Raw genomic sequence first — 288358 nt, 5'->3', positions numbered from 1 at the left:
TCCAGCCTGGATGACAGACTAAGATTTAGTATCAAAAAAAAAAAAAAAGAAGTTTTTTACTTATTTATTCAAAGATGCTTTTTTTTTTCTTTACAGCTCCAGGATGGCTTTTTGCTGATTTGAGGATTGTGATGTTGGTGGTAATGTTTTCCATGACTCCCCTTGCATAGTTTGATCTCTAAGTAAATGAATATTACTATACCGTTCTCATAAAATAAAAGCAGAAAGTTGTATGTCATCAGGTTCCTTTCAAACACAAATGTGCACTTCTGGACTCATTGTTTACAGGTGACATAGACAAATTAAAGAAAGCTTAAGTAGAATGCCACAAAGATTATTGATAATGTCCTTAGGGAAACTTAAAGGAGTCCGAAGGCTCATTAATTTTTGAAAGCAGAAATCTGGGTGATAGCTTGATCATGGCAAACACATCTATTGTTCATGATCACAGAGTAGACCATAAGCAACACTGCAAACTGCAAATAACTGCTTAGTGACAACAATAGCCAGTTTCTAAATCTTCGATATGACTTTCACAGGTTGACATAGCCTAAACTGAATCTTAAATAAACACAATGGACAATATAAAAATAAAAAAAAACTATGTAGTAGGTCAACAGGAACATGGCACAGTAAGTTCTGTTACACTAGCTGATGTCAAATTCAAGGACCTGGCCTAGTAGGTAGACTTTGTCTCAGTTAAGACCCAATGAGAATGTCAGCTCTGCTAGGGATGTAAATAAGTGAATTAATTTTTGATTTGGCAAACCATAAAATAGAATGAAACAATTTAAACTTGAATTTGAATTACTGCATATTACCCAATGTTTCAGCATATTGTGGAAGAAGGAAGAATGTCTAGCATAAATAATTATTTAAGGAATCATTTTGGAATTTAAAAATTCTTATGAGCACTACAAAATTCAGTTCTTCAAATATTCTACTATTAAACTTTTGAATAAAAGCCAGCAAAGAAAATGCACTTATAGAATTTTGCAGAGAAAAACATTTTCATGAGCTATCTCTTAGGAGTTGTTTTTTGATGGTAAGTTCCTTCTCATGGTAATAGTTGAAGCACAGAACTCAGTTTTTCAGGGAATATTCCTACAATCAGTTTACGAAGCAAATTTATATCAGAAAAATTAGAAGTCAAGTATATCCTATATAATACTGTTGGGGCTCAGAGAACAATACCCCAAAGTAGGGTACTTTGACATGCTGAGCACTTTGAACCAAAGAAGGAAGTACTGGAAGGGCTCGGAAGCAGTCTCAGATACAGTCTCCCTCTGATCTTCTCCTACCCTCCTGTCTCCCATTCCTTTTTCTCACCCAAAGCAAGTTATAGAAACCAGAATTCCTCTTCCCCATGGTGAGTGTATTTGTCTGTTCTCACACTGCTATGAAGAGATACCTGAGACTGGGTGATTTATAAGAAAAGAGATTTGATGGACTCACAGTTCCACATGGCTGGGGAGGCCTCAGGAGACTTACAATCAAGGTGGAAGGCACCTCTTCTCAGGGCAGCAGGAGAGAAAATGAGTGCCACACTCTTATAAAACCAGCAGGGCCAGGCATGGTGGCTCACACCTGTAGTCCCAGCACTTTGGGAGGCCGATATGGGTGGATCACCTGAGGTCAGGAGTTTGAGACCAGCCTGGGTAACGTGGTAAAAACCTGTTTCTACTAAAACTACAAAAAATTAGCTGGGTGTGGTGGCATTTGCCTATAATCTGAGCTACTCGGGAGGCTGAGGCAGAAGAATTGCTTGAACTCGGGAGGTAGAGGTTGCAGTGAGCCAAGATCACACCATTGTACTCTGGTTTGGGCAACAAGAGCGAAACTCCATCTCAAAAAATAAAAAAAAAAAAAATAAAACCATCAGATCATATGAGAACTCACTCACTATCATGAGAACAGCACAGGGGAAACTGCCCCCATGATTCAATCACCTTCCACCAGGTTCCCCCATGACACTTGGGGATTACAGGGATTAAAATTCAAGATGAGATTTGGGTGGGGATGAAGCCAAACCACATCAGTGGGTCATAGAAATTAGAACCCCTCAATCCCAAAGGCAGTCATAAAACCTACCAACATTATTCTAACCTTAACCTGCTTTTCAGTATGCCAGTTGGCCATAAGGAAAATGTCTAATCTACCTTGTCAGATAGTAGATCATAAGACTCATTCCAGAGGGCCCTGCTTCATATCCAGGAGGAAGGAATGCCACACAGAAAGATAGAGAAGAATCTGAGCAGCGAGGCCTTGCTGGGTTTCCCTCCTGGGTCTGTTACCATAAGATGATTCCCTTTTGTCCAATCACATTTCTACACACTGTCTATTCTTCAATGAATGTAAGCATTAAAATAGACTGTTTTACCTGGGTCTTTTTTTCTGAAGTATCCTGTGTCACAACAAACTTTGATTGCATCAATTTGTTGTGCTTTTGCCTTGTTAACTTGTCTTTTGTTATAGTAATGTTGGCTGTGACCCTTATGATGGGTGAGGAAAGGTGTCACATCTTTGCCTCCCCTACATTACTAGGTTATAATTAATTCAGGAATTATTTACATTTTACGTTCACTAACTCCAATCAATCACACAATCTCTGTAAAAAGAACTCTGTAAGTTTTATTTTGTTGCTCATGTTTACAGAATTGTTCTATTAGTTTATTAATTTCAAAATTTTAAACAATTGTTTAAGCATAAAACAATCATGTTCTCTTAGTGAAAATCTGTGAGTTACTTTTAATAAGACTAAACAAAAAATTTATAAATTTTATTTAAAAATGAGAAAAAGAATCCAAGAATTTCCATCATTCATTTAAGTTTCTGATATGGAACTTTGAAAAAAATCAATTTATGCATTCATTTCACTCCATACATCAAAATTAATTCCATGGAAATTAAAATATTGAATATTTTTAAAATGTAGAAAAACTAGAATAGAATAGAATTGAATATTAAGTTTTAACGTGTGAGTAGTACTTTCAGAGTTCAAAAGTGATAGAGAGAAATCATTAAGCAAAGGTTAATATATGTGGCTTCAAAAATTAAAAATTATGTCCATCAAAAATGACCAAAATTAGCAAATTAAAAAATAATTTAACAAAAAGATGTAGAGAACAAAAAAATATTTCCAGCTACCCTTCCAGATTCTTTGGCTGGTCTATGGATTAAACTGGCATAAGAAAGATCAACAGAAGAAAAACAATTTTAATTATGTCCATAGAGGAGTTTGACAAAAATGTAAGACTCACCAGATAATTAGGCTTACATATCATCCTGACCTACAGAAAGAAATAGGAGTTTAGGGATTCTAGGTAATGGTAAAGGCAAATTACGGGAGGGCAAACGGAAGAAATGTGTTGTGAATAGAGGTTGCTTTCTTACACAAGTAAAAGTCTCTCAGGTGATGCAATTGTCACATATCTTTACTAATGAAAATTTCCTTCATGAGTGTAAATTCCTGCACACAAGGGAATTTTTATGTTTTATTTTAGGAAGTTGAAAGGGAGAAAGAGCTTTTCTTGCTTTGGCTGGCTCTCAATTATTTTTAGCTCAAAGTAATCAGTATGCCAAAGTGGCATATTTGGGGGTGGCCTATTCTGATATCCTAGAGTCATATTTTGGGATGGTATGTCCTAAACTTCATCAATCGTAAATGGACTAAATTTCCTAGACTCTAAAAGACCTTGTATGGCTATAGCCTTGATGCCAAAACCCAACAAGAACAGTCTTAGGAAAGACATTATGAAAAATTATTACTATCATTGCAAACATTCTAAATACAATGAAGGCAATTCAAATTCCATAGTGTATTAAGTGTGTGTGTGTATGTGTGTGTGTATCACTTTACCCATCCAGGTTGAACTGAGGAATCAATGGATGGTTTCAACTCCAGAAAATGTAGCAGTGAAAGCAGTGGATTATTGGAGCCAGTTGATACTATCTGATGAAAGCTGACTGTCAAATTTTCAAGTAAAATGTAAAAGAATTTTATTCAGGCAAGAAGAAAATGAATCTAGATGAAAGGTAAAAAATACAGAAGGAAATGAAAAGCAATTGAAATGGTAAATATGAGTGGTAAAGCAAAATAAACAGACTGCATACTAAAATTAAAAGTAGTGTCATTTTGTGGTTTAAAATATGCAGGAATTAAAATGTACGGCACAGAGTCCATGCACCAACACTTAAAGTGATACACAGAACAAAGGCCTGGACATTAAGCAATGAATTCCAGTTGTGTTTTGAAGGTTTTGTTTACTTGTGTGCTTTTTCTTCTGCTGCTTTTTTTAAATCTTAACTGGGGAAGGATTGAATTGGATTGCCTAGAGCAAGCTTTTCCAACCCGTACTGGTGGGCCGCGTGCTGCCCAGGACGGCTTTCAATGCTGCCTAATACAAATTCCTGAACGTCTTAAAACACTATGAGACCTTTTTGCGATTTTTTTTTTTTTTTTTTTAGCTCAGTAGCTATTTTTTAGTGTTAGTGTATTTTACATGTGTCCCAAGACAATTCTTCCTCCAATGTGGCACAGAGAAGCCAAAAGATTGGACACCCCAGCCTGGAGTTTCAAGTTTGCATACTGTGAGCAGTGCTTAAGAATCAACTGGGCATGTAATTGATCAAGGAGAATGGAACATTTTAATGCCATGGGAGGTGAGGGGAATGGAAGGAAGCACAATGGACATGTATCTCTAGAGCATTAGGTATGAGTTTTGAAAGATCTAGGAAAAGACAAGGAATATGGTATAATTGCATCTATGTCAGGAGTTAAGGCGCTCTAAGAATCCTGGATTGTCTGGAAAGAAGGTAAAACCACCACTTAATGTTATAATTTCCTAAGTCAAGGATAAATGTTTTATCTTATCACTTACAAATCAAGACCAAAAGATATTAACCTAATAAAGTTGGTCAAAGGTAAGTGAGATAGTTTAGATATTTGTCTCTGCCCAAATCTCATGCTGAGATGTAATCTCCAATGTTTGAGGGTGGGGCCTGGTGGGAGGTGTTTGGATCATGGGGTTGGATCCCTCAAGGCTTTTGCTGTATTTGGATAGTGAGTGAGTTCTCATGAGCTCTGCTTGTTGTAAAATGTGGTACCACCCCCTCACTCTCTCTCTTGCTCTTATTCTCACCATCTGAGACATCTGCTCCCCGTTTATCTTCTGCCATGAATAAAAGCTCCCTGGGGCCCTCACCAGAAGCCATGCAGATGCCAGTGCCGTGCTTTGTATAGATGAGGGCCTGCAGACCCATGGAAAGATAAAGCCCCTTTCTTTATAAATTACCCAGCCTCAGGTATTTCTTTATAGCAAGAATGGCCGAATACAGTAATGAAAACGTGATTCAAGAAGAAACATCAGTGGTTCATAAATTGGTGAAAAGTACTCAAATTCACTGGAAATCAAAGAAATGCGAATTCACATCATAAGATATTATTGCACATTCATCAATTTTTAAAAGGTAAAAAGAACTAACAATTGTGTGGGTGGGACAAGGAGAATTATAAATTCTCACCCATTATTGGTGGAAGTGTAAATTTAGATGACAGCATGGGAGGACAATTTGGCAATGTCTAGTAAAGTTGAAGAGGCAGATCTACATCCCAGACTTAAAGAAACCCTTGCCCACACGCATGAGGAGACATGCACAGATACTGATTGCTATATTGGTTGTAATTGCAAAATGTTTTAAGCAGCCTAAATGTCTAGCAACCAGACAGTGGATAAATAAGTGTATACTTCTATGAAATACAAGAGATAAGTTGAAATAAACTAATTGGAGTTACAAGTATCACTATGGTTAAATCTCAAAAATATAATGATGAGCAAAAAAAAAAGCAACTTATAAAATATTTACCGTACTCTCTTTTTCTATAAAATTTAAAAATACGTGAAACAATGCTTTATAATACTAATGAGTATGACATATTTATCAATAGTATAAAAGATTTCCAGGAATGAAATGTAGCAAATTCAAAATCATATGGAAGGAAGGGAAGAGAATGGAATCAAGTAGAAGCACGCAGGGCTTTAACAATTTCAGTAGTGTTTTGTTTTTAAAATCTGACACCACATTAGCAAAATCTAGGCATTGGATAGAATTAGGTAGTAAGCACACAGGATTTATTTCATACGTTGTCCTTTGCAGTACTATTTTTATGTATTTTATAATTAAATGAAAGTTTTAAAAAGATAGTTACAGGGGTAGAAATAGATCAGAACAGACAAAGGTGATGTTTGTGAAAATGGAAAGAAGCGGAGGGATGTGAGAAGTACTTGGAAGATAAAAACAGTAAGATGTAACATGTGGTATGGATTATGTATGAGGGTGAAGGAAATTAAAGTGGCATGGGATTCACTCTGCAGGCTGGCACAACTGGTTGGAAGACGGAATCATTCACAGACTGTAAACAACATCCAAACTACAATTTCATGTATGATCCCACTTTCAAACATGAGGTTAACATTCTACAAAATGGGAAATGAGGGAGAGTAAATTGGTGCAACCCTTTCAACATTTAACATTAACATTTAACTTTGGCTGGAACGTTTAGAATTTTCCCAGTAATGCCATTCATAATAATCTATCCTAAAATCATTTCTAAGTGCAGAAAAAGTTTATGCACAAAATCACGTTCGGATTGTCCCAGTAATTCCACTTATAATAATCTATACTAAAATCATTTTCAAGTGCAGAAAAAACTTTATGCACAAAATCATATTTATAGAGATTTATTATCATAAAAATTTGCAAAAACTCTAAAATTCCAACTGTGGGAGAATTCCTAAATAAATTGAAATATTTGCTTAGAGAAACATTAAATGTTCTTTAAAATTATGATTTCAAATAGAGGTGAATAAAAAATAGATGGGATCATGAAAAAGGATATGATACAGTGTTTTTCAAATAAAAAAAGTTAAAAATTATATAGAAAAATGTATTTTAACCACATTTCAAGGCAAAAAACAAATGTTTTTAAAAGACTGAAGGGAATGTAACATTTTTGTTATATTGAGTTGTGCCTGTTTGAGTTACGGAAGTATGAGTGATTTGATTTCTGAGTTTTTCCAGTTCTCATTTAATGTCCTCTACTTTTCCAATGAACAAAATGAAAACTTTAAAACTTTAAAATTACATTAAGAAAACAAACACATGTAATTTTGGTTGGGCTAAATATGTAACACAATTTATGTGTCTATTCCTCTCTTAAATGTCCTTTGAGTTATTTCTAGTTTTGTGCTATCATAAATCAGGGCTACTATAAACATTTTTGTAAATATATTCTGGTGTAATTGTACAATATTTATATTAACAGATATACTTAAAAGTGGAATTGCTGAATTGAAGGGAGTGAATATATTATTCAATTTTATGATATAATTCCAAATTAGTTTTAAAATTATTTGCATTCCCATTCATACTTTCTTAGCAGTGTACTGTAAGAATTACTCTTGCTCCATGTCTTTCCTGACATGTAAAAATATTTTGTAAATTGTAAAGGCTGTACAAATAGAATGGACAAATGTAATCAATATTGATCTTTATTATTAACTGCACACACTTCATCAATGTGTGTTTATTTTTATAAACATTTTTAAAAATTAAATAAATGTTCCTTAAGCGTTGTCGAACTAGTGGATATAAAATCACATTATATTGCACTCCTAAAACAGATTTCCCAGAACAATAATGAGATTAAGTATCTTTTCATATGATTATTTGACTGTTCTGTTTCCTCTTTTGTAATATATGTTCATGTCTTTTGTTCACTTTTCTATTGGATTGCTGGCATTTTCTGGTTGACTTTTGGGAGTTCTTCACATATTCTATGTGTATGTTCTTTGTCAGTTACATGGATTGCAAACATTATCTCCACTTTGAGACGCCTCTCTTTTTTTCTATATCTTTGATTAAAAGGTACTCTCATTTTAATATGATAAACTGATCAGTTTTCACTTACTTTTTGTACTTCTGTGTTTAACAAGGGAAAACATTCATTACCCTAGAGTTACAAATATATTCTTATTGCATTTTATCCTAAAAGTCTTAATATTTTGCCTTTCTTATTTAAATAAAATTTTCTTCCAATGTAAGTAAATTTAATTTTGCTTACAGTGTGAGGAAGGGGTCCAAGTGTATTCTCCTGCATATAGGCCCGGTACAATTCTATTAATAGCGTAATTTTTCCTCTGAGATTTGTAATGCCAACTCAATAATATATCACATTTCCATGTATATGATTTTATTTCTGAAATATCTATTCTGTTCACTGTTCAATTTGTTTACCACTAGGTCAATACTACAGCATCTTAATTAATGAAGCTTTATACTAAATTTTAATATCTGCTCAAGAATATCTCCCAGCTCATACTTCTCCTTCAAATACGTCTTGGCTCTCGATGGCCCTTATTCTTTCACACACGTGTTAGAATCAGCAAGAGAAATTCTACAAATACTACTATTAGACATTTTATCTAAATTTTATGAAATCTACAGGTAAATATAAAGAAATTTGAATTTCCCATCCATAAACAGAGTGGCCCTTTCTATTTATTTAAGTCTTTTTTAATGTCTTTCAATAGAATTGTATCATATTCTTAATAAAGGCTTCGTATATGTTTTGTTATACTCGTCCCTAAGCTCCTTGTGTATTTTGTTGCTATTAATAATAGAGGCCCTTTAAATGACCATCTCTAGCCTTTCAACGTTTAGAAATGTTAATATTGATTTAATATTGATTTTTTACTTACGAAATGTGCTAAGCTCTCAATTATTTTTGAAGATTCCTTTGAGTTTTCTTGGTAAATAATTATGTAATTTTCTTTTTTTTTTTTTTTTTTTTTTGAGACGGAGTCTTGCTCTGTCACCCAGGTTTGAGTGCAGTGGCCGGATCTCAGCTCACTGCAAGCTCCGCCTCCTGGGTTTACGCCATTCTCCTGCCTCAGCCTCCCGAGTAGCTGGGACTACAGGCGCCCGCCACCACGCCCTGCTAGTTTTTTGTATTTTTTTAGTAGAGACGGGGTTTCACGGTGTTAGCCAGGATGGTCTCGATCTCCTGACCTCGTGATCCGCCCGTCTCGGCCTCCCAAAGTGCTGGGATTACAGGCTTGAGCCACCGCGCCCGGCCCATAATTATGTAATTTTCAAACGCAACTTTTTTCCCTTCCAATTACCGCTAAAAAATATTTTTGTATGGATGCAAAGTGTCAATAGGCAATGTCATTTCAGAACAGCCTGTATTTCTTTTATCATATTGTCCTCATCAGTAATTAATATCAAGGTTATATTAGTCTCCTAGAATTAGATGGGTAGAGTTCTTTACTTATGTATGTCAGCATGGTTGTATAAGTTTGGAATTATTTCTTTACTGACTATAGTAGAACACACATGTAAAATCATTTGGGCAGAAAGTTTTCTTGTAGACAGACTTTGAACTGCTTGTTCAATTTCGTTAGTTGTTTATAGGGCAATTTTAGTGTACTTCTTTTTGATCAATTTCAGTGGGCTGTATTTTTTAGGAATTTGTCTATTTCTTTGCAATTTTCAAATTTATTGGCATCAAAATATCAATCTTCTATTTTTTCTCTTTTATTAGTTCCTGTTTTTATTATTGTTAATGCCTTTCTTTTACGTTCTTTATTCTTTTGTTATTTTTCTGACTTCTTTCATGTTTGTCTTTATTTTTTGTCTCTTTTTTGATTCCTATTTTTTGAGACAAAGTCTCCATCTATTGCCCAAGCTGGAGTGCAGTGGTGCAATTATGGCTCACTGTAATCTCGAATTCCTGGGCTTAAGCAATCCTCCCACCTTAGCCACCCAAGTGGCTGGGACTACAGGTGTGCTACCACGTCCAGCTAATTAAAAAAATTTTTTTGTAAAGGTGGGGTCTCACTATGTTGCCTAGACTGGTCTTTTTTATCTACTATATACATAGAGGGTTTTATATATCCCTTCTGAGTTTTGCCATGTAGTGTTTTTATTATGACAGTTTCAAGTAATTTTAAATTTTTATTTTTACTTCATTTTTGACCTAAGAATTGTTTGAGAATTCTGTTTTAAATTTCTAAATATGTGGGATATTGTTGGGGTACAATTCCTTTTGAGTGTTTTTATTTCCGATTTAAATGTTCTTTTTTTTCTTTTTCTTTCTTTCTTTTTTTTTTTTTGAGATGGTGTCTCACTCTGTTGCCCTGGCTGGAGTAAAGTGGCATGATTTCAGCTCACTGAAACCTCTGCCTCCTGGGTTCAAGCAATTCTCCTGCCTCAGCCTCCCGAGTAGCTGAGATTACAGGTGGGCACCTCCACACCTGGTTAATTTTTGCATTTTTAGTAGAGATGGGGTTTGACCATGTTGGCCAGGCTGGTCTCGAACTTCTGACCTCAAGTGATCCGCCCTCCTTGGGTTCCCAAAGTGTTGGGATTACAGACATGAACCACCATGACCGGCTCCAATTTAATTTTATTGTGTTTAATAAATGTAGTCTCTAGGATAGTATTTCTCTGAAATTTGTTGAGAAATACTATGTCATCTAATAGATGATCAATGTTTATAAGTGTTTCACTTATATGATTTGAAAGAAATGTGTATACTGCCACTTACAGATATGTTTTTAGATCAAACTTGTTCATTATGTTTAAACATCTTCAATATTCTTACTAATTTTTTTCTGTACAGTTACTAAGAATTGTGTGTTGAAGGTTTCTATTAAATAGCTTAGTTCCTCCTATTTAAAGTGGTGAAAAATCTGTTTTAACAAGTATTAATATAGGTATACTGCATTTCTTTGGGTTTGTAGTTACTTGATATAACTATTTCCAAGATTTAATTTAAATTTTTCTGTGTTGTCTCTTATGAAAAAAAAAGCACTGGATTTTTATTTCTTTTATATAGTCTGACAATTTATTCATTCAACATCAATTGTAATTATTTATATGTATGAATTTATTTTTACCATCTTATTGTTTGCATTTCCTTCTTTCTAAAATTTACTTTCAACCAAATCTTTTCTCTTACTCCATTTATTTCTCTGTTTGATTATATACACAATAATTATATTCTTCTAGTGATTGCCCTTTATATTTAACATGCACATTTAAGAAAGTCTAAAGTTAGGGCCAGACATGGTGGTTCATGCCCACAATCTCGGCACTTTGGTAGGCTGAGGTGGGAGGATCACTTGAGGCTAGGCATATCACTTAAGGTTAGGAGTTTGAGACCAGTCTGGGCCACATAGCAAGGTCCTGTCTCTACAGAAAATTTCAAAATTAGCTGGATGTGGTGGTGTGTGCTTGTAGTCCCAGCTCCTTAGGAGACTGAGATGAGAGCTTGAGCCTAAGAGCTTGAGGTTGCAGTGACTTATAATCATACTTCTGCACTCTAGCATGATGACAGAGCAAGAGCCTGTCTCTGGAAAAAAAAAAAAAAAGTCTAAAGTTAGGTAATATCTTTATCTCTTCCTGCATAATACAAAGTATTTAAGAAAGATTTGACACCAATCATTTCTTCCCCACCTTATATATAATTGTGTCCATTAATTTAGCTCTGTCATATTATTTTTAACTCTAGGCTAAACATTATCATTATTGTTTTATATCATTGTACATTTTTAAACATTCACTCTCCTGCATTTCAGATCTTCTGGGAACATTTAACTTTGTAGTAATTACGTCTTTTAGAAATTGCTTTCTCATTTGTTTCTGAAAGATTGTTATTTAATTCTAGGTTAAAAATTGATTTATTTCAGAATTTTAAAATATTATTACACTGTCTTATGCCTTTAATCATTTCAGTTGAAAAGCTGGCTATTAATAAAATAAAATAATGCTTTTTATTTGTAAATAATCTCTGTTTTTTCTTCCAGCTACTTTTAAGATACTCTCTGTTTCTTTGGTGTTTTATTCTGCAGTTCTTTTAACATTTGTCTATGTTTGAATTTCTTTATATGTTATGCTTGGTTTTGCTATGCTGCACTTCCATCAAGTCTGAAAAATCTTTAATCATTTTGGATATTGTTTTTTCCTCTATTCTCTTTGTCACCTCTTTATATAATTCTGGTGTAACATATAGTAATCTTTATGATCAAGCTTACATACGCTTTAAAGCTTTCATATATTTCATGTATTTGTCTCACATCCTTTTTATCTATGAAATTTATCTAGTTATACTTTTCAGTAAACAATTCTCTCTTCAGCAGTGTTTGGTCTTCTTTTTTCTTATATTTAATATATTTTACATATTTATAATTTTAATTTATTGTATACTGTATATGGTTACAATATTTACATTTAATATTAAATATCACTTTTAATTTGTAAAAGTTTAATTTTGTTCTTTTAAAAAAGTATCTTATTGTTATTATCTCATGCTATTTAATCATTGTATTCATTGCTTATAGCTGCTGTAAATTGCCACAAGTTTGGCAGCTTAAAACGAATAAATTTATACTTTCATAGTTCTAGAGGTCAGAAGTCTAAAATTAGTATCACTGAGTTGAAATGCAGCTGTTGGCAGGGCTGTACTTTCTCCAGAGACACTAGGAAAGAATCTGTTCTTTGGCTTCTTCTAATTTCTGTGGTTGCATTACTCTCATCTTGTCTTTAAGGTCATATTGCCTTCTTCTCTTCTTTTCTCTTCTCTTCTGCTTTCCTGTGTCAAATCTTCCTCTGTCTCCCTCTTAGACAGATACATGTGATGGCATTTAGGGCTCACCTGGCTAACCCAGAATAGTCACATCTCAAAATCTTTAACTGAATCACATTTGCAAAACCATTTTTTGGCCATACATTCATACCAGAGATTATAATACAGCTATCTTTTGAGGGGTCATTTTCCAGCCTACCACAATCACAATTTAATTCTCCTTGTAACTTTTTAAAATGTAGTAAACATACTTTGTATTATGTCTAGTCATTCTAATAAAAGTCATTGATTCTGTTGATTATTACTAGTGGTGTCTATTTCATTTTATGTTTTGTGATTTTTCATTTTGATTCCATGTTTCGGAAGCTCTATCTGCAGTATGTTTATGCCTTAGGAGGAGCATTTGTTCATCTTGAAAAAAATTGCCTTTGCTTCTGCCAGACAACTGAAGATCCACTTTAAATTACAATTTCAGGCTAGTATATAGTTTTTTTTTGAACCATGCAAATGGTGTTAATTCAGTCCTCAGACCCAAATGATGACCAGCCTTTGTGAATACATTTTTGGGAAAAGTGTTTTAACCTTCAGCCAAAGACAGAGCTGAGTCTTGTTGTATACTTCTAAGGCTTAGAATTTATTCAAATATTCTGTTAAAAGAAAAACTTCAGCCTAATTAAATTTAAAGAAGTTTAATTGAGCAACGAATGATTCACGAATCAGGCAGCCTTCCCAGCCAAAGTTGAAGAAGATTTATGGGCAGAAAAAGGTGAGTGACGTATAGAAAATGCAAGCGAGGTACAGAAACAGCTGGATTGGTTACAGCTCAGCATTTGCCTTATTTGAACATGATTCAAACAGTTGGCTACATTTGATTGGTCAAAACTCAGTGATTAGCACTGGTATAGGCTATGGTCTGTTTACACCTCTACTTGTTATATATAGTTCATGGTATACAGAAAAACCGTGTTTTTTCTTTTTTTGAGATGGAGATAGAGTCTTGTTCTGTCACCCAGGCTGGAGTGCAGTGGCACAATCTCAGCTCACTGCAACCACTGCCTCCCAGGTTCAAGTGATTCTCCTGCCTCAGCCTCCTGAGTAGCTGGGATTACAGGTGCCTCCCACCACGCCTGGCTAATTTTTGTATTTTCAGTAGAGATGGGGTTTCGCCCTGTTGGCCAGGCTGGTCTCGAACTCCTGAACTCAAGCAATCTGCCGGTCTCAGCCTCCCAAAGTGCTGGGATTGCAGGCATGAGCCACCACACCCAGCCCAGAAAAATCTTTAGGCTTAATTAAAAATATGTAGGGAGGCAGCTTTAAGCTGAACTTGATTTAACAATTCCTCCCTTTTGGTCATTTTAATTTGAGAGATTGACCAAACGTTTAGTAATTGATGTCACTATCACCATTGGTCTTGAAACCCAATGGGAAATAATAGAACAATGTTTTGCAAGGTAGAAATAAGGATTGAGTAGAGGGTACCTCTTTATGCTGAAGTGTTCTGTTTACAGCAGAAAAGCAAACCTGGTTCATTCTGGGATGTATGTGTTTCCTTAAAGTCTTAGGGCTTTAAGACTGTGATATTTTCCTGTCGAACAAGGCCTTTTTACCATTATATAATGTCCCTCTTTGTCTCTTTTAACTGCTGTTGCTTTAACATTTTTTTTTTTTCTTTTTTTTTTTTTTTTTTTTGAGACGGAGTCTCGCTCTGTCGCCAGGACTGGAGTGCAGTGGCCAGATCTCAGCTCACTGCAAGCTCCGCCTCCCGGGTTCCCGCCATTCTCCTGCCTCAGCCTCCCGAGTAGCTGGGACTACAGGCGCCCGCCACCTCGCCCGGCTAGTTTTTGTATTTTTAGTAGAGATGGGGTTTCACCGTGTTAGCCAGGATGGTCTCGATCTCCTGACCTCGTGATCCGCCCGTCTCGGCCTCCCAAAGTGCTGGGATTACAGGCTTGAGCCACCGCGCCCGGCCGCTTTAACGTTTTTTAATTTAAAGTGATATTAGAATAGCTATCCCTGCTCGCTTTTGGTGTCCATTTGCATGAAATGCCTTTTTCCATCCCTTTTCTTTAAGTTTATGTGAGTCCTTATGTGTTAGATGAGTTTCCTGAAGGCAGCAGATAGTTGGTTGGTGAGTTCTTATCCATTCTGCGGTTCTGTATCTTTTAAGTGGAGCATTTAGGCCATTTACATTCAATGTCCTTATCCAAATGTGAGGTACTGTTGCATTCATCATGCTTTTTGTTGCCTGTGTCCTTTGTTTTTATTGTTTTTGTTTTTGCTTTTTAACTTGTAGTTTTGTTTTATAGGTCCTGTGTGATTTCTGCTTTAAAGAGGTTTTGTTTTGCTGTGTTTCCAGGATTTGTTTCAAGATTTAGAACTCCCTTTAGCAGTTCTTGTAGTAGAAGCTTGGTAATGCGAATTCTGTCAGCATTTGTTTGTCTGAAAAAAGACTGCATCTTTCCTTCATATATGATGCTTAGTTTCACTGGATACAAAATTCTTGGCTGATAATTGCTTTATTTGAGAAGGCTAAAGATAGGGCTAAAGGCTTGTAGGGTTTCTGCTGAGAAGCCTGCTGTTAATCTGATAGATTTTCCTTTATAGGTTACCTGGTGCCTCTGTCTCACAGCTCTTAAGATTCTTTCCTCCATCTTAACTTTGGATAACCTGATGACAATGTGCCTAGGCAAAGATCTTTTTATGATTAATTTTCCAGGTGTTGTTTGTGCTTCTTGTATTTGGATGTCTAGATCTCTAGCTATGCCAGGAAATTTTTCCTTGATTATTCCCCTGAATATGTTTTCCAAGCTTTTGGAATTTTCTTCTTCCTTAGGAAAACTGATTATTCTTAAGTTTGGTAGTTTAACATAATCCCAGACTTCTTGGAGACTTTGTTCATATTTTCTTATTCTTTTTGCTTTGTCTTTGTTGGATTGGGTTAATTCAAAGACCTTGTCTTTGAGTTCTGAATTTCTTTCTTCTATTTGTTCAATTCTATTGTTGGGACTTTCCAGAGCATTTAGCATTTCTAAAAGTGTTTCCAAAGTTTCCTGAATTTTTTGTTTTATTTTATTTTTTTTTAAGCTATCTATTTCCTTTGTAGCAGGAGGAGTCATGGACAAAAACCCCACAGACACGGAGATAGTGAAGGAAGTGGCTTTAATCAGCTGGAAGCATCGGCAGACTAACGTCTTAAAAATCCGAGCTTGTCAGGTGCCCAACTTCTGTCCCTTTTAAGGGCTCACAACTCTAAGGGTGTCCACATGAGAGGGTCGTGATTGATTGAGCAAGCCAGGGGGTACATGACAGGGGCTGCAAGGACCTGTGGTCAGAGTGAAACAGAACAGAACGGGAGGTTTCATAATGTCCTTCCATACAATGTCTGGAATCTAGAGATAACATCAGTTGCTAGGTCAGGGGTGGAATTTTAACTACCAGGTTTAGGTCAGACAGGCCCAGGCCTGGTTTCAGGTCTGGTTCCTTGGTTTCAGGTCTGGTTCCTAGGCGCCGGGCTACTTGCCTTTTGTTTCACTTTTCTTTCCTTTTCTGAGTATAAAACAATATGAGAGGGTCTGTCTCTCTTCTCTCACCTTGAATATTTCTCCCTTCACTTTTGTATCTTTTTTTTGGATTTCCTTGCATTGGGCTTTGCCTTTCTCTGGTCCCTCCCTGATTAGCATAATAACTAACCTCCTGAATTCTTTTTCAGGTAAATCATGGATTTCTTCTTTGTTTGGATCAATTGCTGGTGAACTATTGTGATTTTTGGGGGGTGCTGAAGAGCCTTGTTTTGTCATATTACTAAGGTTGGTTTTCTGGTTCTTTCTCATTTGGGTAGGCTATGTCAGAGGGAAGATCTAGGGCTGAAGGCTGTTGTTCAGATTCCTTTGTCCTATGGGGTGTTCCTTGATGTAGTACTCTCCTCCTTTTCCTATGGATATGGCTTCCTATGAGCTTAACTTCAGTGATTATTATCTCTCTTCTGAGTCAAACCACCCAGTGAGTCTATCTGGCTCTGGGCTAGTACTGGAAGATGTCTGCATAGAGTCCTGTGATAGGATCTCTTAGCCATGGATACCAGCGCCTGTTCTGGTGGAGACAACCGTGGGTGGGTGGGGAGCAGTGCGCAATGGACTCTGTGAGGGTTCTAAGCTTTGGTGCTTTAATATTCTATTTTTGTCCTGGTTGGTCTCCTCCCAGGAGGTGGTACTATCCAGAAAGCATCAGTTGTAGAAGTATAGAGAGGGAGTGGCAGTGGGCGGGGCCCTAGAACTCCCATGAGTATATGCCCTTTGTCTTCTGCTAATAGGGTGTGTAGGGAAGGACCATCAGGTTGGGGCAGGGCTAGGCGTGTCTGAGCTCAGATTCTCCTTGGGAGGGTCTTGTTGTCGCTGCTGCTGGGGATGAGGATGACACTTCCTGGTCATTGGAGCTGTGTACCTAGGAGGATTATGGCTGGCTCTGCTGAGTCATGCAGGTTGTCAGGGAAGTGGGGGAAAGCTGGCAGCCACAGGCCTCACCCAGCTCCCACGCAAAACGAAGGATTAGTCTCACTCTCACTGTGACCCCTCCACAGACAGCCCCGAGTCTGTTGCCAGGCAGAGGGCACGATGGGGTTGAAAACTTGCCTGGAGCTACCCCACCTCCCAGCTGCAAGAGTAAAGGGCTTGGTTCTCCCTCCACCTGTGGAGTCTGCACAATAGATTTGCACCCTCCCCCGAGTTCTGGCAAGGAGGCTTCTGTCCCATTCAAAACATTACAAAGTTCTGCTAGAGATGTCCTTCTCCCTGTGTGGTTTTATCCCCTGCTCCTTTGGTCACCCACCTGATGGGTCCCTGTGGTGGCAGGCAGGAATGGCCTGCTAGGGGACCCAGCAAGCTCCCAGGGCCTTTCTGCTGCTTCCTCTACCCCTGCACTTCACTTGGTTCTCTAAATTGGCTCAGCTCCAGGTAAGGTCAGAAACTTCTCCCGCAAACAGACCTTCCTCTTCTCCAGTGGGGGTGTGTGTTCAGGAGAGGAGGGTCTCCCTTTTCCACTTCTGTAGTTGGGGCCCTCACAGTATTTGGGGTGTCTCCTGGGTCCTGTAGGGGCAGTCCACTTCCTTCAGAGGCTCTGTGGGTCCTCTCAGGATTGTTGGTTTATTCTTGCAGTCAATCCGGAGCCAAAATTTACAATGAGAGCTTTTGCAAACTCCTCAGTCTGGAGCTGCAATCTAGTCCTGCCTCCCATCTGCCATGAATATCTCTCTTCCATCCTATTTAATTTAAAACAATCCTTTAACCCTCTAAACTAGGCAAAAATGTACGTTCCCATATCTTCTTATAATCTTTTACTAAAGGCACATTTCACTTTCTTCACACACCTGGCATGTAAAACTATTTTTTTAGAAGTCTCCAGTACATGTTATACTGTTAACTCTTAGCAACTTTAGTGAAAAACCTGGTCAGTAAATAATTTTAATTATGTATTAGGTTTGAGCCTAGGACATCAGACAGAAGTGCAGATAAGGTCTGACTCTTTCCAGCATAGCTAGGGGGCATGACTAACTCCACACATCCCCAGGCCTTACCTAGCTGTAAAGCAGGCAAGTTGAACAATTTTCAAAAGTCAAAGCAGTTTACAACCTTAAAGCGTTTAGTAAACTTAATATCTGACCTGCCTAATTTGGACCAAATGTCTATATTTTACCAACTATCTTTAAAGCTGTTTTTATTTCCTAAAGATGACTAAAGTCATGTAAACTAAAAGGAATTATAGCTTTTATTTTTCTTTCAAAATATTTAAGCACTTATTTTTCTTTAAGACAATTAATTAGAGCTCTTTTATATAAACATTAGACACACAACACATATATAACTATACAGACAGATAGAAGACCCAGTGGTTGTAGGAGTTTTCATTTACCAGTTTATAAGTTTCTTAATTGGATTACTGGCTTTAGGGTGGAGTCCTTGGAGGAACATAGCAGGAAAACAATAAAGTTTCTAAGGCCTAATAAGCAGGCACAGTTGGAAGGCAAAAGTAGATCTCCAAAATTAAGAGTCCCATTTTTATATCATACCCTGGATCCCCAAAAAGAAGGAAATGCTATGGAATAAGACGGTGCAATGCTTTTACTATGCATTTTATTGCAAAGCAACCCAAAGTCAATCAGTCAGTCAGCCCATTCTGTGATTAACCCATCTCCCATGGGAGTCTTAGTGGGGAGTGGAGATATTTTCATACTTTCTAGGTGGCCAAGAGCATACTTCTCTAATCCAAAGGTGCAAAAGCAAAGTATTCCCTCGTAACTGCCATTAGCCATTACTAAAGTATATTTCATACCTAGGTATCGAACACCAAAGCGTTCTCATAATAAGAAGTAATTTCTGATACCCCCCCAAAGCCAAAAATGTCAGAGAATGCAATGCAAAACACAGCAGAGCCCCACATTTTGAGAGGGCTCTATCTGGCTCCAATTCCTGGGGTTTCATGAGGAAATCAGATGTTCTTCCAAAAACAGGGTTGGTGGTACCTCCTGTTTTTCCCAGGGAGTCCCAGGCTCCTAGAGCTTGAATACCCACTATTAATTAAACTGACTTTTAACCATAGCACTCTTAAAAAGAAAAAAAAAAAAAAAGTCCTTTTAAATTTCTTATTACTAGACTCTAGCTAAGCCAAATGGTCAGTATTTCTGGCCTTTGAACTTTACCAAAGGTAACCTCCCAGGTGCTTAAAGAAAGGAAAATTCAAGAAGGGATGCCAGAAGTTGTTCATGGAGGGGAAGAGAATCAACAAAGAGTAAAGGTCACACAGATATCAACCAAAAAGTACTTGTTCCCTAAGCCAGGATTGAACCTGGGCTGCTATTGTAAAATGGCAAAGCCTTAGCTGCTGAGTTACAGCATTGGGCAGTTCCCATTGCCCTTCCCAGAAGGAGTCTACAGCAGTCCATTTTGAGCTTGCAATGGCTTTTAACTACTCAAGATAATTTTTAGAGCTAACTATGACATTGTTACAGGTAGTTAGGCATGAGCAGGGCAGGAGAGGGCTCTCCGCACCCAATACGAATGTTGAGTGATGGCTCAGAAATGATCACATTGCCTCTCTAAGAGTGATAAATTGGCAGCCAGTACCAGGGAGAGGCCATTTCCTGATGGTCCACACCTGCTGCCTTAAGGTGTTAATTGAATGCAGATGCCAGGGAGAAGCAAAAAGGGGCTTCCAATAAAATCTCAGGTATTTTGCAAGTTGGCCCAGGAATGTGCATTAAGAGACAAAATGGCAGAGTATGATCTTCTGGGTACACTCCACCAGAAAAGGGAAGAAAGCCTCAGATGGGCCTGTGTACAACTTGCTAAGCACACTGCGCATGCTCACCTCGCAAGCGTAAGGAGAGCGCTGCACATGTGGGCAGCCCACCCTAAGGGAAGAATCATGGGAAAGGGGCCAGCCTATAAGTCCTAGGATCAAGTCTAAATACCACACTTGACCTCATTGCCCACATGAGTGTCTTCCAAGCATACCTTCCTTTCTTTCCTTTCCTGTTCTAAAGCCTTTTAAATATAAAACTTCCACTCCTGCTCTGAAACTTGCCTCAGTCTCTTTTTCTGCCTTATGTCCCTCAGTTGAATTCCTTCTTCTGAGAAGCAAGAATCGAGGTTGCTGCAGACCCATATGGATTTGCTGCCAGTAATTTGGATACCTTCCACCGGTAAAAACACGATCTCCAAAATTCCTGTCCTCTGAGTGGTGGAGACAAAGAGAAAGTACCACCACATGGTTACAAGGTCAAACTCCCAAGCACATTATTGACCAGTTTTCTGGGCCGTCTTGAACAGTAGGCTAATGGGGTCCTAAGCTCGTGTTCTATCCTAAGGCAACCCTCTTTCTGACAGAAAAATAAAGAAAGACATTCATAGCACAAAGTAACAGATTCGCTACAGCTCATGACTAGCCTCACAAATCCTTTTCCCATTAATCAAAACTTCATGGAGGAGATAAACAGTGATTTTTACCATTCATTCAGCCAGTTTGCATGGAAAGAAAGAGGCCAGCAGTCTGACTGGTAAGAAATTCCTACCCTTCTGCTGGCATGTCAGGTTTCTGGGTTCTTTTTCCCGGAGTGGCCTTAGTGACCCTGCTCACAACACCATAGCTCTGGGGGCCAAGCCACATCATAAAGGAAAATCTTGGAACCACAGGCAAAATCCTCTCAATTTTGCAAGTTGCTGCCCAACCAGTGGAACTGAATATACATTTTTCATTCCAGCCAGAGCAAAATACATGTGACAAAATGTAGACATTAGCCACTCTGCTTAGCACCCAATATCAAATTGGCAAGTCTCAAACTTGACCCTGGATGGGCCCTGTCATCTTTAATTCATTTAAAGTGGATTAAAAGATTTTCAACATGTGGTCTCTGGGGAAGATGGTTGCACCAAGTAACAGAAAAGATAAGAAAGGGAAAGGAGAGAGAGAGAGACAGAAAAGCATTGCCTGTGGCAGTCAGGAAGGCAGGAGCTCAGGGAAGCCAGAGAAAGACCCATCCATCCCAGTGATGCTGAATCAAAAGTTCAGGCAGTTGCTTGTCAGCCACAAAGGGATCTTTTCCAGCAGTCCCGACAGCTCTCATGTTTCCCGTTTCGGAAAGAAAGAAAGCTCCCCATGTCCAGTGATCCTATACATGCCTCATCCTGTCACCCATAGCCGTCAGCAAAAAGTGCAAAGCAGATTTAATTTTTTAAAATTAATTAGTCGCTTAAGTTTTTTATTTGCCTTTTGTAAAGTCTTTAAATAAAAATACTGAAATCTTTTTAGAAACTTCTGCATATCAATAGGCATGCTTACAGGAGGCTAATTTGGGAGCCCTCATTTTCAAAGGCACTTCAGTGCGGCTTTGTTCATTTGGAATGTTCCACTGTAAGTTATCTTTGGTAAGATTTCACTATTACACTAAGACTTCACTACTTCTGGGGCCTAACCCTTACTCATGTATAAGCTGGAGGGAACTCAGTTTTCCAAAAATTAAGGATTTCATTTTTTACCTAAAATATTGGTTTTGTTTTCAGATTCCCTTGACTGACTTAGTCAATGATTTTCTTTTTCCTACCTAAGCACGCAAGAAATGAGAGAGAGAAAAAAAAGGTAGAACACAAAAATCCCTTTGAATTTTCAAAAGTCAAATTTTTACACCCCCTGCAATATTACTATTTACTACCAGTTTCTTTCTGACCCAGTCAGATGTGAGAGGCCTCTAAGTGGATCCAAGTCAGTTAATTACTGGATCAAATCTGATCCTGGACCCAGTCCAGTTTCTGTCATGACTTCCAAAGCCAGTTTGGATCAGAAATTTGCTCAAAGAAACTCAGAGAGCTCAAAACACACATCCTCGGAGCTCCGAAATGCCAGAGAGAACTTACCACAATCCCCAGCTGCTCCAATAGATCCATGGAACTAAATGGGTCCTGTAGGTACTTCACTTGGTCACTCAGCGCTCCCGAGGGTCCCTGGAAGCTCCACTTTGCATCCCATCCTCATCGCTATCTGATAAAAGAAAAGTTTGGCTGGGCACGGTGGCTCATGACTGTAATCCCAGCACTTTGAGAGGCAGAGGCAGGTGGATCACAATGTCAGGAGATCGAGACCATCCTGGCTAATACTGTGAAACCCCGTCTCTACTGAAAATACAAAAAATTAGCCGGGTGTGGTGGTGGGCACCCGTAGTCCCAGCTACTCGGGAGTCTGAGGCAGGAGAATGGTGTGAATCCGGGAGGCAGAGCTTGCAGTGAGCCCAGACGGCACCACTGCACTCCAGCCTGGGCGACAGAGCGAGACTCCGTCTCAGAAAAGAAAAAAAAGGAAAAGCTTCAGCAGAATTAAATGAAAAGAAATTTAATTTAATAAAGCGTTCACAAATTGGTCAGCCTTCACAGCTAGAGTAGTCTCTGAGACTCTGGAGTAGCCACATGGTAGATTTATGGACAGAAAAAGGAAAATGACATACAGAAAATGGAAGAGCGGAAAAGAAACAGTTGGATTGGTTACAGCTCAGTGTTTGCTTTATTTGAACACGTTCGAACAGTTGGCTACATTTGGCCAAAAGTTGGTGATTGGCACCGGTGTAGGCTACAGTCTGTTTACACCTTCACTTGTTATAGTTCATGATGTACAGAAAAACCTTTAGGCCTAACTTGAAATGTGTAGGGAGGCAGCTTTACACTCAACTTGATTTAACAATTCCTTTATCTGAGGTTATAGTTCTTTTTGAGTTGAAACTTTATAAAGGATATTCTCCCATTTGGCTTTTCACCCTTTGTAATTCCAAGACTTCCCCCCCGCCCAGGCCCTTATTTCTCTCATCATGGAAATAGGAAACTGTGTATGCCTCCAAGGATCCTTATCTCTCCAGATACCCTCTGACAGTTCTCTCCATCCTCATATTTACTTTACTATTTTTTAGTCTTATCTCTTTGTATAAAAAGTATATTTAACATTTTCAACAAGTATATATACATTTGTATTTAGTGGAATGGTATCAGGTTGTCTAGTGTATCATATTGTTAGAATTAAAGAATTTCAAAATGTTCATTTGTAAAATTCAAATATACAATACTAATACAATATTTTCTCATTCCTAGTTTTTCCTTTCTCATTCTCTAGACATTGAAGAAGTGATAGTTGTCATCTTCAAATCTTACCCTATGGAACTAGGATGCACTGAAAGAGGAACAAAGCAGACACACATCACCTTGGGGTGTTAATGAGGTGTCAGTACAGCTCTTTGCCAAAAATAACTCCTGACTCTTAAGATGATGCTTGAACTCTTCCTGTGAGTCACTATTCTGGATACTTTGAAGACAGTTGTTTTTAACATATTTGTTAAAAACCAAATATGTTCTTACAAATGGGTGATATATTAATTCATTGTCATATGTGAATGCATGTTTTGTATAAATTTATGGGATACAAATGCAATTTTGTACATGCATAGATAGTGTAGCGGTCAACTCTAAGGGTTTTATAGTATCCATCACCTGAATAACATATATTTACTCATTAAGTAATTTCTCATTTTCTACCCCCTTTTCACACCCCTGTATGCTAATATCTCAAGAAAAGAATTAGGGACTTGAGTTTGGTAAGTTGGATTGAGAAAAATAAAAATAGTATGTCACTTCAAAGTGAAGGTTCATTTGGAGTGTCTAGAGAATAGAATTTATTGAAAGCAAGAAAGACGGTTCCAAAGAATGTTCAAAGAATGTTAAAAAAAAAAAAAACTTTTGAGATATCGTTCATTATCTATAATATGATGGTTATACTTGTAAAAAAAGTTTACAAATGTTAAATATGATGATTGGGATTTCAGAACTTTCAGAATCAGTGTGTTTAATAGCAATCTCAGGCAGTATTTAAGAACAAGTAAGTAGACTTCGAGCAAGATGTCATCCAATCAGATCTGTGTAGTGAGATGGTTAATGGGGAGAAGGTAAGGCTTTTTAAGGAGTTGGAAAACAGTATGAGACAGATACAAAAATGGCAGAGGTGGAGGAAGGCTGGTTGATAAGGCCAGCCCCACTGAAATGAGGGGTTAATTCTGAGAATTAGTTATAGATAAGGTTGGATAGGTAAGTGGGTAAGTGGAACCCATGGAGAATCTGGAAAGCCTGATGGTTCTATTACCAATAGTATTAGAAGTTATGTTCCAATGTTCATTTTGAAAGGAAAAACCAAAGTAATTATACTAGTTTAAGTAAATATTAGCAAGTTTATTTTGACTGTGCTAAAATAATCATCATATATACACAAACACACATACACGTGTGTGTGTGAGTGTGTATGTGTAACACCTCTTGGGAGATTGGTGTTATTATCCCCATTTTACAGATGAAGAAACTGAGTCTTAGATCATTTGACTGGCTTAGATCAAACAGCTAATAACAGTGGAGTTGGGACATAAACCAAGATTAACTCCTCAGCCTTCATTCTTCACCATTATGCCACATTGCCTCCAATTTCTAGTTTTCTTTCTCTCCATTCCTGGGAATACTTAAATAATTACTATCACAGTGCATCCTATAAAAAACATTAGCAAATATTCAGTGAAAATACAAATGAACAACCAAGGTTCGTGGATTAAATTTACTTGAAGTAAATGTTGCACCATATTGGTGGACAAACTTGAAAAAAGAAAAAATATGCAACTTCCTCTTAAATATATTGACCTCCATCTATACCAGAATGCTTCATTTTCTGCATATCTAATGGCATCTGTTAAACAATCATCTGTTTTTTCAGAGGAGGAAGAAAAGGGCTGCTCTATGCATGAACTGGGTCAACAGTTTAAAGCATTCACTAGAAAAATGAAGAAAATTAACAGTTTGACAAGCTGTAGGAACTTTCATGCAGTGTGACATTTTAAACCAGTTCAGAAAGGAAAATACATAATTATTGCTCATAGCTGTCACATGAATATAGCAGCCACTCTAAATGCTGGTGAAGAAAATCAATCTGAGAGCAAACAAGATCCATCAAACTGCTTGCATAATTCAATGGCCTGTAGAAAAAATGTGTTCTTCCCCTTTAACTCAAATATTCAAGGAATTTTGCTTTCTACCTTATTATCTTTTCTCCTTCCTCCTCTCCCTATTTCCAGCTTACCTGCACTAACACACACACACACACACACACACACACACATTCACTCCCTCATCTGGTTTCAATAACTCACAAATGATAATAGTCACAATTGATTTCTACAATTCATAAGCTAGAGTGCTCCACCTAGATCTATTGCTTTCAATAAAAGCAGCAGAATATTGACATACATTATTTATTTATAATAATTATAGTTATATTCTGTAATTTATGCATTGCCATGGAGCATTTATTATATATTTGATTCTGTCATCACAATTCCCTGTTTGTTGTTACTCAAATTTGCTTCATGTTGTACTAATTTCTGATTGGCATGTAATATTTATATATCTTTCTATGAAGTCTGTCAGTTCTTTTTGTCTCTTGGATAGTATCATTTCTTCCAACAAGGATCATTGCTTTATTTAATGAGTTTCTTTTTTTGAAGAGCATAAACTACTGCCCTTGAATTTGCTATACCCTAAATCTGTTTTTATGCGCTCATAGTGTAAAACTCATGACACACACAGTGAGTGTGTTACATTTTCTACATGTGAATTAGGGGTGATCCAGTCATCATCTAGCTTATTTGGCAGCCTCTAGTTTTTTCCCCCTGAAAGTCACAACCATATTGTTATCCATGATCTAATAATGTTATTACTATCACAAATCTAAGCATGTTATTACTATCTTCATAAATTAAAAAAACTCTCCATAACCCAAGGACGTTTCACAAAATTTGATCTACCTGATGTTATCTATATTGCTTCCAAAATAAATAAAAACAAATCAGATAATATTTTTTAAAAGTAAACAGATTTCAAGATCAAACACATTGTGAAATCTTCATATTAACACTCCTCTTATAATTTTATTATATTGTAAAAATTTCTATAATTAAAAACAAAATTCTGCTTAATTTGGTTTAACTCAGCGTTTCCCAAAGTTGACTACACACACACACACACACACACACACACAAACATACACACCACAAATACACATATTTCAATAGTGGTGGGAACATTTCTTAAAATTTCATGAGCCTCTATTTTTGCAGAAGTGATGAATCTACAGTAAACAAGTCCACAGTCTTCTGCATGACACAGGAGGCCTTACCCAGTGGGGCCTCTGCCCACTTCTCTCCCTGCATTGCCTGTCTCTGTCCAATCATTCATTGCACTCTGGGGTCCAGCCATTTATAACAACTTGCAGTTTCCACAAGAAGCAAGTGTTTCCACAACTCTTTGCATTCATATGTACTTTAGCCTCTCTTGGGAAAGTTCGTTGCCTATCAAACTAACTTCTCATCATTCTTGCTTCAATTTTGAAAAATAACTTTTTTGTGTGTGACAGCTTCCCTGAACCCTCATACCATAAAACCTATTTATATAAAATTAGCTTTTCCAAAGTGTTGTATGAGGTATGATTCTAGTTGGCACTCAAAGGAAGAATGTTTTATGTTAATAGTTATGTATTCATTTTAGCATGTATTAAAACATACTGGTTTTCTATCAGAATGATTAAAATTGGCTTGTGTAATATATTGAGTTTATCTTAAGAAGCAAGTCAACTTAAATAGAAATTTAAAATAAAAACAGCTTATTAGGATATGGCAAAATAGCATGTAAATGATCATCACTAACTGATGACATTATTAACACTTATCAACTGATTCAAAATTGCAGGGCCCATGATGAACATCAGAGGGCGCCAAATCATAAACACTTTAAGATATAAGCATGTTAAAGATGACTTTATTTCAATGGTAAATTCAATGATAATAACTATAATTTCTTGATTAGCTATTTTGTTCTAAGCACTTTGTCAGGCAATTTATATATATAAACTCATTTTCTTCTCACAATATTTATTAAAAGTAACTATTATTATCTCCATTCTGTAAATGAGACTATCTCAGATAATAACAATGTTTTATTGTTTTGTTTTTGTTTTGATTTGTTTTTTTGCATTTAACATTGCTCAAAGGACTGTGCTAAGGCATCCATGTAAATGACCTCAGTTATAATTTGCAGTAACCCTATGAGTTATGGCATATTGCATTCCTTGTTTGTAGATGAAGACACTGAAGCTTAGAGAGATTAATTAATTTGCTCAAGGTACATGGTAAGGCAGTTATTCGTGGAGACAATTCAGTCGGAAGCTAAAACTACATATTTTACTAAGGCAAATGACCTCTCAAGGATCTCAGAATAAATTATCTCCCTTTATCTCTTTCTGCATTTTCATGTGCATTAAATACATAATATCTCAGAGTGACATCAGCAAGATGGCCAATTTGAGTTAACTGGATTTCATCCTAACCACAGAAAGGAGCAAAAACAATGAATAAACAACTGTATTTCAAGTAGAGTGACCGAGGAAGAACACTGAGAGCACCAGGGATACAGCAAAAACTCTGTGGAGTACAGAAATCCAGAAGAGCACCTTAGAGAACAAAACAAGGCATCCTACCTCTGCCACACGTCTCCCACACAGAGAACAACTTGGAGTCAGAGGCAACCTCTTTCTACAAGGAAAAGGTGAGCTGGAGAACCCTAGTGGCCTCCATTGCTTCCATATATGCTAGCAGTCCTTGCTGTAGGAGAGCATCGCAGTCCTCACAGGCTGTAAATCAAGTCTAGAGTGTAGCTGGGAGTCTGTGCAGCTACACTGTCTCATAGTAAAACTCTTCTTGAGCATGCTCCACCACCACAACCTACACTGTTCTAGTTTGGTGCCACCTTGAAACTGGGACCACTACTAGAGTCTGTCCTGCTCTGTGGTCACTAGCAACTGATTCCATTGCTAAGGCCCTGCCATTGTGCCACCGTGTTCACACAAGGGCCTGCAATACCACAGTTCCAGATGTCTAGAGTATAAACCAGATGGAATGACCAAGAACCCAGCATCTGAACCCATACAGCATATCACCCCTCCAGAGAACAGGTGGAACTGCATACAGGAGAAGCTGCCAAACAGCCTTTCAGCTACCAGGCCTGCACACACCCACAATGCACAGCTAATAGATCCACGAAGCTTTGTGGGCTCCCACCTGGCCTGACAGCTGGTCATGTGGTAGCCTGGCCTGAAGGATATACTACTGCATTCTGCCCAGCTCCACTGTGCCCATGAATACCCATGCACAGCCTGACAGCTGGTCCTGAAGTAACCTCATCCCTCTGGACAAGCTACCACAGAGCTACCTGGTCTTGAATACACCCAGTAGCACCCCTACCTGGCCTCTAACAGGAGGTCTGGCAGTAGCCCTGCCCTCTGAACAGACCACCGCAGAACCACCTGGCCCCATTGCACCCATGAGTGCCCATGCCTGGCCTCTGACAGCCAGCCAAGCAGCTACCACTGTCTCCTCAAAGAGCCCATGGAACTACCTGTCAATCCTCCACAAATACATTTTTCTGGCCCAACATCCAGCCTAGTGCCCCTGTCTTCAGCAAAACCATACCATCACATACACCGGCAGCCTTGGCCATTGAGGCACTCACAGACATATCTGACAAGGATTACAATGGAAGAAACTACACAGAGACCAAAATACCGAGTTCACTCAGAACTAAATCCAACTCTCTACAGCCAACCAGCATCCTAAAACCCACCTAGAGGAAAAAGTTTCTCACTCAAAAGCTACTTCACAAAATTGGAAAAAGTGACTTTTATACTAGATGTGCAGCTATCAACATAGAAACATAAGAAACAGGAAAAAGGAAGAAAACATGACGCTCCCAAAACTCAAATAGGCCTCAAGTAACAGATCCCAAAGAAAGAGACATTTATGAAATATCTGAGAAGGGATTCAAAATAATCTTAAGGAAACTCAGTAAGATAGAAGAGAACACAGGCACACAATTCAACGGAATTAAGAAAACAATTTATGGCCAGGTACAGTGGCTCATGCCTGTAATCCCCACACTTAGGGAAGCCAAGGCAGGTGGATCACTTGAGATCAGGAGTTTCAGACAGGCCTGGCCAACATGGTGAAACCCTATCTCTACTAAAAACACAAAAATTAGCCAGACATGGTGGCACACGCCTGTAATTCCAGCTAGTTGGGAGCTGAGGCAGAAGAATTGCTTGAACCTGGAGGCAGAGGTTGCAGTAAGCCAAGATCGCACCAATGCACTCCAGCCTGGGTGACAGAGTGAGACACAGTCTCAAAAAATAATTATGAACTGAAGGAGAAATCCAACAAAGAGATAAGTATCATTAAAAAGAATCAAATAAGTCTTGGAGGTAAATAATTCAATAAATGAATAAAAAATATAATTGAGAGCTTCAACAATAGGTTAGATCAAGAAGGAGACATACTTTTTGAACTTGAAGACAGATCTTTTGAAATAAGCCAGTCAGTGGACAAAAAAGAAGTAAAGAAGAGTGAAGAAAACCTGTGAGACTTATGACACACTATTAAATGAACAAATATTTACATTATAGATACGCCAAGAAAGAAGGATGGAGAAAGGTGTAAAAACCTGTTTAAGGAAACAATAACTGAAAACTTCCCCCAAGTATTGGAATAGATATGGACACCCAGATTCAGGAAGCTCAAGAGTTTCCAAATAGATTCAACCCAAAAAGTTCCTCTCCAAGGCACATTATAATGAAACAAAGACAAAGAGCAAATTCTAAAAGCTGCAAGAGAAAAATGTCAAGTTACATATAAGTGAATTCCTATGAGACTATCATCAGATTTCTCAGCAGAAACCTTGTAGGTCAAGAGAGAATGACCATATTTTCTGAAAGAAAAAAAGAAGGTCAGCCAGTAACACTATATCCAGAAAAGCTGATCACCGCTAGACCAGTGTCTTCTTAGTCCATTTGCATTGCCATAAAGAAATACCTCGGGCTGGGTGATTTGTAGAGAAAAGGGCTTATTTGTCTCAGAGCTCTGCAGACTATACAAGAAATGTGGTGCCAGCATCTGCTTCTGGTAAGGGATTCAGGGAACTTCCACTCAGGGCAGAAGGTGAAAGAAGTTAGTGTGTTACATGATGAGGGTGGGACCAAGAGAGAAGAGAGAAGATGCCAGATAGTTTTTGACAATTAGATCTCCTGAAAACTAAGAGTGACAACTCACTCACTATTGGGGAAATGGCATCAAGCCATTTGTGAGAGATCCAGCCCCATGACCTAAACATTTCCCACAAGGCCCCACATCTGACGTCGGGGATCAAATTTCAACAGGATATGTGGAGGGGAAAAATATCCAAAATATATCAACCAGTCTTACAAAAAATTCTTAACAGAGTATTACAACTAAAGTGAAACAACAATAATCACTGTCATAAAAACCTAAAAGTATAAAACTCAGGAAGATTAGGATAAACTCATAAATCAAACTCAGATTGCTCCAGTTATGTAATGGTGCTATGTAAATCTTTTAACTCTCTAATATGAAAGTTTAAAGCCAAATGGTCAAAAACAACAACAGCTACTATTAGTAGCTAAGGGACACATAACAGATGAAGAAGTGCATTAAAGCAACAAATGTAAATTATTTGGGAGAGGGAGAGGGGAGGAAGTGTAGAGTATTATCGTATGACTACAGTTAAGTTTTTAATAAGCTTAAAATAGTCTATTATATCTACAAGACTCTTTGTGTTACTCTATGGTAACTACAAAGAATGAAATTACAGCACATACATGAGAGAGAGAAAGGAAACAAAGTTTAACACTCCAAAAAAAACAAACCAAGAGTAAACAAAAAGAGAATAGATCTACAAAACAACCAGAAAACAATTAAGGAAATTATGAAAGTCCTTATTTATCAATAAAAACTTTGAATGTAAAGTAATTAAATTATCTATTTAAAAGATATTGAGTAACTGAATGGATAAAGAAACAAGACCCAACTATATGCTGCCTAAAAGAGACCAATCTCATCATGAAAGACAAACATTGGTTGAAAATGAAAGAATAGAGAAAGATATTTCATAGAAACAGAAAGCAAAAGTAAGCCAGAATAGTTATATTTACATCAGATAAAATAGACTTTAAGACAAAAACTATAAAAACTGACAAGGTTATTATATAATGATAAAGGAATCAATTCAACAAGAGGATGTAATAATTATAACTATATATGCACCCAACACCAGAAGACACAAATATGTAAGGCAAATATTATTAGATCTGAAGGGAGAGATATAGTGTAATACAGTAATAGTAGGGGACTTCAACACCTCACTCTGAACAGTGAACAGATTATCTAGACAGAAAATCAACAAAGAAACATCAGATTTGAACTACCTTAGACTAAATAAACCTAACAGATATTTACAGAACATTTTATCTAAAAGCTGCAGAATACTTGTTCTCCTCAACTGTACATGGAACATTCTTCAGGATAGATCATATATTAGGCCACAAAAGAAGTCTTAGCAAATTTAAGAAGATAGAGATCATATCAAGCATCGTTTTGAACCACAATGGTTGAAAACTAGAAATCAACAAAAGAAACTTCAGAAACATTACAAATACATGCAAATTAAACAATATGCTCCTAAATAACCAATGGGTCAATGAAGAAATAAGGGGAACTCTACAAATCCCTTGGAACAAATGAGAATGATGAACACAGCAAAAACAGTTCTAAGGGAGAAATGCACAGCAACAAATGGCCACATCAAAAAAGAAGAAATATTCCTAAATAACAACCAAATCATGAACCTCAAAAAGCTAGAAAAGTAAGAACAAATAATACTTCTTTCAAATTAAGTTGAAAGAAGGAAGGAAATAATAAAGCTCAAGGCAGAAATAAATGAAATAGAGACTAAAAAAATGCAAAAGATCAATGAAATTGATACGGTTTATCTTTGTGTCCCCACCCAAATCTCGTCTTTAATTGTTATCTCGTGTTGAGGGATGAACCTAGTGGGAGGTGAGTGGATCATGGGGGAAGTTTCCCCCATGCTGTTCTCATAATAGTGATTGAGTTCTCATGAGATCAGATGGTTGTATAAGTGTTTGGCAAGTTCTTCCTTTGCTCACTCTCTCTCTCCTGCCGCCTTGGTCCCTGCTTCCCCTTCTTCCATGACTGTACGTTTTCTGAGGCCTCCCCAGACATGCAGAACCATGAGTCAATTAAACCTCCTTTGTTTATAAATCACCCAATCTCAGGTAGTATCTTTATAGCAGTGTGAGAATGAACTAAAACAGAAATAAAGGGTTGGTGTTTTAAAAGATAAACAACATCAACAACTTTTAACTATACTAGCCAACACAAAAAAAGAAAAGATACAAATAAAATCAGAAATGAAAAGGGGACATTACAACTGATACCACAGAAATACAAAGGATCATAAGAGACTATTATGAACTATTATATACCAACAAATTTGAGAACATAGAATATGTGAATAAATTCCTGGACAATACAGCCTACCAAGATTAAATTATGAAGAAATAGAAAATACAAACAAACCAATAATAAGTGAGGAAATTGAATCAGTAGTAAAAAGTCTTCTATCCAAAAGAAAAAAAAATCTAGACTTGTGTATTCTCTCCTGAATTTTGCCAACCATTTAAAGAACTACCAGCCTGATCAACAAAGCAAGACCTGTCTCTACAAAAATAAAAAAAAAAAAATAAAACTTAGCCAGCCATGGTGGTGGATGCCTACAGTCCTAGTCACTTGAGAGGCTAGGGTAGGAGGACTGTTTGAGCCCAGAAGTTTGAAGCTGCAATGAGCCATGGTTGTACCATTGCACTCCAGCCAGGGCAACAGAGTGAGCTCCTATCTAAACAAATAAATGAATAAATTTTATGAGGCCAGCATTACCCTGGTTTCAAAATCAGACAAAAGCAACATAAAAATGAAAGCTGCAGGCCAATATCCCTGATGAACATAGAGGCAAAAATTCTCAACAAGATAGTAGGAAAACAAATTCAACTGCACATCAAAAAGATAATTCACTATGATTAAGTGGGATTCATCGAAAGTTGCAAGGATGATTCAACATATGCAAATCAATAACCATGATACATTACATTAACAAAAAGAAAGACAAAACGTATATGGTCATTTCAACGGATGCAAAGTAAAAAGCAGTTGACAAAAATCAACATTACTTTATGAATAAAACTCTCAACAAATTAGGCACAGAAGGTGTGTATCATAACAATAAAGTCCATATATAACAAACCCATAGCTAACATCATACTGAATGAGGGAAAACCTGAAAACTTTTTCTGTAAGACTAGGAACAAGACAAAGATGCCCACTTTCACCACTTCTGTATGACATATTAATAGTACTGGAAGTATTAATGAGAGTAATTGGGCAAAAGAAAGAAATAAAAAGCATCCAAGTTGGAAAAGAGGAAGTCAAATTGTTCCTCTTTGCATATGACATGATCTTATATACAGAAATACTCCACCAAATACTGTCAGTATTGATGATTTACAGTACTCCCAAATACTCTACCAAAAACCTGTTATAATCAATAAACAAATGTATTAACATTGCAGGATGCAAAATCAAAACACAAAAATGAGTAGTGTTTATATATGCTAATAACAAACTGTCTGAAAAAGAAATCAAGAAAGCAATTCCATTTACAATAGCAATTAAAAAGAATATATCTAAGAATAAACTTAACCAAGGGGTAAAATATCTCTACTTGGAAAATTATAAACATTGATTAAATTGAAGAAGACACAAATAAATAGAAAGATAACCTGTGTTCGTGGACTGGAAGAATTAATATTGTTAAAGTAGAGAATCACTTGAGACCAGGAGTTTGAGACCACTCTGAGCAACACAGCAAGACTCTGTCTCTACAAAACCTAAAAAAAAATTAGGTGGGGTTGGTGGTGCATGCCTATAGTTTCGGCTACGTGAGAGGCTGAGGAGAGAGGATTACTTGGACCCAGGAATTCAAGGTTGCAGTGAGCTATGATCGCATCACTGGACTCCAACCTGGGCTATGGGGGGAGAACCTGTCTCAAAAAAAAAAAGCTTTATTTACCTTTATTGTTATACTTATCCCAACCACCCTGTATTGATACCTCTTATGCTCTGTCTCACATTTCCTAGGTCCGTCCTTTTACTTCAGCCATATAGAGGCAATCAGTTGCTATCAAGTATAATCAGTCAACACCTTTCCTCAGATTTCTGGTTACCTTATGGTTACCTATAGCTTTAAACACATTTGTTGAAGGTTGAAGATTTAGAGCCTTTTTTTTTTTTTTTTTTTTTTTTGGTTTAAGAATAACAGCACCAGCCAGGCACGGTGGCTCATGCCTGCAATCCCAGCACTTTGGGAGGCTGAGGCAGGCGGATCACCTGAGGTTGGTAGTTCAAGACCAGCCTGACCAACATGGAGAACCCACATCTCTACTAAAGATACAAAATTAGCTGGGCATGGTGGCACATGCCTGTAATCCCAGCTACTTGGGAGGCTGAGGCAGGAGAATCGCCTGAACCTGGGAGGCAGAGTTTGCCATGAGTGGAGATCGTGCCATTGCATTCTAGCCTGGGCAACAAGATGAAATTCCGTCTCAAAAACAACAACAACAACAACAAAACAGAATAACAGCACCAAGTTAAGTTGAACTGTTCATCTGGGATAGGTTTCCGATGAACATTTGATTGCCTTTACTACTTCCCACTTCTGTTCCTGGACATATGCCTAATAATTAGATTATTGCTATTTTCCAGGTCTTTGTATTTTATTTGTGTTGAATATAAGCAGCAAGAAAAATGTTCTTCAGGGCTCTCAGCAAAGATGTAAGAGGTGTTTGAAAGTGTTTTCTAATAATCTGGTAATTGTTCAACAATGATATGTGAAGTATTCCAATAGAAACTTCTTATTGCCTCCAGTGGACTTAAAAAAATCAGATTCTTCTTTCTTTTTATTTTCATAATTACTGTTAGTCTAATACTGAGTTAAGCTTGAATACAAAGTAATAGAATGTGAGAAAAATTGGATCAACCAATCTTCTTTATGCTTTTCATTTAACAAAACACCATCAGCATTTAGCCACACAGCAGATTTAATACCCGGTCACTATGAAGCAACTCTGAGAATAATGGAATGATTTGGAGTGCCTCTGGTGGTTACAGGAAATTTTACAGTGATTTGTGTGGTGTTTAGCTCACAGATTTCTTCCTCAGAAGACTGAATGGTTCTAGCAACGAGCTAGCAACATGACTCCACAAGTTCTTTGAGTAGCCTTTATTCTTGTTGCACAGGATTCCGGCTTCTGGCCTCCTGGAGTTAATTGCAGCCGCCAGCCTTTCCTGCAGAGCCAGCTGCTTTTTATGGTCAGAGGAGATAAACAGAGGCTCAATAAGAGATCTATTTCTAGGCATTGAAAGGGCCTCTGTGCCGCTGGTTGAGGGGAAAATCATCCAATCTCCCTCATGAAATGCCTGGACCATTTCTTGGAGCTGTTCTCCTTAAACTGGCACTTCCTGTACCCAATTTAAATAGTAGATAGGCTAAAAAATATAAGCCTTAAAAAGTCTTAAGGTATGAAATCATGTCTAACTGAGCAAAACAACATTCTAAATTGGCAAGCTAATATGTGTTCATCCAATGTCGAATTAATGGCCAGTATGGGAAGCATATTAATTTGAGGTCACAATTATAACCCAGCAGTTGTCAATAACATTTTCTGGGTGAAGAGTGATTTGCTTGACGGAAGGGGGAAGGGAGTTTCCATTCATTGAATACTACTTTGGTCTTCCTACACGAATGGTATCCAAAGTATCCTTATTCTCATTGTATAGTTATTAAAGCAAAATTTAACTTTATAAAATTGTAAAAGAGGATTATAATTGCTGTAGTTTGATTTTATTGCATATTATTGGCTATATAGTATGGTATAAGTATGTGAGAAAGCTGGTTCCCCTCATAGTCAAGGGAAGGAAATTTAGCTACAGGGTTGAGCACCTGGTCCAAGGCCGCAGCACCCAGGAGGAGGCAATAGAAACCAGGCTTTTCGACTCCTGACTCAATGTCCATTTCACTACCCAGACCACCTTATTTATATGATGTAAGTTTCTTGATTAGGAAGCAAGTCAAGAACAAAACCCCTAGTTTCAATCGTAACGTTAAGAGTAAACATCTTCTTTTATAATGATTTTTATTTCCGAAAAGAAATAGCCTTCTGTCAAGAAACAATGCACTTTTAAGATATTTTTCACTATTACCAAATGATTACATAAAAATGCATACTGTAGAAGGAGACAGAATGATTTGATTCCAGTTCTAGGAAATAAATGTGCTGCTCAAATGATTTTCTAATAAGATAGAATCTGCTTATACTGCTATTTAAAAGCTATTTAGGTCCATTTAAATAGTTAGAATCACCTTCACAAATAGGTGTGTGCCTTTAAATTCAATGCAATACATATGGAAATAGGTTCTCTAAGGTTTAAAGACTTTTGAATTTTAGTGTAAGATGTTGTTGCCTTTGTTCTGTAATAAAAACACACATTTTCTAGAAGGAAAACTCTGCCTGTATCAAATTAGTTGTATGTCCCCTGCATCCTAAAACCAGATTATTCAGAGGAACAGTGGATGTGGAGTGGGTTTTCTAACATGGAAGGCTGGGGTGCTCCCTGGACAGTGCTGTGGCCTGTCCTAGGGCCCCTGCTATTATGGGGTTGGCTGTCCCAATACTCCAGGCAATTCCATATAGGGAAGAAGGGAATGTATTCTTTCATTCTTTCAACAATATTTGTTGAGTCATTGATTACTCTGTATTAGACACTGTTCTAGTTATGGAAGCACCGCATACTAGACATTTTAAAGTCACAACAACCCTTTCCCATAAGTCTATAATAATTTTATAGATGAAGAATCTGACATACAAAGAGATTAAGTACCTTGCCCCAGGTCCCTGAGCTAAAAGGTAGTAAAAATTGGAGCCTAAATTTGTATGGGCCCAATGTCTATGTTCTTCCTATCATGTCTAGTGTACATGTGCATATATATGTGTGTATTTATATATATACACACATACATATATATATATATCTCACATTTAGGACATACTTATGCTAAAAATTGCTGCTTGTCTATCTGAAATTAAAATGTAACTGAGTGTATTATATTTAATCAGGTAACCCCTTGGAAGTGTTTTTCAGGGCCAGCAATGAGGCAACAGCATATTATCACGTTTCCTTTATTTCTTTCCTTTGCATGTTTCAAAGTATATTGCATACAGAAATTCAAAGATGCTTTAAGATACCTTTTGTTCAAGAAGAACAGTATTTTGTTTTGAAGGATGTTACTGAAACAAGGAAACTAGCAAAGCATGCATTTTTCCTTCCTTTTTTCCCCTTTCCTTCCTCTCTCTTTCCTGTTATTATTCTCTTTCTTTTCTTTTACTTTTTACTTCCTTTCTTCCTTCCCCCTTTGTAGAGCACATATTAAGGGCAAGGACTTGTGCCATGTTGGGAATAATTGTCCCTGCCTTGGAGGAACACAAACACCTTGAGGAAACTGTGAGAAGTGCTGTAATGGGTTGAATGGTGTCTTCCCAAAAGTTAATGTTCTCTTGGAACCTCAGAATGTGACTTTATTTGAAGTGGGTTGTTTGTGAATGTCATTGTAGCATTTAAGTCAAGGTCTGCATTCCTTTGTTAAGGCTGTCATAACAAGGTACCACAGACCTGGGGTGGGAGGGACTTAAACAATAGAAAGTTATTTTCTCCCAGTTCTGAAGGCTAGAAGTCCAAGATCAAAGTGTAAGCAGGGTTGATTTCCTCTGAGACCTCTCTCCTTGGCTTGCAGTTGGCCATCTTTTCTCTATGTCTTCAGCATAACCTTTCCTCTGTGTCCCAGTCTCCTCTTATGAGGATGCCGGTCATATTGGGTAAGGGCCCACCCGTATGACCTCATTATACCTTAATTACCTCTGTTAAGATTCTATCTCCAAATACAGTCACAGCCTGAGGTTGTGGGGATTAGTACATCAACATATGAATTTAGAGAGAACACATTTCTGCCCCAAAGATGACACTGGATAAGGTTGGGTCCTAAATCCAATGACTGAAGTGAAGATACAGCAAGTCAAAGAATGCCGTGAATTGCTGGCAACCACCAGAAGCGAGGAGAGAGACAAAAAACAGAGTCTCCTTCAGAGCCTCCAGAAGGAAACGGTGCTGCTGACACTTTGATTTCAGACTTTAGGCCTCTCTATGAGAGAATAAGTTTGTTGTTTTAACCCACCCAGTTTGTGGTATTTTGCTACTTCTACCCTAGAAAACCAATACAAGTGCCTTACTCAGTGGTGACTTACAAAGAGTCCTTAATAGAGGGGGCCATGGTAATGCACCCTGGATGGTTCAGGCAGGATGGCATCTAGAAGGAGAAAATGTTGGGGCTGTGGACGATGAAGAAGTAGGAGTTAGGAGGAGGAGGAGGAGGCAGAGACCCAGTCTATGGGAGTATGCAGATGCACAGCCTCTTGATAGGGCCTGTCTGGGTTAGAGAAATAATAAAACTGAACAGTTAGAACTAACTTTAAATATAGGTTACATGGGGCCGGGCGTGGTGGCTCAAGCCTGTAATCCCAGCACTTTGGGAGGCCGAGACGGGTGGATCACGAGGTCAGGAGATCGAGACCATCCTGGCTAACATGGTGAAACCCTGTCTCTACTAAAAAATACAAAAAACTAGCTGGGCGAGGTGGCGGGCGCCTATAGTCCCAGCTACTTGGGAGGCTGAGGCAGGAGAATGGTGTGAACCTGGGAGGTGGAGCTTGCAGTGAGCTGAGATCCGGCCACTGCACTCCAGCCTGGGCGACAGGGCGAGACTCCGTCTCAAAAAAAAAAAAAAAAAAAAAAAAAATATATATATATATAGTTACATGGACCCACATTTAATTGCTGAAAGAGATCTTAGAGATGACCCTTGCACTCCTTGATTTTAGACCAAAGTCTGGGAAGGTATGTGGCTATGCCAATATCACAGAGCAAATTAATGTAAGAATTCAAGATAGGAATCCATTTGTCCTAAATCTTTGCCTAGTACTCTCCACAAGACCAGGATTGGAGCCCAGCCTTCACCAAACTGCACATACAGGGTATGTCTAATAACACAGGAGGAGCCCTAAACATGCTTACTACTACTACTACTACTAAACTGAATTAAGTAATATTGAATAAACTTTCAGTGAATTGAATGTCAGAAAGAAAATAACTAGTATTGTACTATGTACTTTCAGATACACTGTCTCATTTTATGGGAACAAAAACTTCATATCTGTTTTGTCATTATTACCCAGTTTCCAATTACTCTTTTAGAGTTGCAGATGTCAAAGGATAGTTTGGGTACCCTGCCTGAGAGTCCCTGGTTAACAAGAGAAGGGCTCTGAGAAGCAGTCTAGCCTGATAGCTCAGGGCTCCCAGGCCCAGGTTTAGATCACACCTCTGTCCTTGCAGACTCTGTGATGGGGGGAGGTTAATCAGTCTCTGTCAAGGCTAATAAATAATGCAACAATGGTGATTCTAATAGTTTAAAACGGATCAGGATACCCTGATGTAGTGGGAAAAAACTTGCCCTTGGTATTCAAATCAGCTTGAGGATGCAACTCTGTCCTGACTTCACTTTCCTCATTTCTGAAATGGGAATAATGTTTAACTCATAGGGTTGTGAGGATTTTCCAGGAAAATCACACACAACCCGGCACGTTTCTACTCGTTTAAGGAACCCAGTCAGCTGAAGTTCTTGCCACCTTTCGTCCCCACCCCATCCTCAGGGCTCTTCCTGGTGGGCCCTCTTTCCTAGCCTATTTTTTAAAATTTTCTCTTCGTTCTGTCTTTCCTTTCTCTCTCCATTTCATCTCCTTCTCCTTCCATTCCTTTTCTTTTGGGTTACCTTTTTAATGAGATGTTGAAAATGTATCAGCAGGTTTATGAAAAATGAACTGGCAGATGGAAGATGCCATCAGGACACTGAGGAAAACTGTTTTCTAACCCCCGCCAAAGTACTTTAATTAATTCATACATTTACTTCCTCAAAAAAAGGAAAGAAAAAAAAGAAGGCTTTATGCTTTCAGCACGCAGGTAATGGAGACAGCCTCGGGTCGTGTTGCCTACACGCAGATGCTGCTTGCTGCCTCCCAGTCGCTTTCCTCACGCGTCTTCCCAGGGGACATCTGCCCTCCCGGGACTGTGCTCCGAACAGGGGCAGGGAGGTGACAGGCAGCGTCCCGCGGTGTGCACCGTGCGCTTCACTCCGCGCTCCTCTCGGTGCACCCAGACCCAGAGCAGCCCCCGCCCGGCAGCCAGCACAACTGCTCTGGACCACAGGCCGCCGCCCTCTGCGTGCCGGGGCTGCAGGGGAAGAAGATGCCCGCGTGCACCAGCTCCGCTTTCCCGAAGGAAGGTTTTCGCAGCCGTGGGCAGTGGACCTTGAGTCTCCTGCTCAGTGCGCTGGGAAGGGATCAACTGAGCGGCGCGGAGCCATCAGCAGTCTCTGTGTGGGGGCTGCAGCCCCGCCGACGCCCTCGCCCTCGCCCTCGCTCTCTATACTGTGGACAAAGGCAATCCGGATTTGTTTTTGTTTTCGTTGTTGGTGATGGGAGCTGGAATTGGGGAGGAGAGAATTTTGCAGTTGTGAAAGGGCATCTCTCTCTTCCCTTACTTATTATTTGCTTAAGAGATAACAGAATTTTCCCAGGGCAGGAACCGCAGGCTGGCAAGCAGGAGACTTGAGATTGATTTGAGCCTTTGCTGTGTGACCTCAAACAAACCACTGAATTGTATTTTTTAAATTTTATTTTTTTTTTAGTTTAACTGGGTTTAGCTTTGTTTTTTCTTTCCCACATTGTTTATAAAATGAGGATACTAAGAACACTACAGAGGGATTGTAAAGATTACATACACGTGGACAGACTATGTGAACACATAGTAGGCGCTAGATAAATATTTGTTTTGAAATTCTCCATAACAAGACCTACAATATAAGGAATAAGAGACCGAGGAAGCCCAGAGAGGGCAAGTTAGCATGCCAGTTGGAGGATGAGAACCGAGGCTGGAACTAAGGTTTCCCATTTCCAGCCTCGTGTTCTTCCCATTTCCTGCTCCTCCACTGATTCTAACCTAGTGCACTTACAACTCCGGAGAAGGAAGACACAGTTGGAATCCCTGGCTTCATCATTCTGAATTGGAGGCGTCTTGGGCACATCTCTTATAAAACATTTTTGCTTTATAGTTTTGTAATTTGTTCCTCAAACGTTTCAATGCCTGTGATGTACCTGCCAGTTACCATAGACGGTGCAGGGGATCCAAAAATGAATAGAACATGATCCCTGACCTCAGGGAATTCACGTTCTTGCTAGAAGGTCTCATGCATAATATAAGCAAAAATAGATAACCAATCTGTTGTTGATTATATTAATAGAGCATGGTGGAAGGAAGAGTTCTGTTTAATGTTGGGGGTTGGGGGATCCCAATGTCTCAACAGTGAGCAAGGACTGGAAAGGTAACTTGGAACGTGCTGTCCAGGTTCCACCTGCACCCCTTACCTTTCCCCCACGCCCTCCTCCTGCCCCAAGCTACTCTGTCTCATCCCAACCACCCACTCCCAGGGCTGATTCATTCACTGCCCAGCCTGAGAGTGTTGATGACTGAGAGTTCTAATCTGAACCCACTCTGGATTGTTCTCAGCTGGAAGAGTCACCTCCTCCCAAAGTCATGCTCCCAAGGGCAGCTCCCATTCAATGACTGATCTATGCAGAGTGTTAAGGCTTACCCTCATTTGAATTTGGGACAACTCTCTGCAGGGCCTTCCCAGCTTCCAGCGATAGGTTATGACTGATGAGCTCAGGCCTGTGTGGGGACTTCATTGCAGTCTAGTTTCTCTCTCTGCTCAATTCTGTTTATTTCACTCCTTCGTAGATGTGCAGTAAACCTTAGCAATAAACGTCCGGCATGCAAATTTCCATTTAGGAATCTGCTTCTCAGAAAACCCCATCCTGAGACAGAAGTGATAAAGTCAGATTGTTTTTTGTAGCATCACCTTAATAGCACTGTGAAGGATTCAGTGGACAGTGCCTATGGCCAGTCACATCACAGGCATGGACAAAACAGACGGAAACCTGAAGGCAAGAATCCTGATGCTTGCTATTATCTGAATAAGAAATAAGGACAATCTGAATTAAGGGGTGAAGGTGTGAATAGAGAGAAGTTATTTAGGAGATATAATTGAGAGGGCTGATGATAGATTGAGCTAGGTTGGGTGAAAGGTAGCCAGACAGGATGAACTCCAGGTTTTTGTCTTGGGCATCTCAAATCCATGCCCCAAAGGTTGAACGTCACCCTCACATATCTGAAGGTTTGAATGCCGAAGTCCACTAAAATATTTTTGGTTAAGCGTAAAATAGCTGTGTAACTTTTTTCTGGACCAGCTTTTGAGAATTTTGAAAATACTGTGAGTTTGACTCTCACATAGAGATTTGCCATTCTCTTTTGGGGATCCATGACAACATGGGCATCCTCCTATGGTGCTCAATAGCTGTTTATTGAATGAACACAGAGAAAAAGTAAACTATAACCAAGGAAGTGATTTGATTTTCATTGGCGAAGGTGGGAAGAAGTTCAGCTGTGTGAAGAAGAATACGGCCACTATTTATTTTGGAGCTGTCCTTCTGGCCAGCTGATCTGTACCTTTTTCTTCTGTCCATTTGCTTCACTCTAGTCTCATTGCAGCAGCCAGAATGATCCTGTTGGGACTTAGGGATGGCCATGTCACCCTTCTGCCTACAAACTTCAGTGGACTTTTCCTCTCACTCAAACTGAATGCAAATGCACCATAATTACTCACCTACATTTGTAGCACTGCCCCCACCTCTCTGTTTATCCTCCTCTCCTCTCCTTCTATTCTAGCTTACTCTGGAGTCTTGCCTTTCTGAGCCCTTGTCTCTGCTGGTTGCTCTGCCTAGAATGCCCTGTTAGCTCATCAATACAGCTCTCTTGCCTCTCTCATACTTTTGCTCAAACTTTACCTTCCCAGAAGCCCATGCCCTTTTACCCCCACTATCTGTCACTTTCCCCTGCTTTATTTTTCTCCCTTCACTCCGATGATTTACTTATTTAGCTTATTTGTCTGTTTCCTGTACTAGAACGTAACCTTCCTATGGCAGACATTTTTTGTCTCTTGTTCACTAATCTATAACCATGACTTATAGTGTCTGGCATGTAGTAGGAACTCAAAAAATATTTGTTGCATGAATAAATGGCAACTGTGCCTCAGAGAGTCAGTCTCTATAGGTCAGGAAACAGGGACAAGTTTCATGATCTGCTGCGACTGTTTCCATGGTGTGGTACCAGTTTTTGGGTCCAGGCTTTAAGAAAATGGTAGCTTTGGCCAGGTGCAGTGGCTCACGCCTATAATCCCAGCACTTTGGGAGGCCGAGGCAGGTGGATCACAAGGTCAGGAGATCGATACCATCCTGGCTAACATGGTGAAACTCCATCTCTACTAAAAATACAAAAAAAAAAAAAAAATTAGCCGGCCTGGTGGCAGGCACCTGTAGTCCCAGCCACTTGGGAGGCTGAGGCAGGAGAATGACGTGAACCCCAGGAGGCAGAGCTTGTGGTGAGCTGAGATCACACCACTGCACTCCAGCCTGGGAGACAGAGCAAAGACTCTGCCTCAAAAAAATAAATAAATAAATAAATAAAAATGAAAAAAACAGAGCTAAAAGAAAATGGTAGCTTTGGCCAGGTGCAGTGGCTCACGCCTATAATCCCAGCACTTTGGGAGGCCGAGGCAGGTGGATCACAAGGTCAGGAGATCGATACCATCCTGGCTAACATGGTGAAACTCCATCTCTACTAAAAATACAAAAAAAAAAAAAAAATTAGCCGGGCCTGGTGGCAGGCACCTGTAGTCCCAGCCACTTGGGAGGCTGAGGCAGGAGAATGACGTGAACCCCAGGAGGCAGAGCTTGTGGTGAGCTGAGATCACACCACTGCACTCCAGCCTGGGAGACAGAGCAAAGACTCTGCCTCAAAAAAATAAATAAATAAATAAATAAAAATGAAAAAAACAGAGCTAAAAGAAAATGGTAGCTTCAATTTCCAGGCTATTTGGGATGTTGCTCTCAGAATTCAGCCACCATATTGGTAGAAGGCCAGAGAAGCTTGTTGTGAGGCTTATGGGAAAAAGAACCCAGGCCCTATCTCACATAACCAAATGCTTGGAAAAAACAGAGGAACCATGAGGTCTCTGGGATGATGGAGATTCTTGAGAATGCTGCCAGGATTGTTCTAGCTTCATCTCACATTCTCTCTGTCAGCAGCTTCATTCTAAACTGAGGGCATTGAAAAAAGAGAAATGTGTTGTCTCACAGTTCTGCACGCTAGAAATCTGAAATCAAGATGTTGGCAGGGTCATGCTCTTTCTGACAGTTCTAGAGGAGAATACTTCCCTGTCTCTTCCAGTTTCTGGTGTTTGTTGGCAATCTTTGTCATTCCTTGGCTTTAAGTGAATCACTTTAGTCACATGACCATCTCTTGTAGGTGGCAGAAACATAGCTTCTGGAAGCTTCCAAGCTCACATTTCACAGCTACATCATTAAAAGGGGACAGAGACAGGCTTTTTATTGTCTCAAGTTCAAAAATCCTAGGGAGCAGATTAATTGACTTAACTTGACTTGGGTGTCCCTCTGTGAACCAATTGGCTTCATTGATGGGGGGAGCATGAGAAAAGATGGCAGCTTCCTAACGAACAACATGGTTGGGTGGGTAAGACAGAATTATTCAGAGGACAGAACAATAGATGTCAGCTAACATATGATAATTGACTCTTTGAGCAAAACTTTATATTTAACCAATATGCTACTCTAGAAATGTACGTGTTAAGCATTATCCATTAAAATAATTTGCCTTTTAGAATGCTTCATATCACAGCCCTGACACAATGTCTAGGAGTGATACTAAGCCAGTATTCTGTACTACTTGTAACTGACATCAATGAATCATTTTGTGTTGGCCAACATGTTTAAAATGAAGCACGGTCACTAACAAGAACTAACATTTACTGAAAGCTTGTTAAGAGCAAGGCACTATTTTAAGTGCTTAAGCATGTATTAAAACTCAGTTAATCCTCACAACTAACCTTGGAGGCATTGCACTGTTATTCCCAATTTACAGAAAACTGAGTCACAGAGAGGTTAAGTAATATACCCAAGGTTATATAGTCTGAAAGAAGCCAACTTGGGGTTTAAATACAGGAGCCTAGCATCAGAGCTCTTACCTTCTTCACAAACCTACCTTAATTGTGATTTGAGAGTTAAAACCGGGCCTATCAGGAGTTTCATTTTTAATAATCTAACCATTTCACTTTCAATACCAGTCTCCTAACAGTACCTTATTGAAATATACATTTAATTAACAAATATGTGGAGCACAGGATTGGGTAAGGGTGAGAAAGAAACTCCCTAAGCAGGGACTCCATTGGTGACTGACTCATCATCTTTCAATGGACTATTCCAGCTATATTAAAGGCATTAGAAAAAATTGTTGTGTGCCAGATGGCATAATTGGCTCAGAATAAGGGGGTATGTAGTTTGATAAACACTATTAAATGCCGGAATCACATTCGGCCTGCTCAACACTGGAAGTGGTACTCTGCAACCGGAACGCCAGAAGAAACAGGAGATTCATGATTCCCATCTCATGTTTATGTTGGAGCATATGTCATGACACATATTTGTGGTAAATTGTGTAAGTTAAATACATCTCTGCTGTTCTATGTATGTGTGTGTTGGCAACTGTAGCTATAATAAAAAAATCACCATTTTTGTATTTAAACATAGCAGCTTGGGGCTTGGAAATACAGGAAAACAGAAGGAAATTATGAGGGCTTATTACCATGAAAGGAACTAAATGCAAAAGGATTTAAGGAAAAGTTAATTTAGAAAACACATTTGGCACTGTGTGTTTGTGTGTGTGTGTCTGATTTAAAAAGATTAGATGCCATTTTTTACCTGCCAAATTGGCAAGTATTTTTTAAAAAGAGATAAAATAGTTTTGGTGAAAATGAAATGAAATAAATACTCTTGTAAACTGGTGATGGGAACATAAGTTTGCTTCAACTTGAAACGGTATCATTTGGATATATGTGGGAACACATGCTTCATAATTGTTTTTAGAATTTGACCTTGCAAGTCCATTACTAAGGGTTTATCTCAAGATTTTTGTTCAAGAATTTTCACTATAGTCTGCTGATATCAGGAAACTATAAATGGCTAAAATACATGCCATTTGAAAGGTTACACATCATGTTTTCAAAGGATTTTAGTGACTCAAGAAAGACAATATAGTATCTTTTTTGCTCCACTAATTTTTAAAATGGAAGTATAAAATACATTCCAGATTTTTTTTTTTTTTTTTTTTAGACAGAGTTTCCCGTTGCCCATGCTGGAGTGCCATGGTGTGCAATCTCCAATCACTGCAACCTCTGCCTCCTGGGTTCAAGCGATTCTCCTGCCTCATCCTCCCGAGTAGCTGGGATTACAGGCGCCCACCTCACACCTGGCTAATTTTTGTATTTTTAGTAGAGACAGGTTTCCCATGTTGGCCAGATTCATCTTGAATTCCTGATCTCAGGTGACCTGCTTGCCTTGGCCTCACAAAGTGCTCGAATTACAGGCTTGAGCCACTGCGCCCGATCCAGATTTTTTTTTTTTTTTTGAGACTGAGTCTGGCTTTGTTGCCTAGGCTGGAGTGTAGTGGCACGATCTCGGCTCACTGCAACCTCCAACCCCTGGGTTCAAGTGATTCTCCTGTCTCAGCCTCCCGAGTAACTTGTACTACAGGTGCACACCACCACACCCGGCTAATTTTTTGTTTTGTATTTTTAGGAGAGACGGGGTTTCACTATGTTAGCCAGGATGGCCTTGAGCTCCTGAACTCATGATCCACCTGCCTCAGCCTCCCAAATAACACCCTCATGAAGTAACAGACTATTTCTATAATCGTAGATTTTTTATTTTCCTTACCAGTCAATAATACCCACCCCAAAAGTAATCACCGTTCTGACTTCTATTATCATTGATCAGTTTTGTCTGTTTTAGATCATCATATAAATGTGATCCTACAATATATATACTCTATTGTGCCTGGCTTCATCTGCTTAACATAGTATCTGTGAGAGTCAACTGTATTTTTGCGTGGATTGCTCTCTAATTTTTAGAAATTAAGATTATTTTCATTCCAATTGTTCTATAATATTCCATTCTATGAATATACTACAACATGTTCATGATTTTACTGTTGAGGAAAATTCTTGTACTTACCCTTTGGTCAACAAAGGCCATTCTTTCCTTAGTGACAGATCTAGGAAAATAATTGTTAGGTTATAGAGTAGGCATATATATTTGGCTTTAGCAGTTTAGTGGTTTCTGCTTTCCCATCCCTGTAGAGGCCCCTTGCTATAGAGAGTAATGACCACCCTAAGCTACTCTCTTACTTTCACACTCTGCTTCTTTTTCATGCCTCATGCAGAATGTTCGCACTGATCTTCACTATTCTGTGCTCTTTCCCCAAAACATGCCACAGCAACACAACGCAATCCACCTTCCCAAAAGCACACCCTTGGTTCATTCCTGCTCCTCCATTTCTAGAATCCAATGTAGAAATTACTCCAGTAACTCTAGGCATGATAGTTTTGTTGCTGTCAAATTTTATTTTTTAATTTTTTAAAAATTCAAATCTATTGGAAAAAAAGACAAGAATTTTCTCTTTTAAAAACTTTTATTACGCATTGCTAAATAACATTGCACGATGTATTGCACACATCATGCGGTAAACAGCACTCCACAGTAATCCATACAATAGCTCGTACAATGACAATCAAAATAGTTTGAAAACCATTACAGTTTTCATCTGAGTGTCTTTATATTCTTCCATGCATCTGACTTCATAATTAAGATTACTCTTCCATTCTAAAGCAACCAACCAAAAATAATTTCTTATAAAAGCCCAACCACAACAAAAGGTCATTGAGACATTATGAAAAGTCCGAAATTAGACTCCGAAATATCACAAGGTGTCCATCTTTTGAAAGATTTGTCCCTAAAATTTGTGTGATCTGACACTTGGGTGGGTTTCACCGCCAGCAGCACGTGAGACTGTGCTTACTAAGAAGGAGCAGTACATTGACACATCGACTGAAAATCCTTGAGGTAATAGATTTTTAAATTTCACTGCTTAAAAAAAAAAATCTCTTCATGTTTAGGTCCTGTCCAGCAGGACCTACCTGTTGGCAGGAAGATTCTTTTCCTTTTTCTTTGTCAAATATTTACACATATCTGCATATACAACCTGTCTTTGTCTTTTCTAAGCACATGGTTTATTTTAATTATTCAGCATACATTCATCAGGAAAAGTTGAATTATATATTATGATACATAAAGAATATAACAAACCCAGCATTTTGTATAAAGCTAAAACAAAAGGCACAGATCAAGAAGAGCAAAATAACATATTATACAAAAAGGCTTGATGTTGATAAAGCTCACTGGGAATGAATAACATGTAAATAGCAGACACCATGGTTCTCCAGCATCCGTATGAAAGTATATTACTGACAAAATATTGCCAAGAATAAGTTGTAAGGAACTGGTCAAATTCCTGAAGTACCATACAGTTACTTTTATTTTTAATGCTTTTGGTAGTTTTGTCCTAATTGGAGCTATAGAGAAAACTGAGAGTCATTTCAACTCCTGTTCTAAACTTAATTAGCATTTGTTATGGTTTTAACGTACAGTTCAATTTTAATGGCTTTAATTTCTGGTGTTTAATATCCATTTGTATAGGTTAGCTTAAAAATGAACAATGAATTTAGGAAAAATACATTGGCTAACCTGCTGTTCTAGAGATAATACAGTAGATTAAGGTAGCAAATGCAGCCTATATACAACCCTAAAGATACGCTGTCTCCTTAGCACTTTAAATAGAGGGACCAAAGAACACTCACAAAAAATATATGGCTCTTTAGATAAGAAATAAAGCCAAGTGAAAAAAATAAGGCACTATTAACATATATAAATGTTATATACTCATCACACAAAGCACCATATGGAAGGTTAAAGGGATTATACATTAGTGCTATCGGAAAATGAGAATAAACCCAGTTTTCCTGGCTTTTATTCACCAACTTCTTCCTTTACTTTCAGCAATCAGAGTGTAAATGCTAACGTGGAAGAAAAGTATATACTATGCTAAAAACACAATTCATGGAACCAACAGCATGAAATAATCATTTGGAAATAAGTTGATTGCTCTAAGAAGTGTAAGAAATCAGGTTTTTAAGATACTCCTTATTTCCTAACATTTCATCTCAACAGAATTTTTCCTTTGCAATTTCTTTTGAGAGATTTCCACATATCAACATTGTCTAATTAAAAAAAAATTACTCTACCCCCTCTTTCATAAAATATATTCAGAATGATTTCTTCCACACAGTTTTGTGATTATCAAAGTTAATAGTATAATTAATGAAATAGAGAAAAAGTTAAAAAATAAAATTGCATAAATATTTTCCAATATCATTAAAAAGAATCAATGACATCTCTTTTCAACCAGGCCCATTTTAAACTTGAAAAATATTATAACTTTATTTGGAAAATGGCAGCAAATTTTATAGAAAACTAAAAATATGCAATCTAATGAAATGATGGACAAGATCTGGTACAAATTACTATTCATCTTATAATCAAGAAATTTCTTCTAATTTTCTATTGTTAAGGAAAATATAATTAAAATGGAATATAGTCTGATATTTAAGTAAAACATGGCAATAATTCCTTAGAACTGTAATTTCTGAATATACAGTAATAACAGATAAACACTCAATTTTTTTTCTCTTTATTATTTTACTCTACTTGGGAAAAGAATGAATAATTTAATTGTCCACAGTTTTGAAATATACATTGATATAAATATATTTGTTTCATAAAAATGCCTTACAACTTTGTTTAAAATAGAATCAAAACAACTAGTTTGTTAACATTTTAAGATCACTGTTGTGTTCCTTCTACAGAAAATCATTTCTGTCATCTCTCGGAATTTACTAATTACTATGTTAATAATTGCTTCTAAAAGGAACAAAATTGTCAATTAATTTTCATATTAAAAATCTGTAACATTGTCCTTGTCAAGGTAAATGGTTTTACATATACATATATATACACACACACACACACATATACACACACACACACAAACTATTCTGTTTCATGTGAAATATAAAGTTGGTCTACTTTTTAAAATACCATCTAGAGGATTGTAATTGTGATGAAAATGATCAAATAATAAAAGGTATTGAGGAGTTGCCATATGACACTTAAAAAATGGGTCTCAGAAGGGTTTGTTGTCCGCTGATAATGAAATTATGATGCTTTATCTAAAATTTTCATTATAAAGAAATATAAAGCATGCTAATTTTCTATAAAATGAAAGAATTTAGATATTTATATCAAATATTTAGATACTAGTGGCTTGAAACAATACAGATATATTGGGATATTGAAGAAGTAATACATTCACAAAAATGCTATTTTTAAGAATTTGATTGGATTACTAATGATACTTCCCAAGCTGGGGCATGGTGAGGTGAACACATCACAAATTTGCAGAGAACCACTGACAGCATAGCTTGCCAGTCACAAGAATCTAAAAGGATAATTCAGCAATTTCTGGGGTCCTTTAACACTCAAGTCTGCCTCTCCCTTGTTCTTTTCTGTTATGTACTGAATCTATACTAAATACATTGAGTGTGACTTCTATCTAAATCATATCAATAAAAAAGTCAAACACTTGCAAATGACAAATGTTTTCTCTAGCATAGGATTAATATCAGTTACATTCAATGTGATCTACTTTAGATTATCAAAAATCTAACAATGTTCACAGAGTATGAATCCATGATTGAATCTTATATACAAATGCTACACTATGTAAATCCACCCCAAGTCCAAGCTGTAGGACTTTTTGCTGAAACAAAGACCATAAACCATACCTATAACCCGTTTTGGATGAAGAATGAATGACCTGGGGTCAGGTTGGATGAATGTCCACACATGCTTTCTGTCCAACTAATATGCAAACACAATATTGATCTTACAACAGTCACGAAGCAATTTCTGAAGCTTGGTTTTAGAGTATTATTAGGCCCTCTGATCCAACTGGTATCTTCATTTGCTTGACTTACTTCTTGGCAGAGGGCTAGGCAGTGTTCTCCAACTCCTATCAAGAGGAAAAGTGTTCCAGGCACTCCTAATACATTTCCATTTACCGATAAAATAAGCCAAGGTAAATTATGCTCACTACCAGAGCTAAATTCTGGAGTGTGTTCAGTGTTGAATTCATTTCATTGCAGTGAAAGGAGTTAAGGGCGAGACAGAATTTATCCCACACTTGGCCAAGATGGGAAGAAGACTGAAAAGGCAAAAATCAAGATAATTAGGAAATTTAAGAGAAAAAGGAGCTTGATGTTGAAGTATGTGGGTATCATTTCACAAGGAAAGTCATTTAGTATTAATAATGGAATAGAGTGACACAATATAGCACAGAACTGAAAAAAAGTATTTTTTATGTTAGTAAGTCTGAATCATTTAAGTGATACAAAGTTAGATACACCAAGTGAAAATTTTTAAAAGAAAAAAGGAAGTGACAAAAAAAGGCAATGGCAATGTTTTGTGTATTAAAAAAATTATTGCCTTTTACATTCATATTGTTATTCTAAAATAGTTCTTGAGCCAAAAAGATATATATAGTTTGTAACATGCATAATTGCATTATTTTAAAACTGGCAATATGTATAAGGATTTTGTAATGTATGTGATATAGTAACGCTTCAGCTAATGCTCCAAAGTAGCAATGAGAACAGTCTCACTACTGTGACTCTCTTTCTTGGATTTGGAAGAAGTCAACTAAAGTTCCAGCCTTACAAAGAGTAACAATAGAAGTCCCACACAATTTTTGGCTATGAAATGTGTATTTGTTCTATTTTCAAAATCACAGTTACAAAGGAGTCCCACTGTAATTCTTAAATGTTTGTATCATTGGTTTGCATCCAAAAGATAACATTTCGCAATCTTAAAATACTCCCCAAACTTTGGAACTCTGATTTTGTCCTGATAATACTTTAATGCTTCTATAAAATTATTGTTTTATCAAATTAATAATTGTGGCCATACAAATTAACAACGTGATTTTGAAGACAGGCATAGTAGGCGCATGCTTGTAATCCCAGCTACTCCAGAGGCAAAGGAGGAGAGATCGCTTGAGTCCAAGAGTTCGAGACCAGCCTGAGCAACATGGAGAGAAGCCCCGTCTCAAAAAAAAAAAAAAAAAGAAAGAATTTTATAACTTATTTTCCATATTAGGGGGGATAGTATCATAATTAAATTATAATAACTTTAAACACAAAATATGCTTAAACTTGGGATTGGTATGCAAAACTGGTAGTTTTGATTGATCGTATTTTTAGTTAGGGAGATTTCTTTTATAGAACTCATGAATTATGAAACTGCAGCTAAAACTTTCAGTAGAAATTAACTCAATATTTTAAACAAACATTCCAAGTAGATATATTAGGTAACACTTACTGAGTATTATTTGCTAGCTTTGGGGTCCTGATAACCATTCCAAGATTACTATAATTTCAGAAATTGCTACTTTTCTTCAGGTATGTTTTGTTTTAAATCTTTAGCTTCTGACTCCTCTCAAATTTAAAGAGATGACACATATTTGCTAACACTGTTATCCTACTATCTCCATTGAAATATATGTATATTGCATATTGTCTCCATTAAAATGTATGCATTGATTGCTTTGTCATTATTTAAATGGTACAAGTACTTTAAAGTGCATTACAAAATGTTAAGGCTATATTTATAACAGATATTAACATAAAACAATAAAGCAGACCATGGGAAAGATCACGTTCAATAGTTGGGAGAGATTTCAGCCACAAATATGGAAGAATAAAAATATAATCCAATGTGAAGACTCACCTTAAGGCTTATGTGCAGCTTGCTTATAAAACCAAAATCTAAAAATGTTTTTTTGGCATAAATTTTCTTGTTTTTGTACTTAATAAAAAGTAAGCCAATTAAGTTTATAGAGGCCACTAAATTTTTCATAACTCTAAATGTAACAGCCAGTGTAAAAGTGTAATGTTAAAAAAAATTCATTTAACAAGGGAGCAGCTGAATCCATGTCTTGGCAGATGTGCCCTCATTTGACAAAGGTCAGGAAGGAATGCTAATGCTTCGCACATGCCAGAGTGAGTTTTTTGGCCCCTCCTGTCTCTCTTCTTCTCCGTCAGTGAAGAGGAATAGTTAGAATAGCAGAGGTATGGAGAAAAATGAGGATGAGGAGGGGCACCAGAGACTGGAAACGATTACAGTCGTTCATAGGTATTTTAGGAGAGCAGTTGGTCATATATTTGGGTGGTAAGATTGAAAGATAAAGGCTCAGTTGGAGCCTTGGGACTTAAGAGATAGTGGGTGTCACAGAACAAGGTATTTTCTGACAAGCACCACTGAATCTTGATACCACAGCAGAGAGAGTACAATTACAGATACCATGTTGTAACTTGACTTGTGTTTAATTATCTTTGCTTTCTTGTCTGTTCTACTCTTAGGATACAATAGCACCTATGAGAAAATCAAGGTGGTGGCAACAGGATGTTGCTTGTACCAAAAGGTTTGACCCCTCTCTTCTAACTCCACATACATACATTATTCTATGATTTATAATTATCCCACCAAATCACTAAATCATACATAATCTATTTCTCTGGGAATTGCTGTGGGCATTTATAATTGCCAACATATTCTTTCTTACTTTTCACAATGGCATAATTAAGTTCCTCTGTCAAGCAACATACACAAAAATGGATAGTGTTATTAAAAATGTGAAAAGTATCACCAATTTGGCTTGAGTATTTCATTTAAATCCCTCAAGTTTTAAAATGAGGCAATCCAAAAGTCAATTCATCTTTATCTGACAGACATCTCCTCAAATTTTATTTTTATTGAAAAAAGATTTCCTATTGTAAGTTTTGGCAAGGTATTTATTTGGCTAATCAGGCAGAAAGGAAATTATCCTTCAAAAGATGATTTTCTTTAAAAATTATGCACTCCTGTACAATCTTTCTTTTTATCCAAAAAAGGGTCTCATATTATTTCTATGACCTCATCTCCTGAAATTACATTACAATGTTTATTACAAAGATCTTGTAAAAAACAAATATACAATCTTATGGATATGTTCACGCAAGGTGACAAAATTATATGCAAAAGGGTCTTCACTCTTGCTTTCTTTGTAATACAGAAGTGAAAATAATCTTGTAGTCCATTCAACAGGGGACTAATTCAATAAATTAAAGTATGCCCCTAGAATGGATTATGCAGTAATTTATAAAAGAATGAGGTAAATTTATTTAAACACTTACGGAAAGGTATCTACTGATATATAATAAAATGACAAAGAGTCGCAGCACAGTAAGAATATTTTTCTATTTGTATAAAATGAATACACACACAGACACATACACACTTATTTGTAGACAGTGTCTGCAAAGACACATACCAAACCATTAACAGTGGTTACCCCTAGAAAATAAGGGGTGGGGTAAGCAGAGAAAGTTGTATTTTATAAATTCTGTATGGTTCAAATTTTTAAAGTAGTATATATTAAATTTACAATAAAAGCATATAAAATGACAGGCCGTGGATAGAAAGATACTTATTTTATGTGCATGTTTCTTTTTAAAGCAGTTTTTAGAATTTCTCCCAAAAGTTACTACTATTGTTTTACCTTCAAAGTTGGCACTGACATATAAATAATACTTTTTATTTTCTTCTCTCTTTTAAAGATCTTGATGAAACTTAGTAAAAAATTCACAAATAATCATTTTAAGTTACCAGCAGAGAAAGGCCTAACAGATATGACCCTTTAAGGAGAAAAATGTATATGTTAATTTAAAAATATCTACTCAATAGAAAAATGAAAAACTTGTGCAACACAGCGCACACTACTTCAAGCATTGGTGAAATAGCCTTCACTGAAAACAGACACCACTTTGTAATAGGAATATTGGAAAGTTTTCTAAATAATATAAAAATATGTTCAAAAGATAAGTTATTTAAAGAAAGAAATAAAAATCCCTGAGTAGGCCAAAGATAACAGATACATAACCTAGAAAACAGATTATCCAAGACCAAAGAGTATGTTATTCAGCCAGTTGGTACATATGTATATGGCATATGTGTTCATATGCAGTTACGGGAATATTTCATATATACCATACATATGATATATTACATCATACATATACAGATCAGCTAGGTTTAGAGTTCATCATATTCACATATTGCCAAACTAATGTCTAAGTTCAGGAAAGATGAATTTACAAAACCTAAGTACTCTTATGACAGGCTAGAAATTCTCTTTCCTTCAGTCTTAACACTAGAACACCTAAAATAGGCACTCAATAAATATCTGTCAAATGGATGGATGAGTGAATGAAAAGATAAGTTTGTGAAACCAGAGCATCACTATTTCTTGTATTATATTATGCTTTAGAACTATGCTATTCTCGAACCATAAATGTCACACACTCCTCTAAGTGGAAATAGACAACTAATCCAGAAACTGTAGTACAGTTATTCTGTGTTATTTGGAAAGAATGAAAGCATGCTGGCTTCTTATTCACGCAAGTAAACTTCACTTTTTATGTCAAACAAAAATAAAATATTCTTACACTCTGGAGCTCAACAAAAACAAACTACTCATGTTAATGCATGTTTTATCATATCATCTATTTCAAATCAGACAAGGTTGCTGACAAATGTACATCTAAGACAGACGACTAATCTTAAGAATTTGGAGACAATTCAAAGCTTTAGGCTTTTTAGGGGTCTTTTTTTTTTTCCTGTTTGCTGATGAACGTTTATGATGAAAACAAAGGCATATCAGAGTCTAGTTACTTGTCTATTTCTTATTTTTAAAGCTTTCATAAGTTGAGAAAAACTTCCTGAAAATATTTCCTTCACTTTTTTGTTTCCTTCTCCAAAAGCAGCTGATATTGGACAAACTCCAGAACATAAAAAGTTTTCAAACTAACTCCTCCATAAGAAGACGCCCCCAAAATATTACATGTTTCAGCAGTTAAATGTAAGAAAAAATCTTTCAAAACTGGTATTTGTTTTTATGAAAAACCTTGAGAACAAATAAAAACAGAGAGGAGGAGGCAAGAGAGAACAGGGTTAGGATATTAAATGATGTAAGACCTTGACCTAAAGCAGAATTATCTGTAATTACAAGTTGGTTAAAAAAATTAGCAGAATAGGATTTTTTTTAAAAAGGCTTAAGCAGTTCTCTAGGGCAAACTTGTTTATGAGATTAAATAATCCCAATGTGAAGGATCTATCTATAGAGTGAAGCATGTATTTCAAAATATAAGATTTTTAAAAAGACTGAATATTTGGATCTTGAGGATTTCCTAAAAGCAGCCAGTTTTGTCAGTTTACAAAGCTTAATACTCCTTGGGGTGACATTGCACAAATTTCTGTGTTTGTATGACAAAAAGAAAGAGCAAGAAATAGAAAAGTTCAGCATCAAAATAGCCTGTTGTCTACGTTGACTTTAATTTAATACATTGCCAAATTATGTCCACAAAGGAACCATCATCTTTCAATAGGTCTACAAAAATGTGGAAAAATAATGTAGCAGTATGGAACTGGGTAAGTACAAGGTTATTGGGCCTAGTTTTAATACATATTTATATACACACACATTCACACCCCTACACATATACACTTCAGTAACTTAGTATTCTTCTCATTAATTTACTTTCATTCATTCCCTTTTGGACATTGAGACTTTTAGCAATTATAATGTTTGAAAGATAAAGAAATTATACTGCTGGGGCCACAGATTATAATAGGTGCATTCAGTGAACTCTTATCTTCTGAAAAGTGGCCTTGCTTGTTGGTACAGATAGGACTTCAGCTATTCACACCAAGTCTCACAAGATGGCCTGGAAGGAGGTGTAGAGTTCAATGACAGTCCAAGCAGTTCTCAGAAGAGGTGTGCTCAGAAGAATTCTGAGGATAACTGGTTCTTAAAGTATCTTCTTCCAAGAACCACAAAGGTCAGAGTTATGATACAGATGTTTACAGTTTATGAAAGTGACCATTTTTTAAAAGCAGCAGCAATTTGTTTAGGGAAAGGACAGGATACCATGTTGGGAGTGCACCATAGCTAGAGGCATTGTGGCCCACAGAGAATCACTGGGAGATGAGATGGTAGAAGGTTCCTCTCAGTATTTTTCAAGATGTGACTCACAGATGGGTGTACCATTTGGTATCGCTCCTACTCCAACCAGCTAAGCTGGATGAAATCATCTGCATGCTACCAGTGCATACCTGTCCGTGACCGTTTTCTCTGTTTTTTACAAAGGCAATAGATAGGAAATACAAATAAACCTAGGGATAAAAAAAATTAAAGTTAGTTAGGATGAGAGGCATTTAGGTTTTCCTATTTTAAAATATCCATGTTTATTTGTTTGCAATCTATGAACATGAAAAGAGGAAGACATCTACACTATGAAATGTATTTACTTCTATAATACTTCCTTCTTTAATATTTCCCTTTAGCTTTTCTCCCCTTTCAGCACCCTCAGTGATACCAGTTTAATAATAATGATTCTTATCAAAATATCAAAACTTTGGTTTAAATCTTCTTTATTGTCCACAGTCATATCATTTGCACACTATGATACTCATACTTGTTTCAGGCAGTATAGCATATCACTTAACAATACAGGCTGTGGAGCCAAATGTTGGGTTTGATTCCCGATTCCACCACTTATGAGGTCCTAGGAAGTCTTAATTTCTTCAACTGTATAATACAGATAATAATATCTATTTCATAATGTCCTAACTCACATTGTAAGAACTGAAATGTCAGATGCTTTATAATTCTGTTCTGCACATTTATTACTTGCTAAACAGAAGTTGACACATGAAAATCATTTTTTTAGCAAAAAAAAAAAAATCTAATATATGGAACAATGATCAAAGCAGCCTTCATCTATAGCATTTAGCTTAAAATTTTTAAAGCAATAGTTCTCAAAGTATGGTCCCTGAACCAGCTGCATGAGTATCACCTGGGAACTTTTTAAAAATAAAAATCAATGGACTTTTCCCACATACTGAGTCAGAAACTGCAGATAGAAACCAGCAATCTGTGTTTTATCCAGCCCTTGAGGATATTCTAAAGCACATTAGAGTCTGAGAACCACTGCTTTAAAATATATATTTTAATATACTTGCATAAATAAAACTATGCAAGCAAATCACTGCAAGGTTTTCTATTTGTCAGTGCTCAAGTGTATGTTGGGTATATGTTCCTGTACACACTGATTATCTGTTTGTATCCATGGCATCTTTTATTGGACCAAACGAAACACATAAGGTGCACTAGAACTTCTTTTCCTTGATGCTTTAACCTGAACTCAGAATTAGAAAATTTGAGTTCTATTCCACTTGCCGTTTTCCCTAAGATACTAATTCTATTAACTTTGTATCATAAAAGAGTTAATAATGCTTTATAAGATACATGAATCACAATGTTCATAGACTGAAAAATTCATACTAACATATCCTACAGGAAACACACTGCTCTGATCTTTTAAATGATATGCTGGTACTCTATCTAAAGCAGGCATACAATAGAAATTTTGTCCATTTAATAACTGATTCGTATTATTACATTTACACTCATATTCTCTCTATGGCCCTCAGATAATTCTAATCTCAGATACATGAAGTGTTTCTTACCGATTACAACTGCTATGGCCCCTAGTGCCAATCCCAAAACCATAATTAGAGGTGCAATGAATAATTTTCCAGCTGGAAAACAAAAGGCAAAATAATTTAAGGAGTCTTAAAACTAACTTACCATATAATTACAGTGATGCTTTTTAAATACCACAGTGTCTATAATTTTTTAAGTAGTCTGATTACACTTAAGGCTGTATATATCTAAGAAATATATCAGGATTAGGTATAGAACAGATACACACGTGTAAGTTTAGTAACCTCACTGAAGTCCTGAGCACATGCATCAAACATAAATCACTTATCCTTTCTAACCAAAAACATTCCAAAGCAACTGGCTTACTGTATTCTACAAGACAGTTCATCTTTGTGCTTTTCCTTAAGATCCTTTCCATTTTCAGTGTTTGCAATGCTAGAAGACTAAGAAAGAAGTGGCACATTTTGAGTTGGTAGGGGAAAATCTTGTTAGCTCACAACATGGAGAGCTGGTAGGTCCTACAGAGGGCTTCTCTCCAAGCCCACATCTAAAGAAGTGGTTTATTTACATCCTGGGTCCAAAGAAAACTAATAATATGAACGCCTAACGGACCGAACTCCAAAGGGGACATTTCAAGATGTTAGAGAAAACTACGAATAAATATGCAGTACGCTGAAAGTTACTCAAGTGAATCATTTCAACAAATTGAAAAAGGAAGCATTTATAAAATAAAAAGGCAAAGTGCTGGTAAGGATGTCAAGTGGTATCAGCCAGCATTTTCTTTTCTAAATGAATCATCAAGCAGTGATGATAAACTTTAGCCATAAGTATACATAGCACAGTACAACATAAGAATCCCACTGACGTTGAAAGACACAGGCACAAAAAGAGGCTAATAAATAACGTATTGTTTTTGTATTTTAAACCTCAAGGCATGTGACACAGCTTCAGAGCTGCACAACTCAAATGCCACAAGAGATGAGAGTGAGAAACTTTGCAGTAGACTCACATGGCAATTTAAGAATGAAACAGCAACATCATTCTATAAATTAAGGACAGTAATTTAGAATAACCAATTACATTAAAAAAAGAAACTAACACAGCCATTTGTTGGAAGTTTGTCAAAACATATTAACTTTTTTATTCTTAAGAAATGATCTTTGGAACCAGATGACCAGGCATGTATACAATACTGTTTTAAATATCTAATTTAAAAAGATCGCCATTCAATTAGCACCATGTCTAGACATGGGTTTTATTTATATTTTTTGCCAATGACAGAATCCAAGTAAGTAGTAAGTCCCATTGAAAATTACATTTAGTACACTCTTAAAGTGATGCTTAAGAGTTTAGAATATATAAGCACATATATTTTAAAATAATGTGTTTTTCTCCTATGGACATAGCTCAGTCTGTTCATTCATATTTCCTTTTAATTATCAGTATATTTTCCTAATAATAAAACACGACTAAAAAGTTAACAGCATTGATTTTCTTTTTCCTCTCAAACATCACAGAATTCAAGGAATCAGATAGGAAATAAGCTTATTCCAATTATGTAATCCATGTTCAAAACATGTTTACATCTACTTTTGAAACTGTCTTAAGGGACTGGGCATAATATCTCTTATTCCTAGGTTAGTAACATTGTTCTAAAACATCATATTCAATTGCTGAAATAATATTCTATCATATCCATATATCATATTTTATTTAAATATTCCTATACTTTTTTGTTCCTTTTTCCCTATTTTAAATTATACTTGCACATAAACCATTTTCAGTCTATCTAGATTTATCATGTTTTAAAATGTACTTCACATTAGTATCAAATTTCTTTGAGAAAGAATTGTACAAAATTTTCAATTCATTAAGCATGAAAGTCCAGTATTAAGTATTAACTTGATAAAACATTTGCTAGTCTATAGTTAGCAGATGTTTTATCAAGTTAATACTTAATACTCAAAGTATCTAATTTTGAGGCTGCTGATTTACATTTCTCTGACAGCTAATGACACTGAATATTTTCAAACATATGTATTGGCTATTTGAATTTCTTCAATTCTGGCTCCAGGCTTGTCTTTCTTTTTTTTAACTGGGTATTCGTTTTCAGAGACGGCTCCTTGTTTTTGTTCATATTAATTATTTGCCATCTAGAAATCTATTGAAGACATATTCTTAAAAATTACATGACTTGATTTAAAAACTCAGAATTTTTGTATGGAGTAATATGAGAATTTAAAATTTATCCTCAGCCACTTTTACTTCCAGTACCATTCCTTTAATAATCTGCCCACATCTCACTGGGGAGATGCCCCTACCTCAGAGGCTGCTAATCATCCCCAAATCTCTCTTCTCCTTTGTAATATATGAGCAGAACCTCTGATCTCTAGCTGAGCACGTGGTTACAGGTTACACGGAATGAAGACGATGTTTCCAACCCTTCAACTGTGAGAGATGAAGGCCCTTTCTCTGCCTCTGGCCAAGGACCACATGAGGCTGTATTCCAAGACTGAGGGAGCAAGTTGTGTTACATCACACAAGGACAGTGGGTGGGAGGGCTTCCCTATACTCCATCTTCTCTCTGAAATGGCAGGGAGTAAGTAACTTTGTAAATTACAACATTACTCTTCCTGCTTTTTGTGGAGATGGGGGAGGGAGGATCGCTTCACTTGGAGTTATGGTCCAACAGCAATTAGACGCAGCTGTGCTTGGGGTGGGGAAAGTATATGTGAATGAAAGAGTTTATCTTAAAGCCAGCTGCTTCCTACTTTGACAGGTTCAACCTGATGTGATTTTATGTGCACACATGCACGTGCACCCACAAAAGACAGGCCAAAAAGGAGGCTGAGAGGTTGGGCCTTTAAGAGGTGAGTAGGTCTTGAGAGCAGAGCCCTTATGACTGGATTAATACCACTATCATAGGAGTGTGTTAGTTATCAGTGGAGCGGGTTCCTGACAAAAGGGTAAGTTTGGCTCCCATTTTCTCTGTCTTGTGGGCTTGCTGGTCCTTCTGCCATGCTATGATGCAGCACAAAGGCCCTCACCAGATGCAGCCACTGGATCTTGGACTGCTCATCCTCCAGAACCATGAGCCAAATGAATGTCTTCTCTATTTAAAATAAAGAATGGAAGGAAACACGCTGCCATGACAAAATTAGAGGTGGCACTGAAGTAGAAAATAAAATAGCAATGCAGAAAATACAGTGATTTTGTGTTTTCATGTTGCTCTCTGCATATACAGATTTGCAAATAGGTTCTATCTCAAAACTTAATTTGCAATTGATTTTCTCACAGTATTAGAGGTTAAGGTTAGATTCCCTAGTTATCCCTCTGTTTAAATACATATATATTGTTTAAATACATAATCCCTCTGTTTAAATACATAAGTTTAATACATATATATTGGTTATATAATGATAACATCCACCATATTTGCAAATTAAGAAGCGGCACACACTGGAAAATCATTAAAAGCAGTCTTGACTATTGAATGTTATTGGCTGTGGAAAATTATGCTCCATTAACCTCAGGAAGAATATTTTCATAGAAATCACATAGATTTTAGAAAATGATGGCACTGGTTTCCATATGTGAAAGTGCATTTGCTGGTATACGTTCTATCTTTTACCTGATAGAAATCTATTACTAACATCAGCTTCGTTCTGATCAGGTATCATATGCTTCTAAGGAGGAAAATGGTTCACAACAGTTACGAAGTGACCAAAGGCTAAGGAGATATAAAGATTTTCATTAAGTAACTAGGCAAAAGTAGAAGGAAAATGGAAATGTGGAAGATGATAAAAAGTGTTGCCTATACATGAGAAACACTGCCAGAAAAGGAATTCTAACAGACATCCACATGATGAAAAAGGGGAAGAAATCTCACATGGTTACATTCCAGAGCAGCAGGGAATGGAACACATTCCAGAGGAGTAGAAGAAGAAATATCCCATCAAAGAACCTTGTATTACCCAAAGGCAGTGGCATTTGGCCAGGGTGATTTGTCTATGGGCAGGTATCTGTGTTTCTGTTTGCGTATTTGTGTGCCAGTGTGGGAAGGGGTTGTGTATGAGGCTAGTATGTGTTGTTGAGGAAGAGGGGGTCAACCCACAAAACCATTTTCACTTGGATAATTCACTTGGATAATTAAACTTGGGTTTGTATGCACTGAGGGCATTTGATATTATTATATTAACTGTTACCTATTAATAATTAAAACAATGGAAAATACATACAACTTACCAATTATATAGATATAATGGAACTCTATTACAGGGCTCTAAAAGGTAGATTTCTTTCCCCTGCCTTCTTAGACGAGGCTCCATGCTGTACTGTATTGCATGTCCTCCATGAATGAGTGGAGGATATTGACCTGCTGCTGGATATTGTCCATTACAAAAATATACATGACACAGCCCCTCTTGTTAAGTGGCTTACGACAGGGTTTCAGACATTTAAGAGGCAAATAATTTCAGATTTCTATGTGTGATGACTAAATTGCTTTTTCAAACAAAATCTACTTGCTCATATAAGTAGTGTCCTGGTAACAAAATTTAAGTTTATAATTTTAATCTTAAAGGGTTAGAGAATATCCTCCTGTAAATACTGGGCACATGGCAGGTGCTCTGAATTACCATGGCTGCATATTTCCAAGTTCTGTTTTCACTACTTAATTCCCAGGGAAGATACCCATAAGCACATCAGACACTCACCACAGACTGACCCTCGCACTAATCTCCTTAAATGAGGTCTCTCTGGGAGGTAGCGATATTTGCATCCAAATATACTGAGGTTTGATGTGTGGTCTCCAAAAAATCGGAGCTGGCGGTATCTCTCACCACATCGGTAACAAAAATTAGTGTTACATTGTGAGCAGGTCATATGGTCACATCCTTCAGTTCGCTGGATGTGGATCTGTATCAGCAACAGAGGGAAAGAGAAGGAAAGTTAGTCAAGTTTTTAAAAAGTAAAATCACAAATTTTATGAAACAACACTTCCCATAGCTGATGAGCTAAAATAAATTGCAAAAAAAATCTCGTAATGTTTTAAGAAAGTTTACAAATTTGTGTTGGGTCGCATTCAAAGCTGTCCTGGGCAGCAAGGGGCCTGCAGGATGGACAAGATTGCACTTGCAGTAGGTACTTGCTCCATTCAAGTCACATCTTTACTCATTCATATGTGAGTTCTTTGCTTACAAATTTTATTTAAAACACTCTCGATACCATTTTGATTAGTGTAAGCTTCTATTCATTGTGTTGTTTCGGGACTAGAGTGTCAGTGAATATTTTAATGCAATTGGGAATTTTACAATGAACAAGTGTTTCAAATCCTTCGGTAGTTGTTTGACTCTTGTCAGTCAAGCCTTGGCCACAGGCCACAACTTTGCATATTTCCTTTAAAATTATCCTTTCCTTCCTCTAATACAGTGTATTTATTTGAATTTCTGAAGTAGTGTAGTTATAACTACATTAAAAAAAACTGGTCAGTGATTATGGAGGTGGGCTAAAATCATCCAGGAAAAAGAGAAGAGCTCTGCGAAAGGAGAAATGAAAAGGTTGAGAGATGAAAATTTTTCTTTACTTTAAAATGAAACCTTGTCGTACAGCTTTTAGGAATAAAAATTTTTTGAAGTTCCTAACTCCAAATTATGTGCAGTATTTCAGTTTTAGGGACTAAATAACTAAAATATAAAACTGCAATTTAAAGGAACAATATCAATTTCAAAAGAACTCACGAGGCTGCTTGTAAACTAGTAATGGCCGTTATGATAACAACTCTCTCTCCCCCTTCCTCCCACCTCTATCTATGTCTCTATCTATGTATCTATCTATCTATGTATCTATGTGTCTATCTATCTATGTATCTATCTATGTATCTATGTAACTATCTATCTATCTATCTATCTATCGATCGATCTATCTATCTTCTGTCTACCTACCTATCTAACTGGAAGTTTCTTGGTGACTGTGACCATTCTGAAGAAGTAATAATTCAGTGGAACACAGCATATTACAGACGGGTGCTTCATACATGGGGAAATGAAGTGACCAAGGAAAAAAAGTTTGCCAATTGGCTGGCAGGACTTTATGTATTCAAAATTGTTAGGTGAACTGGGAGATGAAATGTTCATTCCTTTCCAGTGGCTGGCTGACACCTGGCAGGTAAGCTTCAGCCTTACAGGGAGGTTGGAAAGAACATGAGCTTTGACTTCACAAAGCCCTGTGTTTGAATTCTAGCTCCACTAGCTGTTTAAAAAGAAGTTACTTTACCTCTCCCAAGCGTCAAGTTAGAAAATATTCCCTACCAAGCAGTGTAAAATGTGATAACCCATGCACAGCGCCAAACTCATTTTGGCCCGTAGGGAGTCAGGTCAATGTAAGTTGTTTCCCATCTACGCATTCCCATTTTCCCACTTAAAATGCCAGAAGTCAAATACCTGGGTATTTTAGCTGCAAGTTCCTGGATTGCCAGGCAGTCCCTTTTCTTACTGCTTCATATGGGCAATTCTTAGGCTGACGCTGGACCAGAGAGAGCTTTCCTAGATAGGCAAGCGTGCGGTCAAGGGCATATAAGCACCCAGGGTCAAGGGTTACCAACAAATCATGATTTGGGCAAGAAAAGCAAAATCACGTTTCTTGCTATGGGTTGCCTTATCCTTTTTTAGTTATGGCGATTTTTTTTCCTTTTACATGACAGACCAGTAGCAGTGGATCCAGGTTTTGCGAGGCCTGTAGATTGTTTAATTTGAGAAGCCTTCTTTAAGCAAAATAATGCAACTTACAAATATCAGTTAGATACAAAGCCTAAGAAGGGGCCTGTGCAGGTGAAGGTCTTTGAAGCTTAAGCCCTTTAGCTTTCTGTAAGTCAGTCCCTAGTCCAGCACTTACCCTCCGTTGTTCATGTTTATCAATGGTTACTGTAGCCACATCCATTTAGCACAGTAAATGGCATTAGGAATACCACAGGCCAACAGCCCTACAGGATCTCTGAATCATTTCTGATCCTTATTTAAATCACATGAGCACCAGGACATGTTTGAAGACAACTGCTGAAAACCTGAAGCATTGTACACTCAACTTTTTGACTATATATTGTGTTTGGTCTTAAAGTGGAGTTAACACGACTTAACAAATTTCCTGATTTGACACTGATAGCAGTGTCATGGGTGATCTACCAAGGAAAGATCACTGATTTTTGCTTAGAGCCTATTATGTGCCAAGCATTGTATACAGATTAGCACTTTGAAGCCTTACAACGGCACCATGAGATTGGCATTCTTTTTCATAACCAGAGCTCAGAAAAGTAATCTGCCTGAGCGATAATCTTTGTGAGTGAGAAAGGATTTTGAATTCATGTCTATTTCTCTATTATGCTAAGTAGTCTCTTATTATGAACTTCAAAGGTAACACCAGAATATCATCATATTATTTGCCAACCAGTCAGACAAACATGTCAACTCTCCCTCCACAAGGTATAGCTGTGTCTTCTTGTTTTTGCCATTCTATGCCATTCTTCCTTCAAATGGCATCACTTTTCCTGACAGAAAAACTTGTTCTAATAAGCTTTGCCTCATATTTCACATATAATTTTCAGTGTAATTTTATATCTGTTTGTCATATTGCTTCCTTGGGTTCTAAAATCTTTATGTGGCCTATTTATTATTTCATTTAAATAATTAAGATTGCAATTTCTAGCCTTTCTCTTTTAACAGTCTTTCCTTATTAGCATTATTATATTCCAAACACAGCAGGCAACTAAAATACTGTTGATCAAATAATATTTCTGTAAAGGAAGTGGTAAAATTGTAAGCTCTATAGTAACCTTGTACATTTTGGGATTATATGGCTCTATAGATTAATTTGAGTATTTTATGCACATAATCATGGAAAAAATTATTTCATCATTTACCAACTGTCAAATACACAGTGCTGCCTTTAATATTATGAATATATCTTGATTACATATGAATATTTTATTATTTGACACTAACAGAGAAATAAACAAAATGCAAGTTAATCTGCAACAGGAGACATTATTTTTCACATTTGCTGAGCAAGCTGTAATTCTGAACTCATACTGCCAGGGGATAATACATTTCTTATGCTAATGAATTCCACAAGTACACCTTTATCAGTCTCACTCTGTAACAGTGTCAGCTTTGTTTTTAAAACATAAAGTCTTAAAACATAGGTTTAAATTATATTTACAGAAAGTTCATTTTGTTCTCAATGAAGTTGTTTTTATTTTTTATTATAGCTCCCAAAATATTCATCAGTTTAGCTCTGCTAAAAATAAACTAACTGCTCAAGTAGCTAAAATTTAGTACCAAAATTCTCTTTTTACTTAAAAGATGGAGAAAGACTAGGTAATCCTAATCCATTAGATAAAACTGACCACTCATAAACCATGAATGACATTTGATTTGTTAGTACTCATAGTTTCTTCTATCTATAACAAATAAGGATGACTGACATTTAAGGAACTGAATATTTAGGCACTAAGCATTACTTATATCTTTCTACACTTAAGGTGATAAGATGAAATGTTCAGAATGAGCTAGATATTCCCTTTTAAGAGTTTGATATTAAGTCTACATTGTTGTAGATGGAAATGACACAAGGAGCCATTTTTGTCCCTAGGATATTCTTCAGAGGATAGATTAAAACCTGTAATAAGAGATTAATCTATATATACACATACTGGCAGATGCTCCAAGCTGAAAATATCATTGGTTGAAAACGGGCAATTTGTAGACATGGGATGTGAAAACACAAAACATAACATCCAAAAAATGCTGGCAACCCAGTCCACTATGGGTATCAGTTGTTCACCCTCGTGATGGCGCGCGTGACTGCCAGCTGCAGCTCGCTGCCACTGCCCAGCTTACTGTGAACCTGGGAAAATATCAAAATTCAAAATTCAAAGTATTGTTTCTACCAAATGCATGTGACTTTCACATCACGGAAAAGTTGAAAAATGATAAGAAAGTCAAAACCATGTCAGACCATCCTAACTTGGGAACCATCCGCATGAAGAAAACAGTACCTGTCCTCCTCAAGTGGTTTACATTTAGTTCAATAAAATGCCCACAAAGTATCTAAAAAATAGAACTGGAACATGGCCTTTTATTTTCAAACAAGGTTCTACCTAATCATAAGGTAGAAGAATAACAATAAATGAACTGCTAAACCTACAATGTTTTATGACTAAGTCAGTATACATCTGTATTTGTCTCCAGTTTCACCAAGAAATGAAGGCTTACTTTATTGTTTAAACAGCATTTGATAACTAAATTGACTGTTAAGTATTACTGCTCCCAAGAAATATTTTACTCTAGATAAAATCCTAACTTCTAATTTATTTTTTAAAGTATTTTTATATATGTATTTCCTGCAATGACTTTTGATACCTGGAAGAATTAATTAGAAACAAAAGTTACAAGGAAAGCTTAAAAAAAAATTTCCTGAAACTCAAACAAATCCCATAAAAAAGTGGACAAAGGACATGAACAGACATTTCTCAAAAGAAGATATACCAACAGTCAACAAACATATGAAAAAATGCTAGCATCACTAATTATCAGGGAAATGCAAATTAAAAACACAACGAGATACCACCTTAATCCTACAAGAATGGCCATAATTAAAAAGTCAAAAAACAATAGATGTTGGCGTGAATGTGGTGAAAAGAAAACACTTTTATGCTTGTGGAACTGCAAGTTAGTACAATCACTATGGAAAACAGATTCCTTGAAGAACTAATAGTAAAACTACCATTTGATCCAGCAATCCCACTGCTGAGTATCTATTCAAAAGAACAGAAGTCATTATATGAAAAATACACGTGCATGCACATGTTTATAGCAGCACAATTCACAGCTGCAAAGACGTGGAACCAACCTAAGTACCCATCAACCAATGAGTGGATAAAGAAAACATGCTATACAGACACCATGGAATACTACTCAGGAGCATAAAAGAAATGAAATAATGTCTTTTGCAGAAACTTGGATGGAGCTGGAGGCCATTACTCTAAGTGAAGTAACTCAGAAATGGAAAACCAAATATTGTATGGTCTCAATGATAAGTGGGAGCTAAGTTATGGGAATGCAAAGGTATAAAGATGATCTCATGAAGTTTGGGGACTTGGAGTAGGGGGTAAGAGTGGGAAAGGGATGAGGGATAAAAGACTATGTACTGGGTACAGTGTACACTGCTTGGATAATGGGTGCACTATAATCTCAGAAATCACCACTGAAGAATTTACCCATGTAACCAAAAACCAACTGTACCCCAAAAACTATTGAAATAAAAAAATCCCCTGAGATTTCACACCAGTCAGAATGGGTATTATTAAAAAGTCAAAAAACAGATGCTGGTGAGGCTGCAGAGAAAAGGGAATGCTTATACACTATTGCTGGGAATGGGGATTAGTTTAGTCACTGTGGAAAGCAGTTTGGAGATTTCTCAAAGAACTCAGAACTACAGTTGGACCCACGAGTCCGATCACTGGGTATATACCCAAAAGAAAATCATTTATGAAAAAGATGTACTTGCATGCTCATTGCAGCACTATTCACAATAGCAAACAAACTGAATCAACCTAGGTGCCCATCAACAGTGGATCGGATAAAGAAAATGTGGTATAGATAGGCCATGGAATACTACTGAGCCATAAAAAAGAATGAAATCACATCCTTTGCAGCAATATGAATGCAGCTAAATTCAAGTAAGTAAAATGAATCCTCCACTGCCATGTCAGGGAGTCAACAGACAATTTCAAGGACTAGGTGTAAAAGACTACTATTTAGAGGTAATTATCAGATGTAAAACTCCAAATGAACAAGAAGCAGTTGCTTCTATCACAGGGGACTATGTTGCAAAAATAAATAAGATGCTGATTTCAATATTATTTGGTGTCTCCTGCTATAATGTTAGCTTTTTAAGGCCAACATTCTGATAGCATTTTGTCTCCAATGTACTGAGGTTTTTTTTTTTTGTTATAGAAAATTTCATATATTTCAAGTTATGTCTTACTAATTTATAATGACAAGAATTCATTAAAGTGCAGTATACTGTCCAAATCTCATTCCTCAGGGTAGAGCCATACAATACATGAGCCTAGTTTTCTTCCTTCTTCTTTACCACACTACTTCCCTTGATCCCACTGCCCCATGTTCTCAGAAATCTTCAGATGCCAGTTTTCCCCTCCTTCAGCTTCATCTTCCCCTCTCCTCTCTGTGATTATACATCCCGTCCTATCAAATCCTTCCTTTAATTCCACCTGACCCTCTCCCCAATGATTACCCTCACCTTTTCATATTTAACACATTTTTCCAAAGAATACTCACTGTTCTTACTTGCATGTCAATTCCACCTAAGCTGACTGCAATCCCATGTTGCTGAAACATCTAGCTGTCTTTTATTCATTTATTCATTCAACAAATACTTTGTTCATTGATAAAATCTGACAGGGCTCCTGCCTTTAAGGAGCTTATAGGTGTAGACAGATAGTAATTGATTGTACTAACAAACATATATTCATAAACTATGCCAAATGCTGTGAAGGAAAAGTAGAAAGTATGAAGACAGTACTCAATAGATGAGCTTGATCTGGTGTAAGGGTCAAAGGAGGTTTCTCTAATAAAATGACATTTGATCTAAGAAATGAAGGACAAGTAGCAGCTCACCAGTTAAGGAGACTTAAAGGTAGGGAGAGAATTCTAAATACAACATATTTATGGCATTGTATCTACTAACTGAGAAGCACCCTGCACTAGCCCTGTTGCAGCATTCCTCACTCTACATTTTAAAACTCTTTAATTATCTGTATCCCTCCATTCAGACTCTCTACTCTCCCAGTCTATAAAATCTACAGAGGCCCAGATCATGTACTTCTTTCTCATTATCTCATTAAAGGGCCTTGCACAGTACCAACACACAACATGTTCTTGACAAATACTTTTTTTAAAAAACACATGAATATTATACATGATCCCCTATCTGTCAAATATAGGGAACATGTTTTAAATTTTTATCTTATTGTAGCTCTGTGTCATTTAATCAGTCGCTCAGTACCTCCTTCCTGACCTTTGATGTACTCTTGCTTCAGTGACATCTTTTTTCCAGTTTCTCCTCTCCTCTCGGAAGTTCCTGTTCCTTCACCAAGCCCTTAATTCCATCCATGACTCACCACACTGCATTTGCTCCTTGGGTGATCACTTCCACATTCAAGTGGTTTCAACTTTATTCCAACAAAGGTGGATCTTTATTTCTACTGACCTGGCTCCTGAGCTTCTAACTCACATAGCAACTGTTTGCTAGTCAGATACACCTGTATCCCTTACAGCCATTTCAAAGTCAAGTGAACAAAACCAAACTCATCATCATTTCATGATTCACCACTGCAACAGAAAATAAATAAATCTAACTCTGTCTCCATTATTTTATTTTAGTTTATGGTATCACCATCCATTTAGATACCCATACTAAATATTCGGTGGTTATCCTGTTTTTACTTCCCACATTCAGCTTTCCATGAAGGTCAGATAGTTTTAGCCCCACAATATTTATCTAATTCTTTTCTCCTCCAGCCCTTTGACAACTAGCCTAGTTCATACTGTCATTATTTCCTTTTACACGTCTACAGCTACCACCATAAAATAAACAAGCAGCCAACCTAAAATATAAATCTGATACCATTATCCTCCTGCTTTTATTTTTCAATGGCCCCTATAGTCTGGAGGATTCAATCCAACTATCTTAATGGTGTTTGCAAAGTCCCAGCTCTTGTTAGCTTCTCCAGCCCCACCTGTCACCACTTCCTTCCATAAACCATACGCTAAGTTAACCACAAAGTGCCTATGGCTCCCACAGACATCAAACACTTCCTGGCTCTGTGCCTTTGCAGTTTTAATTGTAATCTCCCTCTTCGGGATACCTTTCAACATGTCATAATCCATCCAACAATCCTCCACAACCGAGCTCCCTCGGATTCCTCAAGATGGTGTTAAGTCCTTTCGCCATGAACCCTCTTATAATACTCCCTGCAACATTCCACTTAAGTGCAATAGTGTTTATCACTGTCAGTCTATGCCTCCCCTTCTGCAAGTTCCGCGAGAAAAAGAACCACATCCTACAGTACACACAACAAATTCTCATTAAAAGTCCTTATAAGGTAGAATGAAAACGTATATTCATTTATTTATCCAGCCATTATCTATTATTTAGTGCTATCCAAAGCCTGGTAGCAGCTCTAAATACTAGAGGTAACTCAGAGAATAAAATAGATCAAATATCTGCTTTCATGGCTGCAAAATATGTTCATTATTTTATGTAGTGATAAGTAATATAATACTATGGAGAAAAAATAAGGCACATGGGAGGGGATAGTACCTACTGAGGTAGGGGAGGGTGGTTTGAAATTATAGATAAGGTGGCCAAGGGAAGTTTTACTGAGAAGCTGAATTTTCCTCAAAAACATGTAAGAAGTGAGGGAGCTGGCCATGCACACATCTGTGGCAAGAACATTCCAGACAGAGGGACAAGGCAAGTCTGAGACCCTGAGAAGGGAGAATACCTGCTGTTTTGAAGCACAGCCAGCAGTGAAATTTGATAGTAGGAGGGTGAAGGAAGGAAGATAAGGCTAGAGGAGTCACAGAATGGGGACATGTCCAGAAGGTGACGGGTTCTATGGTCGTCATAGGACTAACTTTGCTCTGTGTGAGATAGGAACCATAGACAATTTTCAGCAGTGATGTAATCTGCGTTATGTTTAACAGCATCATTCTAGCTGCTAGGTTAAGAATGTAGTGAAGAATGAGAAACCAGTTAGGAGGTTATCATACAAATCCTGGAGGGAGAAAGGTGATGATGGCTTGCCCCAGGTTAATGATAGTGGGGGTGCTGAGATGTGGTCACATTCTAAATACATTTTAGTGGCACAATCTACAAAACATAATGACTCATGGGACATGGGAAATGAAAGAAGCAGAGTCTGGGATAACCTAAAGTTCTTGGCCTGAGCAGCTAGAAGACTGAAGTGGCCATTTACTGAGACGAAGAAGCTAAGAGAAGAACCGTATTGCAGAGAAGAGAACATAGTGTATTGGAGAAGTCTGTTAGATCTGGTTGAAGATGGTGAATAGCTATTTGGATGTATAGCTTTTCTCACAGTTCCCCAAAACTTTATGATCTGCCTACCGACTGAGCCAACAGCAAAATGTGTGCTCTGTTTTTAATTCTATGGGTAGTTTGCTGTAGAAAGAGAAAGGAACTCTTAAAACCTGAAAGGAAATGAAAATGGAAACTAATGAATTACATAAGAAAGCTTTAGATCCTTTAGCAGAAATGTCTCCATCAGCACCCACATGGAAAATGGACAGCCTTGTTTTACTCAACTTCCTGTCTACATAGATCACTGGAATTCATCCTTTGCAGAAGCCCTCATCATCTATAACAGAGCCCTCAACAGGTGCTCTCATGCCCCAGGAGACGCTTCAGAATTTAGTTGTTGTTGGCACGTCTAGTTGTCACAAAGATGGTGAGGCTGGCATTTATGGATGTCGTGCAATGCTTAGCATATCCTGCACAATACAGAATTAAGCTTTTCTCGTGTAATTTTTAAATGCATCGACATTCATATTGGTAAAATTCTGTTTGAAATATCTTGAGATAAAACCAAACTCTATTTTACATATAAACACAAAATAACATTTGCATGGTTTTAATATACAATGAATTTTTCAGTTATATAACTACTGTGTAAATTGATGAGACTGGTTATATTTAGAACCTAATTCTACTTTATATAAGCCCAAAACATGTTTGCATGGTTTTAATGTACACTACATTTTCTAGTACCCTACCTATATATATATATATATATATATACACACACACACTCACACACACATACATACACACACATAAATACATGTATGTATATACATACAAGTATAGATGACATGCAATATATATATAAATAATAAATACACACATATTTATTTTGTCCTCATATTAAAATATTCAATATAAAGGATAGGTATTGATAACATTCAAATTTCACTTCAAGGTTTCTTAAATCTAAATGCATGCACAAATTTGACTGCTTCATTATTTCTTCATTTCTTCTTTTATTTCTTCATTTTTGGGTACCATAAACTGTCATGGTATCTGAGTCTTTACATGTTAAAATATGCATTATTTCATTATAATATTTTCACTTATTTCTATTTTATAACTAAGACAACATATTGATTTTTAAAATAAAATATAAGTAGTCACATTATATTTAATCTCAGGATAGTAAGCAAGTACTAACATTATTTGTCATAAAAACAGGGATTGGATACAATGCAGTTAATATCCTAGAAAGTATGTGCCATCAAACAATTATGCTTCTAACAACTAAGGTCTAGAGCTTGGCACACCATAAAAACAGTGCCAATGATAACCCTTGCTCCAGAGTTAGTGATTTCAAGCAATCTGAGAGTTAAAAATGGTTTATCAGTAATTCAGGGAAAGCTATTTTATCCTGAATGGGCACTATTTGAAAGTAGTCATCAGCCTCTGAATGTGCTTTTGCAGTGATATATGAAGTACTAAGGAACTGCAGGATACCTATAAGATACAACATTAATACTTCACATTCTTATTTCAGCAACTACAAGTTACATAGCCACAGATCTAAGAGACCACAAAAATGGCTTTTGTGTTGACCTTACGTGAACAGGGGAAAATTATCCATTTTCTTTGAGTCAATACATTCTTGCCCAAAGCATTCTGTTATAGGATTTAAGAGAATACAATATCTAAAGGGAAATATCATGACAAGTAAATCCCTGTAATTCCACATTCATCATAAATTATGATTAAATACAATTCACTTTTTTTTGCTTGCTTTTTTGGTCATTACTTAAAGTCTCTGAAACTGGCTCTGCATCTTGAAATGGTGGTAATTACCTCTTGTTTACAACTTTCTTTTGAGAATTGAGACAACAAATGTAACTTACATACTACCAAGCCTGTTATGCTACAATTATTGTGCAAACCCTTAAAGTTTTATCAAATCACTTAATAGTGATGATCTGAATGGTACACTGAAAATCAGAATCTTAGTATCACATCTGAAGTTTGGATGAGACAATATATTTACAGTAACTACAAAGGAGACTGACATGCAATAAATGTCAGTACATGTTAGTGTTATTATTACTGTGTTAACACCACAAACAAAGCACACCAGACAAAGGTACTTTGTATAGAGATGGCATATCAGAATACAGAAATGACTATTCACATTTGATATTTCTTTTAAAGACAGAAAAGTAACTTCCTGTCATCTAGAAATCATGAATATGTTGACCCTAGAATAAAATAAATTGCAATTTAGTGTATATATGTGTGCCCGTGGTTATTAACTGTTTATTTGCTTTTATAATGTATAATCCTGTTTTTAGCATGCATCTCACTTTTAATTTTTGACTTAGAAACTTTTCTTCTTAACTCAGACTTTAGTATCTAATCTGTGGTATAAAACAGTCTAAAATGAATTTTTGCATGACATCGAACAAATACTCTAATACCTCCAACAAAATTTAGATTGCCTACTTGCTTTAAATTTAATATTAAAACAATTATGAACTAGATTTGGTTTTGTAATGACTAAGTCTACAAACTAGATTTATTTTTGTGATAACTAAGATAACTAAAGAAGGCATTTCAACATTAGCACATATTTTCCGTAGGCTAAGAATTTACATTAAGTAGAAAACTCATCGTTAAGATAAAAAATGGTGTTTCATAAGTGACTGAACAATACTTTGCATTAAGAAGCAATGAGGCTGTGGCTCATGCTTGTAATCCAGCACCGTGGGAGGCTGAGGCGGGCGGATCACCTGAGATCAGGAGTTCCAGATCAGCCTGGTCAACGTGGTGAAACCTTGTCTCTACTAAAAATACAAAAATTAGCCGGGTGTGGTGGTGGGCACCTGTAATCCCAACTACTCGTGAGACTGACGCAGGAGAATCTCTTGAGCCCGGGAGGTGAAGGCTGCAGTGAGCCGAGACAGCACCACTGCACTCCATCCTGGGTGAGAAGAGTGAGACTCTGTCTCAAAAAAACAAACAAACAAAAAAATCAAAGAAAGGAACAATGAGATTCAAATAAAAAAGGCTAAGTAAAATTGATCTTAATGTGGTGGTGTTATGTTTTCATAAAAATATTCTATAAATACATTCTAGATATGTTTGTATATTTTTATCTTACTATAAAAATCACACTTGTAAGTAAGTATCTTGATTATGAGGAAAAAACTTTCAATGTTCATCTGTATTATCTGCCATAATACAATTATAAATAAACATTTTGATTTCTAAGCACAAGTCAAATCTCTTCATAACACTATATCATGTATTAAATTGGTCTATCCATTTGATAAAAAGGTAAAAGCTCACTAAGAGAGAAGTAATGTTTATAAATAAATAAGATACAATTTTGTTTTGTTTAGAATACTAATTAAAATAATGAATTAATAGATTATCAAACCTTGCCTAGATTAGCAAATTTAACAAAGGCATAATCATTTAAAATTCACCAGTGTTAAGCACAGACTTTTCTTTAAAAATTAGCAGCAAGAAAAGAGACTATCATGTATTATAATTTAAGATATAATTTAGAGATAAATTACAAATCATTTGATAAGGGGAAAGTCATCCCATAAACACAATTAGGTTAGATGGTTTCAATTTGGAAAAATATTACTTCAGGTACCCAATGCATAATAAACACTAAAATAAATTATGGTTGGATTAAAGAGTTAAAATATTAAAAAATCAGATAGTTAAAAGAAAGGAAGAAAATTGAACTTTTAATCAAACTTCTGAATAAATGACTTTTTAAACTTAGAAGCAACATATTTACAAAAGATATACAAAGATAAGTAAATATATAAAAATATGTGTTCATATCATATATGTGCTTGTGTATTTGACCACAAAGAAAGAGAATAATTTGGTAAAACAAAAATAAAAAACATTAAACAATACATATGCAAATCATTTAAGTAAAAAAAAAAAAAAGAAAAACCTACCACTCATAAAGGAAGAAATAGAAAATAGGGAAAATGTGGAGAAAATAATGCCAGAAGTGGAATTTAAATATCTAAATAAAGAGCCCATATAATTTGATAATAAAAATATGCACCAAATTTCTATCTGATGTTATATCACCTTGATAAACAAATCATCTGAAAATCAAAATATGCACCCACATAAATGGGCAAAGGGTATGAACAGAAAAATTTAAAAGGGAGCATTACAAACTCAAAAATACATGAATTTATATTCAGCTTACAAGTAAACAGGAAAATATAAAATATAAGAAAAAATATTTTAAAATTATTAAATTAATATTTTAAAATATACTTAAAATGCCAACAAATGCTCATACTGAAACAGGTTCTCAAACTTTCTAGGTGGAATTATAAATTGATTCATTCCTTTTAGAAAGCAAATTGCCAATATGTGCTAAATACTAAAAACTTGGATATTCTTTAACCCAATCATTCTACTTTTATAAATATATGCTTTCAAAGGTATAAAATATGGAAAAAAATTCTAGATGAATATCATCCACACATTATTTATAATACACAATTTTTTTTTTTTTAATTCCCAGAACAAACCAAGCAAGCCTTGGTATCCAATAGTGGAGGAATATTTAAGCAAGTGTTATACAGTTCATGGTTAATGAAATATATGTTTTGAAAACTATTTAGTAATATGAGAAATGTTTGCAATGTTAGGTGAAAATACTAATGATATTAAATTATTTGAACACCACAACTAAAGCTTTTTAAAAAGCCATTTAAATAGGGTGAAAGACCAAGAGCACACAATAAGATGCTAGGAGTGAGTATACTGGAGCAGCAGAATTCTGGGTGAATATTTTCCCTCTCTTTTCCAAATTTCTATCTGATGTTATATCACCTTGATAAACAAATCATCTGAAAATCAAAATATGGTTGGGCGTGGTGGCTCCTACGTTTAATCCCAGCACTTTGGGAGGCTGAGGCGGGTGGACCACTTGAGGTCAGGAGTTTGAGACCAACCTGGCCACAATGGTGAAACCCTGTCTCTACTTAAAAAACAAAAATTACTCAGGCATGGTGGCTCATGCCTGTAATCCCAGCTACTTGGGAGGCTGAGGCATGAGAATTGCTTGAGCTTGGGAGGTGGAGGTTGCAATGAGCCGAGATAGTGCCATTGTACTCCAGACTGGGGAACAGAGTGAGACTCTGTCTCAAAATAAATAAATAACAATATTTACTAAAATTATGAACTAATTGAAAACATATACCTATAGTAGCATACAAATATATATACTTTCACAACAAAATTGTAAATACATTTGGTTATCATGATTGAAAGCATTTATATGAAAATATGTGATAACTGTTTACCTGGAGGCATTATGTGAAAAATTCTTCATTTCTTTTTCACAAATTCCTATCATCTTCCTACTTTATATTTAAAAATGGTAAAAGATATATTTATGAAAAGAAAGCCTTACAGTATAAAACAAAAATCAATTCACTGAGTAATACCTCCTCACGGGTTTCTGTTATAACAATAGAAATGTTTCATGGGGCAAAACATAATTTTAAGGTCCAACAAAAAAGGTAAAGTTTTAAAATCGTGCTTAAAAGAGAAAGAAAAATGAAACCATTTATACTCCAAATAAATCATAAAATACGACTTGACAGAAACTTCATAGAATCCAAATCCCACCAGAAAGTAGGCTCTCTGCTACAATGGAATAATGTCAACTGATTCCATGGTTCTTTTCCTTTCAGCTATTTAAAAGGTAATCCCTTTTAAAGCCCTGACCTTTTAGCTACTACTTCAAAACGGAACCAACATTTATGCTTTCTCTTAACAGTTTATCTACATTTGTTACAACTGTGGGAAGTTGTTAGAGTATTCAGTAAATTCCCCATGGTTGGCTTCTTTTTCTTTCTTTACATTATAGTCCATTTAAGGTTGGGTTAACAGATTACAGTAATAAATGTATGTATTTTGTGTTACATCAGTTTATTCAGAATTTCCCCAATGTATAATGCTGTAGTGGAGTTCATTCCAAATTCAGCTGTAGAACCAGGCTAACTTGTAATTGTTTTTACAGCTTTCCAAAGGATATAAAGTGTACTTACGAATAACTGTTAAGTAGAATAACTTAACAGTACTCTAAGTCCCTACTGGTCTTTGTTTTGTTTGAAACTGAGCGGTAGCTTTGAATAAACTAAAAACAAAAGAGAAAGGGGGGAAAGGCCTCATTTTCTAGTTGTTCTGTAATGGAATGAAAAATAAGAGCACTGAGCCAACTGATGCAGTCATCTGAAGTAGCCCTAAAACAAAATGGGTGACTGTGGATGAATTTGCCTTCTACCAGGAAAACAAAGAAAACTTTAGGCCAAATATCTTTAGACATCACTTCTATTAGAAAGCCAGGTCATCTAAACTATTTCAAAAATTTCTTTCAATTGCTAAAAATGCAACACGTTATTTCATACAATACTTTTTCCTTACTATATTTGTAAACTAGCATGTGAATTTGGTATAGTAAATCTGTACATTTATTATTATTATGCTCATTTATAGGCTTAGAATATACTTTCACTTCTAATTGTATTCATAATTATTGAATTTTAAACATTTTCTGGCAATCAAGTTTCATTTATCTGGTGATAAGTCTCCAAGAAGTAATTGCAGAATTGTGCTTAAAAGATAATTAGGCCAATTTAGAGATTCTTTCCAAAAATAAATTTGGCAAATGGTAGAAACCACATATGGCAAAGTGTACACGAACATATGATTTTCTAAAGTAAGATTTTTTAAAACTTTCAAACTTCAACAGATCCCTATACTATAACTATCAAATCCAAAGTTTTCTGGTTGAATTTACTGGCTGACCTCCCCACAGGAGAGCCTTCCCTCGCTGTTGACTTGGCTAACTTTCAACACATCTAGGTCTGAGCTCAAATTGCCTGCTAAGTCTTGATTACTTGCATGATTATCAAAAGAAAGATGAAAAGTGGGATTCATAAAATCCCTAAGTCCTAATTTTAGTTATGAGCTTTTATTTCACCAGATTTGCAAAAAAGCAAAACAATCAGTTCAATTTAATGTAATTTTTAAGTGATCAGCAATGTCACCAAGGAAAGAAAAGCAAGATTGCAAGGATTCAAAGCCTATATAATTGAGAAGTAATTATACTACATGTGGCAGACTAGAAATAATACTTTTATATCACTTTTATGCTATATTTTTCCTATAAAGTACATCCTCATTTTTAAATGTAGTATAAGGACTCCAGTATCTTAAGTCAATTTGTATATGTGGCCCCCTTAAATTTTGAAGAGTAATGCAAATAATAAGAATATACATTGTTTATCTATAAAAATTTTCAGTTTAATTATATAATTACTTTTTTAAAATAAAAAAGCAAATACTCTTTTTCTACATACCTGCATTAAGACAGTTATAATTTGCTTCAATATTGTAAATATTGTTCAGTCATATCCAGATGTACATGTTTTTTCTTTTCCTCCTAAAAGTTATCTCACCTTGCACTTTGGACACTTCTGGGCATTCCTCTGCCCATGCTCAATTTCGCTGGCCCAGTGACGCAACAATTTGTCTCCTTTTTTGTACTCCTTGCAGTTAACACCTTCATGCCAAGGAGAGTGGCACTTAAAACACCAGACGAATTGGCAGGTAGGGCACTGGATCTGTGTAAGAAAAAAATCATATTAATTACTAGTGGACATACTGAAAGTGTCTAAAAGGATAAGAAGGTGATGCCTGGGGAAATTAGCTAAAAGTTTATAATTTAAAATGCCTCCCCCTCTATAAGACCAAAACTACACTAAGATATGAATACTCTGTTACTAGGGGAAAGAATTCCTTTTGCGAGGATAACTTGGCTATTTGTAGGCTGTCCTGGAGTTAAACATTTGATTCTGCAAACCAATTTAGCTTTAGGAAAATCTCCCAGATTTTAAGTGCAATCTCCCAGATTGAACCTGAAGGCTCACAAGGCCCCAGATCCACACACTCAGGCTGCCCTTTAATTCACCTTTCCCTTGAACGAATTACCTAGCCATTTCCATTGTCTTCTTAAGAATGGCTTATTTCATTTTATTTTTTAAAAGTCCCACAGATGCTTCATCAAATAAAAAACACAGTAGCAGTCTGGGTGCAGTGGCTTATGCCTGTAATCCTAGCACACTTTGAGAGGGTGAGGCAGGTGGATCACTTGAGGTCAGGAGTTACAGACCAGCCTGGCCAACATGGTGAAACCCCATCTCTACTAAAAATACAAAAATTAGGTGGGCATGTTGGTGCATGTTTGTAATCCCAGCTACTCAGGAGGATGACATGAGACATGAGAATCTCTTGAACCCAGGAGGTGGAGGTTGCAGTTGAGCCGAGATCGTGCCACTGCACTCCAGCCTGGGCGACAGTGAGACTCTGTCTCAAAACAACAACAACAGGCCGGGCGCGGTGGCTCAAGCCTGTAATCCCAGCACTTTGGGAGGCCGAGACGGGCGGATCACGAGGTCAGGAGATCGAGACCATCCTGGCTAATACGGTGAAACCCCGTCTCTACTAAAAATACAAAAAACTAGCCGGGCAACGAGGCGGGCGCCTGTAGTCCAGCTACTCGGGAGGCTGAGGCAGGAGAATGGCGTGAACCCGGGAGGCGGAGCTTGCAGTGAGCTGAGAGCCGGCCACTGCACTCCAGCCCGGGCGGCAGAGCAAGACTCCGTCTCAAAAAAAAAAAAAAAAAAACAACAACAACAACAAAAATACAGTAACAAACTGCTAGAACAGCATTTGCTATGAAGCAGCATCTAAAATATGGATACTCCTGGTGTGCTACCAATGTAAGGGAGGCTAATTATAAAAATAATGCAAAGCATTCTATTAGTAGAAATATATCAATATAGTGGCCCTGTGGCCTGTACTTAGAAAACCATCAGAAACAGGCCTTCATATTTCACTATGTGGAAGGGTATATGACAGTGCATGTGTAAGTTTAGTAAGACTATGTCTTCTGCTTGACATGGAAGATATTTTACCTGACTTCCTTTATTTTGAATGATAGTGGAATATTCCATTCATACACATTATTTCCACTCCTAACTCCCTAAAAGCATATGAGTATAGCCTGACTTACAGAGCCTCATGTGATTACAATGGATTAACAAATTGTCTCATTATGAATTATATTTATAACTGACCACTCTCTTTGCTCCTCTATGTCACGTCACTGCAGCACGTGTGAATTTGCTGACTACATTTTAAAGGTTAGAATTTCCTTTGGTAAACTATACACAATATTGTCACTTAATTTTTTAGAAAACAACTTTTCTGACAATGGAGGATCTACTATATAGATTTTTGAAGTGGCAATTACAATCACAGCTCTTCTGTTAACAACTCAAAGCACTGTAATTTTCACTTATGTCAAGAATGGATAATGCTCCTCCTGTGAAAATATTAAGTAAAAGTACTTCTGTTATTAACTTTATATAAAAATGGCATTCTGTCATAAGGCTTAAAAGATTTTCATGTTTATTTTTTAATTAAAATTCTGTTCAATGGTAATATCTATGCTTAATATGTTACATGCATTACTTATTTTCATCCTCAAAATAATGCTGGAAGGTAGATATGAACATCATCAGTTTACAGATGATGAAAATGAGACTCAGATAGATTAAATAACTTGCTGAAGGTAACAGAGAAAATATGTGTGAAGAAGGAATTTAAACGTAAGTTTGTCTGGCTCCACATTTAGCATACTTTTCACTATATTTCTTATACCAAACAGCATTTGTTCTTTGACAATTGGCAACTTGAAAATGTAGTAGTCAAAGATGGTCATATCATTAAACTATTTAATAAGTCAGAATTCCACATGATTACCAAGATAAGGTGAACTTTGAAAATTCTTTTCAAGATCTACTCTGTATAAATTGAGAAACTACTTGGTTTAACTAAAAAAATTAAAAAAGAAAAAAAGGATGTTACTATTTAGTTATTGAAAATAACTTTTTTTTTCCTTTTTGATCATTACAATTAAAATAAATCATTTTTTAAAGAGAACAAGTTGAAGTAGATGAGATTCAGCTAAGAAAACAATATAAAATCTTTACTTCCATTTGTCATTGAGCAATGAAGACTAGATGTAAATATCACATGGAGCCTTCCTTTTGAATGTAATGAATGAAATGAGGAAAATAAGAAGAAAATGTTTTCCTTAGGCATCTACCATTAAGTCAGAAGACCTGAATAGTTAATTTAGTTATTTTCTACTGGACGTTATTCATAATTCTGATTCACTAGATTTTAGCATCATTAAATAAACTTTTTGAAAAGATCTCTCTAGTTTTTAACCAGTCTTAGACTATATTTATGAAATAATAGAATGAATGTAAAGATGCTTTGAAACTGGGATTCGCTCTATAAATGTCAGACATTGAATGGCTCAAAGATCTTTGTGACTAAGTGCTGAACTATCACATTTGTGAATCTCTAATGAAGACAATTACAGCAATGCATGATTCTCCTAAGGCACCAGAATAATAAAGAATCTGTCGCGTTGTTTCCACCCTGGGACTCTGGCTCATAATAAACAACCAAGTCCTACTGCAGATCCTCCTATTGCAAATCCTCACCAACAGCCCAGACTTAGTGGGAAACTGTGACCAGAGTTATGGGGCAGGCTCTCAAGTGAATATGAGTAAGTTAAATTCATACTGGATTGCTATCTCTCACTGAAAACATCAAAATCACTATTTGCTTCGGATTAAAATCATAAAAGGACCAATAGCCAACTCCAACAACTTGGGTATTAAAAGACTACATATGAAATTGTCCCAGATTTTTTGTTCTGAAGATGCCTCATTCATTTTGAACTTAATCACATTCAAAACTGGCCTTATGTAAACACATATAGACATCAACACTGCATCTTCCTCCACTCTTTTATTTACAGTTATTCTTCCACATGAAATGCTATCTCACAACCACAGACCCACCACATGGAGTGCCTGCCTTCTTAGTAACTACAGTCACACAGAAGTCATCATGCCCTGTCTTTGTGGCTCAAAGTGTGGTTGCAGGGCCAGAAACATCAGCATCACCTGAGAGCTTGGTGAATTCATGAATCCTTAGACCTTAGAGCCAAAAGTGCTCATTTTCACAAGGTCCGAAGGTGATTCGTATGCATCCTAAAGTTTGAGAGGCTCTGCTTTATATCATGTGACTCCATCGCCCAGACCACAATTTATTGGGCCAGGAATGAGTCCCTAAGCCAAAAACACGTATCCACTAGTTGGCAAGCTGCCTAAGTGGTGGCATGAGCTTTGTGTAGCAGGGGTGCTCATTGTTGAAAGGAGATTAGCCAAGATAGATTTTTCTCTCTTGAGGAGTGTCACGGAGATACAAAGGATGCCTTCATGGAGGCAAAGACAGAGAAGAGCTAAGTGACTACAATGCAGATCACTGGAGAAGGACACAGACATTGACTTTTGGTGAGATGACAGACGTGCTCTCACACTACCAGAACTTGTGTCTGATTCTATGAGGCCTGCTTGGACAGCTGCAGAGAATATTTTTCTGCCCTTCCTACTCCCCATGGAGCCTTATGGTAAACCTCACTAATTGAGGTAGCCCAAGAAACAGCACATTTCTGCTTCTGGTAACTGGAAGAGTCCAATGAATTATATCTACTAAAATCTTATCTTGATCAAATGCTCCTTTCTTCAAGTTGTCTTCCCTATTCCTTGCAACCAGATTCAGTACCTTTCTTATGGAACTTCCACTAGGGATGTAGATGTCTAATCTCTCCAACAGCTCACAAGTTCACTCCTCAGTGAACTGTGTTTGTCAAAGGCTTTGTCTCATGTAAAATGAATGATTTTGCACACCATTTAGGTACCACGTATCAGTTAACATTAAACGAATTCAAAGAAAAACCAACATATCTAATTTATAACTAGTGGCTGAGACGGTATTACTAATTCCTATATTATCAGATGAAGTTTACTAAACACATTATCCTAATGAACTTTTACTGAACACTATGATCAATGCACAAACTCTTCTAAAAGAGGCAAGCAGAGCTTCAGGTGCTTCAAGAATCAAGTTATCAGAGCTAAGAGTCTTGATTAGCTTTCTCCAGAATCCACAAAAGATAAAAGAACTTTACATTAGATTTTTGACTTTTGAATACCCTTAGTTTTACCAGAAATCTGTGCTATACTGAGATGAAAGTACACCGACTCAGCTGCCCTAGGAAAATGGCATTTTCTCCTGATATTCATCAAGTCAAGTAAGGAAACAACCCACAAAATAAAAACAGTGTCTAAAACCAAAGAAAACCCCAGATTGTTATTTTCCTGCCTAAATTCTAGACACCCCTATACACATCATTATTTCAAATAAACCACAAAATATTTACTTATCAAATTCAAAATATTAGACAACATCCATGTGTAAAGTGGCATTGCAAATGTAAGAGCTAATTCAGTTTTCCAAAAAGGATTTGCTTTACTAGAACCTCAGGTTCAGATTCTCAATAACGAAACACATTTATCAATTCATTTTCCCGTTCAACAAATATTTATTGGGCACTTTCAAGTAGCAGGAACTGCCTATGTTGATTGCATGCAGAAAGAAATGAAAATACTTGTCCTTAAGGAACTTACTGGGCTCTGACAGATATAAACCAAAAGAGCTATAAAGGCATATACTAACTGCTAGAATAGAAGCTAGGACAAGTGGGTACCAAGGAAACAGACTTCAGTGAAGGCTGGAACATAAGCGTTCAGAGAGAATGTGACCTTCAACAATGAGTAGAATGTTACCGAGACAAGTGTTGAGGTAACACTTTGGGTAGAGGGTCCATCCTGAGCCACCACACAGAGGCCCAAGAGCACATGATGCACTGGGGAAACAGCAAGTGTTCTAATGTAGCCTGAACAGAGATGTGACTTCAGCTAGCTCAACTTTGATCCTTGCTAAGTGTACAATAAACAGAGCCAGTAAGTTCCTATAATCCTGGCATGTCCCCCAAAATATACCATGGTCCAGAAACTCTGCATAGGAAACATGTAAAAATCATGGCTGTCAGATTCGGGTATGTCCTAAAGAAATGAACCAAAATGGTAAATAACTGTGAAATCTTGTAGTTATTAGTTATAAAAATGTTTTAAAAACTGAAGATGCTTTTCTTGAAGATGAGCTGTGGAGAGGTACAGTATGTTACAGAGAGGAGGAAATGAGTCTTGATGCATGGCTTCAAATACTTTCAATGAAGCACTGTTTGCTCCCTTATAACATCAAATCCTAAAGCCAGATTGTGGCTTTGGAAAGAAAGGGTGGCAATGGAAAGAAATTCTCCATATGGGAAAATATGTTTTGATTTCTTGCCTTGATCTTACTCCCTGAGATTTCACTGGCTACTTGGAGAGCTCTCCCTGCATGGAAATGCCAGTAACATACAGCCTTCATGAGGCACTGCACCCTTGAACACAGTGCGAATGTGGCCAAGTGATCCTTGCCTTAGTTTCTCACAGCACAGCTAAAACTAAGCTGGAAAGGGAAAGAGAAACTTTCCTAAAGGCTGAGGACCAACAGCAGACCAAAACAAAACAAACAAATTAACCACACACACACACACACACACACACATACACACACAAAATGTAGAGTAACACATGACAAAGTAAGCTATATTGAGATATGGTGCCTATTTATATAAATAACCTTACTGAACTCCCTCAATACTGGTTTCCTTTTACATATACAACACAATTATTTATTGCACAATGCATTCACCTCAATACTAGCTTTTATGTTCAAGCCAGACTCATGCTTTTTTTTGGACAGCATGTCGGAACTTGAGAATGGGGGTTGTTTGAAAAAGTACTCTCTCCCTAATTTGAAAATCACTGTTCCATATCAGTCTGTCTTGCTCCTACCACCTGGAAACACCTTAGGCATTTACAGACTCTCCCTGTAAATCCACAGAGCAAAGCCCAGAGAAGCATTTGTCTGGGTCTATTTCTTGTCTGAGGACCCACTTCTTCACTGGTGAATACAAAAAGGGTACTGGAAAATTCTTCCCTGATTTGCATAGCCCAAAGTCCTGGCCAGAAAAATGTGGTATCATACTGTTTTGAACAAGATGTCCTGTTCTGAACACAACAGCATCAGGATGACATCTCACAAGAGGTACCCACATAAAGTAGCAAGAGGTCCATTGTGTTACAGTGTAGAAAAGGAAATGGGAATATTCTCTGTGAGGAATAAGTGAAGGCAGGAGGGAAGCATACCTTAGCCCAAAGGTAACAATGAATTCTTAATAATCTGAGGTTTTTGAAAATGGAAAGGAATGATTCTATTAACAACAAGTTCCTTAACAAAAGCAGTGTTCAGAGTCTGCATGGCCAACTGGTAGGCATATTGTAGAGGGGATCCGTGAACTGTGTACACAGCACCCGTAGATTCTCTTACAAATCTAAGTAGGTAAATATGGAAAGGTAGTACTACAGGGGGTGGTAGATAAAAAATGTAAGGTCTTCATTTCTTTCAGAATATCTTCTAGACCATTTTATAATGAACACCACACTTGGTCTACTTTAACACACTATCATGGGGCCATCAGAGAGAGACGATTCTTCACTTGTTCATTGTGCTAAAGACCCAATGACAATGGGATAAAGTGAAAACAGTTCTTAGTACCACTGCAGGTCAATTTATCCTAGCTGCAAGATTTGATTGTTACTATAGTTTTTTTTGTTTGTTTTTAAGGTGAAGTGTAGGCTAAAATATCAGATAAATTCCAACACTTGGCTGTTAGAAGTTCAAGCACAAGTTAAAAACCTCTAAAAATATTGTGTCTAATTTATGCATCAAAAAAGCAAACAAAGAACAGCCTTAGCAAAACACTTCATTAGTAACTGAAGAAAGAAATGCTAATATAATTTAGTAGGCTTGCATCATAGCTGAGTGCTACATATTTTTTTCAAGGGTAATGTATGTAACACACACTTTATTTACACTGGCGTCTATCAACAGGGCTAGACAACTTCGTCTTTATCTGCCTCATAAATCTATGCCAACAACAACCATTTAAGAAACTACACTTTTTTTCTATCTGCTCCTGACATGAGTGATATATTAATCCCAAGAGAAATCAGTGTGTGTTGTAAGTTACCCTAACCTTGCAGGGAAAATGCACAACCAGATTCTCCATTTGTAAACACTGTCAACTTAAAGTGATGGTGTTAGGGAAAACCGGAACAAAACAGCATACTAATTACATGTTCATGGGAAAACTTTACACATTTTTACATATGGGAAACAGTTCTCAAGTCATCTTTACCAGAAGGAAGATTAAGCACGTTTTAAAGTACACCAATTCTCAACAATCGATTGATTTGACTGTATTCTTAAAGCCCTTAGAAAATTCTTTTACCACATGAGAAAATATTTGTTTAGTGTTTATAAAATGTAATTTCTACTCAGAGGATTTATAAGAAAGGAAAAAAAGACAGCTAGAGAAATAAGGTAAGCACACAGACAGAGTTTCTCCAGGGAATTTTATAGGCTTTTTTTCTTTCACCTGGTGGTGAAAGATGCGTCAAAAGTGCCATTGTATAAATCATCAAGATTCTGCTTAACATTTGTGGGAAGAAGAGTGGGGATTATTATTAGTCTTGTCTGAAGAAAACCAACAAGAGAATTACCTCTAACATGTTTTCTAACATGTTGATGAGCATGACCTTCAATTCTTTCTCCAAATCGATATGAAAAGGGGGATCATTTCTTAAGTCTACACTAGGAATAATAACGAAATCCAGAAATGCACCTACCTCAGTACAACTTGTATGAGTAAAATAACTACTTTTAATCCTTTATACGTCTCTCCTCTCTTCCATAAAGAACTGCTATCACCTCCTCTATCTCCCAAAGAATATTTTTTTCATTTTCGTAAGTTCAATGACCATCCCCTTCACTACCCCCAATATTGATGACTTCCACCAAATCACTCCTGAGTCATGTTTTCTGGACATCTCTTTGATGCCCTAAAGGGTCTTCAAACTTAACACTATCAACATATTTCAAATTGAATTAATTTTCCATTTCCCAAACCTGCTCCTCCTCTTCCAGACATAGTCAATTTTACCCTTCCTTTCTGCCCATTGTCCACCACTCACCCCACGTTTTACTTCAACTATATTCTTTTTTACTCCCCCATGCCCTTCTCAATACCCAGGGTTGCTCATTCTGCTTTCTTTGCCTAATAATAATAACAATCATAATCCTTTCCAGTATGTATCATACATGGTGCTAAGCAATTTATATGTGTGATCTCATTTAATTCTTACTACATTCTTTTGACATAGGTACTATTACTATCCCCAGTTAAAGACATGGAAATGATACTCAAGGTGACAGAGCTAGTGTGTGACAGGCTGAGAGTTTAATTCCAGTTTGAAAGCAGTGCTCTGACCTGCCTTTTCCACCTTGGTAAATGCAACATCTCAAGGCTTAATGTGTTTACTCTTACATGAATTCTTCAACAAATATATTTTGAGTGCACCCTCTACCAGACATAGTGCTTGACACAGGTTATCAGCAGTGAATGAAGTGAACTTGGACCTGGACTCCTAGAGACCAGATAGAAAGAGAAACTCAAAGCAAATAACCACAAACATGTATCATAAAATCCCAGGTGATAATTGCTATGGTGAAAAGCTTTCGGTGTGGGTGATGTGTCTGTCTCCAGGCATCACACGAGGACATTTGAGTCACAACTTCAATATTTTTTATTTCTCCATCATTAACTTGTTCTCTTACTGATATGTGGTTGCTGCTGCACTGATAAATTATAGGAACTATTCAGGTTAGAAATTAGATTTCTACTCAAGCCTGTAATCCCAGCACTTTGGGAGGCCGAGACGGGCGGATCACGAGGTCAGGAGATCGAGACCACCCTGGCTAACACAGTGAAACCCCGTCTCTACTAAAAATACAAAAACTAGCCGGGCGAGGTGGCGGGCGCCTGTAGTCCCAGCTACTCGGGAGGCTGAGGCAGGAGAATGGCGTAAACCCGGGAGGCGGAGCTTGCAGTGAGCTGAGATCCGGCCACTGCACTCCAGTCCGGGCGACAGAGCGAGACTCCGCCTCAAAAAAAAAAAAAAAAAAAAAAAAAAAAAAGAAATTAGATTTCTAGTTGGAAATTGAAGTCAATCTTGTAGAAATGGAATGGTAAGCCTTTTTGGCATCATGACAAGAGTTTTAGGGAGAAGAAGACAGAAATACTATGAGTGAAAAAGTGAGACTGGATTTGACAAAAGGCAAGGTTGTCTGAATGCAAATCTCTCACTTTACGAATGCACTTGTTCTATTTGATATAGTATGAGTTTGACAATGTTCAGAACATAATATAAAGCTCTATTTACTCAAATTTTTGCCGGAAGGGAATTGTTGGGTGTTGGGCCTAGAAGGATAAATGGACAGGTAAGAGCTCTAGTTACTGCTTATTGTTTTATTCTTTTTACCCTTTATCCACCTGCTGAGTACAAACAATTTGACAAGTGGTCTTTACAAAAATTAAAACCCCCAAATATGATATTTTAGGTCTCAAACTCCATGTGAGAAGCACTAATGCAGCTATAAAACAGCTATAATATTTTCAAACAGCTGAACTGACAGCAAAAGCCATAATAAATTTTCAAAGAATGGCATCTTAGATCAAGATACTGTGAATCAATGACTCAGAATAATATTAAAATAAATATTACAAGGGTTTTATCAATAGATACAAAACCACTTAAGCCTGTAAACATTACTATAAAGAGACGTTAAATTGCACAGATATGTCAGACAATAGCAGCAATCTTTTGTTTTTCTGTTTCTGTTGCCTTATAATGCAATGTATTGTGTGTGAGTACTTGAATTCACTCCTCTTAAAGTTAGAATAAATGACACCAGTTTGGAACTACCTTATTCTATTGGGGAAACTGAATTTTTAAAAATGCTGCAAAATAAAAAAATGTTCACCTGTTCATCGCAAAGAACAAAGATCTTAATCTCAGTACAGGGTGCCATACTGGGCCCATGAATCTCACAATTGGTTGGCTGGGGTATCCATGTCAGTGCTCTCCTTACCTATAATACCCAGACAGGTATGGGCATGTAAATCAGGTAGTTAATGTTAATGTAGACCACAGAGTTTCATGATGAAAAATGTTATATAAACTTTACACTAAAAGAAGTAAAAATTATTGCTTCAGGAATTACTTGAATTATCGCTAGAACTTTGTACAACATAGATCAAGGAGATTACGGACTTCTGTTATTGATCTTCTCTTCTACACTAGTAAAGAAGAGTAACAAAAATAATCATCCTCAAATTCTGTGGTAGTTTTACTCTTTTGAAATTTGCTGAAGTTTCATTTTATAGCGTAATGAGATATCCACCTCACACCCACTCCTGAGGATCTTAACTGCTTCATAATCAACATTTATTGTGTTGTTGAATTCCTCCTCACACCAAAGCAAATTTTTCTTTTCTTCTACTAATCGAAAGGAATCAGTTGAGTTTAATAAATTTAAGATGTTGATTCATTTGCCCCAGCTTCTCTCCTTACCCACAAATCGATAGACATTGGAGAAGCCTGACCTCTGGGAAATGTTATCAGAATAGCATGGGATCACTCAAAATTATATAAATATAGAATCTTCTATTTGTCAGTTTTTACACATTTCACTCTCAATACATGTGTACTGTGATACACTACACTCATCACAACAGGATTTTGGTTATTTCACTCTCAATACATGTGTACTGTGATACACTACACTCATCACAACAGGATTTTGGTTATTTCACTCTCAATACATGTGTACTGTGATACACTACACTCATCACAACAGGATTTTGGTTATTTTAGATGAAATGAGACATAAAACATTTCACTGTTGCCATAATTTTGACTTAAATTATAACTCCATTACCCATTTCATGAAAACAACACATTTAAAAATTACTCAATTATTCCCACTCTAACTCAATTTTGTACATGTTTTAATTACTGCAATTTAAAAAATTAATATAGTCTGAGTTTCTATATATCAAATATTAGAAAAAAATTGAATATCCTAATTTATGGAATTATAAGCCCTTCTAAATTCCTGTTCTTATACAGTAACACACAACTGCAATAAAAATAACTTAAAATAATCTAAGGATATATAGCATGATATAAAAGTATTCTATTAATGTTCAGTTAGCTTTCAACACCACTGTAGGGCAATACTTTAGTTATACAATTTTGCAACCTCAAAAATAATGCTTTTTATAGAAGGGAAAAAAAGGATTTTTTTCTAACAGTTATACCTGATAGAGAATGGCCTACATAAAAACAGTAAATTAACTATGAGAGTCAAGCAGTTTCAAAGAACAATTCATGAAGAAGCTTTGATTAACCTACAAATATCGTAGCTTATCACTGCAACAGCAGAGGAAACTACCTGCTAAACCATGGTCCCCTCAAAGCTACAAGATGAATAATGTAACCGCTGCTCTCAAGAAAGGGAACGGGACCAGAAACTTACCTTAAATGCAGAGGACTTCAAACAGCTTTTGAAACCACTTCATCCTGCCATTTTGCTGTAATGACAAGGATGAAAACTACTACCACAGCCTCACTGGTTTTCTGCTTCATTTACTGCAAAGATTCTCTGCTGTGGATTAGTCACCTGGTGAGGCTCAAAACTTTGGAAGACAATTGTTCTGGGTGGGCCTGGGGCACTGGTGTGTCATGAAAGCCCCTGGGTGATTCTAATACACAATCAGGGCTATGAAGCAATGCTCTGCTGCCACAGTTGTTGCCTTGGTTTCCCAGGCTTCTGTCTGGCCCTCTTGTGATAGCTTCTATGAATGCTGCCAGATGACATTTCTCTAATTCTCTAATGCTCACAGAGTTAAATCCAAACTTCTGCGCAAACTGCACAAGACTCAACATGATCTGCTCTTATCTGCCCGATCAGCTGCCTCTCCCCTACTCTCCACCAGCTCTAGAAGCACTTGATTGCAACAAGCCTGGCCTTAGCCTCAGGGGCCGTGCACTTACTCATTCCTTGCTCTGAAATGCTCACCATGTTTATGTGTCTGGAGAACTGCAGCTCCTCTGTGAAGCCATTCCTGACATCCTAGAGCTCAACCCTCCTTTAAGTGTCCTCAAAGCACCCTATATGTACACAGTTTTGTGCTTTTTTTCTAACCATATTGGACGGTCATTTTTAGAACACATGTCTCTCCCATCTTCATTAGACTTTTTTGAAGCAGGAACTATATCACATTTGCTCTATAGCCTTCAAACTTAACACGCTGCCTAGCATATACAGCATTCTGTATTTGTTGAATAAATGAATGATATCATTTATACTATTTTTACCTATTATAGATAGAGCAAGAGGAGACTTACATTGGGACCACTGGAAAAAAATCAAGTCCATAATAACAAAGAAAAAGCCTTACTATTTATTTAGTATTTGGTAGTAGTAACTATTATTAAAGATCAGTCTTCCAATAAGGTTACCAGATTAATTTTTAACATGGTTAAAGTCAAAGACAAAACTGTAATTAATTCCTTAAGAGTGCCCTCTTATCATCAGCCTTCCCAAACCATAGGCTTTCAGAATGATGGCCAGTATATGCTCACCTTCAGCTCCGTAAAGGAAAGAAACCCCCTTAATGCCCACCACAAGTGGATCTAATCTGGCTGCTTCTGCTATGTGATGTCTAACCCACAACTCTGGTGAAAACGCTTACTTTGTATTTGCTTTCTGATCTGGAAGGGGTGGGAATATGTCCTTTTTTCTTGAAGGTTGTAAAGTGCTTGCACTGAGGACATGGCTTGGTGCTGGAATCAATACGGCCAAGTTCCAAGAAGTACTTATACTTGATGGAGTCTTCATGCGTTAAGTTATAGACAACAGTCGTTTCTTCCAAGAATTCAAAACACTCTGTGATGGGGCATTTGATTTCTACTTGGCCAAGTTGTACCTGCATGATGGAAGAGCAGATGGAAGGAAAAAAAAGTCACTGGTTATTTTCTTTCTTTTTTTTTTTTTTTTGTATACAGTATTACTTATTTCATGATTGCAATAAAGGATTGTGTGCAATTTTTAAGATAACATAATCAATGTTAATCACATTGATACCTGCTTTAGGCAATACCAAAATAATCACTATATAATGTTTCTGAAATGATTTACAGGGCATTTAAGTCTTCTCTGATCATTGTTTTTGTGAAAAGAAATGGACCTAAGCCACAGGCTCACCAAAGAAGCAAATGATCATCTCATGTTTCTGGAAACTGCAAGGTTACACAGCATTCAGATGATGCACCAACTGCAAGAACTGCAGGGTCAGGCAGCATTTAGACAACATGCCAACTAAAAGGTGTTTCATATTTTTCAACATCACTGCAGAATACTTCAGCACTAAACTCTGGGCACATTTTACTATTTTAAAAGGACAAAAGAGATTCTGTAATGTAGAATGCCTAATAGTTTAAAAAATGTTACAAAAAATAACCGTTTCCTCTGACCCTTCTGTGTTAAGAACATAAAGTAAATAGTTCATATATAATGAGAATCATAGGAACAAGTAAGAAAATGAAACCAGCTATAACAGTGTAAAAAAATCCTTATGAAATCTGGCTACTACTGAGATAATTTACAAAATTAATGTATTCAAAGGACTATGGCGCTAGATTAGGAGAGAAGGGAGGATACATCAAAACGTGACATTTAGTATGTGGTATGGAGTACTAGATATGGTTAGCATTAAAGATTAAAATACAAGATTACAGCACAAAGTATGGACACAACTAATTTTTAGATGATTAAAATAAACAACTTTAAAATAATGAGTAGCTAGAGTGTTTTTTGTAAGTAGCGAACAATAACTCTTTATATTCATGGCATTACAATCTCTTTTGTCCATCCTAATGTAGTAAAGGGAGGCACTAAAAACTCCAGATGACAAACAACACCAAACCCTTTCTTTTTTATTTGAGTGAATCTGACATTCTCAGAAAGCAAAGCATACACACTTGCAGTAGAAAAGTATGCTGTGAAGACTCAGGTAGGAGTAGGAGAAAGCCACGCAGTTTGGGGAAAGAAAAACACCAGAGAGCAGTTAAAAAAAGAAAACTAAATTCATAGTAACTGTTAACATTGCTATTTATCTGGCACAAGCTTGAGGTAAGGTAGTTAAGAAGTCGCAGGCTGACATGTTGAATATCAGTAAAGAACATGAGCTAAGCTGAAAGCAAAATGAAAGAGGCTGGCTTTGGATAATTATCCTTATTAGTATTGACCTGTTAAAAGTATAAATTGTTGCATAACTTTATGCTACTATTGTACAAAACATGGCCCAGAGAGGATTTAAAAATATGTGTCCATTTTTTTCTACTTTTTCTGATGAGTCTGCTCACAGTCCCAATCAGATTTTATTATTCATGTTACAGTGTTACGATGCTATTATAATTCAAATTATGTTTTAGAATAAATTATTTTGTTCTGCCTCAAGACAAAAATTCTCAGGAGACTTTTGTGTAGATAAAAACCCCTGTGTAACATACTAAGAACCTGGTTTAATGAAGTATAGAACTTAAGCATTAAAAAATGATTAAATGTTTCCTCTTTTAATATTCTGTAGACATTTATCGAGCACGATTCTGAGGCAGGTACGCGCTAGGTACTGAAGCTTTGCAGGTGCAGGTCAGTAAAGAGGCAATCAGGATGCAAAATGGTGAGTATAAGGTGTCAGGAGAAGTACAGTAATCTCAGACTTGGGGGGATCCAAAGAGGTTTCTTGGAAGAAGTGAGGTTTCAAGTGAGAGCTTAAGACTAGCAGGATTTAGCCAAATAAAGGTGAGAAGGGGTTCCAAGCAGACAAAAGAGATAACTTGGGCAAAGGCCTAGAGGAAAGAGAACATAGCACTAGCATACCCCAAATGCACATGCATCTGAACTTGTATAGCGCCCAAATGCACATGCATCTGAACTTAAAGATCACAGCCTTGGGACGGCTCTTAAAGATGAGCAGCAGCCTGGACCACAAAGTGTGAGTAAGGAAAGATGAGGCTGTTATGCAAAGATGAACCAGCTTGGACCAGAGCACAAAGGCCGAGCATGAAGCCATCTTAGGAGTCTGTATGTTTTTCCTATTTAAATAGAAAACTATGCAGTTTTCAGAATGTGAAAGATAGTTTTTTTTTAAGTCCACAGAAAACGGGCTTACTTGGGCCACCTCGAGAGGCACTTGTTATTGGGCAGCAGTACATTTTTGTGATTAAGAGTCTGAATTTTTTATTGTCAGGTCAGTGTTCGAATCCAGTCTTCCTCACCTATGAGTTTATTTTAACTATATAAATGACAACAGTGGAGACAGCAATTTCACAGCCACTCAGGAATGGACAGGTTTTATGGAAACTGAATGCAGTTTATGGACTAGAACAATCCAAGGCAGCTAAAGAGGGCAGGTTGTCTTGATACTCCTTCAGCAGTGGGTATTTATTACTCAACCACATCAGGATACCATCCAACATCCAATCAAACACTTAACTTTACTTTTCTACTGCAGTATTTCTCAAATCTGTAAACCTATTCAATTTCCATAGATTACTTCCTCTAGATTTCATACCCTCTGCATTGACTTATTCCTTCCCTTCCTTTCTTTCTCAAGGCTCCAAAATCCCTATCCTACTACATTGAACCAAAGACCTCATATTTTATTGAACACATAGAGGCAATCAGATGCATATTCCCATACCTACCCACTACCAGCTCTAGCAATTTACATCTCTGTTTTCTGTCTTCCCTCTGTAGAGGGCTGAATCTATTTCCAGAACAACTGTATATGAGTCTCTTAAAGTGTCTGTTGGGCATTCCAGTTTCCTGGCCCACTCAAGGCCTACAGAACTGGGGTCATTGTTGACAAGCCAGTAATTGGCAGTTTGGAACCGCTACTCATACAATCATTCTTCTTCATACTAACAATATCCTCTTTTTCATAATATAGTGTTACTCATCACCTATGCAATCTCTTGGCCTCTACATGGGTATCTTTTTCAGAAAACTGTCCTCAAAAGATCACTAGTAAACAACTAATTATGATTAAGTGAAGTACACTTTTTCATGTGTTCAAGAAGGTATGTATTTCATCAATTCAAGAATGCATTTTAAAAGCACATTTTAATTTCTTGAAAGTGAAGTTTTTTATCATCAAAAGAAATCAGTATTGTACGTAATTTACTTGGCAGTGTTTTTACTTTCTTGGTGGTATATAACCAAATACTGCATCCTACAATTGATCACATCTTTGTTTTCAGTGAAATGTGGTTTCTGTGAGCTAAGTAGTGTGATGGACTTCTGGTGAGATAAGAGGAGAGAGAAACACAGGGTTTCTACTGAAGGAAATGAATAATAAACAAGCAAATAAACAAGGCAGATTGTAACCTGTGTTATGAATGAACTACACATCATGGAAGCAATCTCTAAGGAAATGACAACCTGAGTTGAGAACTGAAAGGCCTGTCATGCAGAGAATGTGGGGAAGAGACACCAAACAAAGGAAACAAGAACATTGGCTCCAGCCAGAAGGTGTCTGATGTGCCTCTGCTCAGAGCACAGAACTCAGTGACAAAAATATATACTAAAAGAGGGAGAGAAGAGTGTGAGATGAAGTTGGAGAGTCAGGCAGAAAGCAGATCACATGGACCTTGTTGGCCATGTGTAAAAAGTCTGTATTATAGACAATACGAATCACTGGTTTTAAGAGGAGGACTGACATGCTCTTCTTGGAGAAGAGACTGTAGAGGAATAAAAGTGAAGGCTGGGAGAATTCTGGAAGTCTGGATTCAATGGCTCTTCCCACAAGTGATGTCTAACTGTTACAGGCAGTTGATAGACGACTGAGAGGTAACAAGATGCAGGGTGTATTTTGGAAGTGGAATCAATGAGATTTTTTTAAATTGACAAAAATTTTATGTATTTATGGTATACAACATGAGGTTTTAATACATATGTACAGATCAATATATATTATTCAAGCTAATTAATAAATGCATTACTTCACTGTTAATTTTTAACAGAAGTAAGAACAAAGATCATTAATAGGAGTGGTGAGAGAGCGCATCCTTGTCTTGCGTCAGTTTTTAAACGGAATGTTTCCAGCTTTTGCCCATTCAGTATGATATTGGCTATGGGTTTGTCATAAATAGCTCTTATTACTTTGAGATATGTTCCATCAATACCTAATTTATTGAGAGTTAACATGAAGGAATGTTGAATTTTATCAGAGGCCTTTTCTGCATCTATTGAGATAATCATGTGGTTTTTGTCACTGATTCTGTTTATGTAATTGATTACATTTATTGATTTGCATATGTTGAATCAGTCTTGCATCCCAGGGATGAAGCCGACTTGATCCTGGTGGATAAACTTTTTGATGTGCTGCTGGATTTGGTTTGCCAGTATTTTATTGAGGATTTTCGCATTGATGTTCATGAGGGATTTTGGCCTGAAGTTTTCTTTTCTTGTTGTGTCTCTGCCAGGTTTTGGAATCAGGATGATGCTGGCATCACAAAATGAGTTAGGGAGGAGTCCCTCCTTTTCAATTGGTTGGAATAGTTTCAGAAGGAATGATATTAGCTCCTCTGTACCTCTGGTAGAATTCAGCAGTGAATCCGTCTGGTCCTGGGCATTTTTTCGTTGGTAGGCTATTAATTACTGCCTCTATTTCAGAACTTGTTATTGGTCTATTCAGGGATTCGAATTCTTCCTGGTTTAGTCTTGGGAGGGTGTATGTGTCCAGGGACTTATCCATTTCTTCTAGATTTTCTGGTTTATTTGTGTAGAGGTGTTTATAGTATTCTCTGATGGTAGCTTCTATTTGATGGTAGTGTCTATTTGATTCCCCTCTCTTTTCTTCTTTATTAGTCTACCTAGTGGTCTATCTATTATTTTTTCAAAAACACATCTCCTGGATTCATTGATTTTTTTGAAGGTTTTTTCATGTCTTTATCTCCTTCAATTCTGCTCTGATCTTAGTTATTTCTTGTCTTCTGTTAGCTTTTGAATTTGTTGCTCTTGCTTTTCTACCGTTGTGATGTTAGGGTTTTGATTTCAGATCTTTCCAGCTTTCTGATGCGGGCGTTTAGTGCTCTAAATTTCCCTCTAAACACTGCTTTAGCAGTGTCCCAGAGATTCTGCTATGTTGTCTCTTTGTTCTCATTGGTTTCAAAGAACTTCTTGATTTCTGCCTTAATTTTGTTATTTACCCAGGAGTCATTCAGGAGCAAGTTGTTCAATTTCCATGTAGTTGTGTGGTTTTGAATGAGTTTCTTAATCCTAAGTTCTAATTTGATTGCACTATGGTCTGAGAGACTGTATGTTATGATTTCAGTTCTTTTGCATTTGCTGAGGAATGTTTTACTTCCATTTATGTGGTTGATTTTAGAATAAGTGCCATGTGGCACTGAGACAAATGTATATTCTGTTGATTTAGGGTAGAGAGTTCTGTAGATGTCTATTACGTCCACTTGATCCAGAGCTGAGTTCAAGTCCTGGATGATCTTGTTAATTTTCTGTCTTGTTGATCGGTCTAATATTGATAATGGGGTGTTAAAGTCTCCCACTATTATTGTGTGGGAGTCTAAGTCTCTTTGTAGGTCTCTAAGAACTTGTTTTATGAATCTGGGTGCTCCTGTATCGGGTGTATATATATTTAGGACAGTTAGTTCTTCTTGTTGTGTTGATCCCTTTACCATTATGTAATGCCCTTCTTTGTCTTTTCTGATCTTTGTTGGTTTAAGGTCTGTTTTATCAGAGACTAGGATTGCACCCCCTGCTTTGGTACATGTATCCCGGAACTTAAAGTAAATTGTTTTTAAAAAAGAAAAAAAAATGTGGTACATATGCACCATGTAATACTATGCAGCCATAAAAAGGAATGAGGCCATGTCCTTTATAGGGACATGAATGGAGCTGGAAGTTATTATCCTCAGCAAACTAAAGCAGGAACAGAAAACCAAACATCACATGTTCTCACTTGTAAGTGGGAGCTGAACAACAAGAACACATGGACATAGCAGGGGCGTGGGGCGGAGGGAACAACACACACTGGGGCCTGTCAGGGGATGTGGTGGAGGGAGGGAGAGCATTAGGAAAAACAGCTAATGCATGTGGGGCTTAGTACCCAGGTGATGGGTTGATAGTTGCAGCAAACCACCCTGGCACATGTTTACCTATGCAACAAACCTACACATCCTGCACATGTATCACAGAACTTAAAAAATTAAATTAGAAAAGAAAGATCATTAATACACCAAAAAAACTTGCATCAAGCTCCTAACAATAGGATAGGTAATATAAAAAGTTCATAGTATAAAGTGAATTAAGCCATGAATCCTGCCTTCATAGACGTTGAGAATGTAGCAATTAAATTGGTATTGATAGTCTTCTAGCAATTGGGATATGTTGGTATTAATTCATCTAATTTTTACCCAATAGTTTAAAAACCGTTTTATTAGGGGTAATTAAAAGTATATGTGAAGGTTGGCAGATTGCCATTATGAATCCTTAAACAGCCATCCTCTAGCTTACATTGTCAACTTGGAGCCAATCTTATTTCTTCGATACCTTGAGTAATATGGCCCTCCCATGTTATTTTGAAGAAAATACCAGATACCATGTCATTTCGTTCATAAATATTTCAGTATGAGGCTAAAAAATTAAGAAGTCTTTTTAAAACCATAACCATGATACCATATATCTCCAAAAATGTCAATTTTTTAGTATCAAGTTAACATTCTAAATAACATATCATCTAACTTCTGTTTACTGGATTTTATCTCCTATTAAGGACTTAAAGATATTTTGCTGCTCTGTGTGTTCAATGTTAATACAACTATTTATATCATTGAAAAAGATGCTCTTCAGTTTTTCTGAACAAAAACATTTCCAACCTTGAAAGAAAAAAATTGCTTAACTCTAAAGGAATCTATAAGGCATCATTAAGAGACACTATTATCCACTTAACGTTCAAGCTACATGGCTAATTTGCCACCTGGGAGAACTCAAAAGTAACTTAATGACTCAGGTGATGAAGACCTTTGGAAAAGTGGCAGACTAATTAATTAAATTCTCCAAAGAAAAGGACAAAAAAAAGTACAAATCTTGGGCCTCATTGCTCAATTTATCAAATGTGTGGTTTATGACTCTGAACATGGTTTTAAGTGTTGGTCATGATAGTTTACAAGGTGCTTTGGATTTTGCTCATTTGATACTAGAGGATTTCATATTTCCTCCGTTTTGAAAAATGGAAATATGTTACTATGACAGAGAGAAGAGAATACTGTAATGAAAGTGGTAACAATAATCACAAAATATACATAGATCTACTACAGGCAAAGCACAGTTCCAGGTAGTTTGTGTGGATTAATTACTTTGAAGTGCACCATAGGGGCAGATTGATTTCAGACTCACTGATGTCCCCATCACTTTACTCATCAGTGATTATGGGAAGGTGCCTGCTCTACTGACACATATGGGTTTTTGTTTATTCAGAAGCTACTACAGGGCTTAGTGCTAGATGCCTTTGAATTTTTCTAAAAATGATTAAAAAAAATCAAGTCAAAAATTCTAGAAATCTTTTAACTCTAAGCAAGATAAATACAGTACAAAGAAAACCACATTTAAGTACATCAACTAAAAGTGATATACCAAACACACGGTAACAAGAAGCAACCAGGGAAAAAGGCATATTCCCAAGTAGAAAACTTCAGCCTCAAGTGCCTTGCTGGTAGCTTGCTGTTTAAAAGCTACTCAGTTTTTGGTATTTTGACACAACAGCCTGAATAGACTACTATTCTTGATCTAGAAAAATAAAGTCATAAAACTATTTCTGCCAGAAATAAGACTGATCATAAAGCTACAGGAATTACATTAGTATGACAGTGGCACAAGGATAGATAATAGAACAATAGAACAGAAAAGAGAATAGAACAAAACCACTTCCATATGAACACTACAGAGCCGTGGGGAGGGTTTTTTTTTTTTTTTTTTTAATAAATTGTGCTGTTGGTTTAATATCCATTAAAAAAATCAGTCTTTTTTTTTTTAAAGATGGTAGATAACATTTTTATTATAAAGGTTTTATTTACAGGGGACACATTAGAAGCCAAGTAATTGGGTCAGATTTGGTAATTAAAAGCAGCTGAATAATTAACAAAGGCTTAACAAAGGTGTCAGAATAAGATCATATTTTAACAGAAGATGAAATATATAGAAAGATTTTTATACTTCAACACTTATCCTTCTGCTTGTTTTGCATTTTTCTTTTTTTTTAAAGCATTTTTTTTTATTATACTTTAAGTTCTAGGGTACATGTGTATAACGTGCAGGTTTGTTACATATGCATACTTGTGCCATGTTGGTGTGCTGCACCCATCAACTCGTCAGCACCCATCAATTCATCATTTATATCAGGTATAACTCTCAATGCAATCCCTCCCCCCTCCCATGATAGGCCCCGGTGTGCGATGTTCTCCTTCCCGAGTCCAGGTGATCTCATTGTTCAGTTCCCACCTATGAGTGAGAACATGCGGTGTTTGGTTTTCTGTTCTTGTGATAGTTTGCTAAGAATGATGGTTTCCAGCTGCATCCATGTCCCTACAAAGGATGCAAACTCATCCTTTTTGATGGCTGCATAGTATTCCATGGTGTATATGTGCCACATTTTCTTAATCCAGTCTGTCACAGATGGACATTTGGGTTGATTCCAAGTCTTTGCTATTGTGAATAGTGCCGCAATAAACATACGTGTGCATGTGTCTTTGTAGTAGAATAATTTATAATCCTTTGGGTATATACCCAGTAGTGGGATGGCTGGGTCATATGGTACATCTAGTTCTAGATTCTTGAGGAATTGTCATACTGTTTTCCATAATGGTTGAACTAGTTTACAATCCCACCAACAGTGTAAAAGTGTTCCTATTTCTCCACATCCTCTCCAACACCTGTTGTTTCCTGACTTCTTAATGATTGCCATTCTAACTGGTGTGAGATGGTATCTCATTGTGGTTTTGATTTGCATTTCTCTGATGGCCAGTGATGATGAGCATTTTTTCATGTGTCTGTTGGCTGTATGAATGTCTTCTTTTGAGAAATGTCTGTTCATAATCTTTCCCCACTTTTCGATGGGGTTGTTTGTTTTTTTCTTGTATATTTGTTTGAGTTCTTTGTAGATTCTGGATATTAGCCCTTTGTCAGATGAGTAGGTTGCAAAAATTTTCTCCCATTCTGTAGGTTGCCTGTTCACTCTGATGGTAGTTTCTTTTGCTGTGCAAAAGCTCTTTAGTTTAATTAGATCCCATTTGTCAATTTTGGCTTTTGCTGCCGTTGCTTTTGGTGTTTTAGACATGAAGTCTTTGCCCATGCCTATGTCCTGAATGGTACTACCTAGATTTTCTTCTAGGGTTTTTATGGTATTAGGTCTAACATTTAAGTCTCTAATCCATCTTGAATTAATCTTCGTATAAGGGGTAAGGAAAGGATCCAGTTTCAGCTTTCTACTTATGGCTAGCCAATTTTCCCAGCACCATTTATTGAATAGAGAATCCTTTCCCCATTTCTTGTTTCTCTCAGGTTTGTCAAAGATCAGATGGCTGTAGATGTGTGGTATTATTTCTGAGGACTCTGTTCTGTTCCATTGGTCTATATCTCTGTTTTGGTACCAGTACCATGCTGTTTTGGTTACTGTAGCCTTGTAGTATAGTTTGAAGTCAGGTAGCGTGATGCCTCCAGCTTTGTCCTTTTGACTTAGGATTGTCTTGGCAATGCGGGCAAGGAGCCTAATGTTAATACCCAAGATCATGAGGAAAATGTCTCCAGGCCATCTCACAGACCTTCATGGCAGCCTCTCGCATCACAGGCCCAGAGATGCTGGCAGAAAAAGTGGTTTCGTGGGCTGGGCCCACAGTCCCCGGGGTGTGTGCAGCTGAGGGACGTGGTGCCCTGTGTCCCAGCTGCTCCAACCATGGCTAAAAGGGGCCAACAGACAGCTTGGGCTGTGGCTTCATAGGGTGGAAGCTCCAAACCTTGGCGGCTTCCATGTGGTGGTCAGCCTGCACGTGCAAAGAAGTCAAGAACTGAGGTTTGGAAACCTCTGCCTACATCTCAGATGATGTACGGAAACGCCTGGATGCCAGGCAAAAGTGTGCTGCAGGGTCAGGGCCCTCATGTAGAACCTCTGCTAGGGCAGTGCGGGAGCAAAATGTGGGGTCGGAGCCCCTACACAGTGTCCCTATTGGGGCACTGCCTAGTGGAGCTGTGAGAAGAGGGCCACTGTCCTCCAGAACCCAGAATGGTACATCCACCTACAGCTTGCACCGTGTGCCTGGAAAAGCCACAGACACTCAATGCCAGCCCATGAAAGCAGCCAGGAGGGAGACTGTACCCTGCACAGGCACAGATGCAGAACTGCCCAAGACCATGGCAACTCACCTCTTGCATCAGCGTGACCTGGATGTGAGAGCTGGAGTCAAAGGAGATCATTTTGGAACTTTAAAATTTGACTGCCCCTCTGGATTTCAGACTTGCATGGGTCCTGTAAACCCTTTGTTTTGGTCAATATCTCCTATTTGGAATGACTGTATTTACCCAATACCTGTCTTCCCATTGTATCTAGGAAGTAACTAGCTTCCTTTTGATTTTACAGACTCTTAGGCTGAAGGGAGTTTCCTTGTCTCAGATGAGACTTTGGACTGTGGACTTTTGGGTTAATTCTGAAATGAGTTAAGACTTTGGGAGACTGTTGGGAAGGCATGACTGTTTTTGAAATGTGAGAACATGAGATTTAGAGGGGCCAGGGGCAGAATGATATACTTTGGCTGTGCCCCCACTGATATCTCAACCTGAATTGTATCTCTCAGAATTCCTATATGTTGTGGGAGGAACCCAGCGGGAGGTAACTGAATCATAGGAGCCGGTCTTTCCCATGCTATTCTTGTGATAGTGAATAAGTCTCACAAGATCTGATGGGTTTATCAGAGGTTTCTGCTTTTGCTTCTTCCTCATTTTTCTCTTGCTGCTGCCATGTAAGAAGTGCCTTTCACCTCCCGCCATGATTCTGAGGCCTCCCCAGCCACGTGAACTCTTAAATCCAATTATACCTGTTTTTCTTCCCAGTCTGGGGTATGTCTTTGTCAGCAGCATGAAAACAGAGTAACAAAGCAGCTATGTCCTAAGTAAACTAAGCCCTATGGGAATCCCACCCTACACAATGCTGTCATCATCTGAGTTAATTCACAGAAAGCAATGTTCATTTTATGTAGCTGATTTCAAAAAATTTTTTTATTCCAAAACTTTTCATCTTCAAAACTACTTAACAGATACAACAAGATCATTTCTTATGATAATAATTGCAAACCTGGGAGGTAATCAATGTTTGACACTTTAAAAAAATACATGTTCTACATTTTTACTAACAACATTTAAACTTTTTCCCCCTACAGATTTTAGTCTTTCAAAACTGGCAAGTATCAATGCCTTCTTAGATGTTAAACCAAGTTAACATAGTTCTTTAACAGAAATTTCAACGGAGCCTTTTCATGCCAAAACAAAGTATCTTTGTGCACCATAAACCCAGTTCTACGAATGGTCTGTTCATTACCTGGAGATTTTAGATTCAATAAAGAAAGAAATAATTTCTTCCTTCCTGGCTTCTATTCATTACTTCCAAATATAAAATGCTGTTTAGTGTAGAGGAACCATATTTTCCTTTATATCCCCCAGGAACTAAATTAAAGTGTATTTGAATATGAAAAAAGAAAAGAATACAAATGTTTTTAAAAAGCTGTCTTTGCTTTTGATGTTTAATACCTTCAAAATAGGGAGAAAACTTATTCTAGGAATATAACAATGTCTCTTAAAAATATTACTGGATTAGAGAGGTGTCCAAAAAAGACTTTCATGCTGAAAGAATATACTCCAAACTCTTACTGCAAAGTTTGCAATTAGGTTGAAAGGGGGTTGGAATATTCAGTTTTAAACATCTTGTTATTGAAAATACATTTTAGAGACTCCTGTTCTGCTTCAAACTGAGCTTTCTAATTTCTTTGGGTGATTCAAATACAGTTAAAACTTCTTGATTTATCTATTGGTCAACCAGGTAAATATTTTCTCACATGTTATGACTGAGATAGATCAAATGTGAAGTTTGATTGAAATAATTCACTGAAGAAAACTAGCTAAGATAAAATATATAAAAAGGCAGTAAGGAAGCACATCAGAAGACTTACATAAACAGTAAAAAAAGCCCAGTGGAACACATCACAGTAATTTAACAGAGTAAATAATAAGTAAAACTAAAAAAGAAAAAAACTTATTTTAAAACGCTCTTACACCATTCTCTTTTAAGTGAAACATAGGTACAAGTGTAAAAAGAGAATAATTGCATAATTTAAGGATTTTCATATAGTGCAATTTTGCATTAGTTATTATTTCCAGTTTTATTTTATGCTCTTTCCACTTTTAAATACTGAATTACAATAAATTTTGTCATAATATATATTCTAGAAACATATTTCTTTTGGAACCACACTAAGTATATACACTGAGAAACTCAGTGTGGTTCCAGAAGAAATTTTGCACTATATTCACTCAGTATAGTTCCAAAATATACACTGTATACACTATACACACTCAGTGTAGTTCCAAAAGAAATATATAACAACCTAATAAAAAAACGGACAAAATATTTGAATAGACATTTCTCAAAAGAAGACCTACAAATGGCAAACAGGCATATGAAAAGGTGTTCCTAACCTGGGGTCCTCAAATTATCTTTGTGTGTTATTCACGTGTGTATCATTGGGAGTAGATACTCCTAGATTTTGTCATATATTTAAAGGGGTACTAAACCAAAAAAGGGGGATTAAGATAAACTAACAAACTATATCTGGCATTAAGAATAGGACACACAGGAAACCAAAACAAACCTGGACAAATGGGATCGACAACCCATAGAATGGGAGAAAGTATTTTCAAACTACCCTTTGACAAGAAATTAATCACCAGAATATATAAGGAGCCCAAACAACCCTATAGGAAAAAAATAATCCGATTAAAAAATGGGCAATGATTTGAATAAACATTTCTCAAAAAGAACACATAAAAATGGTGAACAGGCATATGAAAAGGAAGGAAGGAAGGGATATTTCCAAATATCAACATCACTGATATCAGAGAAATGCAAATCAAAACTACAAGAGATACCATCTCACCCCAGTTAAAATGGCTTGTATCCAAAAGACAGGCAATAATAAATGCTGGCGAGGATATGGAAAAAAGGGAACCTTTGTACACTTTTGGTGGGAATTTAGTACAACCACTATTTCTAGGATGATTATTTCCACCTGCCTTGTCAGGAATCTCACCTCCCTCTGCTAACTTCAGACACTCAAGTTGATAAGCATGTTCAAGTTTCTCCCAATATAAAAGCAAAAGAAAACAAAAAACTCATCAGGATTGTGTGCCTTGGTCTCCACTCCTTAACCTCTTTCCATTTGCAGCCAAATGAAAGATTATTTAATGTTCTTGTGTTCATGTCCACATTGAAAAACCCACTGCTATCTGTCTCACTTCCTCCACTTTCAGTCATTCTCTACAAAACTATCAATCACTTTCTGGTTACTAAATATCCATTTGAATCCCTACCTTGCTGCCTGCCTCCTTTGCAGCATCTGACACTGTTGAGTTCTGTTTCTCAACAGTGACCCTAGCACATCACATTCTTGACTTTCCTGATTTCTTTCTGTCCCCTGTATCCTCCTTTGTGTATTTTTTCTGCGTCTATCCTTTAAGGCTTCCTGAGTCTCTGAGGTTGCATTTATAATGGGTTGCTCTCATTAGTTAATCTTTCTGAGGGTTAGTTACTCTTCCACCCTCATGGTTTCAACTCCACATAGATATATATAGTGAAAGCTTCCACATGTTAAACACCAGTTCAGATCTCTATACTAAGCTTCTGATATCTATGTTTAATTCCCTACTTGATGTCTTCAGTCAAATACCTCAAACTCAACAGTCTAAAAACAAACTCATCACTTCCCATGACCCCTGAATGCCCACTTTCACTCAAGTTCATTTTTTATTTTTGAGACAGAGTCTCACTCTGTCACCCAGGCTGGAGTACAGTGGCATGAGCTCAGTTCACTGCAACATCTGCCTCCCAGGCTCCAGTGATTCTCTCGTGCCTCAGCCTCCTGAGTTGCTGGGATTCCAGACATGCACCACCACATCCAGCTAATTTTTGGTATTTTAGTGGAGATGGGGTTTTACCATGTTGCTCAGGGTGGTCTCGAACTCCTGACCTCAGGTGATCCACCTGCTTCAGCCTCCCAAAGTGAGCCACTGCGCCTGGCCTCCTTCATGTTCCTTATCATGAAAATGGCACAGAAAGCAAAGTAATAACCCCTCCCGACTTTTCTTCTGCTTCCTCTCTCCCTCAACCATCAACAAAATCCTACTTCATTAATTCTTAAAACAATGATTTACATCTTTTGATCTCCAATGCTACTAAGTTAGTCCAGGCTCTGGAGTACTTTTTGTTTCATTTTGTTTACCTCACATATTTGTGGTGAAAGTACTTAAAATCTACTCTTTTGGCAATTTTCAAGTACACAATGTATTGTTATTAACTATATCACCATGTTGTACAACAGGTTGCTTGAACTTATTCCTCCTAACCGAAATTTTGCATGTTTTGAACAACATCTCCTTAGTCCCTTTCCCCTGACACCCATCCCCTGGTAACCAACATTCTATTTTCTGCTTCTATGAGTCTGATTTTTTAAGATTCCATATATAAGTGGGACCATGTGGCATTTGTCTTTCTGTGCCTGGTCTATTCTACTCAACATAATGTCCTCCAGGTTCATCTATATTGCTGCAAATGACAACATTTCCTTCTTTTTAAAGACTGATTATTATCTCATGGTTAAATATACCAGATATTCTTTATCCACTCATCTATCAATGGGCACTTAGGTGGTTTCCATATCTTGGCTACTGTGAACAGTGCACAATGAGCATGGGAGTACAGCTATCTCTTCAGCATACTAATTTCATTTCCTTGAGACATAGATGCAATAGTGAGATTCTGGATCATCTGGTAGTTCTATTTTAAGTTTTTTGAGGATCCTCCATATTGTCTTCTGTAATGGCTGTACTACTTCACATTCCCACCAAGAGTATACAAGGGTTCTCTTTTCTCTGGAGCACTCTTTTTAAAACACAGTCTGATCATATAACTCCAGTAATTAAAATACTTCAAGAATGCCCTTGTGTTCAGGATAAGGTGAAAACTCCCTCCATGTGAAAATGTGACCACTTTTCTGGACTCCCTTTTGCCCCATTGTAGGCTATGACTCAGTCATATTTGATTTTGTCTCTGGGCCCTTCTGTATGCTTTTGTTCTACCCAGGACATACTTTACACACATTTCTCTTGCTTAAATCCTTCAGGTCTTACCTCAGACATTAAATTCCTTTGGAAGCCTTTTGTAATCCCTCAAAACTGTATCAGGTGATCCTTAACAGGACTTGCTCCTGTAGCAACCTGTGCTTATTCCTGTCATTTTTACTTATCCTACTATAGCATACTTGTCTGTTTTCCCTATTATCCTATGAATTCTTTGAGGGCAGAAACTGTGCCTTGTTTATTCTTACATCTCTAATACCTTGCTCACTAACCTGACATAAAGTAGTTGCTTAAGAAATAATTGTTGAAATTCAAAAAGAGGTTAATAGAGATAGTATAAGGTTTTTCTAAATAATGATCTCTAGCCACAGAAAACTCAAGGTCAAGCAGGGCCATAGGTGACAAAGGACAGCACCAGGCCACTAGTCCAAGGGACATTAATTAAAGGGAAGGAAGTGTGATTACGTATGTTTGTTTTGTCTAGGGTGTAATGTGTAATTGTAAGTAGAAAAATCAGCATCCTGTTCTGGACTATTCTAAGGGGTTCATGGGGTGGGGAGAGATGACAGCCAAATTGGCCTTGATCATTGGTTTATAAGAAGATAAAAATTTTCAGTCTTTTTTTTTTTTTTTAAATGTTCAGTCTTAACTACCAGGGCAGAGGCCGCATGTAGGCCAGAAGTCCAGCCTCCCTTAAAGGAACAACCACACCCCTGGCTGGCTGCAGTTCAGTTGTTGCTCTCAAGGAGGTAATTGAAAGAAAAAGGGCAGAGATGTAGAGAAGGAAAACCCTTCTGGCTCTGTCAGTCTGCTCATCCTTCCTAGTCCAACTTCCTCCGAGTTTCCTAGGCTGAACAGGTTAAATAACGTTAATTGTTACTTATTTTTGTTCATGTGCTAATTTTCAAAACTGTTAATGCCTAAAATTTCACTGAACTTGTACTGTATATAATGGAGCTATATAAATTTTACCTAGCTATTGAATACTCTCTTCATGTTTTGAGGGAGAATAGAAATGTATTTTCTCCTGTAAACCAAATAGATCTGCTGTGGGCCTCACTCGCTAGAACCAGCAGGAAAACAGGCCAGGCGTGGTGGTGCAGGCCTGTAATCCCAGCAATTTGGGAGGCCGAGGTAGGTGGTCACCTAAGGTAAGGAGTTCGAGAGCAGCCTGGCCAACATGGTGAAACCCCATCTCTACTAAAAATACAAAAATTAGCCAGGCATGGTTGCGCATGCTTGTAATCCCAGCTAACTGGGAGGCTGAGGCAGGAGAATGGCTTGAACCTGGGAGGCAGATGTTGCAGTGAGCTGAGATCATGACAGTGCACTCCAGCCTGGGTGACAGAGTGAGACTCCATCTCAAAAAATCTGGGGAAGGCATGGGAAAGTGTTTAATGACAATCCTGGGAGTGAGTGGTCTTACTTATTGAAGAGCACAATGTCTGATCTTCCTAGTCAATTTTTCAGATATACAGGGAAAGTAAGTTCACCTGTGTTTGTGCAGCTGATAAATGATTTTATAAAGGAAACTGGGAAAACAGAAAAATGGGGAAAAAATCAGGCTTTGTCTTACCATCCCAATACTATTAATATTAACATTTTCATATAATTCCTTGTAGAATATATGATATCTATTCTACATGTACTCTGAATTCAACTTGGTATATTGCTTTTCCATGTAACATAAGGTAAGCATTTTCCACATTATTACTGTCTATAATCATTGCTTCTGAACATAGTATAATACTTCAGAGAGTAGAGGAACTACAGTTAAACTCCACATGGAGGCTGTCTCCAACTTAATGCTATTATAAATAACGTGGGATGAATAACTTTTGCATAAAGTTTATTCTGGGTTCCCTTAGGGTAGATTTCTAGAACTGAAAATATTGGGTTAAAGTATCTGATTACTGTAAGACTTTTAACACATATTGCCAAAGTGCTTTCTAAAAGCTGTATTTATTTACACTCTGTGATAGTAAATACAACTTGCTATGATGAGTTCTATCATTTAGAAAAATAAGCATACAAACAAAAAAATGCAAAAACCCTCTGAAACTTTTGCCTTTAATTTGATAAGCAAAAATGGCAATATTATTATTTTAATGCTTGTGTGTATCTTACTAATTATAAGCTTTAATATATGTTAAGAGTATTTATTTGTTGTTTTCCCCTCTTCTGTGAATTTTCTAGGCATGTGTTGACCCATAATAGTCCATACATAGTATACAGTATTCATGGAGATTAAATAATATTCTATGTGAAGTAAAAATAGTTTCCAACAAGTCAAGCCACAGCAGCAAGTCTTTATCTAGAATCCTACCCTGAACAGACGTTTACTTGGCAGGCCAGTTGCAGTAATTAACATCAGAAAGCAGGGCAATTAAAAAAAAAAAAAAGGCAACAACAACCAGCTCTCACATCCATGAATCATAGTTCTATAAAGTCCCAAACCATCTGGCTGACTGGGCTCCAGCCCTCCATTCTGAGAAAGACCTGCATGATAGTAGTAAAAACTAGGGGGACTTGTGAATGCCAAATGCTCACAGAATATTGTCTGCCTCTGAAATCATTTCACATTCTCTACCCTTTTAATAACAGATATTGATTTGTCTCAAGCCCTCTTTCTCTGGATTATATAGTTCTCATAGGCACATACCACATTTTATTTGTCTTGGCATCTTAGGGAACACCAGGACCTTGCCCTGCATACAGTAAGCACTTAGTATTTGTTTGTTGAAATACACTAAAATAGTATAATCAAGACCTTGGCAGACATCTGAGCCCAAGCCAGCGGGTGTCTGTGAATTGCACTGGTAGCTCTAAGTTCTGCTGAAGGTGGGAAGTCTGGCACAGGGAACTCACCCCAGCAGCACTGAATGGGAAAAGCGGCACAGAGACCAGCACTTGGCCCCCTGAGACAGGCGGGACACCTTCACAGCACCTGGAGTCCCTCGCCCAGGGTTACTGTGCTCTTCTCCACAAAGCTGACTAAGCTAAGAGGCAAACAGCAACTTTAATCTGTTGGGCAAAAATGGCAACATGTTATTTTAATATACATTATTTTAATAGAGGATTTTTTCACTTTCCCAAAAATAAAAATAAAAATAAAACAATGATGACAGGTGATTTTCAAGGAAAGGGATTTTCAAAGGGTGTACAACTTAAGTGGTAACCTGGATTTTCATTCTAACACCTCGATGCTATTAGATCACATATTTTCAAAACATTTAACTAACATCTAGTCCACGTTTTAGGAAAACTGTTGATTGCCTTCAATTCCATTCTAGGTGAAGAGTTTCGTAAAATCTCTTCAAAGAAAGATCTTCAAACTCTTTACCAAGTCCCTGTATTGGCAAAGAATCTACTAAAGCACTTAAAAAAAATACACAAACCCTCCTTTTTTCTCATTTTATGCATAACCATTAAGAGTTAGCAGAGTTCTTTTATGTAATCAAAATATAATCATCTCATCAGGAAACTTGGCACAAATAAAGTGGTTTTAACCTCATACAAACTCCATATTCATATTTTCCCAATTGTTTCCCAAATGTTCTTTATGGCTTATTAAAAAAAAAATAGTACCCAATCAAGGATCACACAATAACTGTCATTTCTCTTTCACCTGTTTTAATCCTTCTACTTTATAAAAAAAAAAAACCTGTAATTAAAAATTTGAAATAGTAAGGCATGTTTTGTAGAATGTGCCACAATCTGAATTTGTCAATTATTTCCTTGAAATAAAAGTCTATTGAATCATTTTTGGTGATGGGTATGTAATCTGTAGTTGATACTTAACCATGCGACTATACTGTGTTCCCCAACAACTTTACCCAGTGGTTTCACCATCCACTGATGACCTGAATCAAACACTGCATGGGTGGTTACAAAATTTTGATCTTTCTAGTTCTATTGTTCCTTCTACGTTTATTAGCTCACATTCTTCTGTTTAAAAAAGCATTTTCATGCCACTTTAAAAAAAATCACCATAAACTTAGAATATCTTTTTTTATTCCATATGTTATAATCCATTACTCTCTTTCAAATTGTCCCAATTTGACCAGTGGTGATCTCTTTAACTCATGATCCTTCTGATGGGTCTGCATTAGTCTTGAATGATTCCTTATCCTGCAGCCCAGATCAGCTGATTCTCCAGAGTCCTGTTTCTTTTAGGGGAGAATGATATTTTGAAACCAAGGTCCACACTTTAGATGCATTTATTTCTACTAGAATATCACTGCCCATAGGCTTTTTTGGTGATGAGTCATTTATCAGTTGTATACAGATTTCTTCCCTTTGTTTTAAATCACAATTTCACACTGATGCCTCAGATTCTAACCCAATACTACAAGTGTTCTCCTTCATCTTCCCTCATTCCATATTTGTAACTCTCTTCTCCCACAGTCAGAATACAGATATGAACTTACTTATTAACTTGCTTTGTCTTCTAATACATACAGAAGTTTCCTAAGTACTGTACCAACAAACTGGCACCAACAAACCACTACATACAGACCAAGATTTTTTGAAATTCTTTTTCTACTCAGAACATAGGGCACTGTGTTTAAAAATTGCCTGAATGAATTTTTCTGTGTGATTATGCAATCAATTTGATAAATAGCTTAGTTCCTTGGTTTCTGTTCCTATTCTTTTTTCAGGCTTGCTTTCTAAAAAATCCTTTTTGATTTAATTTCATTTTTGCTAAGTAAAAATTAATATGGTCCAAATGTCAAAACTACATGAAAAGTATACTAGGAGTATTTTCACTCAGAGAGTATTTGTACTTAGAAAGGTATACTCAGAGTATTTTTACTACACACTATCTCTTCCACAGCATTCCCACTCACCTCTATAGGTGACCCTTTCATTATTTCTAGTTTATCCTTTCCATGTTTCTTCTTGAAAAATAAGCAATCAGATTCATATACTCCTATTTTTCTTTCATGTTGCTCTAAAGTATTTTAATCTAATTGAAGAGATAAAGAATTCTCACATAAAAGTTAGCTAAAGAATACCAGGCAGAGTATTGGTGCCAGAAGTAGTACAGAAAATACATATACTTTCAGTAAATATTCTGGTGGTCTTCTCTAGTGTATCTGTAAGAGATATTTAGAGACAGAATTTGACAATCAGATTAATCATGCTTGGAATTTAACAATCTATAAACTTCCAAAGCTTTGCATTACCAAAACGTAGTACAGTAAGATTCTTTTCCTAACTGAAGACAATTTTCAGTTCTAACACAAATGGTAGTCATTATGTGCATTTATTCTCAAACATCAAATGAGCACTAACAATGTGCCATGCACTTGAGAAGGAGCTATTACACATAGAAAACACTGGAAACCATGAAAACCTGCCTTAGAACCAAATTTTAGAAATGTTTAGCAACCTAAGTAGGTATAAGCTAAAAGCTCGCTTTTTTATTTTTAAATGTATTTTATTTTTAATATTTTTATTTTACTTTAGGTTCCAAGATACATGTACAGAACGTACAGGTTTGTTACATAGGTATACGTGTGCCACAGCGGTTTGCTGCACCTATTGACTTGTCCTCTAAGTTCCCTCCCTTTGTCCCCAGCCCCCTAACAGGCCCTGGTGCGTGTTGTTCCCCTCCCTGTGTCTGTATGTTCGCATTGTTCAACACCCACTTATTGGGAGCTGAACTCTCACTCACTTACGAGAACATGTTTGGTGTTTGGTTTTCTGTTCCTGTGTTAGTTTCCTGAGGATGATGGCTTCCAGCTTCACCCATGTCCCTGCAAAGGATATGATCTCATTCCTTTTTACGGCTACGTAGTATTCCATGGAAAATACACCATTATTTTTTATACACTACCTCATTGATTCTAATTTCCTACTATTTCTTTTTTAATTTTACTTTAAGTTCTGTGATACACGTGCAGAACATGAAGGTTTGTTATATAGGTATACATGTGCCATGGTGTTTTGCTGCACCCATCAACCCATCATCTACATTAGGTATTACCTAATGTTATCCCTCCCCTTGCCCCCCACCCCCTGACAGGCCCTGATGTGTGATGTTCCTCTCCCTGTGTCCATGTGTTCTCATTGTTCAACTCCTGCTTATGAGTGAAAACATGCGGTGTTTGGTTTTCTGTTCCTGTGTTAGTTTGCAGAGAATGATGGTTTCCAGCTTCATCCGTGTCCCTGCAAAGGACATGAACTCATCCTTTCCTTATGGCTGCACAGTATTCCATGGTGTATATGTGCTATATTTGCTTTATCCAGTCTATCACTGATGGGGATTGGGGTTGGTTCCAAGTCTTTGCTATTGTGAATAGTGCTGCAATAAACATATGTGTGCATGTGTCTTTATAGTAGAATGATTTATAATCCTTTGGTTGTATACCCAGTAATGGGATTGCTGGGTCAAATGGTATTTCTAGTTCTAGATCCTTAAGGAATTGCCACACTGTCTTACACAATGGTTGAACCAATTTATACTCCCACCAACAGTGGAAAAGCGTTCCTATTTCTCCACATCTTCTCCAGCATCTGTTGTTTCCTGACTTTTTAATGATCACCATTCTAACTGGCATGAGATGGTATCTCATTGTGGTTCTGATTTGCATTTATCTCATGACCAGTGATGATGAGCTTTTTTCATATGTTTGTTGGGTCACATAAATGTCTTCTTCTGAGAAGTGTCTGCTCATATCCTTCACTTACTTTTTGATGGGGTTGTTTTTTTCTTGTAAATCTGTTTAAGTTCTTTGTAGATTCTGGATATTAGCCCTTTGTCAGATGTACAGATTGCAAAAATTTTCTGCCACACTGTAGGCTGCCTGTTCACTCTGATGATAATTTCTTTTTTTTTTTTTTTTTTTTTTTTTTGAAACAGAGTCTCGCTCTGTCACCCAGGCTGGAGTGTAGTGGTGCAATCTCGGCTTACTGCAACCTCTGCCTCCCGGATTCAAGCAATTCTCCTGCCTCAGCCTCCCGATTAGCTGGGATTACAGGCATGCACCACCAAGTCCAGCTAATGATAATTTCTTTTGATGTGCAGAAGCTCTTTAGTTTAATTAGATCCCATTTGTCAATTTTGGCTTTTGTTGCCATTGCTTTTGGTGTTTAGTCAGGAAGTTGTTGCCCATGCCTATGTCCTGAATGGTATTGCCTAGGTTTTCTTCTACAGTTTTTATAGTTTTAGGTCTTATGTTTAAGTCTTTAATCCATCTTGAGCTAATTTTTGTACAAGGTGTAAGGAAGGGGTCCAGTTTCAGTTTTATGCATATGGCCAGCCAGTTTTCCCAACACTATTTATTAAATAGGGAATCATTTCCCCATTGTTTGTTTTTGTCAGGTTTGTCAAAAATCACGTGGTTGTAGATGTGAAGCATTATTTCTGAGATCTCTATGTTGTTCCATTGGTCTATATTTCTGTTTTGGTATCAGTACCATGCTGTTTTGGTTACTGTAGCCTTGTAGCATAGTCTGAAGTCAGGTAGCATGATACCTCCCGCTTTGTTCTTTTTGCTTAGGATTGTCTTGGCTATACAGGCTCTTTTTTGGTTCCATATGAAATTTAAAGTAATTTTTTCTAATTCTGTGAAGGAAGTCAATGGTAAGGCTCACTTTAAAATAGAGAATACAAGCTAAAGCTTCACTTTAAAAGGGAAAACTCAAAACAAAGAGTTTTAGTAAATAACTCTAACTGGCCTTAGAAGTACCAATGTTTCCAGTGATATGACCTTCAATTAGAAATTCCTTAAATATCCAGATGCAATCATTTCTGACTTTAAAGATAATAAAGTAAAGCCAAAGTGCTATTTGGATGTAATCTGATTTCTCACAGCTAATAAAAACTTAACAGATTTGATAGTCAAATACATTTGTAGTAAAATATCAAAACAATATTAACAATACCCAATATTGATAATATGTTCCAAACATAAAACCAAGTGCTTTTGTATGCATCATTTTGTTTTCTCTTCATAATATTCATTTGAGGTTATTTTATTGTATTTATTATTATTACCCTCATTTTACAAATAATGAAACTAAAACCTTTCAGAAGGTAAGTAATATTCTCAAAGTCACAGAGCAATAAAATCATGTCTAAGAAATGTAAAATTCACAGTTAGGTAAGTCACCTACATGTATTGCCTACTCTATTTTTATCAATATTATACATGTATGTTATCTTTTAAAAGTGAAAATGATTCTTACAAGGTGGGTAATAAAAACAGATATCCAACCCTAACTCTTATTCCTCAGAGGCAAAGAGTTTTCCAATCTTAGCTATTTATTTTGGTATTATCTTAATGTTTCTAAGTATATTTATGCTCCTGTATTAGAGATTGACTTCCTATTACAAAAGATTAGAACTTACAACTCTGCTATCTTTCTTACCATTTTACCCACCTCCATCCACCCATCCTCTCAATAGCCATAGTACAGTTTTTTGTTAATAATCTACATTTAGAATATTGTGACTATATAAGCAACACTTATTATTTATTGCTGAGTCTAACAATATGTTATTCTCATATAACTATTACATTCCTAAACCTAAATTTTTCCCTTTTTATTTTTTAGCTTTCTATACTAATTACGAATTAATTTCTAACCCTTATTACCTTTTACTCTCCACTTGAATTATAAACTTCTCCGAAGATCATTTTCCACCAAATCAGATGAATAATTTAGTTTCTCAAGTTCCATTTTTTTCCTTCTTAGAGCACACTTTCTGGTGCCCTCTCTCTTTCTCCTACTGGTGCTAGGCCTGCTACTTTTCTCCAACACTGAAGCCCTTGGTCTCCTGGATTCCATGTTGCCTGCTCTCTTGCTTGATGTTCCCTTTTTTGATGGAGAAGATCCTTGTGGAGGTGTCATGAAATTTACATTTAAGAGAGAGGCAGTAGGAAGCTAACTGGAAGATCTGTGAGCCAGCCTCATTGGCTAATTGCATCACAGTGATCAGGGGCAAGCAGGCTTTTTCACTGGGAGATCAAGTGTCCCAAGCAGCAGTAACCTATGGTCTTCTCCTTGGGGCTATACACTTTCTCCAGAGAAGAATCCCCCAGTTTTATCCCTGGAGGTGTATGTCTGCCAGTGCTGGAACATGTGGCCAAATGGAGTCGGGGGAGATTTACCACCCTTTATATGGATTCTCCATAGATTCCCTACTTTCAGTATGGTGCCTCTGTCTTACCACACTGCAGTATCTCCAGTGCACACCTCCAGTCTTCATTACTCTGGGAGAGGGGTAGTCACCTGATTATGGTCAAGAGAGGTGAGGGGGGTAGCATTCCTCTTCCTTATTTAGGTTTTCAACTAGTCCTACTACCATCTTTACCAAAAACTTTCTGAGATTCACTGGTGCACACTAGCCTCTTTATTGTTGATATTTCTTTTTTAATCGTCTAAGTTAACAAACAGCTTTGCTAAGTCAGTTTATCCATCTATCCTTTTTTTTCCCTAAAAATAAATCTGATTTCTGGTTCACTGTTGGCTTTTCCTTTTCTCTCACTGTCTTTGTGAGTTAAAGCTCAAGTTTTATAAATGCTAATGTGTTTGAAAAGTCTTCAACAAAAACAGGATGCTATGTTTTCACCAAAAAATCTTGTGCTCAAAGAGAACTGTCCCTTAAATAAAATGATATCGTTCTGTTGCATAACTAAAGCCAAATTCTGAAGAAAATACTATAAATAATTCTATTTTACTCAATACCAGTGCCCCCTGGATTTCCATTAGTCACCTAATCTTATAAAAATAAAGATAATTGTTAATTTTCCTCAAATGAAAGGGGGAAGACTTAAGTAAGAAATTATTTAAAACATTGTACAAAATACAGATATAAAACTGTGACATTATATGATTCTATACTACCTCTAATTAACACTCATTTGTAAGTTAGGAGTCCTTACACCATGTCTCTATAAAAAACATACAACTTTTCTTAAACAATCCCATGTTACCCTACCACAAATTATTGAATAACTACTGTTAGAAATGGATACCTGTTATACTTATAAAAACTCTAAGTCAATTGATTATGTGCTACTAGAAGATTGGATGTAACCAAAAATACTCTAAATGCATCAGAAAATGTGTGTCATGAAAATATATGGTAACCTCTTTATAAAGTGAATTATTTCCCTTAGCATTGGCAATGCTATGTTTCATTTTGACCTTTCACCGCTGCCTATGTTATCTATTTATTATGCTATGCTTGTGTCAGAATAACTACTGAACACAGTTTGAATAGAAGGATTAAAATGACTAGTGGCCACAATACAAAAATACACTCAGTTAATATGTAATAATAACCTCCCAAAGTCAATGGCATTTAAATATAAATAATTAAGAAAAGAATTTAATCCCTATTTTAATGATAGGGTTGTACAGACTTGAGCTTAAAGTCCTACAGAACAGATGATCCTAGTACCAAGTGCAGAGAAATGTGAACACTTCTCATAATAAGATTACCTATACAGAAGTCTTCTTTCCCCAAGATAGGTTATCCTTGTTATTTTAGCCACTCATACACTTGTTTTGTATAGCTAATTTGTAATTTCACAGAACAACCTTAAAGCAGCTTATGACAATAGAGACAAATAAAGCTACCAAAGACAGGGAAGGAACACCTGCCAGTTCATCAAAGAGCTAATACTGCTGATTCAAAAACCTTGCTTAGGACAACTACCAATTGATCCTCACATGTAACAGTTTCCCAGTGAAAAGGCAAATGAAAAACACAATATGGTGTATAAGAAAAACATACTAACTCATTGGGCAAGAGGAAGTTTTCCATACATGAAATGCTAAGAAAATTCATATGACATATTTACACTGAAAGGCAGTGTCATCAAGTTTTCAAAACATATTTTCTTATGACCATGTCTTTTTAAAAATTTTAAGTTGTACTCACAGCTATGATTTACTATAGCAAAAGTGAAAAGAAGCAAAGAGAAACGGTGCATGGGGCGAAGTCCAGAGGAAACCAGGCTCAAGTTTCCAAGAGTCTTCTCCCAGTGAAGTCACACAGAATGTGCGTAATTCCTCCAGTAATTGCGTGTGTGATGTGTCATCTATCAGGGAAGTTCATCAGAGACTTGCAACTCAAGGTTTTTCCTGGAAACTGCTCACATAGGCTCCCTCTGTCTAGCAAGCACTAAAACTCCAGAATTCCAGAAGAAAGGCATGTTTTCAGCATTACTGTGAGCACCAACAATTTAGGCACTGTAAGCCACTCTTATCATTTAGGGAAAGTTTTCTATCAGGGTAGGAAAAGGCTTAGTAGTTATGTTCCCATACGTCAGCCAAGCGTCAAACTTACAAAGAGAACTTTCTAAGGACAGCAGTCCCAACCCTGTTAACTCTTTTCTGCACAGATTCCATTAAAAATAATGGAGTGACCATTAAATAATGGACTAAAATAATGGAATGGTCAGTAATGACCCACTACATTGATTTCATATCCCATCGAAGAGTCACGGCTCAATTCAAAACACAGCTTTAGTATATCCCATCTTTAAAAAAAATCTATTGACAATGTATTCCCCTCAAGCTTCTGATGGTTTTCTCTTCTCTCCTTCACTGTAAAATTTGAGTGCTCTAAATTTTGTCTTTACTTTCTTGTCTACAATTAGGTGTTTAATTTTTTGAGAAATTTCTAAAGCCTGGAAAGGTACAAAGAATAATGAAAGAACCATATGCCTCTAGCTGTTATTAAGTTGTTATGTTTGCTTACAGACTTAATCTATCTACCCATTTATTGAAGTCTCTTTTGACCGGACCCTTTCCCCTCATATTCTCATTTCTTCTTCCAGTTGGCATTCAATGCCATTAGATTTGTGGGGCTGCTTATATTTTATGTACCAGTGAATCCATTCACATAACAGTGGACACATACTGCTCTGTATTGTGCTTTCTTCACACAACATTTTTTGAGATCTACTTATGCTGGTGAACAAAAATTTATTTTTTGCTGAAATGCTACATTATAGTCTATCCTATGAATATACTATATTTTATTAATCTAATCTCTAATTGCTGGACTTTGAAGTTGTTTCCAAATGTTAGTTCTTAGAAATAATACAGCAATGAATGCCCCTGTACACGTTACGTATGTGTGTGAATTAGAAGTAAAATTCTTGAGTTTTGAGAAGCCATGTCTCTTTTTGTATTACTATTTTCTTTCTGAGCATGTGAAAATGTAGAAAATAGAGAAAATATACAGTATGCAGCAGTACCAATATATACACAATTATAATGTGTATATATTAAAATGTAAGTAAAATAGGGATCATAACTTGGCATTTATGCTTATTATATCATAACCACTTTTCTTTTCTAAAATAGCATAAAGTTCCTCCATATACAGGCATCCTACTATTAATGTAATTAATCTCTACCATTCAGCATTTAGAGTTTTCCATGTTTTCTCTACTATATTGTAGTGATGAATATCCTAGTGTATTTGTTTGTGGGCATTTCTGATTATTTTCTTAGAAAAACTGATAAAATTGCTGACTTTACAAGTATGAACTTTTTAAAAGATGTCTTATAAAACCGATACATAGCCATTTTAAAAAATCAACACATCTAATGAAGGTTTTTTTTACAGGGATGTAAAGTAATAGAGTTTAGGTATACAGCTTTCTGAAGATGTGACTTCAAACTATATAATATGTTCCTTTGCTTCCTTTTCTGGAATATCAACTCTTTTAGGTGACTTTCTGATAAAAACCAGATAGCATACACATTGTTATCAAGCAAACAAGTGACTCTAAGTGACTTGTTAAGTGTTAGGTGAAAGTGACTTCACCTAAGTGACTGCTGACTGTTAGGTGAAAGTCTATATGCTTCAGACATGAAGTAGCTAAATGGCAATGTTGCTGGTTTTCTGTGAAAATAAAAACACATATTTAAATATATTTATACAATCACAGGACCAGTTCATCTCAGTGCACATGTGGCCTGAAGAGGATTTTGAGCAGGGTCCACATGGTTTATTGGGAAGGCACTTTGGGTTTGCTCAAAAGTTCAGTCAAGCACATGCATGACTGAGTCCCTAACAATACTACAGTAAAGTACAAAAGAGAGATCTTGACATTAAATGGTATTAATTTTTATTTTAAAAAGTAACTTCCTTTCATCACAAATGTGAGTTCATGGGAAGATTGTATCCCAGGTAAATGAACGAATCACTAGGAGAATGAAGTTTTCATACTATCAGAATGTTAAGACTCTAACCCATGAGAAAAGTTTGGTTTTAGTGTGTGTGATTTTGAACTGCTTCTGACCATAATTGGCTAAAAGATTCAGCTATCTCTGGAGGCTGATTACTCCAGCTACAGTGAGATGATGCAATCATCACAGAGATGGATTCATAGCTCATTTCCTGCACCAGAAAGGCATATATATTGTTTGAATAATAGCTGTACCAAATAACTTAATGATAACATTAAATAAGAGGAAAGCAGAGCTTGATATCAATTATAATTTGATTTTTCTCTCTGTAATTCAGTTTCCTCATCTACATATACCTCACAGAATTGTACCGAGGCTGTGGTGAGCTAATGCATGCAAGGCATTTAGAGTACAGCCTGGAATGCAGTACAAACTCAATAACTGTGAGTGATTGCTATCATCATTTCCAAAATCTCTTCCCATCTACTCTATGGTGCTATTTTGATAAAGGGATGCAAGAGTTTTCAATCTATTCCAGGATCACTTGGTTTAGTTAATGACCATCCATTCTGACCAACTCCAGGGAAAACAATGTAAATGATGCTACGTGAAGTTGTCTAAGCAAACAGCATCTTCTGGATGTGTGTACACACTAGCCCTGAATGAAATCCAGAGTCAGTTCCCATTTAGAGAACAACAGGCAGACAAATAAAAACCTTAAATAAAATAAATTCCTTTTATAAATAAAGACAGGATGACAGGATGACTTGCATATATAGTGGGTGGGGCATTATGTTTCTAGGATTTATGTTAACACATTTCATAAATTAATAAGAACTGCTTTTATTTGTTGCTGCTGTTACATGTCCTTTACCTTAGAAACATCATCCAGTAGGTACATGACAGAAGAATGGGGATTTGGAAATAGATCTGCTAGACTAAAAATCTTGTGCTCTTTCTGGTTATCACTCAGTGAGATGACACAATGAATGATTAGGATGTAATTGATATATATGGAGTATTCTTGCTATTATATATCCATTTTCTCAGAATTCACATACTTCTCTTTTACTGTATTATTTAACATGCATTAGATGTGGTAGCTGAATATGAACTGTATAAGTCTTTACTAAAAGAAAATAGCCAAAGCTTTCAGACTTTTTCTTTTCTTTTCTTTTTTTTTTAAACCCAGGCATATTCTGGCCTCAGGGCTGTGGTACCTGCTTGACCTTCTCCTGGAAAGCTCCTCCTCTAGGTGTTCCATGACTCATTTCCATAGTTCTCTCGCATCATTCAGGTCTCTTATGAACATCCCCTCATCCATGAACTATTCCATGACCATGCTCTCAAAAACAGCACACACACGCATGCAAGCACGTACCTTTCTTTTCGGCCTATTCCTACCCTTCTTCTTATGTTAGCTTTGTTCTTCTGGTAACATTAACCATTATCACCCCTGTCTCGTTATGTATATTTGTTTATTACCTGTTTCTTCTCACTAAATTATAATCTCCAAAAAGCAGGGACTCATTTTGTTTAACTGCTATATCTCCAGAACCATGAACAGTTTATAATACATGGATAGGTGAATATACTGTTTCATACTGAAACAATGAAAAAAAAATCAGAACTAAATGTCAATGATTTCAAGTACGTTTCAATTCTTTTGTTCTTATGGGCATATAAGAAGAATCAAGACAGAAATGTTAACTTTCTGGAAATAAACATTTAACATTCTGTATCTGAAAAACTACCCATGAAAAAGACTGGGTTGTTCAAAGATATTTTACTAGAAGTTCTGAAAAGATACCTTCAATTTAAGGAGTTATAAATAAGGATTTGAAAAGAAAGTGGAATATAGTGATCAAAACATAAGCACATAAATAAGAAATTCCAAGATGATCATAGATTTGCTAACAAAGCCAAAAATCAAATTAAAGCATCACATCTGCTTTATTCAAATATTAGTGGCACTTGAACATTACAAAAGTAAAATAAAACTTTAACTCCCAAAACTGTCCGCTACCATATTACGCTAAGGAGCACCAAAGGAAAACATAGGAACAAACTCATGAAAATTCTGCATAGAATAAATTTCTGCAAAACACAAAACTAATGCTTTCTAGGAATATGTCAAATACTCTAGTTATACATCTACCATTATCAATGAGGTTCATGTTAAATTATCATCATGCAAATATATTTTAAACAGAAGATCCAAAGTAGTATAAACAATTGTGAACCATTACCCAATAATGGGTATATTCAGTAGGCATATATAAAATGGGTATACATAAAAACACACTGTAGACATGACGGAGTACCTTAAAAGTATTTGTTGTACATATCTCAAATTCATCAGTAAATGTTAATTTGCAAAAATTATCCAAATTCTGTCATATAAGCTATTCAAACTGAAAAATACTCATTCTGTTGTGCTTACCAGGATAGCTCTTAGCAATGCTTTCATTTTTAGTATTGTATATGCTGTATTTTAAATATTTGGAAACATTTAAAGTGCTTCAATTCCTTCCCATTCCTTCATAGTTTCTTATTCCTTAGTAGTTTCTTATTGTTTCTTTTTAAGTATCTTTTTCTTTTGCGAGACTACATACCAAACTACCTCTGACTAACTCTTTTATGTAATCCAAGGCTTTTAATTAGATTCAGTATATATTTGTTCAATGAGTATCCTTTTAAAAGTAGAAAGTGGTTTTTGATTTTAAAGATGCATCTGGCCAGCCCCTCCTGATGGGGACTCCACATCACACTAAAATGCATATGAAGACAGAAGAAAGAGTCAAGAACTCAGCACCAAAAATTAGGGCTGGTGGCTATCTCACCAAGAAGAGTTTCTTTAAACAACACAGCTGATCAAAGTAGATACAGAGGAAAATGAGCAAAGAAAAGAAAAATGAAATGCAATGGAAAGTAAAGAACTAGATGGGAAAATACCATGAAAGAAATAATACTGGCTTCCTAGTAAATCATTTTTTAAAAAATTAAAGTGACTTTTTTAGAACCTGACATTTCTTGCTCTCTCATGTGAAACTATGGGATCTAATCCAATTAAAAATGTATCTACACTAATGTCAGTAGATGCTTTCAGACATTAACCAAGTGATTTTTTTCCAAGTAATTACATTTAAAAAATTGTTAACAAGGCTAAAATAATAGATCAAGAAACTGAAAATCATGAGGTGAGATGAACAAAGTAGGGGGCTCTGGAATTGGAGCACGCTGGGTCTAAAACCCAATTCAATATGTATCTGGTCCAATAAGTGATCGTCTAATCTCGCTGAGCCTTCAGTTTCTGATTTTCCAAGTGAATATGGTAATGCCAAAATTGTCAGGCTGTAATAAAAGAAGGTGGCACCTGGCACGTAGCAAATACCTAACAAATGATGGCCATTATTATTACCTATATAATTGGAGGTGAGAACCCAATTACATGTAATATTTACTTGCTTTTAGTCTTTAGCTTTCTACTGTCCCTAAAGGTTAAAATTATTATGGTCAGCCTTAAACAAAACTTTAGAAGAAGAAAAACTTGTCTTTGGCATTCTGCTTCTTTGCCTTTTTAACAGCTCCATTTCTTTTCTTAACATTCTTGGTGCCCTATACCACCACCCCCCTACTACCTTCAAAAATATTGCTTTCCAAAGTGATTTAAGAAATCTTAAGAGTCAGTGCTAATGTGTCTGGCATGCCAGTGGCTTAGGTGTCAACCTTCTCAGGTTATAACTGAATTCAACCCCGTCTTTTTGAAGGTACATCTTAACTGAAACTTTGCGTCTAACTGCAGAATTTTAGGTACTGTGGTAGCCCCGGGAGGGCTGGACTTTGGAGCTGGCAGACCTTAGATCATTCCTCAGCTCTCTCTGCTACACCCAGGCACAGCAGCATCAGGGAGACTACTAAACACACATGAACCCCAGAGTCCCTGGTTTAACCTGTGGGTAATAGGGTAGTAGGTACAAAGAAACAAAAAAGTACCCTTTCTGTAAATTTTGCCAAAGGCATCAAGTAGAATAGGTAGTTTATTAGTAAATTGTAAAAGATCTATTTTTTTAACACAGCAAACTATTTTTATTGCATAAAATAAACTTAAGTTGGTTTAAACTGAAGCACATTTAAACAAAATTTCCTGGAGATTTAATGTGAAATTGTTTGCATCAGAAGAAGCAGAAATTGGTATAGACATCCAAATCTGCCAAACATGATGTTCCTTTGAGCTATTTCATGACTTGCTTGTTTGGAAGAGAATTACAGTAAGGCGGATATCTAATCCTATTATAACTTCTTACATCAAGTCACTTCATGCATTACACCTAAAAAGCACATTATAAATAGAAGAATCAACTGAAACTAAAACTGAACATACTTGATCACTAATAAACGAGAATAAAATAGACAAAAACATGGTCAATTGTTATACTCTGGCAATTCTTAAGGGGAAATAATTACCAGTCACACTGAGCAGCCCAGTGTCTGCACCTTAGTAACACTATCTTCATTCCTTTAGAGCAAAATAGTGAACAAGCATAATGTAAGAAAACGTTCATTTCAGTTACATGAAATGGATCACACGGAGAGAACAGGCAGTACACCCTGAGGGTGCTGGCCAACTGCAGTCTTCTCTTCCCCTTTTCTCTGTGAAAGCCAAATGTGCTGTCTGAAGACCTGTCTGACCCTCAGATTTAGTAGGAAAAAAAAAAAAAAAGGCTAAGCTGTCTTCAATTCACATTAGCAAAAGGGAACAGAAAACGACAGGCACGAACCAAAAAACTATTTTCTGAAATTAGTCTAAAATAGCTGGAGCAATATGGGAATCTGAACATCTTTTTTTTTTTTTTTTTTTGAGACTGAGTCTCGCTCTGCTGCCCAGGCTGGAGTACAGTGGCCGGATCTCAGCTCACTGCAAGCTCCGCCTCCTGGGTTCACGCCATTCTCCTGCCTCAGCCTCCTGAGTAGCTGGGACTATAGGCGCCCGCCACCGCGCCCGGCTAATTTTTTTTTTTTTTGTATTTTTAGTAGAGACGGGGTTTCACTGTGGTCTCGATCTCCTGACCTTGTGATCCGCCCGCCTCGGCCTCCCAAAGTGCTGGGATTACAGGCGTGAGCCACCGCGCCCGGCCGGGAATCTGAACATTTTTAAAGATTGTGTAATATAACATGGGTCAGGTTAACTGGAAATAAAATTGAGAGGACATAAATAGTTTTTGCTGAAAGTTCTCCTAACAAATGTGCATTGAGATGGAATGCAGCTTGTCAGCAATTTATCTCTGATACTAGTTAGGAGAGCAAAGCTTTGATATCTGTCTACGTTTTCAGAGGGATCATACAACAGAGGTTAAAAAAATAGAAAGAAAAGGAAGGAAGGGCAGGAGGGAGAAAGGGAGAGAAAGGAAGGAAAAAAGAGCCAATAATTATAACGCAATAGAGTAGTCAGCTGCCAGGCACCAACGTCCTACCATCATAATAAATGATTACATGGATATAGCTCTCCATGGTAAATAGTCTCTGTTTTTCTTTTTTTTCTTTTTTTTTTCCTGCCTTCTTACATTCTTTCTAGAAAGAGATGGCATCATCTGAAAGGAGATCACTTATACTCGAGGAAAGTGAAAAAATCTACTCTTCCAGGCTCTATGTCTGTGACAGGGCTTCACAGGAGATGTTTTAAAGAGATTACAAGGGCTCCTGCAGCACAAATAAATGTGGCTTCTTCATCTATGTACTTTACCTTCATCCCTTTCTTGAACTGGTTTATGGGTGTGGATGAGAAGAGAACTAATTATACAACAGCTTTGATTCTCTTACTGTTTATCTTTGCTCAAGTGCCAGCAACGCACCTATGAATGTGAGAAGAGAAAAAATGCAAAAGGTCAAAGAACAAATCCGTTTATATGTACATTTCTAACATGTCTATTCAGGGAAGCACATTCTATCTACTTCCTTGTTCTCTATGAACTAGTGATATAAAATTACATGTAATATATCATTTTCAACCATTAAACCAGGGGAAATACATTTTATGATAACAATGCTAATGTCAGTATGGAGAAACTAATACGCACACGTTGCTGGTGGCATAGTAATCTGGTGGATTTCAGTTCAATATGGGGAATTGAGCTGATAAGGAAAATCTCTCCACCAGCTACACACACATAGAAGTATTAAACACAACATTTTCACTATCTAATTAAGCTTGAAACAAAGAGAAGGAAATCTACAGGATTAAAAAATAATAAATAAATAAATAAATAAATAAAAAGGTAGCCCCTGGGAAAGGACCAGATAGATACAAGCTGGGGCTGAGGGCGATCAAAGGAAGAGAAATGATACAGTCACAAGGAAAGCTTGACCTGACCTAAATGCACAAAGCCACGGAGGGCTGCTATATTTGCAGGACTAATCAGCACTCTGTCAAGGGCACAAAGCTTTTCATCAGCTTGACTAAGGGTAGAGAAAGAATCACTCCAAGAAGTTGGAAACCAAGACCTGGACTGTGCTGATGACTGGGATATTCAGACTCACAGTATGCATGTGATTCATGGACCCTGAGCAGAAAAGAGGTAGGATGGCAGGTCCAGGATTAGTAAATGCTTAACTTCCTTCTAAGTACAGAAGTCCCACTTTATCTGTGGTTTTGCTTTCCATGATTTCACTTACGTGTATTCAATTATGGTCCCAAAATAGGTGAGTACTACTGTAAGATATTTTGAGAAAGACCACATTCACATAACTTTTTTTTTTTTTTTGAGACGGAGTCTCACTCTGTCGCCCAGGCTGGAGTGCAGTGGTGCCTTCTCAGCTCACTTCAAGCTCCGCCTCCCGGGTTTATGCCATTCTCCTGCCTCAGCCTCCCTAGTAGCTGGGACTACAGGCAGCTGCCACCACGCCCGGCTAATTTTTTGTATTTTTAGTAGAGACGGGGTTTCACTGTGTTAGCCAGGATGGTTTTGATCTCCTGACCTCGTGATCTACCAGCCTCAGCCTCCCAAAGTGCTGGGATTACAGGCATAAGCCACCACTCCTGGCCACATAACTTTTATTATAGCATATTTTTGCAACTTTTTAATTTTATTAGTAATTGTTGATCTCTCATTCTGCCTGATTTATAAATTACACTTTATAACAGGTATGTATGTATTAAAAAATAGTATATATAGTGTTCAGTACTATCCGTGATTTTAGGTATCCACTGGGGGTCTTGGAACATATGCCCCCTACATAAAAGGTACTACTGTCTGGTCCTCTAACCTGAAGTATAAGGGATGTCTGTGGAAAATAGTTTCCCCTCAGTAAAGATGACTATAAGACGGTGCAAGCCAAAGTTAAGAACAAGAAAACAGACATGTGAGAAGCATTAGTCACCACAAACAAAAGATGTCTACACCCCAAGTACTGAAGAAAACAGAACAAATGGGAAGATACTTTAAAATAACTATGTTTAAAATGCTCAAAGTCAGCTGGGAGCGGTGGTTCACACCTGTAATCCCAGCACTTTGGGAGGCTGAGGCGGGCGGATCACCTGAGGTCGGGAGTTTGAGACCAGCCTGACCAACATGGAGAAAACCCGTCTCTACTAAAAATACAAAAAATTAGCCAGGCGTGGTGGCACATGCCTATAATCCCAGCTACTTGGAAGGCTGAAGCAAGAGAATCACTTGAACCTAGGAGGCGGATGTTGCGGTGAGCCGAGATCATGCCATTGCACACCAGCCTGGGCAACAAGAGCGAAACTCCATCTCAAAAACAAAAACAAAAAATGTTCAAAGTGATAAAAGGAAGAATTGAAGCTATTAGGCAAGAAGAAGCCTGCATGGAAAAAATGATGTAAACAACACAAATTCTAGATAAGGAGCACATTCTTTGAAATAATTCAACTGACAAGTAGATTTATAGACTAGAGACAGCTGAAGACAAAATTTGTGAACTAGATAACAAATTTCACAATTAATTGTCTAGAACTTTATTTACATATTTAATAATTACCGTAACAGAACAAATAAAAATCAGACAAAGCTGTATACACAAAGATGTCTATCATGCATTCTTTTTTTTTTTTTTTTTTTGAGACGGAGTTTCGCTCTTGTCGCCCAGGCTGGAATGCAATGGTGCAATCTCGGCTCACTGCAACCTCTGCCTCCCAGGTTCCATTGATTCTCCTGCCTCAGCCTCCCAAGTAGCTGGGATTATAGGTGTGTACCAGCACACCCAGCTAATTTTTGTATTTTTAGTAGAGATGGGGTTTCACCATGTTGGCCAGGCTGGTCTTGAACTCCTGACCTCAGATGATTTGCCCACCTTGGCCTCCCAAAGTGCTGGGATTATAGGCGTGAGCCACTGCGCCCAGCCCATGCATTCAACTTTAATAATAAAAATCAAAACTCAGAAATAATTTTTAATGTCCACTGATAGGAGACTATTAGGTTGTTATATATTCGCTCAGAATAGTATGCTTTCATTGAAATTAATTATGAAGTTTATGAAGTAAATTGGAAAATGTATGTTAAATAAATCTAAGTTTAAAAAAGCATGCTGTGAATTTCTATGGATTGTAACTATATAACATAATAGAAAAAATGAGTACAAGTAAAATAACATTATAATAGTAACTGTGCTAGGAAAGTGAGATTAAACTATTATAACTTTTCTATAGCCCTGTGGTTAGAAGTGGAGTATTACTAATCACCTGCACCGAATAACTCTTTTAATGGAAATTTCTCAACTCCTGCATCACAGTTATAATGTGAATTTTGGAAACTCGAGTCAAAAGTTCATCACTCTTTTCTCTTCATTTATTGCAACATAAACATCTCCAACATAAAGGCATACTCTACTTTTATGCTCCACTCTTCATTCACACTTCAACTGACAGAGTCACCTCCGAAAAAGCAGGAGTTCCTGGGAAGTATCCTCAAGCCTCTTATCATTTGCAGGAGCTATGGAAACAGTACAGACTTGGAAAGCACTTTCCTGGGTCTGGCAGCGTGCCTTAAAAACTATTTAATTAATTAACAGCCCATTACCAAGTTCTTATAACAAACACCTTTTCTGACCTATTCCTCAAAGCTAGCACAGTATAAATGATTTTTATCTGAATTTTAAATACTATTCTTAGAGTGTGACATAAATCAAGTCTGAATTTCCAGTATAAATGATAATAATTTCCCATAATTCCTAACTATGCTAATACCTTATGTTCTATATAAACCATATTTAATTAAACAAGTCTATATTTGAAAGCTTTCTATTGCATACAGTTTTATCTAAGAGAATAACAGAATAATCACATGAAATCATATTTAGAATGTAATATGGTACATGAATTTCTAGCATTACATCTTAAAGATTCTTAAAAATTAAGTGCTCCTTCAAGATTTCAAAGGTATGGATTTAAGAAAAAAGTTCTTTCATAAGATTTTTAAGGAAACTTTTTTTGTTTTGAGACGGAGTCTCGCTCGCTCTGTCGCCCAGGCTGGAGTGCAGTGGTGCAATCTCAGCTCACTGCAAGCTCCGCCTCCCAGGTTCATGCCATTCTCCTGACTCAGCCTCCCAAGTAGCTGGGACTACAGGCACCCGCCACCACGCCCAGCTAATTTTTTGTATTTTTAGTAGAGACGGAGTTTCACTGTTAGCCAAGATGGTCTCGATCTCCTGACCTCGTGATCCACCCGCCTCAGCCTCCCACAGTGCTGAGATTACAGGCGTGAGCCACTGCACCCGGCCTCAAAGGAAACTTTAAAGAGCTGTTGTTCAGTGATGACCAGTTCAGTGAAGCTTCAGTGATGACCAGTTAATGACTGAAAACCCAATCCAAACATACCTGTTTTTATCATGACTTTCCCGCAGAGATCAAGTTTATTCTCCTGCCTGCAAAATACAATTTCTTTCTGCTTTCTCATCATGATTAAGGTGTTTCATCTTGTACCCTTATGTTATGCAAGCCATATCTGTCTTTAAGTTGCAGAGTCAACATTGTGCACAGAATTTTTTATCCTTTGATGTCTCAATATGCTGATATTTCAGAATGAAGAAGCTTTAGGCACTTTCCTGACTGACCTGAGGTGCCAAGTTTGAGGCTGAGTTTACATCAGTCCTTTCCATCATAGTTATAAACCTCACATACAGGCCTGTTATAGTTTGAACATCCCCTCTGAAGTTCATGTTGAAATTTAATTGCCATTGCAACATTATGAGGAGGTGAGACTTTAAGAGGTGATTAGGTCATGAGGGTTATGCCCTCATGAATAGATTAATGCTGTTATCCTGGGAGTTTTGCCCCCCTTTCCTCTCTGCCTGGCACCCTGGCTTGCCCTTCTAATATGGAATAACACAGCATGAAAGCCTTCACTAGACACCAGCACCATACACTTGGACTTCCCAGCCTCCAGAACCATAAGCCAAATCAATCTCTTTTCTTTATAAATTACCCAGTCTGTGGTGTTCTGTTATATAAGCAAAAAATGGACTAAGACAAGGCCTTTAGAAAGTGCCTTTATTTCCTTTTGTCAACTACTGAAAAAAACCTGTAAAGTTTGTGTAATTATTAATATATTGTGAGACTTTTGAAGAAACACACCAGAATTTATATTTACACATGAGCTGTGTTTCTTGTCCTTTGTGCATATATTTATGCATTTATAATTTTAACTTTCCCTTTCAGCAACAGGTGAAACAGAGGATCATTTAAAAAGACTTAGGCCTTCACAGCACTTCACTAAAAGCCTGTTCTCCCGGTGATACTATCCCAACTTAGAACACTTTTGTACCTACCTTTGGAGGCAATTTCCTAGCCAGGGAAGAAATTTGCCAGACACTTATTCTCCCCAGGGCTAGGTTCTTCACTGTTCTGCTCATCTCCCCTCAATTTCCACCCTCATCCCTCTTACCATGTGATTCATCAGCCACAGGAAAACTATCTTGGCTAGACAGTGCTGGTACAATCCAAGGGTAAGGGCATAAGTAATGGCACTTAACTAGGATGCAGGACAGAGAAATTGCACCTGATGCCAGCTGTTACTGTGCCAGGCATTCCTGTTGACTATGATTACTTTTGTGGTCACAATCAAACTGTAACTCAGTAACAGGGTAAGGATTAGATGTGTGCCCTACAACAAAAGGGGAAATATAACTGGCAAGCCCTGTTTTTTTTAATATAATTTAACATTTGTCTAATATTTCCTCTCAGATTTTATTTCAAAGCTACCTCTAAGAAAGGCAACCTTATTTGATTGATGAATTTTAAAGAAAAAAACTTCAACCCATTGTTTAAAAAAAAGATTAGAATTTAAAAATCTAATCTAAAAAGTGTGTTTTAGGTGCAGATTTTTGCAGCACTTGATGTCATTTGGCTACTGGACAACAAGTTTAAACACAGATGTTGGGATCAATTAGTTCTGAGTTCCCATCAGAGGCCTTCCCTAATGTATCTGAACCTCAATTTCTCCTTCAAAACCACATACCTAACAAGGAGATTATGAGGACTACAAGACATATCGTATGAGAAGCTTCGTGGTATGAGCTCTGACAATAGATATAGACAATAGAAAAATCACACTGGGTTTTCCTTTGCTATAACTACTTGTATTTTTTAAATTGACAAATAATTATACATACATATTTATAAGGTATAACGTGATATTTTAATATAGGTATATATTGTGGAATGATTAAATCAAACTAATTAACAAATCCATCATCTCATATGTTTAATAATATTTAAAATCTACTCTTTTAGCAATTTTGAAATATAAATTAACTACAGTCACCATACTGTGAGGTGAATCTCTAAAGTTTATTCCTACAATCATCTTTGGATGATGATGATGATGATAATGATGTTGCTATTTCATAATTTCTGAGTATTTATTATGTAGTACTGTATCACTATTGTAACATGAAGACACTGAGGCTTAAGGAAGCTAAATAACTTTTCCAAGGTTACAAGCCAAAAAACAGCAGTGCTGGGATTTTAATCCCTATGGGTCTGACTCCAGAGCCAGTGTTATTTTCCACTATGATACGCTTACTTCATTATCTTATCAGTGATTTTAGAACCACACAGCCTCTTGATTCTGCTAATCACTAAATCCTATGATCTTAGTGTTGAAAATCAAATTTTAAATCTCTTCTACTCACCCATATATCTGATTTGTAGCCTCCTTTACAAATCTGAAGGTGAATAGGTATAAGTGTGTGTGTGTGTGTGTGTGTGTGTTTGTGTGTGTTTAAAATGACAAAGGGCTCACTACTTACTGAGGTAGGCCATTTAATCTTTGGCTACCACTATTATTACTAAATCAGTCCTTTTAATATGCAAACCATTTTTTATACTTTCTCATTATTAGGATAATAACAATATTTCCTGACTCCACAGCATCCTAGTTGCTCTGATTTATATGATATAATTGCCTTACACTGTAGACCCAGAACTATTACAATATAGCAAGTAGCCTCCTCTGCCTAATAAAGTCTGCAAGAGTCTCCTTCATCTAGCTATAATAGAACCAAATAGATTCCACAATACGCATTAAGTACTTAGTTACAAAAATAATGTAATGGGCGAAAGTTCCCATATAAGGGATATGAAGTTTGATAAGCCAGCACAAAAATCACGTGGACACTGTCAGAAAGTAGAGAGGAGGAGGGAGACTTAGCAAGACTTCAAACAGGAACATACGGGGCCAGCATGACGCTGACAATTACAAGCAAGAAGAGGAAAATGGGGTGGCTGTGGTAGGAGATAATAAGGTTAAAAAAATTATTTGGGGATGAAAGTCAAGGAAGGTATTCAGGTTGGAAGTAAATAAGGAAATGAAACCAAAAAAAGCAAAGAGAAGCAAGCAGTTCTCTAAGTCTCAAGGGAAGATGGGGATAAGAGGCGCGCAGGGGCCACGACAGCATTTGGATACAGAAATGGAAGCAGAAGTAGAGCAGTAATTAAAAGTAACTTGGGCCAGTTAAAGACCATGAAGCTTGTGACGAGGAGGATTAGAAGGCTTGAGGTCATGGTTTCGTTAATCCACGAATGGGCACATTGTTCCAGTGCCTGGAAAGTGCAGCTAAATTCCTCAGCAGCCAAACAAGATTCCTCACACTCAGTAGCAAGAGACCAGACAGAAAGGCACTTCATTTAGAAGCTAACAACAAGACAAAGATGTCCTGGCTAGGCTCATCAAAGTAGGCCATTCTAGAGATTATTATTCTCTCCAGTATTTTACTCTCTAACAATACAAAAATAATTCAATGTATACCATCCATTAGGAGTTTGGGGTTCATAAAAAGATCTGTAACTAAAGATCTTATTTCATATGGAGAATACAACAGCACCTAAAATATAGGTGGAGAAATTATTTTAGTACACCCTGCCTAGATGGAAACAGTGATTCCAGAGGTCTGCCTGAGAATACACCCTCATCTGTCAGGAATAATTGATGGGAGTAACATTTGTTCTACAGCTGCTATGCATTTTTCACTTATCTTTGCTTTGAATCATTCCACTCAGCATTAGAAAATAATCATTTTGTTTCCCTCTCTCAGCACAAATAATACAAAATCAATGCAGTGATGCATGAAGGATTTCATTACAGTGTGTTCCTATCACACAAGAGAGAAATCCTATACTTCGTTCAAAATTGCAAACTTAAAGGGAAAGACCAAGACAAGTGTGTGAACTCTGGATTAGTAAGCAATAATCCTTAATTTTAACAACTGTGACTCAAATTTTACTTTATAGTTTATCACTAAAACACCATACTTCTAGGAATTAATCAGGAAGATGTTTACTTATTTCAATTGTCATATTTTAATTACTAGTTGACAAAATATATCATTACATCTTTATCTGCTATGTTATAAGACAGGTGGTAACATTAATACGGGATTCTCTGTGCCCCAGACTTCACTAGTTCCTTCATGCTACCGTTCTCAAATTAAGTCCAACAAGTCTACAAAAGATAACTCCATTTACTACTGACCTCAAAAGCATAGCCTCTAAGAATGGGGGGTGGGCAAGGGAGAACAAACACACAAAAACTGATAACAAGAAAAAAAACACTAAAAATACAAGAAAACTTACATAGAATTTCACATAAATACTGAATTTAACATTCCCTAATATAACTAACTCCAATCTTCAAAAAACTTGACTTCTTTTGTTTCCCTTATAAGAAAAGCCTCATAAATCAGCAGTAGGTGGTATTGATCAATAGAAAAATCAAAGAACAATCTAAAAATTAATATTTTGCAAAGCGCCAAACCAATAAGTAAAAGGTAATCTTAGAGTTGGTGACTGGATATTTCAGACTCTATATTCCAAGGTCATTTTAGAATGTTTTCACTATATGTAATTGAAAGATATTTCATACATCATACTTCCATACTTTTGAAATATCCATGGCATTAAATATAAAAGAAAGAACAAAAAATCCTGTGATATGCATGTTATGCTTGAATTCTAGGGAGTAAAGCTTATTCTATTTTTTGAAAAATCTTTTTACTACAGTTATCCATCCAGAACTACCCCTTCCAGTAATATGGCACACTGCTAGACTATGAACTTAGTTGAAGTAGGAATATGGAAAACTTCCTTACAATGTAGGCACATAAATACTCACGTATTTCAGCCAGTATATTTAGATAAAATATATTCTAAGGTGTCTATTTCTCTAATAGGCATACAAATCTGAAATGTACCATATTTTCCTAGAATACCTGATTAATGTGAGGACCAAAATGTCCCTAGTAAATTATAAAATAATAAGATATTTAGGAATTAATCAGTAGTTGTAGTTTTCAAAAAATAATACTTTTTTTCTCTATAGAATGTTGTATCATATAAAAATGGCTGAACAATTTACAACTATTGTCTGATATCTATAATACCCCTTTTACATTTACACATTATGTATTATATAAAACATATCAAATATTATAACATTATGTGTGTTTCTCAAAGTATAACCTAATATACAGCAACTATTATTAAGAGTCTTGTTTTAATCAGCTTTAAGACAATTTTTTAACTAATAATTCATGTCATAATACCATTCAACAGAATACATTTTTAGTTTCTAGAATCTCAAATAAATTAAAACACCAACTTAAATTCAAAATAATGGTATGACGTGGCAAGTATATTAATGCTATTTGCCAAGCACTAAAGAAAAATAAACAGAGATGTAAATTCAGAAAGTAAATATTAAATAATGGGACCATAAGCCAAGGTTTCTCTAGCTTAAACAGAGACATGGCTTGAGAGAACTGAATCATTACATGACCAGTGGCAGTAATCAGTACAATGCTCAGTTACACTAATTTAGTTTCAGCAAATAGCAGCGAAAACAACAATATTGTTCATTAAACTGATCTTGTCAATTTGTAAATAAGCTATTGTTTGTACAACTGTTCTGGGACCTTTTTCATAAATTTATTTCAGTTTAGTAGCTGTTTATCTGTATAAAAGAAATAAGTATAAAGTATGTGAAAAGTACAACTGGATTTTTTTTTTTAACATTACAGTGCTAAGTCAACACCAGGGGTCCATGATAATTTTTTCCTTTAAAGGTTATCTGAACACTTCTCAATGTGGAAAAACTCTGCTCCAAGCGTTTCAAAGCAGTTTTCATCATTTTATCTGATCCAGAGAACAGCCCTAAGGCTCACCCTTACTTTCAAGATTAAGCAAATGTGGCACAGGTAGGTCACCTGGCTTGACTGTAGTTATACTTTAGGCTCTGGCAGAGCTACAGTCTATGAGCCTGAAGTACAGTGCATTTTCTACAAGATCACACTAAACATAACAATGAGTTTGAACTACAATTTTAATGCTTGGAAAAAAAAAAAAAAGGTAAAGGCCATTTTGCTCTTTTTCAGGGCCTCTTAGTCAGGGCCCTGAAGAGGGAAAGATGAGAGAAGAGATACACTTATAGGAATTCACAAGACAGAAAGCATGCAGTGAAACTAGAGAAGGGATCTGTTGGGGCATCGGCTAAGGAAGAAATGAATCCCTGTCAGCTCGAAGTGCCATCTTCCCCGTGCACCTGCGGTTAGCCACTCATGTCATGGGCAGGCTAAAAATGGAATGGCATTCCTACAAGAGGAAATTTAAAATGAAATATCCCAAAGACCAACCAGTCTCAGAACTGGACTAGGGGCCACCAGGCCTTGTTTGTCTTCAGCATGATACACAGTATGTCTTTCCAAGTATGCGTTTTAGAGGCTCGAAGTCACCTTGAGAAAGAAGTTGTGTTTTATGCCAAATACTGCTATAAATCAACTGCAGGCTCTAACTATATGTAAAGGTATAAAGACGTGTATTTGTTTTTGAAAACAAAAAGTGGCAGCAAAAGGGACTTTTTTTTTTTTTTTGAGACGGAGTCTCGCTCTGTCGCCCAGGCTGGAGTGCGGTATCGCGATCTCGGCTCATTGCAAGCTCCGCCTCCCGGGTTCACGCCATTCTCCTGCCTCAGCCCCCGGAGTAGCTGGAACTACAGGCGCCCGCCACAGCGCCCGGCTAAGTTTTTGTATTTTTAGTCAAGAAGGGGTTTCACCGTGTTAGCCAGGATGGTCTCGATCTCCTGACCTCCTGATTCACCTGCCTCGGCCTCCCAAAGTGCTGGGATTACAGGTGTGAGCCACCGCGCGGGGCCAAAAGGCACTTTTGAAGGAGTCAATTCCACATGTATTTTTTCAGGGCCTCTTATATGAAAGGCATTGTTCTGGACCAAAGTGAGAATAGATTCCTTGCCCACCACATGTTTATAACCATACAGGTGCTTATAATCTCATGTTGACAAAATATTACTACACTTTTTTTTTTTTTTTTTTTTGAGACAGAGTCTCACTGTGTTGTCCAGGCTGGAGTGCAGGCGTGCGATCTCGGCGCACTACAGCCTCCACCTACTGGGTTCGAGCGTTTCTCCTGCCTGGGCCTCCCAAGTAGCTGGGACTATAGGCGCATGCCACCGTGCCCAGCTAATTTTTTTTTGTATTTTTAGTAGCGATAGGGTTTCACCATGTTGGTCAGGATGGTCTCAATCTCCTGACCTCATGATCTATCCACCTTGGCCTCCCACAGTGTTGGGATTACAGGCTTGAGCCAAGGTGCATGGCCTTCTATACAGTTTTTAAATGTGATGACCAATATAAAAAAAAATATAGAAAAATGGTAGAGAAATTCTGAATTCTGGGATCATGGACAAAGTGAAGATGGAGATAAGCAGATGGATTTACATGAGCCTTTAGGAAAAGTTGAATTCGTCTTCACTCTCCCTTGTCCGTATCCCACAGCAGTTTGTACCTCTCTTAGAGAATCTGAAATGGGAGAAAAGAGCTGAGGGAAGAAAAAAGGCAGGTGTAAGTGACATATCAGGTAAATCCATAGGATAGGAGAGTAGAGGGGCGAAATGAGGGAAGTAAAGTGTGAGAAAATGAGGTAACAGAGATGACAAAGATTTGAGGCTACATGACTGGGAGAATGAAAATGACTGGAGCTGAGAAATGACTGGAACATGGAAAGATGAAATGGTGAATGGTCTGGAAGAAATATTAAAACTTTGCTCTGAACATATATAATCTGAGGCATCTGATGAGCCATGTCAATTAGGAGATGCCCCTTGCTCACAATCAGAAAAGGGACTCTGGAGTCTGGGAGACACACCAGAATTCAACATGGAAATTTTGGAGTCACCCTCACATAAGAACAGGTAAGGACAGTTCAAGCGGGTGGGATCAGTAAGGTCAAAGGGATACTTACAGGATGAAAAAATTAAAAGCAAGGCAGATATTGGAGAAATACTACTGTTAGAAGAGTCTAGAGAAGCCTTTGAGGGAGAGACAACTAAAGGTACGAAAGTAAAGAAAACAAGCAAGGGAAAGTGTTCAGGGTTGTAGAGAGAGTGAGCAGATTAAAGATGCAGGACTTAACCTGAAACTAGTGTCCGGGTATCTCATTGCCACAGGCTGTTTCCAAGGACCTAGGAATGTGCTCGGTGCGTCAGATGTTTTTGCGGGAGTAAGAGATTTAACTGTAATTGGTTAAGACCCCTTTCACTTTCCACTCTGACTTCCCCACCATCACTGCATCTGCTGTCATTATTACAGTTATCAGTGAACATTTTTTGGATTTGCCTAAGGAATATTTGAATTGGGAATATATTAACTCTTGAGTTGTGCGAACTTGTCTGTGATTTACAGTCACTTTTGAGTATGATTAAGTAATTGGCAGAGCCCTAGGGTAGGAATGATTTCCAGGAATATCTTCCATTCTTTTGTGCCGACTTACCTGGAGTCATGACTTAAGCACAAGGATTGTAATACATGTTCTATAAAGCTCAGGGTGGGGAATATGTGAGTAGTGAAGCAGCCATACATGGAAATATATGGAGCCATGAGCTCTTCTATAGAAAAATCCTTCCAATCATGAAACAGAACATTTTAAACAGAGGATTCTCTTTTCTATGTCTGGTCAAAACAGAAATTCTCTTCTCATCAGCTTAACAAATGAAAACACACCAGACTAAAACAGAAAACAATTCTTTTTCGATAGAACTGATAAAAATATAATCTACCAGCACGTCCATGTTTGTAGAACATAAATTTGTAGGAGTACTACAAACAAGTCTGTGTGAAGAGGAACATATTTTATGCAACTCAACTGTCAATACTAAACCATATTAAGATGATTTAAAGAAAATATGGATCGTTTTTACACTCAATCTTTCAAAATTACATTACAAACTTTTCATTATACAAAGGTAATCAGGCTTTATATAGTTAAAAAAACAGATAAGTGATATAAAGATACATAAGGCAGTTAAGAGGAATGTTATATTTTAAAACTGTGCAATATTTGTAGTATTTGGTAGCTTTTAAAATTTGTAATTGTGATTTATAGTCTCATTCTAATCATTTACCTTTTCATCTAACTTTATATTCATAACTTAAAAGAGTATGTTCACACTGCATATGCTTCAGGTTACCCAAAACTTGACTCTTTCCCTCATTATGAAGTTTGCCTTCAAGAGCCAATGTCAATAGAGCTGTGGGGACAGAATTCAGATTGCAATAGATTAAAGATAATTAAAACTCTTCATAAAAAGACATCATAAAAATAGAAAAAGAATTGGTAGAAGATATCCACAACACATTTAACAAAAGATTAGTGTTGAGGGTATAAAAACAGTATTAAGGGTATAAAAACAGTATTGAGGGTATAAAAACTCCTATGAATCAGTAAAAGACAACCCAAGAGACAAACAGAAAAAGGGGGTAAAGATATGAAAAAGCACATCAGAGAAAACATAAATGATCTTCAAAAATTAAAACAAATCTTCAAAATTAAAAATCTTCAAAAATTAAAAAAAGCTCAAGCTAATTATAAATGAGGGTAATGAATACATAAAATCACAAGATGTTTATTCATACCCTGCAGACTGGCAAAACACTTAAATATACTACGAAGTACTGTTGAGGTTATGGAGCAATGGGAACTTTCATCAGCTGTGGGAGTGAGTATTAACTGGCAGAAACACTTTGGAAAACAATTTGGCAATACCAAGCCAGGTGAAAGATCCACGGCCTTGTGAAGCAACAATACCTTTCCCATATAAAAAAAATCTGGAAAAATTCCTATACATGTACATAGTCTATAAGAGAAATAGGAAAAAAAAAAAAAGAAATATTCCAAATGTTTTTCTTTTCTTGATTCTTTTTCTTTTTTGAGATAGAGTCTTGCTCATCACCCACGCTGGTATGCAGTGGCATGATCTCGGCTCACTGCAACCTCCATCTCCTGGGTTCACATGATTCTCCTATCCTAGATTCCGAGTAGCTGGGATTACAGATGTCCATCACCATGCCCAGCTAATTTTTGTAATTTTAGTAGAGATGGGGTTTTGCCATGTTGGTCAGGCTGGTGTCGAACTCCTGACCTCAGGTGATCCACCCACCTCGACCTCCCAAAGTGCTGGGATTACAGGCATGAGCCACAGCACTCGCCCTCCAAATGTTTTTTGATAGGCAAAGTGTAAGTAAATCGGGTTATATTCATACAACAAACTCCAAAACAGCAATGAAAAATGAACAAATTGCTGTCTCATATAAAAGAATCTCAAAATGTTAACTTTGAATAAAGTAAAATTCCTATAAAAACATGCAAAGAATGTTCTCATTTTTATAAAAGTGATTAAAAATCTGCACAACTAAGCAACAGTGTTTAGGGATGCATACATTTGTAATGAAACTAAATTAATAAATCAATAAAATCCAGGACATTGCTTAGCTCTGAATCAGAGTGCACAGAGTGTTTTGGATGGGCAACATGATGGCCTTCAGTATTGTTACTGTTCTATTTTTTATGTGAGCTTTCATTTTATTACTGTTTTTAAAACTATATCCATGTGTTATACTCTTTTGTATGTATAATATTTTACAAAATAAAATTTGTAAAAGAGATTAGAGGCAATAAAAGTACACTAACTTTTAATAAAATATGGATGAAGAAGGTGATGGTATAAATAACTGACAAACCACAAACATCTCCCTACTCAAGGGTACAAATACAGTCAACAAAGAGAAATAATCTTGCTTTATTTTTTCTTAATAGAACTATAAGTTATCCTTAGGTTAATATTTGGACACATAACATCCCATTTTTACACAATATTAGTAGCCTGAATTTACAAAGTTGTCTATCCCTGGATCATAAAAAATTCTTGTAGTATATCCTCAACTTTCTCAGTACTACCTCTTTTAAATAGCGAGCTCCAAATCTCTGAGCCTGCCAATAGTCAGCCACGGAGCTATAAAATTCAGGCTCAAGTAACAGGTGTACAGTTTTTCAAGTATAATTCTTACTCTTAAAAAAGATGAAAGCATAGTTGGAAATATAACACCATACAACTGCCTAATGTAGCACTTACTAGCACCAAAGAACACTTGAGCAGCTCAGGATGTAGTAGTTTCAGGATATATACAAAAAGCAGGTTGTAGAAACTTTTGCACCTACCTAATATCATGCTAGTAACTAACTTTTTTTCTCCAATTTGGGAGCAGCAAAGCAGCCGTGTATGGGAGAAAGCAGATTCACACATCTGAAGTCAGAAGTCTAGACAGTCTTAGTTACTTCACTTACAAGTTTGTGAAGTCTACCATTCATGAGGCAACTGGAAATTTGAATACTGACTAAATATATAATGATATTAAGAAATGATTATTATTTAGGTGTAATTATGTTTGCATTCAAAAGAATAAGTCCTTACTTTAGAGAGATACATACTGAAAGATTTGCAGATGAAATCATATCAGGATTTGCTTCAATATAAGAAAGGGAAGGGGAAGTGAGTGGGAATAGAGATGCAACACAATTGCTCATAAATCACTCATTGTTGTGGTTGTGTGACAGGCACACGGGGTTATACTATTCTACCTATATTTTAAAAATATGTTTAAACATTTATAAAACAAAAAGATGCACGCATATCCCATATATTTTTTTCTCTAGGCTAATATTTTAAACTTCCATTGTCTTCCAAACTTGCTTTTTCCTCTTCCTTCCATCATGACCCCTTCCCTCTTTCCAATCCCTTCTCCATACTCCAGCCAGAGTAATTTGTTTTCTCAAATGCAAAATGTTTTCAATGACTTTCAATCACTGCCCACTAACTGCAGAATAAAGGCTTCAATTCCTTGTCAGATTAATGGCTCGAATTCCTACTCACCTCTCCAGAGGATGTCCTGCTTCTTCTGAGCCACTGCAGTTCACTGAAGAAGTATGCCGTCTCAGCAGTGGTGCTCTTAGCCCTGACACGCTCTTTACACATCCCCTTCTTTAGCTAACTCCTACTTACCCTTAGATCTCATCTGAGGCCTCACTATTCCTTACAAAACTCTCCCTGACAAACAGCCGGCCTGCCTGGCCTTCCTACATGCCACCCAGCACCGGCACCCAGCTCTAATGTAGCACCTACTACACTGTAAGACAAGTGATTTTACTTATATATCTACCTAAATAGGTTACAATTCCCTGACTTAAAAACATGACAGGTTCACCTCTGCACTGCCAAGATCTGGAATAGTGCATGCCACAACTAGAAAGCCCTCAGTGAATATTTGGGCAACTGAGAAATCATCTTATTCTCTCATATTTCCTACACTTCTTTATCAAAGAAAGGAAAACCTAACCAAATTTTGGTTATCAGATGGGCTAATGATAATCATTTTAGTGGAAAGGAGAGGAGGGGAGGAGAAGACCTAATATTTATTTGTAATTACTATCTGCCAGTTTTTGTTCTAAGCCCTCTATTTATATTGTTCACTTAGTCAGAAAACCCAAGGTATTTGTTAAAAATACAGATTCCTGGGACACATCCCAGAATTACTAAATCAGAATTTCTTGGGGCAAGACCTCAGGAATCTATTTTTAATAGATGCCTCATGCATTTATGATAGTAAGTCAACTTTAGGCATAACTGGCCAGCAATAGAGACCAAATGAAAGTTCATATATCAAGTACATTGTACAATTTGAAGTCAATTATTACAAAATATATATTATTTGATTATGCTCTATAAGTTTGCCAATACTACTACTGTAGGCAGGACCACTGACAGTTGTTTCTTAGTCTATAAAATGAACAAATATTCTATTACACTGGAAAATTTAGACAGCTTCATGGCAGTGTCTTTTTCTGATACCTAAATGTAACATCATCAAAGACATAAACTGTTTTAGGTAAAAGCTGGGTGGTCATCTGTATAAGCAACTAAGGATAAATATATTAAATTTATTTAAAGTAAATTGATTACATTTACTAACCAGTGATTTATTAAAGTAATCCAATTACTTTACAATTAGAATTTGACCAAAAAAATTATCAAAACAAAGAATGATGTCCAGGTAATGAATTATTCTTTACAAAATTTGGAACAGAAAAATTCAATGTACTTTTATCATTCAAAAGATAGCATCATACTTTCCAAAATCAAATCTACATTCTGAAACAAATGGAATAAGTCAATTTCAACAAGAAAAACTTCCCCTCCTCTCACTATTCTAAACTTTTATTATATAATACACTAGAATGAGCTAACCACATCCAGTATCTTGCTATAGACGTTAGCAGAACAGCCATTACATCTACACAGCACTAAAAATGTAAACCACAAACCAGCCTATGTCAAGTACATTCTTAAAATCAATGTTCTATATAGCCTCTTAGTTTCTTGTTTTCTCCTGCTTGGCTATGATTTATTAAGTTTTCATTTGGGAATAGAAAACATGTTTTAATATATGCAGCTTTGTACAAAACCAGTATTTAAGGTTTCAGCTAGTTTTATTAGGAAACATTATTCTAATTACAGAATATATCTTTGCAGTAAAAATGAATATATGTCCCACTTAAAATGTTCAAAGGTGTTACTCCTTAATATCTTAGAGCATTCTACAGCCTTGCTACTCAAAGTGTGATGCTGCAGGTCAGTATTACTGGCATTACTTTGTAGCTCGTTTGAATTGTAAAAGTGTATGGCTCAAGCCTGTAATCCCAGCACTTTGGGAGGCTGAGACGGGCGGATCACGAGGTCGGGAGATCGAGACCATCCTGGCTAACACGGTGAAACCCCGTCTCTAATAAAAAAAAAATACAAAAAGCTAGCCGGGCGAGGTGGCGGGCGCCTGTAGTCCCAGCTACTTGGGAGGCTGAGGCAGGAGAATGGCGTAAACCTGGGAGGCGGAGCTTGCAGTGAGCTGAGATCCGGCCACTGCACTCCAGCCCGGGCGACAGAGCGAGACTCCGTCTCAAAAAAAAAAAAAAAAAAAAAGGCCCCATCTCAGACTTCGTGAACCAGAATTTGCAATGTTAACAAGATCCCCAGGGCATTTATATGAGAATGGATACTTTGTAATTTTCATAAATCATTTGAGTCCCCTGGATTCAGTATCAGTCATGGACTAATGACCTGCATGACCTTGGGGAATCCATGGGCCCTGGGCTGTCCAATAGAGCTTTCTGGTATGACAGAAAAATGCTATACCTGAGTGGTCAAATACAGCAGCCACTGAACACAAAAGCCCTTAAAATGTTACTACTAGGACTGAGGAATTAAATCTTTACTTCATTTTAATTTATATTTGAATAGTACCATGTGGCTATTAGCACAGGTTTAGAAACTACTTATAATATAAAATCCCTTCCAGCTCTAAAATATTACAATTCTGGATGTAGAAAAAACGATTTACAAAATCGTTTTCAAGATACTATTTAAAACAAATGTCTGTTGATCACCTACTACGTGTCAAGCACGCAGGTCTCATGAATGAACAAAACCAAACAAAATTCTTATCCTCATGGCCTACAGACTCGCAGAGAGAAAAAGACAAAAAAAAAGAATCTCATAAATAAAACACATCATTATTCAAAGATAATAAAGCTATGAAAAAATAGAGCAGATTAAACAAGGAAGAAGAATACTGGTATGAGGGGGATGAGGGTTGGTAGCATTTATACATGGGGTGCTAAAAGAAGGCCACTAGGAGAAATTGGTATTTGAGCATAGACTGGAAACAGATTAAGAGCTAGCCATGTAAATATTAGAGGAAAGATGAACAGCTATTGGAAAGGTCCTAATGTGGACATGGGTGTGATGTGAGAAAGAGCAAAGAGTCCGAGAAGCTTGTTCTGAGTGAGCAATGGCAGAAGGAATAGAAAATGGAGTCAGAGAGGTCAGAAAGGAAACAGCATGGGGGAACAGAGTCATGGATCACATAGGGAATTGCAGGCCACTGTGAGATCTTTGGCCTTTACTCTGAGGAGCCATTGTGAAAGAGCAACATGTCAGGTCTTACATTTTTAAATGATCTCTGTGGCTTCACTGTGTCACCCAGGCTTTGCAGTCATGTGATCTTGGCTCACTGCAACCTCAAAATCCTGGGCTCGAGTGATCTTCCCACCCGCCTCTCGGGTAGCTAGGACTACAGGAATGAGCTACTGTGCCCAGCTAATTATTTAGTTTCATTTTTGTAGAGATGGGGGTCTTGTTTTGTTGCTCAGGCTGGTCTCAAACTCCTGGTCTCAAGTAATCCTCCCACCTCAACCTCTCAAAGTGCTGGGATTAAAGACTTGAGCCACCATGCCCAATTTGGCTTCACTCTTGAGATCACCCTACAAAGGTACTAGGGCAAGAAGAACAGTTAAGATTTTACTGCTAGATTCCTGGTGAGAATGATGGCGGCATGGTTCACAGTGGTAACAGGGGAAATGGTGAGAAGTGGCTCAATTCTGGTTATATTTTAAAGACAGATCTAACAATCACACATGAAAAATAAGAATGTGCTATCACAGAAAGAAGAGTCAAGAGTTGATTCCAAAGTTCTGATCTAAGCAACTGGAAAAATGGAATGGCCATCAACTGAAATGGTGAAAACTATAAACAAAACAGGCTTACAGGGAAATATAAAGAACTGAGTTTTAGAAATGTCAAATTTGAGATATCTCTTATAAAATCAATTGCAGATGTATTACGTAGATATATAAACAAGTCTAGAGTTCCATGAAACTGCCTGAGCTCGGGATATAAATTAGAAAGCCAATGGCAGATAGAGAATACTTACCAGAAATTGGATAAGATAATAAGAGCAGTGAGCATACATAGAGAAGATAAAAGGACCAAGACTTATAAGAGTCAAAACAAAAGTTAAGAAGTAACTCAGAAGGAGATTAATTAACAACAAATCATAAAATAAATATCCAGTGTGGAAGGAAGAAAATGAAGACTATAGTGTCCTTGAAGTCAAGAACAGAAAGTATTTCAAGGAGGATAGAGTGATCAATTGTGTCAGATACTTACAAAAGCAGTTACAGTGGGGAGGTAGAGGCAAAGCTTGATTTAAATGGGTTCAAGAGAAAATGAAAAGAAAGGAAATAAGAGATGGGAGTGGGGACAACTTTTGCAAAGCATTATAAAGAAAGCAAACAAGAGGAATACTAGCTGCAAGGAAAAATGGAGCCACACAAGGAGGGTTTCCTAGTCTTTATTTTGTTGGGATTTTTTTAAAGAAGAGCACAATAACAGGTGGTTTGTATGCTAGTAAGAAAGATCCAATAAAGAGAAAATCAATAATACAGGACAGAGTTCTGTAAACTATTTGGTCCATGGGCCAAATCTAACCTGCTGCCTGTTTGGTACAGCCTACGAGCTGTGAATGACTTCTACCTTTCTAAATGGTTAAATAGAAAAATGAAAAGAATAGTAATAATTGAGAACATATGAAAATTATATCAAACTCAAATTTAATAAAGCTTTATAGGAACAGCTATGCTCATCATTTATGCACTGTTTATGGCTGCTTTTGTGTAACAATGGCAGAGCTGAGTTGTGACAGAGATCACAGGTGACATTCTCATTGATTCCCACCATTGCTCAGTTCACTATGAGTCACAGTGACAGTTAAAACTCGACAGCATTTGGAGTACCATGCATATCACCTTACCATGACTCTTGCATTACTTTTTTCATTACTATTGCATATGTCAAAAGAAGAAACAAGATAAATAAACTTCAAGTGTCATGCTTTGAAGGCACAATGGATTATTCTGCTATATAATTACATGGCAAATAACTTTGTTTATTATGCAGTGACACTGTAGTTATACTAAAACAATACAATAAATGACAACATTACTAGCATAAGCATAAGCACTCATCAAAATATTACCAACCAGCAGTAAAGTGATGGTTAAAAAAACAGTAAATTTAAAAAAAACCAATATTCCATCACATAGAACTTCACAAAATGTAAACATGAAAATGAAGCTGCAACCAAAGTAACTTTTCAAATGTCACATTTGTCAGACAAGCAAAGAAAGCTACTTACCAATGGTAAGGTAATTAAATCATATTATATTGTAGCAGATACATGCTTATAAAGAAAATAAACTCGTTTAAGACTATTAGCATTTTGGCGATACCCCTGTCCAAAGAACTGCGAAACTTGGAAGCAACATTAACATGCAATTTAAAAACAAGGTAAATGGTTTCAAGTTGTTTTCCTTGGCTCTTTACATGTCAACTGACATACAGATATGGCTTAATTGTTATTGTTTATTTGAGGAGTCAAAGCTGAGTTTGAAGTGACCTGGAAAATTAGTTTCTATGAATGAACATTCTCTGTGGAATAACTACAGGCAAAGATTAAAAGTGTTAACGATTAAAGAACTTTAATTAAAGAAGTTTAAAGGTTAAACAAATTGAAAAAACACAAATTCAGTACAATCTCAAGTAGAATCTGCTAAAATGTGTTACAATGGATGGTGGCAAAAATGTGTAGGATAGAAAAAGGCTTAGTTTGACAAATTTAAAAAGCTAGTGAACATTTTGGGTGCTTAACGGTTGTGGTTATTCACTGTATTACTTATCAGCAGGTACTTTGTGAAAAATACCCAAATCTATCATGTGTTATTGAACTAATAGTGTCACTTATAAAATTCATTTGATTTCATGGATTAACAATCATTCTGTGAATTCTGTCATGAGTAGAAGCTGAATATCCTGATGTGCCTTACCCAGTAATTTGATGGGTTTAGCAGTCGTAAAGTTTTATTGCAGTATTTTGAGCTTAGGCTGAAACTTTTCAGAACAGGAAAAACTGCTGTAGACCATTGAATGCAATCGTCCCCAACCTTTTTGGCACTAGGCACTAGTATCATGGAAGACAACTCTTCCATGGATGAGGGTCAGGGGCGATGGTGTTGGGATGAAACTGTTCCATTTCAGATCATCAGGCATTAGATTCTCATAAGGAGTGTGCAACCCAGATCCCTCGCATGTGCAGTTCACAATAGACTTAACACTCCCATGAGAATCTGATGCCTCCACTGAGCTGATAGGAGGCAGAGCGCAGGTAGTAATGTTCGCTCACCCAAGCATTACCTCCTCCTACGTGGCCTGGTTCCTAACAGTACAGGGATGGATCCCTGGGTTGGGGACACTTAATCTAACGGCTTTGGAAATTAGCTTTTGCTGCAGACTTTCTAATGTATATTAATTAATACAATCTAAAATCACAAGAAACCATAGAATGTACAAGTTAAATTTTACTGCAGTAAAATCATTGTAACAACTAATATTTGAATCACAAGATTCAAATATTGAGCTGCTATATCAACTTCTCATCCTGTCAAAAATTAAAATAAGAGCCAGGCAAGGGATAGTCCCAGCTATTCCAAGGGTTGAGGCAGGAGGATCACTTGAGCCTAGGAGTTCAAAGCCAGCCTGGGCAACATAGCCAGACTCTGTGTCTAAAAATAAGCAAATAATAATTTTAAAAAACAAGAAGCAAGATCTCTATTTTCACACAAATTTTGCAGTAGATACATTTTCTGAGCTCAACTTATGATTTCAATATCCCAGGAACATTTTTTGGACCTTTACGCAGTGCACAGAAATTTCCTTATTTCAAAATCCATTTGTCAGTTACAAAAGACCACATATTGCATGATTCTATTTATATAAAATGTCCAGAAAAAGCAATTCTATAGAAACAGAAACTAGATTCATGGTTTCTTAGGATGGGGATGGGAGGCCTGGGCTGAGGGCAGGGAATGATGAATAATGGGTATGGGATTTCTCTTACGGGGAATAAAAAATGTTTCAAAATTAGGTAGTGATACTGATCTCATATCCTGCAAATATACTAAATAATAATTATACACTTTAAATATGTGAACTATATGATATGTGAAACGTATTTCAATAAGGAAATTTTTAAAAATCCATTTGACTGTGCAACTGAGGAGCTTCCACCTAATCTTCAATTGGAAGTATTTTGCACTGTAATGAAATTCTAAAAGGCAAATATCAAGAGATGAATTTAAAGAATTGTATAAAAAACTTCCAAATTATGAATGTGCATACATGCTAGTAGACTAATACCTATATTTGGCAAAACCTATATGTGTGAAAAGATATTTTAAATATGAAATATGTAACATTTCAACACAGATCAGTATGACTGATGAATATTTAAAATTAATACTAATGACAGGAAACATTAATGTTGAACCCCAGTCAAGCAAAACATTACCTCAAAAGAAATAATTCTATTATTCACATTAGTAAATCTATATTAAAAATTTCAAGATACTTTGTTATTATTATTACTAATTTATTATATTTTCAATTTTCTCAATAAAATATATGGAAATTTGTCCTTTCTCTTGTATTACAAGTACCTACATAATATTCTTCATTTTGCCTCTTGGCCTACAAAACCTAAAATATGTACTATCTGGCCCTTTACAGAAAATGTTTGCCAACCTTTGATATAAGACAAAGAAGAGATAGATGTTATAAAATTCTTTGAATATACACAAAAAGAAAGCTATTGCACCAATAATTGGTTTAATTCAACTTTTAAAAAGTCTATTTGAAATGATTAGGCCTGATTACTAACATGAAGATAGGGCATACAATAATCAAAATACATTAAAGCAAAAGCTGAAGACAACTGGAGGAAGGGATCTGATGGAAGCCATGCATTAGAGTATCTTTGTAAAAACCCAAAGGACACCTTAAGATCAGTACTTGAATATGACATCAAAGGAAGTCAGATGGTTGTCCTCCCCTTCTCACCAAAAAACTTTCTCGATGTGGAGGGAAAAGGGTCAACCTGACAATCATCAAAAACAAGGTCACAAAAGAAGGTAAGGCATTTATAGAAATAGCAATCTTTGGCTTTGTAAATAGAGAAAGTTACAAATCAAGACTAACGCCAGCCTGGCTGAGAAAACAAATGTAATCAAGGGATGCAATCTGAATTATGCTCCTCTAATGGAGATGATCATTTCTACCTTTGTGACATATCTAGAATTCATTTTAAAAGGCAATGAAAGAAATGAGCTCTCATGACCTATATCACCTCCCAAGGGCCCGCCTCATCTCTTAACACTATTGCATTGATGGCTGAGTTTCAACACATGAATTTTGGGAGGAAACAGACATTCAGATCTTAGCAGCACTTATTTTCCAAAAATCAAAGAAATATCAAAAAGTTGATTAATGTAACATAACCATGTTCACAATACCCCTTTATTAATAAATCTTAATATTTTACCATTCTGCTTCCTATTTTTTATATAAAAAGTACAACATTACAGATAAATACAATTCCTTGCTATACCTCTCTTCCTTCCCACAACTAGGCACTCATAAATCTGATTTATGTTTTTTTACTATACTATACATATTTCTCTGAACCGTATATTGTAGCTTTATGTGTTCTTAAAACTTCACTGCTTTGAAACTGCTTAAATTCTGAAATTTGATCTTCTTTTCCTTAACATTGTATTTCCAATACATATTTTCATGTTAATATGTAGAGATTTAGTTAAGATTATGTGCAGTTGAATATTCTACTTTATGAATATATCAGAGTTCTCTCATCAATTTCCTAAAGATAGAAATTCATTTCCAAAATAACTAAAAGAGTATAGTGGATTATTTGTATCACAAAGAATAAATGTTTGAGTGGATGAATATCCCATTTTCCATGATGTGATTATTAAGTATTACATGCCTGTATCAAAATTTCTCATACAACCCATAAATACACATACCTATTATGTACCCACAAAAATTAAAAATAAAAAATTGAAGAAAAACAGAAATTTGTTTCCAATTTTTTACTATTACAAATAATGCTGTAATATATAAACTCATATAGACATCTTACACATGTGCAGGAGTTTTTCTCAGAACAAACAGTGTGTGAACATCCCTTTTTCTCCGATCCTAACCAGCACTTGGTACACACCAGACTTTTGTATCTTGCACTTTAAAGTGCGAGACACTAACTGGTTTTGTTGACTTGCATTATTCTATTAGTATGGATCACGTGACCTAAGAATGAGTATGAGCTTTTTTGTATACATTTATTGGCCATTAATGTCATTAAACTTTGCATTTCTTTTCTATTGGGTGCTTTGTCTTTTGCTTATTGATTCGTATGAGTTTGCATATACTATGGATAATAACCTTTTATGTCTTACATATTATAAAACTATTTTCCCAGATGTGAATTGTCTTTTGTCTCAGTTTATAGTATCATTTTCCCCCTTCAGGAATTATTTGCTTAGAGGGAATCAAGCTTAGTCATTTCCTTTCAGAGTTGTATTTCTCCAGTTCTAAGAAATATTTTTCCATACCAAGGTTATACAGACATCAGAAAATCAATTCTACTAGTACACTTAAAATTTGATTACACATCTGGGTCTTCAACATATCTGGACTTTATTTCTCCATATGATGAGATTTTTTAAAAACCTCATTTTTTATATGGAAAGCCTACCATCCTTGCACCTTTATTGAAATGTCCACTCCCCTCCACTCTATTTTCTTTCTTTTTTTTTCTTGAGAAAAGGTCTCAGTCTGTTGTCCAGGCTGGAGGTGTGATCACAACTCACTGTAGACTTGGCCTTGCAGTCTTGGGTGATTCCCCCACCTCAAGTCTCCCTAGTAGCTGGGACTATAGGCATACACCACCACACCTGGTTACTTTTTTGTATTTTCTGTACAGACAAGATTGCTCTATGTTGCCCAGGTTGGTCTCGAACACCTGGGCTCAAATGATCCACCCACCTTGCCTTCCCAAAGTGCTGGAATTACAGGCGTGAGCCACCATGCCTGGCCACTCTATTTTATTGACTACAGCACAACCACAATTATGTCCCAAGTTCCCATACACAAGTGGGTCTCATTATTAGCACTTTTCTCTGTTCCAGTAAATTGTTTGTACCTATAAAAACACAAAATGATTTAACTTATTGCTGTGATGTGAATATTTGCTTCTCCCTAAAATTAATGTTGAAAACTAACACCCAAGGTGAATGGTATTAAGAAGTGGGGCTCTTGGGAGGTGACTGAGGGCTCTGCCCTAATAAACGGGATAAATATCCTATAAAAGAGGCTTCAGAGAGCTTGTTTTGCCCCTTCTGTCATGTGAGGATGCACAGAAGGTGCCATGCATGAGGAACAGGCCCTCACCAGACACTGAATCTTCTGGTGCCTTGATGTTGAACTCTCAGCTTACAGAATTGTGAGTGATAAATTTCTGTTGTTTATAAATTACCCAGTCTCAGTATTTCGTTGTAGCAGCACAGACCAAGACACTAACCCATTAAATATCTTTTCCAGGAGTCTTACAGTTATTACAGGGCAAAGATTAAACCCAAATTATCTAATTCCAAGCCTCTTCCTACTGAGCCAGTAAGCAAATACTTCATTTGCAATATAGCCACAAAACACCATAGGAAATTATCAATTAATTAATTTTACTAGGGGTAAAAACATCATTATGTATCGCCCCCACCCCCTTATGAAAGTGAAGGCTACCACAGAAGATGGAATAGAATGAGTGGTATTAGTTTCAGTATTTAGTATCTACCTTTAATTATATAACCTGTAAGGTCCTTTTCATTAGTGACAAGTGAGGACATAAATCCACTAAACCACCACTCAGGCTCTAAATTTACATTTGTCCTGACCATATTTCACTCACTACCTTAATTTTCTCATGTTTGTGTCCTCCTCTGTATACTAAATAAAGTACATAGTCAGAGTTCTATCCCACATCTTAGTTACCATGAAAACCAAATAATCCCCAGAATCTAATTGTCTCTACATCACAAGACACAAAAGCCTTTTAAAACCAGTGGTTCTAAACCTTGTTGGGTAATGGTCCAAAGACTTAATAAACGTTATGGACCCACTCATAAGAGAAAAATTGATTTTACATAAAATTTCAGAACATTTATGACCCTTCTGAAGACAATACATGAACAAATAGACTCTCAAGTTAAGAACCTCTATTTGCGGTGGGGTGGGGGAGTGTTGAAGAAGAAATATATAGAAAGCTTTTCCTTAAAACAAATTACTCTTTGAAGTGATCCTTTTACTGTGACGCCTTTATGTGCTTCTTCCTTTTTCTTACCCTTTCATGAACCAGCAGCAAACCTGCTAGCCAAGGAAAGATGAATGAATTCCCTTCACAGCCCTTCAATATATTCATCAAAGCTAACATGTGAATAATGCAACCCCATTCCTATTCTTCTCACCAGGAAGTGAGTAAATAACTTTCACATACTATTAAGTCATCAACTTTGGACATATTTTACTTTATAAATCTATCAATTATGTACCAAAGATGACTTGGGAAACCAGTGTTTTCATATCATCTAGAAACCAAATGCCTTTAGAGGGTAGGTACATAAAGCAATTGTTTAATACTTTGTTTTCAGGAAGGATCTAGCATAGACTCATATGTAAATACATTATTAATAATAAATGATCTACAAAATGGCAATGATTAAAAATTATTATGCAAAATGTGTTACTGAAACAAAATTCAATGCAGGAATCCTTTTTTGTTTTTTTTTGGAGGCTGGGGGTGGGGTTTAGACTACAGATTTTTCCCATACATGAGGTACCAATGACCACATTTTTGCTATATAAAATATCCAAGTATCTAGAAAGTGAGGTAAATATTAAAAAAGTATCTTGTATTACCTTATGAAATATCTTCTGTTTTTCAATAAAGTTGGTACTTTTGAGGAAAAATGCTAAACTGTCATGATCCAAAAATTAAATCCTATCACATTTACAGAGAAACTTCTTGCAAACACTGAACTTACTTTGAAGTGAGTTGATTCTTGACAGAAAGATTAATATGAGTGTGAAAGGAAAATAAATCTTGGGACCCCAAAAATTACTAAGCCAAGGGAAAAGTCAAGCTGGAAACTACATCAGGCAAACCTGCTTCCCCTTTTATTCCTAAATAAGATAGCTACAAACATAAAAAAGCTACATAGCTACATACCTCCCTCACAATTTGCCCACAAGGAATTTCCTTGTGGGCCTCAAGATCTTTTTTTTTTTTTTTTTTTTTTTTGAGATGGAGTCTCGCTCTGTCGCCAGGCTGGAGTGCAGTGGTACGATCTCGACTCACTGCAACCTCCGCCTTCCAGGTTCAAGCGATTCTTCTGCCTCAGCCCCCAGAGGAGCTGGGACTACAGGCGCCCATTACCACACCTGGCTATTTTTTTTTTTTTTTTTCGTATTTTTGGTAGAGATAGGGCTTCACCATGTTCGCCAGGATATTCTCTATCTCTCTGCCTGGGCCTCCCAAAGTGCTGGGATTACAGGCGTGAGCCACCGCGCCCTGCCAAAATCTTTACTCTGTGTTAAACAGTTCTGTTGAATTTCACCCTGGCAATAAATGATAGCGTATCTTCACAAGTCCAGGACAGAAAGTCATCCCTCTGCTCAACTGAGGCAAATGCGTATCTGATTGCTTTCTCTGCCTTACTGTTTATGTAAAAATGTAGATTCACTGAGCCAGACTAAATTGTATATTCAGTGAACGGCTGATCAAGAACTCAAACGAATGTAATCTTTTGTTTCTTATCTACCTATGACCTGGAAGTCACCCCCTCACCAAACCAATGTTTGGTCACATACTGATTGATGTCTCATGTCTTCCTAAAATGTATAAAAGCAAGCTGTACCCCGACCACCTTGGGCACACATTGTCAGGACTTCCTGGGGATATGTCACAGTGCATCCCTAACCTTTGCAAAATAAACTTTCTAAATTAATTGAAACCTGTCTCAGATATTTTGTGTTAACATGGGGAAAAATTACAGGTAAATGTTCCGTAAAGGATTTAAAGAGATATTACAAATTTAATGAATGTCCTAAACATAAAATATAAAATCAAATTTTTAATTACTTTAATTCTTATCAATTTTTTCAAAAACATTATAAACAGTATTCTTAAGCACCATACAGTGTCTTGTGACTGCTCACACCATGTAATTTGAAAATATTTTAAATTGAGTAAATTACTGCTTCTTAAATTACATTTATCCAGATATGCAGAGAAAACTGAGAAATCAGTAATTAAACAGACGTACAGAGTTTATGTTCTTCTAAAATGTAGACAACATGCACATGGAACATATCTATTTTAAAGATAAATACTTGAAGGCCGGGCGCGGTGGCTCAAGCCTGTAATCCCAGCACTTTGGGAGGCCGAGACGGGCGGATCACGAGGTCAGGAGATCGAGACCATCCTGGCTAATACGGTGAAACTCTGTCTCTACTTAAAAATACAAAAAACTAGCCGGGCGACGAGGCGGGCGCCTGTAGTCCCAGCTACTCAGGAGGCTGAGGCAGGAGAATGGTGTAAACCCAGGAGGCGGAGCTTGCAGTGAGCTGAGATCGGGCCACTGCACTCCAGCCTGGGTGGCAGAGCAAGACTCCGTCTCAAAAAAAAAAAAAAAAAAAAAAAAAAAAAAAGATAAATACTTGAGGCTTTCTCATAAAGTTTTTTTTTTTTAAATCACACTGCCATTTTAGTACCTTCCACTGAAATACTACTTATTTTATGATCAATATAGAGTGTAATTAGAGGGAAATTTCAGGACTCTACAAAATTAACAAATCAAAGTATGGAGGGAGGGGCAATTCAGTCATTCAGCATAAAATCAACAAAGCAAATCTTTGTTTCAGTTGTTATTTTATCACTCTTCTCTAACTAAAAACAAAGAAAAGGACAGGCACAATCAAAACAGCTATTGTATGGTTAAGCTGTGACCCCAAGGCCTTTGCCACGAAAGGTAGAGGATGTGGAACTTACACCAGAAGGGAACACTGTTATACAAAAAAAGAATTAGAAGGAAGAGAGGAATATGTGTAATTAAATAGGAATTAACTGGGGAAGCAAATAAGTTATCCAAAACAATTCAACAAACTAAAAACAAGAACTAACTAGAATTACCAAAAAATTCCAGTAACATTCTCTCAGAACTGAAGGTTGGCCAGTAAGACCTTTGTTATCTCTGGGAAGGGGAGGGTGGTAGTTTCTATTTGTTTTAAAAAATAATGAAGATAAACTGTTGAGCATCAAATTAAGGAAAGACTAAAAAAAAGCAAATTGCAAAATATTGAGAAGCAAAGGATGGCTCAACTGTTTTAAAAAACCGATTCTGACAATTAGTGAAGTAACTATGGACATCTTCTCAAAAGATGTTTCCAAAATTTTTGGCCAGTGACTTTTTACATGTCTCTGAAACCAAACATTAAAAACAAACAAAAAATCCATCCCAGATGGGTAAAATACGAGAGAATCAAGTTGAACAGAGGCTAATCCTATGTTGCTTGAAAGATAAAAGCTACAGCTGGTACATAGAGTTGTAAAACCTGGGATGTCTCAACAGAAAGGCTGCAAGGATGTTCTGCTGCACTAAAGACAATGCACTTCCAACACTTTTTAAAGGCAAAGATCCAGTAAGTGATAGGACACGAGACAGAGCCATCTCCACCACTTGTACACTAGTGCAAACCACTGTCACCTCTGACTACTGCAATTGCCTCCTAACCCATTTCCCTGCTTCTACTCTTGCCAACTCAACCCTTAAACACAAATTCTCCACACAGAAGCTAGAATCTTCTTAAAGCATTAATTGTCATGTTACAGCTCAAGCAAACTGTCCAAAGATTTGCCATCATAGTATAAATAAAGTATAATTTCCATGGAAGATTTATACTATCTGACCCTCATATTACCTTTGTAAGTCATCCCCTTCAGGTTCCCCTCTGCTGTCTGTGCTACTGCAACCTCACTGCCTCCTTCAGTTCTTAAAACATGCCATGCCTATGCCCACCCCAGGCTTTGCACACTTGCTCAGGTGCCTCTGCCTTTGGTGCTCTGCACTGTGCTGGTATCTGTTCTGCTGACTCCTGCTGTCACCATTCCGCTCTCACCTTCCTACCGGTATTTGCCACACTGCCTTTCTGAACCCCTCTCCAGTCATGGTCACTTGCATACCCTCTCTATTTCCACATGCTTGCTCACTTAGAGAGCTGCCCACCCCTAACTCCTTTCTCCTACCCTCCCTATGCAGCAACAACCATTTTTCAGACAATAGCCAAGTTCTAACTTTTTCTACTCCTACAAAGACAGCTTTCTCTTCCTAGAACACCTTAAGTCAACAATCAGCATTACATAACTGATAGTAACAGGGGACAGACAAATTCGTAGGCATACAGGGTCAGGTCCCTGGTGAAACCCAACTTTCAAGTCAAGACAGCCTGAAACCTGAAAACCAAATTGCCAGCTCTGGATCGAGTCAATGACCAAAGTGAGAATTTCTATCACCATCTTACACTCTCTCTCTCTATTGGTTTATTCTGGATGATACCTGTTAGCCAATCGAATGGTGCTTTTTCCAAAGACCACTCATGGACCAATCAGCATGCATTCCCACATTCCATGCCCATAAAAACCTTGGACTCAGCCACACAGGCAGAAAGTGGAACTGCTTTCAGGGTCCTCTCTCTGCTGACAGCTTTGCTTCTGCTGCTCAATAAAATTATTCTCTGCCTTACTCACTCTCTGGTGTCCATGTACCTTATTCCTCTTGGTCATGGGACAACAGTCTAGACTTGCCAAGCTGTGGGGAGTGAGAACAAATGAGCTGTAACCCTCGAATTCACCAAGTTGCAGGCACCAGGAATGAATGATCTGTAACCCTCCTTTTTGCCCACTAAGCTGTGGGCGACAAGTATAAAGGAGCTGCAGCACACTCCTGCTTGTCAGACTATGGGAGAAAGAAGCTGTAACATGTTCCTGCTCACTATGGGAGTGAAGAGCTGTAACATTTTTGGGGACTCAGATCTTGGGACTCCACAAGCAAGAGCTGCAACACCCCTTGGGGCTCCACAATTGCTGGCATCTCTGAGTTATCAGGTGCCACCGCATTCCCCTCATCTATTTGCTGGCACCCGAGGCAGAAGCCGCTCACAGCATGCCTGGTTGATCCATGGGTTGAGCACAGAGCCATGGTGGGCACAGGATCTGGTCTGGGGCACAAGCGGAATGCAGCCTGCCAGGCTGAGCAGGTGGAGCAAGCCCAGCAGGCCCTGAGCGAGGCCCAGGCAGAGGCAGCGGTGGCCAAAGAGATTTCTGACTGGTGAAGAAGCACAGAAGGAATCCTGTAACACAATTTATTCATATATATGGCCCAATATTTGCCTGGAAAGCTTTATTTTAACCTACTGAAGTTCTAAACTTCCTAAGAAGCTGGACCATGGACTACTCTATAGGGACACATTGTTTCTTTTTATCATAATGATTAGCATGGTGCTAAGCAACTATTTTGTGCTCAGTATTTTTTTTTTATTTTTTTATCATTTTATCTTTAACAGAATAAGAATATGCCAGCTCCCCTCCCTTTTGATTCTCTTAAACCAACTGTATACTAAAGAACAGATCTACCATGGTTTGACTACAGTAAAAAGAAGGGAAGTCTTAGCCAGTGGAAGAAAAGATTTCTCTATGTAAAATCTCTGCAACTCACTAATAACCTGAACGTGTGCTTCCATTTGTTTTTTCAGAAGAGGTGATGAGATTAACAGTAATTCCTCCATCTTGTCTCAGTCACAGTCTTATGACCAGAAGCAGACACTTTATGATATGACTGTGCAGGGTTAAGGGTAGTTGATGGCCACAGGTCAGCACGTTGTTAATGAGGCTGTAAGGAGACTGCCTGCTTGACCTTGACCCTCCTTACCACCCTAAGCAAACCAACAGAGCTCTGTCAAATCCATTTAGATTGTAAAAAGCCAAAAGCATATTAGAACAGAGCAATCTAAATGCTCCCATGATTTTTTTCAGCATCTTAATTTTAATACATGAATTAATGATATAAAACATTTTGCTGTCACGAGTAATTGTGAAAGCAATGTTTTAGAACTGGCTGCATTATTTTATCATCTTTGTTCAGCATTTAGTGATCCTAAGTTTCTAAAGTCTATGTTCAATTTATTTCAATACTTTATTTTAACAACTGTTATAACTGAAAAGACACCTCATACAGGCAAAGAGATGCAAAAGTATGCACTGTTGCTTGTGCTTTCTAAATCATTATACTACTTTGGTGTCTCATTTATCAATTATGCAAAGGTTGTTGCTGAAATTCAGCTAGTACATTTGTGCTTTCTGTGATGTCAATCTTGCAACTAGTCAGAAAGTGTTAATGTTTTATATTACTTTTAAAAAGGGTTAAAAACTCTCTCTGAAGCTCTTCATTAGGATCATTTTTAAGCAGGATGGAAAATTCTGATTCCAAGTTTTTAGTTTGTAGACATACTAGTGATTTTAAAGAAAAAAACATGTATGAACAGTTTGTTTTCAAAAATACTGAGAACAAACAAAAAAAACGAGCAAAGTGTCAGGAAAAAATTACTATCCTTTCACGGTTTTCCTGCTCAGCATTCCTTCTAAGCTTTTCCTTCATCTCGAAGGAAAAGCCTCAACGATTCAAAAGGTGGCATAATAAAAACTAAGAACAAAGGAAAGGTAAACCCAAGGGTTATCTATTCTGGTTGATTTAAGCTACACCTGAGGCCAGATGCATTGGCTCACACTTGTAATCCCTGCACTTTGGGAGGCCTAGGCAGGTGGATCACTTGAGGCCAGGAGTTCAAAACCAGTCTGGTCAACATGGTGAAAACCTCATCTCTATAAAAAGCACACACACAAAAATTATATGGGTGTGGTGGTATGCACCTGCAGTCCCAGCTACTCGGGAGGCTGAGGCACAAGAATCACTATGAAGAATTCGTCTCAAAAAATAAATAAATAGGCCAGGCATGGTGGCTCACGCCTACAATGCCAGCACTTTGGGAGGCCGAGGCAGGTGGATCATGAGGTCAGGAGTTTGAGACCAGCCTGGCCAACATAGTGAAACCCCATCTCTACTAAAAATACAAAACTTAGCAGGCACCTGTAATCTCAGCTGCTCGGGAGGCTGAGGCAGGAGAATTGCTTGAACCCAGGAGATGGAGGTTGCCTTGAGCCGAGACTGTGCCACTGCACTCCAGCCCAGGCGACAGTGTGAGGAATGGAGGAAAAGAGAGACAGAGGGAGGGAGGGAGGAGAAACTACACCTGAAATACATGAACTTAACTAGAAATGACTAGGCTTAGGTTTTTTTAAATTAAGATCAGCAAATATTCCCCGTGACACAAAAACAACTGTGAGAACTTGACAAACAGTATGTATACATATGTCTATGTATACATATATACATATATACACATATACCATATAAGTTTAACATAAAGCATCAACACTTGACGACACAAGGAATACTTCTTTCTTTAATTTTAGGAGCCTATTGTTTTCAAAGTGTTTGTTTTAAAAAATATCTTGAGGAAGAAAAATTGTAATGTAGGAAAAATATTTTTTAAAACTCTTGAGGCAGAAAAATGATAACATAGGAAAAATAAAACACTGAAGTTAAAACTAGTTAAAAGTAGGATTAAATGAGAATTTGGGGATTGCACCTATTGTTTTCCACCAAGAGTATCTCTGGCAAGAGAATGAAAGTCACTTTTCCCACTTTGCTTATATATTCATATGAAAAAAATGGACTGATTGCGGTGGCTCACACGTGTAATCCCAGCACTTTGGGAGGCCCAGGTGGTTAGATCGCTTGAGCCCAGGAGTTCAAGACCAGCCTGGACAATATGGAAAACTCTATAGCTACTAAAAACAAACAAACAAAAAATTAGCCAGGCATGGTGGTACATGCCTGTAGTCCCAGCTATTTGGGAGGCTGAGGTGGGAGGATTGCTTAAGCCTAGAAGGTGGAGGCTGCAGTGAACCATGATTGAGCCACTGCACTCCTGCCCAGGCAACAGAGCAAGACACTGTCTCAATGAATGAATGAATTATTCATTAATTAATTACTTTCAAAAAGATGGGCTACAATCTGGCCATATCAGAGTCACTTGTGATTTCACCCAATAGCTCTACTTAGATGAACATACATTAATAATACACTAAACTCTAAACATTAGGAAAAATGGCTTATAAGCAATTGTTTCATTTTGCCTGCTGCTTTAAATTGTTAAGGAACCAGAGGAAAAGCTGCGCTGATTAAACTTGCCACATACAACTCAGAGCTCATGAGTTTCATGAACCCTGAGTATGGCCAATAATCATGTAAGGAAATAGCAAGCAAGAATCAACACCACAAAAAGGGAAGCAATTTGCCAGGTACCCTATAATTAAGTTTTGAATCTTACAGTAGAGAATATTATTGAGGCAAATAGCTTAGAAAGATTTAAAAAGGGATTAGTCATTCACATGAATGACAAAGCCCAGAATTTAGTTACCTGAGCCAGGGAGCAAAGGTGGAGTGGGGCAAACATCATAAAAGCAACCTGCCTCTTCTGTTCCAGAGAATACAGATCTCTAACAGGAAGAAACTCGAGGACAACAGTTTCTGGAAATTTCTTGATTTCTTCTGGAAATTTATACAGCTATCTATTCAAGAAGATACAAATCACACGATAACATCACCCACACAAACTAGAATACCACAAACAAACAGTCACCCACACAAACTAGACTACCACAAACAAACAGTAGGCCAATTTCACAAAGATTGACTAGGGTGGTTAATTCTGCAGTGTCATTAGATACAATACTATTTCTATACAAAATATATCTAGACTACAAAAAAAAATCTGTTACATGAACTCCTTTTATTCAGAAAGATAGTGCTAAGTTTTTCAAATATTTTAACTGTAACTGAAGCTGTAATTGTGATCTACTCTAATGGAAAGGAAATTATGCTATACAGAATAATATTAAGTCTTGTTAATCAGAATTATTGGAAGCTGACCCTGACACCTTGACATATTTCAATTACAGTGGAACTACTTAAAATATTTAATTTTAAAAGAGAATAGCTTTCACGTAAGTTTTCTTTAAAACTACGTGAATCTATATTATTAAATTATTTAAAGATAAAGCACAAAAACACACCAACAAAGTATTTGCTAATAGAATGATATGAATTGGAAATATTTAAGGAAATGATAGAAAATATATAATTTTTTTAAAAAAATTAAAATTCAGGCTCGAAAGCTAATTCACCACATTCTTGATTTTTCTCTTAAGTAGTGGAGGTTTTAAAATATGGCCCCAAATTTTCTGACACTTGCCCAAAATAAGTTGGGGTCAATGTCCCTTCCCCTTGAATCTGGGCAGGCTTATCACTGCCTCACCAAAGTGATGCTGAGGGCCTTCCAAACTTAGGGCAGAAAATGTCATGCAGTTTCCACATCCCTTGGGATGCTGGCTCCGGGTAAGGCCAATCTGCAAGTAAGAAGCTCTGGGATTGCCATGCCGGCAAGGCCATGTGTGGGCACTCCGTAGACAGCCACAGCTGAGCTCACTGACAGCGGCCGGAATCAGCTGCCAACCAAGCGAGTGACCTGACATCTGACTAAAACTGCATGAGAAACCCCGAAGGTGAACTGACTGGCTGAGGCCTTCCCAAATCCGGACCCACAATGTCATCATCAAAATAAAATGTTTTTTGTTTGTTTGTTTGTTTGTTTTTTAATGTTCCTAGGTTCTGGAAGAATCTGTTAAACAGGAGACAGTAACCAGAACAGGTATTGGAATTAAAGAAGACACACCTCAGTGATAGACGGGATGCTAGCATGAAGACTCAGGCCACAGTAGTTCACTGGATTGATGCAAAAGTCATTGCAGTTTCTACCATTACTTTTGCACCAATCTAAATAAATGCATTGTAGAATAATATGTCAAAAGTTCAGATTAAAAGAGTTACCTTACTTTTTATAGCAAACATAATTTATTTTCAATCATTCATTCTCTTCTGGGCTCTGTGCTAGGTGCTAATTATGAAAGTAGCTCAAAGAATAATGGGGGAGCATTGATGTAATAAACATCAAATTATCACATACTATTTAATTATAAAAAGAGGTAAATACAGTGGTGGCAGAGGAAAAAGGACTCTAAGAACCTTAACAGGACTAACTCAGTCTGGTGATATAAGGAAGACTGAGTCAGTGAACTGAAATTAACCATGAGAAGAATACTCTATGGCTGGAGGGAGGAGAGCTGGAGTGACAGAAGAAGGGACTGAAGAAGATGCAGAGGCCAAACCTTACCCACAGTGTTATGAGCTGGAATCTCTATGTGAAGCAATGAGGAGGTCTTACAGGTTTTTAAACAAGAAAATGAAATATTCAAATTTTCATTTAAAAATATCACTTTGCCTATCCAAATAGTTTACATATTGACAATATTAGCTTCTACTGTATTATTTATTTGTGGAATAAATTTAAACATCCACTCTACTTATAGAGTATATACAACACACAAAGTGCTAGGAAATTAGTTAAGAAAAAAATTTACATGCATCAAGCTTTGTAGTCTAATGGAAGCACAGAGCAGGAAACAGGCGATTTAAATACAGGGAAACAAGAATAATTGTATAGAAGATTCCTATATAGTTTGATAACCTTAGGTAAAGAGGGTTATCAAAGAATATAGGAAGGATGTTTAATCAGAGGGTCAAGAAGATTCTCCCAGAAGAATATCTAAGCTGAACTAGAAGAATGGGTGTGAATGGGGCAAAGAGAGTTAGGGCAGCAAGGAAAGAAAGAGGATTCCCCTAAGACAAAACTTCATGTCACTAAAGGCAAAGGCTCATAATTCAGAGTCATGGAGCATTCAAAGAAGAAAAAATTTCATATCTCTACAGGTGTCGTGGGACAGTTGAGAAAGAAAGCTTGGAGGGACACACAGGAGTCAGAATGCACAGGGACATACAGATATTGTTATAAAGTTTAAATTCTAATTTATTAGCAAGAAGCAGGTGTTGAAAGGCTAGGAAGGAGAGTGCTGGTCCAGCATTTTATAAAGAACCCTCTGGCATATGTGTGGAGAGTAAGTCGGAGAGAGTCAAGAGAGCATCACTGGGACCAAGTAGGAAACTCTCATAACAATCCAGGAGAGAAATGGTAGAGGCTGAGCAAGTGAAATGACAGCAGAAACAGAAAACGGTAGAGAATACAGATATATTTTAAAGATGTAGAATTGAAAGGACCTGGTGATTTATTAGATGTGGGAGATAAGGGAAAAGAATAGCTCAGTGATGACCCCCAGTTTCTGACCTGGGTACAATTACTGGAAATGGAATCTCAAAAAAGAAGCAAGGCTTTGAGCATGTGGCAAAGAAGGGGAGGAAAGGGGGGCTTAGTTTTGAGAAGTTTAAGGTGGCTATGTATGGGACATCCACTACAGTTGTTCAGGAGAGAGATGGCTATATAATACTGTTGACTGGGGACAGAGATAAAGATTTGGGAACCAACAACAGGTAGGTGTTAGTTGAAACCATGAGAGTGGGTAAGATGGCCCCACTAACAGTATACAAAGTGAGAAGAGAAGAGGTTTAGTACAGGACCACGCAGACAGCAACATTAAGAGATGGTAATTAATACAAGAAAGTTCTGACAAAAGGAATGACCAGAAACTTAGGAAGAAAACAGGAGAGTATGCTGCCATTAAAACTCAACAGTAAATCGGCCAGGCGCCGTGGCTCATGCCTGTAATCTCAGCACTTCAGGAGGCCGAGGCGGGAGGATCACCAGGTCAAGAGATCAAGACCATATTGGCCAACCTGGTGAAATCTCGTCTCTACTAAAAATACAAAAATTAGCTGAGCGTGGTGGTGCGTGCCTGTAGTCCCAACTACTCAGAAGGCTGAGGTAGGAGAATCGCTTGAGCCTAGGAGGTGGAGGTTTCAGTGAGCCGAGATCATGCCACTGCGCTCCACCCTGGTGACAGAGTGAGACTCCATCTCTAACAAAACAAAACAAAAAAACTTAACAGTAAATCATATCAAATCATAGCTTTCCTAAGCCAAACTCCTCTTGACTTCCTTACATGAAGATGAGACTGAGTTTGGCTGTCATCTCTAGATCTAAGCATGAGTGGGAGCCTTTCACTTCCTCAAAACATGTAATTAAGTGTCTTCTTCTTGGATTGGAAGACTTGTGCTTTTTGTACAATATGTGTATCAACTTAAAAGAAAAAGAAAAATACAGGTTTACCTTATAAATGAGATAATCAATTTAAAGAATGCAAAAAAGCCATAGGTTTTGAGCCAAACATCTGCATTTCACTTCCACCTTTGCCATTCCCTTGCTTTGAGACTTTGGGCAAGTTATTTAATCTCTCTAACCTTGAGTTCCCTCATATAACATTCTACTACCTGCAGTACAAAAACAGAGTTGTTCCTGTTCTCTTGAACCCACTCTAACCTGAAAACCATCCCACGGCTGCCAATGAAAACAGCACTAGACTCACAGTTACCAATAAACTCCTTGTTGGGAAATCTGACGGTCAATTTCAAACCTCATCCTGCTGGAACTATCAGAAGCATTAGACACAGATCATTATCCCTTTTAAAACACTGTCTTTGACTTCTGGGTAAGTACTCTCAGTACTCTTCTTGCCTAATTAGCCCACTCCCTTTTAGACTCTTTGCTTGTTCTTTCTGATGTCCCAGACTCCATATTCGTGAACACTGGTATGCTCGGACTCAATCTCCTATCCTTCTTCTCTAGCTAGTGACACTCCACAGGTGACCTCATCCAGTCTAATAGCTTTAAATACCATCTATATCCCATCCAGGTTCAAATGTATATCTTCTGCTCAGCTCTCCTTTCTGAATGCCAGACGCCAACCGCCTACTCAACATCCCTTCATGAATGTCTAAACGGCATGTCAAATTTCTCATTCTCCCTAAACCTAGTCCTCCTACACTATTCCTCATCTTATTAAACGGCAACCCCAGTTTTCTAATTGCTTGGGCTCAGAACCTGACTCATGCTTGACTCTTTCTCTCATCCCACGTGCAATCACTGGCATTCTGTCAGTTCTAACTTCACAATATATTCCAAATTCCACCAGTTCAAACCACGTTTGCCTGTATCACTCTAGTCTGAACTGTATTGTCTCTCCTTTGATTTATTCCAGAGTCTTCTAACTGATCTTTTTACTTCCAGTCTTGACTCCTACAGTATATTTTCCACAAAGAGATGGAGTAATCTCTTTTAAAGGGAAAGGCATATCTGGTTAGTCTTTTGCTCAGTATCTTCTTACAACATCTTACTTTAGGGAAATGATGATACTTGATGGCCTTAATCCCTGCCCGACCAGCTTTCCCCACTCCTCCTGCTGTATTCTTTTTAGCACTATCCACTTCATTCTCTATGCTTCAGCCACACAGATTTCCTTGCAATTCCTGGAAACTTGCAAGTATGCTCCTACCTTTGGAACTTTACAACTTATTATTCTATTAGATATATTCATGGTTTGTTCCTTCATTTGCATCACGAAGATCTCTTCTCAAAAGTCCCTTCGTAAAACATATCCTCCCTGACGATTCCCCCCAAAACTATAAAGTTGTCAAGGAAAACCCCTCCCCAATATCACCCTTCCCTTATTTCTCCTTCTCCATAGCCCTTATTATCTCCTAATATGCTAAATAATTTACTTATCTCATTGTCCATCTCCACAGCCTAGCATATAATTCCAAGGTCAGGAGCTTTAAATGTTTTAGTTTCCTGTATCCCCAGAGCCTAAAACAGTGCCTTATATGTAATAAGTATTTAATACATAAATGAATTAAAATTAAATAAAAATACATGTAAGAATGTTTACAAGATAGATGTCCAATAAATGGTTTCTCTTACTGTTTGTAAAAACTTACAAATTCAAGTGCAATTATCCCAAAATTTGTGGGGCAAATAGTAGTGATAAAGTTGATAGAGAATGATACAAACTAGGAGCCATTCTCCCATACACATTGAATTTTTAAAGCAAAACTTCAATTTGGGAAGGCTCATTTTGTTTATAATGTAAAACCCTTCCAACAAACTGAATTTGAAAAAAATAAATATTTTTAAGTATGTCATGAATGATCCAAAACAAACTGAGCAAAACTGTGTTTTCTTTTAAATAAAGGCAGAAATTATTTTGAAATGAACAAAATACATACATCTTTATATTTACTAATATATTTCCAGCAATCAAAAATAGCTGAAATATTTATATTAAGAAATGAGTAATAGATTTATAACTTTGGATTAAACATAACAGAAGGAATAGTAAGTAAGATTAATAAAAAGATAGCTGGTGTCCCAGAACTGGCTTAATAAAAATCTCCCAGAGAGAAAGAAGATCCATAGCTGTCTGGTAACTTTTTTAAAAAAAGTTTATTTATGCCATCAGATAAAGCTGGGAAAAATACTGCTAACAAGGCTATAAGATGGTTCCTTTAGAACATTTAATACATTTATAGAGTATCTCATGGTGCTTGTCATACAGGTAGCCCAATAAATGCTTGCTAAATGCACAAAAAGTACACTGATAAATGAAAAATTATAAGAAATTACCGCTCAGGTATGCCTACCTTGTCCATCACAAACCCGTAATAAAAAACTGAGAGTTTAAATTCTAATGATCTCTTTTTTATGTCTTTTGTATCAGGAGTTAAGGAAGAGCCTTCAGGTATAAAAGCTGAGCTCTACTCTAGGAGGGAAAAAATCACACTCAGGTATCAGCTGATGCCTTATATCAGTAGTACTTGTAATGTTATTTGAGATATTTTAGGCAGTGGAACGCAATGCAAGGTTCCTCTATGTAGTCTCATCTCCAGACAACTGGAAGAGAAAGGAAATACCCATGCAACATGCCTCGGAAAAAGTTCTGCTGGCCCCAGGGCTTAGCACTTGACAGAGGATTCCTCTAGAGAAATCAAATGCCAATTAAAATCAGATTGCAAAAAGTAAAAGAAAAAGGGAAAGACAAAAGAAAAATTATTAAAGAGCAATGATGTAGAGAGTGGAGGAAAATAATGGAATGAGTAAGGCATGAAAGCAAATGTTATTACACCCCCAGACACACACACACACACACACACACACATTTTGCACACAGAAGGATACGTTTAAATATGCCTTAATTCCCACTTTTAAAATTTTTAGAGTGACTTCAACAAATTTCAGTCTCGTATTATTCTTTACATTTTCAGGACTACCAAAACCATGACGGGCATGACAGGTTCTATAAATTCACCTGTGTGAAGACAACTGCATTCAAACTCAATACTGAACATGATGGTTTCTAAAAATATGCAGGGTGCTTTAAGGTTTAAAGGAAATGAATTTATGGGGCCAGGATCAGTGGCTCATGCCTGTAATCCCCGAGCACTTTGGGAGTCCAAGGCGGGTGGATCACCTGAGGTCAGGAGTTCGAGACCAGCCTGGCCAACACGGTGAAATCCCGTCTCTACTAAAAATACAAAAAATTAGCTGGGCTTGGTGGCATGCACCTGTAATCCCAGCTACTCACGAGGTTGAAGCAGGAGAATCGCTTGAACCCGGGAGGCAAAGGTTGTAGTGAGCCGAGATCGAGACATTGCACTCCAGCCTAGGCGACAAGAGCGAGACTCTGTCTCAAAGAAAAAAAAAAAAGAATTTATGTTACACTTTTACCCATGAAGATATGGATGACTCATAATTTAATAATAGGATATATAAGCTTTCACCTCTGGGTCACTGATTCTAGGGTGACTACAGTAGACAGTCATTTTAGGACTTTATCATCTAGCAGCTGTTTTGTTCACAATCTGTAGAAGAAATGTGTTGCTTGTATCTATTAATACTCATTGGACAGGTGTATACATTCCAAGTTATATGCATCTGCCAATCTCTAGCACTTTTAGGCAGAGTGGTGGAATCTACAACAGCTGTCACCTTTAGCAAGCCCTTTGGCATCCTCATTTCTCTTCCTTTCTTCATCTAAAATACTAAATATTAATATTTCATATTTATGACAGATTTTTCTCTCTAAACCAAATCATAAAAGAAAGATATCTGTGGAGGATTTCCGAAATGAACATAGTATCATTCTATGAAACAAAGAAGGCAACAGAAAATATTTCCTCCTAGGAAAATGTGGTAAAGGCCAAGCCAGCTGAGAAGACCAATACCGAGAAGGGTTAAGAGACCTGCAGGATATTGCAGGCATCCCTGGGACTACATGCTTTAGCCATATTCACACATGCATACACAGGTCACTGGGAAATGTACTTCTGAAATGAATGTGCCAGAGATTTATGTACATGAGCAATATAATATAAATAATACAACTACCTCTGTCCTGGAGCTCTACAGCTTCTAAATCAACATCTACTGTGGTGCTAAAGATTTATAATCTATTAGTCCACCCCTTCACCATGACAATCAGAAACTGGATGATACCCACTGCACTGTAAAGTTATTCCACTAAGAAGGGCTCCCTAGCCACAGTCATGGCAATAACTGGAGAAGAACTACGTTTAAAAAAATAAAACTAGAATTTTATACACAGCATAGAGGTACTTAAGTCACCATCTAATTTGCTATGTCTATATTGAAATATTGATGACACCTACCAATTGGCCTTTGTCACAAATTAGTCCATGGCACTGCTGAAAACATACTGTCTAAAAATCCACATTCCTATCTTCCAAGTGCATATCTTCTTTCAAAGAACTCTGCATCTCCTTTTAGAAAAATATTCATTTAACCAGGTAATAGTCCAACTCACATTTAATATGCATTTTAATGTTGGCATGAAATGTTTAATGGGGACTCTTTTATTTTCTTAAATGATGTTAAATAATGCACTATGTGGCACAAACTAAAAGAAATGGTGGGAAAAAAGTCACTAATAGCTCTTTATCTCAAATACATCATTTTTTTTAAAGGTTTTAAGAACCTTGAAAGTTTAGGCTTGACACATTTGCTTCTGTCAAACCTAAGAGAACTTTTAACATGAGAAAGAAAGCACTCACTATGCCGTTTTCATGTGGTTCGGTAGGACAGAAAAATAACCATGCAGTTTGATTTTGTTTTGCTTTGGAACTGGTGGGTTATTACAGATTGTCCGCAGTTACATTTCACTGATGAGGAAATTAAGGTATAGAGAGGTTAAGTGACAGAGAAACACAACCTTTGAGTAGAAGGGACCATTGAATTGACATAGATCAAAAATATTACAACGACAATCCTGTATTTTTACCCACTGAAAAAGGTTATTTTATGTATAAGCTACAAGTTTATCTAAGCTCTTTAATTATAAGTTTAATTACAAACTTAGCAAACCTGTTACTTTTGTCCGCTTTAAGCCTTTGTCTTTTGTCTTAAATATCAAGAAGCTCAGAACAGAATTTAGTGCCAATGCGGAACACCACTTCCTAGCCTTGGTTTCTGGGGCAATCTCAGGCCTTTCATAAATTCAGTAGGTTCTGGCTGCCCATCTGTTATATACCAGACAATGCTATAGATGCTAAAGATACAGAAGTGTACAAATCACGTGAAAACTTCTGTCTTGACTTAATTAAGTGTAAGACAGAATATGTTAGTGCTATGGAGAAAATGAAAAGCAGGAAAAAAGAGAGCGTGTGGGGTGGTCAGTGAAAGTCACAGAGGATGATGTTTGAATATAGCCCTGAAAAGGAGTACAGTGAGCAGATAAGAGGACCACGGAGGGAACCTTCCTGGAACAGGTAAAACCAAGTACAAAAGCCTGAGGTGAAAGCATGCCCGGTATCTATGACTCATCTTTTTGTTGCTGTTTATTATTTTAAATAATGTATATTATTATTATTATTTTATTTATTTATTTATTTATTTATTTATTTATTTTTGAGACGGAGTTTCGCTCTGTCACCAGGCTGGAGTGCAATGGTGTGATCCTGGCTCACTGCAACCTCTGCCTCCTGGGTTCAAGCAATTCTCCTGCCTCAGCCTTCCGAGTAGCTGGGATTACAGGTATGCGCCACCACGCCCAGTTAATTTTGTATTTTTAGTAGAGACAGGGTTTCACCACATTGGTCAAGCTGGTCTTGAACTCCCGACCTCAGGTAATCCACCTACCTCAGCTTCCCAAAGTGCTGGGATTACAGGCGTGAGCCACCACACCCGGCCAATAATGTATATTATTCTTTATTGAAAGTCCCAGCAAATACTTTGGAAGAAGGTTAGGACCATACATACAATCAGAAATGCTGCAGACAAGCTTCAGATACTGTGTCACTGCAGAGTGGTTTTTAGTGGTTGTACTGTACACTGCAATGACCACTTGACTATCTCCCTCTGTCTCCCTACCACCATTACTAAAACTTCCTAAAATTAACTTATGACATGTAATAAAGAAAAAGAAAACTGCTTTGGGGAAAGGGCCCATCGCAAGGAAATCAAACTGCTAGTTCAAGTGCCCCAAGCCACAATGACTACCTCCCTTGAATTTCTGGTACGTGTATCCAGCATTTAATAGGAAGTGCTATCTGGAATTGTTATTCTATTGACATCTCATCCCATGCTACCTTGTATTGTTCTTTTGTACACATCTGCTCTCACAGTGACTTCCTTGGAGCCAGGCTTATGTTTTGAAAATGTCTGACTCCCATCACAGGGCAGCGAAATCTGTTTGAGGATGATGATACAGAAACTACCACAACCAGCAGCAGACATTCCTCCTGTTTTTAAGAATCTCTGTAGATAACGCATGAAAGAAACAACAGTCTCTCAGAGGCTTTTAAATAATCTCCACTACTTTAGCCAACTTACTGTTTATGTAACATACCGTTATAAGTGTCTGTTTGCATTTTCAGTTAGGGACTGTACACACTTCCAGTCTAGACCCAAGCATGAGTTAGCCACAAAACATAGAGGAATCACACGGTATGGAGCCCTGTTCAGTTTACCCCGGCCAATGTTATTAAAAACACTATGATGTGCAAGGGACTCAACATGAAGCTACCACATATGGGACTCTAAGACATTGTCCAGACAGTCTAACAAGACAAGCAGACACGAAAGAAACAACTTCAGTGCATGTAAGATAATGTAAGATACTGTGAAAGTATATAAGCAGTGACTTGGAGGGTGAAGCAACGCTTCACAGAAGAGTTGGCACCTGAACACACAGGGTTTTGAAAGATGAATAGGCCTAGGACAATTGGACACAGGATCAAAGGGCATTCAGGATTGTGCAAAACACTGGCAGACACATCACAGATTGAGAACTGCTGGAAGAACGCATTCACCCGCAGTGAAGGAAAGCTGGTCTGGTGCACTCTCAAGCTTTCCAAGAAAAAAAACAAGTTTTCAAATAAAAGCAGAGGAAGAAAGTTTCACTAGTACTTGTTTTGAGAAATCTCTTAGCCTCTCTTTGCTTTGTTTTGCTCTTTCTGTTTTGCTTCCCTCTTAAAGAGTGCTGGCTTAAAACCTCAGTGAAAAAAAAGTACTTCAACTTTACTGTGGAAAAAGGAAACTGAAAAGTAGGCAAAGGCCAAGGGATAAATTTTTTTAAACATTCACGCTTTTCTGGAATATATAAATGAAGCAAAATTACAAATTCATGTATTATGGGTCTAAAATATTTATTTCAATTCTTTTCTCCACCAGCTCCATAAATATTTATTCTATGCCCACTACTTGTTAGTTTCTGGGATACCAGGCCGATGAGGCAGTCTCTTGCTCTCCTCCTTTGAGCAAGCTCGTGCTTGCAATCCTGTATAAGAAATAAGAGGAGGGCAAAGACTTGTGTCTTGTGCCTTCTACACCTGCCAACCATAGCCTGACGTTCACAGCAAAGTTAAATTCTAGTTAAGTAAACCAGTGAGGTCAAAATATACTTAAATAACAATCGAGACGTGAGAAACTAACAGAGATCCTCAGTAAGTGTGTCGGTCACCTCTTCGTGCGAGCAGGGAGATCAGATCGAGAGCAGGACCTCCTCGCCAGTGATTTGGAATGATAAATGGGGAAGGGAAGGGGGTGAAGTTACCTGGGCGCTCAGGTAGACTTTGAGGCACTCCTCGCACACGGCCTTCTTGCAGCAAGGCAGGGGCTTGATGGGCTTGTCTTCCAGGCACACCCGGCACATCAGCACCATGAGGGGCGCATAGGGATCCCCTACACCGCCCAGGCCAGAGTAGGGTGGAGCTCCCAACAGGCTGGGCATGGAGAACGGCTCGGGCGCCAGGTAGAACTCCAGCTCGATGCTGCCGCCGTCGGGGGAGAGGGAATCCGTTGGGAGGGACAGTCGGGGGCTGGGGAAGGAAGAGCGGGTGCTGGGAGGGTTCAGCACTGGCGGAGCCCCAGGAGGCGACGCGGGCGGCGAGAGCTGCTCCGAGGCGGGGGCCTCGGGCAGGTCGCTCTCCACGCAGTACACGGAGCAAAAGACTTGCCTCTGGGCGAGGGGCAGGCGCCGCTGACCCAGCACGTCCAGGACCAGTCCGTCGGCGGCCCCCGCGCGGGTCCTGGGCTCCAGCTCCTCGCCGGGGGGCGCCTCCTGCTGTTCATCCCCTCCCTCTTTTCGATCCCCAGCTTCCTCCTCTTCCTCCTCCAGCTCCAACTGCAGTTGCAAGGTCTGGGGGTTGAGAGGCCCGGTGAGTGCCAGTCCTGCAGGCTGCGCCGGTGCTCGGCTCTTCCTCCAGCCCGGGGCCCCCAGGGTCCTCGCGGGCTCCGGGGCGCTGGTGTCCGCGCAGCCCCAGTCGCTTCCGCAGCCACCGCCGCTCGGCTCGGCGGAGGCGGCGCGCAGCGGGGGTGCCCGGGCGCTGTCCCCCTGAGGCCTCGAGGGCTCAGAGTGGCCCGCAGTGCCACCGGCCAGGGTCTGCGACTCCTGGGGCCCGCCGCCGCCGCTCACCGTGCTCTGCTCCTCGCCCATCGCCACCCGCGGCCCGCGCCGCCGCTGCCCATCCAGCCGCCGGGACCCCCACCCGGCGCCGGCGGGCAGCGGGGGCAGTGGCTGGGCTCGACTCGCGGCTCCGCTTCTGCTTCCGGGTCCCTCCTCCTGGGCTGGGACGCCCCAAGTCCCCTCCGGGGAGCCCGTGCTCCGGAGCCGAGGCGCGTGGGGAGCCTGGCCCGGCCCGCCGCTCCTCCTCCTCGTACTCTGGCGCGGCCAGGCACCGCCTCGGGGGCGCCGAGGGCCGCTCGCTCTGGGCTCGGGCGCGCCCGCCCCACATGCAGCTTAGGGCGGCGCCGCAGCCCCAGCGAGCCCCGGGCGGGACAGAGGGGTCCGGGAGGAGACTGCCGTCAGTCCCGCGCCATCACCGGTCCCGGCTGCCGGACGCGCGGCCGGAGGGCGGTGGTCAAACGGTCGAGGGGCCTGTGGCGCCGCCGCGGCGCGCACCAGGAGGTGCAGCCGGAGCGCTGACCAGCCGCAGGGCCCCGGGGGGAGAGGCCGAAGCGGGCGACCTCCCTCTCCCCGCGCTTCACCTAGAGTCCTCCTCGCCGCCCCTCACCCCACCCCTTTGGTGCACACCTCCCCACACGTACACACGCGCGCAGGCACCCGCGCGCACACACACACACGCACACCCTGAGTGGGTGTGATCTAAGAGCTGAGATGCACTCTCTCGCCCAGAGTTCACACTCGGCCTCAACAAAACCCTCAAAGCAGGCAGGCACCCCTTTGGTCTCCGCATTCAGTAGAACTTCCTACAAAACTAAACACTCAGCTCTGGAATTAGAAAACGCTGGCTATTTAGGATGTCGAGTTCAGAGAAATAATGCTAAGGATTATGAATTCTAAATGCTGTGTATTACACCTCTGTTGTTCTGCCTATTGGAGTAGGAAGAATCTTTGAAACCCATAAATAATCGAAAAAGTACTTTCGATCTACTCCTCCAACTGTAATCCTTACAAGAGTTGATAACTAATTTAAGATTTGTCCCTTTTTCTTCCCCTACAGAAGTGAGAAGTTTTTTGTTTTTATTTTTTAACCCTTTTCAGTATTCCAAAATGGATAGCACAAGGTGGAAAACTGTCCAGGCCTAATTAATAAACTGGATCATTAGTGGAAATCATGGGCAGTTTCATTAGCATAACCATATTTATCCTCAAAACTGTTTCCAAAACAACAATTATACTTGAGCCAGGACTTAATTATGTGTTGATCTATCTTTATTTTACAGGAAGTATTACTCACCCAGACACTGGTGTGTTTTAGTTCCCTAAAGCCAATGAAAACATTTTTGGGAAGCCAGCCCTTGTTTTTTTTCTCCTGAGAGGGAATTCAATTTACACATTCATGTAATAGCACGGAGCTGTAAAGTGTGTAGAATTTTATTTTTTAATCTCGAATTTGTTGTTGGGTTGTTCTAAAATATTTTCCAAATCAGATGCAAATGATACAAACTAAGAAAGCAGTGTAATGTCAAAGAACATTTCCATCATATATGTGTGTCTGATGCTCAGTTGCAAGCGAAGGTATGAATTCGATGTCTAAACGCCATGTCATCATCTATCGGTCTGACCCGAGAATGGAAAATTCTTATTTTGAAGATTAAATGCTATTCGAGGATTCTTTTCTTTTTTGTCTCAGCTAGGTGATTTCCTGGTAACTGCTATTTTCTCCAAATGATACTTTAAGTGCTTATTGTTTTAAAGACAGAAACAAGAAACCTACTTTTGTGTGCCTTTTGAGTGTGCCAACTGATGGCCAAGCCACTATTCTTTCCAGAGATATAAAAGTAATCTGCGTTTTCCAGGTGACAACAGGCTAAAACCAGAGTAACAGTAATGGATGCCAAAAAGTATATTCCCACAGCGTCTATTGGAATAAAACCCCTCAAAGTCCTCTTACAGTTTTGGGAACCCCTCCTCACACACATTTTTCACTCGTATTCTGAGAACTTGTTCTTCCAGTGTTTACCATTTTATTCCTTATCCCTTAGGTTCCAGCTTACTGGAAGTGGCTGTCCTCTACACTAAACCCATTAGAAGTCCCTGCTGGGACACCTGATGGCGGCCCATATCTCTGCTGCTTAAAACTGCAGCCATTTATTCTTCCCTATAGAATTCATCGGCCTTTGTGAAAATAGAATAAGATGTGGTTCCCTTTTTCCACCCTCTAGTTTGGCCCAAACTTGCCTGAATCCTTGACCCACCATCCCTGGCATTCAATCTAGCGCTCATGGGACTCCAGCAGCATGGAAATGAATTAAATTGAAAAGTTAACATGGTGGTTCCACCAGGAATTTTCTCTGAAGTGCATGAAGCACCAGTAATGATTGTGCCGATAGGATTAATTTTTTTAAAGAAGGATTGGTTGAAAATATTTTATTAACTAATATTTATTATTTTAGCAAAAATTCCATTTATGTACCACAAGCTTAATATTCTCTAAACTCAAACCATCTGCTCCATCTCAGGTTGTATACAACTGTTGATACAACGTAGGTACTATCACTAATATCCTGCTCCTACATCAAAGCCTCAAAATGTCCCAATCTGCAGTGAATTGCGTACCTTCCCTAAAATCCAGACTTCAGTATCAGAAAACTATGTCAGTTTTAGAATGCTGTTTTTTCTATTATTGCCTTTCTTATTCTGGCATTAAAACATGACTTGTTTTTGGCTCCCTTGAATTTTTTTTATCATTTTTATTAATGCATAATATTTGAACATATTTGTGGGATATACGTGATACTTTGATATATGTGTATGATGTGTAATGATCAAATAAAGGTACACAGGAATTCATCACCTTGAACAGTTATTATTTCTTTGCATTGGAAACATTTCAAATATTCTTTTCTAGCTATTTTGAAATATACGATATATAGCTAGAGTCAGCCTACTGTGCTATTGAACACGAACTTAGTCCTTCTATCTAACTATATGTTTGTATGCATGTAACCAACTTCTCTTCATCTACCCTATGTTTCCAGCCTCTGGGAACTCTCATTCTCCTCTCTACTTTCATGAGATCAACTTTTTAAGCTCCCATATATCAAGAACATGTGATATTTGTCTTTCTACGCCTGCCTTAGTTCATTGAACACAATGATCTCCAGTGCCATCTGTGTTGCTGTAAATGACAAAATTTCATTTTTATGGCTAAATAGTATTTGATTGAATATACATACCATATTTTCTTTATCCATTCATCGGTTGATAGACACTTAGTTTGATTCCATATCAACCTATTGTGAATAGTGCTGTAATAAATATAGGAGTGCAGATGTCACTTTGATTTATTTCCTTTCCTGCTACTGGATAAATACCCAGTAATGAGATTTCTGGATCATAGGGTAGTTCTATTTTTAGTTTTTTGAGAAGCTTCCATACTATTTTCTATAATGGCTGTACATATTTACGTTCCCATCAAGAGTGTATAAAACTTCCTTCTTCTATGCATCCTGGCCACCATTTGTTATTTTTTGTCTTTTTGATAATAGTCATTCTAACTGCGGTAAGATGATATTTCATTGTGGTTTTGATTTGCATTTCTCTGATGATTGATGATGCTGGGCATTTAAAAAATCAACTTGTTAGCCATTTGTATGACTTCTTTTGTGAAAGAAAGTCTGTATAAAAGAAAGTCTTTTAAGCTGATTTGTGTGATCAACTGTGTGAGTGATACGTGTCTAGTTTCATTCTTCTGCATATGGATTTCCAGTTTTCTCAGCATCATTTATTGAAGAGAATGTCTTTTCCCCAATCTTTATTCTTGGCACCTTTGTTGGAAATTAGTTGGCCATAAATATGTGGACTTAATAATATTTCTGGATTCTCTATTCTGTTTCATTGGTCTATGAGTCTGTCTGTTTTTATACAGACTTTCTTTTATACAAACAAGAAATGTCTATTAATTTCCTTTGCCCAATTTTTAGTGCAATTATTACATACATTATACTGTTGAGTTTTTTGAGTTCCTTGTATATTCTAGATATTAGTCCCTTGTGGGATGACTAGTTTGCAAATATTTCCTCCCATTCTGCAGTTTATGTCTTTGCTCTCTTGATTGTTTCCTTTGCTGTGCAGAAGTGTTTTAGTCTGCTGTAATCCCATTTGTCTATTTTCCCCTTTGTTGCTTGTGTTTTTGCAGTCTTAGTCATGAAATTATTGCCTAGACCAATCTCCTAGAGCATTTCCCTTGTGGCTTCTTGTAGTAGTTTTATAATTTCAGGATTTGCATTTGTATTTAATCCTTTTTGAGTTGATTTTTGTATATAGTGAGTGATAGGGACCTAGTTTTATTATTCTGTATATGAATTTTCAGTTTTCTCAGCACCATTTATTAAAGAGGGTGTCCTTTCCACAGTGTTTATGTTTAGTGCCTTTGTTGAAAACCCAGTTGGCTGTAAATATACGGACTTATTTCTGGATTTCTATTCTGCTTCATTGGTCTAGAGTCTGTGTTTATAACACTACCATGCTGCTTTGTTTACTATGGCATTGTAATATAATTTGAAGTCAGGTAGTGTGATGCTTTCAGCTTTGTTCTTTTTGCTCAGCATTGCTTTGTATACTTGGGCTCTTTTTTATTGCATTTGAACTTTATATTTTTTCCTTTATTTCCATGAAAAACGACATTGGTATTTTGATAGAGATTGCATTAAATTTGTAGATTGCTTTAGGTAATACGGTCATTTTAACGATGTTCTTCTCCTTATCCATGAGCATCGGATGTCTGTCCATTTGTGTCCTCTTTAGTTTTTCATCAGTGTTTCACAGATTTTTTTCTAGAGATCTTTTACCCTCTTGGTTAAATGTATTCATGGGTATTTTATTTATTTATTTATTTTTAAATATTGCAAATAGGATTATCTTCTTGATTTCTTTCTCAGCTAGTTCATTATTGTTGTACAGAAGTGCTACTGATTTGTATATGTTGGTTTTGTATTCTATAACTTTGCTGAATTTATCCATCATAACTAGGAGTTTCTTTGATGCCTTTGCTCATCTCTTCTCCTTCAGGAACACCCAAAATTTGAATATTTGGTCACTTTTTTGTGCCATACGTTATGTAGGCTTTGTTCATTCTTTTTTATTCTTTTTTGTTTTTCGTCTGATGGTATTACCACAAAAGGCGTCTTCAAGTTCAGAAATGTTTTCTGCTTGACTTAGTGGATTTTGAAGCTCTACATTGTATTTCTTATTTCATTCATTGACTTACTCAGTTTTAGGATTTCTGTTGGTCATTTTCTGTGATATCTCTTTGTTGCGTTTTTCATTCAGATCATGAAGTGTGTTTTTTCTGATTTGTGTTTTTTAATCTATGTTCTTTTGTATCTCACCAAGCTTCTTTAATTTCATTATTTTGAATTCTTTTTCAGTCAGCTGATTTCTTTTTTGTTGGAATCTGTTGCTGGAGAATTATTGTGTTCCTTTGGAGGTGTCATGTGTCCTTGTCTTTTCATGTTTCCTGTGTCCTTGCACATGTCATGTAACAGTCACTTCTTAATATTTTGGATTGGCTTTTGTAAGGAAAGCCTTTTCCCATAGATGTATCTATGGTGTTGGTTGGATAGGGCGCTTTAGCTTTGATTCTGGGTGTGTGTGGTTTCTGTATGATTTCTTCAGCTGTAATCAGCATCAGTGGTATCTTTGAGTTCCTCAGTAGCTTAGGTTGCAATTGTTAGTGGAGGATGTGGTGAGGCTATTTTGGGATGGGAGACACCAGTTGGGCTGGTTATTGAGCTCTGATGGTGAAGGTGGTGGCAGGACAATTGGGCCCATCCTTGGGCCCCAGGTGGTATACACTGTCACTGGTGTTTGCAGGTCCAGGCAGGCAGCCAGGCAGCTTGCTTAGGTTCCAACAGTAGCAGAGGTGGGTCAAGCAAGTGGGCATGTCCATAGGCCCCTTGGTGGCATGTGTGGTATTAACAATGACAGTAACAGTGGCAGGCCAATACTCAGGCCCTCAGGCACCACTTGTGGTTGCACGTTGGAGGGTGGCAGCCTTTGTGGTAGTGGCAAGCTGGGAGGGCCCATCCTCAAGCCCCCAGGAGAACTGCACAGACATCAGTAATGGTAGACTGTGTAATCAATCCCTAGGCCCCCAGATGACGCTTGCCAGCAATGACAGGCCTGGCACCAGGCGAGACTGTTCTGTCCTCAGGCCCCAGGTGTTACACGTGGGTGTAGGCTGTGGTGGCTGGGACTGCTCGATTCTCAGGCTCCCAGTTTATTTGCACAGGTGCTGGCAGGCTGAGCAGGCCTGTCCTCAGGCCTCTGGAAGGCATTGATGGGCACTGGTGGCAGCAAATGAGGTGGGTCAATTCCAAGGCCCCCAGAGAGCATGCTTTGGCAGCATTGGCAGGCAGGCTGGGTCTGTTGTTAGGCCCAGCTGGCAACGACAAAGCTACAGATGTTGTGTGCATATGCCAATGGTTCAGGCAGGGCAGGTCAATCTCCAGGACTGCAGACTGCACACCTGAGCACTGGCAAGCATGGTGCCAGGCATGGCAGGCTTGTCCTTGGTTCCCCTGATAGTGTACGTGTGCACAGGCTGTAGTGTGTGAGGCAGGGCAATCCCCAGTGTCCCAGACAGCCTGCGTAGGCACCGGTGCTAGGTAGACTGGGTCTGCTATTAGGGCCCCTGACAATGCACTCAGCAGAAGCAGCAGATAGGGTGGGTTGGTCCCCAAGCTTTCAGCTGTTGTGCTGGTAATAGCAGCAGTGAACAAGGTGTGCCTGTCCTCAGGCCCTTGGATGACATCTGTGTGGACCAGTCACCAGGTCCATTGAAGGCATGTACATGTGCATGGTGGCCCTTCTGCTGGGGTGACCAGGCTGGCCATCAGTGACAGTGGTGGTCTTCAGGCTCTGGGGAGTGCACATTTTGCCTTACTTCTTCCTGGATGCATCCTCCCCAGTGTGCTGCACTGCCTGTTCCTTGGGGTGTAAGACTCTGCCTGGGCTAGAGGCCTTAGAATGCAGCAGCACCATTAGGTTCAGCCAGTGTCCCAGTGTTGCAGTGCTCTGGGTTGAATATTGGCAGGGTTCCAGGAATGTTAAGATGCAGGGGCTTTTGGGCCCCAGGGCAGGAGGTAGGCTGCTGGGGGCTCTCAAAATAGCACCACACTACTTGGGTCTGGGGAATGTGTTAGACCCAGCAAGAGCTCCCCTCTGGAACAGTTCTGTTGCATGGACTCTAGGCAGCTCCCTATATTATTCTCAGTGCTTAGGGCTGCAGGAGTCCACTTTTGGGGATCTCTCCCTTACCCTTTCCCCACACTGGGGAGCCTCTTTTGACTCCTCTGGGATCCCAACTGGGCCGGCAGCCTTGTTTCTCTCTCCTTCCGTGCCTCAGATAGTCCCTGTGATTTCCTTGCTGAATTCGTGTTCTCTCTTTGATACTGTAGTTGATATATGATTATGTACTTACTGTTTTGCACCTTCTCTGTGGAGGAGATGAGTGCTGGGTGCTTCTAGTTAGCCATTTTGAACTGTCTGAAATTTTTTATCCAGACATTAAAGAGTTGAGATGTATTAACTCATTAAAAATGTTATATCAGAAAAACTATGACTCATTTTAGTTTTACATATCAAAGCCAAAACTAATTTCTTCTGAACTATTGTGGAGAAAAAATACATAATATTTGAATACCATGAAGCAATTATACAGCAAATACCTGACTTGCTTTTTTTACCAATCTCTCAATTATCAAAATAGGCATAAAAATACAGAAAGAATTTAATTTAAAAAATCCATTCCTAAAAAGCAATGTATGGGATAGAATTTTTTCTATGTCTGCTTCTGAAAGTTGCAGTGTGATGTTCATCCTACCTTTCCTATTTCTTCCCTCTCATATGTGGAGGAAGAGAATTTGGAATCATGAAAGAAAGGGCGCATCAGGTGGAAAAGAGAGGAACACAGTCATTTCACTTTCTTTTTCCACCTAAATCCCTTAAGGAAAAATCCAAATAGCCAACTTGTATGAGAGAAAGTTAAAAATAAAACAAAACAGTATAATTTGTTTAAATTTTAAAAGTAATAAAAACCCAAATGCTTAGAACACAAAGGAAACCAAGAAAAGAGAGGAAGAGGAGAAAACGAGAAAGGAAATAAGGGAAGGAAGGAGAGAGAGAAGAAGGGAGGAAGGCAGGTAGACAGGAAGGAAAAAAGGTCTTCACTTGTAACTTATTACCCAGAATAACCACTTTAACACATTGGTATATTTCTTTCTAGTGTTTGCATTTGTGTGTATAAAATATATATTAATAAATGGCACTATTGCCAAAATAAAATAATAATACTCCTTTCCTGCTTTTGTTAATTACTAATGTATCCTCAACACTTTTCATGCAACTAATATATCTTTACATTATCATGATTCATAGCCATACAGTATTTTACTATATAGATATAATTTATTTAACTAATTCCATTATATTAAACATATATCATTCTTGATTTTAATAAAATATGTAAATATATGTTAATATGTCATATAATTAATATATTTATTAACATATAACATGATCTTTGCATTCCTAATATATCACAGAATAAAGTCGTAGAATTAAATTGATGCAGAAAGGGTGGATGTATTTTCAAGGCTTTTGGCACACATTATCACAGAAACTTATCACCAATTTATAATCCCATCTGATAGTGTGAGTGTGACAGAGTCTACTTCCTTAGTCATTCTAAAGAGATTTTTTAAAATTAAAAAAAAAAACCATATATAACATCACACTTTGAAATTAATGGGTATATTCTTTTAAATTAAAAGGGTAAAATTAAATATTAACTGTTAATCTTCTGTACTTACAAATTTGCATTACATGTTATGGTTTTCTTTCTCAGGTGATGGTTCTGACAGTTCCCCTTCCTCATCTGTTTTGAATTTTCTTGTAACTTCTTCCAATGGCAAAAGTGTTCTAAAGAGTGTTCTAATAAATTAAACTTAGTCATAGTTAATATTTCTTAATTTTTGATGCTAATTCCTATTTCTGCTTTTATAATGAACTAGAAAGAGAAAGTTGTTGTTGTTGTTGTTGTTGTTGTTGTTGTGTTGTTGTTGGAGTGAAAGTTTCATCCCAATGAACAGAGAAATAAGCTTGGTGTTAAAAGCTATTATTTGCATGCACATCCAAGACAGTGCGAGGTAAGCAAGTCTTCCTTTTTTGTGTTACAATTGAATTCAACAAACATTTCCTGGATGTCTGTTAGATCCTGCGTCAAGCTCTGGAAAATTCAGTTTACTAACTTGTTTAATAGAGAAAATAATCCTTTCTCCAGATTTCCCTTTATTATTAACTTTATAACATCTATGAAACACTTCAAACTTTCCAGAGCAGATTTTACTTGTATATGGAAACCCAGTTCCCAGCATTTTACACATATTTCAATCCCAAAAAAGCATTTTTAAGGGAAAGAAACAATATAATAATTCTATTCTGTAGTAACTTAAAGCATCATATGGAACTGAACTTTCCAAATTATGGATTGAAGTGTTCTGAAGCACTGCAACAAACCCATAGGATCACATGGAACATTAAAAATTCTTGAGGGAATCACAACATTACCTTTCAACACATGCAAATGCTACTGTTAAGTTGTTTAGACCCAATTACTATTAGGAATTTATTTTGGCCTAAAAGCCACCATGAAAAATAATAGAAGAGCACCATAAATCAAGACAGCTTGGAACCTTGGATTGGACACTTCAGGTACAGGGTAGAAACAACAGAATGGAGACCCTATTCTCTAGAAATGTATATTTTAAATTTACAAGGCACACTTGTATAGTAAAGGATCAACCTTGCCTAAAGAAAGGTTTGTCTCTTGCCCCAGCTCCTGAGAGGTAGGTAACCTCAAAGCTTTTGGAGTGGCCAGCCAGATGAGTGTCTTTATTTGACTTGGAGTCCTTGAGCCATGCCACATAGTCTCTGCTAACAATGTGATTTATGGTGGAGGCCTTGAGTCAGGCAGTATAGGCTTGACCTCTGGAGGTGCTAGAAACTGAGGTCAGCTATGTGGGTGGTTATCCCCCAATAAAAACCCCAGACACCAAGGTTCAGGTGAGTTTCCTGGTTGGTAACACTCAATGCATATAGTCACACATTATTGCTGGGAGAAATAAGCATTGCTTGCACAACTCCACCAGGAGAAGATCACTGGTAACTCTGTCTGGTCTCTCCTGGACCATGCTTTATGTGCCTTTTCTTGGTGTTGATTTTAATCTGTGTCTTTTCACTGTAATAAACTATAATTGTGGGTAAACAGCTTTGCTGAATTATGTGAGTCCTTCTATAGCAGTATTGAACCTGAGAGTAGTCTTGGAAGCTCCTGACTACCACTGACTAACCACTAAAACATTAACTTTTATAGGTTTTCATTTCTGATTTTTTTCCCCAGCAGAAAGATGTATTGAGAAGATATAGCATCCACTAATGTAAGAATAAGATAAGTTTAATATAAAAAATACCTGATCTTGTCACACAAGAAAGTTCATTTTATCAAGTAATATAGATAAGAAACCTACCATTTTTATTTATGAGCTACATGAAATTGGTTTTGACATTTTGCATGACAAAATCAGCAACAGTATTAAATGATTCTGAAAGTTTGAAACTGACAGCTTAAGCGATACAGTAGTATTTTTTTTTAAAATATGGCAAATAATTTTATCTATTTATCTTTTAAGACACTGCTACCAAGTTGGAATGGGAGAACCCAGCTGCCATTGTTTGCAGGATGTTAAATACCACAAGCTGTTTTACAAACATTGTGTTATCAATAAAGCTCAAAATATTTTCTCAAATACTTTCTAAAAATTTCCCAACATGCAAGTATTTTTAAAAAGCTTTTTACTTAAGTATTCCTAACTCATTTACATTTTATTTTTTCTTATCTTTGTAAGACTTTGGAGCTTCTACTAAGAGCTTTATGACAATGATGTTTGTTCCATATTTGTATGGGAAAGATACCAGACCATGCAAGTAAATATCTTTTTCCTAGTTCTATTGTTCCATTAGTTGTCCATTTGCCTGCAATTTTTGGGTCTCATGTTTTACTTCTATAAATTGGGCAGATTGAACTGGATGACTCCAGGGTTCATTTCAATACTAAAATTACCATTTTCAACTTAATCAGTGTACATGAATCACTACTTGTGTGCTTTGTTGTGGTACACATAGGGCCTATAAATGGTCAATTCAAGTCCTGAGGAATCTTGCAATTACATAAAGAAGACAGATCCTTAACTATAATATCAGACACATTTTGGTGGATACAATTAGAGAACTGTAAACTCAGGACTCTGGGAGTTGCAATGCAGGGGTCATTTCTTCCTAGGGGGATCTTAGAATGTTTCATGGAGGGCCTGGAAGATGAGTTAGATTTTTACAGATGGAGAAGGTTGAAAATACAGTAAGTATTTTAGAAGATGGACTATATAAGCAAACCTCATAGCAGAACATGTAGAGTGCCTTGAGTGGCACTGGTCCTGGATGTCCTGGTTGTACGAATGGTCCTGGATGTCTGATTGTATGTTATTTCTTAAGAAAGAACAAGAGATGAGACAGGAAAGATAAGCTGACACAAAGTTTTTTAGGGACTGTATTAGCCCATTATTATGCTGCTAATAAAGATATACCCTAGAGTAATTCATAAAGGATAGAGGTTTCATTGACTCATAATTCTGCATGGCTGGGGAGGCCTCAAGAAACTTACAGTCATGGCAGAAGGGGAAGAAAATGCACCCTTCTTCACATGGCAGTAGCAAGGAGAGGAATGAGAGCAAAGTCAGGGGAAAACCCCTTATGAAGCCATCAGAGATCGTGAGAACTCATTCACTATCACTAGATAATCATGGCAACCTCCTCCATGATTCAATCACCTCCCACCGGGTCCCTCCCACAACACATTATGGGAACTACAGTTCAAGAAGAGATTTGGGTGGGGGCGCAGCCAAACCATATCAGGCCCTTTGTGCAAGACAGTTCTATTTTTTCTAGATTCCCTTTCTTCTCTTGTCCACCCTCTGTGCCCCTGGAGGCTGATCCACAGAGGCATACATCAGTGGCTTCAGTTACCCTCTTTCAATTTAGTTCAGCAAATGAAAGGTAACTGCAGGTAATCAGAGGGCTGACGATGTTTATTTTTTCAGCTCTCAATCTGCCATTTACCTGTATGCTGTATTGAAGGCCATAGGTGCTACCATGGCAGGGTTCTGAAAGTTTCTCCCTTTGGGCCAAAGGGAGTTGTATTAGTTTCTTAGTTTCCAAAGTACCATAAACTGGATACGTTAAAACAACAAAAATTTATTTTCTCATAGTTCTGAAATCAAGTCGTTGACAGGGCCAGGCTCCCTCTGAAACCTGCAGGGAATAGCCCTTCCTTGCCTCTTCTAGCTGTTGGTGCTTGCTAGCAATCCTCAGTGTTCCTCAGCTTGTGGGTGCATCACTCCAATCCCTGTCATCTTCTCCCTATGTGCCTATCTCTGTGTTTCTTCTTCACTTCTTATAAAAACACCAGTCATGTTGGATTGAGCCCATTCTACTCCAGTATGACCTCATCTGAAATAATTACTTCTGCAACAACCCTATTTCCAAAGATCGCATTCTGAAGTACTTGGGGTTATGACTATATATCTTTTGTGGGGACACAATTCAACCCATTTCAGGGGATAAAACTTCCCAGGGTTGTTAATCTCAGGTTACTGCGCTTTCTGTTATTCAAAACCCAAACTTTGTCTATTTCTAATAGAAGAGTCGCAATCAGTTCGGAGTTAAAAAACAAACAGATATTATTGCAAAGTAAAATATGCACTAGAGGGAGGAGATCCAGGAGGCAAGACATGAGGTTATTGCTATGCTGTGTTATGTTATTGTTACGCCTATTGTTAGGCTGCATTGTTATGTTGAGACATGGATGGAGTATGAAGTGGGAAGGGGCACCAGTGGTTTCCTAAGTTAAAATCCAAAGTCTTCCTTCAGGCCTTTTATATGGTGCCATCTTTTCGCCACACACACCCTTCATGCCACACCTTCACCCCCAATCATTTCACAGACTGCCACCTTCTTCGAATGTCCCATTCGTGCTTTCACCAGAGGACCTTGATCTGTGTTCCCTTTGCCTGGAATGCCCTTGCTCCTTGTCATATGTAGCCACCCACACTTTTCATTTATTTTATTTTATTTTTTTCTGAGACTCTTCTTGCTCTGTCACCCCTCCTGGAGTACAGTGGCATGATCACAGCTCACTGCAGCCTCAGTTTCTCAGACTCAAGTCATCCTCCTACCTCAGCCTCCTGGATAGCTGGGACTATAGGTGTGCACCACTGTATTCAGCTAATTTTATTATTTTTTTAAAGACAGAGTCTCACAATGTTGCTTAGGTTGTTTTCCAGCCCCCACTTTCTTCAGGTCACTGTTCAATATATCCCTTTGTTCGAAAAGCCTTCCTTAAACAACCTAGATAAAATATCACTACCACCCCCAATACCTCATCCTCAATCACCTCTATCCCTTTATCTTATTTTTCCTCTTGGTACTCACACAACTGATGTAGTATGTATTTGTGTTTTCATTTGTTAATTGTCTTACCCCCACCTCCCATTAGATTTTAACCACCATAAGAACAGGGACTTTTTGGCTCCTGTTCTGACCCAGTTGATAGAACTGTGCCTGACACAGAGTAAGTGTTCGATAGACATTTATTAGGTGGCAGTCACCATTAGAGGTAGAATCTGTAGGATATGGTGATAGTTGTAATGTGGTAAAAAGAGTGACAGAGAAGGAATTAAAGGACTCCAAGGGCTTCTTTTTGTTGTTGTTGTTTTTCCTCTTGGGTTAACCTGATTTCATATAAGGAATTTTTATGCCTTTCTTATAAAACAAGAGCTAACCCAGTTATTTTCGCATTTTACATTTTGAAGGGTAATTTTGTCATTTCCAGTATCATTTTAAAAGTTCCAAGCTTAGTCATAGAAATCAGTAATTCCAATGAGAAATGTGAGTAGGTTGTGACTCATAAATGCCTTTTTGAGATTGTGCTTCTGATTTGTATTCTGTTATTCTATTAACAGATTCTATTGATACTATTCTATTCTGTCTGTGGGTTATGGCTGGGAGTTCTAGGGCTTTTTTTCCCCATAACTCATGTAATAGTCTTATTATTCATATGCCTTACCAGTTGATTCAGTGCTCCCCTCTTTTCATCAAACAGTTAAGTTCAAGAATTAGTCAATGTGTTTAACATGATTATTCAGCTTGTTCTGTGATGCATGATATTTGCTATTTGATTATTTGCTTCTAAATTTAGGCGTGACTAAGAGATATCGTGAAATTACAACTCAACAATGATTTACAGCACAGGCTTTTCACAACTAAGAGACTGTCCAGCATGGTACCAGTGATTCTCAAAATGGCATGTGTGTATAAAATTCTACAGGCATATGGGGTCGTGATCCGCTAATCTCCAGTTATTATAGTGAGTCATAGATCTGCAAGAATTCTCAGTCCTTTGCTCTAGAAAATATGCTATGTTATTATTTTAAGAATAGTCTTTAAATTCATAGAAAAAAATGAATAAAATTAGGATAATTTTTAATGTTATCAGTAATAAATGTCAATGAACTTGAATTAAGACTTGATTCTTGAGAAAACTTGCTTGTTTCTCCCAGAAAATCATGATTCATAAAGTATTTTTATATCCTCTAGTCAAAATTATTTTACGTACATTAAAAGGCAGTAGCAAAAACTCAGAGTATGATCATTTTTAAATTTACAATACTCATGTGAAAGACTATGAAATAAAAATTTGTTGAAAAATACATTAAAATAATTATGAGAAAGTCAAATAATAGCATATTCTTAGCTAGAGATGACGAAATGACTGGTTTTAGCCGTTTTTGTCTAATTCCAAAGCAACCAGATTCTTTTTGCTAAGGTTGGATTTACAAAAATATTGTGAAATAATCAACATGTGTGTGGATGTTCCCTGCCTTACCTTACTCATGGTATAAGTGCTAGGATCATGCTACTCCTTGGAAAATAGTGTCTCCCACCATTTTTCTAGAATTTTCATACCTCATTCCCCCCATGAACACCTACCTTATCTCTGTTCAATTCCCTCAGGCCTTTGTGCTGCCCTCCAAATGACAATGGGTAACTATTACCATTAATAATATCACACATATGAATAGCATGATTTACAATGTTTTCTACCTGTGTTATCTCATCTGATGCTTCAACATTTTACAACAGGAATTCTAATATGCAGAAGTTGGCAAACTATAGTCTACCACCTGTTTTTGTACAGCTCTAAAGCTAAGAATGATTTTCACATTTATAAGGGGCTGGTAAACAAATAATATACAATAGAATGTTGTTCACAAAATCAAAAAGAGTTGCTATCTGCCACTTTCCAGACAAAGTTTTCCTACCCCTGGATTAGTGTTATAATTCTCTTTAAAAGATGAGCAGACAGAGACAAAGCTACATATAGGTGAAGAGCTAGACACCTTTTGACTTTATTGTCCTATGTATACCAACCACTCAAGAGGCCCCGTGATTCTTAGCAGCTCATAAAATAATATGGCTGTAAATACACCCAAAAGAGAGATCGTAATATATAGTGATATATTATGGAAGTAAAATTCCTAAGGTATGTTCCAAATAGTTCTTATTGGATGTGCAACATCAGTGAACTTTAGCTGATTCTGATGTATGCTGTTTAAATCACATAATCATTTGGTCTTCAATTTTTGATCTGTAAGATTAGAAGGTTTACCTCTGTCACTTGAATCTATTCCATTTCTACAGAATCTATGGGTCTGAAATCTCACACTAGCTCAACTGTAGACAATTGTTCCTTCTGGGTCTAAAGTATACTAACTGTTACAGTGAAATGTTGCAAGGGGGTCGTATCATGACTTTGACTCTTCTGAAGGCTATGAAAGTAAACTGGGAGCTAGTTCAAGAGAAAATACAACTTCTCTAAATACATATCTATTGTCCTTGACATTTAGGACACTGCAATTGGTATTTTTCTTCTAGAGACTTAGCAATTCCATAGGTTTTTAAAATTTCAAAAACTGACAACCAAATTTGACTTTCATGGCCATGTGAGCTCCCAGTGGATTGACCCTCCTCATGCAACAGCTACATAGTGAATCAAAACAAAAAATAAAACAAGTAGAAACCACACACACACACACACACACACACACACACACTACCTGAAAGCTCTGGACAGTGTACAAAAGCAGGGATATTATAGAAGTAAGTCGCTCATAAAGAAGTAACTGGCTCATAAGGAGTCTTCTACTTACACGGCTTTTACCTAGGACTGGCCATGGTCTACACTGTACAGGGAGGCAGAAACGTTGATAGAAAAATCAGAGGTTTGAATTTGCAGAGGAGAAAGTTTAGGGCAACATCAACTGCCAGAAAATGAAAAGCAAATCCCAGAAAGAGAGAGCCAGAAGGGTAAACCACAAATTCTATGTATTAATTCTGCCACAATCCCTGCGTGACCCTGAAACACAGAAGCACGGGGCACACTGCAAGCAGCCAAGCTAATAATAAAATAATTAAACTGAGATGCAAGCTGCTACAAAGAGACAGCATTGATCGTTGGAATCTAGCCACGTTAATTGCTTGTTAAAGCAGCAAATATCAACAATTTGGAGAAATATAAAGAACTGAGAGTTTTTACAACATGATATTTCCAATGCTCAGGATACAATCCAAAATTATGTGACATAAACAACAAGGTAAATGTGATCCATTTTCAGAAAGCAAAATAATCAACAGAGAGCAATCACAAGATAACCCAGTTGTTGGGATTAGCAGACAAATACTTAAAGCAGATATTTTAATTATACTCTGTGAGTTGAAGGAAAATCTCATGATAAATTTTAAATTTTCAGCAAAACTACAAATACTTGAAAACAGAACCAAATAAAAATTCTAGCAGAAGAAGACAGTGTGTGAAATTGAATAATTCATTTCCTGAGAATGACAGCAGAATGATGATGACAGAGGAGTCAATAAAAGTTGAAGACAGGTGAATACAAATTATTTAATCTGAAAATGAGGGTAACATTTTTTGAAAGAGCAAAAGCCCCAGGAACCGGTAAGGGAATAGCAAAATATCTCATATGCAAGTAACTAGAGTCTCAGAAGGAGAGGAGAGAGATCATGGAGTGAAAAATATTTAAGAAAATAATATCTCAAGGTTTCCCTAATTTAGTAATCAAGGATTTTGACAAACTTCAAGCAGGATAAATATAAAGAAAATTCAATGTTTGCTTATCATAATCTAGTTGCTGAAAACAAAATATAAGTAACATTTTTAGAGCAACCAGAGAAAACTTACACATTACATAAAGGAGACCACTGCTTCCAATTATTACTGACCCTTTTATCTGAAACTATGGAGGCCAAAATATATTGGAACAACATTTTTAAAGTGTAAGACAGTAAGAGCATACAACTGTCAACTTAGAATTATACACTCAATGAATATATCCTTCAAGAGTAAAGGTGAAATAAAGACATTTTGGACCAAAGAAAACTAAGATAAATCATTACCAATAAACTTACCTCTACTAGAGTAGTGCTAAAGAAATTTCTTCAGGCTGAACAGAAATGATACTAGAAAGAAATTGTTATCTTAAAATATTAAGAGGGTCAGAAATGTTAAATATTGCATTATTTAAACAGAAAATATGTTTTATTTTCAATGTATTTAAATTACATATTCTTTAAAGCAAAAGTTGTAACAATGCTTTCTGGGAATTATTTTTTATTCTGAGTTTATTCCCTTCTTTTTTTCTGTTTTAAAATGTCCTGTCTTACAAGGGAAGGATGCCCACTCTTTCCATCTATATTCAACATTATATTGGAGGTCTTAGCCAGTGCAACAAGAAAAAAAAAGTGATATTAGAGGAAAAAAAAAAACGAATAGTAGCCAGGTTACGTAAGTAATTCCTGTGACTCAGTAATAAAAATGTTAAACAATCCAATAAAATTAGGTAAAGGATTTGTGAAGAGAAATTCACAAAAAAGATATATGAATGAATAACATGCATAAGAAAAGCGCACATCATTAGTCATCAGAAAAATACATTTTAAAACCTCAAGGGGCTACACATCTGTTAAAACGAGTAGAATTAAAAAGACTGGGCCAGGCGCGGTGGCTCACACCTGTAATCCCAGCACTTTGGGAGGCTGAGGCGGGCGGATTACAAGGTCAGGAGATCGAGACCATCCTGGCTAACACGGTGAAACCCCGTCTCTACTAAAACTACGAAAAATTAGCCGGGTGTGGTGGCGGGCGCCTGAAGTCCCAGCTACTCGGGAGGCTGAGGCAGGAGAATGGCGTGAACCCGGGAGGCGGAGCTTTCAGTGAGCCTGGATCGCGCCACTGCACTCCAGCCTGGGCGACAGAGACTCTGTCTCAGAAAAAACAAAACAAAACAAAACAAAACAAAAGGACTGATAATATCAAATATTGCTAAGGATGTGAAGCAAGTAGAATTCTCATACATAAAAATATCTAACAATTGAATATAAACTAAACATACCTATCCTATAACCCAATAATTCCAATTCTATTTATTTACCCAAGGAAAGCAAAAACAAGTGTTTTATGCATAATAGCCAAAACCCGGAAGTATAGGGAAATGTATTTGAAAACCTGTAGTATACTTACATAACGAAATATTATCCAGCAATAAAATAAAGAATAAACAAGTGATACACACATTAACGTGATACATCTTTAAAATATTATACTAAGTGAGAGATACCTTACAGAAAAGCACCTATGATATTATTCCATTTATATGAAGTTTTAAAAACAGGTCAATATAAAACATAGTAGAAAGAATCAGAACAGTAGTTGCCTTTGGCAGTAGAGGAAGGGATTCCTTGGGAAGGAGGGTGAGGGAACTTTCTGAGGGGATGATAAAGTCTTGGTACAGGGTTGGGTTATATCAATACATACATTTGCCAATGCTTATAAATTTAAAAAATATTCTAAATATGCATGCTCAAGTATTTAAAGGAAGTGTACAGATGTCAGCAATTTATTTGGAATTATATCAAAAACATCAGATGGATTAATGATTGGAAAGATGGATACATGAATAGATAAATGAAAAACATAGTTAAATATTAATGGTAGTATTTAGGTGGTGGGTATGTGAGTGTTTACCATAATATTCTTTCAAATTTTCTTTATGTTTAAAACTTTTCATAAAATTGTTGAAACAATTTAAAATTGTTAAAATGTTGGAACAAAATCAGAACTATTTGTGAGAATGACTAAAATATAATCTTATTTAAAACTCTTGTTGGGTTCTAGATGTTTTAGATGCTTGAAGATGTTTTAGAAAGCTTCTTTGTACCCCAGTCAATTAAATAAGCATTGGGGAAATTTCAATTCCATATTAATCTCTACAATCTTAAAACGTAATTCTAATGATAGTAATCTAAAATTATCAACAACTCCATTAGTAATTTACAGATAAACTAAATTATTCATGAAAAGGAGAGAAAAGCACAAACTAAGTCTAATTGTTTTATACAGAAATTCAGATTTAATCCAGAGTGAAAACTAGAGAAGATGGTCTCTGGGAGAAACGTAGCCTGATTGGTTCTCATGTGAGGAATAAGCTCCAAGTCCCTCAAAGGCATTGTCCATTAACAATTATCTTCTTGCTCTCTTTGGCTCTCTATAGGAATTTAGACATGAAAGAGTGGAATATATCCTGTTTTAAAAATATGATTGTAAATTGTTGCACCTGTGCGTCTCTTCCAGACTACTTTGAAAAGACACTTTCCAGCTATCGGTACACTATCTCACAATTACCCTTGAACCAGAAGACAATAAATGATTTGCTAAATAGATGGCATAGTCCTATGACACGCATCATATGTGTGAGCAATCACAGAAGGTATGGCTTTTCTCATGGGATATTTTCAGACAAATATTTTAAGTTAATCTAACATTCACTAAATCTACCAACTGATTTTAGGTAGATTTTCTTTCTCCAAATAAACATTTTTAAATAAAAATTTTCATTGTATTGTACTGTATTTTATTGGTTATCAACAGCACCATGTTCTTAGTTTTTTTTTTTTTTTAAATAAATGTTTAATGAGTTGGAATATTTATGTCTTTAAGCAAGGGGTTCCCTCATTTTTCCTGTCTTTTCTGGCTTGATTTGAAGTTATTCCTGGGTATCAATATTCTACACACATTGTCTACTGCTTACCTCCAACACAGCATTTATTTCACTATCGTGTAATTATTTGTTTGCTCATCTCTCTTTCCCATGACTATCAACTCCTTGAAGGTAGGGCCGTCATTTATACGTCTTATAACAGAAGCTTATAGCATCGGATCAATTATATGGTCAGAACACAATGTTTGTTGCAGAATAAATGAATAAACTTTGTTAATTCACTCAGGTCTAACTAGCCTCCTACATGATGAAATATAGCTAAGAAAATTCAAAGTAGAGTTCCACAAAAGAAAAACAAAGTAAATATCAATTTATTAATTTATAATTTGATCCAAAGACCAATTTCCAAGAGGCTTTCTCAGGTACCAAATTGCTAAAGTCCTTCTCTAGGACATCTCCCTTCCTGGTGTCAAAGTATATGGAAAACTGAAGCTTTAAGCAAAAGATGGCTTGGGTATATATTTAACCTAGCTTCTGCTGAAGCATCCCTAGTCTGCAAATAACACATTTCTCTAGTGACCATCTTCATGTCTCTAAACCTTAGACAATACTGGTTAAAACACTAACAGATATTATGTTTCCGAATATGTGCTTTATTTGCTAGTTATCCTATTTCTAATGACATATTCAGTAGATTTGTTTATGTTATAAAACGAAGGGCTATCAATTTATCGTTATCATGAACAATCAGAATAAATATTGAAACCTCTTATTTGGGCAAAAACATGATCTGGCTCATTTTACTTTCTCGACTTCATCCCATAGTGTTCTCACTTTCTCACACTATGCTGTATACCTATGAGACTCCTGTATATGCCAAGCTTATTTCTATCTCAGGCCCTTTGCAACTGCTATTTCCCTGCTTAGAATGTACTTTCCCCACCCCCATTCAGCCCCATTTAGGCATAGCTGTTTCCTTCTCTGCATCCAAGTCTCAGCCGAAGTATAACCTTCATAGTTATTCTCTGTCACATCACCCAGAGTTATTTTGTTCATAGCATTTATCACCAGATGAAACTATCTTTTCTATTTATTTCATTTATTTATTTGTTGACTTTCCATTTGAATGAAGGCTCCATATGAAATAGAACCTTGTGACAGTTTTTCATTACCATAAAATCTGCCCCAGTGTTCAGAAGAAAGCTTGTCATTTAAGCCTTACAGGCCTCAAAAATATTTGTTTAATGAATGACTAAAGACAGAATACAGTTTTCTCTTATCACCTGTTGATATTTGCACTGATTTTTGGAGTCTTGAGAACATTTGCAGCCTGCAACTTCACTTACCTTTCAAATACTATCACCCACTAATCCCTTCTTCTTATTTTCAGTTTCTCTGTTCGTCCATCTATTGTGATCTACAGATAATTTTAAGTACTTTGAGGTCAGGGCTTTTTTCTTATTTTTCTTTAAAATTCTGCACCCTTGTTTCTTCGGTAGTGATTGTGTGTTGATTTTTTTTGCTTGTTTGAGATGGAGTCTCGCTCTGTCACCCAGCCTGGAGTGTAGTGGTGTGATCTCAGCTCACTGCAACTTTGGCCTCCTGGGTTTAAATGATTCTCCTGCCTCAGCCTCCCGAGTAGCTTGGATTACAGGCGCCCGTCACCATGCCCGGTTAATTTTTGTATTTGTAGTAGAGATGGGGTTTCACCATGTTGGCCAGGCTGGTCTTGAACTCCTGACCTCAAGTGATTTGCCAGCTTTGACCTCCCAAAGTGCTGGGATTACAGGCGTGAGCCACCGGGCCTGGCCTTGTGTGTTGATTGTTTAATGGTTGCCCTTCCAAGAGAAGATGCTTTTCAGGCAGCTGGAAATATAGAACTACACTGTAGTAAGAAACAGGGTACTAATTCACAATAAAAAAATATGGAAACAGCCTAAAAGCCCATCAACCAAAGAGTGGATTAAGAAAATGTGGTATATGTACACCATGGAATACTACTCAGCTAATAAATCAAATAATGGCATTTGCAGCAACCTGGGTGGCGTTGGAGACCATTATTCTATGGGACGTAACTCAGGAATGAAAAACCAAATATCGTATGTTCTCACTTATAAGTGGGAGCTAAGCTACAAGGGTGAAAAAGCATAAGAATAATATAATGGACTTTGGGGGACTCAGGGGGGAAGGGTGGGAGGGGGTTAAGGGAAAAAAGACCACACATTGGGTACAGAGTACACTGCTCGGGTGACAGGCACACCAGAATCTCAGAAATTGCCACTAAGGAACTTATTCATGTAACTAAAAGCCACCTGTTTCCCCAAAACGACTGAAATTTAAAAAAATAAATTAAAAAGAAACAAGGTACTCAGATTGGGATTCACTAACATGGGGATGAAACTGTGGGGCAAAATTCTCACTACCAGTTGAGTACCAAGAGGAGCAGAAGATCCTGACAAGGAACTCTGTGAGATAAATTAGGAGAGGCAGAAGCAAAACAGGAGAGTATTCACTTAGAGGAGGAGGGAAGGTGGGAGTGGGGAAGTTATTAGGATAGAAGCAAGATATAATTCTAAGGAGTTAACAGCAGTGGATTTGGATAGGAAAAGCAGTTTCTCTGAAACTGTGCAATCAAAACATGATTACAAAATGTTCTGGAAGAGAGTACTTAGCCATATATTTGGCATTAAAAATTCCTTCTTTACTTCCTTAGCAAGCAAAATATTGGATAAATTATTGTGATTTAATGGACTAGATTGTTTGACCTAATTTTCCAGATGGAACATCCACACAAATGTATTTCTACTACCTTAGATTTTTTGGTTTCAAATGTAACTGTATCTGGATATTCTCCATTTATCTGCACTTCATTTTATTTCCTGATAACCTCCTACGTTTCAGTACCTTCTCTTTTGCTATCATCTTGTCTCTGCACTACTCCCAAAGTCGTTTTGAAATGCCTGGTGGTGATGCTAGTTCACTGGAATATATTGAAGAGATCTCAGAGAAGACACAATGTCCATAGATAAAAAGGTAGGATATGGTAGATAAGAATTCCATCCTTCCATTCTTACCTTAAGAAGGAAGAAGGATGTGTCTACTGAAAATCTACCCAAGGTATCCTGTAAAGGTAACTGGGAGGAGATTAAGCTTTCTTGGAACATTAGACCCTTGGGATGAGTGTATTAAAGCAAGTAGAATTATAACTCTTTTCAAAGAAGTTAATTAGTTCATTCAAGTTGGGGTTGAGCAGAAAGAACATGGTGTTCTAGTGCCAAATTGGTCATCAATTGGTTATATAATTGAATCAAGTTATTTAGCTTTCATCATTTCAGTTCTCATGTTTGAGTGATGAGAGGCCAAACTAGGTGGCCTCTAAGGTCTAGCTGAGATCTAACATTCTGTCATCCTTTACAGAAGACAATTTGAATATAAAAAATAATAATAAAATACAGAAATGAAAAAAATCAGTTTGTTAGCTTTCTTGTTTAGATATTTAGTCCAGAACAACATTTCTGTTCTTAAAGTTTCCACATTTTGAAATCTCTTAATGATTTCCATTTAAAAATTATACAATTTTTCTTTACTACCAAACAAGAAAAACACAGAACACATGAACACATTTAGTAGAATTTTCAAAAACTAAAAGAGAAGATAAATGCCAAATAAAAGTTTTCCAACTTGGTTAATTCCTAAGTTATACTTATTTCTAAAAACCAAAACCTCGTAGTCAACAGAACGGAGAGTTGAGGCAATGATTTTGGTTACTGTCAGGATAGGATAACAAAGAATTTCCGTAAATAATATGATATGGTATAGAGAGAAGTGTGTTTTCTTTATTTAGGCCCACAAGTCGAGAGAGAGAAAAGAGAGAGAGAGAGAGAGACAGAGAGAGAGAGAGAGAGAGAGAGAGTCCTAATCATAATCTTTGGTGATTTTTCTACTTACTGGTTTAGGTGTATTAAAGATATTAATCCACTGCCTATTATAGATATTAATTTGCTTAGTAGATGAATAATATTATGATAGCCAATAACATATTATTTTACTCAACAATTGCTTTACATAGGCATTCATGATTTTATTGGTATAAGAAATTAAGATACCAAGCTACAGATCAGTAGTTAGAGGAAATATATCTAAGGTCTCATATGCACCTTTCTAATAAACTATGGTTTTTAAAGTCTCCCATTAATAATTTGAAACAGTTGGATTATAGCGCATTGATTGAACTGTAGATCCGGTTAATGAGGACTCTTCTATGTACCTAACAGTTCCATCCCATATAATAATGTTTGAGGTGTTACACTTACTCCTATAAATGCTTTCTGGCACACAGGACCTTATACTTCAGTTACAAAATCACCAGAATTTCATCAGAGACCTTAAAAAAATAAAGAGACAAGAGAAATTATTGTCTATCAGGGCCTGCTTTGGGAAAGAAATTGAAGAAATTTTCACAAATAGGTCATCTTGACTTTATGTCATAATTAAAATGAACAGAAAAAAATAAGAACCTAATTTTAGCACTAGAATTGTGGAATCAGAATGAAATAATTTTGTCCAATTTTATGTTCTTTGGAAAAGTTTTAGGAGAAGTCAGAAATGAGAATTCAATTTATTGAGAGCTACAATCACATGAGAATAATCTAAATACTAGAAATATTTTTTTGTTTCATGAAGAAGGAAATATTTGTGCAATTTTTAAATGCTACATTTATATTAAGAATTAAATATTTCCATGGTATTAAATGACAAACAACAAGCAGACAAAAATTATAACAAAGAAGCAAATGAATTATAACAGAAGTTATTAAATTAACCAGCTGTTCATTCTAATATACAAGTGAATGTTGGAACAAATTAAGACTAAGTCATTGTGTTATCCAAATTAGATCATGTATAATTCTCAACAGAACAGCTATTCTTATCATTTCCCTTGTATTTTTTCTTACCTGAAACCTTATTAAGCACTGAACATTTGTAAAACATTCATTAAGAGTAGCAATATTATAAAACCTCTTTTCATCATTCAGAATGTTTCACAATATTAACAATTTTAAAAGTATTCTGGAATATAATCAAATTAAGTCATTAAATATGGTCAATGTGTATGGGCACCTGAGATGGCTTAAATTTACCATTTAATTCCATTTCTTTTCTTCAGGCAAAATTCTCCTTCAGAATTAGATTAAAAAGAAGACTCTTATATGAGTAGGTAAAATAAAACTTCCTTTATCATCTTATGTCATATAATCTATTTGCTTCCTAAAAAAATTCACTTTATCCTGGCCAGGCATGGTGGCTCACGCCTGTGATCCCAGCACTTTGGGAGGCCGAGGTGGGAGGATTACGAGGTCAGGAGATTGAGACCATCCTGGCTAACATGGTGAAACCCCGTCTCTACTAAAAATACCAAAAATTAGCTGGGCATGGTGGCGGGCGCCTGTAGTCCCAGTTCCAGCTATTCGGGAGGCTGAGGCAGGGGAATGGCGTGCACCCAGGAGATGGAGCTTGCAATGAGCCGAGATCGCACCACTGCATTCCAGTCTGGGCAACAAGAGCCAGATTCCCTCTCAAAAAAAAAAAAATTCACTTTATCCTTTAAAGCTTCTGTGCTAATTGTAATATGACTCTTTAAATAAAGTTATATTTCAATAAATTAAAGTTAGTGCCTAAAGTGACATAATGAAATGCAAAATTACATTATCTTTGAATAATAAGGAAAACACTTGTAGTTTATAGACTCATTACTATTTCTTATGAACAGTTTAATTGCCAGGACTTGTGGTCCAGAGAGGCCTTAATTTTTTTTTTTTTAAAGCTAGTCACGTAATCACAGATTGATATTGTCTGGCTCTGTGTTCCTACCCAAATCTCATCTTGAATTGTAATACCTATGTGTCAGTGGAGGGATCACGTTGGAGGTGATTGCATTATGGGGGCGGTTTCCCCCATGCTATTCTCCTGATAGTGAGTTCTCATGAAAGCTGATGGTTTTAAAGAGTTGCACTTCCTTGTTCTTGCACAGACTCCTTCCTGTTGCCTTGTGAAGAAGGCTCCTGCTTCCCCTTCACCTTCTGGGTGAGTGTAAGTTTCCTGAGGCTTCCTGGCCATGCTTCTTGTTCAGTCGGCGGAACTGTGAGTCCATTAAACCTCTTTTCTTTATAATTACCCAGTCTCAGGTAGTACTCTTTATAGCAGTGTGAGAAAGAACTGATACACAGATTGATTGCAATGCTAGAAATATTTTTTAGAGCACATTTTTCTCAAACTTAAAAAAACATTAATTAATTTTTTTGCTTCAACACATCAATAATTCTGGGGAAAATCATGGTGGCCTGGTCGCTTGGGCTATATATTAGAAACTAGGGATGTGATAATGCTTATCTCCCCCTCCCTGAATTAAAATCATTCTTCTATGTAATTGGTTGACAACCTTTTTGTATGTGGGACACCCTTTTGAATACAACTGTTGCTAAAAATTTGTAACAGTTGAAAGTCTCAAAACAAATCAGAAAAATTTACAATAAAAACATTCCTGCTTATAACAAGATCCCACAGACTTTAGAAAAGCATCCATAGACAGCACATTATTTATTTGATTGCTTTTCTGAACCGTGCCTTTGAGAAAAACTCTTTACTGTTCTACATTCTGTCTTAGAGTCACAGAACAAATTTCTCATCTAGCCTTGTAAATACATAATTTTTCTTTAATATTGTTTGGACATTATACCTTCCTATCTTTTCCTTAGCGCTAGCTGTATCCCACTTTGTCAAGTCTACTCTAAGTGCTCATGTTGTAATACTATGTAGCTGCATTTCTAACAGAAATGATTTTTTCACACTGAAAAATTCCACAGTTCCCAGAACATTCCCAGCAACACCATGAGACACAGTACGTAAGAGCTAAGAAATGCTTGTCCAGAATCTAGTCTGCTTATATGTCTCTTTCATTTACTCCTGATACATGCTTTTATACCCTATCTAAATTTCCCATTGTTCTGCATCATTTAATATTTTCCAGACATGTAGTGAGCATTGCTTCGTTTCCCCTTTTTTTGTTACTGTTGAGTAGTTAGCCTTTTAAGTTCTCCTTTTACTAAATCTGCTACCAATGATTGCTTTTCTTTGGATTAACTCCAACTTTTGTAGGTACCTTATCATAGAAGTAGAGGGGAAATTAAGAAATCTCTAGATCTAGGCTCCTAAAATAGGGGCAGAGAAACACAACAGCATTTAGAGTACTTTCTTCTCTTCCATTCTTTTCTTTGTCTAGAATCTAGACCATCTGAGTAGGTTTGGAGGGAGTGCCATTTCAGAGCCTAAGACTTGGTGTAAGTCCCAAATCATAATGTTTAGGAGCCAATTTTAGGCAAAATTGGTTTATTCAGTAATGATATAATGCCATTACATTATTTCCCAAGGACTTATTTAAGATTTAATTTTCATTGATAATCTATGGGCAATATATTGTCATATAGGGAAATTAAGAAAGCTAATTTTGGGGAATGTAAGAAAAACCAGCACATAAATAAAATTTTTAAAATTTACTTTTACTGTATATGGAGATAGTCAGATACGAATTAAGAATGAAGAGACTATATAAAAATTAAAATATCAATAAGTTAAGGGATGTATTAGAAAGCCAGACTAAATGAAAAGTCTAATTACTAGCCAAGTAAATGAATAAATGGCATAAAATGTATCTATAAATGCTTGGATGAATGCTTACAATAACATTTGTAGAAGGAAAAATAACCCCATCACTTTCAATCTAGTATCCTTATTTTGTAGATGAGGAAACCAAAGTCATAAATGGTTAAGAATTTACAGTCACATAGTCAGTTAAACTGACTCCTTGGGTATTGATCAAGTGCTAAATAAAACAGAAAATATGAAATTATACCTTAAAAATAAATTATATAAACACTAATGTTAAAAATAGTTATAAACTTGCAGCATGGTGATTAGAGAACATACAAGTTTTTACATGTATAATTGTGGTAATTAGCTCCCAAAAATTTCCAAATGCATACATTCATATGAATATTTGAGAAATATTGTAAATATTGATAATGATATGGAGAAAACTTATTTAAAAGTTTTATTGGCATAATTAAAATGATAGAGGTTATCTTAAAATGTCAGTGTAGCATATTCCATTCCAAAACATGCCATTTTATCCTAAGACGTACTAAAGCTGAGCCTATTTCCCAGTCAGAAATATAAATTTGTTTTTCTCCTGGTGATGTTTTGAGACAGACCCAGGAGGCTTTTCAGAAAGAAAATCGGTGCTTGGGTAAAGGGACACAAAAGTACAAGAAAGATAGAAAGAATACCAAAAAGCATAGCTGTTATTTGTAATAGAGTAACTGAAGGCAGCCACTGGAATGATCTTCAAAAATAAATCAGATCAAGTTCTGCTGCTGCTCAAAATTGCTCAATGGCTTTCCAAAATTAAGTTCAATAGAAAGTCCTTCCTATGGTCTGTAAGGATGGCCTGACTCCTCTTAGGTGACCCTTCTCTCCTCCAACTCCACCATAGATATTTTCCCTTTTCCCCAAGTTAATTTCCTCCTTGGGGCCTAAATACTTTTCTTGGGGTCTTTTGGACTTTGCCTCCAGATGTAAGCATGGCTGATGTCTGCGCACCAGGCAGATCTCTGTGCACATATCGCCCTGGCAGAGTAGTCTTCCCTGTCTTGCACAACCTTCCACACAACTGTCTGACATTTTTCTCCTGTTTTATTTTCCTGCCCTGCACTTACCACTACCTGGAATTATATTATCTATTGCCTGCCTCCTCCATGAGGATATAACATCCATAAGGGCAGAAATTAATACTTTGCAAAAAAATATGCATTTTCACTTATAGAAGAATAGTAAGATTTCTTTTACATTTACTATGACTTCTGCATTATAAGTTCTTTTACATGCATTGTTTCATTTCGTCTTCATACTAACCTTATTAGGAAAATACTATTACTATCATCATTTGCACATGGGGAAATTGAAGCTTATAGATGTTTAAAATGTGCCATAGTTTACACCGTTACTACATATCTGGGACAGGATTCAAACTTAGGTCTTTTTGACTGTATGTCCTGAGCTGAAAAGAACATGAGAAATGGAATTTCACGGCGTGTAAGTGACATAAATACTCATATATACAAAGTGAAAGAGCTAAGGCAGAATGCAGGTATCACGACTCTTAAAGAATAGAATTACAAAGAGAATTTTTACAGAGCACTAAAAAAATGTATTACATTGTTGAAGATAAACATAGCTGAATATGTAATAAGCTCTTAAAAATAAAGTTTGCATTGCATGACAGCATCTTGGTCAATGATGAACCACATATGTGATGGTAGTTTTATTGGAGCTGAAAATTTTCTATCACCTAGTTATGTTGTAGCCATCTTAACATCACAGCACAACTCATTACTCACGTGTTTGTAGTGATGCTGGCACAAATGAACCTACTGTGCTATCAGTCGTATAAAAGCATAGCACACACAATTATGTACAGTACATAATACTTGATAATGATAATAAATGACTATTTCTAGTTTATGTATTTACTATATTATACTTATTTTTGTTATTTTAGAGTGTACTCCTTCTGATTATTAAAAAAAAAGTAACTGTAAAACAGCCTCAGGCAGGTTCTTCAGGAGGAGTTCCAGAAGAAGGCAGTGTTATCATAGGAGATAACAGCTCCATGCATGTTATTGCCATTGAAGACCTCACAGTGGGACAAATTGTGGAGGCAGAGGACAGTGATATTGATGATCCTGGCCCTGTGTAGGCCTACACTAATGTGTGTGTGTTTGTGTTTTAATTTTTAACAAAAAAGTGTAAAAAGTTAAAAAATAATAATATTAGAAAAAAGCTTATAGAGTAAGTGTATTAGGCCATTCTTGCATTGCTATAAGGAAATGCCTAAGACTGGATAATTTATAAGAAAAGAGGGTTAATTGGCTCACGGTTCGTCAGACTTTACAGGAAGCATGGCACTTGCGTCTACTCAGCTTCTAGTGAGGCCTCAGGAGGCTTACAATCATGGCAGAAAGTGAAGCGGCAGCAGTCATGTCACATGACAAAAGCAGGCGCGCAAGAGAGTGGGGCATGGTGGAGGTACTACACACTTTTAAACAACCAGATCTCCTGTGAACTTAGAGTTAGAGCTCACTGATCACCAAGGGGATGGCTCAAGCCATTCATGAGGAATCTGATTAAAACACCTCCCACCAGGCTCTGCCTCCAACATTGAGGATTACATTTCAACATGAGATTTGGAGGGGACACATGTCCACACTATATTAATACTGATATAAAGAAAAAAATATTTTTGTACAGTTGTACTATGTGTTTGTGTTTTAAGCTGTGTTATTAGAAAATAGTCAGAAAGTTACAAAATTTAAAAGTTTATGAAGTAAAAAGTAACGGTAAGCTAATGTTAATATATTTTAAGTGAATGTGTATAACTTAAGTGTACAGTGTTTATAAAGCCTAGAGTGCTAGGTCCTCACATTCACTCACCACTCACTCACTGACTCATCTAGAGCAACTTTCCATCCTGCTAGCTCCATTTAAGTGCCCTACACAGGCGCGTCCTTTGTTATCTTTTATAGTTTATTTTTACTGTACCTTTTCTATGTTTAGATATGGTTAGAGATGCAAATACTTAGTATTGTGTTACAATTGCCTGTAAGTATTGAGTACAGTAACATGCTGCACGGGTTGGTAGCCTAGGAGAAGAGACTATACTGTATAGCCTATGTGTGTAGTAGGTTGTACAATCTAGCTTTCTGTAAGTACACTCCATGATGTTTGCACAATGAATTCACTTAATGATGCATTTCTCAGGGTGTATCCCCATTGTTAAGCAATGCATCACTGTGTTTGCTAAATTGATGCAAAAATTGTTTATACTATTTTCAAGTCTATTATATCATCATGTTTGAATATAGAATTTTAGATTCTTAGAAGGGGACAGTGTTTTAAGAGCTCTTTATTTCCTGGCTTCTTGGTTCATTGAGGTTAATCTCTAAGATATCACAAAGAAAGAACTCTTCATGTATCAAGTATTCTTGGAGTCCAGTTTTTCTTTTCTTCCCTTTGGCCAAGTAAATTCTTCCCCCTTTTAACCTATACTTCGTGTTTTTGCTTTTGTTTTGTTTTGCTTTGTTTTTTCCCCAAAGTTTCTTTTTTTGTTGTTCAGGGCTTTTGTGGAGTTCGGAGAACAAAATATCTGTGTTTCTGTATCATAATTCATTTTGGTTATAGATTTCCTAGTTCTACATAGTTGTACTGGCATTAAAGAGACCCTTTGATTTCTCAGTAACCAATTCCTCCCTTTACATGGACTATGAAACTTAAGAGCTGACTGAAAGGTATGAGAGAACTTCTGTTATCTCTTAAGTAGCTGGAAAATTGCTAACTGTTCTGAAGTGAGCTTGTTTTCTTGGTCATCTCTTTGGGATCCTCAAGTAGACTGAAGTACATCTTCAGAGGACTAAGCCCTGGCAACACAAAGACTGTGGTGTCAGATACAAAGTCACCACATTGTAGAACTGGGAAGGAAGTTGAATTCATCGTGGTTGAGTAAGTCTAGTCAAAGCTAGTCTCTCTAAGTCAGGCTTCTGCTTAAATGAACAGATTATGAGCTGATTATTCTACATGAAACACAATGGGCTCATTTGCCTCTTGGTGCTTAAAGAGAAAACCAATAGCGTAGATTGGCTCCAATTAAATTCAGTGAATCGAGCTTCCTATGGAATTAACCAAACAATTATGTCTAGTACTGGCCCAAGCATGCTCTCGGCATTTTTGGATGATGATGTAGTGATTAAGAGTGGCAATGATGGGTCTAGACCATGCAGGCACAGCTCTGCTAACCACAAATATTTCTTTTGATAGGTAGGGTACAGGGTAACTCTTGTCTTTAAAATCTCTAATGAAATCTTTAAAAGCATGGAATATAATTAAATTCGGTGTTTTTCAGGTGATGGAGGTTGTCTGTGTGAATAAACATGTGGTTCAGTTGGACCAGCTTAAAAATTCCTTGGTTGGCTTGTCTGTGTTTGCTCTTGGCTGCTTTAATGCTTTAAAATGGTCCAGTTAAATCAGACTGTCAAAATGGTGAGGTTCCTATTTGATTTACTCATACCACATAAACCCACACAGAGTGTTATGAATGCCACATTTGAGAAAATCTCCCATTTGTGAAAACATATTGGGTCATATTAAAAAGGAGATTAAATGAATCCCTTTTTCAAAAAGTTTTGGTAGGTAGAAAGGAATGCTGAGGTGACGCCTGTGTAATGGCAGAACTACAGATGCCTCTTTCTCGTGGAAATATGTTCTATGGGCTAAATTTCATCACATCAGGGGAGGGGAGACTATAAGAAGCAGGCTTCAAATTACCCTTCAATGGAAGGCTGGCAAATTAAATCCTGACCTTCTGCATGATATTTAGAGTGCAGAGCAAGAAGCAGCTCACACATTCTCGAAAGAAACCCCATTGTAAGCATTGCTATACCTCAGCACTGCTGGGCCTGCTCTCCTTTACTTTTCCACATTGTAGAATACATGCAATTGCATGTGTGACCCACTTATTTTACTTCTACAGCATTTACTGCAGGCATACTTTATTTGAAAGTTCTCAATGCTATTCAATTTAAATAGATTTATAAGGCCAATGGATTTAAATGCACAAATAGGTATATTATATAGATGTGTCCTAAGTTAGATAAGATGGGATTTTATAGAAAGGATAGTGTCTTCCAGATTGGTGTGTGTACCACTGTCCAGCAAGGTACATATAAAGCTCATCTGATGACTAATGATGACTCCTGGAACCTTAATTCATGGGGAACAAAGGGCTTTTATGGTCAATACTAGACAAGACTCTCCAATTTCATGTCCTTCCTCTAAGGAGAACTTGCAATCAGACCCTTAAGAAATGATTCTAAACACTACTGCTCCTCATTCCCCTTGAAAACTGGCACAAGACATGGATGCCCTCTCTTACCAGTCCTGTTCAACATAGTGTTGAAAGTTCTGGCAAGGGCAATCAAGCAAGAGAAAGAAATAAAGGGTATTCGATTAGAAAAAGAGGAAGGCAAATTGTCCCTGTTTGCAGATGACACGATTGTATATTTAGAAAATCCCATCGTCTCAGCCCAAAATTTCCTTAAGCTGATAAGCAACTTCAGCAAAGTCTCAGGATACAAAATCAATGTGCAAAAGTCACTAGCATTCTTATACCCCAATAACAGACAGAGAGCCAAATCATGAGTGAACTCCCATTCATAATAGCTTCAAAAAGAGTAAAATACCTAAGAATCCAACTTACAAGGGATGTGAAGGACCTCTTCAAGGAGAACTACAAACCACTGCCCAGTGAAATAAAAGAGGACACAAACAAATGAAGAACATTCCATGCTCATGGATAGGAAGAATCAATAGCGTGAAAATGGCCATACTGTCCAAGGTAATTTATAGATTCAATGCCATCCCCATTAAGCTACCAATGACTTTCTTCACAGAATTGGAAAAAACTACTTTAAAGTTCATATGGAACCAAAAAACAGCCCGCATTGCCAAGACAGTCCTAAGCCAAAAGAACAAAGCTGGAGGCATCACACTACCTGACTTCAAACTATACTACATGGCTACAGTAACCAAAACAGCATGATACTGGTACCAAAACAGAGATATAGACCAATGGAACAGAACAGAGCCCTCAGAAATAATACCACACATCTACAACCATCTGATTTTTGACAAACCTGGCAAAAACAAGAAATGGGGAAAGGATTCCCTATTTAATAAATGGTGCTGGGAAAACTGGTTAGCCATAAGTAGAAAGCTGAAACGGGATCCCTTCCTTACAGCTTATACAAAAAGTAATTCAAGATGGATTAGAGACTTAAATGTTAGACCTAAAACCATAAAAAACCCTAGAAGAAAACCTAGGCAATACCATTCAGGACATAGGCATGGGCAAGGATTTCATGTCTAAAACACCAACAGCAATGGCAACAAAAGCCAAAATTGACAACACTGGCCATCAGAGAAATGCAAATCAAAACCACAATGAGATACCATCTCACACCAGTTAGAATGGTGATCATTAAAAAGTCAGGAAACAACAGGTGTTGGAGAGGATGTGGAGAAATAGGAACACTCTTACACTGTTGGTGGGACTATAAACTAGTTCAACCATTGTGGAAGACAGTGTGGTGATTCCTCAAGGATCTAGAACTAGAAATACCATTTGATCCAGCCATCCCATTACTGGGTATACACCCAAAGGATTATAAATCATGCTGCTATAAAGACACATGCACATGTCTGTTTATTGCAGCACTATTCACAATAGCAAAGACTTGGAACCAACCCAAATGTCCATCAATGACAGACTGGATTAAGAAAATGTGGCACATATACACCATGGAATACTACGCAGTCATAAAAAAGGATGAGTTCAAGTCCTTTGTAGGGACGTGGATGCAGCTGGAAACCATCATTCTCAGCAAACTATTGCAAGAACAGAAAACCAAACACCGCATGTTCTCACTCATAGGTGGGAATCAAACAATGAGAACATTTGGACATAGGAAGGGGAACATCACACACCAGGACCAGTTGTGGGGTGGGGGGAGGGGGGAGGGATAGCATTAGGAGATATACCTAATGTAAATGACAAGTTAATGGGTGCAGCACACCAACATGACACATGTATACATATGTAACAAATCTGCACATTGTGCACATGTACCCTAGAATTTAAAGTATAATAATAATAATAATAAATTTAAAAAATTTAAAAAGCACTACTGCTTCTTATTAACTGAAAACACAAAGATTCTAAATAGATGATCAGCAGAAAGCTTTGTTGTGTGAGGTAGGTATGAGACAACTGTTTTATTTCTTTGAAAGCAGAAAAGTGACTAAAATTGTCATGTATTTTTGGTTACAATTTTACTGATTCAAGACTTAAGTTTCACAAGCAATTAAAAGGTTTAAAGATGCTCCACTTATTAAAGTCACTTATTTGTGTTCTTTGACATAATTTGCTGCAAATGAGTCCTATTGGAGTCATATCCCAATAACAGTTCCAAGCCATTACCAACATTACTGCATCATTGGGGTTTAATGGGGGCAAAACACATTCACGTAGCTTTTCTGGAGCTCTGCATTTAGTAGCCTCTCACACTTAATTTTGCTTCTGTCCCTGTAATATTACAAAACAAGCTACCTTTAAAGCCAAATACTTGGTGTTTGAAGCACTACATTTCAGAGATTAAAAAAAGGCCTAAGTAGTCAGGCGTGGTGGCTCATACCTTTAATCCCAGCACTTTGGAAGGCCGAGGCCGGTGGACCATGAGATCAGGAGATTGAGACCATCCTGGCTAACATGGTGAAATCCCGTCTCTACTAAAAACACAAAAAAATTAGCCAGGTGTGGTGGCGGGTGCCTGTAGTCCCAGCTACTGGGGAGGCTAAAGCAGGAGAATGGTGTGAACCCGGGAGGCAGAGCTTGCAGTGAGCTGAGATCGCGCCACTGCACTGCACTCTAGCCTGGGCGACAGAGCAAGACTCTGTCTCAAAAAAACAAACAAACAAACAAACAAAAAAAAGAAGGCCAAGTACCTCAGTAAAAAGGACAAGCTAGCATGTTTATTGCTATACATTTTCCCTTTCAGACAGGATGAGAGTAAGAAATGCTACCTACAACTAGAAGGAAAAATGTTCTCCCTTATCTATTTGCAAAATCCTTCACACTGCTAACTTACATTAAAGCCCAGATGAGTTGAAAACGAAATATATATAAAGGGTACATTTTATGTATCATATGTCTGGGGTTGTGTCTGCAGGGCCCTAAATATTTAAAATAAAAATTGTAGATGACAGTGGACATAGGGATAGAGGACATTTGACAGTGTGTTAGAAGAGGGACCAAACATAGCAAAAACACGATTGGCCATGAGCTGCATGGACAGTAGGGGCTGCTAGCCAGGATGATTCCTTCCCCTAAGCATGAGCATGGCCAATATGGAGACTGTCCTTTTTAAAAGTGACGAGAGGCTTATGTGTTAGCACTACCTGCAAAGAATAGACTTTTATCTCACTCAAATCAATGTTGAGTCTCATCCAGCAAAGTGCTATGTTAATGTATCAAATAGATTAATTTGGGTTCTAAATGATTTCTTTCAAAAGGCGGTCACATGGCAAGAACTTAAAGGTCAACATGATTATTAGTCTATTATTTAATTTTGTTATTTGGGAATATACAATTTAACCCTTATAGGAGAAGAAAAAAAACTTTTCCTGTACTCTGCTATGTTTATTTCCTGGGGTTTGTGAATTAAATGGACAACAGACAGATTAACAAAGGAAATAATTTATCTATATGCATATGGGAGCCAACAAAAGACAGCTCCTTAAATGATTAGAGACTCATATACCTACCTTAGCAGGAGAAAGAGAGTGGGGACAAAAGGCATATATGAGAAAGACAAATAGATCTTCTCTTTTTAGGAGAAGAAATGAAAGCAGAATGTGATAATATTTGTCTATATAGGTTTGAATAGTCTTTTCCTCTCTTTCAGGGCCATAAAACTTCATTGGAGAAGGGATTTGATGTAGGTTTTATTCACCTTCTCCCTTCTAAGGTTAGATTCATCTTGAAGAGGAAATTTATGGTAGCCCTGTTTCCCAGAATATGCTGCTATTAGTCAGATAAGGGAAACTTATTTGTGCATCTGTTGATTCTCAATTGCTTCTGCCAAAATGACATATTATGGGTGGCATATTTGGATACCCTTCACTCTATAAGCAGCAGTCATAATAAAACTATTATAAGCATTGATTTAACATCCTTGATAAGTGGTTAGAGGCTTTATATTAAGTGACAAGATTTTGGTGAGTTCTTGGCATGTGAGGGTGAGAAAATGTAATAGTTATCTTATTTTCAAATTCCAACATGAAAGTTTTTTTCCTCAAACAGATTGGACAAAATCCATTGTTCCTTAAGGTTTACATAATGTTAAAAATAACGAGCAATATTTTGGCAAGAGAACACGTAGCAGAGGCAGAATTTACTAAGTTATATATTTCATGATAACACAATAGTGACAATATATTGAAGAACAAATTTAGTAGAACGAATTTAAATTTTACCATATCAATTGTAGGAGGCATTTGAAAAATAATAGAAAAAACACTTAAAGGAATAATTATTATTAATACATGCTTCACTTAGAGTTTACATTTGTAACTCAAAAATTTACCTAAAATTTTGGATAAAGGAAACATGGTATATGTAAACAATGGAATACAATTTAGCCTTAAATAATAAAGAGGCCAGGCGCGATGGCTCAAGCCTGCAATCCCAGCACTTTGGGAGGCCGAGGAGGGCGAATCACAAGGTGAGGAGGGTGGATCATAAGGTCAGGAGATCGAGACCATCCTGGCTAACACGGTGAAACCCCGTATCTACTAAACATACAAAAAATTAGCCGGGCGTGGTGGCGGGAGCCTGTAGTCCCAGTTAATCCGGAGGCTGAGGCAGGAGAATGGCGTGAACCCGGGAGGTGGAGCTTGCAGTGAGCCGAGATTGGCGCCACCGAACTTCAGCCTGGGCGACTGAGCGAGACTCCGTTTAAAAAAAAAAAAAAAAGAGGCCGGGCGCGGTGGCTCAAGCCTGTAATCCCAGCACTTTGGGAGGCCGAGACGGGCGGATCACGAGGTCAGGAGATCGAGACCATCCTGGCTAATACGGTGAAACCCCGTCTCTACTAAAAAATACAAAAAACTAGCCGGGCGAGGTGACGGGCGCCTGTAGTCCCAGCTACTTGGGAGGCTGAGGCAGGAGAATGGCAGGAACCCGGGAGGCGGAGCTTGCAGTGAGCTGAGATCCGGCCACTGCACTCCAGCCTGGGCGGCAGAGCAAGACTCCGTCTCAAAAAAAAAAAAAGAAAGAAAGAAAGGAAGAGAAATTCTGGCTGAGTGTAGTGGTTTACACTTGTAAACCTAGCCCTTAGGGAGGCAGACAGACAGAGGTAGGTGGATAGATTGCTTTAGCCCAGGAATTTGAGACCTGCCTGGGCAACACAGTGAGACCCTCTTCTCTGCAAAAAGGAAAAAAGAAATTCTGCTATATGTGACTACATGGATGAACTTGAAGGACATTGTTCCTAAATAAGTCAGACACAGAAGGATGAATATGGCATGACTTCATTTATACGAGATATCTAAAATATTCAAGCTCACAGAAACAGAGTAGAGTGGAAGCTACCAGGGTGTGAGAGTGAGGGGGAAGGGGAGTTGCTATTAAATGGTTTAAAATAATTAATTGTGTGGCTGGTAGACTGAGATGGCTCCAGTGCCCTGGGTTCCCGTGTAAGCAAACTGAAGCCTAGCTCTGCATAAATTGTCTTAACCAATCAGAAAGCACCAACTCACCTCTAACTACGGGACTTTCCACTGGAATGATCCAAATAAGGATACCGCTCCTCTTTAATCAATCAAATATTTTCTTTGGCTTGCTTCCATCTTTACCCTATAAAAACATTCTCCTCATGCCCCTGGATAGAGCCTCAGAACTGCTTCTAGTTTGAAGCTGCCCAATTTATGAATCTTGTCTACTCCAATAAACTCTTTAAAAGTTTAATATGCCAAAGTTTATCTTTTAACAATGAGAATAAAGTTTAAGTTATGCAAGATGATTAAGTTTAGAGTTCTGCTGTACAGCATTGTACCTGTAGTTGACAATACTGTATTGTACACTTGAAAATTTGCTAAAAGGATAGATCTCATGTTAAATGTTCTTACCAGAAAAAATTATTGAAAATACCTGGACTTAGAGAAAATTTTGTAAAGAATCCTCTCTGTGGGGTAGACCATCCATCTGTGGATAGAAAATTGGAAGATGTACATCATTTAGCTGTCTAAAAAGTAACAAAGTTCAGCAAAATGCACTTATAACAGCTTTATTTTGCATGGTGAGTTTTTTTTTTGTTGTTGTTGTTTTTTTTTTTTTGAGACGGAGTCTTGCTCTGTCGCCGGGGCTGGAGTGCAGTGGCCGGATCTCAGCTCACTGCAAGCTCCGCCTCCCGGGTTCACGCCATTCTCCTGCCTCAGCCTCCCCAGTAGCTGGGACTACAGACGCCCGCCACCTCGCCCGGCTAGTTTTTTTTTTGTATTTTTTAGTAGAGACGGGGTTTCACAGTGTTCGCCAGGATGGTCTCGATCTCCTGAGCTCGTGATCCGCCCGCCTCGGCCTCCCAAAGTGCTGGGATTACAGGCTTGAGCCACCGCGCCCAGCCTTGCATGGTGAGTTTTAAAAATAAACAATAACAGTATAATATTAGCTAAAGCACATCGCACTTACTATAGGTCAGATATTGTTTGATTGTTTACATATCTTAACTCATTTATTTCTAACTACAACCCTCTAAGGCGGGTATTGTTTATGGCTGCATTTTATAGATGAAGAAACTCAGGCACTGAGAAAAGAAACATATACAAGTATATTGCCTTGGTCTGTTTATACTGCTACTTAAAAATACCTGAGACTGGGTAATTTATAAACAACAGAAATTTATTCTTCACAGTTCTGGAAGTGAGGAAGCCCAAGATCAAGGTGCAGCCATGTTAGGTGTCTGGTGAGGGCCCATTCCTCATAGATGACACTGTCTAGGTATCCTCACACAGCAGAAGAAATTGAAGGACAAAGAGGGTAGTGGTGAACAGCTTTTTCTCATCTTTTAGAAGGTCATGAATCCCATTCATTAGAGCTGTATCCTCATGACTTAGTCACCTAAGGCCCCACCTCTTATTACCATACAAAGTCAATTAAGTTTTAACACATAAATTTTTGGGGACACACTTAGTCTACAGCAGACATAGTATGAAAGTATGAAATAGTTGGTTAAACTATTAACTACTCACTCAACAAGTACTTATTGAGCCCCTATTACTTGCCAGACACTTTTCTGAGGTCCAGGGAATATAGTAGTAAACAAGACTGCAGTGTTTGTGTCCCTAGTGGGAAAGAGGAAAATACACAAAGGTAATATTGAATGTGATAGGTACCATGAAAGGATATTAAGTGTTTAGTGATGGAATAACCTAGTTTGTGAGAAAGTGAAGCTGGGAACTGACAGAGGAGTCAGCTTGGTGGATGAGGGAAAGAAGGACATTCCAGGTATGGAAATAGCATGTATAAGGCTGATATGGGAAGAACCTGATGTATGAGAGGAAATGAAAGTGGTCTCAAGTGGTTAGACCATAATTAACAAGGTGGAGTGACAGAAGATGGGTTAGAAAGGTAGTGAAGGGTGTGATCATCTGAGATTTGTAGGACATTTTTAAAAATGCTGGTTCTAGGCCAGGCAAGGTGGCTCACACCTGTAATCCCAGCACTTTGGGAGGCCGAGGTGGGTGGATCACTTGAGTCCAGGAGTTTGAGACCAGCCTGGCCAACATGGTGAAACCACATCTCTACTAAAAATACAAAAAATTAGCTGAGCATGGTGGCACATGCCTGTATGCAGAGACTTGGGAGACTGAGACATCAGAGTTGCTTGAACCCAGGAGTCTGAGGTAGCAGTGAGCTGAGGTCACAGCACTTCACTTTATGCTGGGCAACAGAGTGAGACTCCGTCTCAGAAAAAAAATGCTGGTCTTATTTACAACTTTCCATGGCAGAACAGTTAGGAACTTATGATAATAGCTCGTTGAGAGATATCCGTAGGCTAAACTAGTGGCAGATGCAAAGAACAAAAGGTATGGTTGAGAAAGGTCAATCAGATTTGGATGTAATAAAAGAGGGCAGGTGGTATGAGGCTTCTGATTTGTTTTTCTAAGACCACCAGAGCGGGCACAAAAGAACCAGCGAGTAGGCAAGTGTAGGAGCAAAACTGCAAGTTTATTTTGGTCACCTAAGGTGTGGGGAAGAGGTCTGTCGGCCTCCGGCAAAGAAGGCCCACAGAGTCCCCCCGTGGGGCTCTCGGACAGAGTTCCTGCAGTCCTGACATCCCGACAGGAGTGGAGGACTGAAGAAGGCCGCGCGTGGCGTCCCTCCGGAGCGGCTTTTCTAGGAGTGGGAGGGCAATAGGCGGGGCACCGGCGTGTCGGGGGCGTTCCGCAGGTGCGACCAGGTAAATCTTGGTCTCTTCGGATTGACGTCACCTGGCGCATACCCGGTTGGTCTGCACCCTCCCTGGGCGCTGGCTGCATTTTCGCGCGCGCGGGAAGGGAAAAGTTGGTGAAGAAGAACCCAGAAGTGCACCATCTTGCCTCCGTTTGTCCAAACAGTCCAACCTTTTATTGGTAAGAGTGATAAGGGGCGCCGTGGTCTGTCTGGCTACTTCCTGCTGTTAAGGGGCGTCGTTAAGGTCGGGGCCCATGGTTGGCATTTGGATGTACGGATGAAGAATAAAATAAGGCACAGTATTAGTATAGGAATGAGGAATGGAAGCATTTGTTGGAATAGGGGCAAAACCCAGAAGGAAGCTCCCAGCAAGGTTGAGGAGTATGAGATAGTTAAGAAAATTTAGTAAGTTTGAGGCGAGTGGGGGAAAGCCAAACTGATTTCCACTGATTGCTTTCGGTAGGGGCCCTTTTTAGCTGGGAATGAGGAACCAGTGCGCAGAGTAGTTGTTGGCCAGGCAGCAATTAAGGAGTGGAGTTTTTGTGGAGTGGATGGCTTTCCGCTTACTCCTACTACAGAGATATTGGATGGAAGGCTAGGTCCAGAGAAGGACGGCAAAGCAGAATAGGTAGCCTCGCTGTTGATTAAATAATTGATTGTCTTACCCGCTACCAGGAGAGTTACCCGCGGCTCGGCGAGGGTGATGGGGGTCCCCGAGTGTCAGCACCTTCAGTTGTCGTTGTCGTCCAGATGTAGGAGCTGGAAGGAGCTCCCAGGGTCCTGGGAAAGGGGGTCACGTGGAGACGCAGCACCTGTTCTCAGGGTGGGGCAATGAGACTTCCAGTGTCCTCCCTGCTAGCAAGCAGGGCAGGGGGTTGCTGGTGGACGAGGGTTAGGACATTCACTGGCCCAATGTCCTGATGTCTTGCACTTATAGCAAGACTGCGTTAGGGCTCGGGGACCTTGCGGACACCTGTTGGCATAGTGTCCTGCCTTGCCGCACTTAGAGCAGGCTCCTTTTGTAGCCTTGGAGTCTGCGGAGTGTGTACTCTCTGGCCTGGGGTTACGACTGGGCTGTAAAGCCGCTGCTAGGAGCTGTAACTTCTGTTTGAGGCGAGCCTGCCATCTCCTCTCTGGAGTTATAGATCTTAAAGGCTAATTTAACCAGGTCTTGTATTGGTGTCTGAGGACCATCCTCTACCTTTTGAAGTTTTTTACGAATGTCAGGAGCTGATTGAGAAATGAAATAAGACGCCAAAATGGTGGCCCCTGTGGGGGAGGCCGGATCTAACCGGGTATATTGGGTTAGAACCTCAGTCAGCCTATTTAAGAATGCGGCTGGATTTTCTTCTGGATTTTGAATACTTTCTTTTAATTTGTTAAAATTTAGTTTTGTTTGAGGCTGCTTGCATACCAGCCAACAAACACTGAACCATTATGTCTCGCCTACGGCGCCCAGGCTGGCTTGCTTGGTAGTTCCAGTCTGGGTCTGCCGAGGGGACTGCTTGCTTCCCTAGTGGGATGGCGGCGTCAGTTAAATGTAGTTGGTTGGTGTGCTGCCTGGCGGCCGCTAGGATGCGCTCTTGCTCCTCAGGGTTTAGGGTGGAGGTTAGGATAACCTGGAGGTCATGACAAGTTAAGTCATAGGCCTCTAAATTCCTTTATGTAGATGGTGGGATTAGCTGAGAAATCCCCTAAACGCTTCTCAATTTTGGAAAGATCGGCCAATGAAAAAGGGACATGTACTCTGACTACCCCCTCCGCCCCAGCCACCTCTCGCAAAGGTGCTAACACTGTAGGAGGGTGTGGGCAGAGATAGGGGACTCAAGACAGCCAGTTGGGGGCCCAGAAGGAGGCACGGGACCGAGTGGATTACTAGTAGATAAGGAGGAGGAAGGAGGAGTCTGGATGGGGGAGGAGGAGGAGTCTGGGCAGGAAGGGAGGGGTTGGAGACAACCGGGAGAGAAGGAGGAGTATAGGGCAGGTCGGGACGAGAGCATAAGGCCCAAAAGCCTTGTATGTAATTAATTTCAGACCACTTGCCTAGCCACTGGCAGAAATTGCTGAGGTCGATCACGCCACAGTGGAAAGGAACATTAACCGCTTCCTCCTAAGGTCTTGTTCAAGCTGTAAGGTTTTTAAATTGGCTAGGAGGCACCCTAAGGGGGTGCTCTTTGGAAATTTGGACTGGGGGGTTTCCCGTTTGTTTCCTCTTTACTTACACAATGGACACAATGGAAATGGAAGTGGATCTCTGCCTGGCTTCAAAGCGTCCTTTGGAACCAGCAGAGACAGACTGGAGGCTCACGGAGCCAAAGTGGAGATTACCTTCAGGCGGACGTCTCCGTCCTGAATGGGTCTCCCGAGCCACTTGGTGGCTCAAAATGGACCTCGGACCTGCGCAGGATTTTGGCCGAGGGAGGTAAAGAGGAGACAAGGGCACTTACCCCAGAGAGGCCGTGAGAGTGAGGGAAGCGGGTCTCAGGTCCTGGTCCGTCTGCCGTATGGGAGCAGGAGGAGGTTCCTCAACCCTTAGAGGCCTGAGGAGCGGTCTCCTCCCGGGTCTTCGGCACCAACTGATTTGTTTTTCTAAGACCACCAGAGCGGGTACAAAAGAACCAGCGAGTAGGCAAGTGTAGGAGCAAAACTGCAAGTTTATTTTGGTCACCTAAGGTGTGGGGAAGAGGTCTGTCGGCCTCCGGCAAAGAAGGCCCACAGAGTCCCCCCGTGGGGCTCTCGGACAGAGTTCCTGCAGTCCTGACATCTGGACAGGAGTGGAGGACTGAGGAAGGCCGCACGTGGCGTCCCTCCAAAGCAGCTTTTCTAGGAGTGGGAGGGCAATAGGCGGGGCACGGGCGTGTCGGGGGCGTTCTGCAGGTGCGACCAGGTAAATCTTGGTCTCTTCGGATTGACGTCACCTGGCGCATACCCGGTTGGTCTGCACCCTCCCTGGGCGCTGGCTGCATTTTCGCGCGCGCGGGAAGGGAAAAGTTGGTGAAGAAGAACCCGGAAGTGCACCATTTTGCCTCCGTTCGTCCAAACAGGTTCTAAGTTGAACAATGAAGTGGATGTTTAGGGTGGGGGGAGAGATGATGACTTCAGTTTTAGATTGGTTGAATTTTAAGTGTTCATGAAATATTTGAATGGACATAATGAGAGAAAACTAGATATATGTACCTTGATCTCTCAAGAGAGGTCTGAGTTGGAGTTATTGGATGTTAATAGCCTGTAGATGGTAGTTAAAGACCTGCAAGTATATATAATTATGCTACAGAAAGAGTCCAGAGGGAAAGGATGAGGGCTGAAGATGGAAAAAAAATTAATAAATACTCTTTGAATGAATGGACAAGGTTTCATAACACATGACAGGGCAGACAGGCCAGTATTTTTTTTTTTTCTTTTAGGAGCTAACAATCCTTAATAATATAAGACAATATATACAGGAATTGATATGGTTTGGCTCTGTCCCCACACAAATCTCATCTTGAATTGCAGCTCCCATAATTTCCATGTGTAATCAGAGGACCCAGTGGGAGGTAATTGAATCATGGGGGCAGATTTTTCCCGTGCTATTCTCATGATAGTGAATAAGTCTCATGAGATCTGATGGTTTTATAAATGGCAGTTCCCCTGTGCACATTTGCTTGCCTGCTGCCATGTAAGACATGCCTTTGTTCCTCTTTCACCTTCTGCCATGATTGTGAGGTTTTCCCAGTTGTGTGAAACTGTGCATCAATTAAACATCTTTTTCTTTAATAATTACCCAGTATCAGGTATGTCTTTATCAACAGTGTGAAAACAGACTAATTCAGTAAATTGGTGCCAATAGAGTGGGATACCACTACAAGGATACCGGAAAATGTGGAAATGACTTTGGAACTGGGTAATAGGCAGAGGTTGGAACAGTTTGGAGGACTCAGAAGAAGACAGGAAAATGTAGGAAACTTTGGAACTTCCTAGAGACTTGGAGGTCTCAGAAGACAGGGAGCTGTGGGAAAGTTTGGAACTTCCTAGAGACTTGTTGAATGACTTCAACCAAAATGCTGATAATGATATGGACAATAAAGGCCAGGCTGAAGGGGTCTTGGATGGAGATAAGGAACTTGTTGAGAACTGAAATAAAGGTAACTCTTGCTATGTTCTTGCCCCTGGCCTAGAGATCTGTGGAACTTTGAACTTGAGAGAGATGATTTAGGGTGTTTGGTGGAAAAAATTTATAAGCAGCAAAGCATTCAAGAGGTAACTTGGGTGCTGTTGAAAAAAAAATCTAGTTTTATATATTTACAAATATATTGTTTGGAATTGGAACTTATATTTAAAAGGGAAGCAGAGCATAAAAGTTTGGAAAACTTGCAGCCTGATAATGCAATAGAAAAGAAAACTCCACTTCCTGAGGGTAAATACAAGCCAGCTACAGAAATTTGCATAAGTAACAGGAAGCCAAATGTTAATCACCAAGACAATAGGGAAAATGTCTCCAGGGCATGCCAGAGGTCTTCAGGGCAGCCCCTCTCATCACAAGCCAGGAGGCCTAAGAGGAAAAAAAATGGTTTTGTGGGCCAGGCCCAGGGCCTTACTGCTTTGTGAAATGCCCTGAATTTGGTGCCCTGTGTCCCAGCAGTGGCTAAAAGGGCCAGCATACAGCTCAGGCTGCTGCTTCAGATGGTACAAACCCCAAGCCTTGGCTGCTTCCACGTGGTGTTGAGCCTGTGGGTGCACAGAAGTCAAGAATTAAGGTTTGGGAATCTTCACGTAGATTTCAGAGGGTGTATGGAAATGCATGGATGTCCAGGCAGAAGTTTGCAGCAGAGTTGGAGACCTCACAGAGAACTTCTGCTAGGGCAGTGCAGAAGGGAAATGTGGGGTGGAAGCCCCTACACAGAGTCCCCACTGGGGCACTGCCTAGTGTAACTGTGAAAAGACAGCCACCATCCCCTAGACCCCAGAATGGTAGATCCACCAACAGCTTGCATTGTGCACTGGGAAAAGCCACAGAGCTACATTGTGCACCTGTAAAGCCAGAGGAGTGGAGCTACCCAAGGCCATGGGTGCCCACCTCTTGCATCAGCATGATCTGGATGTAAGACATGAAGTCAAAGGAAGTCCTTTTGGAGTTTTACCATTTGACTGCCCTGCTGGATTTTGGACTTACACGGGGCCTATAGTCCTTCATCTTGGCAAATTTCTCCAATTTGGAATGGGTGTATTTACCCAATTCCTGTACCCTACCCCCATCATATCTAGGAAGTAACTAACTTGCTTTTGATTTTACAGGGTTATAGGCAGAGGGGATTTCCCTTGTCTCAGATGAGACTTTGGACTGTGGACTTTTGAGTTAATGCTGGAATGAGTTAAGACTTTGGGAGATTGTTGGGAAGGCATGATTGTTTTTGAAATGTAGGGGCATGAGATTTGGGAGGGGCCAGAGGTGGAATGATATGGTGTGTCTGTGTCCCCACGCAAATCTCATATTGTATTGTAGCTCTCATAATCGCCATGTGTCATGGGAGGAACCAGGTAGGAGGTAACTGGATCAAGGGGGCAGGTTTTTCCCATACTGTTCTTGTAACAGTGAATAAGTCTCATGAGATCTGACAGTTTTAGAAAGGGCAGTTCCCCTGCACATGCTCTCTTGCCTGCTGCCATGTAAGACATGCCTTTGCTCCTCCTTTGCCTTCTGCCATGATTGTGAGGCCTCCCCAGCCATGTGGAACTGTGAGTCCATTAAACCTCTTTTTCTTTATAAATTACCCAGTCTCAGGTATGTCTTTATTAGCAGTGTGAGAACAGACTAATACAGGAATCAAAGTAGTAGATGTGGGAAATGTTGTAGGCAATCAATAGAGTAAGGAATTAGTTTTAGAATGGTCAGGAAGGCCGTATCAAAAGAATAGAGCCCTAGTAGGATATTGAGATGACCAAGTGGGAGGGGACTTTAAATGAAATGTGAGGAGAAAGGAAGGCACAAGGCAGATTTTGCATAGGATCTGCCAAAAGAAGCAGAAGAATAGAGATGATGATTTCTATCCATGGAACTTACATATAAATGAAAAGACCATAAACAGAAAAAAAAACATGAACTATTTAAAAGAACCATATTTTATGGACTATGTTAATTAATATTATGGGTTGTCTATATGGAAGCTGAAGAAGCCTTAGAGTGGATGTGCTCTTCTGGTATTAGGAGAGTATTATGGAGGAAATGGGTTTGGGGTCACAGTTTAAAGAGAGTCATGGATGTGAATTTCTTACACTTAATTCATATTCTCACTAAAGAATTTGATTGCCTAGTAAATATATATTGACTGTCCATTCTGTAGCAGATTTTCAAAGCCTAATAAACTGCATTTGAAAGGTTTTCCCCTTTACTGTTCATTATAAATGTAACTTGTAATCGCTGCAATGAACCATAATTACTTAAAGCCAGATTAGATGAAATGTAAGTGCCATTACTAGCTCCCTTAATTAGAAAAGCAAACTCAGGGGAAAATGAAAATGGATCCAGTGATGATTGCTTGTACTCAAGTGCAACAAGGACACTCAAGAGAAGTTATACTACAGTATTCTAATTCTAAGCTTATTAATGCATTAAAAAATTGGCCATTTAATACATGTTCTTACTGCTATTTTGAAGTCACATCCCAAATCCTGAAATCTCTAGTTTGGTTTTTCCATTAATAAGTCATTTAAATATTTGTATCCAGTGAAAATCCCTCTTCTGACAACTAAATATAGAAAGCTAATCACTTCGTGGTTAGAACCAATGAACAACAAGCTTCTCAAACTTAGTACTCACGTTTTTTTTTTTTTTGCTTCAATTGAATGTCAATTGTTTCATTTTCCCATTATTATGATTTCTAAGGGAAGATAACTCTAACCTAACTTAGATGGAGGAGACAGAAGAAATAGACTTGTTTTTCTACAGAGAATATAAATTCACAAATGTAAAAGACTCTTGCCATATTTGCTTCTTCTTTTCTAGCTCCCTTCATTATGGAAGTGGTAGTAAATAATTCCTGGAGAATGATATAGATTAATCGCTGTCAGGAAAACAAAACCCAAACCAAAGTAACAACTAAAGAATGATACAGAACTTCTTGTGCACTCTTTGAGCATAATGTCTGCTTTATGTCTCTCACAAGGCAAGATCTCTGCAACTCAGGCCTCCTAAGGGACCCTATTACCAGGCTGTAAAGACTTAGTAGGAATGTTTGAACATGTTTTAATATAGTTAAGAGCTTTTAAATTTTCTTTCAATTAACAAAGTTTTATTGTCATCATGCAGGACCTCTAGAACTATATCTGATGAATTATTAAAAAAGGGTTGTGAAACAGGTTTACTGTGCATTGATTACCAACTTGTCTGAATCTAGTGAGACAGAATACCCCTCACACAAGTTATATTTAGATATTTTATTATAGATAGCAGCAAGAGTTTACAGAAACCTGGGATTTATTGTGAGCCAGTTCTTCATGGCTCAGGAAAGCTGCCCAAGGCAGTTGAGAAAGCCCAGAAAGCAGCCTTCCCTGGTTTTATGCCCCAGGGGATCATGACATGCTGAGCTAAAGTATTAAAGAACATCCTGTTCCAGGGGATTGGAACAAGCCAGAGCTATATGGGCTAGCTCCTCCTTATCCCAGCACATTCTACAGTTATTCTTGAGAACTGAAAGGGAAAAAGGCAGAAGAATGGGGTTTGTCCAAGGGGGCACCCAGAGAACTGTCCTACAGAAGGTAAAGGAGGTAGAGGCTTATACATGTTTTATATGGGAGTTTGGATGCAAAACAATGTGGTGCCTAAGGATATAACATTTCCAGTCAAAAAAAAAAAAAACCACAACCCAGAGTTTGAATAACTCTTGCTGTGTGACTTTAGAGAACTCCCCATCTCCACATTTTTTAAAACAAAACATTTTTCTTACTACGAAATAATGTATGACAGTTGTAATAAAAATATTCAAAACATCATTAAGAAATTGTATTAAGTCATTCTTGCATTACTAAAAAGAAATACTTGAGAGTGGGTAATTTATAAAGAAAACAGGTTTAATTGGCTTACTGTTCTGCAGGCTGTACACTGAAAGCATAACTCCAGCATCTGCTCCGCTTCTGGGGAGGCCTTAAGGAGCTTTTACTCATGACAGAAGGCAAAGTGGAAGCAGGTACATCACAGGGCCAAAGCAGGAGCCAGAGAAAGTGGAGTGGGGGAGGTGCCACACACTTTTAAATGACCAGATCTTGTGAAAACTCACTCATTTGCAAAAGAGCACCAAGCCATGAGAGATCTACTGCCATGATCCAAACACTTCCCACTAGGCTCTACCTCCAGCATTGGGGATTATAATTCAACATGAGTTTTGGGTGGGGAAATATAATCAAACTATATCAGAAACAAACAGTAAAAATTCATCATCTATTTTCTCTTTCAGTTTTATCACCCAGAGGAAACCATATTTACAGTATGTCCATAGGAACTTTTTTCATATATCTTCTTTTTCTGTCATGTAGATACTAATTTTAAAAACAACAAAAACCAGATTATATTTGTTTGACAAAAATATTTCTGGAAATTATGTGATTATGTGAGTGAATTACTTAAACTCTTTAAGCCTTAGTGTCCTCAACTATAAAGTGAGGATATTTTTCCTATTTCAAAAAATCTGATGAGGAATAGATGAGTTAAAAGCAAAGTGACTGAAATATGGAAAAGGTTCAATAACTGCTGCATGTTATTTATCCAGGGCTCTTGCTCCTTTTCTTTTCTCTGTTTGCAGTGTACTTTCAGTGTTCTATATGTAGTTGCACAAGTGCATGTTATCTGTTTATATCAGCCCATATCCTAGAACCAGTAACAGTTCATGGAAGATGCTTAATCAGTGATCACTGAATGAGTGAACACATCATGAGTCTAATACCTATTGACCTGCTTTGCATATATTTATTATGTCAGTTTCTCTCCTATTTTTTTCCTCAAAGCTCCTTGAAGACAGTGGCCTCCTTGTCTCATTCATTTTTTTTTCTACATCACACAAAGTAGGTCTTAACCAATATTTGGTAAACATAGGCATGCTCCTAATCTAGTCAAACTTAGAGCTACTCTTTACTTCTGCAGAAGAAATTTGAAAGGAGCACATTCTAAAGGCCGACTGTGGAGTAGAAGCAGTACCTCACAGCCTTATTCATCTCAGGCAATCTGCCATTGTTTTAAAGAGCTGAATAATCCTTTCTAGGTCCTTGTGACATTTTGATCTAGAATGCTTGCTTGGAGACTACCAAGAAAAGGAGATCTGATGTTCAGGATTATGATTTATCTTTGAAAGAACCCACAAGGGAGAGAGAATTCATGGAGTTGAGGAAAAGCCAAAGATCTCTGGGGTCTTTTCTGGTTGGTCACCAGGCCTGGATTGACTTTTCTCTTCAAGCCCTCTGCATTTTTGGAGCAAAATCTTGATGAAAACTCTTCATTTTCATTTGAAAAATTACTCAATCTACTTGACTTTCCAATTTGGGTATGTATCTTCTGGTATTTATCTGGAGAAATTAAATAATAATTTTCCTCCTAAGTTGCTTTTAAACGTATGATTTACATAAAAATCTTCCAGTTGAGGTGGAGGTGGTGGTGAGCCGAGATCACGCCATTGCACTCCAGCCCAAGCAACAAGAGTGAAACTCCGTCTCAAACAAAACAAACAAAAATCTTCCAGTTTACTTTCCAGAATTTCTTGGATGCTTTTTTATTTATTTGCAGTGCCACATCATCAGTTTCCCTACCTTGAAGCATAAATCCACCCATAAAAGCAGAAATTATCAATATTTCCATGTTCTCTATAATAAGTTTCAAACTTCCCATAGGTAGTCAACTACACACATAATAGTTTCTTTTTATTCTAGACAACATCTAAGGACGTTTTCATTTCATAAAATATTATTATATCTGAGACAGTGAAGTAGTCTCTATAAAAATAGTGGTAAAAATAGATAAAACAAAATGTTTCATTTTAACCATTTTAAAGTTTGCAATTCAGTAGCACTACACACATTTAAAATGTGTGTAATCATCATCACTATCTATTTCTAGAACTCTTCTATCACCCCAAATAGAAACCCAAAATAAACCTTTTTAAATGAGACTTTAAAAATCATTAATTCTGAAAGCATGTTGAAAACATTTGTGGAATTCTTTTTCAAAGTTGGAAAAGTACATGAAAAGACAAATTATAGATACTATGTAAGTAGTTATTTGAGCTTTCTTTTTTAACCACAGCTTTAAAAATAATGTAAAAACAGATTAGAAGTATCCAACATTGCATATAGAACAAAAGTAGAATTAGAAAGTAGAATAACAAATTAATTAACAAATATACCCCTACCCCACTTGACTTTCTAAGTTTTTTTGCACTGAGTTCAAATTTCACTTCCTCCTCAAGGAAATGTTCTTTGTTAACCTTCAGCAGAAATAATCTCTTACTTCTTTGAAATTTGCTTGGTTATTAGTTTCTTTTACTTCACGTTTACTTTGTATCTCATTTAGAACACATCTCCCCCACCAGAGAAATAGGTCCTTGACAACAAGGTCCCATTCATTCATGAATAAAATACGTAATTGTATTCCTGTGATAAAATGTTTATTTTAATCATACTTTTAAGTTCATTTACTTTCACATGAAAAAGTTAACTTTTCTCGAATAACCAAACAATCTTGCCTCAGAACAAGTTTGGAGATCCCATATTTTCTGATTTTAAATTTTACTATAAAGCCATGGTAATCAATATAGTGTGGTACTGCCATAAAGCCACACACATAGAGGAATGGAGTGGAATAGACAGACCAGAAGTAAAATCTTGCATGTATGGTCAAGTGTGTATTTCACAAGCATATATTTGATAAACTTGCATATATTTGACAAGTGGGCCAAGACCATTCAATGGGAAAAAACAATCTTTTCAATAAATGATGCTGAGAACACAGAATATCCACATGCAGAAAGAAAGAAAGAGAGAGAGAGAGAGAGAGAGAAAGAAAGAAAGAAAGTTGGAGACTTATCTTACACCATATACAAAAATGAAAAAATGAATCAAAGACCTAAATATAACTGATAAAAATTATAAAACTCATAGAAGAAAATTTAAAAAACCCTTCATAATGCTGAATTTGGCAATGACTTTCTGGATATGACACCAAAACACAAGAAACAAAATTTAAAAAGCAGGTAAGTTGGACTTCATCAAAATTAAAATTTTTTGCACATAAAAGGATACTAGCAATGAAATGAAAAATGCAAACCCACAGAATGGGAAAAAATACTTCCAAGTCATATATCTTGATAAAGGATTGACATCAAGAATATCTTCAAAAAGAAACTCCTGTCTTACTGTCTTAGTCCATTTGTGTTGCTGTAACCAAATACCACAAGCTGGGCAATTCATAAGCAACATAAATTTGTCACAGTTCTGAAGGCTGAGAAGTCCAAGAGTAAGGGCAAGCAGTGGAGGCCCATTTCTCATGCATGATGCTGTATATGTATCTTCATGTGGTGAAAGAGCAGGAGAACAAAAGACCTAAACTACTTTCCTCCAGCCCTTTTATAAGGCACCGATCCATTCTTGAAGGTGGAACCTTCATGAATTTCTTCACTTTCCAAAAGGCCCCACCTCTTAACGCCACCAAAATGGGAATTGAGTTTCAACATGGATTTTGGAGGGGACACATTCAAACTATAGTAGGTTTTTTTTATTTTATTTTTTATTTTTTTTTATTATACTTTAAGTTCTAGGGTACATGTGCATATCATGTATAACTCCCCAATGCAATCCCTCCCTCCTCCCCCCTCCCCATGATAGGCCCCAGTGTGTGATGTTCCCCTTCCCGAGTCCAAGTGATCTCATTGTTCAGTTCCCACCTATGAGTGAGAACATGCGGTGTTTGGTTTTCTCTTCTTGTGATAGTTTGCTAAGAATGATGGTTTCCAGCTGCATCCATGTCCCTACAAAGGACGCAAACTCATCCTTTTTTATGGCTGCATAGTATTCCATGGTGTATATGTGCCACATTTTCTTAATCCAGTCTGTCACAGATGGACATTTGGGTTGATTCCAAGTCTTTGCTATTGTGAATAGTGCTGCAATAAACAGACATGTGCATGTGTCTTTGTAGTAGAGTAATTTATAATCCTTTGGGTATATACCCAGTAGTGGGATGGCTGGGTCATATGGTACATCTAGTTCTAGATCCTTGAGGAATCGCCATACTGTTTTCCATAATGGTTGAACTAGTTTACAATCCCACCAACAGTGTAAAAGTGTTCCTATTTCTCCACATCCTCTCCAACACCTGTTGTTTCCTGACTTCTTAATGATTGCCATTCTAACTGGTGTGAGATGGTATCTCATTGTGGTTTTGATTTGCATTTCTCTGATGGCCAGTGATGATGAGCATTTTTTCATGTGTCTGTTGGCTGTATGGATGTCTTCTTTTGAGAAATGTCTGTTCATATCCTTTGCCCACTTTTTGATGGGGTTGTTTGTTTTTTTCTTGTATATTTGTTTGAGTTCTTTGTAGATTCTGGATATTAGCCCTTTGTCAGATGAGTAGGTTGCAAAAATTTTTTCCCATTCTGTAGGTTGCCTGTTCACTCTGATGGTAGTTTCTTTAGCTGTGCAAAAGCTCTTTAGTTTAATTAGATCCCATGTGTCAATTTTTTCTTTTGCTGCCGTTGCTTTTGGTGTTTTAGACATGAAGTCCTTGCCCATGCCTATGTCCTGAATGGTACTACCTAGATTTTCTTCTAGGGTTTTTATGGTATTAGGTCTACATTTAAGTCTCTAATCCATCTTGAATTAATTTTCGTATAAGGGGTAAGGAAAGGATCCAGTTTCAGCTTTCTACTTATGGCTAGCCAATTTTCCCAGCACCGTTTATTAAATAGGGAACCTTTCCCCATTTCTTGTTTCTCTCAGGTTTGTCAAAGATCAGATGGCTGTAGATGTGTGGTATTATTTCTGAGGACTCTGTTCTGTTCCATTGGTCTATATCTCTGTTGTGGTACCAGTACCATGCTGTTTTGGTTACTGTAGCCTTGTAGTATAGTTTGAAGTCAGGTAGCGTGACGCCTCCAGCTTTGTCCTTTTGACTTAGGATTGTCTTGGCAATGCGGGCTCTTTTTTGGTTCCATATGAACTTTAAAGCCGTTTTTTCCAATTCTGTGAAGAAAGTCATTGGTAGCTTGATGGGGATGGCATTGAATCTATAAATAACCTTGGGCAGTATGGCCATTTTCACGATATTGATTCTTCCTATCCATGAGCATGGTATGTTCCAAACTATAGTAGTTTTTAACAGCTCAAGATCAAGAAACCAAATAACCCAATTAAAAATGGGCAAAGGACGTAAACAGACATTTCTTCAACAAAGATATACAAGTAGCAATCCCATGAAAAGATGCTCAACATCACTAGTCATTAGGGACATGCAAATGAAAATTGTGATGGGATACCATGTTACACCTGTTAGCATAGCTATTGTCAAAACAAAAACAAAACAAATACAGAAAATAACAAGTATTGGCAAGGATGTGGAGAAATGGGGGCCCTTGTGCATTGTTGGTGGAAATGGAAATGGTGTAGCACTGTGGAAAATGGCACGGCAGTTCTTCAAAAAAATTAGCATGGAATTATCACAAAATATAAATGCCACATGGATATATACCCTTCAAACATGAAAGCAGGGACTCAGACAGATATTTGTACACCCATGTTCGTAGCAGCATTATTCACAATAGCTAAAATGGAAGCGACCCTAGTATCTATCAACAGATGAATGAATAAGCAAAATTTTGTATGTATACATGCTGTACAATGGAATATGATTCAGCCTTGAAAGGGAAGGAAATTCTGACACAAGGTACAATACGGATGAAATTTGAAAACACTATGGTAAATAAAATAAGCTAGTCACAAAAGGAGAAAGATTGAATTTTTTAGATGAGGTTCCTAGAGGAGTCAAATTCATAGAGACAGAAAATCAAATATGGCTGTCAGGGGCTGGGAGGAGGGAGAAATGAGAAGTTAGTGTTTAATGGGTACAGTTTCAGTAGGGAAGATGATGGCAGAAGAGGATGATAGTGATGGTTTTATAATGATGTGAATATATTTAATGACAAAGAACTGTGTGCCTAATGGTTAATATGCACATTTTATGTTTTATATATTTTACCACAAAATTTTTGATTTTTTTCAGGCTTACTTTTTTTATTTTTCTAACTGCCTAAAAGAAGATTTGATAAGAAAAAAATTTTCTCTTAATGACCTTAAAATTTTCTCTCATTGAACAAGGTCGTTCTGGACCTTGCTCTGGAACAAAAACGATCTAGTGAGATTTAATCAGTTATACTCTGGAAGCATTTGTGACGTCTATAATTTTTCCCAGAACGGAAAATCAGCAACAGAATCCGTGAGCTCAAAGATAATCAAATCTAACTCCTGAGTTTCACAGACAAATATGCGGAGACCTGGGGGAATATCGTGACTTGAGAAAATAACACAGTTGCTCTCTGAGGCAGTAAGTCCCTTGGCATTACTGCTTTACCAGAGGCTGGGAGGTTTACAGTCTGTGTACTACTTGGGCAAATCATATTAGCCAAGAAAACAAAGTACTGATGAATTCAGTAAACAAGACAGCCATTAGAAAAGCAGGATTAGGAAAAAGCTTGAAAGAAGCTTTAAGGCGGTTATGTTTTAAGATTATGAAGCCTTTGATTCCTAGACATAGCACTCAGTAGTTGTATGACCAAGGACACTAAACAATTCACTTCCATCTTCTGCAAATTGAGTGCAATTGCAGGACATACCATACGCCATAGAGCTCCTAGGAGATTCAGTAAAATAGCGCATATAGAGTGTCTGGCATGGGATATGCACTCTATCAATGTTAACCTTTGCTATGTAATCCAAAGTGATCTATTCCATAAGGAAAAAATGAGTTTGCTTTTTGTTTGCTTTTCCTGAATTCATCAGCACATAAGGCAGGGGTTTCACGGAAATACAGTCTTGAAGAAAAAAATAAATATTTTCCCCTGAGAGATGGAAATACATGTGAAAAGAAATAAGCAGGAGCACAGGAGCTGGAGTAAACCTCTAGAGCAGGGGTTCCCAACCCCAGTTTGTGGCCTGTTAGGAACCTAGCCGCACAGCAGGAGGTGAGTGGTGGGCAAGTTAATATTACCACCTGAGCTCCACCTCCTGTGAGATCAGCAGCGGCAATAGATTCTGATAGAACACAAACACTATTGGGAGCTCTGTATGTGAGGGATCTAGGTTGTGTGCTCCTTATGATAATCTAATGTTTGATGATCTGAGGTGAAACAGTTTCATCTGAAAACATTCCACCCACCACCCCGTCCATGAAAAAACGGTCTTCCATGAAGGCAGTCGCTGGTGTCAAAAAGGTCATGGACCACTGCCCTATAGACCTGGTTTTTTAGTTTAGTTTTAGTTTCATTTAGTTTTGTTTTGTTTGAGATGAATTCTCTCTCTGTCACCAGGCTGGAGTGCAGTGGCGCCATCTCTGCCCACTGCAACCTCCACCTCCCGGATTCAAGCGATTGTCCTGCCTCAGCCTCCTGAGTAGCTGGAATTAAAGGTGCATGCCACCACACCCAGTTAATTTTCATATTTTTAGTAGAGATGAGGTTTCACTATGTTGGCCAGGATGGTCTCGAACTCTTGACCTCGTGATCTGCCCGCTTCGGTCTCCCAAAGTGCTGGGATTACAGGCCTGAGCCACTGCACCCAGCCTAGAGACCTCTTTTAAAGGGACTCCTCAACAGGCTCCTCAGTTCAGGGTCTGTGCCCTCTCCCTTGTGGCTCCTGTCTCTCCAGGGCCAGCCATGCAAAAGTATGTATCTCTCAGGTCTCCCTTTCCTGGTAATTCTTTCCATTTTAAGGGTTTTATTGATATTCACTATAGAAAAACAAACAAATAATATGTTGGGCAGGAGCAAAGGTTCAGGAAATTTCAAAAGGATCTTTTAGTGGTCACTTCCTGGCTTATGCTAAACTGCAAATGATACTAGATTTACCTTTTTCAGAGACTATTTCCACTTTTAGATGGACCTGTGGAATGATTCTCTTATTATTTCTGATTCTTTTATTCTAAAAAATGGAGCAGTCCAAATTTGCACAATGGCCATGCTATCACAACCCCAAAACTATAAAATTGTACTATATACCTTTTAAACTTTTTTCTTATATATAGATTTTGTTCAACAAGTCACTGCCTCAAATGTCTGGGAAATTGTGCTGAGAGATATTATTCTTAGGTATTCTGTATAGTATTTGAAAGATTAAGAAGTATTTAATAGTAAACTTATTAATAATTATTTATGCTTATTAGAAACTTGTTACCTAAAGTAATTTGGGGTTTCCAGTTACAACAGACGCTAGACTGTAAGATCTTTGAAAAAAAGAACATTGCCTCATCTCTGCTTCTCTAACTAGAGTTGTAGGCACATAATAGATTATCATTGAATGGTCAAATAAGTAAAAGAACTCATACAGAAATAATAAGCTGGTTGTTCGTTGTTCAGTGAAACCAAATGGTCCTAATTATTTTCTGAATGTATATTTGATCTAATTGTACTATCATTTTGATCAAGTTCTTTCTTTAACAAGTACTTAAGGACTAATGAAATCCTTTACAAAAAAAGTACTTTAGATTAAAAAATAGTTTGCATTTTAAAACTCTGTAAAATGTGCACTAAGGTCCACACTGATGCCCAATATGCAGCCTATATCTACAGAAGCTTTTCAAATATTTGGATGCAGATTTTGAAGTCCTAACGTATGCTGCTCCAATTTCATAAAAAATTTTACTTAGCAAATGAAACAACTATGTATTTCAGTTCCAAAAGAAAAATAAAATTATTTCCATGGGTTTACACAAAGAATAAAAACTGTTGCATTGAGATATCAAAAACATGTAGAACTAATAGGTTCAGTGAAGTATAACTAAACAAAATACAAAAATCAATATGTGATATACAAAAATCAGTGATATTTTCATACAATGGTAATGAACAATCTGAAAATGAAATTAAGAAAACAATTCTATTTACAATAGCATCCAAAATAATAACACAGAAATAAATTTTACAAAATAAGTGCAAAACTTACCTTCTCATTTATAATGCTGAAAGAAATGTTAACAGACCTAAATAACTGGGAAGATATATAATGTTCATGGATTGAAGGACTCAATATTTTAAGAAGACAATACTTTCCACATTGATCTAGAGATTCATTACTACCCCTATCAAAGTCTTAGCTCACATTTTTGCAGAAATTGATGAACTGACTCTAAAATTTATATGGGAATTGAAAGAACCCATAAGAATCAAAATAGTCTTGAAAGAGAAAAAAATTAGAGTACTCACATTTTGCAATTTCAAATGTGCTACAAAGCTACAATCATCAAGACATTATGAAACTGGCATACAATTTGACATATAGATGAATGGAATGGAAGTGAGAGCCAAAATATAGCTTCATATCTATGATTTACTGATTTTCAACAAGGACATTAAAGCGATTTAATGGAGGAAGAATATTCTTTTCAACAAATGATGCTAGGACAACTGGGTGTCAACCTGCAAAAGAATGAAGTTGAACTTCTAGCTCACACCATATAAAAAAATCAACTTAAAATAGATCAAAGACTCTAATGTCACAGGTAAAACTAGAAAATCCTTAGAAGAAAATATAGGCATAAATCTTTGTGACCTGTTGGTAGGCAATGATTTCTTAGATATGACACCAAACACACAAGGAATCAAACAAAAAAAAATAGATAAATTAGACTTATTTAAAATAAAAAACCCTTTGTGCTTCAAAGGACAATACCAAGAAAGTGAAGAGAAACAGAGAGAAAGAAAATATTTGCAAATCATTACATCTGATAAGGGATTTGAATTTGGAATATAAAAGAACACTGAGAACTCAACAATAAAAAGACAGCCCAACTAAAAATTAGGCAAATAATCTGAGTAGACATTTTTCTAAAGAAGACACGCAAATGACAAAAAGCCCATGAAAAGATGCTCAACACCATTGGTCATTAGAAAATTAAAAATCAAAGCCACAATGCGACACCATTTTATACTTACTAAAATGACTATAATCAAAAAGACAAATCATAACAAGGGTTGGCAAAGGTGTAGAGAAATTAGAATTTTCATACATTGCTTGTGGAAGGGTAAACAGACACTTTGGAAAACAGCTTGGTACTTCCTTCAAATGTTAAAAAGAGTAACCACGTGGTCCAGTAATTCCACTCCTAGTTATATACCCAAGAGAAAGCAAAACATACACTCAAATAAAAACTTATTCATAAATCTTCATAGCAGCAGTATTCATAATAGGCAAAACATGAAAACAACCGAAAGTCTGTCAACTGATAAGCAAAATATTACATATTCAATACACAGAAATATTATTCTGTCTGAAAATGAATATAGTACTGATGCTTCAACAACATGGATTCTACAAAGTGAATAAATCTTGAAAACATTATGCTAAGTTAAAGCATAATGGGAGGAAATGGAGAGTGACTAATAATAGACACATGATTTTTTATCAGTGTGATGAAAATGTTCTAAAATTGATTGTGGTGATGGTTGTATAACTGTGAACATCCTAAAATCCAAAGAGTTGTATACTTTAAATGGTTTAATTGTATGGTACACAAATGATATCTCAATAAAGCTATTAAAAAGATGTCATAGTTGAACCTGTGTGTTGAAACTAGGTTTACATCAAACCTTCTCTCCATATTTTATAGATAATTTACTAAAGCAAAACTAATAATAATTTCATAATGACATTCATTCCAGATGAGGAAACTAATTCTTCCTTTTAGGCCAAGGAAATTAAAAACAATTCTTATCTGAAGATTCGCTGACACAGACCAGAAAGAGACCATATATTTAATTTCCTGCTTCATCTCTTCTGAAGATGGCAGGGAGACTCTAGTTTGTAATACAATAGTGAGGATTCAGAGTCAGCCACTTGGAGACCAACTTGCTCATGTGGTGCAGCCCCATATCATTCCTGATTCCAAAATGCATCCTCTTTTAGGGACAGGTGACTATAATATTATAACATCATCTCACTTAGGCAGAGTCATCTTCCTTGAATGAGTCAACTCATGGAAGATAAACACCAGGTGGTTCTGTCTCAGTGCTCAGCAGTGACTGAAAATTTTGGGCCAAGCACAGTGGCTCATGCATGTAATCCCAGTACTTTGGGAGGCCAAAGCAGGAGGATTACTTGAGCTCAGGAGTTCAAGACCAGCCTGAGCAACATGGCAAGACTCTGTCTCTACAAAAAATACAAAAACTACTGGGTGTGGTAGCGTGGCTCATGTCTGTGGTCTTGAGAGACTGACGCACATGAGGCTCACTTGAGCACAGGAAGTTGAGGCTGCAGTGAGCCTACTGTTACATAACAGTAACAGAACTGTTTATCAGCAAAAGTAGATTGCCTTGTGAAAGGTAGCATCTAGATACAGTAGAAAATAAGGAGGTAAGTTGACAAGTAGGTACTTTATATCTATCTCTCAGAGCATGATTTTTTGATGACAGATAATGTTAAGTTTCTGAACATGCAGATATGTTAATCAAATTCTGGACATAGTGACTCCTCTTCAATCAATATATGGTACTATGTAACCACTCCAAGAAGCCCAGCCTTGAAATTGTAAGCATTAACCATACTGCTATTTATTTTTAAATTACTTTAAGTCTAAAAACAGATGAACACCAAATACAGTGTATAAACTTTTATTAATTTCTCTATTTAAAAAGTACAAGTAAGCATACTATTTAAAAAATGGGAAACTTTAAATATTGATCATGTATTTGATGATATTATTGAATTGTTATTAACTCTCTTGGGTGTGGTAATTACATTGTAGATGTAAAGGAGAATGTCTTTTTCTTAGGACATAGGTGCCCACATATTTAAGAGTGAAGTGTTTTGACATCTACAATGTGTTTTCAAATGTTTTAGAAAAATAAATACATATATAGAGAGGAAAATTGTATCTGAGAACATGTTGACAATTGGTAAATCTGAGTGAAGGTTATATAGGTGTTCATTGTCTTATTCTTTCAACTCTTTGGCAGCTTTTAATTTTTCAAAATTAAAAGGAAAAGTTATTATATTACATATCAATGGCAACCATATCTATATTCAATGGTCTGCTTTGTTTTCTGGTATTAATTCTACCCATTTGTTTATTTACTTATGCATTTGTTCGTATGATCAATGTTTACTGAGCACCTACTATGTGCCAGAAGGTAAGGATAAATGGATGAATATGGCATGGCTCCTACCATCAAAGAATTCATCATAGCCTATCACTTAACAGGAAAGACCACATTTCAGAATCAAAGATGCTGCAGTGACTCTCAGGAGGTGGACTACATTCAGAAAATCAAAGGAAAGGAGGGAGTATGGATAAACATTAACATGTATTGAGCATTCCCTTTACTGCAGTGAGGGAAGGTATGTGATTAAACATGCAATTACAATAAGCTTTGACTAGTGTTCTGTTATGACGGTAGGGTGTTATGGCAGTACATAGCTGCGGGGTCCTGACTTAGTCTGGAACACAAACTTGTGGCAGAAATGGCATTTATCTAAAACTTGAATTAATTACCCAACTAGACAGTGGAAAAACCACAGTGGGAAATCGTTTGCAAAGTTATTTGCAAAGTTTGTTATTGAGATGGAGCACAGCACCTAAGTTTGTTTGTTTCAGTCTGGTTGAAGCATACATTAAATGCTAGAGGAGAAGCTAGAAATCAGACAAGACGGCAGTCAGGAGCACAATCATGAGGCATCTCTAAGCCTTGATAAAGAGTTCAGCCTTCATCCTAAAAGAATGGGAGGATTTTAAGCGAGGGAATGACATGACAGGATCTGCATTTTAGGAAGAACATGCTTCCCACACTGAGGAAAATGGATTGGGGGGAACAATATCAGACCTAGGCAGACCTAAGGTATTGTACATTTTGTTTTATTTGCCCCGAAGTCTACTTTATCTGATATTAATATAGCTCTCCTACTTTCCTTTGAGTAATATTTGCATGGTTTATCTTTTTCTATCCTTCCACTTTAAATCTGCCTATATTGTTATATTTGAAGTGAGTTTCTTATAAAAAGCATATATTTTGGTCATGTTTTTAACAAACTGTTCCAATCTCTGTCTTTTAATGGGTGTATATAGGCCATGCATATTCAATGTAAATACTGATATGTTGAAACTTAAGTCTTCCATTTTTCCCGTTTGTTCTATTGTTTTCTGTTTTGTTTTTCCTGCCATTCTGTGAGTAATTTAAACAATTTTTAGAATTCCATTTTGATGTACCCATACGATTTTTTCAAGTATATATCTTTGTATAGCTTTTTAAAGTGGTTGCTTTAGTGGCTATGTGTATATATATTTATACACACACACACACATTTATGTATATATATGCACATAAATATATATAGCCGCTATATATATTTATATGTTAAATATTTTATACATATTATATATTAAATATATATAGCCACTATATATATATATAAATGTAAAACTTACCGTAGCCTATTGATGTTGTCATTTTACCAGTCTGAGTTAAGTACAGAAATCATATCTGCTTTTACATTTTTTGTCTTAAATATTTCCACAATCCATATTTATAACCACATCAGATTGTTCCAATTTTTGCTTCAACAGCCAGAATTCTTTAAAAAACTCAAGAGGAGAAAAAAAGTCTACTTTATTTACCCATATTTTTGCTTACCGTGTTCTTTATTTGTAATCTTTCCAAAAGATTTCTTCTTTTGTCATTTTATTCCTGTTTAGGAATCTTCTTTCAGGAATTTTTAAAGGGTAGATCTGCTGGTTATAAATTCTCTTAGTATTTCTTTATCTGATAATGTCTTGATTTCTTCATTCATGAGGGATATTTTTGGTGGGTATAGGATTTGGGGTTGATAATTCTTTTTTTTTTTTTTTCTTTCAGAACTTGAAAAAATGTTTTCTATTTCCTTCTGGCCTGCATGGTTTCTGATGAAAAGTCTCTTTAAATTTAAATTGTTTTTCCTAATAGATAAGGTATCATTTCTGTCTCTCTGCTTTCAAGATTTTTTTCTTTGTCTTTAGTTTTTATAAGTTTGACTATTATAGGTCTTCGTATGAATTTCTTTGGGCTTCTCCCTTTTGGGGGTCACTTAACTTTTTGAATCTGTGTACATTTATATCTTATGCCAGATTTGGAATGTTTTTAGCTATTGTTTGTTAGAGTATTTACCAGCTCTGCTGTCTTTCTCCTCTCCCTTTAAGACTCTAATTACAATAACGCTAAATCTTTTGCTATGGTCTCACAGGTCCCTGAGGCTCTGTTCACTTTTTGTTTAGTCTTTCTTCTCTCTGTCATCCATATTGTATAATTTCTATTGATATCTTTTCAAGTTCATTGACTATTTCTTCTGTCCCCTCTATTCTGCTGCTGAGTCCTTCCACTGAGTTTTACAATTTGATTCTTCTGTTGTTTTAGTTCTAAAATTCACATTGGTTTTTATTTATATCTCCTACTTCTTTATTTTCTTTTATTTGCTTTTTATTGCTATTTATTATTCCATTTGAAGCAATACTTTTTATGATGGCTGCTTTAAAACCTTTTTTCAGATAATTCTAACATTTCTATTAGCTCAGTGTTGACATCTGTTGATTGTCTGGTGTATTACACCATTCTCCCACTGCTATGAAGAAATACCCAAGACTGGGTAATTTATAAGGGAAAGAGGTTTACTTCACTCACAGTTCCACACGGCTAGGGAGGCCTCAGGAAACTTACAATCATGGCAGAAGGCAAAGGAGAAGCAGGCACCTTCTTCACAGGGTGGCAGGACTGAGTGAGTGCAAGCAGAGGAAATGCCAGACGCTTATGAAAGGGAAGAGGCTTTCTACTTCCTGGTGAGGGTGAGAGTACCAGTTTCCTACTGTCATCCATCTGACACCACCCTAGTGGGGAATGTGAGGTGGTGGTTTGGGCACCTAGCTTGAGGCGTACAAGAGTGGAAGTCTAGGCTCCCACTGGGCCTTTGCTGGCTTATGTGGGAATGGGCCATAGTTTTTTCTGTGGTGTCTGGCTTGAGCAGAGAGATTATTATCTAAGAATTTTTGTTTTTTCTAGCTCTTTGACTAGAGAGAGCAGCTTTTTGTTGGGGGTTATCATCTGCATTGCTATGTAGTCAGATTCTTCAGCTCTAAGTCTGAGATCTATAAGGCAAAAGCAAATATAAAAAAAAAAAAAATGCAGGGAACTCACCACATTTTTCTTCGCTTCCAATATCCCTAGCCAGTCTGCCATCTTCTCTCCCACTTTCAGAGTCTTTTTGTGCTTGTTTTATATATAATGTTCAGAAATTTTAGTTGTACTTCAGGGGAGAAATAGATAAAAGTATGTCTACTCAAACTTCCCCAAAGCAGACATTTCCTTTTTGGTGTTTATTGAAAAGAGATATATTTAGGATACAGAATTAGCTTGACTTGATTTGTTAAATGTGGACCTTAGAAAGTGTTGTCTAAGGTCCTTAGAGCAATAATGCCCCAATTTGGGGCATCCCTTTATCCCAGGCCCAATGTCTCTGTTTCTATGAAAACAGATTTACTTTCAGTTATAATTTTGTGTTATCATTTTAGTTATATTGCCTGTGTTGATAAAGAACATTCCAAGCACTTTGGGAGGCTGAGGCAGGTAGATCACGAGATCAGGAGATCAAGACCATCCTGGCTAACACGGTGAAACCGTGTCTCTACTAAAAATACAAAAAAAAAAAAATTAGCCAGGCGTGGTGGTGGGCCCCTGTAGTCCCAGCTACTCGTAAGGCTGAGGCAGGAGAATGGCGTGAATCAGGGAGGTGGAGCTTGCAGTGAGCTGAGATCGCGCCACTGCACTCCAGCCTGGGCGACAGAGCGAGAGTCCATCTCAAACAAACAAACAAAAAAACCATTCCAGACTACCGCAGGGATTAAGGGTGGTAAGAGAACACTTTGGTGATATTCTAGAGTGAGGCGGAACAATTAACATACTAAGGATGAAGAACTAGGTTCCGGGCTTAAGGTGACATCAGTGGATATCAGACTTATTTGAAAACTGGTCTTTTTTTTTTCTATGATGATCTTGTTTTATCTTAAACCATTTTAATCAGTAATTTTTTTACATTAATCTATATTAATTCTGATTGTTAATTTTTCTCCCCTCACTTTCTCTTTTTTGGTCATTTCTTTTATCATAAATAAGGTAAAATTTTCTTCTACCATTGTTTTCTGTTCCTCCAAGCCTATAAAAGTATTCATAAAGTAAAATTATAGTATTATGTGAAATAGATGTTGTAGAAATCGGATGTGATTTATAATCATTTGGGGGTTGGAATAGGACAACTAGTTAGTCATGTATAAAAAAAGCATTTCATTTGCTGCAATCTGGTAAATAACTATTAAATCTATTCTCTGATTTTCTGGCTACTTTTGCAAGAAAGAATTATGGTAGTTTTGAAAGTAAAATTTACTTTCAGTATTGAAAAGATTTTTAAAAAAATACTGTAGGAATATTAGCCTTTAATTATTTATTTAACAACTTTCTATTATCACAGGAATTAAATTGAGGATTATATATTAATTCCAGGAAAAACAGCTGTTCTAACTATTATCTCCTTTTGGCAGAAGGATATATATAAATTCAGAGAATATAGAAGTATAATTGGCCGGGCGCGGTGGCTCAAGCCTGTAATCCCAGCACTTTGGGAGGCCGAGACGGGCGGATCACGAGGTCAGGAGATCGAGACCATCCTGGCTAACACGGTGAAACCCGTCTCTACTAAAAATACAAAAACTAGCCGGGCGAGGTGGCGGGCGCCTGTAGTCCCAGCTACTCAGGAGGCTGAGGCAGGAGAATGGCGTAAACCTGGGAGACGGAGCTTGCAGTGAGCTGAGATCGGCCACTGCACTCCAGTCCGGGCGACAGAGCGAGACTCCGCCTCAAAAAAAAAAAAAAAAAAAAAAAAAAAGAAGTATAATTAAAAAAAATTTTAACCCTAGTTGGTCAGACAATTTAACATCTAAACTCAAAGTTGCTGATATAGTTTGGATATTTGCCCCACCCAAAGCTCATGTTGAAATGTAATCCTCAGTGTTGGAGGTGAGGCCTGATGGGAGGTGATTAGATCATCCGGGTGAATTTCTCATGAATGGTTTAGCGCCATTCCTTTGATGCTGTCCTCATGAGAGTGAGAGAGTTCAAGCAAGATCTGGTTGTTGTACAGTGTGGTGCAACCCTTCCACCCTGCTCCTGCTTTCTCCATGTGATATTCTGCTCCCTCTTTGCCATGATTGGAAGCTTCTTGAGGCCTCCCAGAAGCAGATGCTGCTGTGTTTCTTGTACAGCCCACAGAACTGTGAGCCAATCAAACTTTTCTTTATAAATTATCCAGTCTCGGGTATTTATTTATAGCTATGCAAGAGCACCCTAATACAGTTGCTTTAAAAATATTAATAATAAGAACTTAAAGAATTTGGTTGATGTTGCCCGGGCGCGGTGGCTCAAGCCTGTAATCCCAGCACTTTGGGAGGCCGAGACAGGCGGATCACGAGGTCAGGAGATCGAGACCATCCTGGCTAACACGGTGAAACCCCGTCTCTACTAAAAAATACAAAAAACTAGCTGGGCGAGGTGGCGGGCGCCTATGGTCCCAGCTACTCGGGAGGCTGAGGCAGGAGAATGGCGTGAACCCGGGAGGCGGAGCTTGCAGTGAGCTGAGATCCGGCCACTGCACTCCAGCCTGGGCGACAGAGCGAGACTCTGTCTCAAAAAAAAAAAAAAAAAAAAAGAATTTGGTTGATGTGATGGAAAGACTAGAGAGACAGCAACTCTGTTTCCCTAATCGTTTTTTTTCTAGCATCAGATTATCAATAATCTCAGAGCTCACTCAATTTAGACATAGAATAATTTGTTAAAATTGTTTCCTTAAAATCTTGATCCATATTTCTAACTTTCCTACTGTCTGTTTTAGAACTGGTGCATCTGAAGAATTTTGCTTTTCACTCCAGAAAATAGTATTGGGCTTATTACTGTATTTCATATTATCTCAGCTAAACTTCCCTCTTGGTGTATGTTGAGGGCTGATTTACAAACAATACCCAGATGCAAGCAGTTTCTTAACTGCTTTCTGCCAACCTCTCATTAGCATGTAGTCAAGGTGATTCATGACAAGCATAAGTATTACCATTGATTCAGTACTAAGATGAGTACAATTGGCAATGTAGAGTTCAAGGGAATAGTGGAAGGCCTCATGAAAAGACGTGATGTCACTGATGGAAAGTGTAGTATATGGAAGCAGGTGATAAAGGCAGCAATGGCATGGGGTGATAATTGATTGTTCTTGATACAAATGGAGAATTTATGATAATGAAATCTCAGTCCTAGTGATACACCTGCACGTTCTAGGAAGAAGGGGGAGGCCAGGGTAGACAGCAAGGAATGAGCAAATGGAAAGAAGATGGAACTTGATATCAAAAATAGGTAAACTTCTAAATAAAGAGAGGTAACAGGATTACTCGAGTGTCTGTGTTAAGAATCGACTCTAGGCAGGAGAATGGCGTGAACCCGGGAGGTGGTGAGCCGAAATTGCGCCACTGCACTCCAGCCTGGGTGACACAGCGAGACTCCTTCTCAAAAAAAAAAAAAAAAAAAAAAAAAAAAAAAAAAAAAGAGAGAATGTACTATAGGGGAAAAGTTGAGTGAAGGTTTTGAAGCCAGAAGCGCTAAGATATGCTAATACAAAATGTGGAAAATGAGAGAAAAGAGGCAGTTCACTCTATATTTATTGAATCAGTATAGGTATCAGACATAGTGCCAAGTATCTTGGCATAGAAAGATAGAAAAACAGATGATCTATTTTTTTTTCCTTTTTACTGCAAGAGTAAAAGCCAAATTATATCTTATGCCCTAGTACCCACATATTGTATGTTTGTGTTTGCATAACTGAAACAAAGATTTCAAAAAACTATATTTACCCATGCAATATATAATAATATAAGACATAAGATAAATTTAAAATATGACCTTAATAGTATTAAAATACAATGTTCTTTTGTACTTCATTTTCAAAATGCTGGTCACAATTGATTAAATCAGTGGTTCTCAAGCATTTTGATTTCAGGAACTCTACTCCCTTAAAAATTGCTGAGGACCATAAAAAGCTTTCCTAAAAGTTACTTGCAGCATCGGATCTAAAACTGTGTCAATAAACTTTAAGTGCATTGTCATTAAAATTAATTGACTTATCTTGTACTGTGAATGGATCTTTTACCCATGTATGATTTTGGATTATCATGCATTGGCCATTTGGAAAATATTGGTTCACTGAGTTATGAAGATTTTCCAAATATTTGCAAACTTCATTATATAATAGTTAAAAATCACATTTGTTAATATCACCATTGATCTCTTCCAAAGAGTCATTAAGTTTTTGGGAAGCTATCAAGCTCACAGTGTTGGATACAAGGTTTTTAAAGTTCCAGTTTTCCTTGAAACTTAAACTTTCTGGTGGGCAAAAATGATATAAAATAACTTTGTTCATGTTAAAGAAAATCTCAGCCAAATATCCTAGTCTGCATAACAATAGAGTTAGTCATTCTTGAAAGTAAAAATGGTATCCCACCAAAAAAAGTACCCAGTTCAGCTTGCAACTGAATTGAATAATTTCTCTCAAGATAACATCTTATTTCACTATTCCCATTTTGTCACAAAGAATATTAGAAAGATGTATACTAAAGGTTGAGATGAATAATAATACTTTTTCAGTTTTTTTAGGACATTTTAAAGTGAAAGGCATTTTTCTTTGAAATGGTGAATTACAGCAGTGAAGAATAAATACTGTGTACAGTATGGTACCACCATTAGTGCAAATGTCAGCATAATGGAAAAGGCAACTCGCAACTTAATGTTATGATGACAATTTTGACTTCATAGATTTCCTGAAAAGTCTTGGGACCCCCAGGGCCCCATAGATGACACTTTGGGAACTACAAGTTGTTTTGACAACTCACTATCAGGTGGCAAACCACAGTTTGATATACAGAGTACGCTAGGGCAGGAAAATTTTGAAAGATAGAAATTTGGAGAAAATAAAAAAAAATCTTTGAGCCGGATTTTAATTTCGTCCCCACCTACTAAAATCATGGCTAATAATGGGATGAGATGGAATTAAATTTAAGTTTATACAACTGCAAAGCCTTTATTCTTTCCAATGTGAATGCCATCATTTCATAAGAAAATCATATCAAAAATAATTATTTTTTTCAAAAAATATTTACTTAGTATCTGCTATAAGCAAGATCCTCTTCTAGCATCAGAATCCCTGTGATTCCAGGTACAAGAGATGAGTATTCTTTTAGTGCAGTGGTAAGAAATCTTTTTAAAAGTAGATGAAACAAGCAAAATAATATTTTAGATAGTGCAAAATCCTATAATAGAAATATGGAAATGTTAGAGGGGTACTACCCAGGCCTCATACTTTAAAGGGCTCCACTGTGGCCCTGCTGTCACACCCCTACTTACAAAGCCTCCCTGGGGACAAGAGCCACAGGGGTGAACACTCACAGGACTGTGTGGCAAAGTAGGGAGGTTGGACTGAGCTCTACATAGATACTAGTGCAAGGCTTTTCTTTGTCCGGGATGAAGTGGGATGGGAAGGAAGGTGGGCATGGGGCAGGAGGCTCCATTTATACTTTTGCCTTTTCCTGCAAATGTTAAGAGTAGGCCTCCAGGTTGGTGGATTGCTTGAGTCCAACAGTTCGAGACCAACGTGGGCAACATAGTGAAACCTTGTCTCTATAAAAAACACAAAAAATACAAAAAATATCCTGGAGTGGTGGCAGGTGCCTGTAATCTCAGCTACTCAGGAGACTGAGGTGGGAGGATCACTTGAGCCTGGGAGGCACAGGTTGCAGTGAGGTGAGATCATATCACTGCACTCCAGCCTGGGCAACAGAGTGGATCTTGTCTCAAAAAAAAAAAAAAAAGTAGGCCTGAATAAAGGGATGGACTGGGTGCTAAGTTTAGGCCTATTTACAGTTGAGAAAAACAGTAAGCTATAGTCAAACATAGACTAGGTACTTTTGTAGACATCTCACCTCACATCACATCAAACATCAAAAATATACCACAGTAAATGTTAACTTTTGCTATAAAAATTTTGAGACATCTTTGTAGTTTTGTTCTTGCTAGAATTTGGCCATGAGAAACTCATATTTAAGTTATGATTTGATTTTTTTGGCAATTATTATGTATACTTGGGAACTCTTGAGAAAAGGAAAAGTATAAACAACAAACTATTTAGAAACAATGCAATTTGTTCATTTTTTAAAAATTAAAAATATGACCAGCAATGGTGGCTTGTGCCTGTAATCCCAGCAGTTTGGGAGGCTGAGGTGGGCAGATCACTTGAGCTCAGGAGTTTGAGACCAGCCTGGCCAACATAGTGAAACCACACAGCTGCTAAAAATAATAAATAAAATAAAATAAATAGCTGGGGCATCGTGGGCCATGCCTGTAATCTCAGCTACCCAGGAGGCTAAGGCATGAGAATCGCTTGAAGCTAGGCAGAGTGAGACTCTGCCTCAAAAAAGAAGTTAAAAATATTTAAATCGGACAGAACATGCTTAATAATATTTTCTTATGTTATATCAAAATATTTATTATTTGTGAATCTGAGGCTTGTTTACATTTTGCAATAATATTGTTTTCAGATCTCACATATTTCCTAGGTCCTTGAAAAGTTTATATTATGTACAATGGGCTCATGTCTTACAGTATAATTTGATATTTTAGGGCTTAGACTTACAGTTTGTTGTCCAATAGAGTATCCACTAGCCACATACAGCTATTTAAATTTAAATTTATGAAAATTAAAAATTCAGTTCCCCAGATGCAATAGTCACATTTCAAGTGCCCAGTGGGGGTTAGTGGCTACCATACTGAAGAGCACAAATATGGGACATTTGCATCACTGAGAAAGTTTTACTGGACAACATCGATCTAACCCAATCTTAGCTGTGGAATTACAAACACTGATGTTATCTTCAGGCTACAAATTGAGTTAGGTATAACGTAGTGGGAGAAAGTTCTCTCAGTGAGATTGTAAAGGAAAAGGGTATGAAGAAGACAGATAGAGTTTGGAGACTGCTTTGGAGAGAGATCTCCAAACCACGTACAGATAAATAACTGGGAACTGACTGCAGAGTGAAAAGAAATGCTGCGGGAAAATGTGAACAAATAAGAAGATAGAAAAGCTGATACAGATAACTTAAAAAAACTGGAAAACCTTGAAAATGAGGATTTGTGGCTCTTGAGAAAATGAGAGACTATTTAGTCAAAGATGAGAAAATCTGATTCAGGTATTCCTCTGTTTGCATTGAGAGGAAGAGGCAGACCTCCGAGATAATACAGAGAAAATAACAACCAAATATGGTAGCTTATTAAACGTGATAAGGAAACAAAAGCTCCTAGAAGACAGAAGACAAAGGAGAGATAACTCTGCAGAGCTAGTGCAATTGAGAAGGGTCCTTTTTGTGACTGGTGAAAACTTGAGAGGAAACAGACACTTGAGTGTTCATGCTTTTCAACTGAGAGGGTGGTTTAGAGTGTGTCACCATCAGAAAACAGGAAGAAATGTGGGATTTGGTGCAGCCAGGGGTCAGGGAGTAAATCATTCACCAAAAAAGAAAGCAAAAGACCTGAAACAGATGGATTTTCTCAAGGAAGAAAGAAAATCAACAGAATCCTTGTTTGAAGGGACCCTCTGCTCAGTGAGAGGAAAGAAAAGCAATGTTAAAAGGAATGCAAAAGAAAGTGTCAGTAAGGTGTGAAACGCCCAGAAGACAGACACTTCTGAAAGTTAGTAGGAAGATCTTAGGGGAAAGGAACACAGAGAACCATGAGTACAAAAAAACTTTGAGATAAAAATAGAAAATGAGTAGATCTGTAACTTTACCTCACTGAAAACTTTTCTCTTAGTGCTTGAACATGAAGGCAAGAAATACCTTGGCCCTAAAATATGGTGAAATAGATAGAAAATTCTGGAATTGGGACTTTTCATATAAGAAAAATAGGCACACAAATTTGTGAGGTGACAACAGAGGATATATGGTTCAATGATTAAGCCAGGGTTTAAAAGAGCTGAGGCATACATTCAGTTATTCAGTAAGAACAACTAAAACTTGTAAAGCACTTATTGTTTCCAGAGGTCTTTTCCTTGAGCGTATTATCTTATTTAAGTTCTAACATGCAGCCTGCGAAGAAGGCAGTACTCTCACTCCCATTTCACAGATGGTCAGTGAATGAACTGAGGTAAGAAGATCATTATTTGTTTTGGTATAGCAGGAAGCGACAGACAACAAGCTAAATGTCAGCTTTGTCTTCTGTAGTCCTTTCAGTCCTTCTTTCTGAATCAGGAAAGATTCCCTTGTACCCCTCGCAGGGTGTGTGATGGGAATGTGGCTCGCTTCTTCGGTCCCCCGCTGCTCAAACCTCTAGGTGAACATACAGGCAGGCAGGCTGTGGGGTTCTGACCCCACCGCAGTGTCTAGGAGTGAATGCTTACAGCTTCTGAAGCCCCAGTGGGTGTGTGTTACAGGGTGCTCTCTTACTTTGCCAATCTATAAGCACATTGTGTTAACCAGTTTAATTAGACTCCCTTCCTTATAACAAGGACAGAAGGATTTCTGATCCTGGGGTTCTTGCCTTGGTGTACTGGTAGAATTGGATCACTCGTGGGCTTGGAGAATGAGTGTAAAGTTGTATTGAGTGGAAGTAACTCTTAGCCAATGGGGGATCCACAAGGGAGATGGTCTTCCCCTGGAGTTGGGCCCCAGCTCTCCTCTGACTGCCCCGGCCAAACTCTGCCTCATCTCACTGGTGGATGGCCTGACTGCATGCTGGTGCTGACAAGCGTGCTTTTCTAGATGCCCACTCTAAACAACCAGCGTCTTGAATCTTCTGACGATGTGCTTCTCTTGACGTCTGGCCTCCTCTGTGTCTGCCTGCTAGCGTCTCCGGGGGTTTTTATGGGCACAGGATGGGGATGTGGCAGGCCAGGATGGTCTTGGGAAATGAAACATTTGGGCACGAAGGCAGGAGTGCCTGTCCTTTCCTAGGTCCATGGGGGTGGAGCCCTACCCAGGGACCACGCCCTCCTCTAGCCAGCACTTCCCTTCCCCACTTACGCATCACTTAAAGGAACCATGCTCTTCCCTTCCCAGCCCTTCTGTATTATTTCTACAGGCTTTAGGCTGCATTTAGGGGTTGTGTAAAATGTTTTTCCTACAACAACAAGCTTATACTTGTCTGTTGGACCCACCACCAATTTTGCAGACTAGAATCTATTTGCCCTGGAACTATGTAATATTCTAAAAGTTCAACCTTGGCCTGAAAAAATAGAAAAAGAGAGGTTTCCAAGGTACTAGCCTCTTTAGGTTTCTGTGTCACAAAATTGGTTTATATTTTGGCTTAAACCTATTGGAGGTACCTTATACCAGAGTAGATTTTGTGTCTTTCCAATGTTACCAAGGCTGTTTTGTCATAGAAAAAGATGAGAAGTTCCCGCCCCTACTGCTAGGAGCAGGGTTTGAGGTTAAAGTAAAATTTTATGTAGATGAAGCTGTACTTTACCAGTAACTCCCACAAAGAAAAAAAAAGTGTCAAGAGAAGTTTATTACTTTAAGAGCAAAGCAGAGCAACAATTCTTATTTGAGAGCTTTAATCAAGAATAGTTTTCTCATTGGAGACATGGATTAGTGACTTTTTAAAATTTCTGTTTCTACTGTGTGCATAAGAGAATGTAAAAGGGAATTAGAGACAATAAGTCTGATTTAAGATTCTAAAAAGATAAAGGAAACCCTTTACAAACAATTTAAAGAAGGTGGACAGCATCCTCATGTCAGTTTTCTGGTTAAAGGTTTCCTGTGGTTCTTACCTCCTCCTGGAAAGTCTAGATTGCTTAGCTTGCAAAGGGATGTCCCTCATCGGATGCCGCCAGCTTATCTTTCCAGTCTCATCACCTGCCAGTTTTACCATGTACTCTCCATTTCAACCATGCGGAAAGCTCCAAATGCACAATTGTGTTTGATGCCTCTATGTGCAATACACAGTTCCCATTGTCTGGAACCTTCTCCCTATATCCTGTTTGGTAAACTCTTACTCATTCTTCAAGAGCCACTTCTAATTTCACCTCCTTGTGAAACTTCTGGACCTCCCTGAGGCTGAGAATCTTAGTCAATTAGGGCTGCTATAATAAAATATCATAGACTGGGTGGGTTATAAACAACAGAAATTTACTCCTCCCAGTTCTAGAGGCTGGAAGTCTGAGATCAGTGTGCCTGCATAGTCAGGCTCTGTTGAGGGCCCTGTTCCAGGCTGCAGACTGACTTCTCCTTGGTTCCTCAGGCAGAAAGAGAGCAAGAGAGTACTCCGGAGTCCCTTTTAGAAAGGCACACATCCCATTGTTTTAGGGCTGTACCCCCATGATCTAAATTATCTCTCAAGGTCCCCACCTCTTAATATCATTGCACAAGGGGTTAGGCTATCAACATGTGAATTTTGAGGAGACACAAACATTCAATTCATAACACTGAGCCACTTTCCACTGGGTTTGCAGATAACTTCCTAGAAACTCTTACCGTAATGTTTATTACTCCATTCATTGCTTATGCATTTTCTCTGCCTCTAGTTTTTAAGCTCATTGAGGTAAAGGATCCCGCCTTAATAATCTCTGTGGTTGGGTGACAGCCTCCAAATATTTTAATATCAAGCATCATTTAATCTATAAACCTACTGCCTACTGAAGAAAGAGATGACTATATGATTGGTGTGAGGTGAATTGGAAGGGGGCTGAGGTATGAGGACAGGTTAAGGATGAGTAAGCAAACTAGCAGAGTTTTTGTTTATGTCTCCAAAGAATTTGCTCTAGAGTTTCAATTTTTTAAATAGTTGCTGTACAGTCGACTTCAACAGCTCAACAAGAGTGAACTAGTTTTTCATGTCTCATTCTCTGATAAGGCATACACCTTATGTTTTGGATCACTTGTGGTGGTGGAATCATTCTGTTACTTCAGTGGAAGAATATGTATGGAAGAACAATGAAGCCTCTGGATATCATTTACTTTAAAGTAGTAGCAAGCACTATAGCAAGCCAAGGGGATTAGATTAACTGGGAAAAATATACGTAATTTATAATCTTAGAAATGAATGCCAAATTCTTTTCATCTGATTAGACTTCTTCTAGTGCAATTTAGATATATTCTAAATTTGTGTGATTCCTAAAGGGGAGTTTAATAAAACACAGGTTCTGTAGACTATTAATAAGAATTATGTTTAAAAAGAATTTCATAGTCAACTTTGGGGAAAATGTGGTTAAAAAGAATTAAGGTGGCCTTTCCAGTATTGTTTTTCCTACCCGAATGTGCATTATAAACCTCCAAGAGATGTACATGGTATAAAGCACTTTAAATTTTCTTGACAAGAGCCTCTTCTCTCTCTATTGTAATATATCTAGGGGTACCATTGTTTAATGAAACACTGAGAAATCCTGTTCTAAATTAAGAGCTTTATAAGAACTTAGTTCCCTACAACTACACTACATATACCAGTTGTAACATTTTCTGTCAAGCAAATGTGTGTAAAGACTAAGTATGCAGCCTCTAGCTTTTCATTTTTGCTAGCCAGGCTATCAATGAATATTCTTCAAAGACATTTTTTAAAAATCTCTCTGCTATCTTTAAAAAAAAAAAAACACTGTGGAATATCAGCTTTCCTGAATCTTTATTAATTTTTATTTTTTTCTTTTAAATCAAGGGACGACAGAAGAGTAAATGCCTCTATAATTTATATCCAGGTGAGTCCCAATATAAGATACAGCTTCCCAGGATGCCCAGGTAATGTGACGGGAAGAGAGAAACAGAGAGAGAGAGAGAGAGAGAGAGTGACCACTTGCCTAAGGGAGCAGTGAACAGCTATAAGGATTTTTTTTTTTTTTGAAATGGAGTCTCACTGTGTTGCCAGGCTGGACTGCAGTGGTGCAATCTCAGCTCCACTGCAATCCCTGCCTCCTGGGTTCAAGCAATTCCCTTGTCTCAGCCTCTTGAGTAGATGGGACTATAGAGGCACGCCACCATGGCCAGCTAATTTTTGTATTTTTAGTAGAGACGGGGTTTCATCATGTTGGCCAGGATGGTCTTGATCTCTTGACCTCGTGATCTGCCTGCCTCGGCCTCCCAAAGTGCTGGGATTACAGGCATGAACCACCACATCTGGCCAGGATTTTTTTCTTTTTTCTGTTTTTCAAAGATTCAGGAGGTACTTGTGCAGGATTTTTACATGGGTACAGTGCATACTGCTGAGTTTGGGGCTTCCATTGAGCCTAAAGTAGTGAACATAGTACCTAGCAGGTAGTTTTTCCACCTTTGTCCCTCTCCCTCCTTCCCCACTTCTGGAGTCCCCAGTGTCTATTGTTGCCATCTTTAAGTCCAAGACAAGGATGTCCACTTTCACCACTCCTATTTAACGTAGTCCTGGAGATCCTAGCCAGAGCAATCAAGCAAGAAAAACAAACAAAAGGCATCCAAATAGGGAAAGAGAACGTCAAATTACCTCTGTTTGCCAAGGATATGCTAAAGAAATACTAAGTACACTTCAAGAAGGTGGAAATGGCTGACTCCCTCAGGTTACTGCTCAAAAGATGTGAATAGCACAGATATGAAAGTATTAAATATCGTAAGTTAGTGATAGAGTAAGAGAGAAAGAGAGAAAGATAATTGTCTAAATGAAAAGGCAGATGATCAATCTATTTCCATGGGTTAGTTTTGTTTTGTTCTAGTGCAGAAAAATTTTCCTGTCATAAGCTAGACACTCACACCTGTATCTACCACTTTCACATAAACAAAACAGTGTAAGGATGAGAATGGAGAGAAAGAGAAAGTGTTTTTGAACTATAAATCACTACAGGCTTGCTATAAAGTCCACTTTCAAGAAGTGAACTTTATTTTGAACAATGATTACAACATGAGATGCCAGGGTATTTCACAATGTGAGTAATGTATTTGACCAACAAAACAATACAAAACAAAGGCAACCAAGTTAAGAACAAATTACAGAATAATGCTTGACTCACTTGAAAACTGTCCCTGATGAAATTTCATTTGACAATTTGTACTTTTCTGGTTTTGGCTGTTTGAGGGTCTTTTTCCTTCGTTGAAAGAACTTGACAGGAAATGATTATTTCCACTGAGTTAAAGAGGGCATATTTACATAGTTCCTCATGATGTGACCAGGAAATCCTGTGTAGGAAAAAGTCGCTGAAAAAAGAAGGGAAAAGTGTAGCCTGCTTATGTTTTCTTAAACTCCTCCTGCCCCACCCTGGAGCCATTTAAGATACAATCTCACTTTTCTTTTCTTTCCTTTTCTTTTCTTTTTTCTTTTCTCTTCTTCTCTTCTCTTCTCTTTTCTTTTCTTCTCTTTTCTTTCTTTTCTTTTTTCTTTTCTCTTCTTCTCTTCTCTTCTCTTTTCTTTCTTTTCTTTCACATAGATTTCAGCACAAAGGCTCATATATTTGGGCTTGCTTTTTTCTTCTCAATGAAAGTCTTAGAAGGTAGAGACTTCAGATGCATTTTTCTCTCTTTCCTGAGTCTGTCCAATAACAACAGGGATAGTTGAAAATCTCCATACCTAGGAAAAGGTTCTTGCTTTGCAGGTTTCCAATCTCATTCCTGACAAGTCGTCTGGTCTCCTGCTGACGTCTAGGAGATGCACATCAAAAGCAGAAATGATATAGGCTTTGTGATCTCTCTTCTGAATGACAGTAATGCTGCCAGCCAGGAGGGGGTTGTCACTTCAGACTCTCCAGCAAACTTGTGCAGCTGCAGCTGTCGCCTGAGGGAAAACCAGATGCATCAGTATTTTGAATGTACTTTCAGATTTGCTAGGAATGCACAGACGTGTTGCAATTGCTTTGCAGGACTCTGCTATTTGAAATCTGTCACAAAGTCAATTCCAATTTGGATAAGAATATGATTACTATTTGAGTGCTAGATTCCATGTGCTAAATTTTACATGAGGGTTCATATATTTTTACCAACAAGTTCTATGAACCCCATGTGATAAATAGGGAACCTACCCAGGATGTCTAAGAAACATAGTGAACCAGTTCTGTAAATGGCAATCTGGCAGCACATCTATTCTCCAATAACTTTCAACCATTTATGTTTGCCCTATAACCTACTCCATCCTTGGGCAGGAAAGGGCCATTTATTGCCACCTGGGAATAAATAATTAGCAAGTTAATCAATTGCTCTAGTTCAAATTTGTGTGGAAGGAAGTATTATTATTGTAGTTCAGAGATAGAAAATGATGCCTTTTATATTATATGAATTTGTCTATGTTGGCTACTGGGTATTCAAATGTGACTCACTCTCAAGTTGCTTTTCTTTGTAAAGAAGGCCAGCCAGTTTTGCATTTTCCAAATCTGGTTCTCTCCTTCTATAGCTATTTCCCAAGTTTGCTGTTTCTGTCACTTAGAAAGTTTGAGCATGATAACTTAAGATCGTATCACAGAGTTCAAAGTTTTAAAGACTGTAATTCTTCCTTGTTCTTTTGACTGAGGATCTTGACCCTTAACCTAAGAGATATTTAAGATGTCTGAAACTTAGTTGAATTCTTTGATCAACTAATAAGGGTTTGCATTAAGCAAAAGCAAAAACAAGAGTAATTAAAGTCCTAATGTGTTCAACTTACACTTCAGGAGACTTTACTTCTAAGGAAGAGGATATGGGCATGTTACCTAAGCAAGGATGTTGTTTGCTTTGCTCTTTCTCTGTCTCAGACACATAGGACAGTGCCTGCCTAAGGTAGGAACTCTAATCATATAATATTTATTGAAGGAAAGCATGAATGAATGAATAAGCAAAAGAATAAATTGGATGCTTTCAGCAGGAGCTTTGGATGAAAGAGAACATTGTTATTCTTGGAGAAAAAGAAAAGACTGAATGAACTGTCCTATCCGTTTCTTTTATCCTCACCTTTAATAACATAAATGTTGCATGCATTGAAAGTACTAAGGTATAGTCTGTGTCCTCAAGATGTTTTCATAATAGCAACTGATTCTGATGGCTAACCTCCAGTCCTCAGATCTTCTAATGTTAGAGATATACCAGATTTCCCTGGTAAGAGTCTGGTATGCTATCTTCAAGATTCAGAGAACATGTGCCATGTGTTATGCATCATTGCTTTTCATTTATGGATTTCTTTCAGCTCTGCTTTATTACATATTATTGGTGTAACAATATTATTTATTATATATTATTGGTGTAATAATATGTAATAAAGAGATGAAGAAGCTAAGTTTCAAGACATGTGCACATAGAGAGCTGAAATTAAGCTATCTCTATAAAGCTAGAAGCTATTAAGGCTGCTCAAGCTATAAAAATAAGGCCAGAAAACATTTTTTTTCTAAAAATATTTATTGAAAGATTCATCTTATGTCTATTAATTTAATTTAATTTAATTTATTTTTTAAAACTTTTAGGTTCAAAGGTACATGGTAGGTTTGTTATATAGGTAAATTGCATGTCATGAGGATTTGGAGTACAGATTATTTTGTCATCTGGGTAATAAGCATAGTACCCAATAGGTAGTTTTTCAATTCTCTTCCTCCTCCCATCCTCTACCTACAAGTACATCTTAGTGTCTCCTGTTCCTTTCTTAGTGCCCACAAATTCTCAGTGTTTAGCTCCCACCTATAAGTAAGAACAGGCAGTATTTGGTTTTCTGTTCCTGCATTAGTTTCTTTAGGATAATGGCCTGCAACTCCATCCATGTGGCTGCAAAGGACATGATCATATTCTTCTTTTGTGACTCTATAGTATTCCATGGTGTATATATGCTACATTTTCTTTATCCAGTCTACTGTTGATGGGCATTTAGGTTGATTCCATGTCTTTGCTATTGTGAGTAGTGCTGTGATGAATACACACATACATTGTCTTTATGGTAGAATGATTCATATAGAGTGGGGGCTGGGGACTCACAGAGAAGAGAGACTGGGTTTCTTTCCACATAGTGACTGTGGCATGCTGGAGGTGCCAGCATAGCGACCAGGTTCTTAGTTCCCTCCCCAGCTTGAGGGCAATAAGGGCAGTCACTGCAGCTGCAAAGGCAGAGAGCTGTGGGCTGTCTCTGGGATTTCCTCCCCAGAGAAACACAGAGCTGCCACCAACTGAAATGCTGAGGCTGGGGCAAAGTTGTTGTGATGAGGGGCCCAGGTCAAGAGACCTTGTCCATTGAGGAGTGGTGGGGTGGGACCCGCATGAAAAGCAGTCTGGCCACTGTTCTGTAAGGCTGCTGCTCTGTGCTGGGTACCCAGATTAGTCTCTAATCATTTCGTTCCTTCTAGAGCCTGAGGGTAACAGGAGCTAGGGCTGTGGAGCAGAAAAAATGGCACCTGGCCTGCTACCTCTGGAAGCTCCATCCCAGGGAAATGCAGAGCTGCTTCTGGCCACAAATCTCAGGCAGGGCTGGGGTGGTCACAGTAGAGTCCCAGGCCATTTGGCCTTACCTGATGAAGTACAGTGGAGGCTATAGTCTATCTGCTGCTCAGCCCCATGGATTCAGCCCCTATCCAGGGGTGGTATGAGGGAGCCTGGCCTGTTTCCAGAGCTGCAGCTGCTGGTGCCAGGATGCCCAGGGATGCAAGGCTCCAAAGACTTCTCATGGGCCTGAGTGGTGGCTCCGTCCAGACTCCATGTAGCTCTCCCTGTCAGTCTGAAGGCCTGAGGGGTGGGGATGTGGTAGTCACAGGGGTTCTCCCAAGCCTAGGGTTGTAAAGGTCCATGGTAGAAGTGTGAGTCCCCAGGGATGCTCACTCACTGTTTCTTAGTGGTGGGCGGCCTGCCTTGGCTCTGCACCACTCCCAGGTGGATGATTGTCCTGCTGCTCTCCTCCATTCTCTGTGAGTCATGCTGCTTCCTTGATGAACCCAGTGTGTCCACCTGGATGATCTAGTTGAAGAGCTAACGTTTAGTCAACAGTCTTTTTTCTCTCTGTGACAGCGGTGCACACTAGCTGCTTCTAGTCAGCCATATTGGCTGGAATTCAGAAAATATCCTCTGGCCTTGGGGATATGAAAAAATTATTTAATTATATGATTATTATTTTTTAATTTTTTAATTTTAAATTTTTGTGAGTACATAGTAGATGTATATATTTATGGAGTACATGAGATATTTTAATACAGGCATACAATGCGTAATCAAATCAAGGTAAATAAAGTATCCATTGTCTCAAGCATTTATCCTTTCTTTGTTATAAACAACCCAATTATCATTTTTTAGTTATTTTTAAATGTACAATAAATTATTGATGACTGTAGTCACCATATTGTGTTATCAAATGCTAGATCTTATTCATTCTGTCTAATTATATTTTTGTATACATTAACCCTCCCCACTCACTCCAACCGCAACTACCTTTCTCAGCCTCTGGTAATGATCATTCTACTCTCTATCTCTATGAGTTCAATGGTTTTAATTTTTGCCTTCTACAAATAAGTGAGAACGTGAAGTTTCTCTTTCTGCACCTGGCTTATTTTACTTAACACAGTATCCCCCTATTCCATCCATGTTGTTGAAAATGACAGGATCTCATTCTTTTTAATGGCTGAATAGTACTGCACTGTACTATGTACCACATTTTCTTTATCCATTCATCTGTTGATGGACACTCAGGTTGCTTCCAAACTTGGCTATTGTAAATAGTGCTGCAATAATCACTGGAATGCAGATCTCTCTTTGATCCACTCATTTCCTTTCTTCTGGGTATATACCTAATAGTGGGATTGCTAGATTATATGGTAGCTCTATTTTTTAGATTTTGAAGAACCTCCAAACTGTTCTCCATAGTGGTTGTACTCATTTATATTCCCACCAACAGTGTGTGAGGACTCTTTTTACTCCACATCCTCACCGACATTCACTATTGTATGTCTTTTGGATAAAAGCCATTTTAACTGGAGTGAGATGATATCTCATCATAGCTTTGATTTGCATTTCTCTGATGAAGAATGATATTGAACACACCTGTTCTTATACTTGTTTGCCATTTGTATAATCTTCTTTTGAGGAATCTATTCAGATCTTGAAAGGAACATTTTTATACCAAACAGTTTCATAGATGAAAAACTGTCACCTTCAAAAAATAGATGTGCGAAACAACTATTTGGTCCTAATTAATATTATTCACAATTTACGAAGATTTTAGGCCAATAAAATGAACCTAACTACATGCTATGTGTAAAAAACACTTCACATTCAGTGACATAGGTAGGTTGAAAGTAAAAAGATGAAAAAAAGATATATCGTGCTAATATTAATGGAAAAGGAAGGAATGATTTAATATCTCATAAAGTAGACTTCAGAGCAATAAAAATTACTGGAGAAAAAGACGGACATTATGTGATGTCATAACAAACTTAACTGTGTATACACTGAAAAACATATGCAGGGAAAAGAAACATGAAGCAAAAATTAATAGAGCTGAAAAAGAAAGTAGACAAATCCAAAATTATAGTTATCAAGTACATAGAAGACCTGAACAATATGATCCACCAACAGATGTAATTGACATACAGAATACTACACCCTATCATAGTAGAATGTATTTTTAAAGCCTCCATAGAAGACTAACCAAGATAGACTATATCCTGGGCCATGAAATGATATAGAGTGTGCTCTCTGACCACGGTACAATCAAATTAGAAATTAACAGTGTAAAGACAAGAGGAACCTCTCCAAGCACTTTAAAATAAACAACACACTTACAAATATTAATGGATCAAAGAGCAAGTCAAAACAAACAACAGCTACAGGAAGAAAAAAAAACAACATGAAATGAAAAGACACCATGTAAAAATCTATGGGATATAGCATTAAATGCTTATGTGAGAAGTAAGGAAAGTTTGCAAATCAGTATTTTAGGTTTCTGGCTCAAGAAACTAGAAAACAAGGAGTAAAATAAACTCAAAAGAAGCAGAAGAAAGAAAATAAAAAACAAATCAGTAAAATAAAAAATAGAAAAACAATGGAGAAAATTAATGAAACAAAAAGCTGTTTTTTTCACAAAAAATCAATAAAATTGATAACACATTTAGCAAAACTAATGTACATAAAAAGTAAAAAACAGACATAATATCAGAAATGAAGTAGGAGCTTTCACTACTTATACTGCAGCCATTATTAGGATAATAAGGGAACCCTGCAAACAATATTACTCATATATTTGACAGTTTGGAAGAAATTAACCAATTCTTTGAAAAGCTCATACTACCACAACTCAACCATGAAGAAATAATTAATTTGAATAGTCCTATAGTCAGTCAAGAAATTGTAATCATAATCATAAAGCTTTCTTAAAAAGATCTCCAGGTCCAGATGGTTTCACTGGTGAATTTCACCAAACATTTAAAAAAGAATGAATATCAATTTTACACAATATTTTTCAGAGAAAGAGGGCATACTTAACCAACTTATTTTATGAGGTCAGTATTACTCTGATACCAAAACTAGCCAAGTACAATAAAAAAAAGTGAAAGAAGACTACAGACAACTCTCGTGAACTTAAAGGCAAAAATCTGTAGCAAAATATTAGCAAACTGCATTTAACAATGTATGAAGCATTACATACCATGATAAAGTGGAATTTGTTCTGGGTATACAAGGTTAGTTCAACATTTGAAAATCAATTAGTGCAGTCTACCATACTAACAGACTAGAGAAGAAAAATTATATGATCACATCAATTCACAGAAAAATAATTTTGGTCAAATCTAAGAGTTTGTGATAAAAAACTAACTATTAGGATTAGAAGGAAATTACCTCAACTTGTTAAGGAATACATACAAAAAAACCCATACCCAACTTCACACTTAATTTCAAAGACTGAATAAGATAAGGAAACAAGGCAAAGGTGTCCTTTATTCTCACTCTTAATTCAAAATAGTAATGGAAACACCAGACATAATAACAAAACAAGAAACATATAAAATGCATACAGATTAGAAATGAAGAAATAAAACAGTTTCTATCTTTATGAAGATAAAATAATTGTCCATGTAGAAAATGCCAACGCATCTACAAAACATCAAAAAATCCCTGCTAGAATTAACAAGTGAGTTCAACAAGGTTGTAGGATACAAGAAAAACACACAAAAGTTAATGGAATTTCCACGTGCATGAAGATACAGAAAAAAATAAAAACAACATTTATAAACACCCAAGAGAAAACTAAATACTTAGGTATACACTTCATGAAACATGTAAAGTATCCATATGATGGAAATTCTTAAAAATGTTAATGAAAGGACTCAAAGAAGACCTAAACAAATGGACATATTCCATTCATGGATTGTAGGGCTCAACACACTAAAAGATGGCAGTTTTCTTCAAATCCATATGCAGATTCATTATAATTTCAATAAAAATTCCAGTGACATTATTGTATTTTTAAATTTTCTTCATTTATTTCTTATTTTTTAACTTCTACTTTAAGTTGAGGGGTGTATGTGCAGGTTTCTTATATAGGTAAACTTGCGTCATGAGGGTTTGTTGTACAGATTATTCCATTGCCCGGGTATTAGGCACACTACTTATTAGTTATTTTTTCTGATTCTCCTTCTCCTCCCATCTTCCACCCTCCAACAGGCCCCAGTGTGTGTTGTTCCCCTATATGTCTCCATGTGTTCTCATCATTTAGCTCCCACTTATAAGTGAGAACATGCAGTATTTGGTTTTCTGTGTCTGTGTTAGTTGGTGAAGGATAATGGCCTCGAGCTTCATCCACGTCACTAAAAAGGGCATGATCTCATTCTTTTTATGGCTGCATAGCATTTTATGGATATACGTACCACATTTTAAAATCCAGTCTGTCATTGATGGGCATTTATGTTGATTCCATGTCTTTGTTATTGTAAATAGTGCTGCAATGAACATACAAGTCCTTGTGTCTTTATAATATAATAATTTATATTTCCTTGGGTATATACCTAGTAATGGGATTGCTAGGTTGAAAGGTACTTCTCTCTTTAGGTCTTTGAGGAATCACCATATTGTCTTCCACAATGGCTGAATTAATTTACACTCCCACCAACAGTATATAAACATTCCTTTTTCTCCACAACCTTGCCAGCATCTGTTATTTTTTGACTTTTTAATAATAGCCAATTCAACTGGTGTGAGATGGTATCTCATGTGGTTTTGATTTGTATTTCTCTAATGATCACTGTTGTTGAGCTTTTTTTCTCATATGATTCTTTGCCACATGTACGTCTTCTTTGGAAAAGTGGTCGTTCATATCCTTTACCCACTTTTTAATGGAGTTGTTTATGTTTTTTCTCATAAATTTGTTTAAGTTCCTTATAGATGTTGGATACTAGACCTTTGTCAGGTGCACAGTTTGCAAAAATATTCTCCCATTCTGTAGGTTGTCTGTTCACTCTGTTGATAGCTTCCTTTTTTGTGCTGGGACTCTTTAGTTTGATTAGATTCCACTTGTCAATTTTTGCTTTTGTTGCAATTACTTTTGCCATCTTCATTCTTTGCCCTGTCCTGAGTCCAGAATGACATTGCCTAGGTTGTCTTCCGGGGATTTTATAGTCTTGGGTTTTGCATTTTATAATGACATATTTTTTAGGCACAGACAAATATATTCTAAAATTTAATATGGAGAGGTGCAGGGTCTAGAATAGCTAAAATAATCTTTACAAAGAATATGTAGGAGGACTCACCCCAACCTAACGATTATGCTTACTATAGAGCTACAGTAATCAAGACAGTGAGTTGCCAGAGGGATAGACACAGATCAATAGAAGGGCGTGGAGAAACCACAAATGTGCTTAACTTGTTTTTGACAAAGGTGCAAAAACAATTAAGTGAAGGAAGGGTAGTCTTTTCAACAAATGGTGTTGGAGCAATTGAATATCCACAGGCAAACAATGAATCTCTACCTAAACCTCGCACTTCATACAAAACTTAAATTAAAATGGACCTAAATGTAATAGATAAAATTTAAAAACTAAATATATAAGCATATATATGTAAATAATATATAAAACACATTCAGCAATGACTATAGTAATTGGGGAAATCTTAGCAAACTCAGTGAATTGTACAATATTACCATCCTGGTTGTGAAACTATACTATTATTTTGCAAGATGTTACCATTGAGAGAAACTGGGTAAAGGATACAGAGGATCTCTCAGTATTATTAAAACTGCACATGAATCTGTAATTATCTCAATAAGAATGTCAATTAAAAAAATTGGCCCTGAACTGGCAAAACCAATAGCGCCTTGGCAGAGAAAAGTGAGAAGCTACCGTATAGAAATGCTTCGCTTCCAATAAGAAGCCCCTTCACACTCTTAGCTCATGAAAACAACACTGTCTTGGGTCATTCAAGCTGCTATAACAAAATGCCTTCCACTGGGTGACTTATAAACAACAGAAGTTTATTTCTCATAATTCTACTGTCTAAGAAGCTCAAGAACAATGCTCTGGTATTGTTGTGTCTGTGAGGGCCTGCTTTCTGGTTCACAGAAGGCATCTTCTAGCCATGTCCTCACATGGCAGAAGTGGGGATCTAGCTCTCTGGGGTCTCTTCCTTAAGAGCATAACCCCATTCATGAGAGCTCCATAACACTGCTGAAAAGGACTGTATGTTTAAAATTTTAAGGCTTATGAGAAAATGAACCACTACAAAAGAATGTCAGAAGGTGAAATACATGTGAGGTTCACATCCAATTATTCAAGATGGAAGAATTTGAAAAAAACCTGTCAAACTTGTCTGTCTGAATTTTTTTAGGAAATGGTGGGAAGAAAAGAAGCCATAAATCGATGACAAGAATATTCTGGAAAAATATAAGGAGGATTGAAAAAAGAACTAATTAGAAATTATAGCTATAAAAGTATATCTAATAAAATAAAGAATTGTGTGAAGAGATTAAACTAGACGACCAAAAAGAACTCAAGATAAATTTAATGACTAGGTGAGAGAGATGAGGAAATGGATCAGAATGTAGTACAGAAAGATAAGGACATGGAAAGTGTAAAAACAAACAAAAAAATTAAGAGATGATAAAAGCTGTAATTAAAGAACAGAAAGAAGACAATGGACTCAAGACACTGGTAGATTTTAGAGACTGATTACGAAAGATATGTGGGAATTGTGAGAGAGGGGACTGACAATGGGTGTAAGATCTTTATTTTGGAAGACATTGGGAAATTGAGGTATCCGCAGAAAATTTCAGTATGGTGCACAGTATTCAGTTATGTTTATGAACCTGGGCTTCGGGGCAAGCAACACACTGGAAAGACCTAGTTTTACAGAGAAGAAAACTAAAGCCCAGAAATGTGGTGGAAACTTTCCTGAAGTGGAGGAGCAGAAATTTACACCTACATGTTAGAAGGATTGATTGACAGACAACCAGCTCAAGCTGAGTGTGGAGCAGATAAAAATCCATATTAAGAGTTAAAAGCATTTGTTTTTTCCCAGACTTTTTAAGAGGACCATATGATAAGGTTAAGCCTAATAGTTCAGTTACATAAAAACTTTTGATACACTGCAATAAATGAGCATCTTACCCTGAAAAGTAGCTCATTAAAGTATAATTATTTTTAGAGAATAAATGAAATAAATTAGCTGCTTTGGAGGTAGTTACTAGGTTATTCTTGATAAGAGTAAAGAGCAAATTGCTAGAGTTAATGTTGGTTGATTTTAGGGAGGTGATTACTGGTCAATATAATTTCTTTTTCAGTATTACTCAAACAGAATGAGCATTTTTGCAAGTAATATCTGTTGAGCTTTAAGCATTAATGAATGAAAAGGATATGTTTACTCACTTATACATTAATATGCTGGGTCAGTGTCAATATATTTAGAACTTTACTATTAATTTACTTCCATTTACTAGATTTTCTGTTTTGTAGGGCAAAATCATAGTAGATAATGGTATAGGAATCTATCTAAAATGATGGGACTGGAGATTGTGATGTATAGATTAGTCAGATTAGCAGGATTGGAACATATATACAATAAATTTGCTTAGGAGCTTATTAAAATATACTGAGAGTTGAAAACCTACTGCAAATCATGTGTACTCAAACCTTCTGTTTCAGAAGATGCTTGAGCAGTGAGGGGAATGGTTAAGAATTCTGGTTTTGTGGTCAAACACATTTGCTTTGTTGAGCAGTAGCTGTGAGGTTTTGAGACAATTAAGAAGCCTCTCCATGCCTTCATGGGTAAGTGGATGACAATAACAGGACCTATATCGAAGGATAATAATGAAGATTAGCCTGTGATGTACGATGCCTAATAGGCAGTTAGTGCTCCAAAAAGTTTTAGGTTTTATTAGAATTTGACATTGCTTTGGTGTTATCATTACATAATCAACCACCAATCTATGTATGAGAAAGCCTTGATATGGAAATCTTCTGATAGTTTTCTGTATGTGGTTTGTATATTTTTTATTATTTATTGATTGATTGATTTTTTTTTTTTTTTCAAGACGGAGTCTTGCTCTGTTGCCCAGGCTGGAGTGCAGTGGCGCGATCTCGGCTCACTGTAACCTCCGCCTCCTGGATTCAAGCAATTCTCCTGCCTCAGCCTCCCAAGTAGCTGTGTAATCCTTATGCCAGTAATACCATGAGGTTGTTGTGACAACTAAAATAAACAAAATGCATAGCTGGTGAATTCAGACATCAAGGTCCTGTCCTCTGTCCACTAATACATGAAGAATGGCAGAGTCAAGTGCAAAAAGAGTGTTGTAGAAAAGAGAAGAGTTTGTGACTCATTTATTTATTCAGTCACTCATTTAACAGGCATGATTAAATGTGTGGACCGTAGAGTATATGTTGTTAAAATAAGCACGTGCCACCACCCCAAACTTATTTTTGTATTTTTAGTAGAGGTGGGGTTTCACCATGTTGGCCAGGCTGGTCTCGAACTCCTGACCTCGTGATCTGCCTGCCTCAGCCTCCCAAAGTGCTGGGATTACTGGCATAAGCCACGGCGCCCAGTCTGGTTTGTATTAAAGCACAAACTTTAATGATAGAGGCTTTGTAAAATTAGAAAAGGAGACAGGCATTTATATTGAGCAACTGTGTTACAGACACTGTGTAAAAAACTTGCACCCATATATAATTTCATTTAATCTGTCCAACAGCCTTGTAGAATAGTAATTATTCTTCTCGTTTCAAAGTTAAGATAAGCAAAATTCTATGTTTTAAGAGTCTCAGAGATAGTGACAGAGCATTTTCAAATCCCCAGTCCCTCATTTTTACATCCTTGTTTCACACCATTACCCTCATTTTACATCACATTTTACATAGAAAATGTGAGTAAGCCATAATATTGATTGAATGGAGATGATTTTTTTCTCTTCTTGGTGCTTCAGATAATGTAATTGACTGAAGTAGTACATGCCCTAATCCTTTGCTCCTTCTCTTTTGTATATAACTGTGCTGGAATTAAATTGTGAAATAATTATGGTTTTCATACTTTCCGGTAATGTCTGAAAAATTACTAATATATAGATTGTGAGGTCTGAACTGATAAAATTATAAAGAGAGAGAGAAAGAGAAGTAGACAGCAGGATAAATATAGATATAGCTATTAAAAACAATAAGAACCAGTCAGATTTGACCACAAATGGATAAAGACTAATGCTGCCAAGAATCATAGAGATTTGACATTTGTATCGCCTTAAGAATGTGTTTCTAAATTTTAGCAACACGGAGAATTAGACTAGAAGAAAGTTGTAACAAATAGAAAAATGACCCCATTCTTTACATATTCTCAAACGTTTTTATGCACAAAACGGGTATATTATCACACATAGGAAAAACTTACAAATATTTGTATGTATTTAAATATATCAGTGGACTTTTAAAAATAAACATGTCTTGAAAGCAGGCATTTCATGTTAATGATATTAAAGGAGTTTATATTGAGTTTGGGACAAAAGATAAATTATTCCATATTTAAATCTTTGGATGATGGATCAGAATTTTTTTGCTGTTTTCTTGAATTTATATAGTTTAGATATTTTTGGTTTAGAGTTTGTTTATGCAGGTTCAAAAATTTGATCAAGTTTTAGTTTTAAGAAAGCTGGAGTTTGAATTCCAGGCTTAGAGCTCCCTCTTCTGCTTACTGGTAGATATGGGAAATCCTGGGTTTTTATCAATGGATTCTAAGATTATGTCAAAATTCCTACATCCATATTTTTCAATTACCTTTCTGAAACATAACTGTAATTTATTACTTTTGATAGTTAGTGATTAACCAGTTTACCTGAAAAAATGTGTGATAACCAGGGACCAGAAACCTCTAAAAAATACTTATATTTAGGAGAAATGTATGTACCAGAAACCTCTAAAAAATGTTTATATTTAGGAGACAAAATTGTAGGGGTCAAATGGAAACGTCATAAGGAGAGAAGAAAGAAGGAAAGTAATGTTATTAGGTAGTTATATGTTAAGCAAAGTACTATGTATTCCCAGCCATTATCTCAAAGAGTTTAATGATTGCTGGTTTGACAAATGAGAGAATTGCGGTACAAAGAGTTTAAGTGACTTTCCCAAGCTCATGAAGCTGGTGAATTCAGACATCAAGGTCCTGTCCTCTGTCCACTAATACATAAAGAACGGCAGAGTCAAGTGCAAAAAGAGTGTTGTAGAAAAGAGAAGAGTTTGTGACTCATTTATTTATTCAGTCACTCATTTAACAGGCATGATTAAATGTGTGGATTGTAGAGTATATATTGTTATAATAAATAGATTCTAATTTGTAATATTTTAATGGGGAAATAGACTGAGTTATAAATACTGTTAGATGATACATAATCTCTTCATTGTTATAAGTACTAAGATTGTGTTCTTATTTGTGTTTTTCAAGGTCAAAAGAGAGGGAAAGAAACAGAAAGACTGATTTTTGTTTAGTGTAGACTATGTGCTAAGTGTTTATATATTTTTATTAGTTGTCACAACAACCTCACGGTATGAGGCATTTACTTTTTTCCTTCTTCCTTTTTAAAAATTAATAGATGTTATTTCTTGGAGCGATTTTGGGTTCACAGCAAAATTGAGCTGAAGGTATATATATATATATACTCCCTCCCACTACATATGTACAACCTTCCCCACTATCAACATCCTCCACCAAAATGGTACATTTGTTACGACTGATGAGCCTACATTGACACATAATCACTGGAAGTGCGTAGTGTACATTAGTGTTCACTCTTGGTATTTTACATTCTACGTGGTTGGCCAAATTTATAAGGACGTGTAATTACTATTATGGTATCATTCAGAGTAGTTTCACTGTCCTAAAAAATCCATGTGCTCTGCCTACTCATTGTTTCCTGGCTTTTAATCCCTGGCAACCACTGAAGTTTTTACTGTCTCCATAGTTTCATCTTTCCCCAGAATGTCATATATTTGGATTCATACAGCATGTAGCTCTTTCAGATTGGTTTCTTTCACTGAGTAATGTGAATGTAAGTTTCTTCCATGTCTTCTTATGGCTTGATACCTCATTTCTTTTTAATGATGAATAATCTTCTGTTGTCTGGATGTACCAAAGTTTACCCACCCATCTACTGAAGGACATCTTAGTTGTTTCTAAGTTTTGGCAATTATGAATGAAGCTACTATAAACATCAATGTGCATATTTTTATAAGGAGGTAAGTTTTCCATTTATTTGGGTAAATACCAAAGGGCACAATTGCTGGATCTCCAGGTAAAATTGTGTTTACTTTTGCAAGAAACTGTCAAACTGTTTTCCAAAGTGACTGCACCGTTTTGCATCCCCATCAGCAATGAATGAGAGCTCCTGTTGTTCCACATCCTTACCCGCATTTAGTGTTGTCAGTGTAGGCACCGGTTTTTAATTATCCTGATACGATGGCCATACATCCTGGCTTGCCTCTCTCTCACAGTATCGGTTAATCCTGTCGTGCTGGTTTAATTATTAACAGTACCCCTCTCCCCTATTTCACTCTTTGAAGAATCTTGATTCAGAAAACGTGTTATATGTCCTTCTAATTATCCATACATTAAACTGGTGAAAACTAAGGTCCAGAGAAGTTAAGCAACTTGCCCAAGGTGACCGGTTTGTAAATTGCCAAGTACTGGGACTGGGAGAAAATTCTGCCTGACCCTAAAGCCCATACTCTTCCCACTGTGCCAAGGTTGTGTCTGTCTGCAACATCTTCCAAATGTCTTCAGGGCCTTCCTGACTCTTCCTTGCCAATTGAGAGATATGATTCATTGCTTATTGCTTATCTTTTAGACTTTATAAGATATTCATACCTGTGATTCAACATTCCACATAAAATACAATTCCATTTTCAAAATGAAACAGAGGTCTTGTTGACACAAATACTTATGAATGCTAACAGCTTTAAATGGCTGCATTGGTTGCTTTGTATATTGATCACCATACAATACTTTACTAGGTCATATCAAAAGGCTCTTATGATATTGATAGACCTTATTTTCTTTGTGTATTTTTTTTTTCGTGTGTAAGCTTTTCCTGTAAGGCTCTGTCAGATGACAGTGTTAACCTTGTTGAATAATAATTTTGCAAATGATTATTCTGGTAAAATGGTGACATTGTCAGAGACAAGAGAGTCTTTTGTATTAAAACTTTCAACGGTGGAGTCATCAACTGTATAAATCCTCAAAATGTATCTTCCGGAACATTTTACACAGGCAAAACATGCCATATGAACACAAGGTCAGCATGGGTTAAAGCCAAAATGTGAAATGCATAGCAATATCACCCTTGGGGGAAGAACTTATACAAAGGCAGCCTAGGGGGTATATAGGAAGGATGTGCCTAAAGGGAAGTGGTTTTACCCCCTTTTTCTTAAGGATAGTGGTGGACTCTGAACAGCTGGAGAGTAAGATACTGTACTTGATAAAACATATTCACTTTAATGTGACTTAAAACATGTCTTCCTCCATGAGTATTTGAATTTTAAAAAATGATAGGTAGACAGAAATCTCTGCATTAGTTGACAGCCTAGACAAGGATACATACAACAGTAAGGGGTCTGTCTGGAAAGGCTCAATTCAAAGTTTATCTACTCACAATTTGTAAGACACCTACCAGGACAGTGGTATGGATTTTGCTGGGTTTAAAGAAACATTGTGAATGATGTTTTTAAAAAGCTGTTTTCTTCCTGGGCTTTGTTTCTGATATAAAAAAAATCCAAATTATATATTCTTTTACTTCTCTCTCTCAGCTTAAAATAATATATACATAACAAAACTATGTCATAAACTTTCTTTTGTGTCTATGTAGTGAGAAAAGAATTTTTGTGTGTGTGGATAATGAGGGAGAAGGAAAGAGAAATATTTAAAAATCAGCACTTTCTACAGAGAAAAACTATCCTAAAATCTTGCAGAAGCACTTCCACAAAGTCAGCTGGCTGAGAACCTGTCCAATATTTGCAAAATCCAATTGGAAGAATTCTTTACCATTTTCTCAGTATCTTCTTTCTCATGTTGCTTGTTAGGGATTGCCAAAATGTATTCCAATGTACATTACCAGAACCTTCCCTTTATTTTTCTACTTACAGGTCCTTGTCTGTGGCTTTTTAATAGCCCATAATCAGGTGAATTGTTTATGCTGCAGTTAAGAGAAGAAGGCCTTATGCTGGAGGCACCTTGGTATGTTGCCATGGAAATGCCATGATCACTAATTCAGCATTAGGATTTTTGGTCACACTATGGAAATGAGCATAGAGAGAAGGCAGGTTGAGATTTTCTTTAAAATGATCCAAAATAACCTCAGTTATACTTGTCCCTTGCTTATGCAACAGACATGTTCTTTGACAAGTTATTTTTTAAATATATAACTTTAAAAATAAAATCCTTTTAGAGATGTTTTAAAGTAGCTTGATAGCTATCATTGGCTGGAAACAAACAATAGGAAGATTTTTGTTGTTGCTATTGTTTTTAGTGATAACAGTACCTATCACCTGGTTATACTATTTTTTGGAAAATTAAATTTGATAATATATGGAATTTATTATGTCAGCATGGCACTTCACAGTACAGTAGGCAGATTTCTAAAGTCGTCCATCCAAGATTTCCATCCCCTGGTTATTCAACCAAATACTAATCTAGACATTGTCCTGAAAGTCTCTATACATGTGATTAAGGTCACTAATCAGCTGACTCTAATTGGGCCCACTGTAATCATATGAGCCCTCAAAGGTAGAAAATGGAGGCAGAAACATTAGAGATATGGCAGATGGGGAAGTCAGAGGGAGTCGAAGCATGTGAAAGACTTGGTCCAATGTTGCTGTGAGCCAAGGAATGTGGGCAGTAACCTGTTCTCAACCTGAAGCTGAGAACAACCCCTGGCCTATAGCTAGCAAGAAAATAAGTGCCCCAGTCCTACAACTGCATGTAATCAATTCTGCCAAAGTGGAATCAGGTTCATCTTCAGAGATTCCAGAAAGGAGTCCAGCCCTGTGGATGTCTTGATTTCAGTCTCGCAGGACCCAGAGAAACTATCCAAGTGTAGGATTTCTGACTTACAGAACCGTGAGATAATAAACTTGTGTTGTTTTAAGGAGCTAAATTCGTAGTTATTTCTTACGGCAGCACTAGAAAACTAAAAGAGGCACCAAGCAATGACCAATAGATATTTTTGTTTCTTTCTGCTTTCCCTGTCACCCATTCACTGCTCCATCATGGCCTCCTCCCTTATCAGTAACCCTAGCTTTCTTTGCATGTGTGTGTGTCTGGGTGTTACTCATACACTTAAAATCAGAGGAAGTGAGAGAGAGAGAAGCTTCACTCTCTGTTTAGAGTCTTACTTTGTCCCTGCTCTCCTTAGAGTGCTCATTAGTCCCACAGACCTTCTTCTTCTCCCCTTGTCTTGTGTATCCTTTTTCCTATTTCCCCAGTAGTCTCAGGGTGGTAGGCTGTGGTACCTGAGAGTATGAACAAGATTATTTGGGGGGTGGGAAAATAATATTCCACTCATTTCTTCTCACACACACACACACACCCTTGTACCTTATTCTTAAGTAAAGGCAGATTTCAACAAAAACAAAGATAGAAAAAAGATGAAAGTGTTTGACTTAATCCATTTCTGCTGCTATGCAAAACACTGTAGAGTAGGTAATTTATAAAGCATAAAAATTTATTTCTCACAGTTCTGGAGGCTGTGGTGTAGTGTCCAAGGTGCTGGCAGATTTAGAGTCTAGTAACTGCCCACTCTCTGCTTCCCACATGGTGCCTTTTGGCCACATCCTCCCAAGGAAATGAACATCGTGTTCTTACATCGCAGAAGGGACCAAAGGGCCGGGTCACTCTCTGAAGCCTCTTTTAAAAGGGCATTAATTCACGAGGGTGGAGCCCTCATAAGTTAATCACTTCTCAAAGAAGTCCATCCTCTTAATTCCATCACAATGGGGATTAAGTTTCAACTTGACCTTTGGAGGAACACAACATCCAGACCACAGCAGGAATAGGCTTGTTTTTAAATGTAGTGCTTGCTTGTTTTTGTAAAACATTGTGGAGGTGATTGAGAAGGTAGTAATCATGAGTTTGTGAGAAGGATGGAAATCTATGGATATCCTCTTTAAGGTCAGAGTCATTACTGCCAAGATTCTACACTTATCATCAGTGTTTCCTCATCTTAATAGGTTGATGGCCACTATGGTAAGTACCTAGCTCAATCACAATTCCATACAATAGAAGACATACCCCCAAGTCAAATTCATTCCTCAGATAAAGACATCGGATGATAGAAGGATGTGGTTTGTTTAAGGTTAAGTGACATAAAATATCATTTTCTCCCCAAAAGTGAATTCAAGGGAAAAGGGCATGAAATCGGTCAGGAGAATGAGACAGACTGACGTTTTCCTTCTAGGACCTTAGAGGAGGTCTGAGTGTCAGGGAATCTCTAGACATTAAACTAATCTGCCTTAGTTACGTGTTCTCTTCAGCATAGTTAGCTGCTCAGGCTTAGGTAAGAAGAGTTTTCATGACAAACATGAGAACGAGAGTCTTGGGAGTAGAGGGCATTTGCAAAACGGAAAAATCTGCTTTCTTCTATGACTAGCTTAGACGTCATAATTACGCACCATGAAGTCTAAGCTGGTCATAGAAGAAAGCAGATTCTCATGCTAGAAATGATTTTTTTTGAGGTAATGATATTTCACATTTGACATATGAAAGGCAATTAAAAGTCATCAATGTATAGTTTGAGAATGTGTAGCTTAGAAGGAAGTCAAGAATTTCCTGTAACTGGATTTCTTGTCATCATTATGTTTGATACTAAAAATACTTCCCAAGTGTACCGAGCTTTAGAGTTTATAAAAATATTTACTTACAAAATCTTATTTCTCACAAGATACTATGAGTTAGATATCATTATTATTTCCATATTACAAATGAAAAATGCTGTGTCTCAAATAGTTAAATCACTTGCCAAAGGCCACTCCTTAAGAAGCAATGAAGACAAGATTCACACTTACGTGTTTTTTTTTTTGTCTGTTTGTTTTTTGAGACAGAGTCTTGCTCTGTTGCCCAGGCTGGAGTGCAGTGTGGCACGATCTTGGCTCACTGCAACCTCTGCCTCCCAGGTTCAAGCAATTCTCTGCCTCAGCCTCCCGAGTAGCTGGGATTACAGGTGCTTGTCACCACACCTGGCTTATTTATTTATTTGTATTTTTAGTAGAGACAGGGTTTCACCATCTTGGCCAGAATGGTCTTGGACTCCTCATCTCATGATCCACCCGCCTTGGCCTCCCAAAGTGCTGGGATTACAGAAGTGAGCCACTGCGCCCAGCCCACACTTACGTTTTTTAACTCCAAAGTGGTTGATGTTTTCTAGCAAGCTCTCAACTGCCCCCATAAAGGTCCTTGCCAGGGACTAGTATACAGTCATTTCCCCCCCAATAATTGTTTTTATTGGAGTAAAATATACATAAGATTTGCCATATTAATCATTTTAAGTGTGCAGTTCAATGGTATTAAATACATTCATCTTGTTATGCAGTCATCACTGTCATCCATCTTCAGAATTCTTTTTTTTTTGTTTTTTTTTTTTTGAGATGGAGTCTTGCTCATCACCCAGGCTGGAGTGCAGTGGCGTGATCTCGGCTCACTGCAAGCTCCGCCTCCCGGGTTCACGCCATTCTCCTGTCTCAGCCTCCCAAGTAGCTGGGACTACAGGCGCCTGCCAACGCGCCCGGCTAATTTTTTGTGTTTTTAGCAGAGACGGGGTTTCACCGTCTTACCCAGGATGGTCTCGATCTCCTGACCTTGTGATCCACCCGCCTCAGCCTCCCAAAGTGCTGGGATTATAGGCGTGAGCCACCGCACCCGGCCACTTTTTATCTTACCAAACTGAAACTCTAAACCCATCAAACAATGACTTCTCCATCTCCTTTTCCCCAGGTCCTGGTAAACCATTTCATTTTCTGTCTCAGTTAATTTGACATACTTTATAAAAGTGGAATTATATGGGATTTGTCTCTTTGTGACTATCCACTTTTTAAAATTTGAAATAAGAATTCTAGGAATCTTGCAGCTCAAGATTAGCCAAATAATGTTCCCCTCCTCCTGCCCCCGATTCCTAACTTATTAAGTGATATGGTTTGGCTCTGCATCCCCACCGAAATCTCATCTTGAATTGTACTCCGGTAATTCCCATGTGTTGTGTGTGGGAACCAGTGGGAGATAATTGAATTAAGGGGGTGGTTTCCCCCATACCATTCTTATGGTATTAAATAAGTCTCATGAGATCTGAGGGTCTTTTTAAGGGGTTTCTGCTTTTACTTCCTCCTTATTGTCTTCTTTTGTCTGCTGCCATGTGACATGTGCCTTTCACCTTCCGCCAAGATTGTGAGGCCTCCCCAGCAACATGGAGCTGTTAGTTCAATAAACCTCTCTCTTTTGTAAATTGCCTAGTCTTGGGTATGTCTTTACTAGCAGCATGAAAATGAACTAATACAGTAAATCGGTACCTGTAGAGTAGGGTGCTGCTGAAAAGATACCCAAAAATATGGAAGTGACTTTGGAACTGGGTAACAGGCAGAGATTGGAACAGTTTGGAGGGCTCAGAAGAAGACATTGAAATGTGGGAAAGTTTGAAACTTCCTACAGACTTGTTGAATGACTTTGACCAAAATGCTGATAATGATGCGGACAATGAAATCCAGGCCGAGGTAGTTTCAGATGGAGATGAGGATCTTCTTGGGAACCGGAGCAAAGGTGACTCTTGTTATGTTTTAGCAAAGAGACTGGTGGCATTTTGCTCCTTCCATAGAGGTTTGTGAAACTTTGAACTTGAGAGAGATGATTTAGGGTATCTGGCGGAAGAGATTTTTAAGCAGCAAAGCATTCAAGATGTGACTTGGGTGCCTTTTTACAAGGGGAGTAGAGCATAAAAGTTCAGAAAATTTGCAGCCTGACAATGGGATAGAAAAGAAAATCCCATTTTTTGAGGAAAAATTCAAGCCAGCTGCAGAAATTTGTATAAGTAATGTGAGGCCGAATGTTAATTCCCAAGACAATGGGGAAAATATCTCCAGGGCATGTCAGAGGTGTTCCAGCAGCCCCTGCAATCACAGGCCCGGAGGTCCAGGAGGGAAAAGTGGTTTCCTGGGCCAGGTCTAGGGACTTTGTGCCCTGCATCTCAGCTGCTCCCGCTGTGGCTGAAAGGGACCAACATAGAGCTCAAGCTGTGACTTCAGAGGGTGCAAGCCCCAAGCCTTGGCATCTTCCATGTGGTGTTGAGCCTGCAAGTGCACCGAAGTCGAGAATTAGGGTTTGGGAACCTCTGCCTAGATTTCGGATACATGGAAACAACTAGTTGCCCAGGCAGAAGTTTGCCTGTACCCCCATCATATCTAGGAAGTAACTAACTTGTTTTGATTTTACAGGCTCATAGATGGAAGGGACTTGCTTTGTCTTGGATGAGACTTTGGACTGTGGACTTTTGAGTTAATGCTGAAATGAGTTAAGACTTTGGGGGACTCTTTGGAAGACATGATTGTTTTTGAAATATGACGACATGAGATTTGGGAGGGACCAGGGCAGAATGATGTGGTTTGACTCTGTGTCCCCACCCAAATCTCATCTTGAATTGTACTTCCACATGTTGTGGGAGGGACCCGGTGGGAGATAATTGAATCATGGGGGCAGTTTTCCCCATACTATTCTCTTGGTAGTAAATAAGTCTCATAGATCTGATGGTTTTTTAAGGGGTTTCTGCTTTTACTTCCTCCTCATTCTCTTCTCTTGCCTGCTGCCATGGGAAATGTGCCTTTCACCTTCTGCCTTGATTGTGAGCCCTCTCCAGTGACGTGGAACTGTGAGTCCAATAAACCTCTCTCTTTTGTAAATTGCTCAGTCTTGGGTATGTCTGTATCAACAGCATGAAAATGGACTAATACACAAAAGTGATGTTCTCCTCATTACTCTGAGTGACTTACTTACAGACTTCATTCTCCTTTCTGCAGCCTCTGCTAGGTTGAAGATCCTAGTTTCTGGAGGATGGATGATGAAGTATGTTTCCAGTAAGGGATACCCTAGGTGGTCCATTGAACCTGAAACTATATACTGCCATTTGGTCACTTAGAGATTCTCATGCCAAAGGACCAGCAGGCAAAGAAAGGACTACTATACTAGAAAGGGTAATTAACCCAATTTTATTTCAAGAAGCAATAGAGTCAGTTACATAATGGAAGAAGGAAGGCTTATGTCTAGATTTTGAGAGATTCCCTGGAATGTCTCTTCATAATTCCAGGTCTGCTGATAACAATCATGGGCAGTTGCAGCAACCAAGTCCTGGCAAAGACCAAACAATCAAGGGCATAGACTCCTCAGTAGTGAAGATCTGGGTCATCCTGACAAACAAGCACCTTAGATGAGCTAAAGATGAGGGAGATGTGAGGGAAATCCAGAAGGGGCTAGGGAGAAAGGAGATGATGAATATTACTTATAGTCAGATTGTGACCAGCAACCTTTTAAGGAATCTATGACAGAGTGGACTCAGTATGGTGCATGGGCACATCTGAGGAGTGCAAGGACTGTATTATAGCAGAGGCCTTTGCTGCCTCTCACCACATCTCTTTGGTCTACCTGAGAGTTTCAGTCATTGCCTATGGGCAGTTCTGTGTGAGCTCGGACTCAACTTGTGCTGGCAGCTGTTCCATCTTAATATGCTGCATACCTTTGAACTTTTAGGGTATTCTCCAATGCCAGAGTAACCTACTTGGCCCATGAGTTCAGTGCAGCTCAAAAGTGCAGGGGGAATTAGAACCCCCAGAGACAATGCTCATCCAAAAGTCAGTGACAGGAACCAGTGAATGAATTCTTCAGTTTCCAATTCTGCATGTGGCAATTTGGAGAGAGATTCTCGGAAGATTATCATAAGAATCATCAAGTCCCAACTGCCTACAGCTTTTGTCCCTTCCCTACTCTCCAAGATCAGCTCCTCATAAAGCTACCTGCTTCCAAGCCCCACCGAGCCCTTGAACTGTTTTAGAAAGCAAATGTAGCAGAAGTGTGTTTTCAGTATTGATGTGGATTGGAATCCACTAAGAAGATGAATTTGAGAGATAACTCCAATTTGCACATTTAACTTTCTGTATGGATCTTTAAAAATTTATGACTTAAAAATTAACTTTGGGGAAGGTCTTTGGTGCAAAAACAACTTGTTTTAGTTATCTCAGTATTATCTAGTACTGTTTACAGTTGCAAAATAAAGGACTATAAAGTTGTGCAGTCCTTTTACATTTTTTCTGGGTCACATAATGCAACATTCAAAGCATGTATGCATATGCCACTCATGATAAGCTGATTACTTATCACATGTTAAGTAACCATTTTTTACTGGGCATTTTCTCACAATTACCTTATAAACTGGGAATATGTCATTAACTTCTAGACTTGTTTCTTCCGAAGTTAAAGTGTCTTAGAAAAAGGAAATTTTTCCCGCCAAGATCACAGATCTATTGACTAGCCGAGACAGGATTTATATGTAGGCATTTCTGACTCTAGTGTCTAGTGTTTATTGTCTATTGTCTATGTTTTTACTATATTATGAATGTTTATGATGCATAGAATAGGTGTAATCAGACCTAATGCTTTGTAACATAATCAAAATAGCAGCAGATATAAAATTTTGGAGAAGATAAGAAGCAAGAGAGCACCAACTGTTTTAACTTTCAGATAGTTGAAGGTTTGGAAAATATTTATAAACCTATGTGAGGTAATAAAATTATATAGTATGTTAGCATAAATAGTATTTTTAATTTTTACCTAGAGTCACTCAGTGAGAAAAGTAAATATTGCAAATATGTAATGAAGATAGAGAAATAGAAAATTAACAGTAGAAGTTTGACCAGAGGAGATTCATAAAGCCTGGGCAATTGGTCATCTAGGACGTCACTCACATTAAAATAATAAACTCAATTTTGATTTTATCTGACTTAAAGAATAGACAGAAACCAGAGAGAAAAAAGATAGATCCAACATACTTGAGAATTCAAAGCTAAGTAATCACACAAATAAACATAAAACGTTTCTGTGAAAGAGGTCTGTGGAGCTCTGGAAGAGGATTCTGTCCTAGCTAGAGGAAGCTCCCTTTAGGATGGGGACTTTGAGTGAGATCTCTTTCAGTTATTTACTGCTTGGTAACAAATTGGCCCAAGTCAGTGGCAGAAAACAAAATTTATGCTAAAAATTCTCTGGATCAGGAATTTGTTCAGGACATAGAGAGAATTTTTATCTCTGCTTCATGATATCTGGGTCTCGAATGGAAGATTTAAAGACCTGGTTGGAGGGTACGGGGAAAGGAGGAGACTCTATAGCTGGGAGCTGGAGTCGTCTGAGAGCTTAGTCATCCACCTGACTATTGGCAAGGACCTTAGCAGGGGGATCTTGACCGCAGCACACACGGGACCTCTCCATGAGGCCTGGACTTTCTCATTGCTGGGTTCCAGGTATGAGAATTCTGAGACAGAAAGAGGCAGACAGAAGTTGTATCATGGTGTTGCTTCTACTGTTTTGTTCTGAAGGTGGTTACAAAGTTATGGCCAGCTTAAAGGGGAAGAGAAAATAGAATCCACCTCTTTATAGGAGTGAGTCAAGGTTCTGGGGAAGCTCATATGAACAAAAGTGTTGCTGTGGCCATTTTTGTGAAATATAATCCACTCATTCTAAGGAATGAGTAGAAATCAGCTGAGCCAAGAAGGAGGGAGTGAGAAGGGACAAGGAGGAAGGGCATTCTCATAGAAGGAAAGTGGACTGTAAGCTCTGTGTGAGGAGAGTGAGGGACTGTATGCCTTGAAAGCAGAGAACCAACATAGAAGGCAAGATAGTGATTGTGAAGTCGACAGGGCCAGGCCATGCAAGGCCTTGGAGACAGTGTTAAGAATTTTGCCTTTATTATAAAAGAACTGGGAAGCCTTGAAGCACTTTAGGTGGAAGTGACTGTGTGTATGTGTGTGGGATGTGGTGGTGAATGTGGGGATAACCTGATTCACATTTTAAAGGTATCACTTTGATGACAGTGGAGTGTAGACTGGGGATAGATGAGGATGGATGTAATGTTAACAGCTGAGTGTGATGGACCTTTTCATAACTTAGACCTGAGAAGTGATTAGAGAGATGGAGATAAATAGGGTACCTTGAACATGGTCAGAACATAAAACTGTCAGAAATTGGTAACCTAGAACCTGGAAACACTGGTTTTGGGGTAAGATCAAGCATGGATTTGAGTTTTAGGTATCTTTCAAACATCCAAATGTGAACATCAGTTTGTGATGTCAGGAGATCAACAGTTTTCTTTAAGCAATATCAAATACGTTTTTTGTAGTTCAATACCACCTTAAGAACTGGAAACTCTAGACTTCCTTAAATTCCTCCCTGTCTATCAAGAGTTTCTTACTTAATCATTTCTTTATCCAATAAGTATATAGTGAGCACCATATGTACCAGTTACTGTTCTAAGTGAAGGACACTGTTAAAAAGATATCAATGTTTCTGTCCACATGGATCTTATATTCTAGCGGTGGAGACAGTCAATTCTCATACAAATAAATGATAATTATAAGTGCTATGAAGAGAAAACGAAAGGCAGGTGTGGTACTAAGAGTGACAGGCGGCGGTCATTTTAGATGGCATGGTCATGGAAGACATCTTTGAGATGTTTGATTAGAAGACTTGATTGAAGTGAGAGTATCAGCAAGCAAATATCTGAAGAAAGAATGTTTGAGGCAAAGAAGACAGCAACCATAAGAATCTGAAGTGAGAGTGTTCTTGATGTATTTGAGAAAGATCAAGGGAGTCAGTATGACTGGAGAGAATGTGGTGGTAAATGAGGCCTAATATATATATCCTGGAGCTAGCTCACAGTAGGTCCTTGAAGTCATAGTAAATGAGGTTGATTTTATTCTGGGTGTAATAGAAAGCTGTCAAAGAGTTTTGGAGAGGAGAGTGATATGATCCAAGTTATATTTTAAGTGGATTCTTCTGGCTGCTATGTGAAGAACAATCTATTATATATATTATTATAATAGATGGGGCCAAGAGTGGAATCAGGAAATATAATACATTTAATTATATAATATAATATATATTAATATTTAATAATATATATAATATATATTTGATAATTATATTTGATAGTTATATTTGATAAACTGTAAATATATTATCATATATTTATTGTAATTATATAAAAATATTGTAAATATATAAAAATATATTTGATAAACTGTACCCCTTCCAATCTGACCATTCTCAGCATCTCTGCCCCATCACACTGACCCAAGGCACTAGTTTTTACCTTTCTTGTGCTACTACAGTAGTCTCCTAACTAGCTTTCCTCTTCTACTCTTGGCCCCATGTATTATAATAATAGATATATAGTAGACAAGTGGCCCCACCTACTGGCTACTGATTATATTAAATGTATTTTATATTTAATATGTTATAATTATTATATATAAATTAAAATATATAATTTAATATATAATATTAAATATATAATATATTCAATAATATATAATATATTTGATTATTCTAGATAGTTGGATAATAGATAATTATAATAGATATTAAATATATTATAGATAATATATTATTAAATATATGTAATTATAATAATTGATAGCCAATAGATGGGGCTAAAATCTACTATATATCTGTTATTATAATCCATGGGGACAAGAGTAGAAGCAGGAAAGCTAGTTGGGAGACTACTGTGGTGACACAGGAAAGGTGAAAGCTAGTGTCTTGGGTCAGTGTGATGGAGGCAGAGATGCTGAGAATGGTCAGACTGGAAGGGGTACAGCTTAAAGTGGAACCTACAGAGAAGGCTCTCTCTCCAGATCACGATGTGACTTTGTTGTTTCCAGCTTTCCCAGCCAGGCTCACTGCCCCCATTGGGCTGGTCTGATTTGCTCCTCAGGCCATGTTGTCTCATCTCCTCTTGCTCACTTGGTCCATAAAATGTCACCTGAACTAGTGTGGGCAAGAGAACATTGACAATCTGTGTGGTATGATTAGCATTAAGCTCTGGTAAGTGGCTTAATGATTTTCACCATTGTGGGACTCTTAGAAATTCAAAAACTGAAACTGGCTTATCCAGGATTGCATAATAAAAGATTAACTGTCTCATATCGTAAGGCGTTTGCTCCTTTTCTTACGACACTCTTTAAACATTTTTACTGATCTTTGCTTCCCTTTGTGTGTATTCTGAAAAAAAAATTGTCCTTCAAATCTGTAAAATGCTTCCAGCTTTTTCAGAATCAAGAAAGAACTTTAATATTAAATGAAAGAACAAACAAATGAATTTTTAAGTAAATAAACTATTTTGACTTAAAGGATTTGAGGTAAAGACCTAACAAAAAAAAAGAAGCAATTATTTATCTTACAGAGGAAAGCTTCACAAGGCATCTTAAAGCTTATTTTTCATGCATATGTGAAAAGGAATGCACTAATATTGATTTTCTTTGAACACAGGACCTTAGAAATTGGCTTGGGTATTTAACAGAAATACCCAAGGATGAAAAATAAACACTTATTAGTTAGATAGAATTTCTGTGTAGAGAACATTGTGAAATATTGGAAAGAATCAAATTAAGGTAGTTGTGATTGGAACTTCTTAGGTAGTTAAAATAATTTGTTTTCATGTGCCTGAGACTGCTTAATTGCAATTTTATGTGGAAAAAAGGATAGAATGAATGGATTAAATAAAAATATTTATTACAATAAAATATATAATTCATATGTAGCTTTCTTATAAATTTATTTCTTGAAAAATAAAAAAATTCAGTTTAACAATGTTCCAATGATAAAACTTTTTGTAATGTAATAAGATTATATCACATTTGAAGCAATTTGTAATGGGTTGTTTAAAGGAAAAAATAACGAGCAAACACAATGACAGGTCAAATTTGTGACTCTTTCTTGTTTGTCATTTCTATATTCAGCTTGAGGACTAGTGTTCAAATTGATTATAAGTAAGAATTGTCAGCCTAGATTTAACTATCCACTATTGTAACCAGAATACATTTTAGGGTTAAAGATGAATAATTCAAGAACATTTCTGGGAGCTTTTTTAACATTGCAACTCTAATCAGCAGGTGGAATTTAATATCAACTGCTTTAATCAGAAACTAACAAGGTAAAAATTGCTTCCTCTCTAGATACAGAAAATGTTTCTCATTTGCAGTTGCTTTTTTTTTTTTTTAAAGGGAGATATCATTCAGAGTATTTGTATTTAGTACCTAGCAGGCATAGCAAAGTAGTTGAGAGCCTGCCACGTGAGAGATAAGATGTGTGCTTATGGATCAAAGATTGACTCACAGCAAAATATACTCCATTGGGCTATTAGAGAGGCTTATCTGCATTGCTTGTCACTTCACATACACAGTTCCTCACATACACTCACACACTCCTACTGCTGCTGTTGCTAACAGTTTTAATCAGGGACTGCCCAGCCAAGCACGACTTGCCCGCCTTGCACATCCTGTTCTCCTCCTCTGGGGTTGACTGGAGCTCAGTACTGCCAAACTGTTGATTGAAAATTTCTTGAATGAACTTATCAAACACTTCCATGACTTCCTGGTAGTCCTGGAACATAGTCCTAGAAAAGTAGTCCTATAATTCCTGGCACAGTGCTACCGGCCCATGTAAGCCTGGACTAGACTGACCAGTCTGAGTGTAATTAACATTGCCCCTGCAGAAACAGGGTGACTAAGAGGTGGTGCCTGTGCGGATGAGTCTCCTGAGGACTGAACACTGTGCATCCACCTGTGTGTAGAAGCACCAATTGTATTGGTCAGGGTTTTCCAAAGAAACAGTGTCAGTAGTATATGTATAGACATATAGAAAGATATTTATTTTGAAGAATTGGCTCACACAACTATGGAGGCTGAGAAGTCCCAGGACCTGCCATCAGTAAGCTGGAGGCCCAGGAAAGCTGGTGGTATAATTCCAGTTCAAGCCCAAAGGCTCCAGAAACAGGAGCACCAATGTACTCCAGACAGGAGAAGATGGATGTCCCAGCAGCAGCAAAAGGCAAATTCACCCTTCTTCTGCCTTTTTGTGCTACTTGAGCACTCAATGAATTGTATGATGCTGACCCACATTGATGAGGGTAAATCTTCTTTAATAATCTACTGATTAATACTCTAATCTCTTCCAGAAATGCCCTCACAGACACACCCAGAAATCATATTTTGCCAACTGGGCATTCCTTAGCCCAGTCAAGTTGACATATAAAATGGACCATTTCATTTCATCAGTGTGAAGTGAGAGTAGTCTTTGTGTGGCATTGCTGCGTTGTTACAAATGCCTATGTGAGTTGAAGGGAGTGGTTTGTTACTCTGTTTTCAAAAGTAAACCTAGGTTAAAAACAAAGATTATGATATTTTCTTGATCTTATGATATTTGAAGTATGCATCTGGTTTTTGAATCTGTAATTTGTTTTGACTTTGTTTCTCAGTCTAAAACCTCTGAATAGAAGAGCAATATGAGTTTATTGACATCTAAATCAGCTGTTTTATATTGTCAATGAATTAATAGTAAGTAAAGGAGAATAAAGAAAACAAGTCCGTTGCCTATTTCTCATGTTGAATTTGCAGAATATATTTTTAATTTCTAGTTTTAAGTTTGGCACATAACAATAAAAGGTTTTATTAAGTGATAAAAACAGTTAGGTAAGCTTTTGTTTGTTAATGTAATATTGTTTTTATAGGATACAAATAGTAAAATCAAGCAAGCTATGTTATTTTGATTAAATTGAGATACTTAAATATCTGGATTTGGTGAGAGCAACAGTTAGTTGACTGATTTGTTAAATAAAACCTTTTGCCTTTAGTAGAGCTATAAAGTTGGTCATAAATTATTGTTTAAAAAGATATCACTTACACAGCTTAAATTCAACTTGATTTAACCAAACATATTCTTCTTGACCTAAGACTCTACGAAAAATGTCTATCCGATTGGACATTTCACTGAGAACTAGTCTCTTTGTCTTATAGTGGCTTGAAGTCCTGACTTGTCTTTATTCAGCATAGTGACAGAATTAATTCCTTTTATTGCATAATAATTTAATTAATTTCTAAAAGCTCTGAGGACTTAAAATTAGTTATTTTGTTGTCAATTTTCAATATAGAATCTTAGATGACATCACTGAGATATAGAATCAAAGAATGTATGTTGATAAAAATTAAAACTAAATTGTTTACTTATTTTATTTTGTCTATAGTCTTTGAGAAATTCATATATACTCTTTTAAACACTAGATGGCACTAGAAATGTATCCTAATAAATTCTGTTTCATCAGGAGGAATTATTAATTTTATGACCTCCTAAGATGGTGCTTTCTTTGGTTATATATTTTTGAACATTTAAAATAATTTAACTATTTCCACTAGTACCTTTGATTATTGAAATAAGTAATGAGGTTCCCAAACTATAGAAATACATAATTCATAATTAGAATTTTTCAAAGTATTATCTTAGTGGTCCATAGATATTGCCACACCTCAGGTTTCCTCATCTTATGAGATTGCTTCCCTTTAAGTTCCTTGAAAAGAAGACACATGGTCTACAAATAGAAATAATGAATTGGTTCCTGAACTGTTTAATAACCTGATTACCCATGAGGCATGAATCATCTGAACACACTGGGAAAAGATTTAAATTCTTGACACATATTACTTCCCTCAAGAAAGATAGCATAAAACGAATGATATGCCACTATATGAGGACATTAACGACAAATTTTTATCAATTTAAGAAATATTTACAAATAGTCACTGAGCAAGATAATTTGAAATGCCCGGAAATCTCACAGTGTAAACACTTTCCTAAATTTGACAGTATTCCTAAAAATTTACCATCATGAACAATGTTTTGTGAAGCTGAAAGACACTTCTATATACTATCAATAAAGCATTTCAGTCAGCTGTGCTAGAGGAAAGGTGGCTGAGTTATAGTCTTTATCTTACGGAGATGTGATTGAAGAGTGTAGCCAGTCAATGGTCAATGGGGTATTTCGGATAGTAACATAATCCAAGCATTAAGATCGATTCTGGATCTTGTGATTTTTGTAGCATTTGTCTACTTTTAAAACTTTTTAATTTGTTGTAACTTCTTTTCTCATTCTGAATACATATTTACTTTTATGTGTAATTTTATATATATTCTTTTTCTTCAGCAGGGCTTAAAACACTGTATGAGCTTCTACCTGCCCAAACCTGGATTCATTCTGTTCCAGGGCCTTTTAAGTCCCAGTAATGTCTTGCTCCCATTTAACTCTCTGGCCTTATCTACATTTAGCACATTACTTTATATTTTTATAAAAAGTAATTATTCATTTTTGTTTCACCTAGCTTTATTGTTTTATTACTGGGATTTTATTTATGTTGTACTCTTTGTTTTTTATGTCCTCTCCCTTGGTGTTGTCTTTTAGATTTTTACTTATCCAAGTCTATGAGACATGTCTCATATATGAGGTGCAAAAAGTAATTACGGTTTTTGCTATTACTTTTAATGGCAAAAAAAAGCAGTTACTTTCGTACCAACATAATGTTATTTTCTTCAGGGAAGGGGCTGTGATCTCTCTCCTGAACTTCCACATTTCCTCAAGCCAGGTAAGAGTAGTTTCTCCCTCATCTAGAAAAATGTATTTTTATTTCTTCTGTGACACATTTCTATGTGTATCTAACATTCTGTATATGTAAGAATGTATTATTTTTTCTACTGGGTTCTTAACTTCCTGATGAAAGGGACTGAATATTACCCATCTTTGTGTTTCTTATAGTACCCAGCACAGCTCCTTATGCATCACTGGCACTGGCAACTCATAAAGATGTTTAAGATAAATTAATGAATATATGAAAGCTGTTTGATCTGAGGGTCATAGCATGTATTTTTCTCTGCCTGTTTATTTGAACTCTTAATTTTTCAGACTTTGGTACATGCTTGGATTTAAAATAAAGTATGCAACTATCAGAGACTTTAGGAGACAATAATAGAGGATGTTTCCTGCTGTTTACAAAAAAAATTGTGCTTCTATCTCAATATAGACAACATCACAGGACCATAGTTTTCACTTCTGGCATAGTTTTAGTCTATCTTAGGAGTTGACAAACTGCAACCTGTGGGCTCAGTCTAGTCAGTTGTCTGTTTTTGTAAATAAATTTTATGGAAACACAGCCACATCCATCATTCTAATGATGTCTATGGCTGCTTTCAAGCTATAATGGCAGTGTCAAATAGTTGCAGGAAAGACTGTCTATGGAATCAAGATGTAAACCCTGAAATAATTTAATAGATTTTACTTAGGACTGTTGCAAAGGGGTAGGTTGCATCATCTTCTCTAAAATGGGCAATTTATTAATTGCCAAATTGTTAGTACAGTAACAAAACATATCATTTCCTACAAAGTGTTAATAAACTAGCATGTTATAAATTTATGTATATTTTTAAATGCAATGCAAAGAAAACAGACCTCAGATTAAAATACATACGATGACAGAATTACATTCCTCTTATGTGACTTAATAATTTAAATATTATGATCATCCAGTTGAGAAATTCAGCTAGCTTTCTTAGGCCTTATTTTTTTATGACCTACTTAAAGCTTTCATCACTGTTGAGTTTGATCTTCTTAAACTATTCTCTCAGCTTCTTTGATACTCCAGTGTTTCCGTTTCTACCTACCTCCTAGATGTGCCTTACCTATGTCCCATTTGTCCTTTCCTTCTTTCCTCCTAAAAATTTGAGTATATCACCAGGCCCAGGATTGGTCTTACCTTTTTCTAATTCATTATTTCGATTCCTGAAAAACTCTTCTTTTTCAAGCTTTCAGCTTGTATCCCATTGTAAATGATGTTCAACTTATCTGTAGTGTACTTCTTTCCTTGGTTTCAGCTCTACAACTTTAAATGCCTGTTGGAATGAAATAATCTTTTTTTTTTTTTCTGCCCTCAGCAATCCCCGGTAACTAAGTTATCTTGGTCCTATTTATGACTTTTTGTTTCATACATTCTCATCATCTCCCATAGTAAAACAAAGTTTTCCCGTTCTATTCTAATCATATTGCAGAGTCTTGCTTCCAAATCTGTATTACTTCACATTTGCACAAGCTGAGTGTTTTAACTAGCTTCCCTGACTCTTCTTCTCTCTAATTCATTTTACAAAGTATATTAAATATACTTATTTGCTCTTTGAAAGAAAATATCCTAGAACATACATTATTAGTTCTATTTGTAATTTAATCAATTAACAATTGAGTTTGATAGAGGTTTTATTTATTCATTGCTAAATATTTAATTGAATAATCATGACTTGCCAGGCACTATTCTAGGTTTTGGAAATGTAGTAATAAACAAAACAGAGATTTCTGCACTCATGGAGTTTGCATTCTAGTTGGAGGAGTAGATGATAAGGTAAAGAAGTAGAATTATAGTATTGAATTGTATGTGACAAAGGTAAGAATTAAGAGGGTAGGAAGATAAAAAATGTTGACCGAAGACTCCATTGAATAGATGACTAAAGCCATGATGAAAGCATAAGAAACTGCCATGTTGATATATGACAGGAGAGCATTCTAGGAAGACAAAATAGCAAGAAGCAGATAAAAGATGCCTAACATATTTAAGCAACAGCAGAGAGGGCAGTGTGACTGAAACATAAT

At 37.4% G+C, this 288358-nt stretch overlaps 1 protein-coding gene and 2 long non-coding RNA genes across 4 annotated transcripts; 1 reads left to right on the top strand and 2 right to left on the bottom strand.

Annotated features, from left to right (window-relative positions):
• Positions 1–47989: 47989 nt before the first annotated feature.
• RNF217 (ring finger protein 217) lies at positions 47990–177141 on the bottom strand. Of its 2 annotated transcripts, XM_033234451.1 has the most exons (6): positions 175689–177141; positions 94009–94242; positions 80714–80878; positions 63800–64001; positions 59108–59179; positions 47990–57751 (listed from the first exon to the last, which is right to left on the bottom strand). In XM_033234451.1, exons 1-6 carry the CDS (start codon positions 176568–176570, stop codon positions 57678–57680), a joined length of 1629 nt encoding a protein of 542 aa, XP_033090342.1. In that variant the 5' UTR covers positions 176571–177141; the 3' UTR covers positions 47990–57677. The 2 variants fall into 2 exon arrangements, with proteins under 2 accessions (XP_033090342.1, XP_033090343.1); XM_033234452.1 differs by lacking the exon at positions 94009–94242.
• Positions 177142–198546: 21405 nt separating this feature from the next.
• LOC117097018 lies at positions 198547–215746 on the bottom strand. The gene is made up of 3 exons (XR_004442771.1): positions 215658–215746; positions 201100–201170; positions 198547–198652 (listed from the first exon to the last, which is right to left on the bottom strand). It is a non-coding gene; the product is annotated as an uncharacterized LOC117097018 (long non-coding RNA).
• A 21724-nt stretch (positions 215747–237470) lies between these two features.
• LOC117097017 lies at positions 237471–277788 on the top strand. Its single transcript, XR_004442769.1, has 3 exons — positions 237471–237533; positions 238381–238517; positions 276657–277788. It is a non-coding gene; the product is annotated as an uncharacterized LOC117097017 (long non-coding RNA).
• Positions 277789–288358: the final 10570 nt, after the last annotated feature.

This window comes from Trachypithecus francoisi, unplaced genomic scaffold (assembly GCF_009764315.1).
Source record: "Trachypithecus francoisi isolate TF-2019V2 unplaced genomic scaffold, Tfra_2.0 Lachesis_group15, whole genome shotgun sequence".
NCBI lineage: Eukaryota > Metazoa > Chordata > Mammalia > Primates > Cercopithecidae > Trachypithecus > Trachypithecus francoisi.
This window is presented reverse-complemented; position numbering and strand designations above follow the sequence as displayed.

Bases quoted from the DNA above. Each gene is read 5' to 3' on its own strand.
- RNF217 (XM_033234451.1), bottom strand. From the start codon at position 176,570: ATGGGCGAGGAGCAGAGCACGGTGAGCGGCGGCGGCGGGCCCCAGGAG. The intron at 94,243-175,688 runs GTAACTTCACCC...TCCATCATGCAG, and splicing joins AAGTCTACCTGAGCGCCCAG to GTACAACTTGGCCAAGTAGA. The intron at 80,879-94,008 runs GTAAGCGTTTTC...TTTCTTACACAG, and splicing joins GATCAGAAAGCAAATACAAA to ATCCAGTGCCCTACCTGCCA.